General features: G+C 38.5%; 4 protein-coding genes and 1 long non-coding RNA gene across 23 annotated transcripts; 3 read left to right on the top strand and 2 right to left on the bottom strand.

Annotated features, from left to right (window-relative positions):
* The first annotated feature begins 29,139 nt into the window (after positions 1 to 29,139).
* On the top strand, positions 29,140 to 37,056 carry HRH1 (histamine receptor H1). Of its 3 annotated transcripts, XM_048957865.1 has the most exons (3): positions 29,140 to 29,394; positions 31,653 to 31,703; positions 33,022 to 37,056. In XM_048957865.1, the coding sequence occupies exon 3, from the start codon at positions 33,144 to 33,146 to the stop codon at positions 34,566 to 34,568; it is 1,425 nt and encodes a 474-aa protein (XP_048813822.1). In that variant the 5' UTR covers positions 29,140 to 29,394; positions 31,653 to 31,703; positions 33,022 to 33,143; the 3' UTR covers positions 34,569 to 37,056. The 3 variants fall into 3 exon arrangements, with proteins under 3 accessions (XP_048813822.1, XP_048813823.1, XP_048813824.1); XM_048957866.1 differs by lacking the exon at positions 31,653 to 31,703; XM_048957867.1 differs by lacking the exon at positions 29,140 to 29,394 and having other exon boundaries at positions 29,968 to 31,703.
* Positions 37,057 to 39,451: 2,395 nt separating this feature from the next.
* ATG7 (autophagy related 7) lies at positions 39,452 to 135,896 on the top strand. Of its 9 annotated transcripts, none has more exons than XM_048957857.1 (19): positions 39,452 to 39,563; positions 42,245 to 42,461; positions 42,698 to 42,752; positions 44,203 to 44,320; positions 45,441 to 45,518; positions 46,038 to 46,154; positions 47,703 to 47,852; positions 48,587 to 48,675; positions 49,746 to 49,867; positions 50,804 to 50,894; positions 53,297 to 53,441; positions 54,017 to 54,175; positions 55,369 to 55,563; positions 57,817 to 58,020; positions 58,260 to 58,375; positions 59,107 to 59,182; positions 60,650 to 60,730; positions 76,564 to 76,686; positions 125,719 to 135,896. In XM_048957857.1, exons 2-19 carry the CDS (start codon positions 42,284 to 42,286, stop codon positions 125,749 to 125,751), a joined length of 2,130 nt encoding a protein of 709 aa, XP_048813814.1. In that variant the 5' UTR covers positions 39,452 to 39,563; positions 42,245 to 42,283; the 3' UTR covers positions 125,752 to 135,896. The 9 variants fall into 9 exon arrangements, with proteins under 9 accessions (XP_048813814.1, XP_048813809.1, XP_048813811.1 ...); XM_048957852.1 differs by lacking the exon at positions 125,719 to 135,896 and adding an exon at positions 79,836 to 79,959; XM_048957854.1 differs by lacking the exon at positions 125,719 to 135,896 and adding an exon at positions 76,914 to 78,777.
* A 10,307-nt stretch (positions 135,897 to 146,203) lies between these two features.
* Positions 146,204 to 227,864, bottom strand: VGLL4 (vestigial like family member 4). Of its 8 annotated transcripts, none has more exons than XM_048957872.1 (6): positions 227,746 to 227,864; positions 218,811 to 218,887; positions 169,306 to 169,495; positions 153,016 to 153,238; positions 149,989 to 150,109; positions 146,204 to 148,208 (listed from the first exon to the last, which is right to left on the bottom strand). In XM_048957872.1, exons 2-6 carry the CDS (start codon positions 218,872 to 218,874, stop codon positions 147,940 to 147,942), a joined length of 867 nt encoding a protein of 288 aa, XP_048813829.1. In that variant the 5' UTR covers positions 218,875 to 218,887; positions 227,746 to 227,864; the 3' UTR covers positions 146,204 to 147,939. The 8 variants fall into 8 exon arrangements, with proteins under 8 accessions (XP_048813829.1, XP_048813828.1, XP_048813832.1 ...); XM_048957871.1 differs by lacking the exon at positions 227,746 to 227,864 and adding an exon at positions 226,737 to 226,821; XM_048957875.1 differs by lacking the exon at positions 227,746 to 227,864 and adding an exon at positions 226,135 to 226,664.
* Positions 227,865 to 228,650: 786 nt separating this feature from the next.
* On the bottom strand, positions 228,651 to 259,122 carry TAMM41 (TAM41 mitochondrial translocator assembly and maintenance homolog). 2 transcript variants are annotated; one of them, XM_048957868.1, is made up of 9 exons: positions 258,951 to 259,122; positions 258,309 to 258,488; positions 257,393 to 257,485; positions 253,166 to 253,316; positions 250,890 to 251,035; positions 248,560 to 248,725; positions 244,860 to 244,922; positions 229,794 to 238,065; positions 228,651 to 228,715 (listed from the first exon to the last, which is right to left on the bottom strand). In XM_048957868.1, exons 1-8 carry the CDS (start codon positions 259,086 to 259,088, stop codon positions 237,989 to 237,991), a joined length of 1,014 nt encoding a protein of 337 aa, XP_048813825.1. In that variant the 5' UTR covers positions 259,089 to 259,122; the 3' UTR covers positions 228,651 to 228,715; positions 229,794 to 237,988. The 2 variants fall into 2 exon arrangements, with proteins under 2 accessions (XP_048813825.1, XP_048813826.1); XM_048957869.1 differs by lacking the exon at positions 228,651 to 228,715 and having other exon boundaries at positions 229,808 to 230,415; positions 232,062 to 238,065.
* A 4,135-nt stretch (positions 259,123 to 263,257) lies between these two features.
* LOC125698878 (uncharacterized) lies at positions 263,258 to 275,831 on the top strand. Its single transcript, XR_007379357.1, has 4 exons — positions 263,258 to 263,288; positions 270,059 to 270,194; positions 270,831 to 270,922; positions 273,440 to 275,831. It is a non-coding gene; the product is annotated as an uncharacterized LOC125698878 (long non-coding RNA).
* Positions 275,832 to 288,358: the final 12,527 nt, after the last annotated feature.

The raw sequence follows: 288,358 nt of genomic DNA on the forward strand, positions 1-288,358 counted from the left end.
TCAAAAATACATGGGATGGTCGCAAGGACAATAGACCTGGGTTACAGCTGTTCTTGCAGCTGCAAGAAGCTTCACATGCTCCGTGCTCCAGATGACAGTAACTGATAGTCAATTTACACTGCCAGTACTTGCCTGTGTTAGGCTCATTATTAGGCACAAAATGACTCAGTTGCTCTTGGGAATTTGCTTCATATAGCTGTTCATGAGTCAAATGCTCCCATCACAATAAAATAACATAGCTTAACTTTTAATGTGTTATATTAAATTAAGTTCAAGTATATTTATAACTTAATATAATAATATGTAAGTTCTTTTTCCCTAATTACCAACTCCCCAGAAATATTTGGAGTTAGGAAGTAGAGGTTTAACATCCCACGGCACACAACAAAGTTTTGAAAACAACTGGCCTTGTGAAAGTACAGCAAACAGCAGGAAGATCCAAGTGAGCTTCAAATGATTATGTCAGAAGATATCACTGTGAAACATGTATAATACAGTAGAGCATTCTTGGAATACCATCTCAGAAGTCAGTCTGTAAGCTGTTACAAATGACTTGCAGATCTGGCCCCTCTCAAAAGCATCAGCCACGAGGCTCTACCCCTTCACCTATGTTGCTTCATTATGGGTGACAGGTCTCCTCTTGTGAAAGGGTGCAGATAGGAACCTGAACTGCCACTGGAAGGCAGCGCTGAATCAGGAAGAAAGGATGTGGAATAGTAAGGTTTACTGCCTTTGGAGCTCATTCCAGTATACAAAATGACAAATCTGGTTCTTGCTACTATGAAGCTTGAGTGGATTGTTCAGCAGGGAGTGTATTCAGTTTAAAAACAACAGTTTTGTGATGTTGGATGATGTACAGCATGAATAAAAAAAAAAAAAAAAAAAAAAAAAAAAAAAAAAAAAAAAGGAAGAACCTGGCTCACAATGTGAAGAAACCGTGAAGAAAAGCTACTGTTAATTGCTAGTATCTGCTTTTAAAAATGAAGGGTTTTATTACTTTTCTGGTTTCTCCAAGGAAATATTTTGGGAGAAAACATAATGAAAGCCTTGACCTTTGTTTCATTGCTCTACTTTATTATACAAGTTTAACAATCTTGGAATAGCGCCTCAAATATCAGTTGGTAAACTGTTGCAAATGCCTTATGGATCTGGCCCTTCTCAAAAGTGTGAGCCAAGTCGGAGTGCTTTTCAACAAAACAGTTTTACAGCACAAACATTAGGCAGAAGAATTTGGAAGTTGGCCAATTCAAGTAGAGTGAGTGTGGTTTCTTAGGAACAGGATAGGAAACAGCGTTAACAAATGCCAAATGCACTGCAGAGTCAAGCACTATGTGGAGGATGAGTACTGTGCCAACACTCAAGACTTGAATGATTTCAATAAGAAATATATCTGAGAACTAACATTAAGTTTGCAAATAAAATGCCATAGATTCAAAGCATCAGCAAAAGATGTGTGTTTGTTTATTTATTGGGTTTTTTGGTGTCTTTTTTAATGTCTGTGACTGGTAATTTTGTGCATTCAAGGGCTTACATGGCCATTTCCAGGATATCCATATCCTGGAAAATCTGGCAAGTTTTACACTTACTAGAAATGACTTTTCTCAAGGAAGAAATATTAAAGGTGTATGGAGCCTTTAATGCCTGCTCCAACCTAAGCCATTCTATAATTCATGATCCTGTATGATGAGTGTTGAACACATGCAGGTACAGTAGGCACTTCTTCACAAAACAGATTTTGCTCTGGATATAAAAATTCTATTGGGGCTGTATATTATTTCCACACACAGAAAGCATGGCGTGTAAGTGCATTCAAGAAGATGGTACTACTTCTCCTGATCTTCATAGTAGGACAAAAAAAAAACCTGTGAAATATGCTCAGGTTGAGTTATGATAGTATCTATTTCCAATCCCCACAGTCTGCTGAATCAATACCTAGATTTAAAAGCACAGTGTACAAAGGTTCTTGGATAGAATAGGACAAGAGGTTTCAAGCATCTCATCTCGATTCTCACTCGAAAACTGCACCAACTTCTCACCAACATCATCTTCACAAGTAGAGTCAGTGTGCTGGTATACTGTCATAGCATAGTCAACATCATTTACAGATTTTTGCTGCAGGTTTACAGCATTGCTCAGCAGTGGAGACTAAAATCCATAACCTCAAAACAAAATACTTCCTAATTGAGCTTGTATTCATAGAAAGTTATCAAATTCTCATAGGCATGAAATGATCAACATACATTTTCTAAAGCATCTAATTTTGAAGCTCAGGGCCCAGGAGTTTTCCAAGCACTTCTGGAAGACTTATAAATAGAGAAAAGACACTTAGTTCAGTTCAATAACAATATCTTCTTTTCCTTCAGATTTAGGAAAGCCGTAGAACCTAAAGAGAATGTGTACGTCGTCTACCACCAAAAGAGTAACAGATTTCTATTTTATTGTTTCCTCATATTTAGTCAGGTATCTGGTCAAACATTGCCATCCAGTGGAAGGAATGGTGGTGGAAGTAACAGCTAAAATCCCATCCATTCTCCCAGTACAGTCCGGCCCTAGAACGACACCAGCAAATCAACAACTTGGGCTTGTTTCCTGCTGCAACAAGCATTTCTAATCTTAGATGTGGCATGATTTCAGAGTTCCTATTCTCAGCAGAAAGATCACATAGGTATAAGAGCTCCTAGCTAGAACCATGCCATCAGGGCAGATGTTGAGTTAAAAGAATGTGAGGTTTTTTTATTGCTTTTAGTTGTTTCTTCTGTTATTTTCTTTTTTTTTTTTTTTCTTCTTAATATTTCTCTTTTAAGTACAGCTGTATTTTTTCCTGCTGCTAGTCAGTCACTTGTAGACACTTGAGTTATCTTAGAGTCTGTCTTAATTTTTGTTCAGAGCTGGAAGTAGGAAATGAAATTTATCTGCTAGAAGCAGACAGAATTTCTCCTCAAATATTCATAAGTCATCCTAGAAAAGATCAGGCCCAACCTGATGGCTTGGAAAGCGGAACCTCTGAAACTTCAGCTGCTTTGAAGCAGTTATAATTCTATTTGAGTCCAAACCTTCTGCCAGCAACAACACTAGCCCTTTTCTTCCCCTAGGACTCTTTTTTTTTTCCTACTGTTCACACTACTAATGTAGGAAGCATTTTGTTCTGTTCTTGCTAACGACTCAAGGGTGCACTATGGTTTTCAGTCACAGAATCCTTAGAGATGAAGAATCCTTAGAGATGAAAGATGGCATCTGAAGACCATCTAGTTCAACTCCCCTGCAATGAATGGGGACACCACAGCTACATAGGTTGCTCGAGGCCTGATCCAACCTTGCCTTGAAAGTCTCCAGGGATGGGGCATTCGCCACATCCACATCTCTAGGTAACCTATTCCAGTGCCTCACCACCCTCACTGTGAAATAATTCTTCTTTATACTTGGTCTAAATCTATCTGCTTTAAGTTTGCAATTTAATAGAATTATAGAATCATTAAATGGCCTGGGTTGAAAAGGGCCACAATGATCATCCAGTTTCAACCCCCTGCTACGTGCAGGGTAGCCAACCACTAGATCAGGCTGCCCAGAGCCACCCCCAGCCTGGCTTTGAATGCTTCCAGGGATGGGGGATCCAAGATCCAGTGCGTCACCAACCTCTATGTGTAAAAGCTTCTCCTGATATCTAACCTAATCCTCCCTTGTCTCAACTGAAGACCATTCCCCCCCTTGTCCTGTTGCTATCCACCCTCATAAACAGCCATTCCCCTTTCTGTTTATATGCTCCCTTCAAGTACTGGAAGGCCCTAACCACAGACCCTGCTAAAGAGTCTGTCCCCTTCTTTCCTGTAGCTCCCCTTTCGATACTGAAAGGCCCCTGTCAGGTCATCTCGCAGCCTTCCTCTTCCCCAGGCTGAAGAGCCCCAGCTCTATCAGCCTGTCCTCATAAGAGACACCTTGCACTTAGATTTGCTGAACCTCCTGAAGTTCACATGGGCCTGTCAAGGTCCCTCTGAATGGCATCCTGTTGCTCTGATGTGTTGACCACAACCTGCTGCTCATTGTCAGCAAACTCACTGAAGATGCACTTGACCCTACTGTTGATGTCACTCATGTAGATATTAAAGTGTACTGGCCCCGGCATCAAGCCCTGGGGGACACTACTTGTCACTGATCTCCAACCCAGACATTGGGCCATTGACCACCACTCTCTGAACTCGATCCTGCAGCCAGTTCTTTGTCCATTGACCAGTCCACCTATCAAATCTGTATCTTTCCAATTTGGAGAGAAGGATGTTGCGGGGCACCGTGTCAAAGGCCTTACTGGAGTTGAGATAGGGGTCGTCAAGGGCTCTTCCCTTGTCCTTTGTTGCAGTGGCACCATTGTAGCAGGCCACTGGGTTGGTTAAGCAGGATTTGCCCTTGGTGAAACCATGTTGGTTCTCTTGTATCACCTTCTTGACTTCTACGTGCCTTAGTATAGCTTCCCAGCAGGACTGTTCCACGATCTCCCTAGGCACAGAGGTGGGGCTGATAGGTTGGTAGTTCCTAGGGTTGTTCTTTTTTTTTTTTTTTTTTTTTTTTACCCTTTTTAAGAATGGGTAATCAACTCTGGGCACAGGCTACTGTGAATGGAATTATACACGGCATTAATAAGAAAGTAGGAGCAATATATTTATTGATATAAAATAGTGAGTTAACAACACAACATAATTGTAAATAAAAATGGAGTTGGCAAAGTACGCATGATTATTTACTGCATAGAGGACAGGGTTGAACACACCTGTCCAGAAGACCATCTGGCTAGTCACAAAATTCAGAGTGGATCCCCTTGGTTTCAAAATTCCTTGAACTAAAGAGCTAAGAAGCCGAAGTGCAGCTGAATCCATTGCAGGTACCAGACTTGGACAAGTTTATGTCCATAGGTTACATCTGTGATATAATTTTAGCGAAGCTTAACAAGATGCGACTCGATTAATAGGGATCCATACTAGCGAAGAATCTCTTAACATCAAGGTGTAAGAATCTTTGCAAAGGTGTAACCTCAAGAGGCAACCCTCACACAGGAGAGATCTTGTCATGCAGCCAGCTGTCATGTAGGATGGCTCAATGGGCTCTTGGACTGCTTGCTCATTAATTATGGGGTGAAATGATTGATTCATAGTCATTCTTGCGTTCTCACTGAACATATGATTTTCTTCCATATTTGGCTTGTGTTGTACACTGATCAGCACGGTGGTTAAGTGAGCGCATTGCTCAAATTAGCTCTTGGGTATTGTTTTGTTGTATTTCCCATGAATCCACTATGAGCTCTGCAGGTACAGCCATCACATCCAGTCACAGCCATCACAACTACAACCAACAGTTATCTGCTTAAGACAGAGGCAGCCACTGCAACCACCACTGGTGGGTTTTTTGCTGGAGTGAGGATATGGGAAATAAAGGTCATGTTGCAGGATGGGGAGCACACATCATGTAGACCTTTGCTATGGGTGCTTTTAGCACCATCACAGCTACAGTGCATATTGAGCTTCACACACCTTCCCTGCCCTCTAATAATACATAGAACTAGATTTATGTCTTTTCCTGGATTATGCTGTACAGCTCAGCTATACAGTCCATATTGCAGTTTACCCACTGTCCAGCTGTGGATCTAGCAACAAGCTTAGGTTAGCTTTATCCGTACATGAAACTTTCCCATGGTAGATGTAACCAGAGACAAGAGGAATTCAGAACATCTTAAAATAAAAAAAAACTACCATGCAAGAGTAAACATTCTCCTTTACATACACAATTGACTCAAAAATAAGTTCTTTTAGTTCATTCCCAGGAAGAAGATTCAAGAAACGAGTGCTGACTAGACAATGTGGGAACAAATGAGATGGATCTCTACTCAAAGTAATCTCATTTTTGTAATTAGGTGAAAGATCACAGGGACACAACAATTTGCATCCAATCTCTCACAAGAGGGCTCCCCACTATGGTACCAAACATACAGACATTCTCAGAAATAGCCGAGCTGTAAACTATTACCAATATCAAATCTCTTGCTCTGGTTTGGCTTTTTACAGATTAACTTTTGGAGTCACAAAATGCATTGTTTCAGTCTAATAACTGAAGCTCCATGACAACCTGATCTTTCCTAGCATGCATCTCATTTTAACAACCTGAATGCATTTTAGATTTGCATTGCATACTGACGAAAGTTATTTGCTTTTTCATTATGCAAAAAAATATTCTCATCTGCTGCAGGGCTTATTTCCTTATTAGGATAAGACTAAGTTCACAATAAATTTACTACAGAACTGTCCTTCTAAAACAAACACTGGGATGATGTTTATTTGCCTCAGAAAGAAGCTGTTTTAGAACTTTGAAATCACTATCTCAGCATCCTGCATATAAGTAATGCACAATATGTAAGCCATTTAAATGGCTGTGAAAAAAGAAAGAAAAAAAAATAAAAGACAGTATGTCCTGGTCCTTAGTGGGCCAAGGCCACAGGACATACTGCCACATGTATAAGACAGCTATGAGAATGGAAGCTCATGGATGGACTCTCAGATGAGCAGCAAGCGTGGCAATACCTGAAACATTACTTCAGCTCCCACAGACTTTCAGAGGGATATCAGAGCTCAGTTTATCAACAAGTTCCAACCCCACCAATTTAAGTGGCTATTCATGTAACATACTCATGTATCATATGCGTATGTACCAATTAGCCACTAAGGAGTAGCAGGTGCCTGAAGATCAAGTAGCCTGTGTGTTCATAATGACTGCTGCAGAACCTCAAACCAGTAGCAATATCAGTTTATTGTTCTTATGATGACAAATTTTGTCATCTCAAGTTCATGGTCTATTAGTTACGTAATGGAGATGAAGACTGTAATTCATTAAGCACAAAACTTGCATGCAAAGCAACATGGAGTTAAGGTTTATTATCAACAGGTATTTGTACACAATCTCTGCAAGAGGCCGCATAAGCATTTACTATGTAATGCAGCAAAATCAGCCTCCTCCTCAAATCACTCCATGGACAAGAGAGTTCTCGAGTTGTCAACTAGTTTTCAATACAAGACCATATCAAAGATGGATATGTTTACAAATAAACTGTGCACCACTTACTGAACTTGAAAGAAGTACAAAGTCATCAAGAGGAATAATATGCCATTGCCAGCAAGTACCAGATGGTGGAATGATCCTTGAATGTCTCATATAATTAGGAGTAACCATGACCACAGACAAACATAATCAAACAAAACAATGACAAGTATTGGCATGAAATAATAGTCAAGGTTTTAATTATATTTTTTCCCAAAATATTTCCTTGGAGAAACCAGAAAAGTAATAAAACCCTTCATTTTTAAAAGCAGATACTAGCAATTAACAGTAGCTTTTCTTCACGGTTTCTTCACATTGTGAGCCAGGTTCTTCCTTTTTTTTTTTTTTTTAATTTTTTTTATTCATGCTGTACATCATCCAACATCACAAAACTGCTGTTTTTAAACTGAATACACTCCCTACTGAACAATCCACTCAAGCTTCATAGTAGCAAGAACCAGATTTGTCATTTTGTGTACTGGAATGAGCTCCAGAGGCAATAAACTTTACTATTCCACATCCTTTCTTCCTGATTCAGTGCTGCCTTCCAGTGGCAGTTCAGGTTCCTATCTGCACCCTTTCACAAGAGGAGACCTGTCATCCGTTATGAAGCAACATAGGTGAAGGGGTAGAGCCTCTTGGCTGATGCTTTTGAAAGGGGCCAGATCTGCAAGTCATTTGTAACAGCTTACAGACTGCCTTCTGAGATGGTATTCCAAGACTGTTAAACATGTGTAATAAAGTAGAGTGATGATATCTTCTGACATAATTATTTGAAGCTTGCTTGGATATTTCTGCCATTTGCTGTACAGTAGAACCCAGAGCCACTATCAGTCAACAACAAGTCAGCTATTATAGTTAACAGCAGTAGTCAACAGAGCTGACTACAGTAGGATACTAGAGACATCCACTGCAATCAACTCATTCCCAAGCATGCTCTCAGCTCAGCTCTGCATTTCTGTGTTGTATTTTGCTTCAATGGAGGTATCTAGAGGTAACCACCAAACACATAAAAGCAAAAACCAAACAAGCAAAGCACCACAAATTGCTTCATATAAAGATGGTTTAAGTTCCTGGTGGAAAAATGGAACTGAATTAAGTACTAAGTAAAACAGAACAACGTGTTACCTGGCTTCTTCCCATCTGCAGGGAATTTAGGTGTCTTTATATTTCCATTTAAAGTCTTCTTGCATTAACATTGCAAAGAGGAACCTCTGAAGTTTTTTCAGTAGTACTTTCAATGATCTCTGTAGTTATAAAGGAGAGAAGTGAAGACAACTTCTACAGTTCTAATCATTGTTTCACTAACGTAGATCAGATGACTGTTACTTTGTATTTATTTTAAGCTGTTTCATTCTGTGCCTGTCCAGATCGAAGAGCTACAGTATTTACAGAATTCTGCTTTCTGCAGGTGCTGTTGGAGTGCTATTAAGTACCTTTTTTAAGGTTCCATGCAGCCTGTACGTACATGGCTGCCCCTTAATATCAAAGTATCGTGGAAAATGCTCTATTTTTCTCTTGACGCTCTATCTACCTAACCCAACTGCTTTTGGGCCATTTCCTGTGAGAAGAGGCAGCCTCTACTCTCTTTTCACAGAGGACACTCCTGCAGAAAATCTTGCCACGCGTGACAGAAAATGAAGCAGAAAAAATGACAACCTCGTTCTGCAGCCTCCCAAAAAAACAACTAAGGACTGTATGAGATTGTCATGCTGGCAGGGAAGGGAAAACTGAACACAGAAAGGGAAGACCACCACTAATTACCACCTGCTCATCTCCCAAAAACTGATACCAAAGCGATGCGGGTGAAGAAGAGGAAATTAAACCCAGCAAGGAAGTTATAGTGGTTTCAGTGAATATATTTTGCTCAGCATCTGTAGGAAAGTTGAGTTATTTGGAGCTCTGTTGAAAGCTGAGACAAGTTCAAGACTTACAGTGGTTTGAAACAAAAAAATTCTAACGCAGTTTCTATTCCTAAAATTCACTAATAGACCAATCGTATTCAGGTCAGGTTGTTCATTTGACAAAGTTTCTTATATGATCTCATACCTCCTACTGACAAGATAAATTTTGTTGCATAATATTTTATTTCATTTGGGCGTGCATATCAAAACAACATTTGTCACACGTCCCCTTATGTTACTGGTGTTAAAACGCAGCATAATGTGGTTTTGGTCTTCTGCAGTACTTCAGCCTATGAAATCATTACAAAAAGGATTAAAACTTACTAATTAGTGTACTTAGTTATCTGGATTTTATTTTGAGTAGACAAATTTTTAAGCAGGCTACCTTTCAAAACTGAATTATTTAACTTCACATGACAGTAATTCTTGGGAAGTTCTAAGCCACCTGGAAATAAATATATTTGTTTTATATTGTTTGTCTCTGCTGTTGTTCTTTGACAGATAGAATATGTCCTATCTTGCCAGTGAGTTTAGACAATGATAATCATAAATGTGACTTTTGTGCAAAGAGCATAAAGCCAGCTTTTGGCTGACAGTCAGGCATGTTAGTGCACAGAAAGGCACAACCAGCTATGTGCATCACAAGCAGCTATATGCATCTGCTACAGACGGCTGCATGAGTGCTATTTTGTACATTCCTCACTTGCAGATATATTTCCCGAAGCTGCTTTTGTAAAGTTAGTCCTGTCATGTTGCTGTGAAAATGGTTGTCCACACTGTCAATGGTCTGAGTTTTACTCATAATAATGAATATTTTTATAAGAATAATGGCAGCGAAAAAAAAAGCACAGATCTAATTTTTGTCAGGCCATGGAAACTGCACACGAAGATATTCAGATGCCTGATTATAGACAGGTGTGTAGACTTTTTAAGCTGTTAAGGTAAATGAAGAACTTCACTGCTGGAATGTAACTCACTGGATTTTAAGTACAGAAAAAATGACTCTGAAAATGTAGCCTAGCACCTTTTAATACTCACACAGGGCAAAAAAGTTTCTGATGCTGTAAACTAGGCATGTCACTGAATGCCCTCAGCTGTGAAACTAAATGCAAAGTTAGCTTACTGCATTTTAAGTAATGCCTGGGTCCATATTGCATCTTTGCATAAAGCAAAATAATTTTTTATATACTTCAGAAGTTTAAAAACATGATGTATTACTTCCTAGTTACAACGACAGCCTCTCTGCCTCAGGTTCTGCAGCATAATTCCTGTTCATTGCATTTCTGGAGACCTAGTTCCCTTTCAAGATATTTACTTATTGTTTCTTTGCCTTAACGATGAACTGTCTGCTTGATTTGTTCACACACTTTCCATGGAATCCATATCTATTCATTGAAACAAAATGTAACTTGGGAAAAGATAAAAGGCTTAAATTTATGTCCTGTCCAGGACCTTGGCTGAAGTTTTCAGAGAGGAGCTCTTGCTCTGTGCTATCCCACACTGCTACCACACTCGAAGGTTGAAGTTTAAACAAGATTAATATGCAGCAATGCTTTGTAATCCACAGTGCTGGCATTTTTTCCCCACATACCTCCAACTTGCTTATATTCTATTTCCTTGAGGCTGAACCATTCTTCCCCTTCATTATCTTCATAATCCAAAGTCAAGAACAGATGCTCAGTGGATTAAGCTCAACTACTGGCTTCTCTCATAATGTTAAATCAGATTTCAGCTCCCTTCAGACTGTTCATTTATAATGTCCTGTGTCCTTATAGTAACAGCCACGAACTTGTATTTATTATTTTTGTAAAACTATTTTACAAGGAAACAATTTTGCTCCTGCCTATTCTTCTAAAGCTATTTGCCAGACAATGACTGCGTATTTCCCTTCTCCATACATAAAGGCCGACACATCATTTTCATTCAGTATATGACTTTAGTTCCATTTCTCAACCTGCAGAATTCATCCTGAAAATAAGACAACTTGGAACAAAGCCAAATGCACTGAAATTATGTCAAAATATTTCCTGACCAAAATCAACAGTGTTGCACAGATTAGAAGCACTTCCTGTTAATGCCATCAGTAAGGATATCAATACCTATGAGGACAAGGAAAGGATTCCTTGCTTTCACAGATTCAGAAACAGGGATTTTTCCAACTTCATTGCTTTAGCAATTCTTGAACATTCCATTTAAATTCACCAAAAATATTTGTTAATCCATTCAAACCAATCAAATAGATTATCTCCTGTAGATTATGTTGCAATGTATAATAAAGGCTAACTTTTGTTAAAATTTGTTAGAATACTTTTAGTGTTACAGTGTCTCAGTGTTACAGGGCAACTGAGACAATTATACTACTAGAGTCAGTCACTCTGTGACCAGAAAAATGAAAAGATCTGATTTTACACTAAATCAACACACATGTGATAGCAATTTCCATTTCAACTGCATAGATTTCTACTTCATTAAAGCACAACCAAATCAGCACCAACTGAAGAGCAGCAGTGACGAATGTGATCCTATAGCATCTGCTGAATACTTGTTTGGTAGCCTTAAGATTTAATAGAAACAAACTAATTAATATTTTAACACTATTACCTTTGTTAAAGGACCTTTCAAAACTCCTTGTCTGCCAAATTCCAATGAAATAATCACTGCTAAATAATAATTGCTAACTTATGCTGTACTTAAACAGATCCCCAGGGATTCTCTAGATTTATCCTATGGTTGCTTAGTATTTCAGTTCAGTTACCAGCAGAGATTCAACTGTGCTTTCTAAACCCAAATTAATTCAAAATCCAATTTTTTCAAACATAAAAGCAAGAAAAGTACGGAGTACCAAGGTTCACACAACTGCAGAATGGTTAAGGGTGGAAGGAGGTCATTTTGCCCAGTATGTCTGGCTTGAGCTTGGTCACCTAAAAAAGGCTGTCCAGGACCGTGTCCAAATGGAAATTACACAGCCTCTTTGGGAAACCTGTTCTAGTGCTTCTGGACCTTGCAGCCTGCATTTAGATATTTATGTAAACCTCCCACCCCCTGCCCCCTGAGCCTTCTCTTTAGGCCAAACAGTCTCAACTCTTTCAGCTTTTTTTCATTGGAGAGGTGCTCCAGTCCCTTAGTCATCTTAAGGGACCTTTGTTTGACATATTTTAATTGTTACACGTCTCCCTTGTACTGGGGAGCCCAGAAATGGACACAGTACTCTAAAATGTGGTCTTACTAATGCTGAGTGGAAGGGAGGGCTCACCTCCCCCACCTTGCTATTCACACTGCTAATACAGCAGAGGACACTGTCAGTTTTCTTTGTCACAAGGCCATACAGCTGGCTCATGGTCAACTTGCTGCCCTCCAGGACCTTCAGGTCCCTTTCTACAAAGCTACTTTTTAGCTAGTTAGACTTCAGCATACATTGGTGCATGGAATAATGTCTTCTCAGGTGCAGGATTTGGCACTTCCCCTTGTTGAACTGCATAAGGCTCCTTGCCAGTCCTCTTCTTCAGCTTGCTAAGGTCTTTCTGACATATCAGTTGCTCTTCCCAATTGTATATTATCAGCCATTCTCTGCTTCATCATCCAGATAATTAACAAAGATGATGAACCAGACTGAACCAAGAGTGCTCTGCTAGATACTGGCCTCCCACTATACTTTGTTCTACCAATGCCTCTGGCCCAGCCATTAGGTTTCAGTTCACTTCACTGACTGCTCACTTAGCCCATGTTTTGTCAGCTTATGAGAATCTTAGGGCAGATAGCATAAAAAGCTTATCTGAATGTAGACAATATCTAGTGCTCTCCTTTTATCTATCAGGTCATTTCATTATAGAAGTTTATCAGATTGGTCAAACGTTTTTTCCTATGTGAATCCATGCTGATTATTTCCAGTGACCTTCTTGTCCTTCGTACATCTGCAAACTGTTTCCAAGATCAGTTGCTTCATTATTTTGCTAGGGACTGAAGTGAGGCTTATCTGCCTGTAGTTTCACGGGTCATCCTGCACTTTTTGAAGACAGGAATGATATTTGTTTTCCACTGTCCTCAGGAACCTCTCTCAATTGCTACAATCATTCAAAGATTATTGAGAGCAGATTCAATTTTATCAGGCGTTTCTCTCAGCATTCACAGGTGCACCCTCTGAGGATCCATGGATTTTTGTATGCTCAATTTCCTTAAGTATTCTATAGCCAGATCCTCCTCCAGCAGCCAATCTTGCTCCAGGCTTCCTCCCATTCTCCCGTGCCTGTGATTTCTGAAGGCTAATCTTGTTAATAAAGACTGGGGCAAAAAAGGCATTCAGTACCTCAGCATCTTCCATGTCTCACATCACCAGGGTCTCAGCCCCATCCAATAGCAAGTCTGCATTTACCCTAAACATTGTTTTGCTATTTATGTACTTGTGGAAATCCTTTTGTTGCCATTGACATATCTTATCATGCTCAATTTCAGGTAGGCTTTCCTAATTGCATCTCTGCATGCTTTGACAATGTCTCTATAACATTCTCAGCTTATCTGTACTTGCTTCTATCTCTTGTGTATTTCCTTTTTATGTTTGAGGTTTGCCAGGAAAAAATGTCCATCCATGCATGACTCCTGGCATGTCTGTGGGTTGTTTTTTGTTTTTGTTTTGTTTTGTTTTGGTTTTGCCCATTTTCCTGCTTATTTGAATCACTTTCAAGCATGGAGGAACTGATTCTCAAATACTAACCAGCTTCCTTGGGACCATCTTCTTTCCAAGTCCTTATCCCATGGGACATCACCTGCCTATTGAGTTCAGTGAGGATATGATTAAGTGAGCGATCCTCCTGGCTCATCCAGTGTAGTGGAAATAATACATTCTAAATGGTTAGCACTCTTCCTCAACACAGTGTCAGTAAGTTCCAATTAAGTCCATGCATGAGCCTTCCCTAACATTTATCCAAAAGACAGAGGCTTTGGTTCAATTTCCTCCTTACATTGAATGAGGGTTTTTATACTCCTATCTTTAATAAATTGTCACACTGTCAGCGTGCCAGCAGACAGTTCTCTCCATAGGATTAGCAGCTCTTTAAAGAGGTAGCAAAAGAAGCCCTCACTTAAACTGTACTGAGTGACTGATGAACTGGAATAGAAAGGAAAAACAGAAAGGAAAAGTGAATACAGAGAAGGAGCTTATATACTTCAGCCTGATATTCCTTCAGGAATTTTCTCCAATTGAAGGAAGCCTCAGTTCCAATCCTTACTCAACAAACTGTTTCCAGATGTTATTTTTCTGAAGATCCTTTCTAGTGAATATGTGGAAGTCAAGTTCCTGTTTCTCCTGTGTGGGCCATTTAAACAATACTTGACCCATTAGAGCTCAAGTGTCCTTCTAAAAGAAGGATGATGAATCATTAGACAAGGCTAAGGATTTCTTTTTTTTTTTTTTTTACTTTGAAACATGAGTAAGAATATACACCCTATATTTTACAAATTCAGAACAGCAATTGAAAAGTACCTGCACATTTTGTCTTTTTTTTTTTTTTTTTTTTTTTTTTTTTTTTTTTTTTGTGAATATGCTTTCCTGTGGAAAAATTGCAAAGAAAAAGAACTAGAAGATGCAAATCGTTTCTGCAATGAAATAGCTTGCTGTCTCTGCATAGCATGCCAACCTCTTCCTTTATTATCACAGTTACTTACTGCTTTAGCCTATGATACTTCATATGCTCAGCTTTTAATTATCAACTCTTCATATCTTCCTATAGGAACAAAGTTCAGTGCAGTTACCTCTCCACACTCTTGGGCTGGCCTTTGATATACCATCAACGTGCATATAATAATCTTGCAACAAAAGAAATACAGACACATTCAACCATCAGCCCCTCAGCAGGATAAAGTGCTTGCAGAGATTACAGTACAGGACCTGTAACAATTCTGCACATTTCCTTCATTTGATTCAAATGAAAGCTTGTAACATTTCTGTGGAATACAGTATGGTTTTGTTTCTATTGATGATAGTCTATTATTTCATTTCACTACTGACATCAACAAACAGCTCTGGGAGTGGAACAATTTCTTAACTTAAATGATGTCTTCAGCTGTTCTTCCTTATGTGTTTCCTTATGGAGGCTATTAGTTAGAAAGACTAAAATGATCAAACCAATTTTTTAAAAATACATATTTAGCTGTATAAACTCTACTAATTAAAGCAGTGTAAACCAGTCTTCTCTTCTAAATTTAGACAATACTGCAGTTTATTGATGTAAGAAGAGGCACAAAAGGTGATCAACAAGGAGTCAAAAAGATTCCTCATCTCATTTGTCTGTATTCAGTTTTTGAATGGAGGAGACAGTGCTTGCAACATCAAAGCCATTATGCTTGTTAACACTTGTTAAAGCACTTCTATCAGAACTCAGTGCTTGCCAAATGAAGTTACAGGCAAAGCACACAGGACTAATCATGGAATTGTGCTACATTAAAATGCAACACCTAGTCCATATTATTTTTCCAAGCATAAAGATGTAATTCAGGCAAGTCTGTGCCTGCAGAACAGTGCCACATAAAGACATCTTTCCCACAGACCACTCAGCTAGGAGATCAATATATTTCTACAGTGATACAAAATATTTGTTTTGACATGTATAAGACATACTTCACATGCCACTCAAACGAAGGTGCTTTTTTCATCCCCTGAAGACCCAAATTCAAGAGCAAGCCAACATCTTTAGAATCTGTCTCTGCTTGGAGAGCCTGTCTTACAACACAGTCAGTCCCAAAGGCAGCCAGATATTAAATTACTACCTGTATCTGCACTGGCCAGAATCAAATATTTTCATCATATCAGAATGATAAATAAAAAGAGGCATGTAGTCACTGGAAGATTATGAACATTCTGATTTAATACTAATCTTCTGAATGACATGAGAACTGAGTTTGTATCTGTTGCCTCAGATTATCAAAAGTTATCATTTTTCTTTGGTCATTCATCTTTATTTATTTCTTTGTTTACTCTTTAAAAAGGGCATATGGGTGACTTTCCAGACAACTAGAGATGCAATTTGTAAGCTAGCTCTGAAATTCCATGAACCATCAAGCATTAGTCAACACAAACACATTATATTTCTATTCCTCAGTGCTTCTTAAGAAACATATTTTCTGTCTTTTACTTCCCTTATGTTCCTGTCATTCTTACTAAGTCCAGTTTCTGCATAATCATTATGGCAAGGCAAATGGACTTAATTTCTTTCTTTCTCCATTAAGACAAAAAGCAGAAAGCTTCTTTTTGCTGTAACTCAAAAACATTCACTTTTTTTCCCCTCTCTCTCATTACTCAAAGCAACAAACAAATCCCAGCATCACTGGAAGATTTGGTCAGTTCCCTTCTTTCAAAGATTTTTTTATTGAGGACATACTTTGTTCTGAGAGAGCAGACAGAAAGGAAAAAAAAAATCACTTCCCTTTAGAAAGAGGAGGGAATGCTGTGAGTTATATCTGTGCATTTCTTATGCATTGAACACAATAAAATACAGAGGAAAAAGGCCTGGATGCTTTCCTGGCTGTGAACTACAACTGAGGAATAAAGCATTCTGAAGTAACTCATCATTATCATCCAAAGTGCAGGTCATTGTTATAAAGAAAAAAAAAAAAAATCACCAGAAGTTCTTATGGAAAGGAATCAAGAACACAAATCATCTAGCAAAATCCTGGAGCTCGCTTTTCGGAAAAGAAGAAATACAACTCACTTGGCTTCACACATACAAGGCCTTTGTGTTGTCTTACTATTCTCCCATATAAGATAGGCAGTGATGCAAATAGAGTTGACCTTGTCTTTGTACAGGAGCATGCACATATATATATCCGATATGATAAATATATCTAATTTGATTATACTGTAAAGGATTCACTTGTGATATTTCTTGTGTTTAATTTAGAATTCTTAGTATTTTCTGGTGATGAGCACAGTGGCCATATTGACCAAGCAAAACAAAACACTAAGCCTCTCAGCTGTGAAGCAGAAGAATAAACAACACATGCAGTGGAAGATAAATACAAACAGATGAAGCTTCTCAAGGGTCTCCTGTAGTTCCATTTGCAGGCCTACTTTCTATTTGAATCCCTCTTATATTTACTGAAGATCCCTTTTACCACTAAAAACATAGTTTTTATACTCATGCCAACATCTTTTTTATGTAAACTGGTAAAAAAAATGCAATATGATGAATTGTACACACACTATTGCCTTGTATAAAGCACTACAGAAACATTTCAATAGCTTTTAGAGTATAATGCATTTGTCTGTGTACTACTTTTTTTTCATCGTGAGTACGATCCAAGCTGTTACTCCATTCTCCTGGAGGTCTAATTGCTCTTCTTCATAAAGCAGAAAAACAAAGCCAGACTGATCAACAGACCTGATTAACAATGAAAATTTTCGGATACAGGCAAGATATATTGATGCTGCATATTCCTTCTCATATTATCCTTAAGTTAACTTCTTTATTTTACTGGAAAGTGTTCAAAATCACCTTGGGAAGCAGATTGGTGTGTCTGTAGCAAAAGTACCTGTCAGAAATTTTCTACTCAGCAGCTGCATCATACATTTCAAGAATTCACCATTAAGGATGCTAAATGAAAGCTGTGGAACAGATTTCAATAGCATGCATAGTCACACTGAACAGAACTGAGCTCAGATAGCTCAGATGGTGAACCATGTGTGGTTTCTTAGCGTTCATCAACATTCAACCCTGAAAAACTTGTAAGGAGCAACTAAAAGGAGCTTGCTTATTGACATTAAGAGAACATTACCAAAGAAAATACTTCTAAAAGAGAGAAAGTTCTGTGCCAAGTCTTTGAGCAATTCACATTCCCTCTAAGATAAGGCTGTTTCCCTCAGTGAATCTGAAATGACCTTCATTAAATTATATGATAATAGCTGAAATTCAAGATTTTATTTGAAGCTACTTAATTCTAATAAAGAGGGATTCTAAAAATTATCAAGTTTTGTTTCAGAACTTTTTTACACATTAAGTTCATACAAACTGCAAGCTTTTGCCACATGCAGTTTATACCAGCCTACCACTGAGGTCCCTCGAAATATTTTTTGCACAGTCACCATAGTCACCATCCTTAGGAAGTATTAAGGGTAAAATTTTTCAAAAACCACATCTGTGAGAGCTCCAGAGTGCTTGGTTCTTTCCTCTAACTTCTGAGTATCTCCAAGACATAAGAGTGGGAGGTCACAAATTCATTTATTCTTCTGGCACAAATAGCATAATGGAAAATTAACAGAGAGATACTTTGTTCTGATAGCTAGACTTCCTCATGCTGCTTCTTCAAAGCCAAAACAATAATTAGAAGGAAAAAAAAGAAATTTGAAGTGAAAGCATGCAGGATCCCCCTCAAAGAATCGCTGCTGAAGAAATGTAGTCTTCATTTGATTTTCAAACAATTTCTTTGTATTTTGAGGTGGGTTGCTACTGTAAAATTCCAGTCAGAAAATCAGTACTGGTCTAAAGACCAAGCACCACATAGCCCACAGGACGGCTAAATGTACAGGCTGTTTTTTCTGAAAGTGAGTCTACCTCCATTCTGTAACTCAGTTGTCTAGAAGAGGATGTCACAAAGTGTTCAGAAAGTAAAAAATGACAATGTTGTATTTACAGAGCATTGCAAAAGACAAGCTTTAACAAATAGCTGCTAGATGATAATGAAGGTTACTCAAACTGCCAAAAGTTCTCACATGTGTATTTCCTCACAGAAATTTTTGGCTTTGTTAAGAACGCATTGATGAGAACAGCCAGAAAGGTGACCTGGTTGTAGTGGGAAAAATACTATCAGAAAATGTCTTCTAAATGTTTTCTATCACAAAATTTCTTCTAAAATAAAACGCCTGCCAGCCTAGGAACTGCTAGCCTGGGGATGGGAACCCAGAGTATCCATGAGCAGCAAAGTTGGCCTCTTTAAAGGGAAGCTGGACATCTGAGAATACTGAAACATCTTGAAGGTGCCATCGATTAAAAAAAATATTTAAAAAAAAAAGGAAAACAAAAGCACCACCAACCAAAAAACAAGGAACTGTAACAGCAGCTTATTATCTGAAAGGGTGAAAACAGTCTGTGAGAAGTAAAATTTTACCTGAGAGAGTGGGAAACATCGTTGTCTTCTAGTTGTCTAAGGTGAAACAGAAATCAGCACCTACTGGCTGCTCTAAGAGGTGGTGTCCCAAACCCTCTTTAGTCTCGGTGATGGAAGAATAACTCCCTTTCTATTCAAAAAAACCCAGAACCAAACTCTCTGTGAACTTCCTGTGCCACACACTCTTTCCTACAGGATTTCCTATGCAAATTAAACCACCACTGAGGACACCTGACTCACTCCAAACTCCATTACACGGACCATCCTCAAAGTGAATAACTTTGTTCATTGTTTGGTCCCTATCCTAGACCCGGTTCTGAGGGTTGCTCTCTTCTCAGATCAGTTTTCTTAGTCAGACCTTTGTGAAGCCAGTTTGGCATCCACTGCTGGGATCAATTTGATACTCTTGGTATGGGAAATCTTACGAAACATATACATACATGTACACATGCACACACACATACATACATATAAAACTTGTCATAAATACAGTCTTGGTAAGTATAAACTATCAATAACTATATTTATTGTTATATGTTTGCAATCCATAATAATTATATTCACTACAGTAGTGAGTCTCTTAACCCTGTAATACCAATCTATATTTCTTGCTATATAGAGATTTTGCTAACTCTAATTGCATCCCTACTACCTCTAATTGTTGCTATTATTAATTAGTGCTATTCCCTGTATACGTATATGAAAAGGGATATACACTCTTAAGCACAAACTGTACAGAAAGTTATTGAGCAAAGTGTATCTGACTTACTGTTGAGTGCAATTTCTACATGACATATACCACTACCATGTCATAGGGCTCAGCCTCATGGCATCCCTTCACTATCTCTTTAATTCTTCTTCACTTAGACACCAAGACGTGGTGCTATACATCTCCCTCCATTATTTTTGATAGCAGAACCAGAACTTCACCACACCAGCTATACTAAATTGGGAAAGCATATTAAAGTGGGCATTACATCAGCAGCCTCTCAATGCATACAAATAACGAGGTGTCAGAAGTTTATTTTAGGCTCAAGCATCACATGAAACAAGTCTCTGAGGCTTTGTGATTTGGAAATATTACACAGCAAATACCATCAGCCAGTGTTCCTACCTACTGAATGCAACTTTTACCAGTATGTTGCACATTCTTAAGTAAGTTCTCCTATTAGGTTCATATAATGAACTATATGTTTATTTCTGAATATATAGGAGATACAACAGTCTAAGCTGAATTTCCTGTGGCAAAGTCTATCTTGAAATATGCAAGATGCTTCTTCCTGAAGAAAAGTAGGGGTGGAGAGGAAGCAATTGCATGGTGGCTTTCTTCCTAAAACTCAATCATGTATGTGAAAACAATTCAGGTCTTCTTACCAAGGCAACTTGTCAACAAAACTAAATTCAAGTTTCACTTCCTCCAAGTTCTTGCAGGAACTAAAATAATTTCCTTTTACTATTGGGACTCTACCAATGAAAACCAACCGGATCTTTCCCTCTGCCTGTACCGAAGAAAGGTAGGAGAGGAAAACAGTGATTCATTTTCCCCTAGCATGAAAATAAGATTCTTCTTTTTCCGTAGTACAGCTGTTACCAAATCTCAGTAACTTTATTAAACATCCAAAACCCTCTTAATTTTTCATTTTCAAGAGTTATTTCTCAAGATTAAACATTCTCCTGGATTGCTTTTACAGTGCACAAAGTATTTTCTAGCATCATTAAGAAACAGATCTATATGAATTAAACCAAAAAGTCTCTGTGAGCGCTTTTCTATGGTCTCATTGGTGGTTTAATGGCTAGAAGTTCTGCTTCACAAACTGGAAAACACTTTGGTATCTTCAGTTGTTGTGGAATAATTCTCACCTTCCAGCACAAAAAAAAAAAAAAAAAAAGCCTCAGATGGGCTGTTGGGCTACCGATAGCTTCCAAAAATATTCCTGCAAACAGCTCCACTTAAAATATCATGGAGTCTTTTCACTGGCTGGGTTGTATTGATTCACAGAGACAAGTAAGGGGCCCAGCAACTGGCAAATATTCTTAAAACTTATAGAGAATTACCTGCTTTTTAATAAAAGCTACAGTACAGAAACAAGAATATAAATAAAATGTGGCCAGTTATGCTAATGTGAAAACAACATTCAGTTGATGTTCATCAGAAATAAAAAAATACAGTGGGGAACAACATTTGGAAGTGAAGCACAGCATTTCTGGCTCCTGCAGAGCCATCAGCTCAAAGCTCAAAAGCAGAGATACAAATTGCTTCCTGCCAATATGCTGAAACTGTTCTTAGAACAAGCATTTAAGACTCATCTATCCATAGGAACATCAGCAAGAACAGAAAGAATAACATTAATATTCTGTGATAAAAAAAAAGAAGATAGAAATGGAATAGTTGCAGACTTAAGCACATAAAGGAGCACTAACACAGCATCTAACTGTATTTTCTCCTCTCAGACACTTCCAGAATGCAGTCTGAAAAATAAATAATGTTTTCTCTACTGCAGAAAATTTAATACAAACATGTGTACATCTATACATAACCTTATGGAAAAACAGAAATACTTTAATTAGGAATTATCATCTGAAATTTTGTAGAAAATTGTGTTGTGACTAATTTCTTTATCATTAATTATAGATGTGATCTTTTAGTGGTGTTTCTTAACCATCCAGAAAATGGATCTGGAAGTAGGATTTTCTTCTGCACTACAGACTGACTCTACATTTTATATCCTTAAGTGTTCCTTATGGCAAAGTTAAGAATGTGGCAATGTTAAGTTGAAAGATAGTCAAAGTAATGACAATAAAAGTTTGTTCATTATTCTAAAACTGGTTTGCTCCTTGATTCAATCACATATTAACGTACCATCACGATATATAAGATAACAATGTTTCCTGGCTCACAGTTACCCATAAACTGTGCAAATGTAAAGCACTTGAAATAGTGAAGTAATGATAAAAGTATGCTTTTAAGCACCTTGTCTGAACACTTAACTTATTCTGACAATCAATTGCACAAACAAATGTCTTTCAGCTTTCTCTCAATCCACTTTAAATTAGCTAAAATTTCTTCACTTTCAAAGGTAGAAGGAACTCATTGCCCCCTCACCAAGACAAATATCTGTATTGGCAGTATTTAAGTGAAATAATAAGTTTGTGGATGGATTACTTGTGGATTACATTGTGGATTCACTTATTATCTAACAAGTTGTCACCTTTGCCAAGACCAATTCAGCATTTTACCAGAATATTATTTTGCACTAAACACTGACTGCTTCCAGATGAACGTAGTTCACTACAGCTGAAGAACACGGACTTATGCTTACTATTTTCAGATAAAATTTACTAAGTGCTCATACTACAAATTTTTGAGCTAAACGTGTCATGGAATTGGTTTCCAAATGCTATGTTATTTTTAGAATATTTGTGCTTCTACTTACAATTGAGCCCAACTCTTCTTACATGAAATTGATAAAGACACACTATAACGAAGGGCTCCAACACTGATCCTCAATCAGTCTACCATAATTTGAGTACATCTCCATTCCAACAGTAAAAACTCAGTTATTCATGTTTAAATTTAATAGCATTAGTACATTTTTAAAGCGATATGAAATGACTCTACTTAGCTGTATCCATATGGTAAAATACACGTCTTGTTAAATAAATACACCGTCACAATACATTTCTTATATGGCATTAAAAAAAATTCAAACTGAAGTATTCCCAGGCAACGTACATAATACTGTTTTTTCGCCTCCAATATACCTGCTTAAAGGGGGGCTTTCATAAAAAACATCATAGTGCTTTTTAATGCCTCACCTCTTCATTTCATTTCTTCTTCATGTCATTTCTTCTTCATTTCATTGAATTTCTTCTGCAGTTTCACACTAGTTGAGCAATACAACAGAATCCCTGTCCTCAGATGCTTTTCAGACTTGGCCAACAGAGCCATGACCCACCACACCAAGGACTGGAATTAGCCCCGTTCTGAACAGAAGGCTTGACAATGTGACCTCCACGGGTTCTTTTCACCCCATATTTCTAGGATTTCTCTTTTCCAACTGTACATAGCACAGAAAGCAAACCTGGTGCCATCAGTCTGATTCTTACTGGCAAAAGCTGCTATTGAGAGACTAGGGTGCAATATTCAGTAGTTCAGTCAACTTATACTTGAAAATGAATAAGGAGTACAGGGTACAGACTTTTCTTGCTCTAGAAAGCTTTGGATGCTTGCAAGCCTTCTTGCTGGACAATTACATGTAACCTTTGCCTTCAATAGCATCTTTTCCTATTCCGGACTTTAAGGATCATTGGAGTCCTTTTTTTCTTTTTGTCATGGTTTTATGATCTTTGGTTATCAGTATTCCATACCATAACATCATGTAATGCACTGGGGGGTTTGACTTCTGTTGCTCGAGTTCTGAATGTTTGTCCAATGGAGAAGAACTACATTTCCCCAGGAGGCTTTGCGGTCAGCGAGGAGATACAACTCAGTGCAAGGTCACCTGATTCCTCTTCTTCTTCGCCTGCTCTTCGCCGTCTGCTCTTCACCATCTGTGCTTCACCATCTGCTTTTCTTCATTCACTCAACTGGACTGCACTTCTCACCTCAGCATTGTGGTGAGGCCTATCTACCATTCAGACACACTCTCTCTCATTATACTTTGCTAATACTACATTTAGTAAATCATTTGTTCCACCTCAGATTATTGCCGTTGTTTTCAATTATTTTGGGGTCCCCTGTTTCCCTTTTCCGGAGGTGCGGATCCGCAGGTCCCTCCGCCCCGCTGGTCACAGAACCGGGCCAAACCAGCCCATAAATCGTTGACACTTTCTTTTTTTATGTCTGACATTTCAACAGTTGTGACATAATACAGCATTTTCTAGGGCTAGAAGCCTGTCTTTTATCTAGATTGTTTTATCTTTACTGCACAGTTTCTCTAACAACTTCATTTTATCCAGTTCCAGAATAAATCATCTATCATAAGCATAAAGGAAAATTGAACTTATTTATAGAACAGAACTCATTTGCCCCTATCATGGAATGTGCCTGTCAAAGATACTGAATCTACAAGAGAAAAATCAGGCATTTTCAAGGATCTGCCAAGTTCTCAAGTGTTTTACAAAGTAGACCATTTTGAGATTTCCAGGGAAATGTCTTCACTACAAAGCTTGAAGACTGTACACATCACTATTGGCATTATTTTTTAGGTACCTGAAGCTATCTTTCTGATGAAAAAGTGCTTGGCCTATAGATGAAACAAGCTGATCACCCAAATGGACAGGTAGGATTGCCATGCCTATCTCATTTTCCCTCAGCCATGAGCAAATGATGGAAAAGATATGGGTAGAAGAATTCCCAAGAATTTTCATGGAGAAGCATCTGTAGCTCCAATACAGGCCACACAGATGTTTCTGAAACTCAGATTTCTCTTGCATCAAATATGCCTAGCAAATATATGCAACTAAACTAAAACAGCCCATGCGTCTAGAATTTTTCAAGACACATTTACACCTCTGCTTTCGCTATGCAGCAGATGCTGCATTTAAGACTAGGGAATACAGGTTGAATTGTTCAGACCTAAATGGTAATTTTCATTTCACAAGCACGGCGTTTCATGTTTATTGTGCCCTGTGAGGAATGGCCAAAGTTTCAAGCACTGGATTCCTTTGAAGCCAAAATTAGGCTTCATATGTCTACACCTTAAGTACATCCACACACATACAATGAATGAGCAACGCATTTTAATTATAACTTCCAAAATTTTTGTCTCTGACTATTACTCATTATTTCAGGTTAGAATGCACGTAACTAAGTTCTGCCTTTCAAATGACAAGAGAAGCAAATTGTTGAGATAAATCAAGCAGAAATATTTTCACCTTTACAAGTTATGTTTAGGCCCTTAATCGCAGATGGGAGTACATGATGTCAGAGCCAACACAGTTCAGAAAGTAGAAACTTTGCAAACGGAGCACATCAGAGCTGACTTTGCAAATTTTGCTGATGACTAAAAAAAAAAAACCTGCTCTGAATCAAAGTCAAGGTAGAACTTCTCTGTCAAGCTCATCTACATCTTCCCAAGGCCACTACAGACAAAAAGACAAATGTTCAAAGCAATTTTTTTCACAAGCTCACAGGAAGAACATGCTGTCTGATGCCACAAACAAGATATACATACTATTACAGTTTCCCACATCCACTGAAAAACTTCTGTAATATCTGCAAACATTATCAGCTTGCACACAAATTCCCCCATCATGTTCTTTCATCTGGAAATGGCTTTGGTCTAATATCTCTAGTTTGTTGTTACCTGTGTAATTTTCACTTTCTGTCTGCTTTTGCTCATTCATTACTCATAATATTTCAAAACTGTAATTGCAGTGGTTACAAAATGAAACTTTTAGGCTGATTATAAATGCATAAGTCCTTTCCCTTGGTAAAAGCTAGCTGTTTCTAATTACTTGGCTTAATTCAATGCATCATGACAGCGTTTTCTATCTGGTCAGAGTGAAACTTCAGTGTCATCTACCTGGACTTGTGCAAGGCCTTTGTCATGGTCCTACACCATATCTTTATCTCTAAATTGGAGAAATATGGATTTGAAGGGTGGACTGCTCAGTGGGAAAAGAATTGGCTGGATGGCTGTAGCAAGAGGGTTGTTGTGAATGGCTCTATAATCAGACGAGCAGTGTCCCCCAGGGGTCCATCTTGGGATCAGTGCTGGTCAACATCTTTATCAATGACTTTGACTGCAGGATTTAGTGTACCCTCAGCAAATTTGCTGATGACACTAAGCTGAATGGTGCAGTCAGTACAACAGAAGGAAGGAATGCCATCCAGAGGGACCGGGACAGGCTTGAAAAGTGGGCCCATGAGAACCTAGTGAGGTTCAAAAGCGCCATGTCCAAGATGCTGCATTTGGATCGGGGCAATCCTAGGTATGAGTACAGACTGAGAGACAAACCTGAGAGCAGCCCTGCTGAGAAGGATTTGGGGGTCATGGTAGATGAAAAGCTGAACATGAGCCAGCAGTGTGCTCCTGCGGCCCAGTAGGTCAGTGGTATCCAGAACTGCATTAAAAGAGGGGTGGCTAGTAGGGAGAGGGAGGTGATTTTTCCCCCTCTTCTGTGCTGTTGTGAGGACCCTTCTCGAGTATGAATCCAGGCCTGGGGCCCCCAGCACAAGAATGATGCAGAGCTGTTAGAGCAAGTCCAGAAAAGGGCCACAAACATATGCAGTACTTCTCCTATGAAGAAAAGTTAAGGGAACAGGTTGCCCAAGGGGGCTGTGGATGCCCCATCCCTGGAGACATTCAAGACCAGGCTGGATGTGGCTCTGGGCAGCCTGGTCTGGTGGTTGGCGACCCTGCACACAGCAGGAAGGTTGAAACTAGATGATCACTGTGGTCTTTTTCAACCCAGGTAATTCTGTGATTCTATGTTTCTATGATTCTATGATTCTATGAATTGGGATTGCTTGCTTGGTGAAGGCTCCAGGGAGACCTCATAGCAAATCTTCCAATACAAGCAGGAGAACTGGCTCTTTACATAGGTAGACAGTGATAGGACAAGGAGGAATGGATTTCAATGGAAAGAGTGGAGGTTTAGCTTAGCTATTAGGAAGAAATTCTTCACTGAAGGTGGTGATAGACTGGATTAGTTTAGTAGTTTATTCACTGGAATTAGTTTACTTGGCCTTAGTTGTCTAAGATAAGCCTGAAAATGTTATAAGTTACATGAAATTTAATAATTTGTAGAATTAAAAAAAGAAAAGCAAAACCAGTTGTGGCTACTTAGCAGACAGCTTTAAGTTAATTAAGAACTAATATAAAGAGATGCTTGTGCAATTAGTAGCCTGTTGCTCAGTCTTCCCGACAACTTAGTCTTCAACTAATATTGTTGCAAATCACTATTGTTCCACATCACAACAAATACCCACTTGGTTTATTTGAAATTCTATCTGTTTATTTGAAAGGCTGTCTCTAACAAGTCTTTGACAAAAATACTTTGAGAAGTGTGTAATAACAGGAGGCTTGAAAAGCCTGCCAAGCTTTGGAAATTGTAGAGTCTTACGTGTATTTTATGAAATTCTTCTTTTAAATATCCTTTCACTCCTGCCAACTTACTGGTAAACATGTATTACTTATAACTTTTCCTAGCAAGAGAAGAGGTACAGTTTCAAACGAAGTACAGAGATATGCAGCATGATGCAACTGCAGCACATTCGCCAAGGTCCTTCTCTTGAAAATTCTAGTGCCCTCAATCATGGCATCTTGCTTGAGCAGCATCCTAGCCTAATTTTTCATCTGCAACACTACTTATAACAAGGGATAATTTATATTTAAATCCTTTTTTAAAAAATGACACGTTCTACCTTCAACATCAAGAAAAGCACAGAAATTCTATGAGAAGTTATTTAAGAACTGTTCAGAACAAAATATATTTATTAGCTGGGAGACAGAAACATCATACAGTAATGCTGCTGCGGTACTTTAAGGCTCCCCCAGGCTACCTATGCAGGGAAAAAAAAACGTATAGCGGTGGTCAAAAGTAGAATAATCACAGAGAAGAACTGCAACTGGGTGTTAAAAGGAATTATAAACATTTCTGACTTCTAGTGTTTTTCCAAAAGGAACAGCATCAAACCTATCTGCATATAACAAATTGGTCAAAACAACAGGGGACTGACTGTGAATTGCTGCTGACACAAAACTGTTAGTAAGTAGGTTACGAGTAGCACATAAGTTGGTAGCCAAGAAACTGCTCTTTAAGTGCACAAGTGTGAGTATGAAAGGGCCTTGGTCTCCTGCAAAACTGTTTTCCAGCGGATAACCTCTCAGCATGTTCAGGTGCTGTCTGACACTAACGAGGAGACAATTCTTGCACAGGATTGCTCTGACCACCTGAAGGACTAAAATTCTACATGAGAGGAAAAATTTTAAAAGGCACAAGCATACATTCGTTAGGAAATTGTTTTTATCATAATGGAATATTAAAAAGATTCCTTTAGTAGCATCAAGAGGTTGCTTACACTTTGTCTCTCACTGAGGTGTGCTTTTTTTGCTAGTGATATTATCCTCCAAGACTCTGTGCAGGAATGTGGGTATTTCTTGCTGTTTTACTGGTAGTTGGTGGGGACTCCAAAACTATCAGCACTCTTCACCAGTTCTACAAACAAAACAGTTACTAAGTGCCTAACAATGCTGTTTGCAAAAACATCATTGCATGAATTCTTTATGACGTACACAAGATACAATAAAATGTTCCTTTTGAATTCCTTACAGTTTTTTTGTGCAATACAATCACAAACAGGAAAATAAAAAAGTGAGGAAAAATAGCACACTTTTAAAGAAGAGTGGAAATGGATAATTTACCTTCCACAGGTTGAGAGAGAGGGAAGGAAAAAAGAAAGAAGATGTGTATTATTAATACAAAACAGATATAGTGGACACATGAAAGTCACAAAAAAAGTCAGTCCAGCTAAGATATGCAAAAATGTGTTCTAAATTTGAGATTTTTCAGGTCTTAAACTGTTCCACTCAAAGCAGACTGTCCCATAGTGAGCTACTTAACACGCACTGGTTCTCAGAAGGAGAGCAATGACTGTGGCTAAAGCAAGCACGAGGGTGATTGCAAATATGGATTTGATTTCTGTTGCTCCAGAGTGCTGGCATTACTTCAGACAAATGAATCTCTTCACGCCTAAGAGCAGCTTTCCTTCCCACTGTAGATCACCGTAGACAACACGCCTCTCAATCTCCACTTATACTTCAGGATTCACACCTACCAGCAAGGATCTTCAGTCTACGTCTGGGATGTCTTCTCGAGGGCTCAATATAAGTGGCCAGGGTTTCGTCTGCCCTTCTCGGGGTGGGGTACACCGATCGCACCGAGTTCCCGCTGCCCGCCTTGGGCAAGGCTTTCCTCGTGTTTTCATCGTCCAGAAAGACACGGCGAACTAGAATCAATTTGTTCTCGGTACGGTGCGAATTCCTGGCAACGACGCCTTACCGCCCGCTCCCGGCTGGGCGGACCCTACGCCGGGCTATTTCTCGGGGTACCAGCGCCCTCGGCCGGCACTCGGTCCGAGGACGGAAATGCCGTAGCGAACAGAGCTGCAGCGCGGAGCACGACCCTTCCGAGCGGGGGCGGCCAGAGCCCAGCTCTTTCTCGGGCTGCACCGGTCCTGAGGAAGGGCGAGCCTCGCTCAGCGGTGGGAAGGACCGCTGCCAGCTCCGCACCCCCGGGGCGGGACAGAGCATCCCACCCAAGGAGCGCGACAAGGAAAGGAGGAAAAAGGGGAGCCCCCTCCCCATCTGGCCTCGCGGTAAGTGAACCAGGGCACGGCAGCGGGCGGGGGAGAAGGGAGCGGCGGCACCCTGCGCTCGGGGCTGAATGGAAAGCCACCGAAACACGTGCCACCACTCTGGATCTTAAACTGCCCTTCTCGAGGCACTTCGCTGAAGTGGATACTTCTTATCCGATCTTCCAGCCGGCAGCTGGTGGCGTTCCTCCCTCAGCACTGCAGCCTGGGCAGCCCGGAGTCCCCGGGCAGCGGAGCGCTTCCCGTACGAGTGGTATTCAGGCTGTACGCCGCTATCGCGCACTCAAACTGATTGTTATCTCTTCGAGCAGAAGAGCGGGCAGCAATACCGGCAGCTCAGCCGGCCCTTCGTCTGCCGTCAGCTGCCAGCCAGATGAAGAGCAATTTGTTCCTCAGTGTTACACCCCACAACTTTCTGACAGCAATCAAACTTTTTCAGGGAAAAATTCTAGATACGTTATTTTGTATCCAGAGCGTCCGGGTGGGGGGGGGAGGGGGAGGATAGTGGAAATGGGGATGTACTGGGGCCATAACTCACTGCAAACCTGTACTGTAAGCAGCTGTTCGTTTTGTCTCCCCAGCCCTTCCTGTGCAGACACTGAGTGGGAATGATGGAGAGGAATTGGGCTTCTTAGATGAGCTGCTCCTCATTTATTACCTTTATCTGCAAGACACCAGGCTCCCTAGCATTAAGAGGCCTTGAGCTCCACCAGTTCATTTTAACTCTCTGTATAAGATTTAACAAGCAAATTATGACTGGAGAAGAGCGGGAGGTAGCTAAACTCAGTGCACCAGCTATGCATCACTGCCCCCCATCCCCCAAACAAGGAAAAGGAGTGACTTTGAATGTTAAATGGCTTATTGCTAAACAATGAATTCCTTCATATATTACTACAGTAAGGTTACAAGATGTTTAAAAAGATTAATAGCTCAATATCTATTCTGAATCGGAGGCTTCACTACCCTCTCACCCTCTCCCACTCTCACCTTTCCCTTCCCCCCTGAAGGTACCCAAGTGAACTGAAATTTCACCTTTCAGTAATAGGTTTTAGCTTAAAAGCACTAAAAGTTCACTTGAGTTGCAATTTAAGATCATTTTGGTGAATCACTAAATACTGGGGGAGTGGGGAGGGGCAGGTGGTGCAGAGGAAGCGGTAGGAGGAAAATTCACATTTTTCATCTGATGCCCTAAGGGATTCAGTCTCTTTTATAAAAAGTGTTAAGATTGCTACTCTGAGACCTTCTTTAAATAAAATAAAATGAATTTTATGTACTATAAAGAAATTTCCTATTATGAATTGCAATATTGGCATGATCACAAACTTGACTCTTGTCTTCACTTATCCTGACTAGAACCTAGCTCTGATAAGAGAGGAATTCTAAGACTTTTCTTGAAAAGGAGCAACATTAAATTCTTTGCTATGTATAGCAAGAACTAGAGAAAGAAGAGAATGCCTCGAAGGATCTGGTTCAAGTAAATATTTCTTGGAATTCAGTGACTTCCCTGTAAATCAGTTCTCTCCTCATTTCCAGTATTTCCTCAGAACTCAGAGAAGTTATTCATAGATGTCTATTCGTAGAGTCTTCGCAAGCAGCTAACACTGTGTATCAGACAGTAGAGCTTCCTTTATCCAAACCCAATTCAGTTAACTTAATCCAGTTAGCTCTTCTGGTTTCAATGTTTGCAATGAAATATAAGCCCACTGCTAAAGAAGATTGATCAAGAATGCCAGCCAAAACTGGAAAAAATCTATCATCTCCTGATAATTTCAACCTAAGACACATAGACTTCAAAAATAATACATTCTTCTTCTTTTTTTCCCCAAAGAAATATGTTTTATAGTATAATAGTATCTAGAAAATAAGTAGTTGATTAGACTACTGAATGCATGTGTACAATGGCTACTCATATTTGGGAAAGTTCAGTTTTACAATATAAAACTGAATGGTCAGTCATCAGAAGGCAGCAGCACTATGGAGCTGGGGGTGGTATAAAATAAAAACGTTCAGACTTCCAATGGGTTTCCAGGTATTACTTCATGGACATGAATCATTTTAGATGTTTGATTATAATATTAAAAGTAACTTGATCACTTTCAATTTTATATGCTATACACAAATTCACCATTTCATTTGTCAACTCAAGAACCATTCTCTGAAAAACAATACTGGTGTGCTTGAGTTTCCCCACCTTCTTTTGTTCAGTTAAGCATCTCCAGGGATAATTTCTTTGTTTTTTTCTTTTTCTAAATTGTTTTCAGAATGTTCCTATGTCAACAGCACGGAAGCCACTGTATTCATTGGTTCTGCTGGTAAGTAAGGAGCCTGCAACTGTGTTCCTGCAAATTAAGGGTCTCCAGACTATGAACCACATCCAGGCATTTTTTCTTTTTGAATAAGTAATGTTTCCCTAGCCAAGTTTCTGTCAGTAGTTGAATGCCAGGAGATGTTTAGTAATTAGTTCCTGATACTATTCCTGTAGCTCCCATTAACTGTACAGGCCAGTATTACTTATTATTTTCCCCTCTCCTAAAAAAGCAGGTAAGGAGCAGGTAAGCAGCAATCAGAAAAGACTGCTGAACCTCAGGGAAGCTGGGGTGAAAAAGGAGAATATAGTGGCTGTGGCACTAAGATGTATAGAAATGCACAGGAAAATACAATCCTGTACTCTTCCCCCGTTTTCAACCAACCATTAAAATATATCTCTAAGCATTACAATATATGGTTTTATTTGCCTCAGTACTGAACAAAATGAGAATTCAGATAAGCAGAATGTGTTCTGAAATATACCAACTCCAGAGATAGCAAAGACATATCTGCTCTGTCCTTAATTATGCATGGAGAAATAATGCTTTCAAAAAGTCAATCCTAAGTTAAATCAAAAATCCAAAATGCAGTTAAGAGCCCAGAAGAAGGTAATGAATTAACAGATACTGGGTAAGCCTCAGTAAAAACTCTAATTCTTGTAGGCTTTCAACACTGGATTTTAAGAGAAAGAAAAGATATGACTTTCAGTTAAGGAGTGTACCATAGTGTACCATAAGTACACTAGGGAAAAAATTTAAGGGACTTACACATGAACACTGTGTGAAAGCACTGATAAAGTGTTTATAGGCACGAGCATTTACAGAATAAGGCTTGCATGCCAGAAATTGTAACCATTCTTTACAGAACGAAATACTTTTCTCCTTCACTATTACTCATTAACTTTTGAGCAGTCATAGAATTTTAGAAGAGCATTTCAACCCATTCTATATAAGCCAAACCAAACTTCACAGGTCTGAATTTGGTTTTGTTTTCTAGCTTCTATTCTGGTATGGTCTCTTCATATTAGAAGTATTGATTAGTAGAAAATTACATGCTCATCTATGGAAATTAGTTAGGAAATACATTGGTTTTATGTTTGTACAATTGAATCCAACTACTGCCAGTATTTTCTGTTCACATAAGGATTTCTCCACTCAAGAAAGCATTTTAGATGTGCATTAAACTTCAGTAATTTTCATAGGACATTTTACATTTTAAATTACTCATTATATAAAATATTGTAGAAATATGTTGTGTAGGGAAGACCTAAAAGGGAAAATGATAAGGACTGCAGAGATTGAGCGTATTTCTTTTCTTTTCCAGAGTTCCAGCATTAAAAATTACAAAGCAACCCAACACATTGTCACCCAGGAGTGTAAACCAAGATTGAGTTTCCAAGTCTGGGGCATCTTCTCTGATTTTCATTCTCTGCTGTTGTACAAAAGATGTCAAAAAACACAACAGAGAACTCAAATTACACTCACATAGTTCTTCTAGGTTTTTTCCTGGCTAGCATTTCACTGGTCACTGTTGTCATGAATGTATTAGTATTATGTGCTGTGAAAACTGAGAAGAAGCTGCAAACAGTTGGCAACTTATACATTGTTAGCCTCTCTATTGCAGATCTTATCGTTGGTGCAGCTGTTATGCCCCTTAATATTGTTTATCTCCTAAACCATGTGTGGACTCTGGGCTTAACAGCATGTTTGTTCTGGCTGTCAATGGATTATGTGGCCAGTACTGCATCTATTTTCAGTCTCTTCATACTATGCTTAGACCGTTACCATTCCATTCAACACCCCCTGAAATATCTCCAGTATAGAACAAAAATGAGAGCATCACTGGTGATTTTGGGAGCTTGGTTGCTCTCTTCCTTATGGATCATCCCAATCCTATGGTGGCGTGATCCTGCCAATGATGAGAAAAGGAAAGGAAAAACAAACTGCGAAACTGAGTTCTCTCATGTCACTTGGTTCAAAGTGTTGACAGCCATTGTCAATTTCTATCTGCCCTCTATCATAATGTTGTGGCTCTACTGTAAAATATTCAGAGCTGTTCGAAAACACTGCCAACAGAGAGAAGTCGTCAATGGATCATACTGCTCTTTCTCTGAAAACAAAAATGTAATTCATAATAAGGCAAAGGCCAAGCAAAGTATTTGCCTCCAAAAGCAAAGCTTACATGAAAACACAACTCATAAAGACAAACAGATGTCGTCTGAGTGCAGAACTATGGCAGCAAAACCGCTTTTCAGTAAGGCTGACAAGTCTTCAAAGGCTTTTGTTAGCAGCAGTAACAGCAAAGCCTTTAAATCCAGTTGTTTGCCTCTCACCACTGCCCAGTCTGAGCCAGATCTGGATAAAGCAGGAAAGAAGAGTATGTGTGTAGAAAAGGACAATAAAAATGAAGAGGACCCTCACTCACAGGACAGCGACGTAAGTGCTGCATCAGACAGCGATACTTTCACAGACAACGTGCCTTCTGGAGAGCAGCCCAATCCTAATCCTGATAGAGCCTGCATTCCTCAGGAAAATACAGAGAACAGGGATTTCAGAGGACTGACTTACCTGAGGAAAACCTGGCAAACCCTACATACTCATTCCAGAATACATCTTCAAAGACAGCACGTGAACAGGGAGTGGAAAGCAGCTAAGCAGTTAGGGGTCATAATGGCAGCCTTTATGCTGTGCTGGATTCCCTATTTTGTGTTATACATGGTAACTGTTTTCCAACACCGTGAACAGTTTTACAAATTACATATGTTCACTATATGGCTCGGCTATGTGAATTCCACCTTAAATCCATTCCTGTATCCTCTTTGTAATGAGAATTTCAAGAAGACATTCAAAAAGATCCTTCACATTCAGTAATATCACACTGGCTTTTTTTCTGAGCTAAAAAGCATCCCATAAAATCAATCAAATGAAATGTTCCAGTTTCAAAGGCAAATACTGTGATAAATTAGAAGGCTTTGGAAAACTAATTTATAAACAAGTGTTGGTAAAAGTGGGATATGTTCATATAACAGCTTCAGCACGTTTGAAGAATGAATTCTTATCAGGAATCCGAAAAGCTCATTAGCCAGTCTCAGATCTGTTACACTATTGTAAATATTTTATGATTTGAGATTCTCTCTTTCGTCATATAGAACTAACCTGAGTGTACAAAAAGAGATCATCAGGGATTATAAGTTATTCAGCTATGGAAAAGGCAGAAAGAGAATACTGTTTCTGTGACCGGTCAAAGGTTTTTTTTCTTTTTTAACTTACTGCTTTGAACAGGGAACACACTGCTTGTGAAGAGAGGTCTTCTGCAGAAAGAGGTACTTTGCACAGTTAAAAAAGAAGCTTCTACTGTTTGAAGAAATCTACACTGTTTATTTATAGCTTTCTCCAAGTCATACACTTGTTTGGAAGTCATAGTTTAACCTACAGTATCTACTTAATATCATGCTTGCTTCATTTATACCAGTACACTTCAACTTCACTGAAAAAAGAAGTATTGTTTGTCCTACACATTTTGCTAAGACGTTCCAAACTCAAGATAATATCAAGAAGGGTAGGCTGTTGTCTCTGACAACATATTTTCTTTGAGAATATACCTGATTGTGGCCTATATGTATTTTATTCCTCCTATGACTTGGCAAATAGCCTAAGCATGCAGCAGCAATGCTAATGCATGTCTTTAGGACAGGCAAACTCTTCTCGCTACAGTGAGACAAGGTCCTAAGCAGCAACTCAAGCTTGCAAAACAGGAAATAAAATACATGAAGTATTTTTACCTTTCCTGTCCTTTACTTACATAAGTTGTGCTGTAAACACTGTTAAATATTTTAGAAGAAGCAGAATGATAGAATACTTATGGTTGCAAAGGGTCTCAAGAAGCCACTTAAATACAGCCTACAACTCAAAGCTGTGCTTTTGCAGTATCCTCAGGGCCTCATCCATTCAACAAGACATGAAAAGGGCTTCCTTTGAAAAAGCTGGAAGGCAGCTTTGACACAGAGGTTTGCAGGTTTCACCCTAGCAGCTCAAGTCATTCCCTCGTTAAGCCATCCATTTCACTGTTTCTAAGTATGAACAGCGCAGTGAGGTAAACCCTACTTTCCAGTCAAAGGAAGAAAACACAGTTCCTTAGCAAAAGAATGCAGTCACCTACATTACATGAGCTGATGATTTAACAGAACAGTTACATCAACATAAACCAAAGTCTGCAGATTGGGAAGAAAGATGCAGAATTGAGGCCAAGGAGATCTCTGGTCCTGTATGATCCAAACATGTCAAGACTGTACATTTGTGGTACACAAGTGAAGCATTCATTTCTGTACTGTAATGGAACTAAGCGAAAGAAACATTTTGAGCAAACACTAAATCTGACCTCTGGGGCAGAATTGCTATGGGACTCCAGTCAGTTTTTAAGAAGACCAGAATCATGGGGGCTGGACTCGATGATCTCTAAAAGTCCCTTCCAGCCCCTACAATTCTGTGATTCTGAGATTCTGTGATATCTTCAGCAGCAGATGTCATATTCGTATATAGTAATGAATTGCATTTAATGGTGAATGTTCCATACATGTTAGGAAAGGTGACTGGTGAGGCATCCTGAAAGTTCAGTGTAAAAAGAATATATTCTCGTTTGTGGGGGAAGATGTAACTGTGAGCGAATCACCAAAGAACTTATCAGACTCTTTGATAGACCTTATCACTGTGAAACCTCGGGAGACCGGAGTGTGACAGAGAGCAAACAGCGTCTTTTTGCCTATAAGGGTGAACAGGAGGTTCTTTTCTATGCCTTGTTAATCTTGTCACACTTAAGAAACCTTTCATCCTTTATCACTGTTGTTTGGGAGAAGTTAGGGTCAATTAACTGATTAGAGGAACTGTTGGAGGAACAGGAATTTCTTGTTTGTAAATGAGTGGTATATAAGATGTATGTTGAACACAATAAAGTACAACTATTCTGATGCTAAAAGAAACTGTGAGAACTCTCTAACTTGACTGAGCACCGACACTCATTGTCGTTTTGATGTGTTGATGTATTTACCACTCTTAGAATGTTTACTTGCTTCTGAGAACAGCAAAGGTCTGACAGAACTGGAGCTGTTTTAGCAGAGTGCTGTCACGTGTTTGGTGGGAAAAGTGAAATGGATGTGCTGTGTAATATCTTTTTACATCAGAAGAGAAAAATGGTAACAGTTGCAGGAGCAATTCTCAATTCTATGTTCTTACTGATCTTGAGCTACTTAGAGTCTTTCTGTGCCACACATGCCTATTTTGTAAGTGAACGTGACAAAACTTAGAAGAACAATTAAACACTTAAGACATTTACATCATGCTTATAATTTTTGGATGCAGTACTCTAAATAAATGCAAAGTATTATTATCCTTTCCATTTTATATCTGTTAATTAAATACCTGAGCGTCAATAGATTTTTTTAATAGTACTTAACATTAAATGAAGGCCTAGTATCCACAGTTTTCTAAGTGGTTAGCTCGATTTTGGAAAAATGCACTAAATTAATTAACGTAGTCAGTGTATCAGACAGGGTTCAGAGATTGATTAAATTCGGTCTTAAGTAGTATTCAGGAACGACTGCAATCAGAAAACTCTCATGTAGAAAAAAATATGCCAAAATATACAGATAGTGTGTGTGTATATATATATATATATAAAAAAATTAGTAACATTCATTCAGTAATTCTAGCAACTTTTGCACTGCAGGAGCAGTGTCTGCGCAAGTAATAAAACAAACCTTTTAGACCACAGAGCAGCCAATTTTGGAACATACGCTCTTATTCAAAGCCGTTCACAAACTATTCTTAAGATCAATAGCCATTCTGCTCTTTTTTTTTTTTTTTTCTATTATAATGTGCAACAGCAATTCTATATGAAATAGATGGTAATTCAGGTGTGCACTAGGGAAATAAAACAGGATAATGATTCAGCTGCAGTTACTAATGCATAGCAGTAGAACATGATAACCCAGGGGCTACCTAGATTATCAAAAAGCATTGATTGTGACAATTGCCTTTTCTGACTTTACAGCATGTTAATAAATGAAACAGCAACTATAACAAAACCAGCGAAATAAGATCACCATTAAAAATCAAAGCGTATTTCTGGTATGATTAAAAACTATTCAAGTACAAAAGAAAAAAAATTAAACAAATAAGCTGTCTGGATGATGATGATGATGATGATTATTATTATTATTATTTAATGTCCTTTCAGTTTTATCCATAATCTAAATGTGCCAATTACAAATATGGGGAAAGTTGCCATAGTAGACTTCTCTGATGTGATAAATAACAAAATAACAAAGCAGGAAAATTGGAGACTTCCTGTCTTAAGCTTCCAATTAGCAAAGTATGTAACAGGATTTATCAGTTTCTTCTACTGAGAAGCAGAGAAAAGCAAATCAGGGTAAGGAATGAAGAAACCTACTGCCACGTGGGGCCAAGCCTCCAGGCGTGGTTTCCTGCAAATATTTTCAACATTTTCCAGTTAATAATCAAGGTCAGAGGACTCACAGTTTTAAGTGGACATAATGAATTTGTTGGACTGAAGTTCTACTTTGTTGAGGGTGTGGTTAGAGCAACCAATTTTAAGAAGCAGAAAAATACACTCACCCTTCCACGTTTCTTTGTGTCAGTGAGGACATCTAGAGGGAAATGAGAAGAACTGTGGGATTCTGTGTCAAGTACGAAGTGGCATGCCAGTTTATTAAAGGAGGGGTGCAATTTGTAAGTGGATCCTGCCATCTAGTATATGTTTCATTCTCTGTATTATTTAACTCCTGCAAAGCTGCCATCCAGGGAGTCCCCAGCTCACAGTGATGTAGCTGGTGGCATGCACAGTTAGTCTCTTCCAGGTGCAGATTTCCCATTTGACGTGTCCTTGCTGGCCTTGGTGAGCTCCTCTCAGCCACAGCAGGGTGTTGAGGCTCCTCGCAGAGCCCAGTCCTGCAGCACTTCAGCTGCTGCCCTCACTGTGGTGTCATCCAGCCTGGTAATAGGGGTGTTAAACATTACCAGCACAGGTCTCAACCTGCCTGAAAAACCAATAACCTGCTGGTGGCTGTTTTTTCTACCTGTTGAGCATGGCTTTCCGTGCCCAAAATCTGGGTTTTAAGAAGCTTATTGACCACCCATTGAATCCATTCCTTGCTTAGATTACTTCTCTTGCCAGTCTCATTGAAGGTAAAGGCTTCAGAAACAATGCCTATATCATGTTAGGGACTACATATAATGGCAACAGCTGCAGCACCAAGTGTCACAGATGGCATACCTGGGCTGAGGACATTTGCTGACATAAAACTGGGAACGTCTCCAGTATTCAGCCAGCATGCTTTTATATCATTTATCATTCGTATGATTTAGCTGACTAAATATGCTTGATAAATCTGGAATCCTTCAACGCTTCACCAGCACATCAGCACCTACTCAAAGCATAGCTTCCTTGTGCAGGATGGTCTAACAGTCATAACCGCAGAGGAGGAGAAGGTGGGTTGTAAGTCCGTATTACTTCACGAGCCGTAAAGCGAGCACACTTTGTATCTTCTCGCCTATTCATGCAGTTGTTACAGCGAGTGCACTCTGGACAGCACAGAAAAGAACCTTCAGAATGGGTTTGGGCTGGGCTGCCGCGGGCACTACCCCGCACCACGCCGCGCCGCCACAAGGGAGCAGCGCTGCGCTGACTGACATTCCCGCCTCAGGCGGAGCCAACGGTCGGGCGCGTGCGCAATGGACGCTGCTCCGCCGCACGCCCGCTCCCTTCCCGCCCTCCTCGTCACGTGATAGAGGTACGGCACCGTCACGCTTCGCGTCAGCTGGTAATGCCGGAAGTACTGCGCGCTGGAGCCGGTGAGCGGCCGTGCGCGGTTGGGGACCGTCTGGTGTGAGGAGGCGGCGGTGGCTGAGGGGCACTGAGGGCGTCTGCTGCCTTCAGGCTCCCGGCTGCGTACCCCGAGCTCGCCGTGCTCCGGGCTGGTCTCGCTTCCAGAGCCGGGAGTTAGGGTTCTGTCACGGAGGGCGGGAGGGAGTTCGTCCCTTGCGGTGCCGCAGTGAGGAGGCGGCGTTCCTTTGCGGGGCTGTGCGGGCGGCGCCTGCCGCGCTTAAGGCTGGCAGCTGGCGGGGCAGCTCGTCTCCAAGACGAGACGGTAGTAATATTTCCTGGAGGTGCCCCAGGCCGTGGAGGAGCCCTGGGCAGCCGAGCTGGGGGGCAGCCAGCCCACAGCAGGGCTGAGGACTGCGAGGTGCCTTCCAACCCAACCCTGCTGTGATCCTAGAAATAGGGAAAGCTTTCCGTGCTCCAAAAATAGGCTTGATAACAAGCATCAGATAAGTTCAATGTCTGGCTCAGCTATTCTGAAAAAGCACCTTAGGTAGTGCTTTGCCTTTGCTCATAGAAAGGAGGTCTTCAGAATATTCTCTATTCTGTAACACAGAGTGGGGTTTTATAGAAAATGTGGGTTTTAAGGAGTTTTTGTGAATCTGGTTTAAAACCTGTAACATCATGATGGTTCCAGAGGATATGTAACTGCTAATCGTGTTCTTATGGCAGATTACGTCCTCCCTCAAGGACAGGACAGGTGTTACTGAAACAGCTGCTCTGTGGTTTTCTGGACATATTTTGCAATTAGACTCATCTGAATACCTGTATGTTTAACAGCAGATGCAAGAACTTGTACTTTTTTTCTGGCTGTTGTTGCTCATTGCACTTGGTAGATTTCCTGTCAGTTACAGAACTCAGGAGTTATCTCTAAAGGGTATTGGTAAACTTTCTTGCTTCAAGCTCACTTTGCAGCTGAACTCTTGTGAAATTCCATATTTCTGATGTCTCTTTATTCCTTACATTCTCCTTGTGACTGTTAGAAGCCATGGGTTTCTATCTGCAAGTTCTACAAAATGTACCTACAACACATTTAAATGTAACTTGTTGCACAAAATTTAACGTACTGATCTTGTATAAGAAAGCACTTGAGTATTTGCATGCAAATGCATAAAATTATATTTTCAAAAGTGTCAGTAGATCAGAAATGATTGTCTATTCTGTTTACACATATATAGCATAGTGTTTCTTAACAACAGCTCTTTAGGTACAGGAATAGTGGAATTAAGTAGGGTCTTGAAGTTCATTTGCACTGGATGCTTTTAGGCTAGTATTTTCAGCTCATGGTACGTGGCTGCTTGGCGTTGGCGTCTGGGTTCTCGGTCATTTAAAATATTTGCCAGTACAGTTTCTTGGGTGTGTCACGTACCTGTAGTTAAATAAAATGGAGAAGGAGGATAAAATGAAAGCTTATTCCAAAGGCTGAAAAAGAACAAATAATTAAAAATGAGTAGATCTCTTGTTATAATAAAGCTTATCTGGTGGAGTAGGCATTGACTTCATGTTGCTTTTTGTTATAAATTGGAAAAAGTGCTAATTAATACTTTCTTGAACTTGCTTCTGACAACAAACCAGTAGGAGGAGAAGAGAGTGTTTATGGATTGGTTTCACTAGCTGCCTAATCAAAACTCTCATTAAAAGTTTTATTATAGGCATTTTGGCATGACATGCATTGCAACCTGACTCAGTTGTTGCTAGTGCCTTTGTGACGCATGACTGTTTGCTTGTCTTATGATGAGCAATCTGTATTTTTTTTCTAGTATTTTTTCTTGAAAAATAAATGCTGTAGGGTTTAATATTTATTTATTTAGTAGTGAAATTTAAACTAGCTGGTTATTAATACGTAAGTATATGTGACTTCTACATCTTAAGTGCAAGAAAAGCAAGTCTTATTAAAATGATCAGGAAATGCCATGCTGCTAGCTCTACTCTGTACAGCCACTGTATAGTCAAGTTTTCAAGAAAACTTTCCTTATGCTAATAGAAGTGATATGAGAAGGTATTTTTAAACAAGCTGTGAAAAATTTATGATATCACAAATTCTAGTTATTAAAAATAAAAACTGGGGAAAAAAAAAAAAGGAAAATAAAGTGAAATTAAGCAAGAAGAAATGTCGCCTACTCTGTTTAAAAGAAGACGTTGTGACAGAACCATGTATCTACCATGATGGAACACATCAAATGTGTAACAGAAAAATACATTTCACAATTTACCCAGAAATAAGGAAAGTCTTTAAGGTAGGAAAAGGAGATCTTGTCTGTACTCTTAGAAACAGTAACATGGATTACGTCCAAATAATTTGCTTGAGGAAATATTGTGAAAGGAAAAATGTTACTGTGTCTTTCTGATTAATTTGAGAAATTCTTTCAAAGAAGAAGCTGGTCATTTGGTTTGGCAGTCATTAAGAAATTAAAAACATCGTTTTCTTTTCCCCTGTTCCAAAAAGCATGAAGAAAATCTGTGAAAGCTGTTTTCATTGCACCAAGCTTCTTAAATTTTTCAAGGAGTAACAGTTTTTTATACTTCACATCAAGTGTGTGTAGTACATACTTTATATACATACTACATGAAGTGTATTTAAAAGAAACTTGAAGTAGTTAAGTGTGACATGGTCATTGCAGAATATACTCATATAGCTTATCTGCTTTTACAGAATTCTCTTTGCCTGTATGTTTAATAGTGAACTACAATCATGGCAGCAGTCAGCAATGAGTCCCACCATCCTGTGGATCCTGGAAGTTCGAAGCTGCAGTTTGCCCCCTTCAGTAGTGCCTTGAACGTAGGATTCTGGCATGAACTAACCCAGAAGAAGCTCAACGAGTACCGATTAGATGAGACTCCAAAGGTTATCAAAGGGTACTACTACAATGGTAGGTAGAAACTGAATGTCTCTCTTAGTAGTTTGGGTTTCTCCTGTTGTTCCTCTAAATATTCATTTAACGTGTATAAGGTATTTTGCTGAGACATTGCTAGGATTAGGAGCACTGCTGAATGAGGTGGGAATTCTGGTGTGTCCATGGGTGTCTTATAACCCTAGATTAGTTTCTCTAACTTTAAAACATATGTATTGTAGTTTAAAAGATGCATGTTGCTTCTTTTTGGCCAGGCGATCCATCAGGTTTCCCAGCTCGTTTGACGTTGGAATTTAGTGCCTTTGACATGTAAGTATGTATTATGCTTTACCCTAATTCATATGTGGAGAAGCTTTCCTTGCATAACAGTAATGCTTTCCCAAGTATGACTTGGAAAAGTTCTATAAGAGATCAATTCACTTTCTCATGAACTTTATAACTGCAGAAAGAGTATTTGTGCCTTGGAGTACTACTCCCTGTTTTTGAAGCAGTGTATTCATCTGAAGGGTCAAGCTTAAAATACACTGACAAGTCTCAGTTTCACTTAGTGTTTATATGTGTTTATATAATACCCTTTTTTCCCACATTTCATAGACACTTTTGTCTAAATAATGATTTTAGTCATCTGATTTCTGGTTAAAGCTTTCTTAATATCTTTATAAACTAAATATTCTTCCTTAGAATTAAAATCTCAAAATAGCTTTTACAATCCTGGTTGTTACATTGTAATATCTTTGAAAGCAATATTTAACCTTTGACTGAAATTTCCTAATTTTGCTTTTACTCCCAAGGTGAAGCTAGAACAAAGTTGTTCTGTGTACACAACAAAAGTGAGATGAGAGGAAATCTTTTATTTTCCATCCAGTTTTCACTTTGAGTTAATTGCCTAAATTAGTATAACTAACATAGGATCTGGATAAATGCCTTCATAGTCAGTGCTTTTTTTTTTTTTTTTAGTTGATGGATCACAAAGTTAGGATCTCAGAAGCGAATTCCTCTACCTTCTCAGGATATTAGGAGTTCTAGCAAGGCATAGTGTTTTTTGAGATAATTTCACAGGACACATTTTTATCTAAGAACTTCTTGATGTTATACTGAAAGTGTTTTCAGCAAAGTGCATTTGGAAGAAGGCTGTGATATGGAAACATCAAAATGATCAGTTTGGAAGAATGATGTTAAAGGAGTTAAATTAATCAGGTCTATAAAATTAGCTACAAAAAATTTTCCATTATAAAATAATGGAAAATAATCCAGCTACAAATCCAGCTGATGTTACAAACTAGGAAAGACACTCAGGCATCTGTCCAGATTAGACTTCCTTTATGGTGTCCTTTTCAACTTAGTTTTTTTAACTGAGTATTTCTTTATGTGTATGAAGTATTGACGTGTAAAGTTCAGTCTTAATTCTTTCTTAGTGTAAATCACATTTATCATTAATTGTTTGTTTGAATTCATTTTTTTAAAAGTTTTCCTTCAACCTAATTCAGTACTGCCTTGCTAGAAAAACCCAGATTCCTCATGCATTTTGAAAGCATAATGTGGATGCTCTCTTCCACAGGTTCTTATAACAATCCATATTTAACAAAGCATTATGATCAGAAAAATGTTTTCAGTGTTGCTTTCATTAGCTTTTGTTACTATGCCTCATTGTTTTCCAGTTTCTGGACAATTTTTCCCCATAGGAGAGCAATTGTTACTACTATTGATCATGCTGAAGATGTTAATACACAATTCCCAGTGTTCTTTTTTTTTAATTCAGGAATGCTGCAATACCAGCACGTTGCTGTCCTGCTTTTGGAACATTGTATAATACCAACACTTTTGAGGCTTTCAAGTCCTGTGATAAAAAATCACTTTTGGAAAAAGAAGCAAATGAGGTAATGTTAAAATCAAATCAGCTGGTTGAATGGTAATTGTTGAGTCAAAGCCTGAGCCACTGATTGAGCACCTGGGGAAGGGGTCTGATGAGCCCTGGGAGCACAGGTGAAGGCAATTCAGCTGTGAGACAGAAAGGGGTGGAGCCTGGCTGCACCTCTCTTAGACCTCATTGAAGGGCTGACTGCCACTGGGGAAGGACCTCTGGTAGGAGACCTCTTCCTTGTGGGGTTTTCGCTGTGAGCCCAGATCTTCAGACATGGGCGAGCACTTTTCCTTTCCTTTTGTAACGCATTTTCATTCACACTAGTCCCTTTGTCATTACACCTTCTGTATCACCATTCCATTGGGTTGATCTTTCTGATTGTTACATTGGTAAAGAGATGGTTTGGAAATAGCCAGTGAATTGCTTTACAGTCTCTGACCCAAATATTAGAGAGTCTGTCCAAATTCACCCATGTGGTTTGGATTTAACTTATTATGGTGGGAGTTTGATACTTGCTTTTTTACTGTTCTTCGCAAGAGAATAGCAAGTTGATAATTATGCTTGGAGATCTTTTTTTTCAGGCTTCTACAAAGCTGTGTTTTAAATGCAGTGTGTACTAGAGCTGCTAGTGACTTGCATTCTATAGATCCAGTTTTTGATTTGTTACAGCATCCAGAAATCAGGAAGTGTCTAGTTTAAACTGAATTACTGCAGTCCATCTATCAATATGACAAAGTGATGGGAAACAGCCAGAAGTTTGAGATAAGGCAAGAGAAAGGTGACTGCCAAAGGAAGGAGCTTATCTGCTTGTTCTGTAACCAACTAATTTAAATGTCATGGCTTAGGGAGAAGAGGAAGTCTAACAAAGGCAACCTTTTTATTTTTGAGGTGCTATACTTTGACTGGTCTTTGATTCCTTGGATTAGATTTATTGGCTGCCTGCTGTCTGTGGGTAACAAAGCTTTCATGTATATCTTCACTCAAGGCCTGGTGTGGTGTAGTACTTCCAATTAATGACAGGCACAATGCAGTTACTTTAACTGTGTTCAGAGAGTTGAGGAACTCTTAGAGGTCTTATACTCTTTTTCTGTTTCTCAGTCCTTTCCCTCCTTTTTTGTCTCAACTATCAATTACAGATATGGGAATCAATAAAATCTGGAGCTGCACTTGAAAACCCTCTGCTCTTGAACAGGTTCCTGCTGTTGACATTCGCAGTGAGTAATGATAACGTGTCTCAGAGCATTGAAATGGAAATGTAGTAATTTCTTCTTAGGAGAACTTGTGTATTTGTAATACCATATTCACGTTATCAGGGTCATTCTCAGACATTTTAAAATATCTCAGAACATTTAAAAAAATTCTGAGGCCATTCTCATGTACACATGTAAAAGATTTTGTAGTATATTCTTTAAAAAATGCAGGTACCTTCTCAGATTGCAAAATGTATCTGAATATGACTGCCTTACAAGTATTAGTAAAAGCAGAGCAGCTCTCACATTTAACATATTTGCAATTTTAGTGCACAAAGCTCTAATGCTGAAGTATTGTATACAAATTGTCTGCTGAAGTCCTGATTAGAAGGGTATGTAGAGGAAAGAAGTCTAGTATGCGCGGTTTTCTTTCAGTTCATGACAGTGACTTATCAAATAAGAACTATGGTTAGTACAAATAGAAATTTCCCTTAATTTGTTTGTTATCTAATCTTGGTTTTTTGTTTTTGTTTTTTTTCCAAGGATCTGAAAAAATATCATTTCTATTACTGGTTTTGCTACCCTGCTCTCTGCTTCCCTGATGGAATACATATAGTTCAGAAACCAGTGTGTCTTGGTGACCGGTTCTCTTTAAATCAGGTATTCTAAATACCAAGTGTTATGAACTCTGTAGCACTGAGTAGATTTCTTGCCATAAAGCTTAGTGTTTTTATTAGCATGTACTGGATTTTCAAATCTAATTCCTTTTTAAAATCTTCTCTTTTCTTATTCTCACTTGTAGTTTACCCCTTTTTTTTTTTTCCTGTACAAAATCTTTCACCTTAACATTGCCTCAGCCTTAAGTTAGATGCAGGCATGGCAGACAGCTCTTGAGGGGAGGTAGTTACATGGCTGTGTGTATGGGAACTTCTGAATCATGGCCTGAACCACTGATTGAGCACCTGGGCAAAAGACCCTGGGAGCACAGGTGAAGGCAATTCAGCTGTGTGACTGGAAGGGCTGGAGCCTGGCTGCACCTCTCTTAGACTGAGACCTTATTGAGGGGCTGACTGCCACTGGGGATGGATCTCTTTCTGGAGATCCCTCCTTGGTGAAGCTTTCCCCTGTGAACCTGGAATCTTCTGATCCAGGTGAGCAATCTTCTTCCTTTCTTTTATAGCACCTTTCTATTGTGCTGGTCCTTCTGTCATTGCACCTTTGTTGTAATGCCTTTTCCATCGTATTTATCTGTCCATTTGCTACACAGTATTTTTGAAACTGACCATTGTTTAATGAAAGGTTTTAAAAGGAACGTTCTATGAGTGATCAGGAGAAATGACAAAATTCTTAATAAAATGTATGATTTGACAAGAAAAATGTTGATAGGGAATAGTTTTTTAGAGCATCTGACAATGTTTTGCAGTTTGTTTCTTATTTCATTGTGAGAGGACAAAAGTCAAATTTTCCAAATACCTTTTTTGACTGTGACAGAAGTTGATGTGAAACATGGAGTGTTTTTTTGATGTTGTAGTAGTCCATGAGAAACAGTTTTCAGTTCTTTTTTTCTCCAGTGGAAAATACTTGCCTCATTCCCAGAATGCCCTTATGTTACTTCCGTAGTCATAAACACTGTAACAGTGTTGTCATTTTCCAGAAAATTTGGCTGAATATTGGAAATGGATGCCAAAATAAACAGAGTGGTGAAGTCTCTATGGTGTTACAGTGTAATTAATGTTTGCCAGCACACAAGACTGCAAGAGTACAGGTCTTCTACTTTGGAAACAAATCAGAGAACTTTTGCTAATAATAGAGGGGGTAGACTTACTTGCTCATCAAGCTGTTGTGACTATTAGAATGAGCTTTCATTTTATTGTTCTGTTTTTTTTTTTTTCTGTTGGTAGATCAGTTTGCTGCAATGGTTACAGTGTACCTGCTTCAAATTTGTGTTGACAATTGCAGCTTTAGCAACTCACTTTTTAATCTATTATTGTGGTAATAATAGACTTTAAAATTTCTGAATATGCTGTATTCTGTAATAACTTAGGTGAGATAGCATTCCTGAATTCTGTAGCAATTGCACCGAATCATAGAATGAATCACAGAATGCTCTGGCCTGGCTTTGAACGCTTCCAGAGACGGAGCGTAAGGATACATGTCAGTGTTTCCTTATAGGAGCATTACAACTCTTTCAATTCTTTTTGCTTTTAGATTCAAGCACTTCAGAAAGCGTATGATGAACTTTGCCAGTCAGAAGGGGTTACAGCCTTTCCTTATTTTTTAATCAAGTATCATGACAATTCAGTGGTTGTATCTCCGCTCAAAAAATGGGATGGTTTCTTTCAAGACCAAGAGGGAAAGGTAATGAGTATTTTGCATCTGTTTATAGCCTGCACGTACTTAATTTACAAGTGATTTGAAACATACATGTAATACTGAATTGGGCACACTTGTTGGCCAATAAATGCACTGGGTAAACAGCTGATGACTGACAGCTTGGCTTGACTTCTGTGTCAAGAGTTAGGCGTCTACATCCTTATCCAGAAGCCAAGTTGTATCAAATTAGTGGGCTGTTGTAATGGGCCAAGTTGTAATCAAATTAATGTATCTGAATGTAAAGTAGTCAAGTTTAAGTGCTTGGTATTACACCGGTTGAAGATGAGACAGAACATCCAGTTCCTTATATATTATATCTCATCTTGAAGGGTTGGCTTCATGCGTTATTTTTATATTGTTTTTTTTCTCCTGTTATTTCATGCTGGATTGACCCCTTTCAGTTTGGGGTCATCCCAAAATCGATGCAGAATTTTGTTTAAGGAATAAGGCTTCTGTTATTGGGCTTTCCTCACAATGCCTTATTTAAAGCAAGCTAATATACTGTAGTGAAATGTGTGAATGCTCATGAAGAAGCTGAAGTGAAAAAGCTCTAGCAAATGTTTTACTGAAATCTAGTGGGACCATGCAGAAAACGTATGTAAAATATGTATGTAGTCATTCTGTGTACAAATGTTCTGCATTAAAAATGCCAGGTAAGCTTTAGTGTGAACTGAGTATCAGTATTGATAGATGACTTCTCAGAGCACTTTCATTTGCAGGTGACAGTTGGAGTTTATGATCCGTGTAATTTATCTCACTATCCAGGATGGCCACTGCGAAATTTCCTGATCTTGGCATCACATAAATGGTATCTCTTTTATTATTTTCCACAGAGACATATGCTATTGATTTGTATCAAATGAAGCATTTTTTCATCCATGGCAATTTATTTGCATCATACACCTGAAGCTTAACTTTAGTCTCAAAAGTATGCAAAAAAAATATATGAAGGAAAATAAATAAAAACCCACAAAAAAGGCAAAAACCAGCTAGTTTTAACTTCAACATTCCTTGTGTTCAGTGATTCTGGATTTGCATGTTACTGTTGTAGTGGAACTGTTATGGCATGGCACCTGGTGAAGGGGGTGGCTGGCCCAGGAAGCACAGGTGCAGGTGGTTCACTTGTGCTTCCTGTGTGACCAGGAGCGGACCCTGGGTCCACCCATCCCTGGGTTCATCTAAGGGCCAGCCTCCAAAGTGAGGACATCATCTGGATAAAGGCCACTTCCTGAGAAGGAGTGTTCTTTAGCCAGAGACTCTGGTCATCGATTGGGCAAGTCATTATTTTCCTGTCCATGATTACTGGTATTCCTAACGATACTTTGCCTGCTATTGCAAGCAGCTTCAGTAACACAAATGCTAGAAGCAGTTTCAGGGAAGCAAATCAGGAAGGAGAAAAGCTCAGGTACAGAATTTTCTGGACTGAAGGATGTATAAGTACCCAGAGTGCTTTATACATTCTAAGGTTCGTTGGTTTTTAGGCACTGAAGCTCTAATTCTTTGACTTTTGGACTTGAATTGTGAGGGGGAACAAGGTTATTACATCAAGAACTAAAAATAATTCTTACTTTTGCCTTGGGGAGAAGTGCAGGTATATGTCATGTTGCTTGATATGTTTTCTGATATGGTTTGTCCAGCAGCACTGAATAAGTGACAGAGGAAATACTGTTTAGTGTCAGTTCATTGGAGTTGTCTCAGCAGAGTGTGATCGTTTACATGTGCTAAACAACTGTGTTTATAGCCAGTGAGAGCAGTAGTGTTCCACTTAGTCAGAATCTACAAAAGACTGAAACTTTGTGTAGGAGAGTTAAAATAAGTTCCTTTTTTATGGGGGAAAAAAAAATTCATGTCTCTGTGTATGTTTTTTTTAATTGCCAGGGGCAATATTCTCCAATCAATTGAAGTGCTCTGCTTCAGAGACAGGACCATACAAGGGGTGAGAGACATAACACACAGCATTATCTTTGAAATAAAACTTCCACAAGGAGCATTTGGCCCAGGTAACCCATTTAAAAGAGGAAAATAAATCCCTTTTCTGTTTCTTTCTCCCCAGTCACCATGAAGATAGGAAAAGCAACACGGTGAAATCACTGCTTACACTAAGTTATTTCAAATAAATTGAAAATTATTTGAATGTTCTTTAAAAAACAAGGCTGAATAGGCTTCCTTATTGAATTAGTAACAGGATTTGCAGAATTTAAGGAGAACATCTGAGGAAAAAGTTATTGTGGAGATATGGAAGTCAGGTAGCAATTTATAGTATCTTATATAAAGTGGTTTTAAAAAGTCTTAAATTTCTACATGGTCCCTCTGCAAATGCTTATGATAGTGAATCTGTGCGTATTTTTCTGTTTACTTATAAAACAGTGGAATTCAGTCCCATTATGAGGTAGACAGATGTATTTTAAAGCAATCAGTTTGTCACATTAGAACAAAGACAGACTAAATTTCTGTCTGCTGAACAATCTGAACTCTTTTTCTACCTTGCCTAAGAAGTTCTGGGTGCTTTACGTGCAATAGCTGTGAAGTGTTTAATTATTGTAGAAATAGCATGTGTAATTCTCTACTGAATTTACAGATAGAGCCTAGGGATCATGATGAGGTGATTGAACTACATGAAACTTAGTAGCGAATTCTGAATTTACTGAGAGCTAAACATGCTGATCTGTTTGACATTCAGGATCACTAGGCTTGGTAAGGAATGATGATATTTCCACCTTAGGTATAAAGCAAGCTAAGCAGGCAAAAGCAGCACATTAGGCATCTGGTATTAAATCCAGCAACACTTGCGTAGCTGCATAAACTAGATTAAGATGCAGCTTGTTTCCCTAAAGGCTTTATTTTTTTCCACTAAGTTTAAATCAAACAGAATTTTCTTTTCCTATCCTGTGGTATTAAGGGTTTGATTTCTTTTTCCTTCTTTCTTCATGAAACAGATTGTCCAAAAGCTGTTGGATGGGAGAAAAACCAGAAGGGAGGCATGGGTCCAAGGGTGGTCAATCTCAGTGAGTGTATGGATCCAAAAAGGTTTGGTTTTCATTTTCTGAATTTCTGTAGTTTCTTTTCTTGGGTTTTAGTGATAACAAGTTGAAATGTGGAATGCAAGAATTCTCTCAATCAAGGCAGTGACGCATACACTAAATGTTTTGAAGATTATGCAGTAATATACATATTGTGTGATCTTTGGTTCTAGTGCGGATTTGCATCTTGTTAGAGCAGAGTGCACTGTAAACAACGGACATTTCTGCAGTTTGTGACTCTAGCTTATGTGGAAGCATATATGGAGCAGGGGGGTATAGCTGAATTCTTCCATGTAGAAAAATGGCATCCACTAACATTTATTGATGCTTGCTGAACATTTATGGAGACCAAAGGTGGTGGTTATTGCAGTCAAGCTGTGTGTGGTATGTTTCTGCAGTTTTGACAGCAGTGTGAAAGGGAAATAGGGTAGAGAGATGGGCCTAAAAGAACAGCAGCAACAATCTGAAGAAAAACAAACTAATTTACTAAATTAGAAATCGGAATGCAAGGAATGCAACGTACAATAGTATAATATAAATAGAATTGGAGCTAATAAATCAAATGAGTGTCTGAAAGCTGAAGGCCTTACTCTGATGGTGAGGTGAGATGATCTAGGGAGCTCACGTGTTGCTGAGATCAAAAGGGAAGGTCAGGTGACTTGTGAATGTCTTTTATATTTTGCTCTGACTAGAAATGGTAACAGAACAGCAAACAGTCCTGTGGGGGATGTGTTACTTCTCGAGCAGGTACTCAGAACTGGAGCATTAGGTCTTTAACTCCCCATGTACTACATGATGTTATGATGTGGAACACCGATAACCAAGAATCATAAAACCACAGCTGTGTCTTAATCAACTCATCCATGTGAATTGGCAGATTATGACCAGGGAACTGCTTACAGAACTGAATAACATCTTCAGTGTGTTGGAAGCAGTGGTGGTAATGTTAAAATATCATAAAGTTTGTGCCAGGTGGATCCCATAAGTACTTGCTCAGGAACAGGAAGAACACCATATACATGTTTCTCAGGACTTATGAGGCTGGATTGCATTCTTACTGGTGAGATTTGGTGTCACCATTTTGAACCAAAGTCAAAACATCAGTCCCTGGAGTGGCAGATAAAGTAAAGTGGTGATCCTTCCAGATTTTCTGGAACCCTGGTAAAGCATCATCTCTGATGGCTGCATCACCATGCTGACTAAGCTGAAGGCTTGAACTTACGGAATCGGGCCAGAGAAGACAACCTGAACAGATAATAGATATATTCAGGCTGATGAAATATGGTCAATGTGGCCAATGTTCTCCTAGCAATAATGCCATCACAGCAGCTATGAAACAGTGGATCATCTCTGCTGGTGCAGATCTTGATGAGCACAGCATGCAGGCTCTTGTTCATTGCTTGCAGACTTCTCCTATGGTTGTTATGGTAGTGATTTGCTGTTCTTTTTTAAGCAGTGCAGAGTTTTTACAAGAACGTTGTTAAGAGATGTTTAGCCAACACATTCCTTACAAGAGAAAGTTTCAAAGAATATATCTGGTATATTTAATAGCTAGTAAGCAATCTGGCAAAAGAGTAATTGTGTTATGTATGCACCCAAATATCTCAATGGCAGAACGGTTAGAAGAATTTATAGCTAGTTCTCTTCGGAACATAGCATTGTGTTGTCTCACAAGTGGATGAACAACAGAGAAAGTTGTTTCAAATGTCTTTTGATCTCCACCTTAAGTGGAGATGAGCATTTCAAACTAATTCTTTCACATTATTTAACATGTTGAATTGTTTAGGCAGTGTATTGATGCTCTTGCTGGCATGATATATTCTGTTCTAAGCTGAGATATGCTTCACTCTTCACAGGAAAGTACAAGTATTCCTTTATTCCCTCTATATATGTAACAATGTTTTATGTACATTCTTTTGCTGAAGGAAAAGCTGAAATTAGATATGTCAGCCTAATAATTTCCATTTCTTATTAGGAAAATAAAGCAGTCCCTTCTCTTGGCCCATTCTTCTCCACAAGTTGTATATTCTTGTTGCACCCAAATGCCTTCATATAATGGAATGGTAGAACAGTAGATCTCAGAGTTAGTGAGTTTGACCTGAATAGGAAAAATAGAGATCCAGAATAATAACTTAGGAGACCAAATAAAAACACAGCTCTGTTGTCACGAACAGCAAAATTGAGAGAAAGGCAAAAGGCAGCTGAAATCAAGGTGAGAAGGAGAAGGTGTTATGAGAACTACTGGCATGTGCCTTGAGGGAATGGTCTATTCCACTTCTTTCTTTCCTTTTGGGGAAAAAAAAAACCCAAACAGTTGAAATAGGCCTTTGCTTTGTTTGGGGAAAAAAAAATAAAGAAAAACAAAACCCCATAATATTCATCAGTGTTACTATTTATTTTGTGGTATAGGTTAGCAGAATCATCGGTGGATCTTAATTTGAAATTGATGTGCTGGCGGTTGGTCCCTACTCTTGATTTGGAAAAAATTGTGTCTGCCAAGTGTCTGCTGCTAGGAGCTGGTACGCTGGGTTGTAGTGTGGCAAGGACTTTGATGGTAAGTCTTGAGTTAATCATAAAAATCTGCTGTTTATCAATAGTTCTACCACTTTTTGAGCAGCTGCCATGGCACATAAGGAAAAAGTTGTAGTCCTGTCTATTAATGTATGCATTATAATTTACATTATAAATTGCAGGGAACATCTGTAGGGAATGGAAATGGCTTGGAGTTCTGCTTATAGTAGAACAGTAAGAGAAACTTAGCATGATAAGAATAGATACTGAATTTACATTTAAAGCATTGAAAAATTCTGGAACAAATAGACAAGCTTATAAAATCAAATTCACAATGAAGCATGGGAAGTAGCTGTGTTGATCCTTACTTCCAAGAATCCTTACCACATCTCACTTAATGAAGTTTTGAGGGGTTACTGCAGAGTAATAAATTTAGACAGATGAAGTTACCTGTTCTCTTAATTAAGTGCAAGTACAGAGCCATTGCTGTGAATAGCTTCAAAAGCTGATCTTTGTAGAAAAATTGAGCAAAGTGCCTTTTAAGTTTCTGTCATTGGAGACTCGAAATTGTTTGACTAAACCTATTGTATTTAATATATTAATTAGTTTCTTGCTTAGGGTTGGGGAGTCAGGAAGATTACATTTGTTGACAACGCAAGGATTTCATACTCCAACCCAGTGCGACAGCCGCTGTATGAATTTGAAGACTGTCTCAGTGGTGGGAAGCCTAAGGCACTTGCAGCTGCAGAAAGACTTCAGAAAATCTTCCCAGGAGTGGTAAGATCAATATTTAAAATCTCCTAATAAGAGAGCAGTAGTGACTTTAACTGTGCAGAGTTTATTTTATCATTATTAAGACCTTCGTGTTGATGTGGTAGCAGACCCATCAACTGTATTTTTTTTGCTTTGGAATTGAGATTGCCTTTGATAGAGTGGTTATGCTTGGCAGAGCTTAACTAACAAGCAGTATCTTGACCACTGACATGAACAAGTAAATGGGTAGTGCATATTTACTCTGCAATTCTGTATTTAAAATACCCCTGACTATGTTACTAATCAGAGTGCTGTTGATCTCTAGATAGTGAAACACAGACTGGTTATGCTCCTGGTGGTTAGTGTTATGAACAAGCTTTACAGAAGATCCATTCCAGAGATTTGAGGTTCATTTAGTTTGACCCGAGGATTGCTCTGTTTTTGTGTTGCTTTTATCTGTGATGATCCTATTGTTACCATTACTTTGAATGTCAGTACTAGTACTAAGCAATTGTTCAATGAATGTTGGATTATCAAACAATGATCTTTAATATGAAAATATGCTAGGCATTTCACTTCCAGAACTTCTGATAAGTCATGAAAGAGTATGTAACACCTCACAGATTTTAACCTTGTTGTGCTACAGTACCACTGTTTCTTGGTGATACTCAGTTACAGAAATATTTGATTCTGCAACAGGAACAAGCTTTTTGAGTGGCTGTGTAGTGGAAGCCTGCAGTTATCCAAAGCCTGGAGTCACAAGCCTCAGAAGTTACTTCCTTATATATAAAGGTCGCATATGGATTTAATTACATGAATTACATGAAAATCACTCAAGACTATTGTTTAGAGAGAAGAATGTTACAATATGATAAATAAGAGTTATTGCTCAGAGTTGGTAGTTGGTATCAGAGAAATCTAGTAGTTGTGTGTCAAGTAGCTGCAAAGATAATCCAGGATAATGATTTTGTATAACTTAACAACACAATCTTAATTGTGAGCAAGACCTGTCTGCTTGCTTCATCATTGTTTGTTCCCTTTGGGACTAGAAGCAGTTCAGCTGTCTTCTGGAGCTGATTTGCTAGACCTAACAAGCCTCCTGATGAGAGATGCAAAGAGTGAAGTTGCCTTTCTGCCAAACCGTAGCACTTTAGAATAATTCTGTTAAGCCAAAAGTTTGTTTTAACATGCTGCTGTTTTTCTCTGCCTCCATCCAGAATTCAGAAGGCTATAACATGAGCATCCCTATGCCAGGCCATCCAGTGAATTTTTCAGAAGTAACAATGGCACAGGCTCGGAAGGATGTGGCTACACTTGAAGAGCTTATTGATGCTCATGATGTTGTTTTCCTACTAATGGACACTAGAGAGAGTCGATGGCTTCCTGCTGTTATTGCAGCCAGCAAGAGGAAGGTATTGTAGCAAATATTGCTAATAATCTTATCACTGCATTTCAGCTGTTGCATATAAATCAGCTGTGTATACCTAAAGAACTGTATGGGAAAGCAAAATGAATGACCAGCTTGTTACGACTATACAGAAATTTCTCTTGTTTTCTGTAACCTCAAAGATTCTGTATATGACAAAAAGAGAATGTTGAAGGGAAAAAGTAGAAACCTGAAACGTGGGATGATACACATCAGAAGGTACCTCTGAAAGCTATCTGATCCAAATGATTGTTTGGTCTGGGACCAAATTACAGCATGTTGCTTAGGGTCTTCTCTCCTCAGTGTCCTTTAAGAATCTCCAAATGTAATTTCATGTAAGAGAAGCAGAGTAGTGTGGTTTAACCCAGCAGGTGGTCCAGCACCACACAGTCATTTGCATACTTACTCCCTTTCCCAATGGGATGGAGAAGAGTGTGTATAAAAAACAATTAGAACTCATGGATTGAGTTAAAACTATTTACTAAGATAGAGAAAAGAGAGGATATTTTATGTGTAAATATTATAAATTAAAAAGTAAAAACTATTTATTTGTATAAATATATTCCTATGTAACAAGTGATGCACAAGCAATAGCTCAGCACCCCCAGCCAATGCCCAGCTAGCACCCTGAGCAGTGGAAGAGGAAGACACCAACTCCCACCCCCTTCAAAACTCCTTTCATTTGATATAATAAGGTATGGAGTATTCCTTTGGCCAGTTTAAGTCAGCTGTCCTCATCCTGAGAACAGCCTTGACTCTGTGCAGCACTGCTTAGCAAGCAACTGTATAAATGTTGGTGAAACTAAGACAAGTAAGGAGGACTGAAAACATTCAAATGTCACTCTTTCAAAATCCCGAAAATGAAAAATGGGAATGTGCTTTCTGAATTTAAAAAGCATGTCAGTGGGGTTTTTTCTGGCCAAAAGTTAACTTTGTTTTTTTTTTGTCATTACTTTTTTGGAAAATAAACTGTTGTGCTGAGCCAATGCTTCCAGTATTGCAGTGAGAAGATTCGGTTGAGAAAAGAATAAACTACAATCAGAATGAAAATGGATATTCAGAAATTATTTGGAATGCCAAGGAAGATCTTAAAAAATTATTAAGTTAACGTGGCTAATTCTTGAGAGCTTCCTCAAAGTCTTGTCTTTATAAATTCCTGTTTGTAAGAGAGAGGAATGATGAAGTGTTGTACTCAAATTTTCTATCTGAAAATATCTGCACGTTAAGCAATGTATTATCTTTTATATTTTACTTGCTAGAGTCATTATTTCTGTTATTTTCCTTTGTATCTTGGTAAAATCTACTACTTTAAGGATGACTTTATGATATTCTGGTCACAACAGAACTTTCTCAGTATCTGCTTATTTTTCATATAGAACTTCAGATTACTCCCAACACTTCTCATACTGAAGAAAAATGGGAAAATGATGACAAAGTAATTTTATATCATGGCTGCTTTTACTCCCCATGTGACTAAACAGATACATATGAAGACCATAAGTAATAATTACATGCTTTCCTCACTGAGCAAAGAGTTTTTTGAATAACAGATGTGTTGCTTTGTCACATAGGAGTTATTTCAGACCACAGTGAAGTGAACAGATTGCTTATGGTATCTCAAAGGACAAGAAAAGTTATTCTTGATCATCACTGTTGTATTTAAGTGGCATTTGGAATATTTCAACACTGAGAGCTTCAATGTTTGGTACAGATTATGCAGCAAACTTAGGAATAAACTGAGCTGGAAATAACAAGTTATTCCAACAGCAGTACTAATTAATGTATGAATATTAGGCCAAATATAAATACGGGGATGTTGATTCAAATCAGTGCTTAGCAATTTCAGTCGCTTAAGTGAGAAGCTGTGTGTTGGCTTGAAGTTGGCTTCAAATGCAAACTAGAACCTGCTTTTGGAGTTTGTGTTCTGGTGTTGTCTACAGCCATGCCTAAATTTGTGCAAAAAAAAGAAGTCATTTTTATCAGTTCCCAGAAAGAAAGGAAAAAAATGTTCTGAAACACTTTATGTTCTTTTAATGCTTGACCACTGGGATTTGCCACATATCAGAAAATCTGGGTTTTGTTACGGCTAGGATGATAAATAGGTAGTTATTAGGTTATTCATCTGACTAAAGATTGTGTGGGCTTTTCTGTATAATATTTACAGTGAAGAAAACCATGTGGTCTTTTTTCCCCCTCTCCTTTTGGCTCACTTCAGGTTTGTTCTCTATATTGTCCATAGCTGGTCATCAATGCTGCCCTGGGGTTTGACACATTTGTCGTTATGAGACATGGACTGAAGAAACCCAAACAGCAAGAAACTGGCAATGCATGTTTCAGCACTGCCCCTGGTCCTTCTGACCTTTTGGGCTCGTCGCTCTTTTCAAATATCCCTGGCTACAAGCTGGGCTGCTATTTCTGCAATGATGTCGTGGCACCAGGGGATGTGAGTACAGTGTTATGCAAATGGTGACCATTGTGTATCTCTTGTTGAATTGAATTTTTATTTCCTTTAAATAGCATTTCATCAAGGATTCCTCTTACATTGATTTGCACAGGATTAAGAAATAGTTTATCTTTTATTTGGAAGTTAAAAAACAAAAATGAAATGAATTGCAAGTCACTAAAGATATATTGTTTAGAAGAACAGCAAAATCACTTATTTAAAATTATATCTCTTTCTAGTCCACCAGGGATCGAACACTGGATCAGCAGTGTACAGTCAGTCGACCTGGATTAGCCATGATAGCCGGAGCTCTTGCAGTGGAATTAATGGTTTCTGTTTTACAGCATCCAGAAGGGTGAGTCATTTCAGAGAGGAGTGGTGTTTAAGAGATGTTCCTTGAGAAATGAGTTACTTTATATAATCTTTTGGGAGAAGAAGGAGGGGCTATGCATTAAGTAGGGGAGTTCTGTAATGCATTATGTTGCCTATAAATTAATGTGATGTATGGATCATGTATTATGTTTTACTGTAGTGTAATGGTATTTAAGAGAGAACTAAATGATCAAATCGAAGTTTTGTCTTGGAGATTGGCAAGTTTTTTTTTGTCTGACTTTAAAGGTATGAAAGTATTGAGAATATTTCAAAAGAAAGTGTTTTCTGTGAATAGATCCCTTACTCAAGAGAGCATTTGAGTGTAATGATGAGCTGTCATAACTACTTTTGTCACAAGAAAGGCGTTAAGATAAGCTAAATACTTCAAAATCATAATTAAAACTAAGTGCATGTGATGCACAAATGTCTATGGAGTTTTCTAATCTGAAATTTAGGTTTATTTTCTGTCTTTGAAAGCAGTGAAAGAGGAAGTGAATTAAAATTTGAATGCAAGTGACTTACAAGTGTCTGACTGGTTCTGAAGATTTTTGTATTCCCGTGCTGGAGCTTAGTTACTGTGAAGCAAACTTTCCAGATAGCTTACTTTCCAGATTCTAAATTGCAAGCTGAAATGAAATGCCTTGTAGCTTACTGGAAACTTTGACTGTTCAGTATGTTGTCTTGTTCTAATTTTCCTTCTTGAATTTTTGTCAGTGGTTATGCTGTGGCCAGCAGTAGTGATGATAGAATGAATGAGCCACCTACTTCTCTTGGGCTTGTTCCTCATCAGGTAAGAAATCTGTGAGAAAATGATTTCATCTAAAATCTTGGTACTGATATAAGACACACATCACAGCTTGCCTCCTTAAAAATGTACTGTATGCTGACCTGATTCCATTCCCAGAAGGGACTGAGTCTACATATTTGCATTAAGAATAATTAAGAGTAATGCAAGCCAAGGTTATAGTGTTGCTGGCAGTGCTTCTATCCCAACACTGCCTACTTACCAGGAATTTATTTGGAGACAGAGCCACTAGCAGGCAGCATGAATATTACAACCTCTGCTTTTTACTCATCAGAGCTAAGAATGAGCATCTCAAAGTTGCTCATATTCTTCTTTTCAACCCTAGTACAGATTAAAGAAAAAAAATCAGACCCAACCAACTCAAACTGTTACAGTTCTCTAAAATACCCATGATTTTCTGATGCAGCACAGAAGTATTTATGATGTACTGATCCCAAGCTGCAGCTATAAATTTGTGTTTAGGATACCATTTTTCACAGTGATGGATAGACTGACTTCATTAGTTATATTGACAGGGTCTTTAAAAAAGCTATCTACTGAACTTAATGTAATCATATACCCTGGAATGTATCACTGGGTATTTGAAGTTCTATGCTCCTCTTGCTTTGTATTGCTTATTCATGTTTTACTCTGAGTTTAAAAAAAAAAAAAAAAAAAACAAAAAAAAAAACACCAACAAAAACCATTTTTATTCTCAAGTAAGTGGAATTTTGGAGTTCTGTTAGCTTTTTGTGTGTTCAAGATGAATTTTGATTCAGGAAAAACCTAAAAGTGCTGCTGTGTTTTTTTTTTTTTGTGATCTCCAAGTAATCACAGCAATAAGTAAAACTGGTCTGTTTTTGTTATAATGTTGTGTAGTAAGCAGTAACATGGGGATCATCACATGAAGTGGGGTCCTTGAGGTTCGCTTGTGGTCCTTTCTGTTAATTGGAGCCTCTCCAGGTCACTTTCAGGAGTTTGTCTCCTCACACACATGGAGTTTTTTGGTTTTGCTTGTTACAGTGGACGTAGGGGGTGGTTCTGCAAATACTGTTACAAGAAATGGTCTAGAATTTTAAAATCGCATGTTAGCGTGTTGTATCAATAGCAAAATCTAGGAATGAGCAGCAGTTAACTTTATCCACCTCTAACGTATAATCTGAAATGATTTAACTTCTTACACCACGACTTGTCACTTAGTTTTGCAGTCTGATAGCTCAAACGCCAGGTGGTGCTGTGCCTCTATCTTTAAATAATCTGGTGCTCAGATAGTTGTATCATTATTTCTATATAGAAGTGCATATATTTATATGCAGTTATAAATTTAATACAGCTCTTAGTGGTGATCTTCGCTGTATTCAACTGTATTACCCTAAATATTCAGTAAAAATATAAAGAATAGCTATAATTATGTCCAACTCATAACATTCTGGAAACCTGTTTTTTATAGTTGTAATTTTTTTCACCTTCCAGATCCGTGGTTTTTTATCAAGATTTGATAATGTTCTTCCAGTCAGTTTGGCATTTGATAAGTGCACAGCCTGTTCCCCCAAAGTAAGTCTGAGTTTTTGTTGTACTTGGTCTGTGTACAGAATGGCTTTGCTCTTGGTCACTTATAAGATGTTATAATCTGCTTTATGTTTGACATTTTCTTAAGGCTTGGAATCTGTGTTCTCACTTTAGCTAAAGATCTGTTGCCCTTGTATTCTTTTTTTAGCTGCTTTCTGGTTTTGTTTTGTTTTTTTGACACAACCTATTAGCATCTCAACAAAGATTTTGCTCACAACTGGAAAAAAAACCTCCCAGCAGATTAGGGACAGTGCATTTCTGCAATGTTTTGTCGTGTAAATACTGGTAAATGTTTGTAGCTTTATAGCAGGGAATAAAATTGGTTCTGTTTTTTTAAGAAACTATTTTTGGTGCCCAGTGAATAAACTTAAATTTACCTGCCTTGAATTTAGTATCATTACAAATGTATTGTCTAAATTTGTATTTTATGGTATGAAACAACATACAAAGAACATGTCAAAAAAAAAAAACTAAACAACTTCAGTAACATTTCTTTATTAAGAAAACTGTTTCATTTTGATGCTAGCGTTGACAGTCCTGAGTCACCTAATGGATTTACAGCTGTTGCTAGAATCTGACCTATGTCCTGCCAGAACACTGGGGCAGCTCACTAAATGTGTCTGTGTGAGGCCTCCTTTTTAGTCTTGGATTGTTTTCCTGTATTGTGGCCTTGAAAAGTCCTTCTGGCAGGTTTTCTATGGCTATGTAGTGGAAGGCTCAAAAGCTTTGGGATAACTCGATATGAAGATTCAGAAGTTTTGACTCATTATTTGGCCTGCTTGCAAGTGCCATTAATTTAGTTAGCTTTTATGCACCTAGAGACTGACTGCAATAATTTCTTTTCATTGTTTCCACTGTGCTTATCCTTCCTGTTTCAAATAGCTATCAAAAACTCTTGAGGGACTATCTTTTCTTTTTTTTTTTTTTTGAGATCTTAAGATGTTTTGCAGAAACTATTTTTGTACAGTATTCCTGTTATTTTTTCAGGCTGTCTTGGTGTGTTTGACAAGTTTTGATGGAATTTTTGTGTCCATTTTCTCCTCAAAAGTTCAAGCACAGAACTTAAATCTGCTGTTATTTTTAGGAACGTGTTTACTGTCTTAAGTAGTTGAAAGCATAGCAGTAGTTAAAAAAGAGTATTTTCTCTCTGTTCCAGAAGTATGATTGGCAATTTCTGTTGCTTTCATAAAAAAATATTTATATGCAGAAATGGGAAAAACTGTATGATGTTGGAGTCTTTGAAGTTGAAGTTTTAGAACAAGCTTTTCCCTTTTTGTCTTTATCTCTGACCCAGGACATTGATTTATCATAACATACATTGATGTAGATAAATTAAATGCAGGTATCAATTTTTTGTTAGCAAATCATTTCCTCTTGGAGGTCATTTTAAGAGAGCTCTGTTTTACATAAACAGACTTGATGATTTAATAAAAACTGACTTGGATTTTAGCAGCTGTGCTATTCCCAGAGAGATCACTTTTCATGTGGTTTGAGGATTAAATTACTTTTGTGCTGAAAAAGTTGCTTCATTGGCGCACGTATTTCCTTACAGTAGAAACACAGCATTTGTTTACTTTGCTAACTTTGTTTATTAGTGTAAGAGTATGTCACCCTGTATTATCTGGACATCTAATGCTAATACCTTGAAATGACAAATCCAGTTTAATTATAGCCTGTATGATGATTTTTGTTTGTTTAAATGCATTTATGCCAGCTTTGCTATAAATTCAAATGTATGGAACTAGGTTCTTTCTGATACGATTGGATTTGCTGCTAACTCATTCTGTTTGTTCTTATGTCAGCATTCTTGTTCTTAAGCACTTGTCACTCTTCAAACACAAAGCTAATGACTGGGGAGCTCTTTAAAAAATGTAGTAGTACAGCTGGATGACTTGGGAGAAGCTGCTAATGGTCTGTGTGTTTAGAGATTACGTTCCACTTCGTTTTGACTCACAGTTTTTTCTGTTTCTGAAACTGAAGAACTCAGACACCCTAGCAGCCAGTGGTTCCTTACCCAGTATTGTCCTAACCAGGCTGCATGCCAGAGGAGTTTACCACAGGCAATTGTTGAGGAATTTTGGGATGATCACAGCATCTGGGCCAAATTTTCTGTGTATGATTTTCCCCCTCTCTCTTGTGTTGAACTAGAAAAATTGTGTTCTTGAAAGCATCTTCTTTCAAACTAACAGCACTGCACTTAGCCTGCTTCATAGTAGGTCTGAGGAGCACTGAAAGCTTCCCTTTTGCACTTCTCTATCCATAGTGAAATTATTTCTCTGAGGGGAGAGAGTCCAAAGTTCTTTGGTTATGGATACTTGATTTTACTAACTGCTCTCTTAAACAACAGACATCTTTGACTTATTACTTAGTGTGCTAATTAAGCTGCCCCTTTACCCGTTGGGAGTGAAATAAAGTTACTTTCTCATAATATTATGGTGAAAAGCATATTCCATGTGAAAATAGAGTGGTCTTGATCCTTGCAGGCATCTGGCTAATGCCTTGAAACATGGATGTTAAAATATTTATCTTACCGTATTAACATTAGCAGTTTATTATTTTTTACTTAGGATAATGAAAATTTGCCTGTTCTTGCTCCTCCTGGTGCATCCTGAAATGAACCGTAGATTCATGAGTTTTCCTCGTGAATTCTCAGAGTTGAATGTCAGAAGAGTGCTGATTCCGCCCAATTTGGATTTGCTTATCCTCTGTTCTCTTGTATAGCGTACAGATATTTTCTCTCACGTTCAGATTTATAGTCAGTGTTTTGGTAAGCGTTGTAATTTTCCTGTAAGATATTTTTCTACTTCCCTTACTGATTTTTAGCACTCAGTAATGTTACTGACTCTACCTTTAAAGGCTTCCCCGGTTTTGCTGCATTTCATGAAGGGACGCCAGGATCAGGGATGGCATACCAGGCACTGTTTGTTTTCAGTCAAGATGTTTCCCTGCCCTTGTAGATGTTTTCCCTTTTTAACATCCTCACAATAGATTAAATGCTATTGCTGTGACATTTGCTAAGTGCTTGCATTGCATAAGTTATTTATGAGTGTCTCAATTTTGAAATCTACCATCATGCAGACATAATAATGTGCTTGTTTTCATCTGCTAACTGCTTTGCCTGCATTTTTACTTTACAAAGTTCAGATCAGCAATGGCAGTAACCTGCATTTTTCAGAGACTTTGAGTTGATATAATTTTAATTTCAGCAGTGCCAATGGTACTTGCTTTAGCTGCATTGAGGAAAGGTTTTTTCTTTCTCCCAGTAATAACCTGCATATTTCTCAATTAAAATATTGCTTTGATGTGTAAGTCCTGGGGGAGAAAAGGTTTTCTTTATTCTTAACAAAAGAAGCTAACTCTTGCATGGCTTACAGGGAGAAATGTTTGTCATTCGAGAATGAACACTGCAAAAACTTACAAGAATGTAAAGAATTATTTCTGTCACTGTCCTGTGACATTGAGATTGAATCTATTTATATTTAAGTTCAGGAAATAAGTTATATTAACATTTGACACTTCTATGCACAGTGCAGCCTGAGTATGAATACTGGATAGATTACATTCAGGCTTAAAGAATCCATCACTAATACATCTGAGCGTGTTTTGAGTATACTGAGTTAAATGTAATACTATTTTGCTCTTAAGATAACATAGGAAATTACTATTTGATAAGTGATATACAGAAGTGTATCAAGTCCTTTTATCCTGCTCCTCAACAATGGACAGGAGGAGGAATCAGGATTGTTTTGCCCAAAATTTGTGAAACTTCAGGCTGCCCTTTAGCTGTTTGGATGTTGATTTTAAGAGAATTGAAATAATGTATTTTAAAACTAGTTGCCATGAGGATGTTTTTTTTCCTCCCAATTGCATGGAAGGTGCACGTTCTTGAAAATATTGCTTGGTCTTATTATTTCAAAACTAACAGACTTCAATTATAAAGTCAACTTATGCTACATTTTGTTATCTCAAGCAAAAGGATGCTAACAGAAGTAAGCTATGGTGCTTGCAAGGAGTGCTGCATCGCACACTAAAATGATCCATGGGTGCGTCCATTGTAATCAAACTTTGTTCCCTTAGAGGAGAGCAATATGATCAGACACAAATCTAAGAGGTATTAACTTTCATCCTTATTTTGCGAACAAAGAAGGGTGAGGAATCAGAGATGTGATCTTTTGTACTTGGGGTGGGTGGAGGAGGTGTCTCTACAGACAGCATGGATGAGAATTAGAAAATGGATCTTAGGAAAGCACTGGAGACCTAATGAGTTTGGAGATTGAGCTCCTTATCTGTCATATGCCTGAAACTATACATGACATTATGAAATACATGTAAGTAGAACTGCATATGACAACAGTGTCTGACAAACCTTCTTGGGCGTAATGGTGCCACGTTGGGAAAGGTAGAAAATATTTCTGCTCAATCTTAAATCATACCATTTACAAAAACTCAAAAAGCAGACAGATTCTGATGTGTTATTGCTAGAATGTAAGAGTTAAAAATGATTTGTACTGTTTTTCATAGTTTTGAGGTGCAGGCTGATTGACATTTAGGGATAAGACAGCTCCAAACAGATTCCCAGAGAGTCTGCAGAGAGAGGATTGAAACCAAAATCTTGCTGATGTGTCATATGGTACTAAATAGAAAAGAGGCTGTTTGAAAAACTCCGGTCGTGAGAAGGATGGTTCAAACTTCAATGAATACTGCTGCTGGCAGGCTCACTTGTTGTCTTCTCCCTACCCCCGGGCACCACGATGCTAACAATCTGTAATGAGCCATTGCTCTTAGCCCTTCTGTTATGTCTTCCTTGTAACTTTCAGCATGTCTGCTAAAGAAAAAAGCTTCTTTAATCAATTTGTTTGTTTTCTTCAACTAAGACAAATGTAGCAAGCATATAATAATTGAGGAGATGTTTCACATTAAAAGCTCCAGTTGGAGAGTTGTTTTCTGAAAACTAATGATGTTTAAAAAGAAAAAATTTGCTCACTTTTTTTCTTTTTGATCATCCTCTCATGGTCTATTGTAACTAATTCAGAGTTACAGCAGAGACTGGTTTGTTTCTATTATTACTTATATTTGGAGGGGGAAACCTGTGTCCCTTTTTACGTACCAGTAAGACACTATCTTAGCTTATGTTGTTAGCATATTAAGAACTGTATTAAGAGCTGACATGGCTTACAGCAAGTTAAAATCGGTGTTTTGAGACTAAACCACTCATCCAAATATTTTCCTGTGGGTGAGGACTTGTTTTGGGCTCAGGCCTCTCAGCACTGAGAGGAGGATGCATTTTCAAAACTTCTGACTTCAGGACAAGTAAATCTTAGCATCTCAGAGGCTAGCAGCTGTGTGTGCAGTGCCAAAATGTTTGTCTTGTGTGTGGGTGTTTGCAACTGTGTTTAAATGTTGAGAACTGGAGATTTGCAACTTTTATGTTTTGCTGAGTAGAAGCAGCTTTTATTGCCCAGACCTCTGTCCTAAGTTGTCTTTTTTCTTTCCTAGCCAGTCCATTTGTCTTCATCATGCGGAAGCTTTGCTCCCTGGGTGGCAGATGCAACCATTAGATAACTTGGGGAGTTTAAATGCTACATGGCATAAAATAAATGTTTAAACAATGTAAAACAACATTCCTTCTCTCGCTATTATGGTTTGGGATCTTGTCTTTGAGGCACAAGGGAGAAAAGAGCAAGGCCTATTGCAGAGCGTGTTTAGAAGCTGCTCTCTAGTATTGTGTTCTTTGCAATGGAAGTTTTGTTTGAATGATTATAATGGTTTCTCCAGGAGAAGGGAGAAAAAGGAACAAGAGGAGAACATAACACTCAAACTTGTCTTATTCCTTCTTTCTTCTGCTCTAGAAAATCAGCAATTATACTGTTAGTACTATTGGTTTAGGAGCAGTAGAGCTGCTGGATTAAGAATCCCTTTCTAGCAGTAACATGCTTTCTCTCTTCAGAGAAGAAAACAATTTTATTATCCTCCTTCTTTTATTTGTTGAATTTAAGTGGTTCCTGATGTTTAAGTGAAATAACATGTTGATTTTATGTGGGCCTAGCAAAGTAATACATTGGATAGAAGAAACAAAGTGGTGTTGCAAAGAATCATAAAATTTGGCCTAAGCAGCAGCTTGTGTGGCTGTCTATATCATGGAGTTAACTAGTTTCCTTGTTCTTGTGTTAAACAGCATGAAAATGTTTTTTGAAAAAACATTTTTCAGTGATCCAAAATGAATGCAGAACATCATTCTAAGCAGTTGTAACGTGGTTAAGGATTTCATTAACCATTTTCTCTCCTGTCAAAACAGAAATCTTTGTCATCTGAACAAAAGATGAAGCTTCCTTTTTAAATATTAACTCACATTAAAATGGTGTTTTGAAGAGGAGGAAGAAACCTGGCAGTGTTAAAAATAATTGATTTCTGCTTCTGGCTGGTTGTGTTTCTGCTGCGTTCCAAATACATTCTTGGAGGTTTTTTCTTCCTCCAACTTGATTCAATTTTGATTATAATCAGTAAAATGTAACAAGATTGTCAGTAAGTAGGAAAGAAATGGTGTCACCATAATTTTCTGGTATTGATGTGTTGTTCAGTATTTGTGTCCAGAATACAGTTTGAAATTATTCTAACGGCAACTTAATGGTTTTGTCATCTTTCTGTAGAGTTCTTACAGTGCGTCACTAAAACCAAAACTGAACTAAACTAAAACTGAACTAAAATAATTTTGAATTAAAAGTAATGATCCTGACAGGCTTTGTGTAAGACTTGCAGAAACAAAGTTGGGTGATATTGAACCAGGTAAAACTGGGTGCACTGAGAGTGCTGGTATGGTGGTGATGTCAGGCCTCCTACCATTGTTAAATGTAGATGTAGTTCAAATAATTCTGTGGGTTTCTTTCTGGTACTGAAAAGGGCAGTTGTACATTTTGCTGGATATGAATATTTGTAGTTTTTACTTTTTACTTCCATACATTTTTGCATACTCATAGCCAGATGTATTTTATTCATTATTGTTCAGTTATACCAAGGATTCAGTGTGTATTCACCAAAGAAAATCTGGACACAGTAAGATGAGGGATGCCTTAAAACAAACAAGAAAACCAAAACCAAAAAACAAAGAAGGATTGGGGGAGGGCAGGATCTCAAATGCTGCTGTCTGGAACATATCTACCTCAATATTAGTGACTATTTTACAAAGTCTTTTACTGTGTTGGCATATTTAGTGTAATGAGACAAAATACATTCATATCAGTTATGTACTGAGTGTTAATTTTCAGCAGATCAGTTTTTCTTATATGCATCCTAACCTTAAAAATTGGCAGGGTTGAATGGGAATTTGATTCTAAATGTATGAAAATATTAAGGAATGCAGGTGGTTGTCCAAAGCATCCTTTTGCACTGATAATTCTGATAGACATGCACTTCACTTTTATCTGGTACAGCACATTGGGCATTTGCAATTTGGGCTACAGTTCTTCTTTTGCATGCCAAAAAGTAACAGCAACATGCTTTGAAAGAACAAAAATATACCTGTTTTCCTCTATTCCATGGTCAACTCTTGCAACACTTGTCTCATGGAAGTGGGTGATCATGTGAGAGTCTGTTTGCATTTTTCTACTATCCTTTATGTCATATTACAACTTGCTTTGTTACTCTATCATATTCAAATAGTATTTAAATTTGTAGATTTTAATATTGGAATGATGTACAATGAAAATAAAAGTAAATTATATATTGCAATTTCATGAGATTAAAGAGGTAGGGACTATATCTTTTCCTAGATAATTTTATTTTTTAGTGTCTTCATTTTGTTATCTGTTGCAACTTCTTTTCTTGCATGCTTCTCCAGCATTCTTCTCACTACACTCTGACAGGAGGCTGTCTTCATCACTACCTATTTTCTGTTTTTAAACTTAAGTTATGAGCCTCATTTTGTTGGGCAACTGTTGCTTCGCTTGCAAATGCTCATTTAGGCATGTTTCAACAGTTAAAACTTAATAAAGGTTTAATTTTAATACATTTTTAATCTTTCCATCTATCTCTGACTTTGCCAAAATTCTTCCAAGATGCATTTTTGTATTTTCTTTGGAATTGGAAAAGAGTGAAGAAAATTGAATTTTGGATGATATTAAAATGACTGAAACTGATGAAATCCAGTGAGTTTGGTCTAAATGCTATCCTCCTTCTGATTGCTGTATTGTATAGGTAGTGTAGTGCATCCAGATGAAAAAACAAATCTGCTCTTCAATAATCTGTAAGATTCTGATTTTTAAGTTAGAGATCTGGTTTTAGGAGCTACTGGGCAAGAGCAAGTTTTAATTAAGCAGTAGTTTTGAATCCTTGGTGTCTGACAGGTCAGGCCTTACTCCTGGATTGCTGATGGCAGGGAAGGGCTGGATGAAATAAGTAACTTCATTTGTAGGACTCAGTCTGCACTGACTTCTTGCTTTTGTAAGCACGTCAGAGATGAACCATCTCATCTTTATAAAATGTTATTGTATGGAGAACCAAAACAGTATTCAGTGCAAGTGAATTTGCTTTTCTGTCAGAAGAACATTTAGTTCATCTGGGGGTGTGCCCTTATTTCACTTCTAGCTTTTAGGTCTTGTGTGAGGAAAACAAATACAGTTTCAGAACTGTTTCTTCAAGTCAGCAATTAGAACTGTGGTACTGATGTCTCTCCTTACATATAGATAACAAGAATACATTATCCTGCCACAGTTCACCAGTAACCTCAGGCATTATGGGGCAAAAATGAGGACCTCGTGCAGTTTCTATGCACAAGATAGTGACTAATGCTAGCATGGACTGGAACCAAATATGTTGTTAAGTGCTGATGGGCTGATCAGCGTAAATTTTGAACAGAGGGCAGAATGGGTATAAAAGTGAAACTGTAAGTATGCATCAAGTGCAAAATGTGGAGCAAGCAGGAGGTGCCTCTTAGGTGACTGAATAATATGCATCCTAATTTAAATAGATCAAGATCTAATAATATTGTCTACTTGAAAAATTCTTCTATTTCTGTTTTCCGTATCTAAGTTGATGGTGTTCTCTTCTACTTTTCACCCTCACTACTCTCTCTTCACTTGTGTTTGCTAATGCTTCCAGACAGGGGATGTCTTAAGTGTTTGTACATTATTCAGTAGAAAGGGTTTAGAAGGTGTCATTGTTTCAAACAGTTTGCAAGAAATCGTTTAGAAAATAAAATAGCTAAAATAAAAATCTAAGTGCTTTACGTATTTATATTGGTATTTCAGTTTGTGTCAGGAAAATGGTATATGTACGTTGCTCTGAAAGTAATTCCTCCCATTTACATCTGTGGAAACTAAGAGCACAATGGCACTATTTGATAGAGCTAATTCTCAGCTTAAAAACAGTTTTTTCAGCATAGACACCACCACTAGCTGTGCATTTTCATCAGCAATGACCAAGAGCCTGCATGCTGTGCTTGTACAAATCTGTACTAGTGGAGGTGACCACTGTTGGTGTCACCACTGCTGAAATGCACTATACTCCCTGTGCTCACATCCTTGATTTGGTTGCTGTGAACATTCAGCAAGTGTGAGTTAATGTCAGTGAGAGCCTTTTTTTTCCCCACATGGAGAAATTCAAGGGCACCACTTTGCTCTGTACTCACTTCTGTGTCAGATACCATTCTGTCTGACTGCCCCTCTGCTGCAATCTGTCATACAGCAACAAAATGTGACAATATCGATGGGATGGTTCAATCTCTACTGCTATTCCATGAACATCTGCTGCTGTCATCATGGGCTAACGTAATAAAATACAAAGCATTACTTTCAGAGCAGCCCTTGAATAAAACATGTCAAGGTTATTGCAGAAAATCTCAGAACACATGTAATTTTGGGAATTCAGTTTGGACAAAATTGAGTTTAAACTGAGATCTCTTACATTTTAAAGAATGCTCCTTTCCACTTCATTATTTAAAAGAATAAAGTGAAAATCCAAGGTTAAAAAAATCCTGTTGAGGCCTTTTGGGCCTGGCTGTTCTTCAATAAGCTAATGCTCCCATCTTCCATCAGTTGTAATTCAAATCAGCGCAGGTAACAGCAACAGACAAAACACGTTTGTGTCACCATGTTTCTACTCTAATTTAAATCAGCAATTTCTGAAGTTTTCAACATAAAATTGCACTTTAATTACCGTTAGGGTTTTCTACTGATATGCTTTCATTTTCAGTAATGATTATGAGAAGGTAAGAGGAAAGCTGTGCGTGCAGAAAGAGTTTTAATAATTTGAACATCAGCCAAAAATGATGTCAACCTTGCCTTGTGGTTTATAACCTTCCACTGTTTTCAGAATACCCTTCTTCAGCTTGCACCTGGAATAAAGCTTTTCGCAGAACTTTGTTTTATGATCTGGATTTTAAAAGTACATTGTGTGTGGATGTCCAAGTATGGATGGCTATTAATATGCACATTAAGGTAATACTCAACGCAGTATTACCAGAAGATCCATCTTTAGTCATCTTTGTGTTCATAATAACTCTGTAGACTTTCCTCTTCCAAATCATGAACGAGTCTCTTAAAAATCAGATGGTCCTCAGAAAAACTCAGTTTTCTTGTGGTGTTTGTCATGGATGGCTGACCTTATTAGGCTGTACATGTTTAGAATGGATCACAGGATTGCTTTATTGGGCTTTTTTTTCTTTTTTACAACTTCTAAGGACTAAGTGGCAGGAAAAATTGAGACCCTCATGAAACAGCAGGACTCTAGGAGCCAAGGATATATACATATATATTTTTAGGAAACCAAATTATGGCTCTCCTGGTAAAAATACTGAGATTTTAGCACTGTCGCCTTTGCAACTGCCTGCACCCATTGTGATGGCTCTTGTACTTCATCGTACTGCCTTCTCACTTAAGAGAATTCTCCACAGCTTTATAGTCTTCTGCTAAATTTTCTGTTTTAACTGCAGTTATATCCAGCTTTGAAAAGTTTGAAATCCAGCAACTTGTTTTTATCTAATTTTCCAGGCAGATGTTGAAACCAAAATTTCTGTTTTCAGCATGCTGAGATTCACTCTAATGTTCTACTCGTTCTCCACCGTCTCTGATAGATAGATAACAGTCTGCAGAAATACATGTACATGTTTGTTACCTTTGAGAGGGAGGCTTTGAAAGCTGAGTTAAACACAGCAGCCTTGTTTTTGAGATATGTTATCCATGGTTTTTTGTTCTTTTTCTTTTCTTTTCTTTTTTTTTTTTTTTTTTTTTTACAATAATTATACTAATATTAACCTGTGACTTTTTTTGTGGAAGCAAAGCAATACCCAGGCTCTAAATATGCTTGATACTTACATACTGGTTTAAAAAAACAAAAAAAAACCACTAAAAATTTGTGACAGAAGTGAGCCAGTATTACATGAGTCGTCAGCCTGTTGTGATTAAGGGTTTTCGTATGCTTCTGTAGCTATATAGTAATGTTCATCCTACAAAGCATTCCTGGAGCCAGATTCTCTTTTTTGAATGCCGTTTTACTGAGCAATTCTTTGTAAAGAATGCTATTAAAAAGAATATAACACCAAAGCTGTACATCTGTTTCTCATTTTGGAATAAGTTTTTACTCTCAGGCCTTCCGTTTCTTTCTCCTACTATGAGATTCTCTTTTTTTTTCTTCCCCATTGGTAAACAGACAAGAGTAAAATGACAGCTAAGAAAATGTAACTGATACATATCGACTCAGAAAAGTCTTTAGGAATGCATTAATTTGTGAAGAAGTGTGTCCACACCTATTACAGTGCCATTGTGTATGGAATAATAATAATTGTAGCCCTGATTCTGTGAAATGGAGACTGAAATCAAGGCTTTGGTGTCAACAGGGGAGGGGACTTAAATGTGGTAGAGAAGGTGATGTTAAAATTTGTTGGGTCCTCCTGAGAGTAGTTTTCACAGACATAATGCATGTAAGGTTTGCTACTGTCTAATTGTCCTCTTGATCTTTGAAAAGTGGCTTGCGAGTGAGAAAAAGATGAGGGTTCTGTAATAAATCTATTGTTCCAGCTGGCCTTGCTCAGCAGAAGAATTATTACTTCTAGTTCTTTTTGTTGCTGCTTTGCAGTTTTTTCTGCTTGAGAAAATTTATCGTTACATGGTGACACATCAGTGTTATGACTGGACAGTGATACATTTATTCCCAGAAAAAAATCCTAAGGGTTTTTATTTCATTTTTGCTGTCAAAGAGTCACTACTTTGAGATCAATAATAATAAAAATAACATCTCTCAAGTGCCTGTCCTTCTGGAAAGCAGTTATTCACGTGGTAACTGGTACCAAGTGTGCTGTTAGCAGTGAAGAGAAGAATTAAAAAGCAAACTCATGCTAATCAGGAGTTTGGGCCTTTGGACTCTGCTGGGCATGATTAAGGAGGAGAAATTTTCCTTTCCACACAGCTCCAAATAGGGCGTCGATTAAGTCTGGAAATGTTTTTTTTTTTTGTTTTCTGGGGGGTTTTTTGGGTTTTTTTTTTGCTACCTGATGTCTAGACTGGCTTTATTCCTGACAACCTGCAGAGTGTGCCTGTGTGGTCTTCTGGCACATGAATTTGAGATGAGTTGTATTTTACTCTGTTCTTTTCTCCTTTTGAGGTATGTTCAGTGACGACTGGACAAACCAATGCCGTGTTACGTTCATCAGATGACAGGTGTCACTAAACTTGCGTACTAAAGGCTAGACATGGGCAGGTTAATGTTTATTCCTTCTGTGGTATTTATTGTAAAGTTTTAATCATCTGAATTCGGAAATAAAGTCCCTGAAGATGGCAGAAATGTTGTTTCAATTGCTGCCTACATTAAGACTATTTCATTACAGTGTATGCTACTTTTAATGGTGCAGCTCCTGTTCAGGTGGCACACTGAATGATGCTGCCTGGTTGTTCTTTGGCTCCCCGATAGCTTTTTCTCTGAGTCACATGGCTGGAATTTCCATTTTAAAGCTAATTAGCAGTTATTCTATTCAGCAGACCATTCCCACTGTAAAAATGTTTAACAGTAAGTACATTTTTTTAGTAAAGTTTTTCAGGCTTCTTCAGGTTCTTGCTAATACAAGAAAAATACTCTTTGTTGTCATAGGCTTAGATTTTTGAGATAGCATCTTTCCTCAACCAGACTTGTTACCTTAACCCAAGTTTGCCGTCATAATGCTATAGGAAGTCTAGAACGTGATTTAATGAAGTTTCTTTTTTGTGGGGAGGTAAAGTAAATTTTCAGATCTTTCCATAATGCAAAACTTCGGGCACGTAAAATATTCCTATATAACTTCTTAAAAACAAAACCCAAAAACCCAAAGATTGAATTCACTGGGTACAAAAATTATGCCCCTTTGACTCATAGTTTTGTGATCTTATTGATGTTTTCCTAATATGCATTTTGAAAGACACTTCATGAGAGACTTTCTAGCATCTTCTGCAGTAATTACAATACTAGGATTGAAGAAAAAAATACCAGTTGATTCATCCAAAACTCACCTTAAACATTTTAAATGTCGGTGCAGTCATGCAGCCTGCTTTATTTGAGTATGTGAGAATTCATTTACAGCTGTGGCAAGGAATGCAGAAAGGTTATGCATATTTATGTCATAAACCAGAGCAGTTTATACGGAGGACCCTGGCAGACTGAAGCAATGTACTCACTGAGGAAGCAATACCTGGAAATTTGTGCTTCAGGCTTGAGTCACGGCTCTTTGGAAATGAGGATCAAGGCATGTTTACCTGAGTAACAATAAACAAGATTGGAGGGCTATTCAATAGACATTTTTAATAGTACATAGTATGGTTGCACTCCATTTCCTGTTCCATTCTGTTTGTTTGCATATCCCAACAGTGTATGCCTTTTCTAGGTTTTACCTTTGGGGAGAGACTATTACATGCTATAATGTTTTAGAATGTGACTATGGTTTCATTTCTGTATATTGTTTTAATATGCCATTAAACCTGGCATAAAACCTTTAATATGCCTGTAACCTGGCCAACATCACTAAAAAGATGCCTCCTGAGTTCTGTATTGTGGTTCCAACAAATATCAGTAATAGCAACACGTTTGATAATGCTGCTAGCTTCACAGATTTCAGACAGGTAAGACTGTGAATGTAACCAAAGTTTTATAAGCTGTGGTGTGTATGCAGCGTTTCACAAAGAGCCAAATGCAAGAGACCTCAGCACATCTGGTATTATAGAGTTTTGGAACATGAAATAGTCATCAAAATATATATACTTACCTATACTGTAATTTCACAGTGTGTATAGTGGATAATATTAGGAGGATGCTTATCAAGTGGATACTGCAGTTTTTGAAATCTCTGCATTGCATCATGTACAGTTTGTCTTAGCGTGTTTGTCTCAGGAATATGCAAACAAAAAAATGCAGTCCCATGAAATACAGCTAAGCAATTTTTTCTGTTTATTGTTTTTTCACTTCTGGTCACATGTATTGGTCATTGCACAAATGCACAAAAAGCTATTCGAATAGAGTAAAAAGAATCTTTATAAGGAGCAGTTTCTCTAGATGTAGTACAAGAACTCAAAGTGCAGTTTTATTGTAATTTTTTTTCAGATGCGTATATCATGTTTAAGAACATGCCCAACATTTGTCACAGTTGCTTACATCTGAATTCTTACTCTTTATGGTTATTTCTATTGATTCTGTTAGTACGTTTTAGAACCTAAGTATGGAATAGGTGCTTTTGCTCTTAAGTGGACATTTTGTTTGATTGACTGAATGAGGAGCCCACTCTTTTTCACCTATATATATTGTTTATATTATATAGACATTTTTTCATATAAATATATATATATTTATATATATACTCTAATAATTCTATCAGCAAAATGTAAGTGGTTTTTTGAGACAAGCCTGAATTCCTGTAGGACTTGGGGAAGAGCTCACTGGACCTGTTTTTCTGAAGAATGCTGTTGACTGTGCAAGTTCCCACAGTTTTAAGATTATCTGAGGCCTTTAGGAGTTGTTAAATTACAAAAGAGTGAGATTGTTGAGTGTAAGTTGTAATTCTGGTTGAGATAAATGAATACATACCGAAACCATTTTCTTGTCCATCACCATTCCCTTCAATTTCTTTTCTTATTGGCTGAAGAATAAATGATTTGGGGGCCAGGAGGACAGGGATTGCCTGTTTGTTTCAAACCTTGGAATAAAGCCTACTTGGTTAGGTTGTGTATTAGAAGTGCAGTGCTTCCCGTTGTTCTTTTTCTTTCTTTTCTGGAGGAAGTGAGTTCCACCAGTTGCAGGGAACTTGTCCATCCAGCGAGAGTGGATATCTTTAAGGAATACGTTAGCTGTGCAACTTTCTGCTTCTCTCACTCTGCTTCTCTCACAAGATAATGGAGATAGAATATATATACTGTGAAAGAATGGTCATCTGCATTCTCTGCAGCAGTGTTCTGTATAAATGCGTATTTGGTGTTTTACACAGAATTGTTTTGCTAGAGCCTTACCTTTTAGTTAAGTGATACGTTGGAACAATCTTTTGCTGTGTTTTATGTAACTCAAATCCTTTCATGACGTTGGAACACAATTTTGTATTTTCTGTGTCATCTGTTTTGTTATACACTTAAAAACACCTTTAAAGCAGGAAACGTTAAACATCACGTTTCTTCCTTCTTACCTCCACTTTTCCCACACTTAGAAACTGAAGTGAAAGAAATGATCATTCTTTCTTCAGTAATTTTTACCTGTGTGCAGTGTGTATTAATCTTCCAAATGCTCAGAAAACATCTACTTTTATTCTGTGATGAAAACAAGATGATGAATCATTTATTTTAAATCCTCTTCTATTTGTCTATTCATTTGTTTTTTGACAGGTCCTCGACCAATATGAACGTGAAGGATTTAATTTCCTAGCTAAAGTTTTTAATTCCTCACATTCCTTCTTAGAAGACTTGACAGGCCTAACTTTATTACATCAAGAGACGCAGGCTGCTGAGGTAAGAAAACATGCTTTGGATATTAAAGGAAAACCAGGTGGTTATTTTCAGCTGTGCAACCATGAGTAAATGAATCATTGGTAGAATCAAGCATTAATGTTTGATTTACAGGATGATTTACATGAGCCATGTGTGTATTCCATACAGTGAGTTAGGAGGTGTCCTTTAACTGTTGTAGAACAAGAAATGCTGATGTGAGAATCTTTTCTTTTTTCCTTTAAGGGCAGATGAAGGAAGAAGAAGAAGGGCAGTATGGGATGCATTTTAACAGCCAGTTAGAAATGTGTAGCACTGTTGATAAAGTATACCAACAGTAGGTAGTCATGATAGCACAGAGCCCACTTTGAACTTATAGCCACAGCATTTATGCAAGTTGCCAGGTGGTTTTTGCTACTGGTTGTGACTGAAGATTAGACATTTTTGAAAATTAATCAGAACTTTTTAATATCAGAATTTGTGTTTATTTTGAAGAAAAGAGTTGACTTGTAGTATGTGGTGTAAGAAGATCAGTTATCATTTTAACTCGGTCTAAATTACAGTAGCTATGCTCCTTCATGGATTGCAGTGTGAGGAATACAGTGCTGTTCATTTATTCATTTAGTGACAGAAGTTGTAATGTGGAGTTAAATGCATGTTCTGCTTTTATGAGAGATATACCCTGTCTTAAAAGTTGTGATATTGAGTCTCTTCAATGAAAAAGGGTATCTGTCTTAAAGTTGCATTTAATAATATTTATAATCCTTCCTCCATCTGTGAAAGTCTATACTCCTCAACATAATTTAATTGTGGTGCAACAGTATCACATGGATGTTTCCAGAGTTGCCTTTAAAAAGTGATTATTTAGTTACTGTAGCCTGTGCAAATGCTATAACTGTTTTTTCAGCTGCAATTGGCTCAACGCTTTTACTTAATAAGGTTTGCAGGAATAATAGTGACTTGACTCCCTGTTTCATGTTTTAACCTTTTAAAATAATTGGAGCAGATGCTGGAGACATTAAACCATAAAATACTTGATGCACTCTAAAATCAGACTAGTGATGCCTACAGAAACTTAGCATATATGAGGGAGATTCAGCAAAGCAAAACAAATACTCTTTACCAGGTGCTATCCATTAGCATTAAGAGTGATTGTAGTCTGCCATACATGACTTGTAGGATGCTTAGAAGTCAGCTAATGACAGTATTAAACAGAATTATTTCTGCCCTAGTTAGTAATAAATTGTTTTGCAGGTATTAATTTTTTAATTCTGCTGCTTCATACTGCGTGCATGTGTATGTGTTTTTTTATAAAGTTTTAGCCACTCTTTACAGAATGTAGAATCTGCTGGAAGTTTATTTTGTAAAGTAACTTTGTAAAGTTCAAAGTTTATCACAAATAGATGGAATTAGAGTACTTCCAAAAATCTTTGAGTTCAGTATTGAGGTTATGTAGCGATGTCATTGCTCATAGATGGAAAGACAGAGTAGTTCTGTATAATAAAACATACTATAATTTTGTTTTCAGATAAAGTAAAAATAAAATCCTGCTAAATAGAATGATGATTCCTCAAAATCTATGAACAGTTTATACAGCTGAGTTGGAAGATTGCTAGATGACTTCTCTGGCTACTTTTGGGCTGCTCACAGCAGAAAGAATACTCTAAAATTTAGATGTTATTGATTTAAGATCAGTACTCTCTAGAACAATTTAAGATGTTCTTGATACCTGGCATTCTAATGAGTGCAACAAAAGTAATAAGCCATACTACTTAGTAGTAATCCCATAAAATGTCTTTCATGGGATACCAAGTATACTGAGAGTTTGATTAGGTGCTCTTTAACGCCAAGGTGAGGCAGGTTTCAAGAGACACGTATGGCCAACTTTGATGATTAGAGTATTGAGTGTTTGGCTGTTCTACTGTTCTGGTGAGAAATTACTTGCCTTTCTGCACTTTCATTCTTCAAAGAGATTTTGAATTGTAGTTTGGTTTCTAATAATTGAAGATTTCCTTTCTTTCTATTGAATAGAATTTCACCCAACAATAAGTTTATTCCTGTGATGCAAGAGTTCTTCTTGCAATTCGTTGTATAGAGTCACTGATTTGGATGAAATGATTTGTCGATTACATTTGGCTAATAAATTTGCATCAAACATGGAAACATACATCTCTTTATTTTTTTTTTTAAAAGGAACTCTTAAAATCTTGATTCATTAAGAGCATTTGAAGAGGTGTTTTACTCAGGCAGTTGTCAGAAGGGTTGGAACTTTTGTTACTCTTGTCCTGCGCTTCAGCAAATTGCACCTGAAGTTATATCACTGGCATTTTATTTACCTAAGCAAAGCTGCTTTCATGAAGTATGTTTATATAAATACTTTAATGTGATAATTTTTAAACTGGTCTTGAGGTGCTCAATAGAGGCCCTGGATGTGCCATGCATGTTCTGTAAGAGAGGCTGACCACATTAAGGAAAGCATTTTTGGATGATCTTAAGTTTCTATGAAAACATTACCTTCCCTACATGCTTGGTACAGACTGTGTTTGCCCAGACTGAAGCAATACAATTTGCAGTAAGATATGCAGGACTTTTCACATACTAAGTGCCTTTATAACTTGCAGTGTTCAGTTTCCTCTTCCAGTGCTGTGCTGTTGACCCAAGTATTAACAGCATATTAAAATTACTGTATACATTTTAAATGATAGGTATCTGTATAGCCATAATTCAGTGTTCAACAGGAGAAGAATCATAACGCAAATGAAGTTTTGGTTCTAATTTGGTACTAATCTCAAAATAATGGAGCACCTGTTTCTTTAACGTAAGCTGCATCAGGAAATTATAAATGTTCTGCATGGTTTCCTTAGTATTACAGTTTACTGAGTAAATATTATTAGCAAATGCTTTTATTCTGTCTTAAAATGACAGTAAATTTCAGGCTTCTGCTTTCTCCACATCTGACTTCAATTGAGGTTCCGTGGAACATTTTTTATCTTTTTATACCAGTTAGATATTTATGTATGGCTTCATTAAGAGACACTGATGACACATGTGGCTTTGAAAGCCAGAAGAAGCTGTGGGAAACTCACATCAGCACTTAGGCCTTGTTTCCACAGCATACAGTTCTTGTTGGGATCTACCTGAGCTCACTTAAGAATTGTACTCCTGTTTTCCAGGTCACTTTGTTTCCTTGCTGCAAACCTGAACTTGCAAATGTAAGAATTAATACTTTGAGGGGGAAAAAAAAACTGACAAAAACCACGAAAAGGAATGGAATAGTTGATGATTGACTCATACTGATATGTGGGTTAGCAACAGCTACATGGATTTTATTTAAACTGTGAATTACTGCCATAGTGCCAAAACATTGATAGAGTTTAAATCTCTCTCTATATAAATTTTCACCATGAGCCTTGATTAGCTGTAAAATGGGAAGTACTGCTCTGGGTGAACTCAGTCTCGTCGGTTTTCATGTAAGGGGGAGAAGGCTATGCAACAAATAGCAGTCAGTGCCTCATTTTATGAGTTGTAATAAAAATTAGCTGTAGTAATGTAGCACTGTTCAACGTGCTATGAAACTGCTGTATTATTGGTATATATAGTCTGTGTTCCTCATAATACGTGCATAGCATTTGAGCACAAATGAGCATAAACAGCATTGATCAGTGGACATTAATACTGTTGTATGTCAAGCATTTTCTATGAAGAGAGATCAAGGTTGTTTGTCTTGCTCATGTTTCCTATTTTAACATGGGAGATGGGAAATTCGAGCATGGGAAATACAGTTGCAAACATACTCTAATTTTCTTTTTTATGAATTAATTTAATTGCTCTCACCAGATCTGAACTTACAATGAGTACTCGAATTGACAAAGTAACGCTATAAGATACTAGAATATTCTTAGTTAGTAATTAATTGTAATTGAAAATGCACAAGAAATTTTTTCTGAACTGCTGTAACTAAGCTGTAAAATCTGAAGAAGTGATGGATTTGATGTCTATAGAAACTAGTAGTGCCTCTAGAAAACTCTTTATGCTTAATCACATTCTTTCCTACTGTGTTTCATAAGATAGAAGGAGATGTACCTCAGTTTTCGCCTGTAATGGTCCATCACAGTGGATTAGTGTGATTTCATTAAATTTTTCATAATTTCAACATTCTGATATCATTTCTGTGCTAGCTCCTGACGTTGCTGAGCTAGTTAGCACCAACTGTCACATGTGACAGAAGAAAACTGAAAGAGCAGTTCTTGGAGTTAACCAGTGATAGGGTATGAAGTTTGTGCAAGTACAGCGGAAGACCTGCACCATCCCAAATACTCTTTGGCTTTGGCCTAGAGGTGAAAAGTAGGTGTTACATAGGGAAAACTTTTTTCTTTGGGAACTTCTGATGCTTGACTGAGGCAGAAATGTTGTACGTCTCTGTTGCACGCTGTCTTGTTTCCATTCTCTGTTTCCATTTCACCTACCTGGTATTTTGGTGAGGAATTTTTGATGAGTGGTGACTTGCTTGCTTTGACTGCTTTGTTAGCAGCTGTAGCCAAAAAAAAAAAAAAAAAAAGAAAGGAAATCTACAAATTCAGAGATAAAATTCAACTAGATTTCTAGATTTCCTGTGGAGGTAGACTTTGGAAAGTGCTTTTGCTCCGTATTCCTAGAGATTACTTAGAGTGTTAGCATAAAGCAGTTCTGAACACCATGCCTAAAAACTGGTATGGAGTCATACCAGTGATGTGTCACTTCGAAACATCGAAGCTATGTACATGAATTTCCTTTAAATTCTCATTTGCTACATCTGGCAACTTGCAATTTGTGGGAAGTTGCACACTGAGATTGTAAAATCTTTCTTCATAATTGAATCCAGATGTTTTTGGCTTATTTGTTCTCTCCTTGTACTCTGTTTCCACTTCTCCCTGTTGAGAGGGCACTGTTACCTCACAACAGTAACCGTGTGTTTGTGAGAGATACTTAAATGACTAGGAAGAGACACTAATAACTTTAAACCTGTGATAGATCTTACACTCTATCTTCTTATTCTGCTTAAAATGGTAAAATTCTGCGTGTTGTCAGATAACAAGTATGCAAATCTCCATTTTTCTACTCATTCATTACTCTATATTTACAGCAGAGAGGCTTTAGCCAATGGCAAGCTGATGGACATGTATGTAATGTACTGTACCTAGAGCTTTCATGTTCTAGTTGCAACGATTCAGGTAGCCTTTGATTCCTGTCAGTACTTGCTATGCTAGATTTATAATGAAGACAGCAGTCCTGATGAGATTTAATGAAATTAAATGCCACTGAGGTCACACTGTTTAGTGAAGGCAGTAACGACAACATAGAAATGAAAAATGAAAACCCAGAAAGTGTCAGAGTGCTCTTTGTCTCATGATAATTGGGTTCAGAAATCCCTGGCTTTTAGTGAATAACCTTTTAAAATCTTGATAATCTGCACTAAATAGATGTTATTTTGTGCTTTTATTTAAAAAAATCACGTAACTGTGATTGGAATCTGTTTTTCTCTGTAACTGCAACACTATCTATAAACGTATGATAAAGTTCCCAGATCTCCTTCATGTGAGATCCAGCCAAATGATCTTGCATACATACAGATATGTCATGTCTTAATATGATAGTGTCTAAAAATTACTATTTATTTTTTTTCTGCTGCCATAACTCTTACTTCCTACTGTCTTGCTATAAGGAAGCCCAGAAGCCCCTCTTGAGATACAAGAGATTAAGAAATGTTCATAATTCTTGAAGTAACCTCAGAAAATTGTATCTGTTTTAAGAACACAGTTCCTCTGCTGGAATTCTAGTGAATGCAGGATAGTTACAGTGAGCAAGAAACTGAAGTACTGAGCCAGAAGCGAGTGTGTAACAGGAGAAGTAGCCACGGTCCTGTAGGTGCGGTGCTTTCAGCCTGCTTCCTTTCCCTTCTCAGGATGCTGATTTTTCTTGGCTCATGCTGTAATCAGCTTTCCTTCCTTGTGAGTATGGGAATTAGATGTTGGCAATGAAAGGAAGAGTTGCGTTTTCCAAAATATCCAGCCAGTTTTTTGCAGAGGTGGCTTTATAAAAACAACGCTTTCTTTTGGGCTAGACCTCAATTTTGAACTAGGCAATATCATTGCTAAAATAATAGTTGGCAAATTAGGATTATAATCTGTTTGGTTCCTTTTAGGGGAGTGGTGATAATTATTCCAGAAAGGTTTTTGAATTCTGTTGATTCCTTTTTCTCTACAAGAAAAATCTCCAGTAAAGAAGGGAGAAGTGGTATAATTTAGGAATTAAATATCTTCCATTCCAATATGTTTTGCTACAATGAGGGATGAATAGACTGTTGAAGATGCATTCTATTATTCTCATGCGAAGAATAAGAAATTACACAACACAGACAAACATGCTGATAAACTTTGTTTTATAATTAAGAACATAAATTATACAATGTGCATCTTAGTGCAAATGAACAGTTGCTGAGTATATGGGCCCCTCTAGGTTACTTGAGTGAAAAAAAAGAGAAAAGTTTGCTGCTAGACAAATTACTACCAGATGCAGATTTCAATAAACACAGGCTATTGTAGCCTTACCCAAAGGTGCTATGAATTTCTTGAGGCGAGTCTGCCTCTGCACTCACTAAACTGTTGAATGTTTGAATGGTAATGGAGTTACTGTATTATGTGTGAATTCACCCATCCCCCATTCTTTAATGTACTTTGTCTTGTAGGCCTTTAAATGTTGTCCTTAAGAGTATATAATCATTAACTATGTTTGCATTCTTTTGACAACCTATATATTCTCCGTGTCTCTAAGCCTTCTCTTATGACATTTGTTTTAGAGAGTTGTACAAGAGAACTTGTGCACTTCCATATATAAAAATTAATTCTACAAAATACAACTTAACATATCACATACACAAAATGCAATGCTATTCTATTATTGTCATCATCTGGTTTGACTGCAGGACCTTTCTGTATGAACAGCAGTAGCTTTTTCAGCTTTATAAGCTACTTTAAATACATCTGGAACTATTAATTCATAATAAATGAAGTTGATGATGATAATGTTAGGAGTTGTTGAAAAATGGTGCAGATTTACCACAATTTCTCTTCAATGCTAGTGATTGTTGATTCATATGACAATCAGACACAAAGTTAAGGAAGTTAAGTATCATGCATTTTAATAAGAAGCCATCAACATAAGACTTAGTCTTTTGTGGTAATCTTCTATGGAAAAATCCTTGTATACTACTTCTCAACTTAAATTTTCAGAAGTTATTAGTGTTTTCTTTTTATGAAATATGGAATAATTATATCAATGTGCTTATTTGAAGTTTTGCATCTTTACTGCTACTGTAATGCAAATATTGTTGGCTAAAGTTGACACTAATTTTGCTGAGATTTATCAAACAGACATGGATCAGTAACAGTGAATTTTAATAGCCCTTAAAATGAACATTGACCATAGCTCTTACAGTTCTGAGTTATCTTCCTATTTGGTTCTGAATACTTTCCAGATATTCACCCTTTAATGAGTGTCTCTGTGAATGCTGTTATTTCCTTTGCTTTATTCTAATTCAGGTTCTAGTAAAGTTTCTTTTTTAAAGTCTCTTTTCTTGAACACATTATAACTTGGCTTCTAGCTGATACTCACTTTCTAGCAAACTTATTTTGTATTTGTGGAGTTGGCTGGAGTCCTGGAGAGGCCACCTGATAGCTTAGTAGCGATAGCAAACAACCAATTTCATAGTTAAAACCCGGATTTGATTCCAAGGTTAGTCAGTTTGTGCCTGTGAAGATATGGATCACTTAACTGATGGTGTTTTTCCTAGCAGTGACTTCTGTTGATTGATTTAGGGGCAAATTGATGGAAGGTTCTCTCCTTGAAACTGAAAGTTATACCTGACCTGAAGAGGCACTAAAAGTATTCACAAAATATGCATTTGGATAGCATAAAGTTAAAAAGAAAAAAAAAGATATAGGATGAGTTTATTGTCCCTGTCTTTTAAACTTTGCCAGAAAAACCCATCCTAAAAATTAATGTTAATTACTGTGCTTCAATTAGCAATGAGTTGTGGCACTTCCTAGATTCTGAGTGAGCATTGGGCACTGAAGTTTTTAAATCAGGTAGACATACACGTCAGTCATTCTGTAAGCTCAGGGGACTATAAGGCTGTGCTTAACTGATATCCTGAAGCCTTTGTTTTTGAAGGTATATGTGCAGCTCTTGTCGTAGGGTATAGAATGTTGCAAAAGGATTGTTGAAAGACTCATGATTCTTTCATAGCAAATTAGGATGAGAAGTGAATCGTTCCAGTTAATGCAAAGGCAAGTATAATAAAAGTAGTCTGTTTGGAATTTAATGAATGCAGTATTATTATGGAAATAATTCTAGAGAAATATTCAGTTGCAAACGTATTAGCACTTTGTCATCTTACTGTAATGATTCTGTTTAGATACTTCTACTGTATGTGAAATGAGCGCACTGATTTTTTAAGCGCTGTCTCAAGCTTGTCTGACAATGAGTTTGATCCTCTGCTAGCTGTGAAATCATGTAGATTAATAGGAAACACAAAAAATACATAGTTAAGGAAATGATACAACCTATTACTTAAAGATGACATCTAAGATACTTATTTTGATATAACTATTGCAACAAGAAAAGTCAAAGAAATAGAGAAGGGATGCACAAATAAACTTGTAAAGGATTTAATCATTGTTTTTCAGCATCTCAAGGGATGAGGGTTAAGAGATTCAGTTTTAAAAGGCTCTGTGTTGTTGAAAAATTTATTTATCTAGTGTCTACTGAAATAGAGTGCCAACAATAGCAAATCCAAAATGAAAGTTAAAAAGAGAGAAAACCACTACTCCAAGAGAATATGAAGGCATAACAGAGCTATTTAAAATTATTATAGTGCAACAGCTGTTTTTGCTAATGTTTCTTGGTTATTAAAAAAAAAATCTTGTAAGTTCTAATTCTCTTTGTCTTTTCACTTTGAGTAACTATAGCGTATGAAGTTTGCTGTGACTCATTCTTCCCACAAATACTGTTTCTTTAAATAGCCCTTGTAAAAACATGCATTTCACATTAATTATCTTAGTTGGCAAACGTGTAGCCTTTTTTTTCTTCCTGGGTGAGTGATTTATATGTCCTAATCTGTGCATCTGCCTCTGCTACACATGGCACATACCAAACTAGTGGTAATGCGATGCTGTATGCTACCTATGATAACTGTACGTGTGTCTTGGAAGGATGGAGTTGGCTGGTAGAATATATCAATCATTAATTTCATCTCTTTCATGACAGGCAAATAACCTTATATGTAATAAATTTATATTATTGTTGATGTTGTATTTATTTTGGGGGGATGACACTCATGACATTTAGGCTTCATTTTATATTCTCAGTAACATTTATGAGTTAATGGACAAAGATGGGGCAAGTGGAAAATAAGATGTTATTTCCAGTCTCCAAAAGAAATCCTCGTTGTATGAGTTTTGCTCACTGTAAGAAATACTGTAAAGAACTGTAAAGGGAGTTAAATGATGGAAGTTCATTCATATAAAGAATTATTGTGAATCTGTTGTAGCTGTCATATGTGAGTGACTGCTGAGTACTGTATTTCAACTTTGTAGACAGTCATGGCATTATTTTAAAGAGCAGTTATGGTTGTAGGCTTTCTCACTGCTTTCATAATATTTTACATTTTCTCTGATGGCACAGTGTATATTTCATGTTCCTACAGCAGAGTTCTATACTGAATCACATATACTCATTAAGTTTGTCCAGTTGTGCTAGCATACGTTCACGGCAGCAGCACATACGGATACTGCTGTGGTCATCACCTACTCCAGCTGTCTTGCACTGCCCAAAGTGAGGAATGGAACAACTGAGAACAACCTTTGGAATGAGTCCAAACTGTGAAACTCAAGTTCACTCTTTTTAGATATGTAATGAAATGCTTAGAACATTGATTTTCCTGGACTTTCAGGTTTTGTGTGAGTTGGAGCTGGTGATTTATAAGCAATAATTGGAGGATGATGTGAGAGCTCTCAGGACAGTATTAGATATAGGTTATTGTGTTTGGAGAATTGCTAGGGATTGTTAGAGTTAGCTAGCTTACTCGTGAAAGAGAATTATTGTTTTCATGAAGACATTTATAAACTGAGTGAATATTATGACTGTTGTAAGTTTTGCTTTCAAATAAGTGTGATTTTTACCAGCTTTAGCAAAAAGTCTACTATTCTTCATTCTGATTATAAAGTGAGATTTTGATTCTCTCCTATTTGAGAGGAAAACAAAGAACTTACATGGTGGAGAAAATTGCTCAGAGTAGACTGCCTATTTAAAAGGATAATTTTAATGTGAAGGGATAAGGTAAGTTAGCAAAACAGTACCCAGAAAGTTACAATCTGATTCCAGTATCAAAAACACTTTCACTGTCTAGATCTTCATTGTATTTTCTTTTTTTTCTTAATTTTGGGTGGGGCTCTGTTTAGCTAATCTGTTTCAGAAAGAGTATCAAGAGTACTCTGATTTCATATTTAATATGAGATCTGATTAATACTTCAGGCATGCAAGAGAGCTATAACATTAATACCGTTGCTACTATAGTGAGATGCTATTACAGACATCACAGGACTTGTTATACTAGGAAACATGATTACTTTGGATTAAAGAAGTTGGCAAAGTCTGGAAGGATTTTATAGATGTTGATGGTTTTAGTTGTACGTAGTTTTACTATTTTGTTCAAAACATTTAGATCTAGAATTAGGGAAGCATAATAAATGAATGAAATATGAAATGAATCAGTGGATTTGACAGTCTTTAGCTGATGTTGAGCCGGTGATGAATTTTACTGTGGTATTCCTTAAGCCTTCAAATTACTAGGTACTTAAGGAAAGTAATAAATTAAGCACTTACATGGAGAAACCAGCATTCTTTATAACTGGAATGATTTGTCTGATAAGACACAAAGAAATGCTAGGGGGCATTTAGACTGAATATCAGTAGGAATTTCTTCATGGAGAGAATGGTCAAGCATTCGAACGGGCTGTGAAGGAAGGAGATGGAGTCCCCATTGCTGGAGGTGTTCAAGGGACATGTGGACGTGGCACTAAGGGACGTGGCTGCGTGGTGGACTTGGCAGTGCTTGGTTGATGGTTGGACATGGTAATCTTAGAGGTCTTTTCTAACCTAGATGATTCTACGATTCTGTGACACGCATGAGAATTTAAACATATATCTTAAAGGATTTGTTGTTCCAATGCGTGTGAGTGAGAAGCTCTCCTTCCTGGACAAGGTGTCTGTGGTCTGATTCTTGAAGGGAGAAGATGGAGAGAGCAGTCAGGAAGCACAGTTATGAGAGACAGTGTCAGTGCTACGTGTGTCTAAGCAAGGCAAGCATTGAGTGCCCTTGAAAACCCTGTCCTGGGGACAGAGAAAGGAATTGGCAGCTGTTGCAGTTTGGAGGGAGTCTGGAGCTTGTTGAAATGCTAGGTAAGCCAATTGAGTTAGCTATAAATGTTCTGCAATTAAGAGGGTACAAAGAGTATTGAACGTAGTTTTCAAACACAAGGCAAAAAGAAAGTGGGAAAATATGAGTTTAGAAACAAAAGGACTGAATGTTGGCATTTTTCTGCAGCATCTCCAAAATTTAGTCAGTGTTAGTGTAACTGGAAGGGACAATAAGCAGAAATTCCAAACAGCACTGTGGTGTGTTGAATTGCTTCAAGGTCCCTTTTTTATGTGAATTAAGCATTCCATGTATGCATATCCTGTCAATTTGATCACTCCATTAATCTCAGCTGTATAAAATTGGCTGTATTTTAAAACTGCTTTATTACCAGAGCTTAGAAACTGGTGTGACATACAGTAACTTGCTGCAGAAAGTGGCATCCCATTCCATTATATGAAGTCTGTAATACTGTGGAGATGTTACAAAACAATTTTTAACATCTGGTTAATTTCAGAATATTCATTGGGATCTTGGATTTAGTCAAGCAGTCATCATTTGCTTGTTACCATGATGCAGAATTAGTGTTTCATGTCTTAATGTCAGTGTTAAGTAAGTTTAAATGAGAAACAAGCAGTAACCAATGATGAAAGGGTTTTCAATTTTGAAATAGTCTTGCTCCTTTTGTCACAGGCTGGACTAGAAAAGCAAAATATTTAATGACTGAAATTGTTCTTCAGTTTCAGTTGATATTTGCTCTGTAATGTGAATCAGGAATTTACTTCTGTAAAAATATTACTAAATCCCTTTTCCTTTGAGCTATAGACCTGGATTAAATCCTGTATGTGATTGGATTTCAGCAAATTGTAAAAGTCCTTTCTCAGTCCTTTCTAATTTTGCACTTAGGATAAAACTACATCAAAAGCCAGAGTAGATTTCTCATATAACTATTACATCATCAGGTTGGGTTTTTTTTCCCCTTTACATAGGGTCTCATTACTAAATTAAGCTTTCAGCATTAATAAAATGTTGCCCTGCAGAATAAAGCCTATAATTTTTCTTATATGTTATCTTCTGTTCCTTTTGAAGTATTCAGTTTTATGGCATTGAAGTGCTTTGCGGGATAGAAGAGAGAATTAAAAAAAAGGAATCTGGGTGCATGTTGTAGAATTTCTTAGGGTGACATGCTTAACGTATTCTGGAGTGTTTGATAGTGATGTATCAACTCCTGTTTACAGTAGCCTATATGTGGGTGGTTTTTTTAATGTTATGAACAGATAGTGTACTCCCTGTCATCGTCTGCCCAAGTGACTGTTTTCAGAAGTCTACTACAGTCTGTGGTGTAATACATTTGGGACACACCAGTGCATTGTGGTTTTTTTGTACTGACAGTAAGTAGGAAGAGGAGCATGGAGAGGATCATTCTGAACTACATGAGCACTGTTCAAAGTGAACCAACCAACCCAGCTGACTGGCCCGGTCCACTTTGGCATTGTAACTTTGAGAGTAAAGAAGCATATGCAGAGCCAGCCATGTGGAGAACGTTTTCTGGAATGAAATTTTGTATACTCACCAGCAGAACCTACATTCCATATTGCATTGGAATACATTAACTTTTCATTTTTTGCTTCATTCAATATGGGATATTGTGCACTGAAAATGTTAAAGACAGTCTGTTTTGTTTATATTTATCCAGAGATGGAGGCGTAGAAATTGTCTCTTGCCAATGTTATGTACTAGTGGCAAGTAGGAAAAGTTCTGTTAGCCCACAAGGAACAACAGCTGGAATTTATCTTGTCTTGCAAGCTTTCAGCTAATTTTTCTTAGAGTGTCCCACCCAAAGGTATTTTTTGAACTGTTTGGGCTGAACTCTTTTTCTCTTTCTTGTGCCTATATTGACAGTCACAGATGTTGTTACTATGCAAGCCACTGTTATTATTATTTTCCGTAAATACTTTCTGAGTTCCCTTTAACTGTGACAGTTTTGTTGCTGTTGGGTGGTGGAGCTATTTCATTCAGGGCAACAAGTGTTTTCTTTTAAGTATGCAGAGCGTCTCATCCTTGTGTTGTGTTTTTCCAGTGCACTTTAAAATGCCAAAGTCCTATTCCAATACAGTTTTGTAGAAGCCTTCCATTTCAGTTATTATGTTTTAAATTTGCTCAGTATTGCTTTTAGTTTTTCAAGATGTGTCATCGCTGTCATTTTAGTGGTGAAATTCTACTTTCTCATTCATTTACTTTAATCCCATGTGTTGCTAACTGACTGGCTCATAACACTTTTTCTCGTGTCCTGTCATACATAATTTCTCTATTTGGTTTACACTTCCCAGCATTGTCTTCACATTTCTGCTTTATATCATCTGTATGTTTTATTTTAAGTTAAGTTTTAAGTGTTTTATTTTAAGTTTTATTTTAAGCATGATTTGAAAATAAAAGTTAACCTTTTCAGCTTCCAGATTTACAAAACTGCTTGATGTACTTTATGGTAAACTCTGAAAAAAACAGTTGTAGACTTGTGTTGTTTGCTATTGTAATGTAGTGTGTTGACACAGGAATACTTCTCAATGGCAGATTTGATTCTCTGTCAGAATCACATACAGAAAACTTGTTCCAATTCTGTTTATGTCCACAAAAGTTTTGCGTTTCAACATCTGCTTTATTAATTACATGAATTGCATTAGTAGTTACTGTGAAGCTGTTGACTGGTTTATCTTTATGTTTATTTCTATTTTAAATTTTGCTTTCTGAAGACCAATACTTAAGGTTAGGATCGATTACTACGTTTGGTATTTCATGTATTTTCTTGATCTGCTGTGTTTGGGTTGCCAGGTATGCTATTTTCTGGATTCACAGCAAACTTACCTTGCCTCATCTTTTTTGCAAACTTACCTTGCCTCATCTTTTTTTTTTTTTTCTTTAGCCTATAAAGCCAATTTAGAGGTCTGTAACACAGATTGATTTCCCTTTCTTCCTGTACAAACATGTATCTTCCAATAATTATATTCCCATTGAGCAATCAGAAATTGCAGGTACCTGTTTTTCATGTTTGTTAAGTGTCAGGTTTAACTTAACCAGTCATTTTGGAGAAGTGTTTGTCAAGCCCCTTGCCCCATGTCAGCAACCTTCCTCACCTGTGCAACAGCTTGTGCCTAGAGTATTATTCTAATACCTGTTGCTAAGACATGTTACTTCATAGGTTCAAACTTCAAATTTACATTTTAAAGACTAATGTTCATAGAGAAAAAGCTTGAAGAAGCTTTCTTCTTTTTGCTTGTTTGTTTAATTAGCCTTCTCTTGGTTCTCCCTGCCAGAGACTAGTTTTTGATGTAGTGTAATTTCATGGGTTTCTAGAGGAAAAGGAGTGCTATATGTGTAAAGATGTGCTGCCCCAGATGCAGAGCAACCTCTGTCTTTTCCTTTAGATATTATGTATGCATGGTCAAAAATACTCTGCCCTCAAATTTGGGCTAGTATTTGGCTCCAACATGGGGCAGTCCTTCCATTTTGGCTCATACATTTTCTTTTAGGCTTTTCTAGTAGAGTTCTCAATACTTTTTATTAGATTTTTTAAAATTGTGTTATTTTTTATGTCTCTTATAAATAATGATATAATTTCTCCAGAATCCTGGAAAAAGAGAGCACTTGAAAAAGCAGGATTCAATCTGTTGTGTTGTTCTTACATGTCCTTTTGTATTGAAGCTGTTGTTGGCCTGGTGGGTCACATTTAGTTCATTTAAGAGCCTGAGTACTCTGAATCTCCTAAGTAGAATTCTCACGTATAAGCATACGTGCAGCATACTTCCATACGTACAAGAAGGAAAGAGGAGCCCCTTCTGTTACTGAATGTTCACGTGTTCAGCTGAGATCTCCGTGCATCTTTGTTTACCGAACAGAATAGCCAAGTAAGTGGAGTACCAGAGAGAAGTTTGTCAGTGTTGTTCTCACCATTCATTTAAGCACATTTTAAGACTAGCTTTTATCTCTGGCAAGTGAGGGTCTATTCACAGAAGAATACTGGAAGTTCTTGGAATTACAAAGATGCCGAGTTGCTAGCCAAATTTTCCCTGGCTGAGCAGTGACAAAAGCTGCCAGATGACCTGAGTTTTATGTGCTGATTTTTTTTCTGTTGAGAACTACTGTTCTCTCTGAGATCATCAATACCGGCATTCAACATTGGGATAGAATTGCTGTTTCCAGAGTTAGAATGTGAATTTACAGTTACAGAACAGCAATCAGATCATAGCTGAAGTCGTTCTCCATGAAATTTTGTAATTAAATAAAATCCCAGTATATTAGTAATTTTAGCAGAATGTTCTAATCCAAAATGAAAATCAGATGTTCTTCATGGAAATAAGGAAGTCCAGACAATGGGCATTGTATTTAGGTTAGAAGACTTGTGGTCTGTATTTTTTTTAATTTTCATTGTTTATGTTTGAGGCAAGTTTTTGCTCAGTTTAAGGAAAAAAAGCATTAATTTAAAATCTTTTTTTTTTAATTGTATCTGAAAATATTTCTCTTGAGTTGTATAAAAAATCAGATCCTCTGGAAGTTCATTGCCCTTATGAATGGAGGCCTGGTGAGTGTGGAATTTTTATGACTCCCTTAAAAAACAATTGCGAGCATTCCACAAATAAACAATACAGTGATTTGAGACAACATTTCAATGTTTATTTTACAATAATTTGTTCTCCAGTGTTTATTTCAGTATGGTATTTCGTAACTTCTAATTATACTAAGATTTCTTTTGTAGCAGTAGAGAGAGAGTAGGACTTTGGACCACGAGTAAATGCAGTTCCAACAACAACTGCAGATGTGGGACCGAGTGTGCTATTGGTTCAGAAGGTTCTGGAAGGAGAGCCAAAATAGTCGTGTTGCACAGGCCAGCTGCTTTCTACTACTCTGTGCATTTTGCAGTTATTTTAGCTAGTTTAATTCTTTGTTTCTCTCAATTAGTGTTTTTGGTTTTTTTTTCTGTATTTTTCGTTAATAATTTTTTTTCCTCTCTTCTTTCTGGGTTGTTTTTGATAAATAGTTAACTGTAGTAGAAGTTATGTCAGTATTGGCTTTTCCAGCTCCTGCAAGTTATAGTTAATATTTTACTGGCAAAATTAACCAGTGCTGTTAGTGTGACAGAAGCAGTTCTCGGAGCAGTAGAAATCATAACATTGTTGATACTGCAGAAGAGTTTTATTTGAAAAGCTTGGAGAGGCAGGGAAGTCAACATCATTGGGTTGTTCATTGCCCAAGAGATAGCAGTCATGTGCCTATGAAAGCTCTCCTTGTTGCTTTTGGACAGGATTTACCTTCTACTGCACAATCTGCAAACAATCCAAGAGATTCCATTATCACCAGAAGTTCCGTTTGAATCCAGAACGTGTTCAGCTGCTGCAATATTTTTTCTGATTCATATCAATAACATTAAACTAACCCTGATTGAGCTCCCAGGGAAAATTACAGCATTTAGAAATGAGAAGATGTTATGCAGCCAGTATGAACCTGTTGCCTTGGGTTTTAGACAGACACCTCAGCCTTAGTTTCCTCTCTTTTGTCAAACTTATGTATCACTTATGTTCACAGCTCCTTTAAACTGTCAGGGGGGAGAACTACAGAAAAGTTGCTGCTCTGTGTGTGCAAGTGGACGTTGTTCAGTAGCTGGGAGCAGGAGATGGGTTAACAAAGATAACCAAAGCCTTCTGTATTGCCATATGAACAACAGAACTGGAAGGCGTAACTGTGGGGATCAACACAGCAGAGACTTATATTGATCTGATTTGCAGGATCTTTTTCATTTAAGAGAGGCTGGCAGACTTTCAGAGGTTACTCCTGTCAGAAAATCATAAAGTGGGAGAATACAAATCAAAGATACAGTGATCTACTTCCAACTAAAACTGTCTTAATTAAGAAAGTGCAAGAAGTCAGTCTGTTGAAAACCAGATCACCTTGTGGTTTTGCAGAACAGCACAGGCATAGCATCAGAACACAGCAGTGACAGCTTATGGTCTGCTGGTTGATGCTCACGGACTAAGGAAGGGAACAGGATGCTCTGAAGCAGTTTTACACTGCAGACTCTGGGATTTCCACAGTGCCTTATTTTCTTGTCTGAATCAGTATTCTTGACTCATAACTATGGTAGAGTAATTTACATCCCCACCCCTGGAGACTTTCAGTGCAAGGCTGGATAAGGCCCCAGGCAACCTGATCTAGCTGTGCTGCCCTTGTTCTTTGCAGGGGAGTTGGGCTAGGTGGCCTTCAGAGATTCCTTCCATCTGTAAGGATTCTATGATTCTATGATATCATGGTTCAGCACTGGCTTGGCCTCAGCATCAACATGAAAGAAGCATGTGTAAGCTTCAAATATATGAACAGGGTTCTCAGCTGAATGTTGTTAGGTAGTAAAAATGTTGCTGGTTTTGTGTGACTTCAGGCTTGATTGGATTGTGTGATTTCTAGTTAATTAACAAATATGACAAATTTTCTTTCAACAGCATAAAAAGTCTTTGTGGAAGGTATGAATTTTTATTAAAGAGGATCTGTCAAATCATCTTCTGTGTTTAATTCTGCACTCTGGTGTTGGTATGAAACTCATAGAAGCAGAAAAAATGCCATTTAAAAAATCTCTTCCTGCTATGTTGCTGTGTAAGAAAGTGATATTTCTTAGTTACTGAAGGATAGTTTTAGTTGTAGGGATTTAGAAATACTCAGCAACTCGCTGGCTCTGAATGCACTCAATCTTGGGTGATACCGGCCTACTCACAGAATCATAGAATCACAAGGTTGGAAACGACCTATAAGATCATCTAGATGAAATGAAAGGCCCTCAGCAGCCGTGTGGAAAGTGGCCTGTTCAGACAGCCAGTGACAAGTCTGTGATGATGAACATCCCTTTAGAGCGGGGCTTATGCAAAGTAGGAAATCTCACATCCTCTCTGCTGACTGGAAGATGAGTCTGGGAAAGCTGATGTTACTAGTGTGTCAGCAGTTCCAGTGAATTAAAGAAGATCAAATTGAAACATGAATGTCATCTATAGTACTAGTGCAATAATGAAACTGTGTTTAAGCCAGAAACTTTTCAGGTTGCTTTTACAGCAGCTCTAGCTTGCTCAGCAGTGTCTATACATCTGAAATAATTTGTAATTCATTTTGCAAACTCCTTTAAAATTTCATTATGAGACTGCCCAATTAATTCCCCAAATCGTAGATTCATAAAATCACGGTTGGAAAAGACCTCCAAGGTCATCTAGTTCAACTGTCCACCTACTACCAATATTTCCACACTAAGCCATGTCCCTCAGTGCAACATCTGAGTGTTTCTTAAACACCCCCAGTGTCAGTGTCTCAACCAGCTTCCTGGGCAGCCCGTTCCAGCACCCAGGGAGTGCAGGATAATGAATTATGATAGAAATAAATAGTGACAAATAGATTTCATGCCAGTAAACAGATTAGTTGATATGTGAATTATCACAGAGGAAGCAACACATTTGTATTGTATTTTCCTCAAAATTCTTTGCAATATGAAATGAACATGCAACCTCTTACATAATTAGCAGTTGTTTACTAAGGGGAATTTTGATACTTTCATGTTGTTCTAGCTTTTGATCAAAATTTGCCTGCTCTGCCTTGTTCATTTCTGGCCATGTGGATTAAAAGGTTCTCTTAATCTTAAATACAGATTATAACTCATTCTTTTTGAGTGCGCTGCCATAAAATTGTGGCATCTTTCCAGATTTCTTTTATTAAAGCTTTCTTTATTATGGCTTTTTTGGCCATTAGATGGTTGTTATGTGCAATGGGTACTTGATTATAATTTGCTGAAACTGGGAATCAGTTACAACCGTAATCCAGTTCTGTAATTAAAAGAGAACATGTTTATACCTGCTAGGATCTTCTGGGAGCTACTTTGGGAGAGGAAAAACCAAATAGTTGAAAGACAACAACTTATGCTAATGAAACATTTAGGCTTTTTCATCTGTCTGTATTTTGTGCAGTGTTGTGGAAGTGTGACTGTTGGCATCATAATTAATTTGGAACCAAAATCTGTGTTTGTGACAGAGATAAGGTGACAGTTGCATTTGTCATAAGCCTCACATAGTTTGTTTTTCTTTTGGATTTGGTCTGGAATTGGCATTTCTAGCACTAAAGGAGTGATTGGGGCAGTCCTTGAATTTAATCCAGGTTTTGTTTCTGCTCTTTTCTGCTTTTGTCAAGTAGTTCAACGTAGCTTTCTGTATTTCCCCACCTATTAAGTTGTGAAAAATCATGAGAAAATGACTAGTATTAAAGTGATTTTAAAATAGAATATTTCATAGATGTATGCCTCATTAGCTCAGTCTTTTGACTGTTGTGGAGCCAAAAGAAAGGTTAACTTGTCTAAGCTGCATAGCTGAACTTTTGGACAAGGAATAGCATAAAATAGCTGGTGGTAGAGTTAAATCTGATTCTTAGTGCATTGCAGATGAAGTACATACATGACAAACATAATAAATTTTAGACAATATTTTTAGAACACTGTAATTATGTAGCAGGTTTACATTACTTCTTCTCTTTAAATTGTGTCTCCTTGCACACTCTATTGCTGATATTCCCTTGGAAAATCTGCGCCCAGGATCAGTATCAGTGGAAGATTTTTGTGGTGAAGCTACTTAATTCAATCATAGAATTACAGAAATTCTAAAAACCCAATAGTTTGGGTTGGATGGATCTTCATCTAGTTCCAACCCTCTGCTATAGGCAGGGGCGCCTCCCTCTAGCCCAGGTTGCTCACAGCCCTATCCAGCCTGGCATTCAGTGCTTCCAGAGAGGGGCAATCCACAGCCTCACTGGGCAACTTACAAGCATGAGTTTGGTTGAAAGCCGTTTCATATCACAACTGGCCAGTAAAGAGATGCAAGCATTGTATATGCAACAAATTTTCTCTTGAAGCTATGTGTCAGTCTGCAGTGATCTCTCAAATTAAGGAAATACAATGTTCTTTATTGACTGAAATGGATTCTATTCTATTTTAGACACAGATAAAGCAAAATCTAACAAAAAATTAATGAAAGATGCAGACTTTAAGAGCTCATTCAACAAAATCTACTCAGAAATGTTGATGGGATTGGGGGTTTAGAGACTTCACAAACAAGTGGAGAAATACCATGTTGAGTTTATCAAAGGAGACTTGAATAAAAACCATAATTGATAATTTTAAGTCTTTGTTCACTGTAGTCAACCGTAGTGTTCTGGTGAATGTACAGTTTAAACGTGCAGGTTTTTTGAGGATAATTTAAATAACTTGAAAGCTTAGAGTTACCTGAGAAATCCTTCCTCTCTCAAACAAATCTTTTTATTCTCTTTTTGACTTTTTTTTTTTTTTATAATTTTGTTGATTTTGGAAAAAGGAAAAGGTGTTTCTTGTGAATCTGATCTTCTAGATGGCAAGTACTCACACTTCCTTTGCCAATAATTTATTTCATATGTGTTCAGTCCAGTTTTCTTTTCACGTATGTGAAATAACAGTTTGGCAGATGGTAAACAAAATATATACAGTGAAGAAGAAATAATTGTTCAGGTTTCTTAATAAAAGTATTTATTTCATGAAATAATCCTTTCATTGAAGTAAATAATTAAAGTTAAAATAAATAAGATCTTATAAGAGATTGCACAGTAATTATGTAACTTTTAAGAAACAAGAGTTCATGGTAATGAAATACTTTCATTTTACTAGGTTTTTCTTGGAAAAGTACATTATCATGTGATGATATATCACAGTGTGTGAGAGTAGTTTGCTGGTACAAAATCCAAACATCACAAAGCAATTTCCAAAGACCAGATGTTTATCAGTTCCCTTTTATGGAAGAGAACAGCAAGGTTCTTATTTAAAGTTTGTCTACTGGAACTCACAGTCAGCTTTCATGCAGTGTGACTGAGCTCTCGTGTATGGTCCATAAACGATGTACTTTTGAAGAAAGAAAATAACTTACGTGGCTGCATCATCAATAACTGGAACATTAACTTTTATATATGTGAGAAAAACTAGTTAGAGATATTTCTATGTTGAGTAAATATTTGGCATGGCTTTGGTTCAGTGTGACCCATGCAAGGCTTTTTTAGCTCTTAGAAGATGAGGATGAATACACCGTTGGTTTTTAGAAAAATGCTGATGATTCTCTCTTGACTTTGTGCACTTAGAAGAATTTTTAGGAGTGATGGGATAGAGGACAGAGTGAGACCTTTAGTTGTAGGCAATAGCTAAAATACAATAAAGATATGTGAATTGTATCTTTCCAGGAAGAAAAGCATGTAGACAGTGTGGTCACAGTTCTGCCTGTGCTATGACACTGGGCAAATTAACCTCTGTCTCTCATGCCTTCCTGCTTTGTGTCTGCATGTCTGTTATGTAAGTTATCTAAGTTCTTGGGCACAGCTGTTGTATTTCAGTTCATTTTTATTCTGTGCGAGGAGGAGTGAGATTGTAGTCTTTCTAGCACAAGAGTTAGGATGCAACCAAGCTGACTAAAAATACCACAGCTTCTTCTTAGTACATATTCCCGAGTAAAACTCTGTAAGAAGCAAAAAGTCTCAGAGAATAACAAGGAAGCTATTTGCTAGAAGTATGTAAAAAAGGCTGTTGTTGAGGAAAGAAAGCAGTTTCTGTGAGGAACCTCAGCTAGCACAACCCTGAAAAACACAGCAATGTGAGACAAGAATTGCTCTGAATTCAGGTTATGAGTACCTTTAATGAGAGTGCTTTGCTTCAAGCATACACCATTTATAACAGGTAGGTATTGATTAAATGGCTTTGGCATATAAACAGGCTGTTTTAGCATAAGTGATGAGCATCCATTTCATAATGCTTCCTTTTTGCTTTTTTTTTTTCCAATTCTAATTGATGCATGCACAGTCAGGAGTAAAATGAAAAACAGCAATTCTCAATGTGAGATGAAGACATGAGAGACAAGTGAGCCAAATTGTTGTGTTACAACAGGTTTTTCAAATACTCATTGTACATAATCACTTCCACTTCATAGAGAGGTCACAAAGCTATTTGTCCTGAAAGCTACACGTAAAAAGCCTGAAAATTACCACTGAGAGCCAACCCTAAAGAATTGAGGAAAAAAAAATAATTCTTGGCTGCCAAATAACCAAGATCATGCAAGAGCAATTGTAGTTAGCCTGCAAAACTATAATAATGTTTCCCCAAGCAACCCAGCCATTAATCTTACCCAAAATAAGGTTTGTTGATTCAAGTTCTTTTTCCCAATTGAGCAGCATTGCATTAATTGACTCTGGTTTATCTCTAAGTATCTGTTTTCATTTTTCAATTACTGGCATTTATTGTTCATATGAGATGTAATTGAATGCTATAAATACAAAGAAACAAAATTGACTCATATCCTAATATTCACTTGTTTAACCAGTTATTTAATAATTTTTAATGCTTAATCATACAAAAATTAAATTTAATTCACTTTTCTCATTTCTTCTTCTTTTTCGTGTATAGATCCTTACATACTAACTACTTACAGACAGCAAAGCAAGCATAAAGGAAGCAGCTTAAATCAGTGCCTTTCCTTTTTTAAAAAATTATTTCATCATTTACATTTGCCTTTCTGGTTGGTTGTCTAGAACTTAGAATGTGCATGTATTCTTTTATGTATTATTCTCCATTGTTCACTGTATATTATTCAAACTTTTCTACCTTTATGCTTTTCAGCTTTTCTTCAGTAGATTAGGGTTTGAAAAATAAAATGTTTGCTTGTCTTACCTAGTTAACTAGCATGATTGACAGGAATAAATGTAAAGTTCACTGCAGCATTGATTTTTTTTATCATTTTGAATCTCATTAGAATTTGACCCCACACTCTGAAAACTCATTATTTTTTTTTCCTATTATATTGAATATAAACTGAATTAAATCATAAGAAATGTATCCAGAGTAACTGTTTGACACCCACACACGTTGCAGTAGGTATGGCTGTTATGCACTACTGAGCAGTGACAACATGACACTTGCCAACGTTTCTGATGCAATGGCATTGCTCTTGTGCTTATTTTCATTAAGATTGCATTAGGACTCACAGAACTATGTCTGCCTGGAGTTCTGTATTAAAAATGATTTTAATCCAGCGCACACCAAAACTGTGTTCTTACTAATTAGGAAGTGGATTATGGCATAATTGAAGGGCAATTTAAAATGAAAAAATAGACTGAAGCTTGTATCTCCTCATCCTGTTTTCATGCTGATGTCTGATTCTTTGCTGTCACACAGAGTGTTCTCTGATTCTCTGTTATGGTTTCCTAGGATACCACTATACTTCTGCAAAGATTGAATCACTTAGTCCTTCCTTTTAAACTATTCCAACTAGAGGATATAGTTAAGGTTACTTTAATCATGTATTTGCCTGACCACTGTCACAGAATAGCTGATAGACTCGTGTTTAGATAGCTAATGTTACCAGGTTATGTGGTAGCTGGAGGCATAGAGGAAGAAGCTAGACAGAAACCAGAACTGTCCTTTGTGATTGTTGTAGTTAGAAAACAGAAAGCTTCTGACATTAAAAGTGCATATTCTTAGATAGGCATGCATTCTTCTTTGATTTATTTGTGTAGTCCAAAGAAAGAGATGCTTTTTTCCAGTGAGTTTATTTGCTGTCTATTTCATCATTGCGCTGTTCTCTGTGTGATTATAAATGCGTGTGTACTTGATTTAATACGGGTAGTTGCAGTCTGGCAAGTCTGACAATGCAGCAAAAAATATATAGTAAGTTAAATGATAATTTGGCTTATTTTGGTTCTGTAACGGACATGTCAATGCATAATTTTAGCAGAGAGCTGTCTTGCTGCTAATTAAATTATCTTAAGATCCTTGTTACACAGATACCGTGTGTTTTTATGAATGTCTTAAATAAACCTTTACTCACAAGCCCTTTGCTCTTATAAAGAATTACTGAGGGTCTGTGGCTATTAAGAGAATGCTTGTTCAAGCTTTTCTAGAAAGCAAATGATAAGCCAGGTTTCCAAGCACAGTCTTTTCATGATTTTAATTTGTAATATTAGTTTATTCCAGTACTTCTTTCCATAGTTACAGATAGTCTCTCTCCATTCCTCCAATGTGTACTTAATTTAGGTATTTGTAGTAAAATTCAAATGTTTAAATTAGAATTTAATGGCATTTCATGGTATTCTTTTGTGCCATAAGTTACAGTTAGCGTAGTTACCTCACAGTTACTATCCCATTTCAGGAGATAGCAATAGTGAATAATTTTCTAAAAATACAAATTTTCTTGAAGATATCTTTGCAAAATAGCACTCTGGATGCTTCGCTCTGCTGAAGAGGGAAGAAAGCTAGAGTAGATTACATCTGTAGTATTTCTATGATTCCTACAGTGCTACTGTGCAAAGCCCATGGGGAATTTCACAGACACTATCAGAATTTGCACTTGCAGTGATCTACTCTTGAGATCTTAAGCTCGTACAAGTTACTCAATTCCAGTCAACGTCTTCAGGTTAGAAATTACTTTGTAATTAACATAATTGAATTTGAAAGAAGTTCACATATTCCCTTCTTCAAAGCTGTTGCCTATGTAGCAGATTTTTCTCAGGAATCCTGAGTAACTTTTTCTTGGGAAAACAAGAGGAAATATAATAAAAAGGAATGTGGGTTTTACAAAATTGAATTCCTAATTACACTGTTTTACGCTTGGCACTTCATCAGTTAGCATGTCTCAAAGATTTCACAGTTTTCCTATGTTCCCCCCTTCACAGGTCTAATAAATAATTAATTCAATTGTACCTTCAGCAAATGCGATCCCTGTGTTGCCACTTCACCTTTAGGCCACTGACTAATGCAGTTTCTTATGGAACGCTGACACATTGAGATGACTAGCAGAGAAAAAGTAGAAGCTTAAGCAATGAAGATGTAGGTAATAAATTAGGTTTGTATTTATGCTTTGTTGTTTTATGTTGCTAAGGAAGGGATTTAAAAGATCAGAATATGAAAGTTGCATTGGAAATAGCGTCAATTTATTTTTTTCCACAGTTCCCCAGTCAAATTTCATTCCAGTGTATTATAGTGCTCATCTGCAGATATTTGAACTGTGGGATAAAAATAACACTAAGTGCAAATTTGGACAGTGGCTTTTGTATGCACTTAGCCCCTGAACTATGCTAATATGTAGGGCTGCATCTGACAGTTTTTGCTGGCAATTGCTTGAAAGGAGTTTCCATTGTTAATACTTCAGCCAAACTGGTATGGCTTCATGTTTGTAGAGTGTTGCCTCATGATTTAAAGAATGTATTGTGATTCTTTGAAAATGTTAGGCAGAAAAACAAAACCTGAAAGAGGCAGGTTGTCTTGCCCTTTGAGTCACTAGTTGATACAGGAGACTTAGCATTTTCTGAGTACTGATAGTATTATTCACCAAATATTTGAATAAGAGAAAAAAGAGGTCTTTGGCTTGAATTTCAGATGTTTGTGCCTTCACAAAAGTCTTCCGGCTCTTCAAGAGAACAGAAGCCCTAGCTTGTCTTTGTTTCCTGGCTGTGTCATAAGAAAGCAATTTTAAAAAATCAACCAAGTTAGGACATACAAATGGAAAGTAAACTTTCTTGCAAGACCTTTCATTGAGCTATGAAAATTTTTTATGGATGTATCTGGCTTGTGTTCCCAGAGAAGCAGTGCTGTTGAATAGACACTCAAGCCAATGCCTCCCTCCTTCTTCCACTTTCTTTTCCACAGTGTGTTTCTAGGTGTGCAATTCTACAGCGCCAGGGTGTGACCAAGGCCTGCTCTGTTTTGGTTTTTAGTTAAAGGAGTCAAAGTCTAAGCTGTGGCACTATGGTTCTTCTGAAATTGGTATAAAGATGGAATTCTTTTTTGGGCAGTTTGGCTTTACTTTGCATCCAGACAGCTGTAGAGGTACTTGCAATCCCTTCAGTTATGTAAGATGCTGACTGAAATCCAGTATAATAGAATATATTTGCATGTGCAGTCTCACAACTCAATATTATACGTGGTGTTTTGAAAACTAAGAAAGAGGTAAAACCTTCTTTAAAAAGGCTCAGTAAGTGCTGTTTTTGGTTTATTTGTCTTAGATATAAAAATATTTAGCAGACAGGATAGTTGTTGACTTTTTTCAGAGGGAAGGGTCTTTGGGGGGATTTTTCTAATTAAATGTGCAAAAAAATTAAGTGTTGTTTGGCTTTAAGTGCACTTTCTCCTACTTAACGGAAAATAACCTTAAATTAAACGTGTCTTTTCTTGTTCAGACTTGGTTTTAACTAAATAAAACAAGTTCTTGAGTGCTTTTTTTGACTGATTTTTCCCAGTAGTCAAAAAAGTAATATTATGCTTGTCCATTGTTCCATTCACTATCTGTGAATAGATATTGAAATCTGGTTTCTAACTGAGATGGAGGTTTACTTACAGAAAAGGGGGACGTTGTATAATAACTCTCATTATATAAGTGACACAGGATTAATTTGTATGAAGGGGAACAAAAATTCTGCTATTGAATGCCTTTGGCTACAAACATTTGTAATTTTACAGAAAAATAGTTGTAAATGTAGCCAGCTAAACAAAAACATGGTGAAGCATCAAGAGTTTTATATTAAAATAACAATGCAAGCAGGAGAGGTCTTCATTCTAGAAAAGGTTTTCATTGTATTTGGAGAGGTAGGTTTTATTTTACAAGTAGTTACTTCACACATTTGTATCTAATCCAAAAGCTTGTTGATTCGCCTTTTTTTTTCTCCCCAGAAATAATCCCTCAAACCAAATAAGGGCACTGCCCTTGGAAAAAAACGTTCTGTCTTCCTGAGCTGTGATGCTAACAAATGTGGGAAGAAAAAGGGTGAATTTAAGCAGTGGAACAAATCATTAATTTCTTACTTACAGTTTATGCATAAAATATTGAATTCCACGTTAGTAAAGTGGTCAGTCAGACTGCCAGGGGTGTGAAATGTTACAGATAGCATCTGATTATTATTATTTTTTTTAATTCTTGAGATGCCAGAAAGAGTCACGCAGCTTGCAACTGTTTCCTTACAAGTGGGAGCAATTCTTTGTGTTCTGGGGACACACTGCAGCCTGAGGAGGGTATAAAATGACTTTCCTTTACAGTTGCTTGCAAACTATCTTTGCAGCACTGAAGTGAGAGCCCAAGAGCAAATCTTATATTTCAGTAGATACCAATCAGTTACTCAGGATACTTGGTGCTCTTTGAGCCTGATAGGGGAGAGTCAGGTCTGTTTGGTACATTGGCAGACCTGCATATTGTAAACATCTGACGTTGCAGTGCATCAGTTGCCATTTTCCTCTATCTCTGCATGTTGAGGAGTGTACAGAGAAACTCCTGGAAGCACACAGTGGCAGAACAGTTGCAAGATAGGGAATTCTGGCTTCATGTAAAGAACAATGTGGTTGATTTTGTTTGTTTGATTGATTTTTATCATGAGAGTGTTCAAATACTGGACCAAGGATGGAGAGACGTTGAGCGTCTTAGAGATTATAAGAATCCTGTGTTTAACCATGTTCTTTCGTTAGCATTGATAGGAGCTCTCCTTAATTGTATCACCTAATTAATTTTTTTTAATCCAATTTTCATAGAAATCATTTGGATGTAGGTTTTAATTCATGAATTATTCACAGTTGATAGCATGGAAATGTAAACAGTTTTGTAGCAGTAGAGATGAGAGCTAATTTTACAGATAGCTGAACATACTCAAAAACTTTTCAACTTGGTTGTTATTAAATATAGGACTTGCTATTAGAGTCTAAGAATTATCACCCGAGGTAATTATTCATGAATACTGCTTCTGAAATTGGGAAGTATGTTGACATACATGCAACAAGAACAACAACAACAAAAAACCCTCCTTTTTGATAGACTTCAGTTTGATACTAATTAAAGCTTTCTCTGGTGTGAAAGAATACTATTTTCCCCTGTAGCAAAGCTTCTGTTTCTGTTTTGTCGAAACAAACAGTTTTGAGGAAGAATTGCTGTTCCAAATTAAAAAGAAGTATCCTACTAGACAATGTTGTTTCCATCTCTGTCTTGCTTTCTGAAGAAGTAATTTATGCTCACAATTCTAGTGGTTTCTTCTGCTAGGAAGTGACCAAGATCTTTTATAACTTTTGCATTTACTCACTGATATAGAATGTTACGTATCACACTGAGGCCTAAGCTGGGGCATGGCAGCACTACCCAGTACATAAATCTCTGGAAGCAGAGTTGACTGTAACCCTTCTGTTTGTACTTGCCATCAATTTTTATGTTAGTTAATAACTATCTAGTATAAATCTTTTTCCTTTAAAAGTAATTCTGATAGACCATATTTGGATTTAGACAGTGTCTTCACTTGTCTTCTTTCTGTAGTTGACACAATACATCTTTTAACTGTCAACATGTCTAAACTATGTTGAAACTATGGCTAGTAATAAACATACAAAACCAGTTTTGAAAAGGTGGAAATCTTTTAGTGGAGCCAAAAGAAGTTTTGCTTTTGACTTATGTAAAAAGAAATAAGTTTCATGCCTTCTGTAATTTCTGTGATTCATGAGTGATTCATAGTGCAATGTTTTTTTAGAGTAGATTTGAAAGGGTGCACTTTTACATTAACTGTGATAGTTGGTGCACTGATTAAAAACATGGCAATTCACATTTATTGTCTAAGCTGTTAATGTACAACATCATTTGTTCAGTAAGAAGCTATGTGGTATGAACAATCAATTTAGTTTATGAATGCTTTGGGAACATTTTTGAGTTTCTGTTTGTTGGCCTTACAACATGAGTAAATGAAAATTGATTCTAGCAAAGGCTGCTGAAAATAGAATATAAATTGGATTATTTTTTCTAGATAAACTGTGAGTAAGGCTTTAAAATTATAATTGGGAATAAATATGGGAATAAAGTATACGAAGTTTGTTTAAGTTGTAGTTCTTTTAACTGTATAAAAAAGCAGTAACAAAAAGCATGGGTAATGTATGTGTCTTACTACGTTGGTTTTTTGTGTGTAAGTATGAAACGACCTTCAGGTTACTTGTAGAACTTACATTTGATAGTCAGTCTGTGTATCCAGATGTAATATGTATACATATGCTAATTTAAGTCCTGTAGCTTTAATCGCATAAAATGGAGGAAGAGTTTTAATTTCTGAAGTAATCTTCAGAATGTTTGTGCAGTAGTGCACTGTGTACTCTTGCAGTATCTAAATCTTAAAACTCAGCTACGTTTTCTGTGCTCTTGCTTAGGTTAAGCAATGGATGCACTATTTTGTAGAAACAATTATAATTGACTTCAGCTACTTTTAACTATTTGCCTCAGGCTACAAACTTAACTTTTCCATTCTCTGAATAGTAACCCTGACAAGAAGTCTCTCTGTTTCCTGTTCTTAATTTTTGCCTGACTCTGTGGACTGCACTGTGTGACTTAACTTTAAAATGAGGTGGTGTGTGTTCCTTCCCAGTCATAAGACATATCGCTCTATTCCAGGAAACACCACCCACTATTGTTTCCAAGCCTTTGCAGATCTTATGTACATTAGGTAATTTAATTGTGATACAGTAATTAAAACCAGAAGTTCTTTTGCTCCCCGCAAAAATTGTATTATGTTTTTTTTTTTCCTAACGTATTTTTTTTAAAGATTAAAGCACTCATATTTTAGCATAGTTGGAAGTAGACACAAATATATTTAAAAGCAATATAGAAATTCTAATGCAACTATATTGTTGATACCTCAACTTGGTTCTTCTAGCTGTGTGACTGGCTGTTAGTATGTATTCTTAGAATTAGCACACAGTTGTTATTTTCGGTTAGCAGCTTCTATCCCTTTTGCAAGACAGCCATCCCTGCCATTTTTCACAATGTTCTGTTACTCACTGATTTCTTACTAACCATCGACTTACAGATGGGAAGACAACATTTTTTTCAGACTAGTTCATATCTCAGATAACTTTTTTAAAATTTCTCTTTTAAAGCAAATTCAGAAAGCCCTGCCATAATAGTAAGACAATTTTAAAATTACTGTAATATTAAGAATGGAAAATATGTGCTCATCTTTGTTGTTGCAGAGACAGCAAGACATGGAAAAGTACATTTTTAGAGCACCTTCAGCATTCAAAAGGCTGTTGAATGTTTAGAGAATCCATGCATGTTAATAATTCAGCAAGACATGAACAAGATTACTTCTATTTTTAAAACATGTTCAGAATAGACTGAAACAGGAACTGTGAAGTGTTAGCACTAAGAATCTGCTTTCAGTTGACCTGTGAGCTCTGGAAATGCATCCAAATTGTTATATATGAGAAATGTTTCATGTCTTTTCTCTTCTTCCTGTAATCCTGATGTCATTACACCTCAGCTTCTCGTTCTGTCATTCTAAAAGATCTTTGAAAATAGCCAATTATAATAATGTGTTATGTACTGCAAATATAAGAGCATGATGATAACAAGCCACAGTGGGAAAAAAAAAGTCTTATTTCCAGCTTTAATTTTTACTTAGTACTTTTAGATAGTAGTAATAGTAATGCCAACAACTTTTTTTTTTTTTTTTAATTCAACTCTCATTGAAGCAATATAATTAATTTCTGTAAAAGAAATATTACAACTTATCTTAAAGTAGAAAAGGATTCTTTACTTAAGGGGAAAACCTTGGTGAGTTCATGAACTTTTTCCAACAGTAGGATGAAGGCCTTGATGTGCCAAACTTATCAAAGACATTATTCTGTTATTGAAGATGAGAAAGAATAATGTGAGCGGTGTTTTAGTACTAAGTCCTTACAAGCTTTTCATTCAGATGTTTGCATTAACAAGAGTATTGTATAATGAAATCTGTAGAACATGTTGCAGCATTGTATTACCTCTGCCAAGGAACATCAGTGTGCGTTTCAGCTGAAGAGACGTGCTGAATACTGAAACGAGTCTGAAAATAAATATTTTGATTGGCCACATCTTTAAAATGTTTTAATTGATTTTATTAAGACTGGCATTCTTCCAAAGCTGCTGCACAAATACATTTGGATCTGATCCTTCGTCGTTTAAATAAATGCCAAAATTCCCACTGACTTCAAAGAGAGCAAAATTAAGATCTTAGTCACTGGAAGACACGTTCTGATTTTATCTGTTGAACAGAAGAGTCATACATCATAGTTTTTTTTTGAAAGATGGAAAGAAGTATCTGAGAGGCAGTGGCGACTGAGTGAGTTGTCTTCATTTGAATTAACACTTTCAGTGTTTATTTGTTTACTCTGTGAAGACAGCCTAATGTTAAAGATGTTGACTCTTATTAGACATAATGTTAAGCCATCAGATACCAGAAGTTTACTCATAACAAGCCAAGTTCCGTAGGTGTTTCAACTGTCCAAATTATCTATTGACCAAGCTTTAAAAGTTGTCGCAGTGATGCTCTCTTAGGTTTGTTACCTGGATCCATCCGTTAGCTGTGGCTGCTAAGGAATAAGCTCAGAAATGTTGGTTGAGAATTTTATGAGACTTACTAACATAGCTAGAAAAGCAAGTTTCTCCTTTGTTTCACTGTCATCATTTTCCCACTTCTTAAAAAATCTCTTTTCCTTCAAAGGTAGGTCAGTTTCCTAAGTCATTTCATAGTGCAGATTCATAAAAGATTGTATGAGCCATACCTGAAAGTGTGATAATCTGCAGCAGTAGGCAAGAGTGAGCAAGCAGAAAGCTTGTTAGGCTGATTTCTCTGCCAGAGCTTACTGCTGGAGTCTTAATTGGTTGAATTTATCAGATGATTGGAGAGAATTAAAGTGTTCAGGACTAAGTGTGGAATGTGAGCTCAGAGATGGTTTGACTTTTATGGAACAAGATGTGTGATTTTATGAAAGCTGTTTTGTTGTTGGGAGCTGGATATCAACAAAAATAATTTTGTTGTGCTTTTCACTGGAATATTGGCTCCAGAAAATTGTTTTCTGGAACTTTCTAATAGAAAAAAAAACTACCTGGTCAAGTATAGCTCTTTGTTATCTTCCTCCTTCTGAATTCTGTGTCTATCCCTTGCCATGTCTCACTTTCTCTGTATCCATGATGGCAGCTATATCCTCTCAGAATTTTTAGTTTAAACACAGTTCTCCTGCTCTATCCCAAGCCTTGCATCAGTTGGGTTTTTAGTTTATTTGCTTTCAGTTCCACTGGTTTATAATATAATTATTTTTCTCCCTTTGTATCAATTATTCACAAGTCAGCTAATATACGGTAAGAAATAGTTAAGAATTTTGGTTTGAAAAGGAAATTGCAGGTAGTTGTCACTTTATTGCTTGATACTTGCCTCAAAATATTTTGAATGTGGAGATGCATTTATAAATAAGCCAGAATATCCTGCTTGCAGGAAGACAGTAACTGATAGGAGCACTGATGAGAGTGAAGATGAGAGTAAGGCGCGCTGATTCCTTCCATAGGCGATACAGAGGCCTTCACTTCAAGTAGCAATGTTGTGGTTGGTTTGAACTTCTGGTATGGAGTCATGGCCTGGTTAACAGGAGTCCTGGAGTGCTACTGTAACACAGTTACTTAATGGCAACGTGTTCTGAAGAAAAACAGTTACAAGCAAAGCCAGTTTTGATTATTTGACTCTCTGCTGACAGTTCGTGTGTAGTTATTTAATGGCTAGATACAGTGCAGAAGAGGGGAGCGGGAGCAGTGTGTTTTTGAAGACAGTCCAATATTTGCAGTAACGTGTAACTCGAAACAGTCTGAAGTTTAAGGTTATGAGGTACTAATGAATGCTGCGCTGGAAGTTGGCTACTGTGTTTCAGCTAACAGATGGTAACCTCGCACTGTGACAAGCAATAGTCAGGGTGTAAGAACGTTTCTGCGTTTTTTTCATCATTAATTTTTACAGAAACCTTGGCACAGTTACTATTGCATAAGGGAAGATAGCTCCAGGTAACTTGTTCTTGTTACAAGATGCTTAGGAAAAGGCCCTCATGCTAGATAGCACAGGTAAGGCATATGAAAAACTCCATAGTAGACATTTTTGTTTCCAAGTCGGGGTATACAGATGTGTACGGGTAGAAGAATGTTCTTAGTTCAAAACCAGACTGCAGGTAAGAATTTCTGTTGATGACAGGCTTCTTGCTAGTTAAACAGAAAAAGTTTTTCTCTTTGAGCCAGAGTAGGGAATTTCATTCAGCTGTGAAGACAGCTGATTTGCCTTGGGGAAAAATGTGTGAAGCAACAGATGTCCAAAAAAGGAGAAGCACTAGGGAATAGACTGATAGAAACGACCAAATAGGAGTTTATAAATGAAGCATGTGAAAGCTTACTGTACATAAAGTTAAATCAAATTTAAGATTACTACATGCCACGCAGTACCTTAAAGGACTCATCAAACTAACACTGTTTTGAATTCACAGTATTGATTCAAGCTTTATACAACTGCAGAAAGTCTTTGTCGTTTTCAGTAAGAGTATGTACATCATGTACATGTAAAGTTTAAATTCTTGTATTGAATGTTGCCTGGATACTTCTTTAGGATATTTTCACTGTGATCCTTAGAACATGCTGAGTTCATTAAAAAAATTAACAGCAGGAGTTCAAACGTGAAAATTCAGACTGCAGTGTTAACTCACTTTGTGCTTTGCAAATTCCTGAAACGTGCTCTCTATAGATCTAATAATGTTTCCAATTATAAATATTTCTTTAAAGCTAATGAGAATAGTTCTGCAAGGTTTTCAGTAAATTACTGTTTGGGCTTTCTGCTCTAGCTTTTTGTGAATATTTACATGTGCATCTTGGCAATTGTTTAAAACATTATGTTTGAGAAAACTTATTTGTGTGTAGTAAAGGTATGAGACGTGCTCTGATAAGCACTACAGCCTATTGGAATTAAATACAGTAATCTGTTCCAATTTCAGATTTGCATTATTTATATTGTGCTGCTGAAGCTGAGCATTTGCTTGCTATAACTTTGCAGGAGAAAAAAAATCTCATTACCATATATATGTAGGTCAGCATAAAACATAGGATTTGGATTTTGTCTCAAGAAATTCTCTTCGTTTCTTTGTGGTGTGTTTGTTTTGACTGTTTCTGAAGAAAGGAAATGCTGTGATTCAGTAAGCATGATTGTATATCAAAGACATAGAATTGTTTCCAGTGATGTTTCTTCATCTTTACGTTGCAAGAACAATTTTAGTGAATTTGATTTGTAATTACTGCCAGAGCAACCATTCTGAGTCTAATCACCATACAGAAAGTAAAAATATAGTAGGATAAGTACAAGCTTCCACAGGAGAGAAAAATTATGTTCCTGCTTGCCTAGTGTTCAGTCCAGAACCTTTCCCCTTGCCCCTCCATTTCTGATTCCTCCCCCCACTCCTATAGCCATAAGCACTTCATAGTGTTGACACTGGCAATCGAACTGTCTTATTTTGAGTATGAAAGAACTACTTTTATCATTTCTAATATGCAGCCTAGGGCCAAAACAGACAAAGCAATTTAAAAGGACTGGGTTCAGAAAGAGGGTGGAATTCCCATTTTACAGCCCTTGGGAATATGAGTTCAGTAACCAATTCTAAAGCAGTTATTTATCGTAATGACAACCGCTGATGTGTCCGTACTTGGTCAGCTGAGTTGCACACTGTTTGATGGCACCTCACTCTTTGCCATCCTTTTGTTAAAAAAAAATAAAACTGGTTGAACAATACAGGAGCTACCTGTGCTGTGTGATCAATTTTTTTAAACTTCTAAAATCATTTTATTGTGAATTTGAAATTGAAGAACTTAGACTAAAAGACACTTCCAAAGAATAACCTAATTCTTGAGGCAAATGTAATGTCAATACTGAGGCCTGCTTGTTATCAGGGAGCATCCCTGTGTGGCACTTTTTCTGTCCAGGATGATGTATTTTATCAAGTTCCTTGTGGTGCTCTCCCTTCAGACTGTGTCCTTTTTCTCCAGTCTTCTACCTGTGTCTTATATTGAGGAGTTTTATATTCTAATGCCTCTTTGTTCTTTATTATTGTCAGTCCCTGTGTGCTTTTTGATGTGCACCCAGCCGTGCATCTTGTGACCTAATTTTCTGTTTGTTTTAAAAAACATTTCACTTTCTATCATTCCCCCTTTTGATCTGTCATCACCACTGCTGTCAGCTGACACTTGTCTTTTACTGCAAAAGGCTCCCTGTCTGTAGTGGTATTAAAGCCCTAGATAATACCTTTTTAATCTCTGTTTCTATGAAGCACTTCTGATAATCTCCTAAAGCCAAGGAATGTAACTATATCACTGCTGCTACTTTGTCCTGCTCGTCTGATATTCTCTGAGTCTTAGTTCATGAGCATGAAGAAATGCAGTAGTTATCTAATTCCCCACTGACTCACCATGTAATTTTCCAGAAGTTTTTATTGTTCTTCTAAACTCTGTGCATGAACTTTAATAGCTGGAATAACTAGGAACTTGTTTTGGTGTATGGATGATTTGTTGTTTCTCTTGTTAACAGCACTGCCATCAATATTCTTTTTTTTTAAAGTTTCCTCTAAGACAAGTAATGTGATGTGTCTACCCAGCTTTGTACTGTCATTCATAGATTTTTCAGGCTGGACCAGGCTCTGAGGAACCTGGTGGAGCTGTAAGTGTCCCTTTTCATTGCAGGGGAGTTGAACTAGATGGCCTTTAAGGGTCTCTTCCAGCTCCAATGATTCTATGATTCTGTACAAAAAAACATTTCCTTACAATGTTTCCTTATGGTTCCAAACTGGCCCTTTTCAGTTCACCAGGGGATCAATATGCCACTTAGCTCTGTGAGATGGAGAGATCTGAGTGCAGTGAGATTTGTGTAGTAACTTTTGTAGAGATTGACCATGTTGCATACATCATTGTGAAACTGCTCTCTGCAGAGCTGGCACTTCACATATCATTTCGTGATCAGTTGCTCAGTTCCATCTTAAGACTCCTTTCCTTCCACTATTGAAACAGAGGTAGAAGAGGAAAGTTAAAAATTGAGGTAGCACTACCAGAGCAGAGGAACATTTGTTTGTTTGCAAAGCACAGAGCTACACTTGTTCCTTACACAGCTTATTTATGTAAGATTCACCTCAATGTTGTTTTCAGAATATCGATTTGTGTCTTGCACCTCACTGTTTAGGTGAACAGCTTTCAGCTGTTTTGGGACATGGATAAAAAACTTGATAGAATATCTCAGAATTAATCCTGTGCTACTTTCCCCCACCCTTCTTTAAGCAGAGAAACCAATTTGAATTCATCTACCAGTTTGTCACTGCTGTTTGTCATGCTGTGGTTCACTGTGTATTTTAAATATATTATTGCTGTTCTCAGTGGGCACCAAACTTTGTCTTCGTTTTGAAACTTCACCAAGGCGTACTTAGATTCTTACAAAATCCCTCACAGACATCAGTGTGTGTTGGCACTGCATGTCTATTAGGACTCGGAGATTCTTTGATTGCTGATTCATGAGCTTCTATTAAAAGATCACTTGTCGTTTAGCCAGGTGTATGGCCAACATGTGGAATGGCGTCCGTATGTGTGGTGTTCTTGCTGGCTTAAAAACAAGCTGCAAGAACTGATTGACCTATGTGGAAACAGACTGCACAGATGTGTTGTAATATCCTTCCCACTTCAGCAGACATGACTAAACAGACTTTGTCTGCCCTGAACAATTAAGATGTTTGCCAGTGTGAGCAGGGCCCCATGCAAGTTCCAGCTTGTTTCTGACTGGTAGAGGAGTTTTTCAATTTGTGCAGAAATATTTCAGCTCTTTGTGCTCTCTCCATTTTACGGTTTACTCAGTAACTTTTAACTTTGCAAGAACCACCTTAGGCTTTGCATAAATAAAAATACTTCCTCTCTTCTGACTTTTCTAGTTTTCCTCATTCCCTAGAAGCAGTTTACATGGCCATAAAAGCAAACCTTGCTTTATATGAAAACCAAGTAAGAAAAGCCAGTGATGTTTATTCATGACAACAGTTTTCCTGTCACTGTGTCTCAGGATGAATTTGAGAACCTCTGCTCAGAATTTTGCCTTATTATAGAGGCTCTTGAGTGTAAGATAGAGCTGTTGAGTGATATCCACAGGATGCAAATGAAACAGCTGATGCTGTGTAACTGATTCCAGTAGGAACTCTTTGCTGTCAAATAAGGCAAGGAGCAGAAAAGTCACTTCTGTCAGGAGGGTACTAATGAAAGCTCTGAGGAGAATACATTAGGTTTATCACACTGAATAGTGTAGTCACTGTGGGTGTTGGTCCTGCAGTAAGTTATTACAGATGCATGGCTGGACCATCTGCCTCCTCTGAAGGTGTGGCTTCCAGTGTGAGAAAATTGGGCTGTCCTCAGGGGGTTTGAAGATCAATTTATCTGCTGAGGTTGGCTGGAAAACCAGTACAAAGCCTGTTCTCCAAGGCTGACCTGTTGCCTTTAGGATAACTACTTCTGCATGTTCTCGTATCCGTCTGGTGCACTGAAAAATTTTAGGACAAATTTGAAATGCTGAACACCTTTTGAAGAAACAGCCTTAGATTATGAAACATACTTATCCAAACCTGGGATTTGATTGTGGATGTTTTTTTTTTAATCCATTGGTATTATCAGTTAATACTAGAGAGGCATTTTTTGTTCTTGAGATTTGATTTAGCTGTATTACTGCATAGATAAATACAAAAGTTTCTATGAGCAGCTATTTCCCTTACATCACCAAAATCACCCAGAGCAACAATACTTGAATATCAGACTGCCAAGAAATGACTACATCAGACTACAGGAGTTAATCATTTTGCCTTTGGAAAGCCTTTGAACTAGAAAAAAAAGTTGTATGACTTTCAAAAGAATAATTGCAAAGCATGTATTTGTTAATAAGTATAGGTCATTTGTTCTATATTAAAAAGATTAGACTGTATTTGGCTAAAATTTTGCTACCTAGAGTTTTCAGCTGAGAATAACTCCAGCATGGTACATACTGAACAGCAAATGGAAGAGAAATACAATCCCTTCCCCTCACCAGCACATAGGCCTTTGAAGTAAATAAGATGTAGTTAAGATGCTAAATGCACTAGAGGATTTAATTAATCGTGATGGATGTAACTTAGTCATCTGAGTAACATCATAATTGATACAACTTGAATTGTAACACCTGACTACCAGTTACTCAGTATTCCTGAATGTGTTGAATTGGATTTTGAAGATTATAAATGAACAAGTTATAAATGTGTTATCGTACAATCCTGGTGGAGGATGTATTGCTTGTGGATAGATCAGTGTGGGAGAAAGTCCCACGATAAAAAAGATGAGTGGACAACTGATGCACTCCTTAATGGCAGAATGATATGTAGTCTGTAATTTAAAATAGGAGGTGGCAGAAATAACATACAGTCAACATACATACAGTCAAAGACAAGGCATTTGTGATGGGAGAATATAGTGCAAGCATAGAGCTAGAGAAGTTAAAAATATATGTATTTGTAGTTGGAATAAGTGATCTAAATGAAAATCTGTGCTTTGAATTGGATTGAAGCAATCAGCATAGAGCTACAGAACAGTGAGATTTAAAGCATAAGATGTTGTGGACTTTGCCAAGGACCTCTGGACAGGAAGGACAATGTTGAAAATGTTTTAAAGTCATCAGGATGTATATCTCAAAGAAAGACAGAATTTTATTTAATGCCCAGGATGGCTAAAATTACCGAGAGGAAAGGAGAGGATTTCAAAGCAGGATTGGCTTGTGCTTAATTAATACTTTCTCACTTATAGTTAGGAAAAAAAATGTTATTTCTTTTGAAACTCCTTCGCTCCAGTGTTGTTACTTTTGTAGCATCTTAGATCCACAATCTGTATACAATATGATTCAGATTCTGACTCAGCTCTTTAGAAAATATCTCTTAATACTAATAGTAAAAAAAATAAAATAATGGGGGAAAACATCTATCTGTGCCATGAAATATATATATATTTTTAAAAAAGCAGGAAATCAAAACCTCAGTTCTGAGTTGCAACAGATGTTTTTCAGTATGAGGAGAAAGAACTTTCAATAGAATTTTCATTTATTCATTTATCATACTGGAAAAGAAATGGTAGAATTACATTACAACTTTTAAGTAAAAAAATGATAGAGTAGCAAGCATTTGAAAGTTATGTCCAAGGGATGTGGTCAGCTTTGTAGAAAACACAGAATTGTATCACTTTTCTGAGCTTCTAGTCAGGATGTGTTGGAAGAACACCACTCCTGGAAAACCCATGCCTTCTCTTGGATGTTTTTAGTGTTGTGATTTTTTTGTTTCTGATTTTTAGATGTCTTTGCTTTAAACAACAGATGAATACAGCGCTGATTTTTTTTTTTAGCATACTCTGAAAATATTATTAAATGTTTTGTGTGCATCAGAATGCTTAAGAATGGAGCTGAAGGCCAGGAAGACCTTTTTAGTGAGCACAGCATTAATTACACCAATTTACACAAAACAAAATCCATATCTTGGAACCGAGGTAATATATTGCCAAAATAAAAACATTATGAAAATATTTCTTGTAAGGTGTTTATTTTGGATAAAGTCATTTGCTGAGAACCACAATGTAGTTAGTTAAGACAACCTTAGGTTTCTCAAATTTGGATCTAAACATTTGAATTAACATTCTGAGTGTGTTCCTCAGAATTTTTTTCAATTTTGAAAGAGGGAGATACAGCTCAATGTTCTTCTAATTCGTAGCTTTTGTCTTTTGGTGTGTGTCATCTTTGGAGCATGAGGAGCAGCTGAGGGAACTGGGATTGTTTAGTCTGGAAAAGAGGAGACTCAGGGGAGTCATTATTGCAACTCTGCAACTCCCTGAAAGGAGGTTGTGGTGAGGTGGGGGTTGGTCTCCTCTTCCAGGTAACTCATGATAGGATGAGAAGTACTGATCATAAGCTGAGCCAGGGGAGGTTCTGAGTGGATTTTAGGAAGTATTTCTTCTCCAAAAGAGAGGACAGGCATCAAAATTGGCTGCCCTGAGAAGTGGTGGAGTCACCATCCCTGGCGTTCAAGAAACACGATCATATGGCATTTAGGGACATGGTTTGTGGGCATGGTAGTGATGGTTGGACTAGATGATCTTAGAGATCTTTTCCAGCCTTAATGATTCTGTGATTCTGTTTTACACCTGTGCAATAGCTGTAATCATCTATTCCTTTTAGTTTCTGCTTATTACATTCTGTAAGAAATTAAAGAGCTTTATAAACTGAGTACAATATAAGGAACATTCACTATTGGAAGATCTTTTTCCTTTGAACATAACATGATCTTCACAGAATGACATCTTAAATGTTTATAAATGAGCATGACCTTGGTTTTGAGTATATCTGAAAAGAAAGCACATCATCAAACTGCTGCTTGAGCCTGGTCTCTTTGACACAAAAGGAAAAGCATGATCTGCTTTCAGCTGCAATTTGCTGTTCTGGGGATGTCTCAGCTGAATTCTCTTGTAGCCAAACATCATCCCTGGCAGCTAGCTGGAAATCACAGCATAAAAGTATCTTCCCTGCCATATTTAAAATGCTTTGTGTTCAAATTTAAAAGGCTTAATTACTCAAAGTTATGCAGACCAACATCTTAAGTATATTCCAGTTTTTCCTTCAGAGTAGGTAGTGTTGAAATGAAAAAAAAAAAAAAATTAAGAAAATATTAATTTAGTGCCATGGAGAAGTAAAGTACACTTCTGTAGGGCAGGTGACCTGTTGTGTGCTTTAAGATGAATATAGTAGAAAAATACATTATAGTATATACATATAGTAGATATGTATATTATGTATGATATGTAGTAGATATGTATATTATGTATATATATGTATGTATGTAATAGTCTGTTTGCTATATGCTGATACATATATACATATAGTAGAAAAATACACAGTCTTGGTTTATATTCCTGTTTTGAAAATGTGCTAAATGTATTTTCTGCCCTGAAATCAAACTTTTTAAAGCAGCTTCTTTCTCTTATCACTCACAGTTGGATTAACATGTTCTTTCTGTGGTCCCTGTTGATCCAATAAACTCAGTGTAATTGCATTTATATAGTAGGCAAAAAGATCAAAGTAGTCCCATATGGGGAAAAACGACCATTCTAAGCCAAAACAAGCTCTTTGGCTTGTAAGCAATTGGAAGCCTTTGCTATAGCACATCTGCAATGTACTCTGCATTGCAGAGTTCCATAACATGGTGTGCTGGATCATTTGAGTTACTGTGGTAATATGGAAATCTTACAAGTAATAATGCTTTGCTAAGCTTGATTAGACTAAGAGAACTTAAATAAAAAGAAAGAGCTTAAATAAAAGAAAATAAATAAAAAGATTGTTTTGTACCGTATCGATTATATTGCAGGAGTTGAGTTTATTGCTCTTCTTTCTTGGAGCATTAGGTTCAAAATAGTGAATTCAATGGAATGAATTTGATTCTTTAATGGTGAAGAGTTTGCAGTACTTAGAGAAGCAAATTGCTTGGCACGATCATGCCATCTTTAAACAGCCCTGTGTCATCGTGTTGAAATCAGATTCACCTCCAGTTGGGAGCAGTTTCAAGCATTGCTTTCTCACTGCATTGTGGAAATGAAAAAAAGCCAACAGGAGAGCAGGAGAGCAGGTGGGTTCCACTTTGTTATAGAAGATGTAGCAGGACATCCACAGAAAAGGAAAATGAGGGAAGTAGGTAAGGAGATTTGATAGCCTGGAAAAATACGAGTGTTCCTAGATTTATTAGCCCAAACAGGTGTTGGAATGGTATGGTCTGAAAATTGAAAACATTTTGAAAAGATTTATAGAGTCCCAAGTCATGCAAAACTCTTGTTGATTCCATTCCATATTAATGGTAGTGATTATCATAAAATAATTCGGATGCTTGTACCCATTTTCGTCTGAGTCTAGGTTGGATTTGTGATTTCAGAACTGTTTCTTGTGCCTCTAACTAGGTTTTTAAGTGAACTTCAGACTACTTACATTATATAGAAAACTATGTAATGCATAGACATTGCAAATACTGTAAGAGTGAGTCAGCGTGCATGCAGTACTCTGTTTTTGCTGATGCACCTTGCGTTTCCTCGTGTTAATTTCCTGTCCACATGGAACAATAGAATTCTAGTAGAATTAAACCGTAAACCTTTTTTGCCTGTTGTATCTCTGGAACATTTCACATTCACTATGTGAATATCTTAATGGTTGTGCTTTTTTATCGATGTTTGCTATTTCCTATTTAATATTTATTTCATGTTATTTGATAAACATAACAGGAAAAGTGATGGGTAAGATTGTAATAATTGTAGAGGAAAACTGGCATGTGAGATTCTGATACTTCAGTAAATTTAAAAATTGCATTGCAAGAAATAAAAGTCTGATTGTTTCTGTAGAACACTGCATTGTAGAACCACAAACCATCTTCTCCCATTCACTTAGTTTCAGACATTGTTTTGGTTACTGAGTATTGAAAACCATTCCTTCTGCATAAGAGGAGCCACAACAGAGAGAAATGGATTTATTCAGGTCTGAGAATGCTAAGGGGAGAATATTTAGGGTTTTTTGTGGTTTTTTTTCTCAACTACCTTGTGGGAATGTACCGAGAAGACAGAGGTGCAGAATGAAAGTATGAGAGGCAGCAGGCACAGACTGCAACATCACATATCACAGTTAGATAGAAAGAGGAAAAAAAATCAGCATGTTAATCTTAGCTGGCCCAGGTCCTGAGCCCCATCTAGTTGGTCATGCTCTGAGGGGAGGATCAGAAAAAATGATCTCCACAAGTATCCTCCAGTCTGTATTTCTGTGACCCTGTATTGCAAGGCTGAGTGTACTTTAAGATTCATGTTTTATGATCTCTTTGTTGTGGTCTGAATTGTTTACCTCTGAGGGTCACTTGAATAGTATCATAAAACTGCTGCTCTTTTTTTAATCAGTAACTGTGAAATGTTTGATTTTGTGTGACCTGCAAGCTCATTTACACATCTTAGATATCAGTTACACACTGCTTGTGAATTTGAAAGATTGAGTGGAACATGACAAGCTATTGATTTACAGCAAAACAAAGTCTGTGTAGTTGGAATAGAATACAGTCAGATGTAGATGGTAGTAATTATTCTGACATCCATTTATGCATATGATCAAGCTACAAGTTCATGAAAGTTTAAAGTGAATTTGCTTTTGCCCATTGTGAATTTTTGGCAGGATTTAGAAATTAAACGAGTATAAACTTACACATCTTTTTACACTTAAAAATAGAACATTTAGGCTCATCAAAAGAGCCAAGAAGATGATAAAAGAATTTGAATGCATACTTTTATGTACACTAGTGTTTTTAACTTCAGTTCTGTCTAAGGATTTATATCAGAGCTAATAACTGCTGTGAAAATATTTAAATTAACTGTGGCTTCATTGAAACTCTTGTTGTGTTTGGATAATTGTTTTTTGGTGGTAGTAAAATGAAGTTTCAAATTCCACACCAAAATACGCTGATGGAAATCATCACATCTTCTTTAAGGGGGGTCGTTTGCTTTTGCACTGCTTTGTTCTCGGACTTCAAGAGCCTGAGGAAAAGAGTTCATTGTAGAAAATATCCTCAGAGGTAGACATCATTCCAACAGCTCAGGTGCTGCGCCCTGAAAAATGGCCTTTGCAACTCCAAAGCACTTGAAGAGGTTACCCTACTTTGGAGGAGGAAAGAAATTGGCTTTGTATTTGCTTGCTTTCTGCTTTGTTTCTTCCTGGAACAAAGAGAAACAATGGAAGGAAATGTGTCAAAGGCATTTTAACAGCAAAAAAACCTACGTATACTTTTTTTTTTTTTTTTAAATTGGATGGTTATAGAATCTTCTAGTCATGTGGAAAGCAAATGAGCAGCTTTCATGAATGTTTTCATTAAAGAATCTGATAACATACCTAAGAAAACTGTAAAAATAAAAAAATACTAATTACTGTTGAATGCTGTGTTCTGTACCTGTTTGAAGCATAGTTAGAAAACCCGAAGACATTTTTCAACTCAGTAGTTTACACTGTAAACAAATTTTCTGTAGTTGTTTTCTTGCCTTTTTTTTTTTCTACTTAAGTATTTCTGAAAGTATTTAAAATCTTCAGATGCCAGTTCTGCAGGAAATAATCTAGTATCAAGTGTGTAAGCTGACTAAGATCACATGCTAAGGAGCTTGCTGACATTGCCTTTTAACAAACTGTTGCAGTAAGTGTAAGTAGTTTGGTCGATGCGTAAAGCCTGCCATAGGAGAGGATGTTTTGAGAAAAAGTGTGATCCCTCTGTCCCTAGGTCTTAGGTCACTTAGTGCTCACTCTAAATGATACAAAAATGGAATAAACAATAAAAGGATAAAAAATCAAATGCTAGATACTTGTATCTTGATAGAATAGAGGGCATGAGAGAAAATCAGTCCTGAAAGGTGATCACAGGGCTCGTTAACATACCACAGCTGCCAGGATGAAACTCAATGGGCTAACGTTTGCAGTTCATATGAAAAGTGAGGCCACACATGCAAAAGAAACACAGAGAATAATTACTGGTGCTGGTTTTCATCAAAATGAGGATGCCTTGTGACCTTGACCTAGATTTTAAGCTGTGGCTATTGGCTGGAAATGCAGAATTTTGCAATGTCTACAAAGGGAAAACACGTGTCAGACACCACCAAGGACAAAAGCATGAAGTTGGTGTAGTTGAATATTATTGCAAGGTATGAAACCATTTGAACAGGAAAGACTGTGAAGTTTCTGGCCAAGACAGAATAAAAGAAAACTTGTATTGATAGCATGAGTGCCAGAAATTAGTTGTCAGTGTGGACTAAGCAGGGTATGTGCATTGTGTACAGGAATCTAGAATAATTATCTTCTGTATTTGGGATATCTCACCTTGTTGAATGGAGTGTAATGAATGTCTATGGCCTAAACTGTAAGGTAAAACTGGTTTTGGCTGGTTTTGTTATAGCAAGTAAGCAACCACTTCTGAAAAAAAAAAAGCAAAAACTAGCTGTATCCTGCAGAAATAGGAAACTGTTGAAGCACAACATTTAAGTGTGGATTGGATGAACTGTTCTTGTGGGGGAACCACTGCCAGTACTGCGAAGCAAGCTGTTTCTAGTGGGAGCAGCAGGGAATGCTTACTGAGGTGCATTACCTTCATTTCTTAGATAGCACACTCTACATAATTTTCTTTGCTATGCAAGCTCTGTCATGCAGCTGGATATGAGTTCTGAGCAAAGCTAAACACTGTCACTGCTGTAGAATGCTGTCTCTGTGTTGATTGTGCATTTATGTTTTTTTCCCCCTGTGCAGAGGGGGGTGGTTGAAGAATTGTTTAATATGCAGAACGCTTGAAGTTTGTTTTCAGTTTCAGTAAGATGAAGGGTAGTGCTTACTGTGCATCAGGTATCTGAGATGAAAGGAGGGTGCTGAACTTTGTAATTAGCATCCCTCAGTCCATACTGAAAAGCTTGAAAAAGCTGCATGTTGGAACTGGAACATATAATGAATTTCAAGTTGCAGTTTTGTTTCTGTTGCACTCCTGAAAGATGCAACAGAAAGGATTCAGTATTCTTCCTGACCCAGGAAAAATATTCAAGGAGCCACACGAGGACTGTTGATGCAGCCTGCTGTGCTTAGATCCTAGAATTATACTGTAAAGGGTCACAAATACTTTGTAGAATTAGATTGTCAGAAGCTCGGATGTATAAAAGCATCTTTAACGTTGTGCCTATGAAAAAGCTCATGTTGTATAGACATAAAATAATTTGCTTTAAATTTAAACGTGTCTGAATATATTCTTTTATCATTTGTTTCACTTCCCTGAGTGAGGGTACATTTCTAAATCAAGATGCAAGATATGATAAGATGTAATTGATGTGGGAAGCTGCATGTTCTCATGTGATACCCAAGGGTGCTGTTTGTTACATGTCACATCTAATTTTCAGCCTCACCTCTGCTAGTAGAATTTTCCTTACTCTAAACCGTATTTGGAGCATTTATGAAACAGTAAATACTGAGGTTTGCATAAAGGTATTCCAAGGTTTTCTAAGCAGTGTGTATTTGATGCACATGTGTGTAAATTCATCTTAGTTTGGTGTGGAAAGCAGTGTGTGGGGTGGTGTGTTTGTTTGCTTTGTCTCTCTTAATGAGGTGGCCGTTTCTGTGCAATTGCTGCTGGATCATTGCTGGCAAGAAACTTAGAAATCCTCTTAGGATGCACTGGTATTCTTGCAGGTTTGTTTATAAGATAAACAGAAGTTACCTATTTGAGTTACTTATGTTAATTCTAGGATGCCAAGTCTTGTTTCCATATGTGAATGCTAAGTTTGGAACCATGGCCATGGAGGTTAAATTTCAGGTACCAGCTGTTAGTGCTGCAGGAAGGAAATGCAAAACTCTTTCTCTGTTCCTAAGGATTACTGAAAATGCCATCTGGAACTGTGTAAAACCATTGGGAACTTGTGAACAGTTGAATTAACACACAGGGTTTTTTCCCCATTCTTCCTATGATATAAGACAGTTATACTTGTCATTTTAAGAAAAGAGCTTCAGGAATTATTTTATCCTGAATAGGCATAGTTTGCATCTGACATTTAAGAACCTCTGCAAAGAAGTTCAGATATGAAAGCATGTGCTTGAAAAAAAACAGGTGCTTTGAGGTAGTCTGTCCAGGCTTTTTATTTATTTATTTAAGGGGTTGGAGGGAGGTTGACACTGACAGCTGGTTTATTATCTTCCTATTTTATGACTAATCCTGTCATCGCGTGTAGCTGCATTGAGATTGACTAACCCAGGTGTGCTGCAGGATAGAAGAGAAGTGAAAGCAAAATCCAAATTCATGGCTTGAATTGGGGACCAGATTCTTGGCTCTACATTCATTTTAGACTTTATCTTCCATGGCTTTCTGTATTTCATGATTTCTGTTGTGCAGAAATTTCACTGCTTTGAAGTAATAGCCAAAATTTGCATAGCCATGAAGCATGTACTCTAAACATCTTATGCAGAGGTGCATAAGAAGTAAATGTTTTTGTGTTGAAGGACTCTTAGGAGATATATGTATTTTAGATAGAAAATTATTTAATTGTTATTCTTTTCTTCTTACTTTCCTGCTATTATTACTAATGCTGTATTTCAAGGGTCTTAGTTTTTCAATGTCCATGACTAGCTTATTTTACTCAGATAGCAGAATACATTTCACAAGTAAGGCTGCTTCCACAGCCAGCAGCCTGGGTTACCTAGGAGGCAGTGTTGGCTGTGTGCTGGAGCTGAGGAGCTGTGCTTGAACTGTACATCTTCAAGTTGCTTGAGGCCCTCACAAGGGCCCTTAATATTAAGGACAAACAACAACAACAAACCTGCACTTCTTCCCCTTGGTTTCGACAAAGAGAGATGACTGTGTAGTTTGAGCTGCTCTTTGTGCCAGATGGATTGTTACAGTAATGCAAGCATTGCACATGACGTGTGTAGAGCCAAAAGGCTTTCTGAGCTTTACAGAAACTCTGGAACAGCAAGACAGTTTCTGGATGGAGGTATTTTCATATCACAGAATTACTCATGTCACTGGCACCCTTACCAGCCTTTCTTCGTGAAAAACAAACAAACCAGCAAGTACTTGCCTTCTCACCCACACTGCTCAGATCAGAACTGATGATGGGAAAGCACAGAGCAGAGAAGCTGGCACTGCTCCCAGTGCATCTGCTTAGTAGATAAAGAAGACTTTTAGGGATCTCGGTCCGCTTTTTTTCCCTTTTGCCTTTGATTCACCTCATGGCATTTATCGAAGTATTTATTGCCTTTCTTTGGGAGTGATTTTGGGGGTTAAAATCTATGGGATTTGTTTTCAAAAATTAGGCTCAACAAAGATGGACTATCAGTCTGAACTTTGAATTTCTTACTTATTGCCAGTTTGAATCATACCATAAACACTATTTAAAGATTTTGTTTTTCATATTTCTTTTCCACATCCTTGACCCTGACTGGTAAGCTGGACATTTATGTTTGCCTTGGCAAGCTCCAAGCTGCTCATCTAGGGCAGGATGAAAACTCTATTTTCCTTTCGTAAACAAACTGTTCCTTCAGTATTTTCCATAAGGATTTACACCACCATTTTGCAACGCTTCTAGGAATTGAAAAAATCCTGCCATTCAGAGTTTTCATTTTATGGTTTGTAACACTGCAGAAAAATATTTGAGCAATTGCTTTCTGGGGTTGGATTTTAAGAGCTTTTTTCAGAACAATTTCAAATTCCAGAATCATTACGTTTTGTCATAAGGACTTTTATTAAAATTATAGCCATTTTTCTATTAACTATTCAATATTGCTGTGTTGAACTCTGAATTTTTTTAGAAGGATTTGAAAGATATTGAAGGAATATCTTCCTATTGGTGGCAGATTTTGCTGGCAAAGGAGAACTTTTCTGTTCAAGTGATTAGAACCAAGTAGTTCAGAGCCAGATCTAGCGCAAAGCTTTGTATGCATGTTCTTCCTGGCTACTACAAGCCTTTACTGAGTGGAAGGAGAGTATTTGCCATGAAGTAAACCTCCAAAAAATCATAAAAAGCCATTGGTTCTAGTCACTCTCTTATTTACTCTCTCTTTTAAATAATAATACTAATTTTATAAAGGCATATTAAAAGTGTATTTGAACTCCACAAACTAAAATTACACTTCCTTTTTTGTTGCAGATCTGGGACATGAGTGATGATGAAACAGTCTGAAAATCAGCTGAATAAGGTGGAAGATGACCTACTTTGAACTGCATTGCTGCCTTTTATCTGTTATTCGACAAGTTAATGATTGCTTACCCATGACTACAATGAATATGAACAATTGTAAACCACATACTGACATGAATATCTTCACTGTGAAAGCAGTCTTTTCTGGATATAACTCTCCATATTTTCATTTTTATTATGTAAATAACCAAAATAACGTGGTTATGTTGAAATCTTATTTCTTTTTTTTTTTTTTCCCCATTTTCTAAATAAGACATATATAAAATTTGCTGCTTAAGTAAACTTTGGTATCTCATTTGTTCCATTTTTTTATTTTGCTTCTCAGCAGACATGTCTAAGTAGCTTGTCTAAATGGTTTTTTCTTCATCTTTCCAACACTTGTTCACCTTTAATTAGAGTTCATTATTAAGATTGAGAATATTCTCCTGTTGAGAAATAAACTTCATCTTTATGGGAGAGCAGGAGTAGGTTAAAAACCTACACTTGCAGTGTATATCACATTGCTTTCTATTTCAAAGTAAATATTTGTAGTACAGTTGATTCCCTTTATTGTAGTATGATTGTTCTTACCTGTGCCAAAAGAGAAATTATTCTCTCTTATAATTTCATTCTGTGGAAGAAATGTGGTTTGACTTATATTTACACAGGAAAGACCAAAATGGATCTGTATCATACTTAATGCTCTGCTGAAGTTCAGTGTTCTGCTATATAGTAAAAATTGCTTAGAGGATGAATCATTGATTCATTAAAAACTTGTAGTTAAATGTATTACTAAAATAAGAAGTTGATTTTCTAACTCTGCCATTCCTGGTTGCTGTTGTATACTACTTTACAGGTGTTAAACACTGATTCTGATTTTTATTTTGACTGGAGTTTAAGTATTTCAATTTCTGCAGCATCAGGAATGGCTTCAGATGTTATGGCTGAGACTGTGAGAATCTTTGATGGGTTCTCAAGGATTTGTAAAAATGGATTTGTAAAATATCAAAGTTACCTTATTACAGAACTGAAAGCAAATCTATTGTTTTTTATCTTGCAATAGGATTTGGAAGTGTAATTGAAATTCATTTTAAGGCTTTATATTGTGGAGACTATGGACTAACTTGCTCAGAAAAGAAGGCAGAATCGCTTTTTGTGGCAGTCTTTATTTCTGTTATACATTATGAAAATGAGTTGACCAACTGGTCAATCCAATTAATTTAGCTTGGTTTACTTCCTTTAACATAAGCTCTGAATATCCGGTGCAGATAATTTCACAGTTTCTCTCTTAGGCCACATCAGAGTATGTTCTGTCAGATCAAATTCACCTTAAAAGAAAGGATATCTGCAGGTCCTATACTCCCATCATAAAATAAGACTCACTGAAACATGTTGAGGTTAGCATTAGTTGTTAAGCTTTAATGGCCTGTTTCGCTAACTTCATTGTAGTATATATATCTGAATTAAATATATTTTTTTATAGGAAACTGATCTTTTGGTGGTCAGGTAATGATCAATAACATCAATAACACGCGATAAACATTTTTAAGTAGTTTATTAACATACAGAATTACCTATGAGCTGTATGATTTGCATTCTGTAGTTCTTTTGGCATTGTGTATTGGTACTGGGTAGTTTAAAGGGAAAGACCTGCATTTTTGTCTTTTGGAACTGCTGAGTGTAAAACTCTTCTGCAGTCTTTGATTATCTGAAAATGTAAAACTGGACATCTTTCTAAAAATCTGATGAACAGTAATAGTTACTTTAAATATCTTAATTTTAATTACCTGTTAAAGTAACTTTCAGTTTAAAGATGCAGTGTATCTATTTAATTGCAGCTGTATGCAAGATCTAAAGGTTGGAATTCAGGGTTAATATGGTGTTTCCTTACCTCTCTACTTTCAGTAGCATACAGTTCTGAGGCTGAGCTGCTTGCTGTACATATGCTTCCCAGATGTCCCTGATGTTCTGAAGCTCTTCAGTATGTCAGAATAACTTCCGTTGTCTAACTTTAATGTTGTTTTCTTCCTCCTTGTGGAACAAAATGGTCCTTATTCTGCAATTTCTGGGCATTAATTGAGTAAGAAATCAGAAGAATACATAGAAATGAAGTGCTCTTAACATTTCCATTACTGTTCAAATTCAAATACCATTATGAGATAAGCACATTTATTTACTGGCCTGTAGGTACTTAATGGAAGGCTTTTGGCACTACCCTTTCAACTGCAGATATTGGTGTTTAATGGAAGTTAAACTTCGACCTTTCTTCACTTGCTTTCAGTCTGGTGTTAAATCCTCTTTATCAATGTTATAGCCTATCAATCTGGAATAAATTTCACTTAAGGCATGCCCTTTGTATTAGATGTAAATTGATAGTAAGATTTTACCCAGTATGTGGTTTGGCCAATGTGAGAATCTGCTCCATGGAACATGGGATAGGTTTGATTCTGAAGCCTTCAGCATTGGGTTCTAAAAGGGAGAAAGAGCACAAGTGTGTAAATGACACTTAGACCCATGCAGAAAGATTCATGATGACCTAGATCATTTGGTATAGAAATTCACCAAGGAATGGAACCATAGGATTTTTATTACTCAAGAGCTGATTACTCCCAAGAAATAAAGGAGGATTCTGCTTCAGTAGAGATCAACAGCATGAAGTGTAGTCTTGTACATCAAATGGAATTCTAGTAATTGCTGCAGCCCTTATAGCCATTGAGCTTCAGTCTGGAAAAAATGTTCCTTCCTTGTGCTCTGTATGGGTTTGGTATTGCGTCCTCAGGGAACTCCAGTGAGATGGACGGAAATTTTTTTACCAGCAGTACTATTGTTCTACTGCCTGTATAATGTTCTCTTGTTTGGCTACTTACCTTAAATACATACAGTAAAAGTCATAGCAAAGTTGAATTTTTTTCAATGTATGAGTGATTTCTTTCAGTTTCTCACCTGTCATTTGTGATTTTTCTCCTTTTAATTTCTCATAGTCAAAGAAAACTCTTACTGGTGGAGTTTTTGTTTTTGAACTTTTTATTATGCTATTGTTTAGCATTCTGTGATTTAGTGTCACATGATAGCACTTCTGTTTCTTCCTCTTATTGAGTGTATGCTAACTATTCTGATTGGAACAGCTAATACCTAGTTCATCGTTGCATTGCTCTGGGTCGTTTGACTGAAGTGTTCACCCAGTTCCCAACTTTTCTTTAAGTTTTCTTCCTCTTTTTCAAGACAGATTTAAAAAAAAAAAAAATCAGATAGCTGAGAAGTGACTGAAGGTAGACTTTGGTTTTCAGGATTCCCATTAATGTCAATTATATGTGAAAAGATCACTAAGCTTCTGATGCCAGTCAAGTTTGCCTGTTTCTTACAGTACCAGTTCAGAGCCATTACTGAATCCAAAGGATTTTCATATATGGTTTCTTTTCAGAGCATAACCACATCTTAAAAGTTCAAGGAGAGTCCTGGTTCTCTTTCTATGGGAAGAGGAAGGACAGCTTACATTCTTTCAATACTACTTATGTTGCAAGCTAGCACATAATCAAACTTTTTTTGTTGTTCTTCCAGTTGAAGGTATCTCTATTCTGCACTGCAAGTCCAGCCAGTTCTCTAACACACAGTTAATAGCCATTCTCTTCTCCGTTGGTTCAACGTTGGCATTAAAAGTACACAAAAGCTGACAAGAACATGCAGCTGGATGGTAGGATTTTTTCTTATTACTTTTCCAAATTTTTACACCTAATCTTTTAGGTTGTTTTTTTGTTTGTTTGTTTGTTTGGGGTTTTTGTTGTTGTTGTTTTGCTAGTTTACTTCCTTGCTTGTTTGTTTTTAAATAATAACACAATATTTGCAATTCTTCGCTTAGAAACAAATAAGCATTTATACTCCAAAGAGAAGCCATTAAAGAAAAATTTGCAACATGGCAAACTTAACAGACTTCCTAAGAAACATCATCTGGAAGATGTCCTGAGCCTGTTACCATTTTTTTTCCAAATCCATTGACCTGGCTTCTTTAATTGTTTTACGTTTTGTTCCTTGTTTTAAATTGCTTTCAGTGCAAATATTGTGCTCATCATGCATAGCCTACCAAAACAAAACTTCTTGTTGGAGGGTTTTGTGCACCTTTTCTCTTTTAGAGGGCCTGGATTAACAGCTGTATAAGGCAGAAATACCACCTAGAAAAACTTCATGCTGTTACAGTCTGACAGTGTATAAATTCATAACCTATGAAAAACCTGCCTACCATTTAAATTCCAAATCTCTTTCCCTTAAAGTTCCCTGGATTTTCTCCAGAGCTCTAATAGTGTTTAAAAATAGTGTGGCACCACATAGGTAATGCTATGGGTTTGAAACTAGCGTAGATATTAGCTCTCTGTTATCACTTCAGCTACCAAAATTTAAAGTTTGTTTACTTATTTGTGCAGCACTTAGCAGGATTTGAAATTAAACAAACAAACAAAACAGCAATCTAGTGACAAAGAATGTTTTCAGTCTCATTTTACTGTTATTGATACCCTTTGGTCCTGTACTACTGATAGCAGTGACTTTTCATGGTGAGTAGTTATTGAGGAATGGAGGGACAGCAGGACCTTTCCTTTGGAATAGCATCAATACTAGGTTGACTCAGAGAGTTTAACAGTTCCTGGTTTTTCTCTGATTTTTTTTTTAGTAAGTTCTCATCTGTAAAATGTAGAAAAATAGAGAATATATGCTTAGCAAAGAATAGCCATGTTTTTTTTCTCTCAGTTATCCCAGACCAAAAGAAAGAATCTGTTGCTATGACCCATTGTTTCATCAAAATGTTGCTGAGAGTTGTTTGAAGTCGGGCAGTGTTAACCAAAATGGGCTGTGGCTTGGGCTAATTTGTAGGCACTTTACTCTTAAGCGCAGTAGCTGAAATACGGCAGTCTGTATTCCACCAGCCGGTGACTGTTATTTTGTCCAGGTTGTAGTGAATTCTTCTGAATGAGTCACTTGAGAACTATATTAACCTAGCCAAGGAAATTGGCTCAGCAGAAGGGAAATTTAAGCTACTCCCAGAAGAATTAATAGTAATACATTGAAGTAGCAGTGTTGCTGAGTAGCGTAAGGTATTCTCTAACCTATTTGTTGCTAAATTCTCTAGCAACAAATTTTTCATCTCGTTTCCCAATTCAGGTAAACCTCATTCCCGGATAAGCGTAAAGATGAGCACTCCAACCATCTATAATTTCAAGTACTGATGGTTGCCCCCTGGTAATCGGCAACACAGTCTGCCAATTGCAGCTTCACTGTAGCATTTTTTCACATCTCATGGAATTATTTTGGACGTTCTTTGACAAGATTGTCAGAGCTCTCGACAGCTGTTTGTCTGAACTTCAAGTACTAAGTGTGTTTTAGTCAGTTTAGTCAGGCCAGGCCTCACCTGCAGTTGTACCTTCTTGTAGGCACTTCCTTCAACTTGGCAATAAAAAGGGGCTGTCAGGAGTTCCAGAAGAGATGTGTTGTTTCCTAGCTGGCAGGGAGTATTCACTGTGTTACCGTTTGCTGTTGAAGTCTAAATGCCTGTTCCAACTTGCTTTTTGAATAGATATTTATATAGGATGTTGATATGAAGGAGAAAGGACTTTGCCTCTCTAACTGAAGGTCACATGCATATAATGTTTTACTGCTGCAAATAAAAAGTATGATTTTTTTTCAGTCATTCTTTTTAACTTCCCTCCTTTCCCATACAGTTACTTTCTGCTATTGTTTGGCAGTGGATTGCTGCTTCAGCAGCCTTCAGGAGCATTCAGTAATTCAGGTTTATTTGCTTTTGAGCACCAGACGCTTGATTTTTGTTTGATCTCACCAGAATAATTCATTTTTTTTTATTTATCAGTGAAATGATCTTATCCACTACATAAAAAACAAACAGGAGGCGTTATTCTTTCTCACTGAGGAAACCACTAATGTTTTCCTCACTTTTGGTGCAATGTTTGTACTCTCTTAAAAAGCTTCAGTTTGGCATCTCTGGCAAGATGAGACAGTGCTGAAGGAGCTTGGTGCATTTGAAATGAAAGCTGGCTCCTCATTTCTGAAATAATTTTACTTTCTAAATCAAACCAGTGTGGGCTAAAACTGTGTACAGAAATGCTGCTAAAATTGTTTCCACGTCATGTCAGCATGGACCTGGAAGAGCTGCTGGGCAGTGAAGGTTCCAAGTCTTGCCTGCCTTCTCTGAGTTTTCTGGTTGACAGCCAGGAAATCACTGTCTTCTTCCCCCATCTTCCCAACCCCTGTGAATATCTCCTCCTCAGCCCAGTCTTCCCCTCACAGGTAGCAGAAGGGTGTCAATGGATAAGCAAATTAATTTCCAGTGACAAATTTCTTTCAAATTTGTGCAAGAGTGAATGGAAATCTGCAAGGCAGTTGTGATTTTGCTTGAGGGTTTTGCTTTGTCTATTAATGTCTCTGTTTTCATTTCACGTTTGGAAGCCTGACTTTCATACAGTATTTCTGTAGGTGTTACCACTTCCTCAGGAACCTGTGACTCAGGCAGTATATAAATGAAATGACATCACTGGCAACTTTTGTTTGAATTGCCTATTTCCTAAATAGGGACTGTCGTTTTTTTTCTTTTAATACTTGCATCATTGTTTTCTGTTTTGTTTTGTTTTTTGAGAGAGGAAGGGGAAATGAGGGCTTTTGATTATCTAGGACTATTACAAGTAACCAACTGAATGTGTTTTATCCTTTTGAATCATTGAAATCAACAGTGCTGAAGTTTACTTAAAACAGGAGATTAGCATTTCTACACAAAGTATTTTATGAATGAAATCATTGCCAGTATGTGTTAGCAGAGATTCTTTTGGTACAAAGCATTCTTAATTTACTGCTGATGTGTTGAGAGAGGGACAGCGGGCAAACAAGAAGAGCCTGAGCATAATTTTCCATATTATTTTGGAAGTAAAGCAAACAAAAAACTGTGTTTTCATACTACTGGTTGAGCTTCAGTTTTAAGTGGATCTCCCTTGCTGCTCCCTCACTAGTGTGTACACTACAGGAGATTCTTGGTATGTTTCAGTGTTTCCTTCTCTGTAACTGATATTTTTCAGTGATATCACTCCATGCATCCATAAATAAATGTGAAGACCCGGAGTAAATTTTACTTGTTAGCCGAGTGACTCCAAAGCAGGCAGGAGCACTGGTTATAGCAGACATGGTGCAGGGAAACCTTCAGCAGCTGTGTTTCTTCTTTGGACAAAATTCCCCATGACGTCACTTGAGGAGTTGGCTGTTAAACCGTGAAGAGTAATGTCAGGAATCATTGTCATCAGAGGAACGCGAGAAGTTGGATGTCTGTCTAGATCGTTTATTCATAGTGCTGCGGGTCAGGCTATAAAAGCGTTGCATTTATTTATTATTGTCATGCGCAAAGGATCACTGTTCTTTTGTTTAAATAGCAACAGCTTTGGGACTTTGTAAGACATGGATACAACAGAACGTTGTCTGAGTATGGCAGAGTCCCTTTGGCTATGCTTTGATTTTATCAGTTCTTACCAAGTGGACAGTCACTTTGTGGTTGCACCTGAAGGGAAAACTGAAATTAGGTCTGTGTATTCAGGGAGGTGGAGTTGGTGACTACTACCACAGGTTGTGGTTTTTCTTCTGACTGTGTGATTTCACGTCAAACTTTGGCACAATTAAGAACTGTATAATTAAAGTCATTGCACTAAAGGAAAGCACTAAACCAAAGTCTTGGGGAAAAAAAAAAATGCTATGTTTCGTAGGGTTTTGTTTTGTTTCTAATAATATAGAGGGCCTGGTAATTTCTTGGGGTTTTTTTGTTTTTGTTTTTTGTTTTGTGTGTGTGTCTGTGTGTACGTGTGTACATGAGCTTTTTTTTTTTCCTTTATTTAATATTTCAGTCATCCTTCCCAAACTTTCTGTTCAGTCTCCTTTGCATCCTTTATTTTCTAAATGACCTTTATGCAGGCATCCTGTATGCTGTTAATGAAAAACTCTTCCTGGAGTTCCACCCAGTAGCTATTGGAGCAGTGGTTACACGTTATTATTGGTACTAAGTCAGAAATGCTTTGAGATGATAGATGGTATAAATGTAACAGCATTCCAATTATTTGGTCACTCAAACAAAAAAATTTTTTTTTTCCCCACTTTAATTAAAATATTTACTGTTGAATGTCTCTTGTGTGCCAAATTACGTAGTAGTTGTGGTTTTCTCTGCTGTAATAGTTAAGAATGAGTGAGCTATGCATACCCTGCCTCATGAACCATGCAGAGCAGCAGCTGATGTATGGAACATAGTTGGACCATCCTCACCAACTGCCTGATGCTTTTGATAGACTAGCGCTCTCAGAAGTCCCAGGAGAAAGACATTTAATTTCTTGCTAACTTTCTTGCTAACAGTTCAGCACTGTTTAGCAAACACTGCAAGCCTAAAACAGACTTCTTTGTAACTCTTTGCTCAGATTTGAAGAGGAGGAAGAGCAAGCAAGTCAACTGGTGTGTGCACAGCATTTCTCTGTTGCTGGAGATATTCGAGTTCAATTTCCAACAATGGCAGATATGACATAATCTAGTTTCCTGCTGCTAATATTTGGAAATGTCATTAAGAGATTCTGATAGATAATGTCAAGATGAACAGTGCTTAAAAATCAACAAGGAATAGTGAATAATAGCATACCCATTGATCTGAGATACTGGAAAAGAATGTGATTTAAAGGTCTGTGACACTGATTATATAGATGAGTATTAGCAGTAGGCTGTGTTTTTGGTTTTTGTGGGGTTTTTTTTTGCCATAAGGACATGCAATGGCATGTTGTTTCAGAATATGACCAAATTATTGATTTTAAATTATTTTGTTGCTATAGTTTTAAATGATTGTGGCTTCATACATTTTTGAAGCCAAAATGTTCTGTTCCAGCTTACGTAGTATGCAGTGAGCTTTAAAAGCACTTATGTTTTAAAGAAAGTTTGTCCTCTTCATAACTGCCAGAAATGTGGGAAGAAGGATTAAGACAGGACACATACACAGTGGCCACCATTTAGTTTTGGCTTCCATTTGAAGGGGGTTTCACATAGTGACAGGGCACCGCCAGTATTTGGCAGGGATCTACGAGCTTGCCAAATATCAAATGGCTCTGTGATTCTCTGTCAGGCATTTCTTTGCACTGTTGCACCTTTGGATATAACAGTCCCCTTTGTAGGGCACTTTTAGGACCACAAAGATGGTGAAGGACCTACAGTAAGATGTATGAGGAGAGCCTAAAGTCTTCTTGTTTGTTGAGCCTCAGGAGACTGAGGGGAGAGCTTGTGATGGCCTACAGCTTCCTCACGAGGGGAGTGAAGTGGCAGGTGTTGATCTCTCTAGAGACAGTGGCAGGACCTGAGAGAATGGCATGGAACTGTGAGAAGGAAGTGTCAGGCTGGGTGGTATGGACAATTTCTTCACTAGAGGGTTATTGGGTGTGGAATAGGCTCTCCAGGTCATAGCCCCAAGCTGCCAGCATTCAAATAGTGTTTGGACAGCACTGGACATAGGATTTGAATTTTGAGTGTCCCTGTTTGGAGTTAGACTTAACAATCCTTGTAAATCCCTTCCAACTCTACAATCTTTCCCTCCCATCCATTGCCTGAGCTTGTTTTGGTAGAGTGTCTTCTGTTGGTTAAGTACCTAATACAGCAAGACCAACATTTGAGTCAACTAGTCAATAGAACAGCAGGTGAATAACAGATCATACAGGTAGATCTCTTCTCTAACTTTGCCTACTATAGCCTTTTAATTTAATCAGTTTGGTCATGGAGTTAGTGAAGTTCATTTGTCTCCTTTTTTGGATGCTCAAAGCCAGACATCAGTGTTGTCTTAAACCGGGTTGCAGAATTCTGAAGGGACTCTGATTTCACATGTAAAGATAATCTTACGCTATTAAGCATGTATTTTAAAATTTTTATGTGTGTAAAGGAGAAATAAATAAATCTGTTGTTAACTTTCAAATGGCTGCTCTGTCAGTTTTATTCTTTCCTGTGTAGATGTGCTAAAAATATATATCTACTAGAGCACACGTACTGTTTTGTGTAGCAATTCAGCTCCTCCTATTGAGAAGCCACAGTAGAACATTTTTTATTTTTGTGTAAAAGGAAAAAGGAGAAGGAAGAAGTTAACTGGGTGCACTGTTTAAAAATGACTTTCTGGTTTTGAGGCTTGTGTTTTCTGTTACCAATCTGACTGCTAGAAGCTTTAACTGGTTGTTTTGCATCAAGTGCATTCTGTTCCCAAGTGGAATCAAATCCACGTTGTGCCTGGGTTGTTAGCATAGTTGGAAAGCAGAGTAATATAAATTAGCAATCTAAGACTAAGAATGGTTAGAAATAACATCTGTTCTGTTTTCCAAGGTCTGCACTCCCATTTTAAGTTTCTGTGCCCTAGAATTAGAGGTTTGGGTTCTTTTGCAAAAGGAAGGTGCAGATTGACTTTGGTAATGGAACAGAAGAATTGAGGAGCAAGAATAGATCATAAAATGGAAGACTGGGGTAAGAATTAAACCTGTTCTTTTTTATTATTATTTTATTTTTTAACAAACATTTCTTGTTGAGTTTTGATAATTTGTTGTAAAGGTACTTCATAGGAGATAAAATCATTTTCATGCATTTCCTGGGTGAAACACAAAGAACTGTTCATGAACCAAGTACAAGGTGTAAGTAAGTAACCATCAACTGTAGACTGTTGGACTATCTCATAGTGTTAATGACATGTTGGCATTTTGCTAAATTTTCACAGTGTGGACATTGACTCCTTTCCCCATTTAAACTTTTCACAAATGAAGTTCAAAATATATCTATCATTATATATACAATCACTTACTTCACAGAAGAGTAAAGAAACTTCAGTTGTTAAAGAAGAGCAAATAAACTGAAATCCTTTGAAATGGTTCCCCACTGCCCCACATCTCTGTTGTAGTGAAGCTCCAGGCATTCTTTTTGTCCTACTGTGTTAATATTTCCTTTTCCTTCCCTGTTTCCATTGTAGCTGGGAGATAGGAAGGGCAGAAGAAAAGCACAAGCGCCAGAAGAGGAACCTGGAGGAGAGCCAGGAAACACAGCTATAAAGAGATTTGCTCTCTGTTTGAGGCTTTAGGAGCAATGGATCAAGGATGACCCAGTTTAAGAGCTTTCTCATCAGAGGTATTGTCATTGGCTTTGAGTAATTTACATTCCTCCCAAGAGTTTTGGTTCATTTTCTGGTCAGGGTCTGTCTATCAGAAATTCTCTAGAGACTTAGCATCAATTTTCTTCTATTTTGGGGCTTCCTCTTGGGTTGCACTAACTATAAGGTTTCAAAGATTTACAAGGAGTACAGGTTGGGCAGTCTTTTCTCTTTACTTCAGTTCCAAAAATAAGTGCTACTTAAAAGTCTCCCAATTTTTCTAAAACTCTCAGGGAAGAGAACATTCTTAATCTGTGCCTTAACATGTGCTCTAGAAGTCCACTTCCTAAAGTAGGCTTTTAGACCCACAAACAAAGGTTCTTTATGTCTAAAAGCTTCATTATATGATCCCACACCTTAATAAATGTTCCATGTGCTCTCTAAACACCATACTGTGTGGAAATTTTTGGAGTGTTTTGGTTTGAGGTTGTAGTGTGGCTCATTCACACATCAGGCTTGCAAAGCTAAGCAGTGGAATTTTCCCAAGGAGAGAATCTCTACTTTTCATCAGTCTGACTAGTTGGGTTGATCAGAGTTTTCTCAGCTCTCAAAACATTGTTGCTGGTCTCCCAGCACTGTTTTTGTTTCTGTTTTGTTTTTCCTGGGTGCAGGGTGGGGAAATTGCAGAAGGGTGTTTTTTATATGCCTTCAAGTTCCGGGAATCTCTTTAATTTAAAAATGAACACATCTGTTTTGTGAGTGTGCAGAAATGCTTTAAAAGGTGAAACTGAATGGCTCAAGAGCAGAGTTAATTCCAAATGCAGTTACTTATAATTTATAACCTGACTTTTACTTTAATTTTGCTTTTGAAAAAGTTCAAGTGAAATGTCTTCTCATGCAGTGTGATTTCAATAAGTTCTATGAATAAATAACACAGTTGTGGTGAGATATCAGTGTTACTACCTTACAGTGGTTCAGGAAAGTCACAACCAAAGTAACTGTATGGCAAGAATGCTTTGTAGTCACTGAAACACATGGATATTGCTCTGTTTGTTATGCCTTAGTATCTGTGCAGACAAGCACCTCACGAAACAACTGAGATTTGTACAAGTAATACAAAAGCAACTATCTGTATCTTTTCCTTAATGTGTTAAAAGAGAAAGCCAATTTTTTACCTGCTGTGGAATAGTGTAAAGAAGTCCTGAAGTCCAAATCCTGATGATTCTCTATAGGCAAGATCATATATTTGGCTGCTGTGATGTTTTATACTCTGTATACGTGCAGTAAATGTTAAATTCTGCCAGCTAATCAAATTGGATGCATTCATTTTCTTTCTGGAGCTCTGGAGATCAGCATTCTGAGTATAGATTGCTGTGCTATTAGTAGCTCACAGGAAGAAATTCATCAGTTCAAAGAAATGTCTGCAATGGCTGACTTTGAAGCCTTGGGCAGATTTTATGTTCATGGACACTGGCAAGTTAATTTGACTATTGTTGTAGATACCTATCTATGCCAGCCAGAACAGTAGTATGAAGAAAGGAGTCTAGGCCCCCACCTGGGAGCTTTGCTTTCACTGTTAATGGAATCAAGGGAAGGATCTAGTAGAATATACGAAGAGGGGAAAGCAGCGGATTGAAATGTGAGCTACAATTACCTGTGCTAGTAGAATTATCTCCTTTCTTAGGGGAAAATTGCATGAACTGTGGTCATCTTCACCACAGAAAGACACAACGTTGAGAAGATGGGATCTGTCATGAAATGACCATTCAAAGGAACAAACTCTTATAGAAAAAAGAGTATGTTTTCTTCCCTTCATTAGCTTCTCTTTCTCTAGTGATGTATGATATGTGGATCTGCTATTGACTTTAATCTTTGGCCTTTGCCTAGGCATTTCCTGTGAGAATTGGTAGGACCAAATCTGCCTCCAGAGTTCAGCTACAACAGGGCAGAGCAGGGAGAGAATCCCACTCCTCTTTCCTGTACTTCCAGGCATAAATTGTTTATTTGTTGGATTAATCACTGAAGTTACTGACATATCAGCAAAGTCACCGCTTGATTTATTACTGCTGATTTTGCATCATCCTGAAAGGTCACAGCCTGACTCACAGAGTGTGTTTGTGAGGCTGGAAACAACAAAAGCAGTACTTCTTGTTGTGAGAAGAACTGATGGAAATTTTCAAAATGAGAAGTCTCGCCATGTTCCATGTGGTGATGGCTTTGCGTGGCTGGTTTTGTTGTATTACTTTCTTTTTTCCAAAAACACAAAGTCTGCCTAACTACACCACGCTGCATCGTGTAGGGCAGTGCTGAATGGAAGCTGAAGGGTAAATTAGCAAATTTCTGAAATGACAAAGGAGTGGTTCAGAATGAAGACATCTGAAATAGCATGTTTTAGATGTCTACAGCACAGTCTTTAAGAGTGGAAGTTCCTTTTACATGTATGTGGTTGATTATTCTGAACCCTGTTCATAGCCTCTATTCAGACAGCCACATCTGTATTACAATAAAGGAAACTGTATACTCTCCTGTGTTATTTTCCCCTGGACTATTCTGCTTTCTTGGTTTATGAGGAAGGTTTTCTCAAAGCAAAAGGGAGCAAATTATGTACGTGAGTGTGCTGAAGGGCTCTGCTAGAGACTCACCTGCCAGCAGTGGGAGTCCAGAGGCTGCTGCATGTGTTGGCTTCAATGGAGGAAGCCAGCTGATGCTGATCAGAGATGCTGATGGCTGCTCCTGTGTCAGGAGATAAGTCCTAGTTTACGTCTTCTTAACTCTGCAGTTCTATTACTTTGGTTTTCAAATTTGATGTTTTAATGTCAGTATATAAACAGAATAACAAACCCCAGCAACGAGAACAATGTCAGGAGCCATTAATGACCTGAGAAAATGTTTGATAAATGAAAGTAGTGTAAATGAAGGTGTAACAATGAGAGCAAGAGGAAAGGACTTTGCTGCTGTAAACTCTGTAACAATGCCCGTGGTGCATTTTGAATACATACGTTTTCTTCTGAAGAAGCTAATAGTGTGAGGTTTTCTGTACCCTTAGCAGGAGCCCTTTTGAAAGGAAAAGGAAAAGGAAAGGCCCTTGCTTTAATCTCCAAGTATTGTTAATTCTTTCCATTATTTCCATCCTCACTCCTTGCTGTGTGCTCTGCCCACCACCTCCACCCCACCCCCACAGGAAAGAACCAAAAGTTGAGGATACTACAGTGGACCAGTGGAGAACAAAGGTTCGACTTTAGGCTGAGAACTTTTTAACTATTCAAAGCTTTTTTTTTTTTCCTGAAAGCAAAAAACCCAGTTTTTTATACTTTCTTTTAACTAACGAGAAGGAATATAATTGAAATAGTTTCTCATCAGTATGTTTTAAATGTAACACACAAACCATATGTTGTTAACCCCTTATCTTAATGTTTCAGGAAGCAAGAGATTTGAGCTTTGTGTTTTCCTGATTTAGAAAAAGTATCACTGATTCCACCTTGAATAGCAGGACACTATCAGAAGGACTCTGCTTGCACAATATTTGCTCAAACTGAGTAAACAGTTTAAAGATAAGCAGCTTTTGGCTATTAAATGTAGCAGGCGTGTGGCTGACACAGCTTCACGCTGACAGATGCCTTTGTGTCTGTCTTTGTGATGGAGAGCACACAGATGTTCTCTATGACATTTAAAAAAAAACCTGCTGCTTAGCAAAATAAAATGTAAAATTAGAATGAACAGTGCAGCAGTGAATAGTATAACTGGTCAGCCTACCCAGCAAAAGACTGTCTCATGTTAGTGTAGTGAAGCGTGTTCTTACTGGTACTCAGTAACTGCTTCATCATTACTTAAAAATAGCCTACGGAAAAAGAAATTCTCTTTTTCTGCCTCTATTAAGATACAAAATGGATGCTAATCTGAATACCCATGTATGACTAGTTCCGTGCCAACCATTTTTAGCAGGGAGGCATGTCAGTCAGATATAAATGCTGAAGTGATACCCCAGTTTGCAGCCGTAAAAACTCCTAAGTTAGTGTACTGCCATCTTATGAACTGGTCTCCTTTGTGATTTCCTTTGTGACAAAGGAAAATATGAGAAATCCATATTTAATGTTTCTTAGAGATGCTGCTGGCACAGGGATGGAGGCTGCCTGCACTGCAGTGTTGTCCACTTCTGGCAGCGGAGCACACAGCACATGGGAGGAGCTTGAGCTGCAAATAGTTGGGCACCCAGGCATGGTGCCCTGGGCATCTGGTCAGGGTGTGTGTCCTGGTCTCAGTCAGAAGCAGCGTATCTGGAAAGCTGCTGCTCTTCTTTCATCTGGAATGGGTGTTGTCCACGTTAAGCACAAAGCATGTAAAGAGACTTCAGCAGTAATTGTGGTGAAACATCTGGTTCCCTTCATGAATTCTACCACGCTGGTCCGGGGAGAGCTGTCTCTTTTCAGTCAGTTTAGTGGTGTGGAAACTCCTGAGGAGAAGGAAAATCCTGCTAAGTGATATTCGGGAACATGGAGTGTGTCAGCAAAGAGACCAAGAGCATTGCTCCAGATGATGGTGCTTCCCTGTCACAGCCCAGGGGAGCATGCAGAAGCAGCCTGCAGGGGTCCCAGCCTGGCACCAGCAGAAGAGTTATTGTGCTGCTCTGCTCACGAGAGTGTGCCTACGTATATTGGTGGTTTTTGAAAACGTGGTGACCACATTTGCCAAGTATTAAACATTTCTGTAAGTAAAAATGAAACCTGATATCAAGCTAATCCATGGACAAACACTAAGTGCCTTTCCTCATTGGAGTTGTTGTGTGGAAGCCCACAGACTAAGGAATTCAAGCCTACTTCTGAACTAAAAGTTTGAAGGCTCTGCAGAAGATTTCCAGCTGGCACAAGGTGCTCGTCCTACCATTTGAAGGTCAGATAAAATGTAAAGGACCAGATTTCTCCTCAGACTTTTTTTAATTAAAAGAAAAAGAAAAAGAAGTTTAGTTTATTGCATTTTAGCCTCTGTTTTTGCAATGGCTGTTCTGTACTGGGCTTAGTCTTCTGCAGCTTGCTTTCAGCCTGTGCTGAGGGTGTTATGAGACCTGAGTTTGCTGTAAACTATTAAATGTTTTGGAGGAAACCTCAAATTAGAGAAGTGGAGAAAGGAGTGATGTGTGTGGCTTTAGATCCAGGATGACAAGATCTGCTATTCTTTGTTTCTTTCTACAGAAATGACGGTGTTTCCCTGGGACAATTGTTGGGCAAGATTAAGCTTGAATACACTCGGGAAATTTGCTGCAACCAAGAGGTTGAAGGATGAGCACCAGTGGGAACGCCATGTACTGAGGTGAATCTAGAACTGGACTGGTGCTCAGAAGACTATGGTTATAATCCTGGTAGCCACACAGGGAGAGGTAAGTTGTGCATACCCAGTTTTGCTGGCTCTCTGAAACTTACTCCTCCACCATCATTAAAGTTGAGATAATTGAGTCTCTTTCAAGGCTTGTGCCCTGCAGAAAAATATGTGTATTAAATATCACTATTGGTGTGCAGCACTACCCCTATGTGCCTCCCAGCACCTCTCCCACAGGAGCAGAGCTTACTCCATTGAGCATTTGTTTGCAGCAGCACTCCCCTGTGCACCTGTGCAGATGGTGTTGTTGCCTTGTGTGGTGTCAGGAGAGCACCAAGTGAAACTGGGACAGCTTTGCGTGAAGAACAAGGCAGCTGCTGTGGAGCTACATGTAACTGTAGTTTAAAAATAAGCAATAAAGTACCTACCTTGAATGTCTTATCTCCAAGAAGAAGCACTTGAGCTAGTTGTGCATCAGAGAGGGGCAGAATGTTCCCATTACTGGAGAGGTTAAAAAGTACTGTTATTAAATTGGTCTGTTTTCTGATGTGGGCCTTTAAGGGATAAAGTCTGCTTCATCACATTGCATAGTCCAGCTTTGCAGTAACTTTGTCTGCTATGGAAAGAGATGGGGACATCCTTAAGATGCTATGTGTAATGCATACTTGGATCTGTATCCATGCCAGATGAAATGGAAGCTTCCACGTACCAGGAAGATGCAGACAAGTTTCCTTTTTCACTGTTCCTCAAGAAAGGTCTAAAGATAGCGGTGAATGTTCTCAGCCAAGCAACAGTGTGCCAGCTCTGGTGATCAGAGCTCTTACACAGCATTTAAAATAAGCCTCATCCTTTTTGCCAGGATCACATTAAGCAACACTGCATATTGGTATGGTGTTTGGATACTGGAGACATCTTCATTCACGTGGCCATTGTAGGTCATCTGTTTTACAATGTAAGCAGTTGTTACAATGTGTGCAGTGGGTTTGAACCTGGATGTTGCCAAAAGGCTTCTGAGCAAGCCTGAAAAACAATTTTGCATCTTTTCTCTTTTGACTGATTTGGCTTCCTAGGAACAATTGGATTTGTTCCCACTCTTAGCAGTCCCCCCACACCCTTCTGTGAGCATTCAGCCCAGCTGCAATGGCAGTCCAGCTGCTGCTTGTGAAGCAGCTTCTGAACTGGTGATTACAGCTCCAAGTACAGTGATGAACTGGTTACAATTTTGTGTTTTGTGCATCTGCCAGTTTTAAAGTCTAGCAGTTCAGTTACACTGTGTAGTAGCATAGCTGCTTTATGAGCAGCTGAGCAGTTGCAGCAGATCCCTGCTGAGCTCTCTGCAGCAGTGGCAGGAGTCTCTTCAGCCATCTGACTCCAATATGCCTGCATTCAGCACAGACCATGGAGGTATCAACACTTGAGCTTGGTACTGTTTTTAAGCTGCATTTGCTGCTTCACTTGTTCCTAGTTTTAAAAGAAATAATACATGTTTTGGTAGGTCCTTTCTGCCCTACTGGGTAAGCACAATCTGCTGGATAGGCTCAGCAGTCATTTTCCAGTGACTCTGTTAGTACAGGTTTGGCAAGTAAGTTATACACGCCTCTTTTACCATTGTTGTGTCAAGCTATCATTATCAATTTACCCTCTATATTTTATTTGTATATAAAGTTCATTTTCACAGCTAAAGCAGCTTGAGATGCATAGAAATTGTATTCCAGAAAGGTCACTGACCGAACTGTATGGAAAGATCTGAACTCAGTCCCTCATGTATCTGTTTTGTGAAATGAAAATTCTGGTTTCAATTCAGGGCAAGGCAGCAGCACAGCTGGCTACTGCTTTTCATTTTGCTCACAGAGAAAGATAACCCATTACAAATCATATAGGACTTGCTTCATACAAAACATTTATGTAAACCAGTTTTCTGGGCCGTGGAGCTTTGCTTTTGTGTCAAATTACAACATGCTGCTAATTAGAAAAATAACTGATAAGAAAACAAATTAGTCTGTTCTTCCTTTTGCTGTGTAGAAAATAGAACACAAGCTACTGACCTGAAAGATAGCAATGCTGCTTGTCCTGTTTCATGTAGTCCCCAAATTGTTGATGTAGGGATAACTTTTTTTCCTAAAAGGAAACCAGCTCCCTTCAGAAAGCAGACTGAGAGGCGTATGAGGCTTGTTGTGGTTGGCCTCTCTCCCAAAAACTCTTAAAGCGTGTACTTAGGCTTCTTTCCATGGATATTTAGAGGGATGGTTTTTCAGATGTGTTAAACGAAACTTCATGTGTTCCTAAGCAATCATCTCCCACTCCCCAAAATAGTCATTTACTTTAACACAAGTCTTTGTCTTTCAAGCCACTCAGACATTTCAAATAGAACAGTAACTTTTTTATCTTGTTATTTTTAAGGGATCCTTTCGGAAATTTGGTGATACCTTTGCTACATTCAGAGCTGAGAGACCCTTGCCTGATTCAGATGAACTTTCCCAAAATCAGGTACTTACAACTTTTGCTTTTAAAGTTTAATAATCTGTGGTCAAATGGCTGATTGAAATGTTGCTTATCCACATCAAGATCATAGCTGTTATCTGCATTTACAATACAGCTGTTGGCTTTAGGAATTAATTTCCACTCTCTAGATAACACCTACATTTGAGACAAAACAAAATGAAGGGAAATGAAGACGTTGGTCTTTTCACAAACAGTACAGAAATGTTTGACTAGCTGCTGTTCCCTAAACTCTTCAGGATCTGCTGCTGGTGAGCAACACGAGGAGCACAAGCAGCTGCCTCAGCCCTGTAGGGAAAGCAATACTGGGCAAACAGTCAAGGACCTGATCAGAGGGAATTCTGCCAGCAGTGCATTCAGTGCCCAAGATGTGCTCCCAAAGCTGCTGGTATTTGTGCCCATCACTGCAGAGGCAGCACCAGGTTCTCTTTGTAATTGCAAAGAGTATTTCTTGACAAACTCCGTAACTGGGGAGGGATAAAGAAATAGCCCTCTGTCCATTCAACAACAGGGTAAAAGAATCCCAAATGAGACAAGTTTCCTCAGAAGGAAAAAAAACAGGACAGGAACAGCAGTTTGTTTCTGGTTCCAGCTCATGAAGTATAGAAATCAGTTTCCTTTCTTACCAAACAATACACAAGAGTTTGTACACACCTGTGATTTAAGAGCACTTTATTGTTCTTTAAGGCTACTTTTAAGTACAAAAAAAAAAAAAAAAAAAGATGGCCTGCCAACCCTTTTTTTTCTCCAGGTGAAACAAGGCCACAAAAGAATGGTATATTACAGATTTACAAACACAGAGAGAATCTTTCAAACTGAACTGTAGTTAACCTGGCTCTGTGAAGAAACTTCACCACGTCACGATGGTGAGTTCAGTTTAGTTTCCTTCCACCTCCCCCCAACCCTTTGGCTTTCATGGCATTATTGTCTTTAATATATGTTTTACTGGACATATCACATTAAATCTTTATTGCCCTCAAATCCATTTACCTATCTCAGATAAGTAAATGTAACCTTGTAAAACAGTTATTATTGAAAATATTAGCTTTAAAAACATTATTTGTGTTTACAAAGAAATATAGGAGTCACATTTTCCACAGAGTCCATCTACAGTATTAGTACTTTACTGTTATAATGCTCAGTAGCCTGTAGCAGTAACAAACTAGTGGCTATTAATGCTAATGCAGTGTTCTCATAGAATAACTGTGTTCCTGCACTTTTATTGTATTACAGACAAATCTACAACAAAAAAAAAGATCAACTTTTTTCTCCAAACAAAAAAAAAAATGAATGATTACAATAAAGGAAAGGGAAAAATTAAATAGCTACATATCATTAACAAATTAATTGTTCCTCAAAAAATACCTACAAATTTCTCTGTACATTCTTTACGCACAGCGTAACGATGGTCTTAAAGTTACCTATATAAAAAAGTGTTTTTTAACAATCTTCCTACAGAGAGTAGGGTACTGAATGCCAAAGCAAGGAAGCGTTGACTACCCAGTAAGATGGAAGTGAAATGTGTAAAACTGGGGGCTTAGGGGTTTTCTTGTTTTTTTTTTGTTGGTTTTTTTTTTCCTTTTTTAAAAAAATTTTTCAAAGAAAATTGAGCAGCCACCTCTCAACAAGTCAGAGCCAATCTCCTGATCTTTCTACCCTGCACCTCTTCCAAATTAAATAGCTTAACTTTAAAAAAAAAACAAAAAAAAAACCAAAAAACCAAACAACACCAAACATAAAAGCCACAATGGACCCAATACTGTAACACAGTCCATAATACATCACGTGTAGTTCATCTTCCAACTAGTTCTAACTTTTTACACTGAACCAATCCTTTCAGGTAACCCAGTATAAAAACGAAGGCCTAGTTGCAACTGTACTGGGAAGATGGAATGTATGGGGAGAGAAGTTATACATAACAAGGAGAAGCGCTTCGTACTAGCACAGCGGTGGGATTTATGCCTGCCTCTATTGCCTAATTTCTAGTTAGTAGCTATTAATACAATAAATGCGGTAATACCTGTATAAAGTTCTCTAATGGAGGAATGTATGCTGCAACTTGGCATAGGTTTATGAATAAGCTTACAAAAATCAAAGATCGCATTTCACAAACTGTAACAATCTGTTGTCCAGCCAAGATACGCAACGGTAGCAGTTTCTGCAGCTACTTAAAGGTGGATTACACAGACTTAGTTGTAGGAAGCAAGTTCTGCTAAGCAGACAGGGCTGCAGACAGAAACGACGACTCAGCCGTGCGCAAAGCTATAGCATCCTGTACCACGCATCATCTACTTCTAACCTGCTTCGTTTGAGGCCTGTCCTGAGGCTGTCCTCTTTTGCTGGCTGCTACTAAAGTGAATATCAAATACAAATATCATAGAGTACAACTGTACCAGCAGTAAGTATATCTAGGATTGTTACTGACAAAAATAAACTAATTCTGAAGAAAAGCTAATAAGTATTATGATTCTTACTGTCTATACATTAATAGATACCAGCTATTTTTCATAAAACATGCATCGTTAAGCACTATTGAACCCTCCAACCTCAGCTCTATTCTAACAAACTGCAGTGTTTAGGAAAAAATGCCCGTGTTCTGTAAATTATGCAGTCCAGTTGCAAGCACTAAGCACCTGAAATCTAAAGAGAGAAAGACCTATAACCTGTATGAGACTTCCCCTTCCAAAGCTGTTTTGCTTTAAGAAAAATCAAACTGATAGAAATGTCATCCTTAAACCTTTTTTTTTTTTTCAGCAGTTTGCCCTCAAAATATTAGCATCTTTCCAGAAAGTTGCTATGCAACTTCAGTCCTCCTCCAATAGTGCAAATCATACATGACAGTTCTTTTCAAGTATATACATACAAAATTACTTCACAGAGGGAGAAAAGAAAAAAAAAAAAAAAGGTAATGTAAGCAAACCAGACAAATTCTAGTCTCAAGAAGCTAGTAAAAGCAAAAAGCATTTGGGTCAACCAACTACGTGTAATGGCTTTTGTGGATTAGCGTGCATTTTTTTTTTTTTAAGGGGCAGCAGATTTGCATCAGAGGTTTCTTTGGTAACTGAGGCAGGAAAAAGGATGCTACATCATATGAATCTTTATGAAATAGTTCCTGCTATCATCTTTAAGGGCACCCTTTTACAAATAAAAAGTGAGTACGCAAAACACGTGTGTTGAAAACTAATCTCCCCTCCCCCAACACTATTTTAAGCACTGTTCAAAGCTCAGTCAAACCATGCAAATTCACAAACATAACGGTCCTCTCTTCATGAGACAACAGAGGGCGAGTGATTATGATTGACCATGTGGGAGGATGGGGAAGACTGGCCCCGCCGTGAAGCAGACTCAGGACTGCTCGACACTCCGTCCTTCGCGGCTTTAATCTGAAGCCATGTATCCCCAAGTGCTTTGGCAAAGTGGTCATCGACTGATCCTGTGATGGACACAGAGTTTGCCACTGGCTCAGGCTCCTTGTAATTCTTGCCAAGGCTTCGGCGGAAGTGCTCTTCCACCACTGGGTCACAGGCAGTGGTAGCTAGACGGGGAAAGAAGGCAGAAAATGCATTGTGTCAGTGCAGAATGCTGGCACCAGTTACTGGATGCAGGATCCTTGTTTTCTTCCCATTTTCCCATCATCTCAGCATAAAGCGAGCCCGCTTCACATCGTTACGGAACTGGTAATGAATGGAGCGGGGAAGATGATGAAAGGATTTAAAATAGAAAAGAAGTGGAACTATTTTGCCTGTGACCTGCACTCGTATTTTCTATATAATTACAGTTCCCCTTCAGTTCGAATTTTTACATAGCTACAGTTCTGATTCTGCTCTGGGAGAGAGCTTCCACAATGCCACATGGGCTTAAATGCAATTAAAGATGAAAACAGTTCATTACAATCAGCTCCCAAGCCCTCTGATATCAGCCAGTTGTGCAGGGGACCCTGTTCTAAATTACCATGCCAAGAACTGGTGTCAGGGCTTCGTCTTGCTTGACATGTTTGTTACAAAAGCTAGTCCAAAAAGAGCACAAATCATTATGTGTGAATTAGGTACTCCTGGTATTAAAGTAGCATAAAGCTATCACAAAAGGAATAAAGGACCTTAAAAATCTGATAATAATTTCTTAAAGAATTGCAATTTTACAATTTAGAAAGAAAAACTGTATCAGTATTTATCTTTCCAAAGAATTTATTTTTTAAGTGTGGTATCTGTGCCATATTTCTTCACGCGGCAGAACAGGTTTTACTGGTCCTATAGTAAAGGTGAGGGCTGTGCACAAAATGCTCTTCAGTGACAATTGAGAGAAACTGTTTGAAAACAATGTAATTATTCCCAAACTATTCCAAATCTGATATGAATACAGCTGGGTTCTCAATGAAGCAGCTTTTCTAGAAAACCTCTAACATCTGAGATCTCGTAATTACTGATTTCTTCAGGAACATCACAGTTTATCCTCCAGGGTTCCACTTCAGCTTCTAATTCCAGTTTTCAACAATACAGTTAAAAAAATAAATCCTTCTGGGGCCTTTTGGGTCCCTTTGTATATCAGCGTGGCATTGTTACACGGACTGACGCTGTTTGGCTGATGAAACCGCCATGGACTTGAACCAAAACTCACTTTTTGAAATGCTGTGCGCTCAATCAAGGCATCAGCAGGTAAATGACTAGATAGGAAAAAAAGCTGTGCTCTCCCCTGGCTACACAGTAAGAGAAAGCAAAGAGAAATAGCCCAAGGTTTCTTAGTAATTACTGTATGAAAAGATTTCATGAAAAGTACTAATTGCACAGAGGGTAGAAAGCGCCTTCCCTGGGTTGCTATAGCAACTGCCCTCCAAAGCTTTTTTGTGCTATCCCTGCAGAGAAAGGTGGAGGGTTTGTCTTTGGAAGAGGATTTGTATCTACAGGAAAAGATTTTGTTGCTGTGGCTGAATCATAAACAGCTACCGCTGAAAGGCTGGGAAGTATGGCACATACAGTAAGAGCATGCTTGGATTTGCTGGTCACGTCTGCTTGCTGTTTGTTAGACTAAAATAAATATAATGACTTGCTTGTCGATACTTCTCAAAATAAGAGAAAAGAACACCTCTCCCTAGTTTTGAAGTGGTATCTTTTATTCTGGCACAGCACTCACAGTGAGAAGACGTGCTGCTGTGCGAGTGCTCTGGGTTGAAAGGATACAGAACGAGGTGGCTGTTGCTTCTCCTCCTTTTATTCTGAGTAATACACAAAAAAAAAGGCCAACACAGCTAAAGTTAGCGAGGAATCGTCGTTCCCCAGTTCTTATCAGACAGTTAGTTAGAGTGCTGAGATGTAACTTACTGCTAGAGGGTCTTCTGTAGGCAGGCACTGCTGAACCGCAGCCACTGTGAGCAATGGGGCAGTGAGAGAGGTTGCAGTTCCGGTTGTTGGCAGAAGCACACGTGATGACGGACGGACGGTTCTAACGGGGGAGAGAAAAGGAAACCTCCACTCAGTTCTGGACATCATCTAACAGCAGTTCTTTGCGTCATCGCTGGATGACAAACATCACCTTTTTTCATTCTCAACCCATGCAAATGCCTCAAAATGTATATTCATAAAATTTGAATTCCGCAATGTATACACAGTGTAAATATAAAATGCTCTTATTATAGTTGTTTACCATATCGGTGTTACACTGAAACAAGGCCTTAGGAAAAGGAATGGCTTCTTCCCTGAGGTACCTAAAGGTTTGGAACTACACGTGCTTTGGATCATAGGTATGCTTTACCGTGTAAGAAGTGCATTCTGCTGTACTCAGTGCAAGTTAATCAAGTGTCCAAAAGATTAAGAGAATTAGTGTAATTAACACAGTGTTAATTTTTCGTCCGCTTTATAAATCCCTGCAGCAAAATCCACAAAAATCACTATTTTACCTACCATGTACAAAGCAGTGTAGCACTACATAATGAAAAAACTTTTCTGTTCTTCAAGAGCAAAAAAGAAAGGAGAAGAGATGAGCTTTCAAGGGCAGGTTTAGTGCTATTTGTATAGGCACAACCAGAACAAATGCCATTCACACCTTACTGCATGGACAGCAAAGTCAAAAAGCAAATAAAGAAAAAAGGTTATTTATTGGCATTTCTCTGTAAGCAGTTCACACATGGCACTTTTTGTTTTAACTTACTTAAGAGCAAACATTATGTGCATCTGTGGAGCAGTTTAAGAAATGTATACATGCTTCTTCAGACATGCAAGATATGAGCAGCAGAGAGAAGCGGTGGAATAAGGCGCTGCACAGATCCCCCAGCATGATTCTGCATGTGCAGGTGCACCGAGCAGACTGTGCCCATGTACATAAAAAACACTGGGATGAGAAGCTGAGAATGTAAAAGCTGCTGCAACTGAATACCTGTACACCACCTAAAATAACAGGTATGTTATCCTCCTCTCTGTCAGAGACATGCAGTAAGATAAAATCCCATTCAACATGCAACAAGAAAAATAAATTGTATTTTCAACGCACTTTCTTTCCTTTGTACCATCACCTCTGTGATCTTAGCCATTTCTTACCTCAACATCCTATTTCCTCAAGAAAGAAGATTGCAATCTAGCTCAAGATATCAAAAATAACAAAAAGAAGTGAATCTGCTGTTGGGTAATAGGAATCAGCCCAAGTCAAACACTAAAATAGAAGAGTGTCAGTGGTGTTAGCTGCCAAGCTGAGAAACAGCAGTCATGCTATCAAAGGGCAGCAGTGGCGTCACTGGCAGCCTGTCCCTTCCTCCTCTGTCATCACTGAACGCTGAGAGCAAAGAAGAGCTGTTCTGCACAGAGCAATAACTGTGTGAGCTGTGTGCCGAATGATGCAAGATGCCAGTGACACTGGTGTAAAACTAGGCATTCTGGCGTGGCAAAATGTGGACCAGTGTATGCAGCCAACCGTGGTAGAAATGCACACAGTAGATATCAAGTACACGCTCCAGTGGGAAAAGGCTTTGAACAAACTGCATATAAAAAAATCCCAGCCTTGAAAAGATCATTTACTTAAAGTGTTTACCCTTTACAGTGCATCACTGGGGGGGAAGGGAAGGGAAGGGAAGGGAAGGGAAGGGAAGGGAAGGGAAGGGAAGGGAAGGGAAGGGAAGGGAAGGGAAGGGAAGGGAAGGGAAGGGAAGGGAAGGGAAGGGAAGGGAAGGGAAGGGAAGGGAAGGGAAGGGAAGGGAAGGGAAGGGAAGGGAAGGGAAGGGAAGGGAAGGGAAGGGAAGGGAAGGGAAGGGAAGGGAAGGGAAGGGAAGGGAAGGGAAGGGAAGGGAAGGGAAGGGAAGGGAAGGGAAGGGAAGGGAAGGGAAGGGAAGGGAAGGGAAGGGAAGGGAAGGGAAGGGAAGGGAAGGGAAGGGAAGGGAAGGGAAGGGAAGGGAAGGGAAGGGAAGGGAAGGGAAGGGAAGGGAAGGGAAGGGAAGGGAAGGGAAGGGAAGGGAAGGGAAGGGAGCACAGGTACGCAGTGGGTACGCAGGCCAGTCTAAGTTCTCAACACTACAGTTCATCATAACTCAACTATTGTGCTTCACCACTACACCAAAGCGAGCGAGGAGAAAAGAAAGTCTGGCACATATGGAAACTGGTTTTGTGTAACTTGCATCAAGATGCTCACCTCCAGCAGTTCTCAAGGAAAACAAATAAGTACAATGCAGAAAAAATAGCCAACGGCCAAAACTAAGAGAACAAATTAAAAAAACCCCAAACAATCCAGCGTATGGAACAATGGTATAGCATTACCAGAAATCATTATTTTGCTTTAGGAAAAACTGTTGCAAATAGGGATACAACTCTGATCTGGAGAACACGGTGATGCTTCTGACTAGCTAGGACAACTAAAATCACTGGAGTTTCTTTCACTTGGAAAATTCAGTGCATAAATTGATTAAAAACCTTTTCTATCCTACATCTAGCTGTTCATCAGTCCTAGCAGCATGAAGCTGGCACAGGGCAGGGAAGCACTCACCGATTGCCAGTGGGAGCACATATAAATACCCTCTATACATGCATTGCATCAGTTATTGCCTGACAGGTACCAGAGCCTCACTTAGCCACAGCAACACTGACTTAGCATTCCCAATTCAACACGTGTTCACAAGCTGAGCAAAGCAACAGAAGAAGTAGGATGGCTAAGAAATCTCTGACAGATGCACTTGAACACTAGGAATTTAATTATGCACACTGAGCTGACACTGATTGTGTTTTTTAAAATACAGTTTGCCTGAAGAATGGTATCACCTACCTACTGTAACTCACAATATGTTCTGCTTACGTCTGGGAAGTCCTCATTGTGTCTACAGCAAGGATTTCTACAGCAACCCACTTCCTTCTCAACCCAGAAGCCAATACCTGCTGCCGTTCCACAGAAGTCAGTGTAGGTGTGATGCCAACTGTTCGGGTTGCATCCATGCTGTTTTTGGTCAGTGCGAGAGGTTGATCCATCGTCAGACTTGGGATTGAGGCATACATGTGATTGGCATGAAGGCTCATGGTTGGGGCAGCAGCCCTCTCTATCGGGCTGCGACTTCTCTCTCTGTGCTCCTTCCGATAATCTCCATTGGCAGTCTTGTTTCTATTAAATGAACAAGAAAAAAAGTCAAAGAACTTAGTGGCTTTTAGGAGCTACAGCGACATATGCTACATTTAATCCCTTTAAGAAGTGTGAGGCAGTGCATTTTGCTTGGTTTTTGAGGAGGGGTACAGCGTCTCTCATGAGGTACCCTGGTCTATCGTACCACCTCCCAACTAAGGCAAGAAAATGATTCACACTTGCAAACTCTGGCAACCAACGTTCATTTTCAGAACTCTTAAGAATTCTTGGAATTTCTTAAGAAACTTTTCTAAATGCACTGCACTAAAGTAACAACTGGTAATAACTGGTCTTTGTTACAATCACCTCCTCATTTGGAATACTATTAATGGAACTCTGCCACCTAACACTGCAATATTCTCCAAGCACTGCTGAAGCCCAAAAACTTGTTTAGCCAAAGGACAGAGGATGGTAACAGCAAAATTCAGTGATTTAAAGCAGGAAGTACAATTTTCAGAGCAGAAAATGAAAGAGAAGCAAACTACGCATCTCAGAACCATTTAATTACCATTAATCTTCAAAAGAATAATTTCAAATTACTGCTGAACAGTAGATCTCAGTGGACACACTCACATATAATCCAGCTTTCATTCAGTGTAACCAAAACAACACTGATTTTGTACTCACGTATGAGATATTTCACTTTACACCATACTTCTTGGTGTCTAGGCACACATCTTCATTACTTCCTTGGCTCACTTCAAAGGCAGTGAGCCAAGGAAAGAAGCTGCACCCACACATCACTCACAGCCACCTGCCAAGCACTGGCTCAGCGTGGGTCTGCCCAGCAGGTGGGAACACACAGCTACTACCAGTGAGCACACTGCACCACCTCATGCATGGTGAACTGACACCTAGGAGCTCTGATGGACGTTAGGCAGAGAGAAAAGAAATAGATAAATGTTTTTCTAACAGTGGAAATTAAGGTGTATGAATACCATTCAATAGTGAAACAAGTTACGGCTCTAAGTACTGCCTATTTCAGTGCTTGAGAGTCTCCCAAAATATGATTGCTAACAGCTGAAAGGGAAAAAAAAAAAAAAAAAAAGCCTGGCTGAGAGAGGGAAATAAAGAACCATAAAGCTTACTAACAAAAATGCTACAGAAAAATCTTGCAGGACTGTACAAGTGGGATAATTACATAGATTGATGTACCGGTTGCTTGCTGTATGCTAGTTACAAGCAGACAACAGCATTGCTGTGCCCACGCACCGATGGGGCAGCTCTGCCCAGGCTGCTGCTGCCCACACTTCTTTAATGCCTGATGAGATCATGTCAACTTTTAGCCTCAACAGCAGCCTACCCTGATGGATCCCACACGTTAAACTACATGCTCTATTCAATATCCTTTCCTCACAGCAATTTTTGTTTATTTCCATTTAACTTAAAATCTAATAGCTTGGTCTGCTATTGCTTTAGTTCTTGCACTAGGTGAGAGAAAGCATCCCTTCCTGGCTCACCATCTTCATGCCATTCTTGATTATTCTTGCTTCTCTCAACTTTTTTTCCTCTTTTTTTCCCCCAGAACTGTCCCCATACCTGTGGCCCCTCTATACAAGAAATAGGAAAGCTCAGAATGAGGGTTTAGATCCCTCCTGTATTCAGGAACAGAACCTTTGCCGAATAATTCCATCTTCAGCCCAGAAGGGAACAGTCAAGGGACAAATCGTACCATTTATTAACTGTTCACAGAATCACAGAATCACAGAATTGTAGGGGTTGGAAGGGACCTCCAGAGATCATCGAGTCCACAGATCCCTGCCCTGCTGGCTAGCACGTATCCCTTTTAATTAATTACAAAACAGTAGTTGTAGATGACTGGAATCAACCATAAAACCTAGCCTGTATGGTTCCACAGCCAGTGCTCGAGATGTCCTCTGAAAACCAAGTGCTTCTTGAATCCTCCTTTGGAGGCCAGATTTAGATCCAACAAAGCAGCACACACACCACCAGGAAACACATTCTCCCAGTGTTACACCTCGGTCCCCTGCCAGCTCTGGTACCATTTCAGCTCACAAGCCTACTTCACAGATCGGCATGCAGAAGAAAGCAAGTTTAGGATTGCACTGCTCTGAGCCAATGACATGCAAATGTGTGATTTAATGGCAGTACAACAGATTCTATATTTGAAGCACTGTATCCTCATCTTAAATTACAGTACAGAAAACATTAACTGAGCACAGCAAACTCAAAGCAAGTATGGAACTTCATGAATAGCACACCTTTACAGGTTGCTTCTGTACCTGGACAGCAGCCCCTACATGGCTGCTAAGTAACAGATGAAAAGCCAGCACTGCAGGCAGGGTTCAGGTGCTGCTAACGGCTCATTCTTTTCTGCAGTGCAATATCTTTGGTGTTCACAAGCCAAAATATCACTGTTCAACTAAGTATCTCTTAGCTATTGTGATTTAAACAACAATTTGGAGATTAAAAAAACGAATACAGCTGGAGTAGATTCCTACTTTTCACTACTGCTTCAAATTAAAACAAAATAAATAAATCCCTGTTCAGAAAAAAATGTTGCTACACCAGGTTTTGGGGGTTGGCTTTTTGTTTTGGTTTGTTGGTGTTTTTTTCTCTCTCTTAGAACTGGGATTTCAACTTCTTCATGCTGCATTTATAGCCGGGGGGAGGGGAAGGCTGTCAAGAACTGCTGATGAACAAACCTACTGGAACTTCCAAGCCTAAAACATTTATCATTTTGCACAATATTTCACTCCCCACATTAAACAAGGAGTCCCAGCCCTAAATGTTGGTGAACGGGGAGTTTTGCCAAAACAAATGAACTTTTCTGCAAAGATTTTTGAAGAGGAAGGGATGAAGAAACTGGGGAAGAGGAGTCTGAAGGCAGGAAGTAGAGCACAGCTTCCCAAAGATACCTAAAAATGACCGAGTTATCTCAGTAACCTCTGCAGATCACACCCAGCCCTTTCTGTAGGCAAATAACTCCCTTCTCCTAAATTAGAACAACAGCTCTTCCGGACAGGGAACAATTTATACCCTGCTCTTCAAAAATCCTCTCAATTCATCCACCTTCAAACAAACTGTCCTGGCAAAAAAAATGGCAAATAACTGCAGCATCGACTTTCACATCAGGTATTAATTTTTGTGAGCCTAGCTCATGATTTTGCAGCACTGTGTAGTAACATGAGAGCTCTGCCCTTGTGAAAATAGCCCAGCGCTTCTGAGTCCCTCCTGTTTAAATATAAATAGCAAATCCTGCAGACATCTGACTCCACTTGTAAAACAATTGTACATAAAAATACGCATGCACAGAGTATTCATTAATTCAACAGTTAAGCAATGTAATTTCAAAAGTAATTTTGTGTTAAAATGCCTTTATGCAACTGATAGTTTTCCCTTTTTTATTATTATTATTGAAGGAATTAATCTGAAAAATGTACTTAAATTTGCACTTCCTATCTATACAAGATGCAGGCAATTTGTAAATTAGAAATAGTTCTGTTCTTGTTAAAAATCCAGACCACAGGAACAGTATGAAAACTATTATTTTATTAACTTCTGTGAAAACAGAATGCAATGTAAATATTTCATTAAGATATTTTGTCTATTTTCCTTCCAAGTACAGCTATGACAATTCTGTTTTGGAAAACTGTTCTGTTCTTGTTCTGCTATTAGATGCTTTGTTTGCAGGGGCAATCAAAACACTGCATGTGCCTCAAGACAGTTATAAAAATGAATCAGTTTCAAAATGCCACATGTGCTGAGCAAGTGGCATCTCCTATTTAAAGGTAAGGATGTTAAATTCCACAGGTGGATCCACATCTGACAAATAATTATGAAGTATGCTCTACAAGTTAATCCAGCTGTCCAAACTGCTGTATCATCCCTCAACTCCATTTTGTCTTAAACATCTCCACAGGTAAAACCCTGGAGTCCATCTTCAGAGGTGAATACACCAGTGCATCTCCAGTGGCTTGAAGAACAGCCATTGGCATCGGTGAGAACCTGAGCACCCCCAGGCAGTGAGGAGCTGTTGGCTCAGCATACACAGCACCCTCACAGTCCCCTTTGAACAGAGTTCTTCAAGCTACTTGCAGGTTTATTTGAGCAAAATTATACGTGACTCCAATCTTAAATTCATTTCTCCAGCACTTAAAAAACAGACATTGTTTTCCATGTTTCTCCCCAATGAATCATAACCGAGGCTCCGGCACTTACCAAGCATCATGTGCTCAGATGGATGTCATACCAAAACCACACACATCCTGACTGTTAGCTGGAAGTCTGCTGCAGTTTGGTTCTCAGTGTTTGTTAATTGAAAGCAACGTTTCAGCCTTCAGCAGGAAGTCGTTCAAAGGTAGCTAAAATGCACTGTTCTTACAGTCTTTTGTACAACCTTTAAACGCAGCTGCTCTGTTCACTGGCACAAAGTGGTGGTAATTCACACTCATCCTACAGGAACTGCCTAACGCTGCCAATTGCTTCAGGAAAAGGAAAAAAAGAGGCCCACCGAAAGGGGACAGTTTTGCTTACACTCACTTCCAGCCCTTAGATTCTAAAGGAACAGATGCCAAAAGTATTACTGTACCTCCAAGTGAAGAAATCACAGACGTTTCACACTCCCTTTGGCAGCAGCAGAGCTCTAACTTGAAATGGTTGTACTGTAGGAGCATGTTTTACTTGTAGAAAGAACAAGTATCCACGTGAGATGGTTTTCCTTATACTAACACAATATATAATATTGCCAACTGTAAGTTATTTCATTTGTGTAACTTAGTTCAAACTAATATTTTCTGCATCCTTTATAACACTCCTTTTTTGACATCTCCTACTGTACTTATTCACAAATACTTCAGCTTGAAAGATGACAGCTGCTTTTGTTCAAGACTACTTCAGGACTTGTAACCCACTGATAGCAAGTATCCTCTTCACACGGTGGGGAGCACTTCCCACCAAAGCTCTGTTTACATGTATTAACTCTGTTACTGTGAGGTAGCAACGCAAGAACATATAAGACTTTCAAAACCTAATGAATGACCCAGAAGGGACAAATCCTAAGCGGTCCTTAATCAGGATTTTTAAGCAATCTGAATTCCCTAAAAACAAACAAAACCTGAAGATACTAACTAGCAGTTTGCTCACTGAGCGTCAGCCAATGATCTGAAGCATTCATAACACGAACAAATAGACCACAGAACCCAAAACGCTCTTCAGGTCTACTGTGAAAGGCTGCCATCTAACCACGTAGCCTGTTTCCATCCCATTCTCTTAGTAGCCCTTTCCTTTTATGGCATCCCCAAAGGCTTCCAAGTAGGCATTTTGCAAGAGATGATTGTTTTGCAAGAACCATTTCCTCCCCAGAATCTGGAGGGCTGATGGTTTCCTGACAAAGATGGAGAATGCTTCCCTTTTTTGCCACTGCTGTTATTTAAATGTTGTCTGTACAGCGTAACCCCAACTCCAGGAAACCTTCTGGGCTCCCTGAAAATCGTGCTCTGCCCAATGATAACGCAGACAGGCTTAGGGTGTCCTATCGTTGCCCTTCAAGCACTTGCAGCAGCTGCCCTACCTGCTGCTGTGGCTGCAGAGAACAGCTGGGGCTGACAGACTCCTTCAGAGCAGCAGCTCTCCATGGAGCTGGCAGCAGCAGACCTGTAACCAAGGCCTGCAGCTGGCAAATCCTCATCTCTTTCACCATCCAGGTGTGTATAACCAAGGGAAGAAGCAGGTCAATACGTTTTCACCTTCCACCCCAGGCTACAAACAACTCAGCAAAGGCATCCAGGATTTCAAGCCCTGCCTCCAGGCTTCTCCAGCCACCTATAATTAAACATCACTCTTCCCAGACACGAGCTTTTGTTGTGCTGAATTTTTCAACTTGAGCATCATGCTCAGTTTGGAGAGTTAAGCATCGTATTTACACAAGTTCTGTAGGAGTCAGAAGTATGCATGCACCAAGCCGAGCTGTCTTTCCTCTGCTCTCTCCACCCCCTGTAGTCAGCATTCTGCAATTCTTTGCCATTAAAAAAAAATAATAATAGTAATAAAACAATTCACTATTTTTTTTTTTCCAGCTCAGTGCTACAACCAGTGGAAAAGAATTTACAATGAAACCACAGAAATAATATTAACAAGAAATAGGATAACCTTACATAGGTAAAACAAGACTTTAAGAGTTAAAACTCTGGACTGAATAGTTACTGCCAAGTGTAATCAACCAGGAGAAGAAATTTCAGAGAAAGAAAGAAAAGAAATTATTAATAAGCTGTCCCATTACTGCCTGCCTGCAGCATGCAAAGCATTCAGATACAGAAGAGCTTCCCTTCTTGAAGGCTTATGTTCACAAGGATGAAAGAATGCAGAACCGCATGATGTAAGACCTTACTCAAAAGCCAAACCCACAAAACTGAAACCTAGATCTAATGTACAGTAAAATCAATTAAACACGATTTCAGATCCTACTTTTCTCACAGGATTATTTATTTACTAGTCGGTGTTTGTCAGCTTTGCCCCCCACACACACAGTCACTGTGAAAGGTGCCACTGCTTCATACTGCAAACCATTCCTTACATACAGAAGTCAAACTCTGGGATTTATTAAATGAAAAATGATACTGGAGTGCATGCATGCACATCCAAGCAAGAAATGATAACCACTTTACCTTACTAACACAGGTACACTGCGCAGTTATCTGTTTCCTTAGTTCAATATTTACAAAAAAGCGTCTCCTCACCTGCAAATCCTCTGCTGTCTGTGCTTCCCACCTCCCAAACTCCTAAGGTAAGCTTCTGCTGCACACCCAGTTGCTTATTTTGAAGAACTGGAATTTGTGAAGAGGTTTTATGTGAGGTTACACCCGAGATGAAATTGGCAAATTTTCGTATACAATATAGATCTGCAAAAGGTCCAAACTAGTAAGTGATCTCATTCATTCTCTGAAGTAACAATAAATATGGACTGTTCAAAAACCAAACCAAACTGCCTGATAAAGTGGAACAATAGAAGAAACTTCCAGCATTTCATTATTACCACAATAACAAGTGCTCGAGTATAACAGAACATTGCAGGAATTGTAAAAGTTTCCTAAAATGCACCATTGTGGCTGTGAGTCCAGGAGCGTAAACATCAGCTCATTTCATCTCCTCAGTGTTCTGTTAAACTCTGGCTTTTAGGTGGGACACAACCGCTGACAAAAGCTCTCATCAGCTCTGAGTTTTCAGGGATTGGAGACAAGAACATCCAGCCAACTCAACAGCCAGAAGAGAAAAAGCATGCTGGTCCCTTAACCTGAACGGCACGTCCCAGGGCTCCTGCTCTCCTTACTGTGTGACAGCATGACAGGAACTGCACAGTTCTTGGGAGGGAGAAACAAGTAACCCAACCTTCAGGATTTACCTGATATCTCCACATTCCCAAAACTCACAGAACGACAGAGCAGCTCCACTGTCCTCCAACAAGCTGCACAACGCTACCAGAAAAACATGATGGGGAGAACTATTTCTGCCAACTGTGAAAGCCAAAAGGCAGAAGATGTGAATGCTGCAGAAGCTGAAAAAGGTCCCACTGAGGATCAGTCTGTCTTTAGAAGACACAGCTACTACAGAGTACTTTTTTTTTTTTTTAAGATACTTGCAGCAGAACTGCAAAACTCATACACATCAATGCTGAAACTTAATGCTAGGGTTGCCAGTCAGAGCCTAGAAATAAGGTTTCATTTCCAGCTGAAAAGCAAACGATGCAGAGGTACCATAGCACAGGGGTGCCTGAAGGCACAGTAATCACATCCAGAGAGCCAAATGAAGCTGGGGATAGAGAGGGGAGCCAGCCACTGTTCACATCTGGAGTGCAAGCCAGGCTACTGCATGTATGGAGATGAACACATCGTGAGCAAGAAAAGGAAGTCACTGCTGGAACAGAAAGTAGAAGGATCGATCTGCGTAGAAGCCTGAACTGTTCCATGTTCATAAGGAACTCCAAATTGCTTGGAAAGGAAAAGCATCCAGAAAAAAAAAAAAAACAAAGAAAGATAAAACACGAGGTTACAGAGACACTCCAAATTTTCCTGAAGTTTCTAACAAGCAGGAAGGAATAACTGATAGGAAAAGGAAGAGTGAAGAGGCTTCCAGGAAAACAGAGGGCTTACTGCAAAAATTCAGAGCTATAAAACGATTAATTGGTACCCAACTGCAATGCCCACCACCCAAGAACTTCTGGCAGGCAATTCCTCTTACATTCTACCCATTCATGTGCTGGGTCACGTGCAGCTTTTACAATTCAGCCATGTTAACATCCCTTTGAAGTCAAACTTGGCACATGCAACAAACCTTTTGTACTGAGTCACTGGAAAATACTGTAAAAACTATTTATGATCACATAGAGAAAACTGTGGGCCAACGTCAGGAGAAAGCTTGCATATCAAATACACACAGCAGTGGGTCATGCCCTAGTGCAACAAGATTAGCCACATACATGTGTGCTCAATGTTGCCAGGGTACATCAGTCTGTTCTGCAGGCTCTGGAAAAACTTGGTGGTGTTGAAACTCAATGGTGAAACTGCAGAACTGTTAGAGGAAATAAAAAAGGGCAGTTACATTTTCTTACGGTATTTTCTGGCAGTTCCTTACAATACTTTCTGCTTTTTGATTTCAAAAAATTACTTTCATTCATCACTTACCACGTGTCATGCAACTATTCTTGCAAAAGTTAAGAACCACAAGCTTAGATCAATCTAAGAACCCCCAATTTGCAAAAGTTGATGGGATATTATTCAGTTCAATCACGAAAGACTGCAACAGGTATGCTCAGCATAGAGGAACGGAGTAATCATTTCCTCCACATAGATTCTGTGCATTGTCAAAGACGTCAGCAACATGAGAATGGAAAATTTATTTAGGAAAAGCTTGAACAACACAAGCCACTCTGGAAATAAAGTCACGCTGCTGGAATTAACCGTGTCAGATCAGCAGGAGGTGGAATGACAGAGACTTGTTTTTCAGCTTTAAAAAGGAGGGGGGGTGAAAGCCTCAGCCCCGGGGGGGTCCAAGGAGCCCGGAGACGCCATACGGCGTCTCCGGGCTCCTTGGACCCCCCCGGGGTTGACAGTATGGTTGCAAATAATGTGCTTGGGATAGAGGAGCACCTCCCCTATGAAGACAGACCGGTGCTCTGTATTGGAGTTAAAGGTGTCAGATCCCACAACCAACAGCAACGTCTCACTTCCGCTTAAGGAAAGCTTTAGTTACAACACAAAGGACAAGGAAAAGCATTCAGGTTTTGTGTTTCCACGCCGCTTACAAGACTGACTGACGGTCAGCAAACGTTACTGATGTGAAGGCTGTGGCAGCAGGGCTCGAGGCTCCCACCAGCCCTGTCCCACGCAGCACTGGGGCACACGGCTGCACAGCTTCTGACGGCCTGGCCATGGGAGCACGGGCACAAACCTGCACTGCCCGATGCGACTACTCCATGGTGTGCAGTGCCGGTACGTCTGTGCCACATTACAGACTTCACGAAGGGCTTTGCGGCTTCGCCCAGATGTTTTGGAAAGGTTTTCTCATGGCTGCGAAGATGCTTCCATCCCAGCCGGGCCGGGAAGCACAGCACAGCACAGCACAGCACAGCTCCAGCGCCCGGCTGGCAGCACGGCACGCTCCGCCGCAGTGGACAAGCACTATTTACATCGTGAATGAGAAATCCTGGAGAGCCGAGAGCGGCACCGCTTGTTTACAGCGCGGGAGGAGTTATGTAAGAAACGCAAAGCACCGCTCCATTCCCACCGAGCAGAGCGGCAGCATTTTCCAACGAGAGATGCGCCCGCACGGCCGAGTCGAGTCCTCTCCTCTCCTCTCCTGCCGGCTCCCCCTGACCGACGGGGGCCGCCACGGGGGCGGGAGGCGGCGGCGCGGGGCCGCCGTGCGAGGCCCGCTACGAACCTCAGGGTAATCATTGCCAGGGCGCGCGAAGGCGGCCGCGTCCTCCCGCAGCCCGCCCGGGGCCTCACGGACTTGGCGAGCGGCTGCGGCGCGGAGCGCGGCGCCCCGTCACGATAAGAGTCCCCGGCGGGCAGCGAGCGGCTCCGCTCGGGGCGCTGCCGGAGCCCGGGAGGCAGCGCCGAGAGAACGGGTTAAAGCCGGAGCGCCTTTTTGTGGCGCGGTACAGTGGGGGGAGAAAATGAAAGGAGACCGTCCGGCCCGGCGCTTTCAGTCCCGGGGAAAAAAAAAAAACCAAAAAACAACACGCACTTATTCAACTAGAAATTAATGTAATATTTTAGTCCAAGTCTTACCCTTACAGAGTCATTGTCTATAGCAACCGTGTCCATAACACTCTAATTCTCAGGAGCACAACTTTCTAGTAAATGGCACATCTGTCAAACTGCAGGAAACATCTGGGAAAATGGTTAAATAAAAGAGGTGAGATTAAGCCCTTGTTTCCATATGGCTGGGATGCACAGCTAGGGTATGTCTGTCAGCAGTACCGGCTCTTTCTACCTCTTGTGGTATCGGGCTTTTGGACCAGCGCTGAATTTCAGCCCGGTGTAGTTATGTAACTTCTGCAATGCAGAACTTCCCATTAGTGAGAATGAAGAAAGGCTCCCTGGGATGACAGGGCAGCAGCAGGCTCGGTGCTGTGCATGCTGCCAAGTGTTGGCACAGCACCGCACACCCATCGCAGCCAGGAGGCTTCATGGGCACGGCCATGTCCATGGAGGCTTTATGCCACTTTACCACAAGAAGGGAAGTCAGGAACGAGTCTGGACCTAGCTAACAAAACCTTCCTCTTCGCATGTGGACAGCCCTAACACTGCCTGGTTTTTCCAAGTACTTACACACGCAACCAAATTTTGGCAGATCTGATCTTTCTGTGCATTACCAAAATGCTCTTAATCCAATTCCAACCCCAAAGCTGCCCATAACAAGCACTGCAGTGTGCTTGGCTACCGCCTCCTGAGCCGAACGGGATTTGACTCTTCTCTGAAATTCCCCCTTCAGAACATTTGCAAACCTCGGTGTTAAATATTAACTCAGACACGTTGAGACTCACTAAAGGTTCCATTTAATGTACATTTGTTGGAAACAATTTAAGAAGAATGAATGATCTCCATTAATAGTTAAGAAAATATATCTGACTAATTTTGGTTTATCATTCAAGGAGAGAGAAAAAAAAAAAAAAAAAAGAAGACAGGAGTAAACCTGTGGAAAAGCAATTTGAAAGCTGCTATGTAATCCTTTGCCTGCTGTGACCAACCAGAGCCACAATGTGCCAAAGCCACTAGGAGTGCAGAGACCTTCAGCTTCAGCAGAATCTCTTGGCAAACACCAGGTTAATTGCAAATACTTCAAAGGCACATTCTTGTTAGGAGAACTCCTGCAAGCAAATGTAAGGCACTGGGTGTTCAGAGATGTGTGTGGGTTGTTTTTTTCTATTCTCATTTGTCACAATACAATGACAGCGTAAGCACATGTCTTAATATCCCATAAAGCCTGGAACAAAAAAAGGCAGTTAAGAGCAGAAAAAAACTTTTCTGAAAACTCCCACACTACCTCTACAGCCCAGTTCTAAATCTTCAAGCCTTGCTTGGATCCACAGCCAGCCCCTGCCACAACAGGGATCTGATTCTCCACAGACCATTTCAACCTTGTATCCTCTGCCTGAGAATGCCAGAGAATAGCAGGGAAGGAGGTGATGGGGTCTATTCCTATAATTAGGAACTCGGTTTATTGATTACTTCAGACCTCATTCAACTCTTTGTCGAGAGCGACTGCAGGCTTGAGGAGGACACAGCTGACCCATCTTGTATCAGGGATTGAATGAAATCATTTCCCAGGGCCAAACCTAAATTGTTCTATGACTTTCAAATGCAGATAACCTTCAGGACAGCTTAAAAGGGATTTTTAAAAAGTAGTGCCAATGTAACTTCCATCGCAGCGTTAATTAAAGAGAGCAAACTCCACTGAATAGCTCTGTTAGATGGGACCTTCAAAGATCATCAGGAGCAGTTGCCTGACTGCTGCACAGCTAACCAACTGCTTTAGTATGTTATTGAGAGCATGATCCCAATGCCTTTTCAGTGCTGACAGGCATGGAACACCAGGCACCCTCTGAACCTGTTCCCCTGTGCCTGAACACCTTTCCACAGTAAATACATTCTCCTGAATGCCCACTGTTCTATCACTTCTTTTCTATCATTTTTTTTTACTACAAGAAAAATCTGAACCACATATCATGCAAATCAAGAGATCATAATTCATCTACATATACCCAACGTGTGCTAATCGCTGTAGTGTAATAGTTTTCATATAGAAATTAACATTCATTGCAATCCTAATGCCACCAAGCCATACAGGAATTGGTGACAAGAGATGAAGAGGAAAGTGCTCCGTTCACAGTACTGTATCTCCGTACAGCCCCAAACCACAACACTGTCTTTCCGCCTGATACACACTACAAGCAAAGAAAAAATACTAGCTTCCTTCCACTGGAAATCCAAACAGTTTCATGTACAATTTTAGCACTAACACAAAATCTGAATGCTTTTGAAGATGTCTGTGTCATAAATTCTCTCTAACTGTAAGCACAGTGACGACACCACAATTTGCCAGCATGCAAACTATTTCTAAAATCGCCACACCACAGCTATAAACTGTTACCCATAACTGCCCCTGTTCCAAATACTGTTATGCTCCTTCTAGTTCCTAGTAAAATCAGAGCAGCAGTAACAGCCCAGCATCATGTCTTAAAAAAAAAAAGTTAAAAAAAGGAGTATTTCTATGCTCTTGGCATTTACCGATTTGATTTGCTCTTTGGCAAACAAAATGCCATGAGAAGAAACTGTTATCGGACTTCTCAGTTCCCTGCAAGGACTCTTAAGGCAGAAATGATGCCTGCTGGGAAAAGGCTGATGTCAGCTCTTAAGAGCTCCCTGCAAGGATAAGGAGGCCTTTGTTTTCAGCTGAACTGTGAAAATGAGAAAATGCCTCCAGCCTGACAAACAAGAAACCCACATAACATAGGTCAGGCCTGAGACCTTTACTTAAAGGTACAACACACTTCATTCGCGCTCCACCTACATCACAATGCCCAGATACAGATCATTTTATACAGGGCTAAATACATCTTGGAAATGCAATAAAGAGACCTCGTTTGTTAAGAAAGACTGGTAGAGCTCCAGCCCCTTACCAGTCAAGTTCCTAATTACTCTCCTCTAAATCACAGGAGAACAAAGGCATGTTCTAACGTGAGGCTTCAAATAAACTCTCTGCTGTTTTACAGAGCATCAGAAAATTCAGTACAGTACACAAAGCACATTTTACTTAAGTAAGATTGTGCTTCAGTGAATGCATTTTAAGTAAAGCATTTGAGAGATCACAAGAAAGCGTGAAATGCACACAAAAGGATTTCGTACTACAGTGCCTGGGTTTGAATGTGTGGTGGAAGTGTGGTTTTATCAAGTGACAAGTTTGTGGGTGTCATTTCTACAGCAACAGAAATACAGAAGCTGTACACATACAGTCCAGTGCACTGCCGTAAAGCAAAGATCTTACAAATGTTTCTGCAAGGTCTCAGGTATGTATTTTTTTTTATCCCAAGGCTGAGAATTATCTCCCCTGAAAACAGAGCCTTTCATAAATTTGTTCTTTGCACAGGAATTTTAAAAGCATAAAAGAATTGCCAGGGCATACGATTCACTGTACTTCACAGCCCTGTCTGCTCCACTAGCTGTATTTTTTTCACAATAAAAGTAAACATTCCCGGGTACAGCTCCCAATGAGCTTCATTTGAAAGATACATCTGGGAATTACACGTGAGCAAGGATTATCTCAAAGCATTCAATTTCAGAACAGAAGGCTAGAATTGCTTGATGTCTAATAGAACATCCAAAGCAGGTACATGGATTCATTCCCATTGATGCACAGTGCTGCTAAGAGTTAACATCAAATTGCTAACAAAAGTTCTATCATTTGTAATGAACCACAGTGCCCGATTCTGGTCCTGTTGAATTACATTTCCACTCACAATATGCTGCTGGTAAGAGGATGAATATTCAATTGCTTCACAGTTCTACCAAGATGATCACAAAGATCCAGATGTCTGAACAAGAGATGCTTGTGGTTGTAAAGACTACTGCCTTCCAAGCACTGACTTCCAGATGAACAAGATCTGTCCATTCCGGTCAGTTAGAATAACTAAAGACACTCAGCTAAAGGAGCAGAGATTTAAACAGTGCTATGAGGCAAAGATGCGTGTGATACCAACTGAACAATTTTTGTATCACCAACAACCTCCTCCTGTCTGTTCAGGACACTAAAACCTGAAAAGCTCAAAATACAAGCCCTCACCTCTGTAGTCCAAGTCACAAAAATATATTTGCTGTCACGCTGTATCAGTAGCAAGGGCATCTCTCATGGATTTGCCTTTCCAAATTGAATATTATCAAACCAGAACTTTTAGAAGCTCCAAGTCACTACAGTGGGAGCAGCATTACCGTGTTCCATAAAATACTTCTCTCTCAAAATTTACTGCCTTTTTGTCACTGCAAAAAAAATCAAGTTTCTACAGTACATTTCTCATCCCCAAAATATTTTAGGACAGTCCTGCAAAGTTTGAATAATCCACTTCAACTGTTAAATTACAATGAAAAAGCATTACGTTAGATCATGATTCATATGCAGTAGAAGCATTAATTGAAATAGATTAAGTCCCATCACATGAACACTAGGCAGACAACCAGCGCTTTTTACTAGCAGAAGATGTGCCTTTCACATACAAAAAGAATGCAGTGAGTAAAAACCATACTAGAAAAGACTATGCCTAAGGGATCACATGGAGTAACTGCCTGCATCTTTCAGTTTTGAACGCTGGTTGCACATGAGTCTGTTGGTTCAGACTTCATTATTTTTATAGTCTCCACTGTATAAAGTGCTGTAATGTACGTAACTGCCAGCTGTGTTTTATTTCATCATTGGCATATGAATTTTTACAAATCACACCTTTTCCCACAAAGTTACACAATAATTCAAAAATGCCATAAAATTCTTCAGATGTGTCATGTATGTATGGCACAGAAACAGAGCATGTGGTTCTTTCCAGTATCACCATTTTCAGTGCCAGGGAAAGGCTATAAATAGTTAAGTTTTTAGGAGAGAGAAGGTATGTTGTAAATGAGAAGTCTCCCTCTGCTTGTGAGCTTTTATTGTTTTGCATTACTTCAGTGCTGGATTCCTGATTCGTAACAAATTCCAAGACTGCAGACTACAGGCCCAGCCTCTGACTAACACTATGGTGATTTATTTGAGGATAAATACCTCAGTCCGCATCTTATGACTGAACACAACAGTCCACAGCAGAGCGGAATGCAAGGAATGCAGAGGCTGTAAGAGCTGAGGCAGCAGGGAACTGCGCTCAGCTATCAGACTGCCCTGGACTGCTGAACTGCTCCAAACACTTCCTCCAGTCAAGAATGAAAGGAATTCTCTAAGCCTGTACTTCATGCCAACCAGACCTGCATTCCTAGGAATGCACACAGCAAGAATGGCATTTGATGATTACCCAACATGTGCACCTAGCTCATCAACACCTTACCTGTGTGAAAAATTCCACATCTGACTGTCAGAGCTGGAGTGCAATCGCCCAAGTAATGTTTAGCAACAACTGCAGCTTGCCCAGTTGTCAAGGCAGACTACAGAGCAGCTGGCTCACAATCTCCTGGCCTCTGAAAAATGCAAACCACTTCTGTTTCTCCTCCTCCTGCTTCCCCACCCCCAGAGTACAGACTGCTCAGAATCCGGAGAAGTGAAACGAGCAAATTACAAAGAACACATGAACAATGCTTTAGAAACTGCAAGGTTAGTGTATGTGTTTTGTTAGAAGTTAAGCTATAATTCCTGTTGCTTTGTTGCATGCAAACCAAACAAGTCATCACTCATCTAATCTCATCAGCTTTTGCGCAGAATTTTCATGCAATCTGGAACAAAGGAAAGATCCACCGGGAAGATTTAGACACAGGATGATTTTAGCACGTACAGAGATGAAGAGGACAGCACTGCGTTCTGTGAAACAGAAGTAATAAAAGCGAGACACTTACAGATGTGGATTGAACATTCGACTCATTTTAGAAACATGTTCATTTTCACAGTCTATCTCATCATCCCCTTGGTCCATGCTGAGCTTTCTCTTATTGGGGCTGATCGGAGGAGGGCCTGTCCGATGGTTGGTTAGAGCAGAGGATACTGGGAGAGACTGCATTCTGGGCTCACCTCTTAAAGCTGCTTCACCTACAGGAGAAAGACAAGTGAAGATGAACACAACAGGGAAAATGAGGCAGAACATGGTGTTTTTAAAAAAATTCTCTCAGACAAAATTCCCAAACAGATGTCAGGTGTGCAAAGGCACATTTAAACATGGCTATAAGATCATTATAAGCCATACCTTAGAGCTTCATGCATGAATAAAGCAACAGTTGAGAAAAGGTAATACAGGAAGGGTCAACTCACCCCAGATAATCTGAAAGGTTGAACTAACACATCTTGCTAACAGTATTTTTATTCAGAAGCATTCTTTCTTACAAGCTGTCATTCCAGCACTGAACTTTCATTACCTCATCCTGCAAAGCATGACTATTTGCAATGAAATATGCTTTGTTCCTTTCCTTATGCTTGTGGTATAAATTCCAGGTTCACATCTATGCCAAATATTCAAGATCTAAAGCTGAATAAACATTGAAATTCTCAAGTTATTCTTTTCATAAAAAGCTGTCCAAAACAAGCTTGTCTGGTATATAACTATGTGAGGTAAAAATTAGGGAAAAAACTGGAACTTGCTTTTGCAAGTGTAAGTTTGTCTGCAAACGTCCTTCTCTATACTTTTAAACCACGTTTGTTGCAATACACAACAGTACATGTGTTTTCAACAGAAGAATCATACAACTTCAATTCTAAGAAAGGCATTTTTCCACGAGGCAGACTGCTGGTACTCAGTAGTTTATAAATTCTGTGTATTTTCTGATAACACAGAAAATGCCAGTCACAGCATGTGGGAGTTACGTATAAACAATTCCAGAAATGATACAATTAGCTTGCATAGAAACACATTCACACAACATTACTATACATACACTAAAATATGACCACAGTTTTTTTCCCCTTTCAAGTAACTGTCTCACTGAACACAGGGCCTGAAGTGCAGCACTGCATTTTGCCCACAGCTATGGAACTCACCATCCTTACAGCCAGGGGTCATAGGGATTTGAAGACATTACAAAATGCTTTTCAGGCTTTGAAAGGGACTTAAGGATGAGCTAAATTAATCAGGGTCACCTATTCTGGCAATATCCCTGAAACAGCTACTCTTGCTAGAGTTTAGAAGTTGTATTTTTCCTATGCTGCCAGAAGCATTTTGTTTTCTACACGGCCGTAACTTCCAAAACTAAAATTAGGATAAAGTTAACTTCATCTGCAGTCCTGAAGTAGCTGAGAATAGAAATCTTTGTGTGTCACCACACATTTTCACATCATCGCTGAGGCAGACGATTTATAAAACGCTGACCTAATTCCACACAAAACAAATACTATTTTGTTGGAAAAAGAAGGAGTGAGGAGAAAACCTCCTGAATGTTTACCAGTAAAAATAAGCATTTTGCCAATTTCGTCAGCATAATATAAACTAGCAAATATACACTGACCTATAATACACCACAAGTCATGATTTCTATAAAAGACTCTGGCACCAGATTTAAATTGGAACTTTCCATCTCAGCTCTAAATAGTAAAAACTGTGCCCTACTGCAGATGCTCTGAGACAGACATCCAAACCCCTCCTGTATGAAAGGACCAAAATCCCCAGCCACTGTGCTCACACAGAGCTCTTATCAAAAAGGCCTCTCATCTGAAATAGCCTTGCCCTGAGTACAGTTCCTGTATTTTTAGATCAGCCTGTATGTTTTGAGCAGATATCGATCATTTCTGACACAAACTTTAGAAATGAGCCACATCACACCAGACTCTCGGAGAAGAATCTCTCTCACTTCTCTCTTCGACAAAAAGTTTTATAGCAATGTCAAAAGATAAAGCTTTCATCCATTCAGGCTGATTATACTTTCATCCCATCCATATGCAATCATTCTTCTCTCTGTAGGATCTCAGATGACTTCTGAAGACTCAAAATTCCATTAAAGAAGTTCCAGATCTGCACCTAAGTCCTTCTGAGTTCTCCTGAGCAACTCCTGACAAGAACGTAGCCCCTCTAACTCCCAGAATCATAGAAAGCTCATGTGAAGCCCACTGCTGTTTACAAAAGATAATTTCTAGACATTGTTCCATCTTTCCCTTTTCTCAATCAACAGTTAGGTGCCCAACACTACACAATTATCTCTATTTTTACTTTAATAAAAAAAAAATTTGAGATTCTGTTATATCATAACAACTGTGTCTATATACCAACATTCATTTAAGTGCAAAAACATGATAAAAAGTGTTAGTGCTGCCTCATGTTGGAAGTAGAGACTTATTTTAAAGAAAGGTAGCAAAGCAAGGGTTGGCTTCTAATAAAAGCCTGTTGAATTTGATAGTGCGTTTTCCTACTGTGAACTAACACAGTCTTCAGCACATATCTGACAGTTCCGTCTTGTACCATAGGGCCATTCAGCCAAAGCTTCAGCTTCATGAGGACAGGGGGCAGAGGCGAGCACTGGGGTAGGAGGAGCTCCTCGCTCTCAGTCTGCAGGACAGGCAGGAAGACACCAAGCATCTCGTCCAGGCAGAGCCACGTGGCCACTGCCCAGCAGGCACCAGGCAGGCAGGGAACAATGCCAGACAGAGATCCAGATAGCAGGGTAAGATTCAGAGGGAAAATATCCCTCCATTGTATATAGGGATAAATTGCACGCTCACGACTTATAATTTTGATTAGGGTTAAAACTGTTTTATATTTAAATAAAAGGTGTCTTCTTTACCCACCACTTTACTCCTTCCCAAATGTGAATTTAAACCAGAGAGGGAGAAACCACAGCAGAGCCTATGATACAAGGCACTGGTTTGCTGACTGCATTTGTCTCCCCCAGCTGACCGCACTCCATGGTAACCAGACTCACACTACACAACTGGCAAGACAATACTCTGATAAAACAACTCTGTTTTATAAAATTCCACAAGACTAAGCTCCAGTCTTCAAAATCCATTACTGTGAAGGCTTGTGTCTGCCCTATGACTGAAAGCATGGATAGCAAACACTTTTATTGTGCCTCTCATAATACTTCCCTTTGTTTCAGTAAGCAGCTGGTGTGAGACGCTCTTGATCTGCTGCTTTCAGATAGTTCTATGTACAACTGTTCATACCAGTCTTTTTTTTTTTTTTTTTTTAATTAAAACTGTTAGGCAACACGATAAAACACAGACAAGCAAAACCCAGATAACAATGTGACGTAGTGTCTGCCTATATGCCAGCACTGCAGCAGCACACTCACTCAACAGAAGTTAATGCAGTCAGCAAGAACGTTCTTTATTTTAACCACTTAACAGCCTAAACTGCAAGTGATTCAAACTAACACAAGCAAATGAAACATTTGTAAAAACAGCATGTCTCTTTTTGAACATAAGCACCACCAAGATCGTTGGACCTTTAACATTATTTTTGTTTCTCTTGCAGTTCAGTCAGCAGTATCTGAGTCCCTACTGAAACATCCATGCAATGCAAACATCACAACAGCAAAAGTCATGTTTTCACAAGTGTGGATCTGACAGCAAGACACCAGAGAAGTCTTAAAATACGCCTGAGAACTCCAGAGTTACCAAAGATCAGGAGGGAAAAAAAAAGAAGATATACGCTATCTTGGCAGCTAACTTCCTTCCTCTCTGACCTAGCAGCTCTGCACTAAGACATGGCTATCACATCCTATCCCCCCTCCCAGTTTCCTCTTCCCGCTGGCTACTGTTAATCCATAAAATCTGTGCATTAATTACGAACCAGAAATGAAAGGCTTCATCTTTCCAGCTGAAGACTGACACGATACAGACCTCAGAGCATGCTGAAGTAAGACGCCTCTAAGCGCTGTCCTTGCCCGCTTTACTTTTCTGTTCTGCATCTGACAAACAGATTTGTCCACAAGAGAACATTCCTGACACACTTATTAACTTCACAAAAAAGCCTTCCGTTCTGGATCAAAAGGGTCTTTACCTTTAAGAGCTTGAACTGAATTACCATGACCTCAGGCCACTCTAGTAATTAATAAAATCATGGGCATGAGTGTTTAACAGACTTTAATTAACATGCATTACACCTTTAATTACTTTTTCCAATATCTTCATGCAGACAAACTCATTAGCAAAAAGGGTTGGTTCATGTTCCCAGGGTCAGACGTTCCCAGGAATCAATAGTACATGAAGGTCTTCAGGGCCAGTTTTACCTACTGATCCAAAATTTAGCCCTCGTTGCATATGGAATATTTCTGCTGAAACGACAGGACATTCACAAAAGCTATGTGTATGTGAAGATGAAACTACAGAAGATCAAACAAGTTTAAATTGAAAATCAACAGGAATGAATTTATAAACTGTTCCATGTTTCCTTCTGCAACACAAAAGTCTGTGTCAACATGAATTGAGATAGATGACATTATAATTCCAAATCATGGTCAAAAACCACTGATTTGAGATACAAGATGTCAAGTGGTGAAGTCACTTCAATATTGCTTAATCAGTTATCAAAACAAGTTATCAAAACCACTAAGAATCAACACCTTGTACCAGCAAATTAGCATGCTGATGTTGTCAAGTGTCTACATTCGGTACTACTTATACACTGTATACATTGTGGTATCTTTGAAATGATGGAATTCCCCAAAAATTTAATCTGTGCAAAATATTCAGACTAAACTCTTGTAAGATCATAACTTAACGCAAATTTTCTTTGCTTCTGTGGCCGCAGAAAATGAATTAATCCATTCAAACATCTCAGTATAGGTCTTTGTTTTATGATAAAAGATAATATCATTTGTGACTGCTTAGGTTATTTATCTAACCACTGGACATTTCTACAACCTGATGCAAACAAGAAAGTCTTTGTATCACTACATTATTTCTGGATGACAGTTTTGACACAAGATATTACTTAGCTTAAATAAGAATTAATTAGTAGCATTACACTGTCAAATGCTGCAAACAAGTTACAGTAGTACCCATTTGCTTTGCAGTATATAAAACCAGGCCCGCCTGGAAAGCATAATGAAATAGCAAACTCAAGAACACTAAGAAAACTAAATATTAATGAGAACAGCCTTCCTCATAAAACACTTATGAAACCATATCTTGGAAATATTTCTTATTACAGCTGACAGATTTCTTTCAGCAGCAAACTTACTAATTCACGTATCTGACACACATTTTACTGACTTTCTTGCAGGATGACAAAAAGCTAATTTAGGAAACAAAAGAATCACATACACATTTACAGAAAAATTGGCAAAAGCCTGCTCTCATCAGCTTACAAAACATATGAAAAGCACTTACTCCTGGAACCACGCTCTGGCTACCACTGTGCAGAGATACGTATGCCAGAAAACCCATGGCCAAAAGCAGAATACAGTGATTAAACTGACTGTTCTGTTCTGGCTCCTCTATCTGACCATGCCTGCCAATGAGGGACACATTACATTTGACGTTGCTAGCAAGAACATAAAACAGTGACCTCTGCATTCAATCACCTCCACCCACTTTTTCCTCCTCTCTCATCCAAAAGACTGCACCGGGAAAGGAGCCAGAGTTCAGGTACAGCAAGACCACTCGTGGAGCACAGGAATGATTGCTTGAGGATCCTTTAATAAAAACACATCTTTGTTCATCAGAGCTGAGCAGCACAGGCCAAAGCAATTTCAACAGACTTTCCAAATGCTGCACTACATAAAACAACAAATACAAAACTGCCAATTGTGCCAGAATGGCAGAACAGACCTCCCAAACCTGTCACTGCCCCATCAAATGTACTGTGAAAAACTGATTACGTCAACTTCCATTCTTGTGGTACTGTAACAGCACAGCTATATGAAATAGCAAATAGCACAGACATACACTCTGCACATAAATACTTACATGGACAGTTGACTCAATTCTACAGACTAATTCATAAATACAAGTAAAGAAAAAGCTCTTTGCTGACCACACAAACTAAGGTTGTAACATTCTCTTGGCTCTGCTAACCAGGTACCGACTGTGAGCATCTCCTTCTAATACACTTCTAGCTGTAAGTAAAAACAAAAATGAACTGCAAAAATGTGTCTCTGTAAGTAGGCAGTAATGATGGTATGAAAAAGGGAAGGAGAGCAGTCCAAGGAACACTTGGATTTTGTGCTGAGGGACATGGTTTAGTGAGAACTATTGGTGATAGGTGGATGGTTGGACTGGATGATCTTGTATATCTTTTCCAACATTGGTGTTTCTGTGATTCTGTGATAAGCCAGAAAAAAGGCAGGCTGGAGCAGATTTCAATGCTTCAGTCTGGCAGAGCTTCCTAGTGTCGTAACAAGAAACCTCAAGCATGCTATTTCCTCTGTCAAATTTCAATTTTCACACCTCAGCAACTGAGAGACTGTGGGACTATGTTGAGTTCCAACCCAACAATGAACTCAGGCTTACATCTAATTGTAGAGACTATTTGAGAAGACTGAAGATCTGCCTTTAGGATAATGGCTCAACCAGTAAACTCCTGCAGCACATCTCTCAGCTGGCTGTTTGTAAGATCTTCCTTTCTTCTGCTTAGAGTGCCTGAATTCATGTTAACTATGGCTAAAGAAAAGATTTCAATGATTTGGTAGACAAGATTTAAATGAAATCAATGCATTACTCTAATCTCCAAATAAATAATTCCAATGAGGTCTTGCTTCCAATGTCAAAATAAGATTTCCCTTGGTTTGACTCTTTTTTTGTTTTTATTTTTTAACTTAGAAAGCAAGGCTGTTCCCAAAGAAAAGTCCTTTCTTGGCTTTTCTGCCAGCTCTCCTGGGAAAAACCTATATCAAACATTTAAAGTCAGTTAAGAGGCACTAAAAGTTAACACAAGTTATCATTTTATGTTTGCTCAATGTGTTACAGGGGCTCTTATATAAAAGAACCATAAGCTGCCTTGCTAAGAAGAACCACCAAGTAAAACCAAGCACTTGCCTTTGTATAGCACTGTACTTGAGCCACCTGGCCCTGCTGAACAGCACTGGCCTCGGTATGAAAGCAAGAACAAACAAGGGAGAGAATAAAAGAGAAAAGAAGACAAAAGGGAGATGTATCATTTACATTTTCATCTCCCGTATTTGTACAGAAAACATTAGTTTAATGTTTACCAGTCAGCAGAAAGATGCACGATCCATTTAACTCCCTGCAAAACCATACTGCATCTTAAGCGCTGTAAGAGGTTTTGGTGCATCCCTACGACATACTCATGTACAATAATACTGAAATTCAGTCATTCGAGTTACTTCCCAAGCTTAATGTTTTCTCTTTCCAGAGTTTATATCTCTAATGATTCCAGGTCAGCCCTGCTGGGCTAGGTCCAGACCCACCAGCCTTGGTGGCTCAAGGTAGGACACAGCTATTTTCACTGCGTGCCCTCACTGCAGCACTTACTGAGGCATGTACACTTAAGAACATGAGAAACACAGCCCATTCTGACAGACACAATTCCTAACAGAGAAAACAAGTCAAGATGACGTAATTAAAACTACTGCCATCCAAAGCTTAAATAGTAAACCGATCAGCAGAATTCAGTTTCATTTAATTTGTTTGAAAAACTGTTACAGGGCATCTCTCACGTTTTTGATATGCAGATTTTAAAAGCTGCCTGATAGAAACACTTTAGTCAGTGTTCAAGTATGATTTTAATAAAAGAGAAATGTAAAACACTGTCAGTAAAAAATTGTGAATGAAATAGAACTGTACATCAGCACGTTGGAGATGCTGCTTGCCAATATAATGGTTAACTTCCAGATCGAGGTGTTCTTTCTTTCGTCACTCAGCTCAATGACTTATTGTATAATATAAAAGACAGGAATGCTAAACAGATCAAAGACTAGCCTGTCTTTCAGCAGAAACAATCACAGCTAAAAGATCTGCCATCTATTTCAAATGCAAATTGAAGTCACAGCAAGATCACAACAGAAAAAAAAAAAGTTAGATCAGATACTTAAGCAGTATTTCAACATGCTAAATTATACCTCGTAGCAATGCATTTGCACACACTGGCAAAGAAAGATTTAAATAACTCCTCTTAAGAAGACAGAAAACATTTGTTAACCTCCCACCCCAGTGCACATCTTTTATTTTCTTAGATACTGCCTCTGCTAACAGACAGCTATTACATACTCAGGTCTGAAGCAAAACAGTTTGCTCAGCATTTTTCAGACTCGGCATAGCGAGGAGGGCTGCTCCAAAAGCGATGCCTCCTATTTTATGATGTTGGCCCACAACATCAGAGGCAGATGATGGTGGGATGGTAGTAGAGGTGGAAACTTCCCTCCAGTATTCCATGACATTTTGTAACCATGAGACAGATGCAGCCTCTTCTTTATTGCTGGTAAAAACGTAGAGCTAATGGTGATGACTATGTTGACAATTGTGTTTTGAAGCTGAGAATTTACTTTGTCTGATAGCGTTACTGTGCTCGTTGTATCTGTTGTAATCTCCATGGAAATAAATAGGAGGCACTACTTTCAGGTAGACCTACACATATAGATTCTGCTTAACAGTTCTTTTTTCTTGGGCATTGTGCATAGAAGCTTTCCAACCATTCTGCCCTTCTTAAAATATATTGATTGATTGAATATATTTCAGAACAGAATACAAGAATTTGATATGGTTTCTCAACAGATAGAGCACTGTGGTAATCACAAAACTCCTTAGCAATGCTAAGATGGACACGATCTTGTAACAAAAACTGAACTCCAGACTACTGAGTATCTCTTATGGATATAAACACAGTCATCTGACTGACACACATCTTGTACAGAAAACATTTTTCAGGCATAAATTTAGGGATATTTACTTGTAACATGGGCATATTAAATCCAGTAAATCATACACTGTTTCTCTCATGAATATTTGAGACAAAAGCTGTTAAGCAGAAGTAAAAAATATAAACATACATCCCATTTATTACAATTGAAGAGTAGATATACTCTCTAGGTACACTGTGAGACTTTAAGCATACTCCAAACACATTTTCTCATGTTCTCTTTTGCTAACTGGAAGGTAGTAGCGTGAGAAAGAACATAAATGTTGTATCTATACAATAAAAACATAAGAGCAAATACATTCAAGATATGTTAATAAAAGGTATGCATCATGCATGGGTGGCTCTCTCCAGAAAAGATTTGGAGAAAAGCAAGGTCACTGCTTGTGTGCAACTCCCTCAAAGTGATAAGTTCCCAGACTGGATTCCCATTTGTAGCATACAAGTGACCTTGGAATGGAAACAAAACAAAACAAAACAAGACCATAAAAATCAAAGAAGTCTTGGCAACTGCATTTTTCTCATATGGCACGTGGCCAAACAACCAAATGCCAGAAGCTGCTCCTGCCACAGGACAGGAGATGGGTCTGGAGGGGATGCCTTATTCACATATGCATGGACAGACGCATGACTAAGGGTGCTTCTGCCCTCATGGTCACCAACATGATGATCTCTTCCTAACTAATGTGACATCGTTAGTGCAAGAAACTAAGATTTCAGTTTTGGTTTTCTGCTACGTTATTGCAGTCTGTCTGAAACGGGCTCGCACATTCAGGGAACACAGAGCCCCTTCAAACAAGCTGGATGGAATACTGCACGCTGTAATCTACAGTTTCAGAACAATTCCAACCCATCTCCACAAAGAACCCACTGTGTGGAACAAAATCCCTTTGTCTTTCAAAATGGACTCCAAAATCCCTTCTACAAAGGGAAAGAGAGGAATGACAACTGGACAGGGCAGTTAAGCACTCTGAATCCAACTGCAAACTACATGAGCCATTGGGATAAAAAAAAAAATAAAGAAGACACAGCTTTCTGACATGCTAAGAAAAAAAAAAAAAAAGAGGAAGATATCAGTTTGCCAATTGCCTGTGCTCAAAGTTGTACTGTAAGTCGTGGGAGTTGCTCAGTAGGCTGAGCTGTGCCATAGCCAGTGTCTACCTGTAGAAGACAAGGGATTTAAATTCATCATAATGCTGAATAATATAGATCTTCAACTCACTGGCTTTGTGTTATTCAGAGACATAATGCAATAGTTTTACTCAAATGGGGCTCACATGCAGTGCTTTACTGACTGAAAGCTTGCAAACGCTTCATCTTCTAGAGGAGCCTGGAGAGCAGAGTGACTCATACGATGGAGAAGAAAGGATGCCATATAATTTCTCTGAAGGTAGTAAAGCTGGTATAAAGAAACATTCATACAAAATCCCACCCATTACTATTCTTTCTTAAAGGGTAGCCCTCCAAATCAAACAAATCCACACGGTTCACAATTAGGGAGAAAGATTAATTTTAAAAATTGCTTTTAATCTTCTGACATTGCTTGTAAGCATGTGTCCAGGACATGTAACTAAGGTAAGTAATTCATTGTGGAAACAAACAAACAAACAAACAAACAAAAAAACACCAAAGAAACAAAACTGCACCTCAAAATGAATTGCTCCACAAAAACATTTTAGGTAACATTAGTACCACAGCTTGAAAACGGTTCTTCCCCTAGAAGACTCAGTTGTTCAGGTATTCCAGGATGCTTGGAGCAGTGGGACACAAGCACAAATTCATGTTTTTTAAGTTATCTTTATAATCATGAGACTGGAATGGATGGCAAGTACTGAAGTTACACTCTACTTCTCAAATACCTATAATTAGGGCTTCATCTTCCTCTCCCTAAGTGTACACAGGTCACTCTGAAAGTAATGCCTTCCATTCAATTCCATACAAATTACAACATATACAAAGAGCACAGTAATGCTATCTGACAAAGCGTATTCTCAGCTACAGAACATTATTTTTCAACACAGTCACCTTCCACGTCAGATGCCAGTTTGTCAGACTGCCCCTCTGCTGCATCTGTCTCACAGTAAGAAGATGTCATGGAACAGGGGCAGGAAGGTTCCACCTCTACTGCCATCACGCCAACATTCGCCTCTGATGTTGTGGGCCAGCATCATAAAATCAGAGGCCTTGCTTTTGGAGCAGCCCTTGTCTTTAGCTGAGTCTCTCTTTTGATTAACATCACTCCAAGCTCCTTGTTTGTTTATTTCAAGCTGCAGAAGACAATTAATTCCTGACAAAACATCAGAAAAAAACCACGCAGAGGGGCTGATAAACTGAAGGTAACAAGACTGTCAGCTGTTAGGCCTGCACCCCATCATACATATGATGCTAGCTCCACCAGATCCAGAATTTAAATTTCTCAGTATATTAGTATGAGTATCCCTCATTAAGTTTCTTACCCTAGCTCACCTTGTGAAGAGAATATGAAACTGCCAGGATCAGTGGACACATTCCTTTTATGCACCTCAACAGGGCTCAAAGTAAAGAACAGGTCCTGTGGCTCACAGAGAGGAACTTAAAAATTCTCTATCCGCACACCATGGTCTGTGTGAGCTCACTATTGTAACAGGTAAGAAGACCCAATTCCTTTCCTGAAACAGCTTCCATCACCTCACTTTAGATGGGGTCCATCCCAATAGACAGACCACAGTCACAGCAGATCTTAGCATCAAATCTCCAGTTCTCTCCATGCCTGCTGATCAGAAAACAAACATCTCGTCTACAGATGAACACTCCAAGATCTGAAATTTTCTGTTTGGCTGACAAACTAAATACATCTTTTTTTCTGCACATCAAAAGAAAGCTACTAAAAGCACCGTAAGATTACTAACAAACTAACACAAGGTTTAGCAGTTATGGCAAAGTATGACGGTCAAGGCACTGTGAATGTTGCTGTCAGCTTTATCCTTCACTTATGTGAATTAAACCAATCACAACTCTTACCCTTCACCCTGTAAATAAGGACAACACTCGCTGTTTCATGGGCTAGCTGAAGGTTGAACTTGGCTCCTTAGGAGGATTAAAAGAAAAAAAGGACAATACATTACAGTGAGTATTATAATGTTTGTTATGCTGCTTCTACAAGGATTCATTGAGAAAAACTTGAAACCAAATAGTGTACTGCTGAATTTACTGTACTATTAAAAAACAACCCTCAGTATAACTACAGATTAGCTTTTAAAGCAAGTATACTGTACATCTAAGCAGCTACAGTCTTAGAAATTAGTTTTCAGTATTAAATCAAGTACTTTTGAAAGGAAGAGAACTTTATTTTTAACTGATAAGCCAAATTTGTTACAAAAAACACTGATAATAGAACCTTTTTCTTAAAGACAGAAACGAGTCAAGAATCAGTAAGCATCACTGCTAATGCTGGAATTCCTATTTTTGACACCTTTGGTAAATAGCTCAGTATGATGCCTACAGCAAGACAAGAGCCAAGTGTTCACCTCTTTAACTGCAGCCACCAGTTTTAGAGCATTCAGCAGGAAAAGTCTGCACGTCAGCATTCTCCCAGCTGGCTCTATGAGATTTAATTTATGCCGACCACAGAGTGACTGCGATAGCTCTCTGAGATGCCACAGCATGAAAACTGAAGGGTGGGGGTTAAACAAGCAGCAATGCACACCAGATGTCTGAGGAGGACATCTAAAAGATCTAGAGCACAAGGAAGCATATTTTTTAAAAAAATCCCCTTCAATGCCATAAATATTTATACTAAATCCAAGAAACTGGCTGAGTTTGAACTTGTCCTATATGAGTCACACTGCACTTCCCTTACCCCATCTCCATTTAATGCTTTCTGTATAAAACCACAACAAAGGAGGTGTCATAGTTATGTCAACTCTTTTTAGATATATATATACATACACTAAGAGTAGTTTTTGCAAGGCTTCTGCTTTTGAACAGATTGCTTTCCAAAGAATATAAAGAGAACAACTAAATAGCCTTATTTTACTTGGCCAGCTCTTGTGTGGTATTTACTGGTCCTCCTAGCTAATTTAGATTCATAGAAATAGTTTCCTTTTGACTAGACAACTCTAATTTTCTCCGTATGGGCACATAATTGCAATTAGGAATATGGCACACAGAAGGCAATTCCAACCGAGTAATCTGGAACCAAGAAACAATCCTTTTCTGAAAGGATGTGCCTTAAAAGTGTCATAATCTGCTTATTTTAAAAAATGTCTACATCTACTTTCAGAAGTGAGATATCCTAAACATTAAGAATTAGATAACAAAATGAGAAGTCACAGTATCATCTCTAAAACCAACCAGAGTGCACTAGTGACATTTTAATATGAATAGACACTCATTCCCAAAAACACATCAGCCATTTAAAAAGCTCCAACAACTTAGCAGCTCCTACTCTCACTGTTATCACGCAAAGGATTGCTGGGCTGGGCACTTAGCAGATGGTAACTACGAAGCCCAACACCAATCTGTGGTTCTGTGATTTCTAGTTAAATGAAACAAAATTTCAATATGGCCTCGTATTCCACTACTGCGATGCCATTTCTGTGCTGGTGGGCAAAAACACTGATCCACTCAGCTTCGCTTATTTCTAAGAACAGTTCACGTTTAAAGACCAAAAAGTCTATTTTTGCATGCTGAAGAATAAATGTTAAGCCTCATAAACCTGGGAAGTACAATGGTCAGTGGTTTCCATGCCTGCCTTGTCAAATGGGTTTCCAGGAAGAACTACTGTTTTTCAAACACAACTAGTTCCAAACTTTTCCTGGGAGAGCAGCAATATTTCCTGGAACACGCTAGCAATGTTTGGAAGAATAGGAGGAAAGTTACACACTACAGTGCTCGATTCTCACAGTTGACAAGGAATATTCCATAGTGATGAGGAGTGAAAAAGAACGTTTTAAAATAATCAAAGATAGGCTCTTGTAACAATAAGCATCTTGAAAAAGCATCACCTTTTCTACGAAGGAACTAAGCCATTACTTGTTTATTGCGAAAGAGTAACTTTTCGCCTTCTCTACCACAAGAGCTGTATCAACTTTATCCTGAATATTATCTACCACAATCACTGCCTACTACACTGTGGATGTTCTTGTTCTTCAGATACAAATTAGGCAGTGTCACATAAAATTTCTGGAGGGAACAGCTGCACTTCATCATGAAATATGTTTAACAGGTTCTTTTTTAATACTAGCAATGACAAAGTTAAAAGCCAGATAAAAATAAACTGGAATTAATTTAAAAAATCCAATGCCAAATAGTGCCATAAAATTGAGGTAGAGCAAATATTCTAAAATTTATTTCCCACTTTTCCCCCTTGCCTGCTCATATTACTCTTTACCACAAGATTTTCAGGAGCTAAACTCCTATTAAAATGAGACATCTCAATATCTCCAATGAAGACTCATCAACTCATTAAAGTTTCTGGACAACTTTTCTTTATCTAGAATCTGTACTGTTGTGGCCTCAGGAACATAATTGCTTTGACTTCACCCAGGCTGCAACAGAAAATTCTGTAGGGGGGTCTTTTCTAACAAACAGAATGCTTCAAGCTTGTCTCATCTTAGAATCAGTGACAAACTATTGCCAATGTTAAAAATAAAATTTATCTAATCCCATCCATCTGTAACATGAACTTGACAAGTTGACAGAGATAACCCTAATTAAGACCTTAATTGCCTGTTCAAGATTGCACTTAATGCTAGTTGATCTATGGCCTCTTTCCTTCACACCAAGGCCAGGGGGGTTCAGGTTGAGTATTAGGAAAAATTTCTTCTCCGAAAGAGTTGAAAGGCATTGGAACAGGCTGCCCAGGGAAGTGGTGGAGTCACTGTTCCTGGAAGGAAAAGGGTAGATGGATGTGGTTTGGTGGCCATAGTGGTGATAGGTTGCTGGTTGAGCTAGGTGATCTTACTGGTCTTTTCCAACTTTAATGATTCTATGACAAAATACATGCCACCACACCAAGCTACACACACCATTACACCAATTTGCAGCAACAGGCATGAGAACATTGGCTCTTTCTTTAAAAAATTGTTAGATGGAGCACCAAGCGAAAACTGCCTGCAGGAAATAAAAACCACATCATGGCACTTGTGGTGTGTATGTGTGACTGCACGCACCATCTTGGCGTAGTGCTTATACAACATCTAGCAGCACTTTATCACACAGTCAATTATCTTTCAAAGTGCATGGCTTTTACTGAAAGGGAAAGGAAACAATGACTCTTTGTGTGTCCAGCAATCATCCCATGCAGAACTGCAAAGTAATTTTGAGGCAGATGATACAGACTGCATGACGATGAAAAAATAGGCTGGCTTTCAACAAATACTAAAAACAACTGCACTCATGATTCTTTAACACTAGAAAAGTATAATACAATTTTTGTAAACACTCCTCCATAAACTTGTATTCATCATTACCTTGTGCTATTATCAGTGAAGAATTACAGGCTCTGTCCTGCTGGATTACTGTTAGTGTAAACAACTTGGCTAAATAGCTTGGCACCCTGTCTGCATGCAGCATGCTAAAACTCTGTAGTCTATTCAGCCAAAATCAAATATAAAAGCCCATCTGTATTAATTCTAAGAAGAAATTAATAGACAACTATTTTCATGCAAATCAGAGATTTAAAAAAAGGCAAAACCAATACATATGGATGAACTTTTTTCATTCATAATTTTAGATGCCACACAATGAAGACTGTTGTTTAAGCTTTTAGTTTTTCTCTAACAGTTCTCCATACAATACAGTGCGTTGTTCAAACTCTGGAGCAATTTAAGCTTTTTCAGTGTCTCCTGAAATGCCTGGATTTATATCCAAAGAGACCTGGCACTGTAACAAATTTGACTTGTGAATAACAAGTTACAGCCTTTAAGCAAATTGCTCATTAACAGAGAATTCAACTTACAGCTACAAATTTCACTACCTTTTATCTCAGAAAGAAAAAAAAAAAAGGTATGAGCTGCCTATCCTAGCTGCTTGAAAGTTGTGGGATAAGGGGATAAGGCTATTATCTGGTTTCCTGATTTCCTTGTTTGGATTATCAGTATACACGCTGAACTAGCATCAAGGATGAGGAAAACAATAGAATCCCAGGGAAAAAAAAAGGCTTAAATACAACCTACATCTATCTTGCCTTTGCTGAACGAGGAAAATAAACTGAATTTATATGTCAGTACTGAATAGGATATTACCAGCTTCATGTTAGGAGGAAATGAGTAAGAAAAGCCCAACTGTTAAGTCAGAGCTTTTTGGTTTTTCCTAAAGATAAAAGACACTGAAAAAACAAAAACAACAACAACAAAAACCAACCAAAACCACCAACCTCACAGGATGTTCCCTAAACCAGGGACAGTTGGTAGGTGCATCTTAATTTACATGACTTTGAACAGAAATTTAACACTTGATTACCAAAACAAAACAAAAAAAAACATAAAACAAAACCAAACCATTATGAGAGAGATTTCTAGTCCATTTATTGTTTCACTAATTCTTAACAGAAGGATAGTGTTAAAGTAATTTTATATATTTAGAAACTAAACCAAACTTTGGAGTTAATAGCAGAAACTGATGTTACAATACCAGGGTAAAATGCAAGGTCAGCAAAGAAAACTGATGGAAACTATTCTTTAGAACTTAAGAAAGCAGGTTATATTTCATTAAGAAGCAAATTAAGCTAGCAGAAACCATTTCAGGCTCCACTCTAGGCATCAAACATCTACACTGGCCCTTCTGGGAAGATGTACATATATCCAAAATGGCTTGCAGTGCCCTAAGACAATACATAGCTGTGCAAATTCAATATTGTAGCCAACGAATGCTTCACTGTTACAGGAAGTCAGAGAAATAATTATGTAATATGCCACTAACTAATGTAAGCTGTCCTGAAACCAGAAAGGGGTGGGTTTGGGGTTTTTTTTGTTTTGTTTTGTTTTTTTTCTTTTAATAAATCTGGATCCAATTTTCTTCATTAAAAAACTCCAGTCTTCTGGACTGTCCAGAGAACCCTGTATAACTATTTCAAGTGCTCCAAGTCTCATAACATGCCTGGGGGATTTCTTAGCATCTTATTGCATTTCTTTATACCTTTCCCAGCACAGCCGTTCAAGCCTTGAGAATGCAGTAATAACACAAAGCATTTGAAAATGCGAGAGAGGAAGGAAGACAGAAATCTGCCTTCCAACATACAACCATCTGTACAGTCCCTTAGATAAACAAAACGAAACAAATCTTTTACTTGGAGACTGCACCTTCTCATACATAGTCTATTTGAAACAGGGAGCCAGAACTGGCTGCAGTGCCCCTGGATTAGTCAAAGAGCACAATCACCTGTGATTTGTTTTTGTTTAACCCAAAGCCCTCTTGCCATTACCTCACACACAAGGCTTTCAGAGAAAGAATATTAAGCTAAAGTTAAGTGAGTTTCCATTGCAAAACAAGATACAGATGTTCTACCTCTGAATACATGCCCAGATCAAGTGCTTGTTATTCGATATGAAGCACTGGGAATGCCAGAGTGGTACAGAATGGCTCTGTTTCATGGCCTCTTCACCTCAGCGAGGACAACAGTCTCCCAAGAGTTTTCTGATGTCTCTAAGCTCATTAGGAGGAAAACAGTGATCTGAAAGCACTACTCATTAAGCTGGCCATTGCTGGCAACTGGCAGCAAATGTTTTGGAGGATGGCAGATGTATTCCCACTAAAAATCAGTATTGAGATGCTGAGTCAACAAGCCTCTATAATTATTTCTTCCTTTCTACTGCACAATTACAGTAAGTTGTTTGAAATGCTAATAGTATTATCACTTTTCAATCACTGAAAACTAAACAGTCTCATTTGGAATTTTAGCTTTCACTGGTAAAAACTCAAAAGTTCACTTTTTTTTTTTTTTTAATGCAACTTGTTAAAAAGGTCATGTCATTAAAATTGAGGTTTTCCTCCAAAAGCATCACTTAGAAATAAGATTTTATCACAAAGCATCATGAGAAGCTTAAAATTCATAATAATATTGAGAGAATGCTCAAAAGGACACAAGTTAGCAGCATGGAACTAACCACCCGGAGGAAAGGAAATGACATACTCTGTGGTTCTAAGTTATGACCTCCTATTCAAAAACTCTCACCTCATCCTTGGTTATAATTTTTATGCTGGCTGGAATTGTCTTAATTACACACATGTGCAAAGTCTTCCATCATATTACAGAATCAAAGAAAGCTCAGGCTGGAAGTCATGTCTGGAGATCATCAAGTCCAAACCTCCTGCACAAAACCAGGGTCAACTAGGACGGGTTGCTGAGGGCCGCGAATTATCTTCACAGAAAGACTGCACAAACTCTCTGGACAACATGTGCCAGTGTTTGACCATACATTAAAAATAAACTTAAAAATATATCTTGTGTTTCAAAAAACTGTCAACTCCAGCTAGGAGTACAAAGTGCTCCTAGAGAAACGGCAACCCCTTCTAGAATTTCTAGATCTGCCATTTTCCCCCCAGCTCACAAAAAGCCAATGTTCTGTCCATAAAGAAGATCCCATCTGTATTAGTCATCATTATGCCTTCTTCCTGTAAACCTCCACTGAGTAAGGCACAATGAGAAATACGTTTTACGAAATGAATGGTACTCTGTGAATAAATGGTTTCATACTCATTGCAGTGTGATTGTGACACTGTTTCTTACGAATGGAATGAAATTAAGACAAATCTGAGGTTGCTTGAACCTACCAGTCAAAGACGACTAACCAAATGCTGACATTAACTCAGTAGCCTAAAACTTGCAGACTACATATTGCTATCTATAATTCTTGCTGGGCAAAACCAAGGACGACTCCCCATGCTATGCAAACTATGCACTTCTATTCCATGTTGAACTAAAGAACTGTCAAGGGCACAGAATGGAAGAACTTTTCCCATTTCTTAAACATCAGAGCATCTCTTACATATGAGCTACAGCTACAAATCAATGGCACATAGTTCCAGTGGCTTGTGATTGGAGGTGGAAGTTTAAAATAGACTAAACATTATAAAACAACAATGGTACATTTCACCAGCAAAGAAATTCTCCCAATAAAGAACAGCAAGAACTTCAGGAGAGAATCTACAGGAATAAGGAAGTCATCTCACTTCTTTCCTGTAGGATATAGGTTTATATATATGTAATATGAACCCAGATAAGACATATAATTCTTTCTACTGAAATTTCAAACCTATTTTCACAAAAATATGTGTCTACATCAGCAAAAGTACTTTTTAGGAAGACATCTACTAATAAGTAGTTCAGGTACGACCTTCAGTAAATCCTAATTGAGTCTGAAAGGGCATTTTACTCTCAATATATTTACTACTACAGCAGTGTCCTTCAAAAGACATGATCCATCACAGCTGATACAACTCTTACAAAATAAATACTATGGCAGAAGAAGATCTGTAGGCATCTCTAAAACACCCTTACAGTTCAGTGCAGATGTTGTCAATGACTGTTTATACTTTTTAAACCACTGGGATATAAACACCTCACTATAAACACCACTGAATTTTTGCTTTTTTTTTTTCTTCTCATTTTTTGTGTGTTTACTTTAGTGTTAAAAATGTTAACTTCCATAATAAGGAAAATAGCAACAGATGTTTAAGCTAAACAAAGACTGTTACAGTAGAGTACTCTGAGAAGCTTTTAACTTCTAAACCTAAGATCTATTCAAATAACAATTAATGGAGAAAAGGGTGGAAAAAGGGATCTGGAAAGAATCACCCATTAAAATTAGGCATAATTCTAATGAATTGAACTAGTGAGCCAGAACTACAGTTTTTCTGCTTTAGACAGCAAAACATTCAGGAACGTGTAGTAAGTACTTAAGTAGAATTTTAAGCAAACTTCATGGTCTTCATCAGAAGTGTCAGTGGCCTCCAAAGAAAGCACTGCTGACTACAGAGAACAGTGAAAAGTCAAAGGAGCTTTCAAGTTGTCTTCTCTTAATTAGTCCTCTATAATGAAGAAAACACAGGTAGGAAAGAACTTGAAAGTTCAACTATTCTTGCACTATCTCAGTTCTGGATTACTCAGTACTGATATGAATGCTTAATCTTCTTTAAAACAGCTTTATTCAAGTATTTCCATATTTGAGCAGGAAAGAAAATGAAAGAACAACAACAACAAAAGAATCAAATATTAACAGTTCTATAGGGAACTCCTCCATTTCCCAAAGGAAAGAAATGTGTCCATTCTGATTTAATGGTAGAAAAGATGTTATTTTCCAAAGAGAAGCTCAGCCCTCTGACTTCTGGCCTAGTCCTTTTTTTGAACATATGAATAGGTCTATTCCTATTTTCTATTCCTACGTGTATTCCTTATTGTTTCTTCCCTAACAACTACAGCAAGTTTATTTTCCAAATGAACATGGAAAATGTTCCTGCTGAATCAGAAGAAAGATTTCTGCAAGGCTTGTGTGTGGCTACAGCAAAAACAGTTCTATTGCCAAGCCGAATTAGCTCTGTGGTGCCTTTCTTTCCAGTCAAAGCCAAGCCATAACCACTTCTTCAAACTGCACGTAGATAAAACTCCACTAAGATTAAGAAACTTATTTTACTCTATTACCTCAGGCAACTTCAAAACAGAACTATTAATGCTTACAAAATGAAGAGCAAATGCCAACCTACATTAGCTGGAAACAGCATAGGTAAAATTCAGAGTCCAGCAGAGAGAAAAAATTACATTTTCCAACTAGTTGTGTAATTCTTTCCACAGGGGACGGGAGCGTGGGGTGGTTCTTGAGAAAGGAGGGGTGTGCGCCATGGAGGAGGGGGAGGCATCTCGCAGCCAGGGCTTTCTCTGAGCTGTGCAGGAAATGAGAAGTCAAACAATGGGCTACTCTGTGCTCTGCAGCACGGCGCCTCTGTGAGCCCCATGGCTGTGCGCTCAAACTCTTCATTGTTCGCGACCCAACTGCCGAGTCGATGTAAAAATTATTTTGAGCTACACTGTATAAAAGCATCTCCCCCTAAAAGTGGCAGTGCCTAACTGCTAGGTAGGATTGCAAGCAGAAATGTAAATTAATACCTACACCCTTTTTACAAACAATTTCCTTTACCAACATTACCAACAAACACACTGCACAGCAGTCACAGAAGCAACACAGTCCTTTAAACAAATCCAATTAATGTTATCTTCAAGAAAAAAAAATACAGGAAAAAGAAAATTATGTGAAAAGAAAAAAAAATAAAAATGTCCTTCCCTTAAACAAAGCCGTACTGCGAGGTATCTTAAAGCCAGCTGTAGAAATCTCCTTTCAGGAGGAAAATCCATGCTTACAAACAACATAAAACACACCCGACAAAAGAGCTTTGTGAAATGAAAGCATTACCTTCGTAGCACAGAATGCCAATATTGTTGTTCATCTTGTCCAAGTATTGGTAGTTCAACAGGTCCATCTTCATAAATAGCATTTATCGGGCTAGCAAAAAAGACCAGCTTGTTTGCTTTCACCCAGATTCAGGGGGAAGGAAGCCAGGCAAATGGTGTTGAGGACGCTCCCGGCCCCCGAAACTTCACTAGCACAAGGCCCAGCCTTCGCTAATCAAAACAAAGTATATTAAAGGAAAGTTGGAGGGATTAAAACACACAGACTCCCTTCCAAACTTTGCAAACTAAAAGTATATTGCGTCCTTCGGTACAAAGAAAACTGTCTGAAAACTTTTCAAGTCTTTTTTCAAATTAAAAAAAAAAAAAAAAAAAAAAAAAGCAAACAGAAACAAGGGAAATTTCCTAGGACAAAGACACACTAGTTCTCCTCACAGCCCGCTGCAAGTTAACTGCACTGACATGCAGGCTATGCTTGGTATGACTCGTATGTAAACCAGCTTCCTCTCTCTATCAGGCGGGGAGGACTGAGCATGCTCAGTGAATCCCTGGAGCTCTTCAAATGTCAGGGATATTTTCTGTACAAGATCAGGCTCTAAATGCACTGAGTGTTTGAAAGAAAGAGAAGGAGGAGGTGGAGAGCATGCACAGAAGGGGCCTGTGCAGCAGGGGCCATGTCAGAGCCGCCCTGACAGGAAGCAGCGCTGCCACCGCGAGCGAGAAGCCAGGGCGGCACGCCTGCCGGGAGGCCTCCATGTGGGCAGCAGCCTGACTGCTGCACCACCACTGCACGGCACGGCCATCTCCTCACATTCGTTAGCTCTCTTATTTCCCAGTGTGGCCTCAGACATTGCCCTGTACCGTTGCAGTGAAAAAGAATGCTATGTAAGAGTGGCGGAGCAGAACGGCAGCTGTGGTCTGACACAGGCAGCTGGTTAGGGAAACGTGACATACCTGTGTGCACGGGTACTGTGTGCTTACAGACTGCTGCCATTCAATCAGGACGTCACTGCGTTTGATTCGGTCCCATCCCAGGATGCGGTCAGCCCTTCTGCAGTTCTAACCTTGACCACAAAGGCTGGCGCTGCTTGCACAAATGTGCGTGACTCATTCAGGGAGGGCAGAACATCTGCATGGAGGCAAGCATGTGCTAACCTAGCAGGCATCAGCTTGCACTTCCTGTGGCTAATCAACACCTGAAGGCTGATTTGACAGAAATAAAGAAATAAATTCCAATCTAAGACAAACAAAAAGGCTAATGGAGCCCTAATCTTGCTTCTGTCTCTCTCTCCTCTTTGAATTGGACGGTAATTCTTCCCTGTCTTCCTGGGAAGGAGAATTTTAATGGTATACAAGAGAGCACACAGTCAGTGAGAATCAATAACAAACTTTAGGAATTCCTCTGCTTCGTTAGTGCTTTACAGAAGCACTTTAGCACAGCATTTTGAAACGTACTACTTGAACACTATGGCTATTTCAGGGAGACTTGGCAATTCAAGTGAAGTTACTACTAATAGGAGTAAGAAATGTATCTCCAAGGAAGATTCTCCAGAACTCAAATGAGGTTTCTCGTTCCTTCAAACATGAGAAACAGTCCTGGGAGCTATCTACCTACATTCTTCATTTGAAGGAGGATGTCCTTCAAAAAGAAAATCTGCATTACTGAGAAGATGAAGGTCTGGAAGTTTTTACTAATTATTTATATGCAAAAAAAAGGCACTCTCCTTACTAGAAGCATTGTTAATCTTTAAGACTAATACAGTGGAAAAGCTCAATGCTGAAGTAACAATACATTTCTCAGATAGCATTTAATAGAAGGGTTGCTGTTGGGTTTTTTTTTTGCCTCACAGGACTTGATACTGTTTAAGTTGCCATCACGCATGTGCAGACCAAAGTAATACACAGTGCTTTCTAGTAAGAGAAATGATTTTAATGAAGAACATTATCATTTTCAAGTATGGGGTCAGAAGTTTTAAGTAGCAGATCATGTTGTACACGTACAAAATTCCAAGCTGTTGCACATCAGTGGTACAGACTGTCAATTAATAAGGGCATGGAGAGAAGTGTTAGTGTTTGAAATTACACACTGAGACAAAAATCTATACCTACAATGTTAGCAAAAAGAAACAAGTTTCTTCAGCATGAAATGCAAGTTCCTTATCTAAGCATTCCAAAACTTTTGTGGAAAATATTAGTGCTATGTACAGTTTTTAATATTGACCTCATCGCTGAATTTGCATCATTAGCAACATTTTATGGATCCTTAGAAAAGATAAGAAGATTGATTTTTCCAGTTTAAAATACTTAAAAGTTTTACAGGAACTGGAGATGATGAAGAAGGAAAGTAATATTCCAAACTTTAGGGCAGTGGTCTGCACATATTGTTTTAGCTATACAAGGACAACGTAGTTCAAAGTCCAGTGTAAATTCCCCTCTATATTCAGATGTAACTTTTTCTTCAAATCGTTTGGAAAAGTAGTATTGTATATTGCCTATAAATCACTAACTGCTCTGTATCATTATCCATAAACTAATAAGGAATTCTTACTGATTATGTCAGTACCACCGGTCTGCAAGTTTTTAGACAATAATGATCATTCTGTATAAACTGCTTCAGTAAATGCTACGATTAACACTTGTCAATTTTCATAGAAAGAACTTAAGACGCTTCATGTTAACTAACAGTGAACTGGTACCAAACACTGGAAGTTTTATGAATTTCTCAAACAAAATATTGAAAATAAAAGAATACCTGGTGAAAGAATAGGGAAGAAAAAAATATAAACATAAACGTATCTCAAGCATTGCAAAACCAAAAGTTCAGCAGGCGTTAGCCTTCACTACCAACAGGTTTCCTGTAAAGCACTGAGTCCATTCTCAAGAGCACAGAATTGTCAGCTACTCTATTCAAACTGCCATTCATCACACACTTCACCAGTTGGAGATACCTTTCACTGAGCTGAAATCAATCAATGCTTCAGCAGGTTAGATGTGACATACATAGTTATTAACACCACCCCAGGATAGTTCTTACTTCTTTTTCTGTACATTGATACTTGCTACCACAGTTACATGTCATACTATCTCTATCTGACATTATCTAAAGCACTTCTCTTATTAATCTATATTAATCTTCATTAATATAGAGTATTGCATGCTCTTTTATTCCATAATGCAGATAAATACCCAAAGCTATGTTTAGTACAAGGGAACTTTTAACACAACAGCATCCCCTAGAGGTAACTGAAAATCCACATAACATCTTTCTGAATCACTCCAGACTTCTCGTCTAAGTACATCAAATTAGCCCACATAAACAGATGAGATAGTTCAACCTCTTTGTGATCTTCAAATTCACTTTCAATAGAGAAAGCAAAGACAGTTTTCATGTAGGAATGCCTTTCCACGGAAGAATTCTGAGGCAAGGAAAGCAAACCAAAGTGGTTCTATTAAGTAGGTAAATCACAGTTAGCAAAACCAGGGGACCAAATGCATACTTTAACAGCTAGTGTCTGCATTAAGGTGGATTTAGACAAGATTGCCTTTTCTACAATAAAACAAAGCTTTCCCTCTTGCAGAATACAGTGGTACATCTACAGAAGCAGCTGGCACAGCGGACTTGGCATCTAAACTCCATATACCTTCTCTGGACTAGCTTATGTTTGGTTAAATGGACCAATACCCCTTAGCAGCTGCAGCACATAAGGAGCACTCTTGGTGATGAGCCTCCCTCAGCTTCTCATCTGAACAGAATCTAGCTTATGACCAAGACAGCTCCAACGCAGACGAGAGAAGGACAATCAGGAGATACACTGTGAAAGCAAATGCTTGAGCCAACAAGAACACCAGTACTGACATAACCAGGGTGACTGACATAACCAGGGTGACTGACATAACCTTGGCTGACGAACAGAAGAGAGCATTTTTCAGATTTAAAAAAATTTTGTCAAACATGTCCTTTCAACAACATACAGTGCACATACTTTACTGAGTCACTTACTGGAATTCTTCTACTATAAAAATACATAAATTTCATTTATTTAAGCAATAACAGGAATCTTCTTAAAAAGTTAATCTGTACTTGTGTATTGATTACCTGAATGTAGGAAAAAATGGCAATTCCTGCATATATCACATCCATAATATTAGATTTGACAGTAAGAGTTTACATGATTTTTACAGCATTTAAAAATATAGAGCTGCTTCAGAACGAACGGTTTCAAGAAGAGCATGGAGCATTCTCATCTGCCTTCTCTCTCAGGTCCTCAAGCCTGACCAGTCCTCTACCTCTCTTCCATGGTATTCCCCTCCTTCCTGCCTCCTCACTCCCTTCTCTCATTCTTGCTACTGTCTTAGGCAGTAGCACTGAAGAGCCCACACAATCAGCTTTGGTTCACACTCCATGCCACACACCATCTTTCAATGGAAAAACGTACAGCACTTGCTGAGAATCAACACTGTAGAGGAAAGATCTGCAATCTGCTCACTTGGGCACATGACTCAGATTTCATTCTCGATGATCATCAGCACAGAACACCATTCTGACAGTGACCAATTTTGCGACTAAGAGAAAAAAATATAGTTTTAATAGAAGAGTAACTAACTGATGAGGAAGACCACGCAGTATTACCCCCATTTGACTCCCATTTCTGCATGGACAGCAATAGATATTACAGCTCCTGAGGTCGGGAAGGCTTTTATGATCTATCACCTAGTTGATATGTCAACTTATGAAATGAAAGAGGTTGGAGGAGTAAAGTGAGAGTACTTCAGATACAGGTTCTACCTTTTCCTTTCAACTGAAAGAGATTTTAGTTAGCAGCTGCTAGGTGGCGATGTGCCTGAAGGAAAAAAATAACACTATTCCTTTTCCTGATACTCAGTTGCAGACTTGCTCCACTTATCACCAACATTTTTAAATGTAGTTACAATATATTTTACACAATAACAACAACAACAAAAATTCTCATCTAAGCAAGATGAAGTGTGTGCTTTTGAATACTCTCAGATACAATAAAAAGATAGAGCTAACACATATGAAACACGCAGGAAATTCAGAGCTAGATGACAAGGAAGTTGCTTGCAGAAAGCATTATTTTTCTCCTACCCCAGGATAAACTCACCTTACTGTTGTACCATACAGTGAAGAAAAGCAAAGGTTTGAGGATGAAAGAAGCGGGGTAAATTCAGGCAATTCACAGCAAGTCTCACTTTATTTCCTAGCAGCACCTAGCTCTCAGGATCAAAATAGAAAATGGCAGTACATGATGCCACTGGCAGCAGTTGCTGCTTCAGGAAGTACCTCTCACGTCCAGAAAAAAGCAGCTGGCAATTCAGGTAGCAACCCACTTTGCTTCCATCAATTGGATCACACTGACCCAGGACTTCAGCCAGCTACACCTTTGTGATCTCATCTCTTACTGTGGCACAAAATCTATAATGTCTGCTTGTTCCAAAGCTTGTAGTTTTTTTTACAAGTGTTGTAGTGAATGGTAAGTAGCAGTATGCAAAGCACACATTCTGCTGATTGTTCTAATACTAATTATCTATTTTACAGCTGTAGAGAACTGCAGGACAGCGGAGGTGATGAATTAGGTGATTGGCTCTGTAGTCTACAAGCATTCACTAGCACCTGATTTATCTTGACTTCATTCTTTGACTACTTGTTCAAACAGAACAGCAGAGATCAGATTTACCAAAAAATATTCTTCATTTCCACATGCTACCTTGCCACTCACAACTTACTGGTGTGTTTTTTATTCTCCTAAGCTGGGTTAAAAACACTTTAAAATGCAGATAGAATACGTAACAGATAAATCTTGTTTATCTAGGTTGGAAAATTGTTAGTTGCTAATTAAAATCTTGATAATCTTTCTTGTTATTTGCATACTAATTTGAATTTCTGAAGGGTTAATGATAATCAGAAACATAATTTATCTTGAGCTACAAAGAATCTCATATGCCATCAGAGTCTCCAGATGCACATGAGTGTTAAAATTGCCATGCCCTAGAAGTTAAAATACAAAGTGATGGAGAGGGGAGGGAGAAAATTGGAAAGAGTGCATTAAAAAAACATGCCAGTCCTAAGTCAGCTTGATGTGAAATGCTCAGGCATCTAAAACACTTCTTACTCAGGAAAGTTAGGAGCCAGACCATGTTTAAAGGCTAGATTTCAAAATTACTGTGCATATCCCTCATCTTTGGGAAGAAGCAAATCCAGTTCCCAGAAACCACTAATTATAGGGTTTGAAATAAAGCAAAGGGCTGTAAGATTGCTACAGTCTTTGAAAAGATTTCCCCTTTATTGCTAGCTTGGCGAGAGATCAGATATACTCAGTGCCTAACTCAACTTACACGTCAATGTATGTAAATCTCCTTAAGTGTATGCAGTTGACCTTGTTTGCACAAAGACTGAATGTAGCATAAGCAACACAGGTAATAAACTTATAAGTCAGATTTTAAAAAACGAATTCCAATGCTATCGTGCTAAGAACCATGCAGTACAATCAATTACAACTCTTGTCACAAAACAAATTAATTTTGGCTTTTAAACATTACAGTAATTACTTATCCTAGACATTAGAATGAGAACGTTAATAAGCATTTATTACAGGATCCAATTATATAAGTCTCAAGCTATTGCTTCATTAAGTTAAAAAGAAATTTCATTCAACTTTTAAGACTGTATTTTTCCATTAAAGGGTCTTGTTCTCTACTATTAGAAAAAGCATTTTATATTAGATTATTTTACCGGAATAAAATAAAATTTAAAGAAGAAACAGCCAAAAAACACAACAAAGAAAACATACACTTATCCTAAACAAAAGCAAATCAGCTAGCCAGGGAACTTTACTCGTGATGCTGATGGATCTAATGTCCTCTGGATCAAGCAGAAGAAAATAGTAAAAAAAAACAAACTACTGCATACAGGTATCCATGTCACACTTGCATTATTCAAACTAATAATGCAAGACAGAAAAAAATTAGTATGTTTATGTATATATATGTACACACACATGCATGTAGTATTATGTATCATAATGGACAGCGTTAAAAAAAAATGTATTCACTCCTCTAGTTCTAGTTGTCCATAAGTACAACTTCACAGGGCTCTGAAGTACAGAAAAAAAAACCTCAGTAACTCTTTATAAGGGAAAACTTTTTAATAGTCAAGACATCCCTCTTCTAAAACATTTCCTCAGTTTCAGAAGTTCATAGTCTCAAGCCTTTTCATGCACTTGCATTGCTAGGAAGCTGAGACCCTCCTTTTCAAATGGATCAGAATTACCACTTCCAGTCTGACAGGTACACAAGGTAAGACATTTTCCTTTCCAGAAAGGCCATTTTCAATCTCAAAAATAAACACAGAAATTGTTGTTGAAAACTCTGTCTCCATTTTTTATATGGAAAAAGATATTTTTTTCTTGCTTTGTGCCCCCACCCCACCTGTTAGAAACAAGAGATTTGAAATAAAAGTTTTTACATTTTAAAAAAAAGGAGGCTTGCTTTAATTACTTCCAGCTCTCTGACAAAACATCTCCTATCATTTCTCTGCACAGCTGGCACAAGCCTTTCTTACAGCACGCAGTGCTCACAACTGTTACTCACCATTTTTAATAGAAGAGGCAACTGTAGAACAGGGAAAGTACAAAAGGAAAGTGGGCCTGCAGTGCTAAAAATCACATTTTAAAACCAAACGTTAGCATTTGATTTACCACAAAGAAGTCACCCTGTGCATGACTGAAGGTCCTGGTCAGTGTCTGCCTGTCACCACACCAAGGTGTCCTTGGCAGATGCAAAGCTGAAACTAATAGTCTGTGTTAACTCCAATTCCCTTTCAAAAAGTGCTTTAAAACTGCAAATACCCTCTTTCCCTTTTCCCAAACAAAGGCTTTTGTTTCAGTGATTCTAATTCACACAGTTTCCCCAAAACTCATATCCACCACTCTTTCAATTCCTGAAATTCAGTGCTTTCCAAACAATACAAATATTCCCACATGTCCCCAAAATCTCCTCAGCTTTTGAAGCGTTTCCCTTCTTAACATCCCCTCTCACTTAACTCTCCTCCCTTCCAACTCTTCCAAACACTCTCTCAGGCCATGCTCTCCAACTGCTCTGAGTTTCATCCCTTTCTTCCTGCATTAAGCACCTCCTTGTCTCATCAGCCTCAACTCTGCAGTCATCTCGGTCTCCTATCCTCTCTCACATCTCAACACTCCAGATCATCTTAATCCAAGTGTCATATTCCATATTAGGCATTAAAATTCACTCTGACTTTTCACCTCTATAGCAGCTACAGCTGCAAAGCTTCACTAGTTTTGGGTGCTAACAAACATGTATGTAGTGACAAGTCAGAGCATACACAGCACCAAAGGATACATGAGGCACTGATATCCCAAAAATGAAATAGCAGATCCTGCTTTTCGTTTTGTACTGCCTTATCTTTGTTTCAGTCAACTGCCTCCTGACCTTCTATTGCCTTTCTCTGAGCCACACGTCCTCTCAGCAATAGAGACTTAAGATGCATAAAACTTGCTTCTGTTAGCCTGGTAAAACATCACCTTCTTCCCAGAGTGCTAAAGACAGGCAAAGTCATCCTGAGCCTAACATAATCTACATACTCCTCCTTCAAGAGAACAGGGTAATAGAGACATTATTTAGCACAGGACTGATGGCTAAGGGGGAAGGAGCCCTAGCAGTCTCAATATCTTCTCCTGATAGATTCCAGTTCTCAATCAAGAAAAAAAACAGCTGTAGAAGGTGAGCCGAGTGTAGCAGAGAAAAACTGTCAACTAAGCCCATCAGCTCTTGCACACTTCTTGCCCGATAGTCTGAATATCACAACGTACAGTTTTGTTTGGTTATCATGAATCCAAACTGTTATGTCCCATTATTGCTGCTGCTATTCAATTCACTCTCCTCACCTCTCATCCGTTAGGCTGCTGGTCACTCTTGTAATGTGCTGTGGTCAATCAAACCTTTTCTTTTTATTCAGCTTATCTTACATATGTAAGGCCAGTACACCATCTTAGGATTTAAAAACTACAAGCATGAACCACGTTTATCAAACATCTGCAATACGCTGAACCTTGAGTGACAAAGGGAAAAAGAAAAGGCAGCAACAGCTCTAGGTCAGCAGCATTCAATAAAAATAAAAACCACACCAGCATGTACTGTGTTATTCGCAGAGAACAAACTTTCTTCATTTATATCTTTTCTTCTAATTGTATCACACCAATCCTAAATGAGGATCCTAATACCGCTGATGCTGCTACATTGTATATTAGAAAAATTTAAATAAGAATATGAATGAATTAATTAAAAGGTAGGTAATCACCATATGATAGTACAGAACTATAATTAAATTGTCCAGATATCCACTGCACAGAATTTTACTTCACTCTGTCCTTTCACCAACCTAGACTTTGGCAGGACAGAAAGAACACTGTACTTAACTCTTGAGTTTAGCCTTCCACCCACAGCATAAAATTATGGCTCACACTTACTATATCAAGTTCCATTTGGGAACATGGTTAGAAACAAAAACAATCCAATCTCATTGTGAAATAAGGCAGTAGAGAATTACTAATCTTTAAAATAAGGCTAAGCAATTGCAAGACCAAATTTCAGAAGACTCATCCTGCTAGTACAATACCATTAAATACAGCAAGCATACGTAAGAATATGCAAACTAATTTGCTACACAAAGTATAACCTCCTACAGTTATTTGAAAAAGAAAGCATAATAGCATCATAGAATATCTCAAGTTGGAAGGGATCCGCAAGGACTGTCAAGTGCTGGCTCCACACAGGACCACCCCAAATTAAACTGTATTTCTGAGAGCAGTGTTCAAATAAACTCCAGCAGCTTGGGGCCATGACCACTGCCCTGGAGAGCCTCTGTCAGTGCCCAGCCACCCTCCTCAGTAAAGAAGCTTTTACTCATGTTCAATTTCAAACTAAGCTTTTTATCAACTCATCTTAAGATTTCCAATATTATAATTCCCAACTTAGGAAAGCCATTTACTTACCCTTAAATAAGGTAAAGAAAACCATCAGAAGGGCTTTGTACATCTAGAAGAACACGAGTCTTTTCCTGAACTGATTCTTATCAGGCAGGATACAAAATCCCACTTAAGCGAGGTTCGTGCAGTCTCAAGACAGACTACATTCTTAATTACAAACAAGCAGATTTTTTCAGAGAGAAATGGCAGGCAAAAGCTTAATTACATAAGCCATATTATTGCCAAAAGTCCAGGCTTGCTGCTAACAGAAATTAGAGAAATTGAACAGTCACATGGAAATGATTGCTCAGGCTGGGTAAGAACAATTAAATAAGGAATCATTTCATTGGTCTGAATTACTGATTTGTTGAAACGATGACAAATCAAGAGATGAACAGACCGCGCATGAAAGTATGCTTTATATCCTCAAAATCAAAGGCCCTCAGTTTAGAACTTTAATATTCAGCATAACTGAGTTTATGTCAGCCTTGGTAACTGGTTTGGAAGCAGGAGTCCAGGAAGTGCGATCAGCCCTGACTATAAGCTGCACTATGAGCTACATGGAACTGAAATGCATACATGCTTACCAGAGCCAAGTCTGGTTTTGCCAGTATTGTTAGCTGCGCAGGTTTTCTTTGCTTTTGTTTTTAGAGACAGAAGTAGTATAAAGGTTATTAAACATAACGAATAAAAAAGGCTAAAAATACTGAGCTGGAGGTGTTCTTTCCATTACACATCTTAGAAAGTGGTTTTCAAGATAAATATTGTCATATATTTTTTAACACAGGGAACTGTTTGCAAAGTCTTACAATGACTGAAAATCAAACACCTGCAAATTTTAAAAATGCCAAGAAGAGGGTTTTTGGAGGTAACCCCTATTTGCCAACCTCCCACAGTTTTACTGTATAATCATATTTGATGATCTCACAGGCTACTTATTTCCACAGGACCTCACTTCACTTTGTGTAAAGAAAGATTTGCTGGCTCTGGTCCTGAATAATGATTGAATTGAATCATATCAAAGGGGTGTTGTAAAGGTTAATTAAAGGTTTATGAAGCTTTGTGACTGTGTAGTGGTAAGTGTCATAGGAAAACCTACAAGGAATTGAATAGTCCTGCCTGTTGAGCCTTGTTTGATTAGTGGGTAGAAAATAAAGTTTTGGCTCCACACCAAGCAATTCAGGAAAAAATACCAAATAGTTTGTGCAGTGGCATTGTTCCTCTCACTGAATGAGACTATGCTCTTACATAAAAAGTAGCTTATGATACAGAGCGACATGTAACATACATTCTGAAAATGGGTGCAGAATTTAATTGCCATCTTCCAAAGGTCTTTCCAACACCGTATTTGTTTATGTATGTTTTCCCTCACAGGGCAAGTGAAAAACAGAACGACCCCCCAAGTGCTATCCTCTCTGTTCCACAACGCCAGTCCCAACAAGAATTGACGCTGAGGCTAAAATACTTAAATCTGCCATACAGGCAAAACGCTTTTGTCTTATACCCTTTCCAGCTGCTCATATGGCCCAGTACCTGACCTATGCCAGCCTCACTTTCCTTCTGTAACTAGTGCTATTATCTGAGTCTCAGACTCCCATGTTCATTCCCAACAATCCTTTACTACCAGTACCTACTTGTCCCAAACTGTTGCCCAACCAGTCTCAATTCCCATATTCTCCTGCCAAAATCCATTCCTGTTTTCCAAACCACGCCTTCCTTCTCAGACACCTCACCTCAGTCTGCTTTCCCCACTCTCTGCCTCAGATCTCACACTTGAAGACTTTAGAGCTGGAGACATCCAAGCCCGGCAGCTCCTTCCTGAGAGAATCCCATCCCAGGCTGTTAAAATACAATTTAATATATAATTAGATAAGGATTTTAAGAAGCATCTTGTCACTAAAAAATATATATATATATATAAAAAAATAAAAATCAATGCTACCTATGTAGTCTTATGTGTATCAACAATGATTCATAATGATTTCTTAAAAGAAAAAAAAAGATCATTCTTTATAACGTTATTTTCACAGATCATTAAAACAGAACTGATGCTCTGTTTTTCAAGGATACTATTAATTTAACTACAAAATGAAAATAAAACTTTAAAAATAGCAACATGCAGCTTAGCTATAGATAATAGATGACCTCTATTTTCTTTTAAATAGTTGTTTTATTTTTCACAGATTTTATTGAAGTTGATATTCTACTAATTTCAAAAATAATTAAAGTTATGCTTGAGACAACGCCACACAATGGTATAAAAACAGGATGCTATGTAAAAACTGCTTACATCAAGAAAGAAAAAAGTCAAATTATTCTCTTCTATTCTTCTTTTCCATTTCTGATCTAGATATCCATTAATCAGGTCCTCCATTAAACAATGCTATGATCCTTTATCAAAGAAAGCAAAAGCAAACATTGCCACCAAAATTAATCCTACAGGCTATAGTGGAAAAGGATTAGGGAAGCAATTCACTGCATCCCTCGTAAGTCAAATTGTATTTGTCATGGCAGGTAATAAAACACTGATGTCTGTGCCTACAAAGTACAATGACAGCTATGCAGAAGAGAGAAATGCAACAAAACCAGTAAACGCAGTTGTCACTTCCCAGTATTCTGAGTCCTTCCTGTCATTTTGGTTGTGCATTTGTACATCTAAAGGATGAAATCGTTTCTAGAAAGAAAAAAAGCAAAATAAAAATCTCTGTACGAACTGTGGTTCAGCTTCCCTCTGCTCAAATGCAAAACCAGCCCAAACTTCAACTCCCAACACGTTTTCATCGGCTTGTATGTTGCTCTGCCAAGGCTAATTGACAGCATGCACTTACCAAACAACCTTTAGGGCAGGGCGAGAGAGCTTCTCTACAGCTGGAGAAAGCAGTTAAACCGTTCTCCTCTAAGGTGATATCACACACTCTTGTTCACACTTGCAGTCACATGAAATGCAAATCACAAGATATGTGGATGCATAACTAACTATTTAAACCCCCGGCACTGAAACTGAAGGATAGAGCCCAGAACAGAAAACATTTCCAAATATTTAATATATGTCTCAAGAAAAATTAAATATGGCAGAGATACAACAGTGCTGGAGTCAACACAACAAAATCCCGATGTGCAACAGTATTTATGTTCTATATTTCCCATAACGATCACAGGCTGCTTAAAGTAAATGAAATAGGGAGAGACTGGTCCTGGAAGATTAGAACTTAGCAGTGACCTTGCCCCTTCTTCCCCCATGTTCTTTATGTTGCAACTCCATAATGTTGCAAAGTTTTGCAATACTTCTGTTTTTCCTAAAGCTCCATTTCTCCCAAGCGTAGCTGGAGAAGTTACACACAATTTATTTATTTATTTTTACTTTTTAAGCTTTTAATGCTGAAGAATAAACAAATAATCTTGGAAATTGTACCTCAGAGTCCAAAAGCTCAAAACTAGGAAGTAGTGAAAACTTTTCAACTGAAAATCTTTGAAGGTCAATCCTAAAGTGCTAAAATGTTTGGTACTGAACATTTTTAAGAGTTTTTTGTTTTGTTTTTTGTTTTTTTTTTTAAGATTTATTCATCTGCATTGTTTTTAAACTTTTTTCTTATGTGTCTTATTCATCAATTGCCTCCATCTTTTAGATATCTTCTGTCACAGAACAAGATCACTACCTTGAGCTTTCTTTGAAGTTAGATATTTAAGAACCTCATAACACAAAACTGAAGAAATTATCATATGGAAATACTTGCAACAAACATCGTAAGAGGAAGTTTTCCAGTTATTTTTCACAAAGAGAAGAACTAAAGTCAGCCAAACTGAAGCCACGTGATCCGTGTTCTTATTAAAATGTTTATTAAAAAAGCTTAATTTTCTAAAATAGAAATATTATGTGCGTAGCAATTTCTGTCTCAGGAACCTAGGAAATAGGAATATATTCAGTTTCCTCCTCAGGCAAGTATCACACCTATATCACAGCTGGAGAAATCAAGGCAGGAAGATGAGATTTACCTGGAGGCACAGAAGCTAGTCAATTCCTGACTCTCTACGCTGGGCCAAAGACCACACCTTGCTTTCATCCACTCCAGTAATTAAAAATAAAAGAATTCTTGGTCTGTGTATTCTTTTCAGGCAGAACCTGTCTGACCTGCTAATTTACTGACAATGTATACGAAAAGTCACAGGACAGACAGCCAGTAGAGAATCTTGATTAAAAGAATCCTGGCCCTATACATTTCTTGTAGAATACCTACCTCCTTTTCCTTCCTCTGAACTGTGTTCATTCTGTAACCACCTTCTACAAAAACTTTCATTGTGGTTGATGCAGGATATAAATTCTATCAAGATTCCTACTCTCAGGAGGGAATGCCTTCTCATTAGTTAATTCAGTCATTAAGAAAAAGACAAATAAATATGGTTCTGTCTTCCTATTTTTTCAGAACAAGGCAGAACAAAACTTCCAAAAAGAAACTGCAAGGTGGTAGACATTCACAGAAAGAATGCTGATGGAGCTCAGATTCTTCCAGGGACCACGAGAGAGAAGACCTGATATTCTCACAAGCACGTGCAGCATGCATTTGCCCTCTGCAGTCAGCTGCTTTCATAAAAGGGAGTGAAGGCAGCTAACTCTTGCCTGCAAGTCCTAATTTGCAAGCCTAGCATTGCAGTAACTATAACGTTGCTGTGGACAGCCCTTGGGTAACTGGTTGAATTGCACATCATCTGACACATTTAGATTCTTCTTGCAAACTTTTACTGCATCCATGTGAGCACAATCTAATTCTTAACTTTAACTAAGAAAACAGTTTAGCTTTCGTCTGAGAAAGACTTCCTCTCAGAGCTTCTCTGCATTTAAATTAGAGAATGACTGACTCCTCCAAATACACAAAAGCTACTCAAAATAAGGACTTCATACCCACATAAATTACATTGAATAGAATTGCACAATACTGTTCATGGAAACAAGTACTGCAAATATCACAGTCTTGGTAAGGAAAAAAAATCTGCAGTACAGATGATCAAAATACACTTCAGTAACTTATCAGCAGAGTTCAGCTACAAAGGAAAACATACCACCAGAATTATATCACATATCCGTACCGACACAGCTCCCCATGTGTACCCATCATTTCCTCAGGGAAAAGTACCTTGCTGGGGTGGCCTGAAGAATGAAAACAGGTGCTGAAGCTGTGCCTGTGAATTTCCTTAAATGAACAACCCTTCCCAACTCCAAAGCAAATAGGTCCTAATATTCTGTTAGATTGGAACAGATATACAACAATTAAATGAGCATCATAAATACCACAGCAGAGCAACTGAGCTGCCTGCATAAAACAACACATATATTATTCCCTGTCAAAAAAGGCTGTGTGACTTTTATTTCTATTACATCGTATGCTACTAAGAAAATTGATCTCAGAAGAGCCATCTACCTTTTTCACACTCGCCTGTTTTTCTCTGAACACAAAGCGTACACATGGAACATGAATTTCCTAAGTTCAGCACAATTTTTACAGACTAGTAACTACACTCTACTTGCACTGCAGTCACTAATCTCATTATTTACTAATAGGTAGTGACAGTTTCCTTTTACACAGTACTTTCTCTTACTGTTTTCTACACACTTACTGAAAACTGAAAGCTTCAATGACTTCAGAAGCTACTGAACTACTTATGCTGACTGAAATTTCTCTCCATTTGGAGTAACACCAAAGAAAGCCATCACATTACATTTGAGTGTCAGTATTACACAAGTTGCAATAATACTTGACAGGATAACCATCTTGGATTTAAAGCCTACTCAACTGAAGTTTTATTTGCCTGATAGAAGATAGAATTTTTATCAGGAATGAGTGCAGAGGAAACAATCCTAAGGAAATCAATCAGCCACACCAGCCAGCACAGCAGTTGGCTTGGGATTAAATATAAAGAGTGGTATTTGGGGACTATTAGAGATTATTACATATTAGATAATTTGTTGCATTTAGAATAAAAAATGACTATCAAAAAAGAATGACACAGTTCAGTGAATTGTACTGCATTACAATCAAAATAAATTCTGCACCTTTGGATGTCATGGCAAAAACTTGGGTAATATCACTTACCAGAAACTCAGCAAGACAGTGATTCCAGATAAACAGCTGGAATTGCAGAATGTCAGTAGATGACAGTGGGACCTCCCAAGTGAAACAACCACATGCAAAATTAATAGAAACATCAAGTTCTTGCCTTCACACACTGACATGCTCCCACCAATACACACATTCCTTTTTAAAAGCCTGTTCTTTAACTTATTTGGTTGAGCTGCAGTAAACTCTACAAAGACTTGAATCAATTTGAATGGTTGTATGTTGATGCAGTGTGTGTTAATTATAAGAATAAAATCTGAACTGATTCTATTTGGTTATCATAAAGGTTTGTAACAGTTCCACTAAGGTCAGCCTTTGTGTTAGTTTCCAAGCTGATACCACACAGGACAAACAAAACGTAAAGGGCTATGAAATCAGTACCTGACTGTTTAAATAAATTCTGATTCCTTTGCAGTCGTGGAGAATTCTGCTTTACCATACCCAGTGTGCTTAGTGGAAAGGAGTCAAAAGAAAATGACATGATGCACAGAAACAGTGATTTGACTTCATAGAATGGTTTGAGTCGGAAGGCATCTTTAAGATCATCATCTAGTTCCAACCCCCTGCTACAGGCAAAGACACCTCCCACTTCAGAGACTGAATTACAGAAGGCTGCTCAGCAGTGTGTCCACCAGTCAGTGACAGGCAAACATCTCTGACCCACATGGGGAAAAGAGCCTAACTGGCCCAGGTGCAAGGCAGTGCATCCGAAAACTGGGGAAGTAGGGAGGCACAACCCGCTCACCTCCTTCCAAAGGTAAGGCTCAGCTCATCTACTGAGCCTCACCTTAGGCACTCAGCTCCTGCAGATTTCTGGGCTCAGCAGGAACTGGACCTCAGAGTGAGAAAGAAGCACTCTACTGAGAAGTAGGAGGGCAAAGGCTAAAACAGCCCCTTGGAAATTCACACCACTGCAAAGAAATTGAGCTAAACATGTACTAATGCAGGGCAACCTATCTCCTAATTTCTCCACCCCTGTTTTACTACAGTTCTCACCACATCTCTCACTGTTAGCAATACACCTTCAAAAGAGCAAAGCTCATATTGCAGCGAGGTGCCTTTCAATTACAGCTGATGGCCCAAACCTCTTTGTTCCACTTTTCTGGGCATATCCTGAAACCAAATATCTTCAAATTATTTCTTGCTATTTCAGCAAAAGGCTGAAAAAACTCACACTTAAACAAAATAAACAAACAAATAAATACAAAAATAAAGCCAGAAGACTGGCATATTACTTAATTACTGACTAAAAGTATCTAATATTTAAAATATTTCACTGCATTAGTACAAGTAATTTCAATGCAATTTCTCAGAATTAAAATAATCTGTTGTTTTACAAACGATATTAAGTGCATTTCCTCACATTAACACCAAAAGCATGAGGACACCAGTTCATAATGAGCATTTAATTAAATAGTCAGACCATGAACTTAATTCCAACAACGAGTTGTATGTTCATTTTCAGCCTGCAATCTATTGCCCGTGTGCACAAACCAAAGGACTACTGAACAATTCTGTCTCTGCAACGGCAGGTAAAAAGCAAATCCAAAGAAAGACTTCAGAGAGTCACAGGGAGACACACTTATCACAAACACCAGAACTCATTTGCATGTTCTGGAGGGCATAAAACAATTGTATGGATCAGGAATGAACGCAGCTCTCACATGTGCAAACCTCATGTGGAGAATTATGCAAAAATTGCCCAAATGCGTGCAACCTTTAACACGTGGCTGCCTTCTGCAGCTGCCAGGACACAGGGTTATCAGCAGCTTGTGATCCTGAGGTATCTTTAGGTGATATGTATATGTGTGTGTGTGTATATCCATCCATCCTTTCAGAACTAAAGCTGTTATAAGCCGTTCATCAATATTTGATTCATTCTTCTGCATTTGCAACAATTCTAATTTTAAAACAGCTGCCAGTTGGTCCTAAATACAAGGTTTCAACTATTAATTTTTCACAGTCTCAGTCTGAATGCACAGCTGACTGTCTCATTTGTACACAGACAAGTACTCTCTAAAAGCTGCTTGTGGGTCAAAAACAAGAAGCCTTTTTTGCTGTTTTATCTTTTGTTTTAAATGAATGCATGTGTGCAACTATTTTCTTTCATATGTTTGCTTTTAAGCACCGGCTTAAAAAAAAAAAAAAAGCAAGAAATAAAACAGCTCAAAGCAAAATTCTTCCCCCAGAAATGTAAGTACAGAGTATGTAGAGAAAACCAATTAAATTTTGAAAGGTCAAGATCACAATATAACAAATTTAAGGAAGAAGAAAAATAAGAAAAAGATTAACATACAGCCTTTCTAAAGCTCCTGTATCTGCCACTTCTTTTCATAAAATAATGGTTAGAAAAATTAGGTTAGAAAAATAAGGAAAGGTCTGAAGAAGAAAATTGGAAATCTTTGAAATCTTACCAGCACCGCTGGAAAATATGATCTCACATGAGTGCATATGATTCTACCTCTACAGTTACAGTTATTACAGAGAGGTTCATCACTGCAGCCCAATGTCTACCATCTCATACCGTGCTGGCACATCACTTTCTGGCTTCTCATAACCACCAAAAACCAGCACAGGAAGGTCCTGCAAGTGTTACATCCTGCTAGAGATCACCTGGGTGATCATTACTGTGCTCTACCAGGAAGTTCACCTCTGGCAGTCCTTAAAAGTTTATTCTGGCTTGCAACATTCACTCCATTCTGGACCCATGCTCTCAGAATTTCCTTAAAGACACAGCACTGCAGGGCAGCAAGCATACACCGATCCTGTTTGGAAAGTTACTTAGAAAGGCTCGAGCGCTATCAGAAACAAAAGTACACTGCTGTTGTTAACAGCTGAAAGAAATAGTTAAGGAGAGCAGAAGTGCTCTCATTTGAACACCATCACATCGCTAGGAATGAACAGCCAAAAGCAGCAGTGAAAACCTACATTTTTCTACTGTCATAATCTCTCACTACCGTTAACATCATGGTACGACTAAAAACAGACAGCAGCATTAATGTTTCTGCATTAAGGTCAGTGGAACAGCACATACTACCACTAACACTGTATTTTGAGAAGGAAAAATAACTTTAAAACAAATTATCAAAAGATCCTACAGAAATATGCATGTAAAAATAAACAGATTACCAGTAAAAAAATAAGGTTAGATAAGAAGATTTACACAGAAGGCATGTAAGAGTAAAGACAACTAAATAAGATCCAAGTTATTACTTCAATGTGGCACTGTGGTTATCAAGTGGATGCAGCAATTTGTTTGGTGCTCCTCTACCTATAGAAATTGAGATGTTAAGTATTTTAAGGGAGAATTAAGTGCAAGAAACATAAGTTTTACCTCTCCTGAATGCAGGAAAATTCTTGGAACCTTCCAGCAAAGCTTCTGGCTGAGAACCCAATATTGTGCATGATTATTAATAAGAATTATTTTATTAGTAGCGGTAAAATAATGGAATTTTCATACAGCAGATTGACAAAATATGTGCATGTATGCCAAATGATGGTGTGAGTTACATCACAGATTAAAAAGCTATGTTAGTGAGCACCATAGTAAGCACAGTAATAATTCACATATGTAAATCTGCTGCATATTCTTTCCCACAATCCACAGCCAATCTATGAAATAAAGTCACAAAATACTTTTAGGAATCCCAACACAGATTCAACACCCGTATTACATTCCATCACAGTTACGTGAGGCAGGCTGAACTGATGAGCTTCGGGTGCGAGCCAACAAGTAACTGTCCATGGCTGAGAAACAACTTCCTTTCCATACCTGCTGCAGACTTCTGCTGGTCACAGGATGCACAGCTCTCATATAGTAAAACATCTCTTATTCCAACAGGGAAGCAAATTATGACTCTCTCTAAAAACACATTAGGATACAATTGTTTCTGATTTTAAAAGCTAACAGTTCATTTTAAGCTCTCCCTGAGAGAGCTTATAGCTTACTTTAACTTCATTCCTTTCTCTGATCTTCTGTGGACAACTTCTTGCCACTTCCACTTTCAACAAGATACCATTAATTATCTGGGTTTCCATGTGTGTTTTTTGCCGTTGTTGCTTTGGGGTTTCATTTTTGGGTTGTTTTTTTTTTTTTTACTATCATACATGAAGAAGCACAGCAAATGTTTTAGATGGAAATTTAATTATAAATACTTCTCAATACCCAGTACGTGCTTTGATATACTGTTGTAATACAAGGAAACATCATGAAAATACACTACTTTCAACCTGAAAGATTCTGCCTTACAACTATGTAACAACTTGTTCTAATCATTCATAAGACTCTTCTTCTTCTGACACTATTTTCCTTTTGAAATATACTTGGTAGTTATTATAAAAGGGGTTATCACGTCACATTTGGGTGAGTAACTAAAGAAGTTGAAAAGAAATTCATGAAATTTCATTCCTGATGTCAAACTACATTCCAATTCTTAACTACGCTGGCATGCTCTGGGAAGCAAGGAGCTGGTCTGTTCAGAAAGTTAAACTGACCTTTAAAGGCAAAACATCTGTTGAGAGTCATGAGAAGCTCAGTCCAACGGATTAAGGCAGCTGAGGAGACGTTAATGTAAGCAGTTATTGCTGTTATGTTGGATGAAGTCTACCAAGTACCATAGCCAGGAAGAAGCAGATAGCTCAGAGGTTTCAATCAAGATTAGATAACTGCCTACTTTAAAAAGAAAAAAACAGATTTTTATTAAAAGGAGAGATTAAAAATTTGTAAATTTTCTTTACACTCAAAAAGCAAAATATCCACTACTTTCTTTCATATTCAAACCATGAAATAATTGATGCTCTTACGTTTTTTTTCTTATTTCATCAATTCAAAACAACTTTCTTAAGGACTACTATAGACGTTAATACAACAATTTTAAAGCTAATTAACTATTCAACTATACTTCTAATAACAGAGCTCACAATTTTGGTATATAAGAACAGTTGTTAGGCAAATATGGCATAACGAAACAATCTGTGTTGTGCCAGCATTATACAAAACATGCTCTGAAATTGACTCAGACTGAGGCCCTTGCACAGTAAACCCACAGATTTCAATCAGAGGCCAACACTGCTGAATTTTAACGTATTTGAAATACTGACCACTGTTGGAATGACGTTGTCTACTGACAAGATAATTCCAAAGGCAACAACTACTGAAAGAGGTTCTCCATTTATATCATAATTAGGAGGTAAATTCACCATGAGGGACATCAGGGTTTAAAAATATATATATATATAGGAGAGGTTACAGATGGAGCCATAGATGAACTGTGCTCTTTTGCTATTATGAGCCAGATAAATCCTGGTTCTAAGGAATGCCAATAACGGCCAGAGATTTATCATAGTAAAGCTATAGCTTAATACACGGATGTTCCCACATGGACCAAACAGACAAAAGAGGCATAACCCAGAAAATAAAAGCTGTCACTACTGCCACACTTACAGGAAAATTAAGCCTGCTGCATGGGATAAAATGAATCAATTTTAAAATGAGAACACAAGAACGCACAAAAGCCTTTCTGTCCAGCTACCCTTTAGAATTTCTCTTACAGAACAATGAATATATGCAAAGCGAATTTAATTCCTGCATTATCAAGGTATTATCATCAGATACAATATTGTTGTAGCAGATAGATAAGAATGCCTTATAATACAGTTAAGGATTTTTTTTGAGACAGATTTTAATTAATGAGTCCTTAAGTTTAAAATCGGAGCAGAAGTAAAAACAAAAAACAACAACAAAGGGTAATAAATCACAACTTGCTAAGTAACAATCATTTCTCCTTTCAGGCTTATGGATGACAGACATTTCTGTAGTGGCATTGTTTGTAACTACATTAAAGATTTCTCATAAGAATGATCCAAGTAAGTTCTTTTTTGGTTCGACAGCAAAAGAGGGCCATTTACAAGTAAATCATTTGGGGGTTTGCTTCTTGGGGAGAAATACATTCTCTGCAGCCTGAAGCAAAATATCAGTTTTTGTTTTCTAATCACAACAGAAGAAGTGAATTAGTATAATATCCCACTAGATAACCGGCTCTATTCTTTCATTTCATTAGCCATTAACTAGGACGCTCATATGGCACTGGGAAAACCCATGTTCAGATCCCTCATCTTTCAAGTCAGAATCTCAATGGCAAACCATAAATAAAGTCCAGGTTATCAGCGAGGGAAGAGAAAATACCAAACATATGCTCATTAAGAACCTAGATCTATATCTGTTTACAACAGGACTCCTAACACATTACAAACATTTCACTGAAGAGTGCAGAACAGAAAGAGGAGTCAGCGACCTCAATTTTAACACCACAGTCCTTGTAAAGAAATTAACTTCACCACAGTAAGACTGCTTTAACATATTGTATAATACCAATGTACTTAAATAAAGTCATCCTTTGATCCAGCATAAGGTCGTTAAATCAAAAATGAACATAGTGCTTTCTGAATCCTCCTTTCCTAAACACAGGCTTTTAATTTCCTTCCAGCAAAATGTACTTCCTTATTTGCCTACTTGCGTAAACAAAATGAAGAACTGTTACACTGCACCAAAGACATTCTCTTTCCCAAAAAGTCCTGCTTTGCCATCTGGAAAATGAGTAACAGTCACTGCAGAATGTATGGCATCTGGTGGATAGAACCTGAGCAACGGAGGGACAGCATGCCTATTGACAAGAGCCAGCCAGGAAGTTGTAAAGTGTTCCTACTTCTTACCTTTTCAGACTCGAGGATAAGAGCTTGCAATAACTGCAACACGATCAAGTAAGAGAAAGGACAGATAACAGAAAATAGCCCAAATCCAAACTATTTTCTCTCTAATTCTGCCCTAACTGAGAGTGCACCAGCTTTTCATGTGTGACACAGCATGTGTCCAAGCATGCCCTGATTCTCTGCGTTCTTACAGATGTGGAAAGAAGATCCTGGGAAAGCATCCTGCATTTCACGAGTCAGCCTGCAGCACTCCTAGCTGAGGAGCAACTTGGTTAGTTTTTTAATGAAATAAAATAATCCACTACATAAAAATGGCCAGGTTTTCACAAGCTAGTATCTTCTGCCTAGCTGTAAAAAATCCCCCATTTGCGTCGCAATCACCCACCATAAAAAAACAGAACAAACCCACAATGACTGAGTAATTTTCCCCATATTTTTCCCCAGGCTCAGACAATAACAAATATTTAGTTCTGTAGAACAGACCAAACCAAGCACAAAGTCCCAGATATCCTGTTTCAGAGACTACAATCATTTAGAAGCATGTGCATTGACAAGTTCCACATGCTTGTGTATGTGCTATCATGCTTAACAATATGGTATTCACTCAGCTGCAGTTTTCAGAGCAGCGGTTGGTATCTGATGACAAATTCCATTCTAGCAAGAAGATTCTTTTCCCTCTCTGTGCCAAACAACATTTAAAGAGATAGTGTTTCAGCAAACAAAATTTCCTCGGAGGTAATGCCACCAATCACTGCAAACATTGTATCACCAATTAGGTAGACGGGATTCGGAAAGAAAAGACTTATTGTCTGGATGACGAGGGTCGGAACTCGGAGCAGCTGGTTTGTGCCCAAGCCACACCGGCTCAAAAGCATCTGCTATGCTGAAGGATGCTACAGCATGTTTATCAACTGTACCCGGATAACATCTACAAAATGTTTTAGAATTAATTTTAAAAATACATATTTAGACACTTTGTTCCTGAAGGCATTACCATCACTCCACTGAGTATGCTAATGGTGTTCTAGTGCTATTAAAATACATCTAGGCGCCAGGCAGACAACAGCCCCATTTTCCAGCCTATTTAACAAGTTGAAAACATAGTGCTACTCATTCTTTATTTCCTTGCTACAATAAACTTTGAGGGAGAATAAAGGGTGAAGTTTTGTGGAGATAAGAGTATGGGGGTGGGAGGGAAGCACTTCAAGGAATAACTTTTCCCTTTTAACACTCCTAATTTCAAGAAAATCCTAAGAATGATGAGATAGCCCTGATATCACTTCACAGAAAGCTCCTCTCTGAACATACTAAGGTCAGCTATAAAGTGTTTTTGGAAAACAAAGAGCAGAAGGTCAGGAATTCAGCCATTTGAGTGCTTTATGGGGAAAAAAAAAAAGGAAAAAAGTGAACTGATACTTAAAAACACAGAAATATTAATATTTTCCTAGTCTATATGGTTCATAAATCTAAAAGCATAATACTACACATGTCATTACTCACAGTACTTTATTATTTAAGGCTTTTGGTATTCATGCAGCACCAACAGATGACTCAGGCTGCCTTTCAGTGATTGAACCACATATGTTTTTCCATCACACTGCTACCAAGCAGAAACATCACACTTCCATACTTCTCTTCTTTTCAGTACTAACAGATGAGTTATGCCACAAATTCTGCTCCAAAACTAACAGGACTCCGTCTTTCCCCATCATTGATTAAATAAATGACTAACTGACAAATCCAGTTTTAACACCTTCAATAGCTGCTGAGGGATTACAAACATAAATATTACTGCTTAGGAATCAGATTTTCCTCCACAAAGCTTAAGTTTCTGTTTTGCTAAACACAGCAGATAAGCTCTGACCATAAGAACAGGTTTTAATTCATAATAATTATCCATCTCTTCGTTGCAAAATAGATTAGGGCTGGGATTTTAAAGCACAACAGTTTTTCTGTATTAGACATACCAACTCTGCAGTCTAGCTTAATTATTTGAAATTGATTAAACTAAGCCACATAAAAGGAACCACTGCTGAAGAATAAAAGTCACCACAGGCAAGGAGTGCAGAATAGCAATTCCAGGCTTACATGTAGAAAAAGAACATCGCATGCAACTCCTCCACATGTTCAAGAAGAACAGCTTAATCAAAGATCATCTTTCTTTTAAATGTAGTCCTCTATTGCAGGGTTTCAAAATGTAAACGAAGACTCAGTTGTTATGGAAGCAGCACAATGCACCAGAATGCAAAGCTATTACCCTCAACATTCCCGTGCCATTTATGAGCTGTTTCCAAATCTTTCATTTCCTTGTGGAAGTATATTGTCTTCTGTTTCCAAAAACAGACTTTTCATTCTGTTATCCTGAGAGGGTAAGAAACAGCGCGTTTTTTCTCTCCTCCATTCCCATATTCATGAACTGGAATTGCTCATTGGAAGGAAGTATGAACAACACGTTACAGGACAAATACTCAGTGTTTGCAATGCATTCTGTGCGTCCAAGCTCTCATCAGCTTCTTCCCTCAATATTTTTTCTCAATAACAACATTATGCTTTTATATCACTTCTTATAATTGAAAGACCAATTCTCAAAATCCTTATTTTTACATAAGATAAATACAAAATAACACTTCACAGTGTTTGAACTCTGCACAGTTATGGGAGTTATGGAAAACTGCACTTCCAGTAATGAGTTACTAAAATATTACCATCTGAAACTGTAGTCTTCTCAAATTAGCCACTGTAAGTACTGAAGATATGAAAGATCATTGCAATTCCAGTAAGTATGGTTTAGGGAAAGAACAGAAGAGCAGCATCAAAAATCTCATAGTAAACTTGACTTTTGCATCTCTACAGGAATCAACATTTGGTGAGGTTTCTAGCTCTGATAACATTAAAAAGACATCATGCATACACAGGCCTTACAGACATCCACTTCATATAAAGCCCACTGAACAATTTGGGGGGGGAAAAAAAAGCACCAAGCAGCAACACCTTACAAATGCCACCTACAGATGAAGAGTTGCACATTACCTACCCTGGAACAGCTGCTCATAAACAGCACTGACTTCCTACATCCTTTCCCTTCTCCTCTGCCAGTTCAGTGATTAGTGACAAGTCTTCAATTGACAAATTAGCTCTTGCAAATCTTATTATTTACCTTAGATAACCACAAGCACATTTATGAGAAGATTTACTGATCCATTGGAACCTAACTACTCATCTCTTCAGAGCATCCTCATGTCAGGAAAGCACATGGCTTCCGTTGTTGTGTCTCCATTCAAAAAACAAAAATATTTCAAACACAAAATGTATGAAGGACACCAGGAATTGTCCCTTAGACAAACTTCTATTCCAGCACAAAAGTAAAAGGCTCTGGATAAGACACTAATGTTTTTATTACTCTGCACTGTGACTGGGATATTAACAACTACGTAGAATTCAATATGGGGTATACAGATATGGAGAAGAACCAGTGCTAAAACTGCAGGGGGGAACGCCAGGCACTTCACTGGAAAGCTCAAGGATGTCTGCCCTATTTAGGCCTAAGGCTAACTCTTAGTATCCGTTCTGCAACACAATGTGAGCAACACTTGCTGGTACAATTTCCACAGGTCAACAAACAAAAAAAAGTTCAGCCCATTCTGGCCTGGGCTACCATTTCTTCCTTTGAGCAGCTTTTCATACAACAGCATGATTGGTGCACAGTGCAGTGTGCACAGCAACAGGACAAACTCAGAGACGATCTAAGTCAGAAGTTGCAGAGTGGTATAAATCTAATTAAGTCGAAGTAGTAAAACTAAAGGAATGTAAATTAGAACCAGACACACACCAGCTTCCTCACATTCAAGTTGCACTGAATCAGACTTCCTCTGGATTCTCTAAATCCAGCCCAACATTCCTACCCCGTGGAACTCAAAATCGAATTCAAACGAGAGAACTTAGGCAGTAGGCAACAACAACAACAAAAAGCATCTCAAACTTAAGAAAATTGATAATGCAAACTAAAAATATGCAAGGACTACTCCAAAAGTAGTGCCTCCAATTTTATGTAGTAAAAATAAGTAGTCAAAGGAAAACAGGCCAAGCTTTTGTCCTCCCTGCAAATTTGCAAGTTAGCTTACAAGAGAAATTTCCTAAGCCAAAATCAGAGAAATCTCCTTGAGACTTTCACTGCTGTTCATTGTACTCATAACAGTCAACAACTGTAGCATTAAACTAAATCATTCCACTGTAGTGGCATCAGTACAAATCCAGTCCATATCTAGCAGAGAAGAGAACGTGAAAGAACAACAACAGCAATACTCATCATAAAACATAGAGACAATAATAGAAAAGAGCTCATGAGAGTATAAAACTACCACTGCTCAAATTTCTTCAATAGTGAGCTACTGTTATCTTGAATATTGAATGGACAAACATGATGGAACTTCATCTTCAAACACACAGTGTTTGTTTACTACTGCAAGTACTTCAGTGAGGTGATCAGCAACAGCAGTAATGAATTCTTTTATAAAACATTCAAAGCTTCCACTTTTCAAAAAAAAGTGCACAGAATAAAAGAGCAAAGATTGAAAAGTGGAATTCATCTTAAGAGGTGACAATGCACAGAAGCTGCACACAAAAGCAGTTTAAAAGCCAGAAGAGCATTTTTCTAGTTAGCATCTATTCAGGTTGATAGCCAAGAAACATACACTACTCAGAAAAAAACCTGAAAAACAGAGTTAATACTCAGGCTCCATTCTAAAAAGTACAACTGCAGTTTGCCATAAATGAAAACATTCTGCTGACATTGGCTAACACACCTTGGACACTTAATGTGAATGCTAAGAGAAGTGAAAATGCTACCCATACGATTGCCAACATGTTACTCCACTGCTACAACTGACGTTTACCAAGCCGACATCCTGTGCTCACCATTTATTAGCACTGAAAGGAAAGTGAAATGCTCATTACTAATTCTAACAGTTCATCTCCTAGTTTTTATGAGCTGGAATCTTTGCTCATCCATCCATGCACACCCAGTTATGTGTTCTTACAAGAGAATAGGCCTAACTTAAAACACTGAGGAGTGTGAGCTCTCAAATCCTCCCTAGCTGGCCAGCAGCTCCACTACAATTTCTTTGTCTACTAACAATGCAAAAGTAATCAGGAAAAGTTGGGCACCTTTCTATAGATGGGAAAGCACATTTTGAAAGTGATAGTTTTGCACACTAAGCAATTTACATGCATTATATTGCTTTTGCATTTGAGGAAGACCATGTTTTAAGGGCTTCTAGAGACATCTTCCTACATATCAGATTCAAAAAGCTACAAAAATGAGCAAAGCCAACTCCTAGGCTAATACACAGTGCAAACATAAACATCTGGATCCAGGAAATAGAGAACAAAGTTTCAGACTTACGCTTCTCATCATCAGCATGTACCAGAGAGGCTGCTCTTGATAAAACATCCAATGGAGTCTCCATTCCTCTCTGGATCCTGGAAAATTCAGAGAAAAGGTCTTAAATTTTACAATGCTTTAACAGTACACAGTTATTCACTCACTAAACTACAAATACTAGAAATCCTATCATCTTGCCTGCTGCATTTTTGAAGGTTTTCTTCCTTTCCACATGCCTTCCTTCCATCCAGACAGTCACACGAGACAATATCCAAAGATGCAACTCGCCTGGACAGGTGGCCCAATGATCCTTATCAGCTTAAGATTGTTTCAGACTCAGAATCTTCAATAAATTTGGAGCCCATATTCTCCTACGCCCAATGTGAAATTATCTAAAGCTTGTAAGCTATTAAGATGCTTTCTTACTTACGAATGTATGGTCAAGCCTTCAGTGTGCATCTGTATGCCACAGACAGAAAACTGTGACTTACATAATCACCATCACACCTCAGTAACTTCTTGCACCTGTTCTTTCCCCACACAACTCATATTATTCCCATACTGAACAAATTAACGCCATCCCACAACAATGTACATTTTAGGAGCTTACTAAGCAACGGCCTCTCCCACAAAAAAAAAAAAAGTTAATAAAGTTTATATAAGTGTTACATAAATGGCTTCAAAACCGAAATGTTTCCTGTGTAAAAAGATGTGAAAGTGAAAGTAAAGAGGAGAGCAGCACATTGTCAAGATGCTTTCATGGAAAGGCCAGCAACTTGTATCTGTTTTACAATAAGACAACTGCAGAGAGAGAGCTGTTAGGAAAACAAATAGAGGAACAGAGACAACCCTAAGACTGCTCACAATGTCCTTGTTGTTTTGTTTTGTTTTCTTTTTTCCTTCCCAAAGCCTGTATGATAGACTGCCATAAAAACTGCTCACTGTAATTTTCTCTTCTATTTCCAAATCACGCTGAAAAGTAAGAAGAGAAAAAGGAGAAAAAAGGGAAATCTCAAACAGAGAAATCTCAAACACGTGTCTATGGGCTTAACAACAAGCACATGTTTGGGAAGCCATTTCTTTGACTTTGCACTACGAATGATAAACCTCACGATCCTCCCTCCCTCTTCCTAAATGAAGTCAAAGACTCTAAAATCAATCAAAGATTTTAAAGCATAAGATGAAGGATTCTTAAGTACGCTTAAGTTTCCATGATTTTTTCAAAAAAGAATTAAATCCAGTCTTGTTTGGCATCAGAACTGCCAACAAGACTGGAGAAACTTGCAATAACCAAGTATCACGCTCAAGGATAATTCTTCCTTGCTGTCAGAATCAGCTTCTGCTCAAGAATGGTACTTTAACTCAGAGCAGTCAGCTCTTCTCTTTTAAGGCAGTATAGGCAGGCAACACATTTTAGAAAATAAGATCTTAGACTCTGATTTTACAAAGTCTGTCTCAACTAAATTTTTCTTTATATCATTTTCAACTTCTCCCTCTTCCAAATCAAAGCAAGCAGCATTCAGTAAGGAGAGCTCCATCACTGCACTCTGATCTCTTAGCCGGGGATGGTTGGTTCTTTTCTCCCTTTTGTTTTCCGAGGACTTTAAAATAGCACCACTTTCTTTCCCTCTGGCTGTTGATTACTGAGCCTCTCACACAGACTCTTCTAACAAAGCCAAAGTCTGCTGGAAACAAAGATGACAAGGCTTCTGATCAGATGAGGCAGCTACACCAAACTGACGGCTATCTCGTGGTTTAGCACTAACCAGCTTTGTCCTACATTTCAAAAGAATGCTGAGTTTTTTGGTCAATTCTTCAGAAAAACTCAGGGTAAAGAATAAGGCAAAGGGTACTATAACGTCTCTTATTGAAAACAAGTTTTCTATTTGCTGCTTTCCTCGAGTGTTCCAGTAATTTTGGAATAATGAGAGCTTTCCAGAACATGCTCATAGTGAGAGAGTTAGCTGGTGACAGAAGTTTGCCTTGAGAGAAGGAAATGGGAACCGAGTCTGAATTCTCTGCAGGAAATTAGACACTTTAAGAACAACTTTAGCACAACTATCCTCAATATAGTTTTGTAGCTTTGCACACTCCTGAAAGTTCACATCATGGAGAGTTGCAGAAGTGTTTTGCTAATGCTTAATGCCCTGTGAAGAACGTTGTGCCTGTTCAAGAGCTTCCTTGAAGGGATGCTGCTTCTACAGCCATCTGCCAGTGCCAGCGTGTGATTCCACATATGCTGTGACTTTTCAAGGCCGCTGAGCACACTGACAGTTTTAGAAAGTACCTTCAAGAAGCTACAAGCTCCCAGGCTGTATTCAAACAGTATGAAATATCCCCCCGTCCCTCAGTTAAGCTAACATCTCAGGGACAGCAGTTCAGAAAAGAAACAAAGGTTGCCTACGAGAATGAGAGGAGAATCTTCCCTTGGTGGTTTAAAGCTCGAAATCCTCATTTATCAGAAAGAACAGCAACTGCTCCGTGTACTCAGCCAGCCTTCAGAGGACAGCCCCAGCGCTCCCCTCAGCAGCCGCAGAACTGAAAGTTCAATTCCCAGGTTTTGATAAAAGCATCAACTCTCTGTTGCACCAAAATTTCTTTAAGCATTAGAGACAAAACTAAACCCCAGTATTTTAGCCTATGTGCTAATTGGTCTACATCCAGGTCTCAAAAGGGAAAACAAGTGCCTAGCAAGATGAAGTACACAAACTTAACTTCCTCTGGCTAGACTTGATTTACACACTATGAAAACAGTTCAACTCTCAGTTTAAGTCTCTTACTTGTAATAAACTGTTCAAGCAGTGTGAGCTGAAAGTACTTTTACAAGAGCTTAAGATATTTTTATCTGCAGTAATTTCAATTATTAGTTATTGGTTACTGCTTCTACTCAGTATTTCCCTAGCCTGACATCTCACCTGCAGAGCAGCACTGAAACATTCTGAAAAAACAGCACAGATATAGAATGTAAAATTCTATTTAAGAGACGTTTAGTAACTTGCTGTTCAGACACCATCTGAATGATTGTCACTGACTCATCAGAACAAAACACCTGTCAGTATAATGAAACAACACATTATTTTGTCCCTTCTTTTCAAGCTTCTGCAAATGCTCAGCTTATCAAATGCCTGTTAACATACACAGAGTGTAGCATTAGAGAAATCAAATCTTTTAAAAATGAACCATTAAATGTTTTCATGGATTTATATGGTACCCTCTGAGCATCAGGGAAAGAACACGGGGCAAAATCCTAAACCTGCCTGTTTAAAAGTCAAACAAACAAGCAGTAGGGAAACCAAAGACAAACTGCAGACTGGGCAACAGGACGTTCATGCAATCCCACAGTTATTATTCACAGCAGGGTATGTCAGGAAAGATTTCCAAAAAGAGACAAACTTCATATCTGATTAAACAAAAAGGGAATAGTGAAGGAACAGAAAGGAAGGAGAAATAAAAAGATAATGCTTGCAGCAATAATCAGCACAGAGCTATTAGCTTTTGGCTTGAAGGGATCTTAACTGGGAACCAAAGTAACAAGGTAGAAACAGGGAAAGGGATGCATACACTTGAGGATGAGAACAAAAGGTCTGCACAGAGAAGGCTGGGCAGATAAAAAAATTGAGTAGGGTGTAGGCACAGTTTGGACAAGAAGATTTAAAGAGAGGTCATCCTCATAAGAATAGTTGGATCACAGGTCTGACTGACATACAGAATAGCAGAGCAGTCAACAGCTCTTGCAAACAAGTTAATAAAAAACTTCTGAAAGCAGACAATACTATGAGGTCTCTTTCAAACTTGCTGAGTGGGAACTAGAGAGAGACATCTGAATGGTGCCAAGGAGAGTGAAAGGCTGAACTTTTCAATGATGGAGAGAAAAATCTGGTACTTGGATTCGTGTGTCTGGGGAAATCACAGATGAAGTTGGAGGGAGAGAAGTGGATTAAGAAATAAAGTCCTTTATAGCAATGAAAAAGTGAGACAAAAACAAGACACTCCAGAAACAACAAGGGAGCAAGGATGAAAGTGAAGGAAGTGTAAATAATCAGAGATATAAAGAAAACATGATTAATCGAAGAGCATGGGCAAACAGGACAAAAGCACCTGACGCCTAGAAAGATGCAGGCAAAGTGCTTGTTAGACAAGTGCAGTAATCCCAAGTCAGCAGAGAAAGAGGGGTATTTCAGTTGATTTCAGTGAAAGAAAGTGCAGTGGAAAAGAAAATCCAGAAACAACTTATCAGCACAATGGAAAAGGCTGCAGAGGAAAGGAGGATGATGCGATAATTTGATGAAAACCAAGTCAAGAGCTTTTATTTTTTCAGATAGGAGAGAGTAAAGCATATGTGCACTGTGAATAAGGCTAACAACAAGCATGTTATATTCAATATACGTCCTCAAAAGCCACAACATGTTTAAATTCCTTCAACTGCACCTATACTGCAGCTTCTATTGGGGGATGCCTAAATCCTTTGTTGAGACAGCCATACAAAATGCTAACTGTTAAGTGTTCAGTTTAGATAGAGTTCTGTTCTCATTTCTCATTTACAACCGTAAAATCTTCCCAGTGAATTTCAGCTATTTGATCAGAGGAATCATCAAAGTACCATTTAGTTTCAATGTGTCTGTTTAGCACCTTGGGTTCTTACTGTGCTTGTTTTGTGTGTGGAAAGCATGAAGAGCTAAATCTCCACAAAGAAACTTGCCACATATAAAACAATAAGCTTAAAGCAAAACCTTGGCATTTAGTGTTACGTTTTTTGTCTTCTTGATACGTAAATCCTCTCTAACATGGAAACATTCTAAAAAGAAATCTGTTAATAACAGTATTTGAATTAAAAGCTAGCAAACACAAGAACTTAAACAGGAAAAGTCTAACTTGACTGTATCTTGAACCTAAAAAGTCCATCATGTTACAAATTCTGATATAAAAAGAGTATGCAACATCAAAACATAGTAAAAGGAACCAATCAGAATCTGTTATAATGGAAAACTTTCAAACACTGAAAACAGATCAACCTTCTGAGTGTCTCCAAATCATGTTAGTTATCAAAGCTACATATTTATACGTACACACATATGTATCTCCTGTCGCTCTGTAATGCTTCTTCAGTTCACAAGCCCAAGAGGTCTCTACCAACCATCTTCTACCAAGATTAACTACCAGCCCTATTTCATCCCATCAGGCTTTCAGCTTCCAGCAGCACCACTGGGTGCTCAGCACTTACAGAACTAGCCTAATTGCTACTCCAAGCTACTGGTGGCAGTCACAGCACTGAGTCATAACTGAGCAGGGATGAGGAAGGCCAGCATCCTGCACCAAAATGCCCCATCCCCATTCTCAACGCTTGCGCCATTTTGCAGCAACTGTTCAGCCCAGTGGCTTGCTAAAAAACCCCAACACAATGCACGTGTAGATGCTACCAAATTCTACCAAGACGGGCCAGATCTGTTGGCCATTTGTGACTTGCAGTGGCCTTTTGTAAATACAGCCTGACATCAAATATCATGATGGTAACTGTGATATTGACCAGAAGAAAGAGAAACATAAGGGATGTAAACAAAGCAAAATCAGAAATACCCTTAAGAGTAGGCATACGGGAAAACAGAAATAAAGAACAAGTATTAGAAAAGCCTTATAAATGCTCACGGATTACTGCAGCAATAGGGACAGATTACTGCCAGACCTCACACAGTTCTACATAATAATCCGTAATGTCACTGCACAGAGAACATTACAGGGATCTCAACTCTCCAAAAAAGTTATGCCACAAGAAGAACGTGGAGCACTTGACAGGTTGCTGTGCTTTGGTTTAACTACGAGATTCCCGTTGTTTCGTATTGCTGATAACCCTGCAGCAGCAGTGAAAAGGAACGTGAGCTGCCCTCACAGCTTCTCTCGTCAGCAAAACTGCTGTTAAATTCCCACTTTCAGAAAAGAGGTGCACAGGTGTCACCTGCTGTCAGCCTGGCCTGAAACTTAATTACTTCTAATGATACCTGGGAAACAAACTCAGCCTCACCAGGGAAACTGAATCTGCTCTGCTACAGACTAAAAAACGCTCTACAAACAGAATATACTAGATGCAGAGTGAAAAGGCTTTAGCAGTGCCCTTAGGACTCGTTCAACAAGATTTGCACCACAGAACCGTCTGCTGCTGGTGGAATTCCGTAAGAAAAATACACTCTATCGAAGCCAAGGTGTGAATTTAAGATGGCAGTCGAAACGCTGCTTTGCTGGTCCCAGAGCTGTGCTACAGGCTTCCAGACAAAAACTTAGGGCGGCTTGTTTCCCAGCAGCCGGCTTCAGCACCTTCTGCTGTGACGGTGCGGCGTGGCGGGCCGTGAGGGCGCTCCGCAGCCAGGAGGAGCCTGAGGGCACGGCACGGCACGGCGCGGCACAGCAGCCGCCGCTCGCCCGAGGCAGGACCCAACCCCGCGGAGAAAGCCGCCCCTTCGCCGCGGCTCCAGGCCCCGCGGGCAGGCACGGGGCAGCCCGTTACCCGGGGCGGCGCCGCGCCCGCTCCTCCCAGCCCGCACCGACGCACGCCGGGGCGCCCGGCGCGGCTCGGCAGAAGTCCCGCGGCGCCGGGAGTTTCCCGGCTCCGGCAGGACGGCGGCGCTCCGCCTGTCAGCGCCCGCCGGCACTCCTCTCGGCGCCCCGGGGCCCACCGCCGCCGAGGGCCACCTGTCCCCTTCCTCCCACCTCCCCGCTTCCGCCCCGCCGCGGCCGGACTCACTCACCAGCGTGCTCTCGGGCGGGCGGGAGGCGGCGCGGCCGCGGGGCCGGGCGGGCGGCGGCAGCGGCGGAGCGGGGCGGCGGCGGGCGGGGGCGGAGGGCCGCTTGTTTACTCCCGGGCCGGGGCGGCGAGCCCGGGAGCGGAGCGGAGCAGGCGCCGCTGGCCCCGGCGCCGCTCGCTGCACGGGCCCGGGGAGGAATCCCAGGAATGATGGAATTCTGCTGCTAGCAGGTGGGGAGAGCGGGGCGGCCCCATTGGCCGGGCCGGGCTATGAGGTCAGCATAATTAGGGTAATGAGGCGCTGACATCATATCCTCGCAGGTAGCAGAGCGCGGCGCGGGCGGCGACGAGGAAGCGGAGCCGCGGCCAGGCCCCGCCCGCACGGAGCGCCCCCACGGCGGTTGCGGGAGGCGGGGCGGGGCGGCGCCCGCGGGGCTCGCGCGGTGGGGAAGGGCGGAGAGCAGGTAGGGACGGACGGCGCCCAGCGCTTCGGGAACTGTGGGAAACCGGCGCTTCTCTGGAGAACAAAGCCAAGCAAGCTTAAAAGCAAACGCAGCGCACGCCTTTAGAATTAAAGCGTTCTATCAGGCGGCAGCTGAGAAAGTCGCTCACCGGCCCCCGTCGGCTCAGTGCGAGCAGAAGAAAGCAGCATTTCCAGCCCTGCAGCCCCCGGCCGTAAATCCCATTTGCCGATACTGCAGCTCCGCATTGATTTCCTGTTTACGACTCATTACTCCCGAAGCGCGGTAGGTTTGTTGGTGGGAGCAGTTGTTTTTTGTTTTTTTTCCAAGTCCCTCCTTGCAGTTGCTGTGACTCATTCAGCCCTCTGAGAAAGTAGCCAAAAATCAACGTGTGAAATGAAAGCTGAGTGACTGCTTCGGTCGACAAGGAGCTCTCCGACACATCCAGACCCCCAGAGCCGGGGCTCCTCTTTAGTTCCAAGCAGCCCACGTTAGTCATGGCCACCACACACCCCTGCGCACCATCCACTCCTGCACCATCCCCCATGACATGCAGGAACGCTCATTCCAAACCCCAAATTTTCAAGACTTGAGCGCTTCAGGAGCGTATCAACACAGCGAGCCTGCCCTCAGTCATGTCACGAAATGAAGCTGTCAGACTCGTGCATATGAAAGAACCATTTATCAGAAGCTGAGATCATATGACTTACCAAGGATCAAACAGAGCATAAGCGCACTAATTAAAGACCTTACCTGATAAAACAACTAAGAGATAAGAAAACCCATCAACTCCAGATGCACCACGGGAGTCAGCGCTGTGGTGATGTGGTGGGACCTGGAAAGGACACCAGGCAGCAGCAAAACATCTCAGTACAGTTATGCGCATGATATTTCTTAGTCAGCTCATGCTTCCTTCTCTCCATGTGACAAACATATATTCTAACACATGCATAAAGAGATAAAAAGCAGCACAGCTGTCTTTCTTTACTGAAGGGGAAAAAAAAAAAGCACCAAGATAGATAAAGATTTATTTTAGCTTCTGAAAACGGTTCTTAAGCACAAAGGAGGGGAGGAAGCACAACTCCTACACTTACACAGCACGGCCACCAATGCAGAAGCCCCACCAAGTGGTGTGGGGAGGATGCATGGAAACAAACGGCCAGAGGCAAACCCTGCATCCTGATCCTGCGTAAGTCAGAGCCTGTGATGGGGCTGTGCTCACCAACTCCAATTTTAAAATCTGTCAAAATCATGCAACTGATATTGAAGCCTTTTCATATCCTTGCAAGGACAGGTCATGAGATCTCAGGGCCACCAAAAGCTAGCCAGAAATGCATTCCAAACACTAAATGAACTCCAGATTCAGACTAAGCACTTAGTATACCAATGGACTGATTTCAGTGGCTAAAAAAGTGAAAGGCAAGAAGTATGACAAACACTATTTTATATGTCTTTAACTGTCAACCTATGATATTTACAACAATATAGGATAGTTACAGGTTGGTTTTTGTTGTTTTATTATTTTGATATTTCAATACTGAACTGGAAAGTATTTTCACTACCAGGAAGAACAGGAATTTTATTTTTTAATTTTTGGAAAAATGGTAGTCAAAATAGTGATGTAGAAAAAAAAATACTTAAAGCACCAAACAAGAAAAAAGACTTTGAACTAGGGAAAACAAAACCGCAGGCACTGAGAAAAGATCTCAAATAGACACTGGTAAGTATCATGAGGATGAATTGCTGTAGACTAATTACAAACCTTTTCAATATGTATCTTCAAGGAAAAAGTACACCACTCCTGTTTACAACTGCTGGAGGGGAAGAAGGAGGAAAAGCTTCTTTGTTAAGGAGAGCTCCTGGGATGAGGAGGAGCCTGAAAAACAGAGGTCAGAACAGCTTTTGATCCTTGCATATGCTATTACAGCCCCCAGCAGAAGTTTTAGAAGAGTATTTATTAAACCATCTAAGGAGTCTGAGGAAACATCAGCCTCTGGGGAAGATGACCCTATGCATTCCTGCACAAACACTGCTAGTACAGACAGACTTCACCACTGAAGTTAGGCATCAGCAGTTGTTGAAACAACAATTATAAAAAAGAACAACTGTTAATTGTCAAAGCTGGAAATCACCAAAAACAAATCGTAACAGCTATCAAACCATAAGAGAAACTTGTTTAAGGCACTGAACTCAACACATGCTAATATTTAGCGAAGCTGTTTAAAGGCAAATTCACAGATTAGTAAATCAAAAACAATCTTGTTTGATGAACAATATTTTGGCTTGCTTGGGTGTTACAATTTGTTTCTCATTTTGCACATACTTTGCAAGTAAATGGTATCAAAGGCTCTTTGCTGACTAAATGCCAGCAGAAACCAAACTTTGCTGAAACACGAAAACTGACCGGGACAGCTGACAGTTTATACCTGAACTCAAACGAAAAATTTCAACTGGAATTCGGGCACCCAATAGAGAGCTTAAGGTGTGACTCAAATCCCACAACAGACCACAGTTGAATGGACACCTGTTCTTCCATGTGTATTAATGACTGAAAAGTGATAAGTGGGAAGGGGGTGGGGAGAGGAGGTAGCGAAATTCCAGTGGAATGACACACAGCATTACTTCTACACTCCATATGCCAGTGCAACAGAAGACTTACCTGAGGGATCCAGAGCAGTGAATGAGGACTGGAAGCAGGCAGCTGAGGCACAACACTATGGCACACCTGTGGACTGGGAGGAACCAGTAGACAAGAAAAGTGATTTCAAGTCAAGAGCTATGAGTGCATTCCAGTTACAGCAGTATTACCTAGATTTGCTGCCCTGAATTTGTGTCAGCCCACGGTCCCTGAGCCCTCTGAACAGGTAGAATCAGCTCAATTTGACAAGACGCTACTACTTCATAAGCAGCACAACCTGCTTTCTATGTACACTAAGAAATTTCCTGGAACATTTACCATTGCTTCATAGCTTGTTTTAAGGCGTTTAGGAAAAAGAAAAAAGAAAAAAGAAAAAAGCTTCCTCCCTCCCCCAAAAAAGCAGAACAGAAAAAGGGAAATATATCAAACAGCTGTAGTCATACACAAGGAGATCTGATGTCCTAGCTCTGCAGACTCTCATTAATCCTGTAATTATTATTGAAATTAAGCTTAACATCTGTTCCACAACCAATTGAGAAAATAAAACGTTTCCACAGTAATAACAGTTGGTTAAAAATGCCTTGGGCAAGTACTTCCTTACATGTGGATCACAGCAGTGATATGTCTTACTACTGTCAGTGACATTAATGTTAACTAGACAGGGATACTCAGTGTGGAATGAGGCTCAAACCTGCTTTTGTTAAACCATTTTCAAGTGATTCCAGCTTATAAAAGTTACTAGTAGCAGGGGGTACACGTTGTGCTGTGTATTGAAGAAACACCCAACTCTGAAGAGATGGAGCTTTTTTCTTTAGGTGCCCATAGCATGCAGTAATTTGCCAGCAGGCATTCACTGCATGTTAAAGAGGAATTATCTGACTTCTTCCAGCTCCTTGCTCCAATTTCACTTTTGCTTTTTTGAGCAGCAGCAGTAAGAATACTTTCCAACACCACAGAAATACATGAAGCTACCTCAGGTCTAAACAGAAGGGTAAGATGTACTAGTAGAAACACAGCACAGAGATAATTAAGTCTGTGCCACAAAGCAAACACTTTTTCCAAAGCTATCACAGGACAACACTATACATACATCTCTCTGAAAGTAATACCTGCTATTTATTTCCATGGAAACTACAATAAATACAAAGAGCATGTGTTATATGGTAACAAACCGTAATTTAATATTGATGGGAAGGTTCAACCTCTACAGCCATATCACCAACATCCACCTCTGAAGTGGGGGGGTCAACATAAAACGGGAGGCATTACTTTCAGAGCAGCCTGTACCTATCACAGATTACATAAGGTGTGTTATTCATTCACAGTGTCTGTCAGTACAGTTATAATGCATACATCTATTTATATCTTCTTTAAATAAAATATTTTTTATCAATGACAGCATCTTTTAAAACCATGTCAGAATACATTTTTATCTACAACAAATTACACAGCCTCACAAGCAAACAGACTTTCTTCAATGCCAAGACTGCTATACTTTGAATCTCAAGCTCTTCTCAGTAAAAGTTTGTTTGCACTGCATCTCAAAGCTATCATGTAAGAACACATCCAAATTGAAAACAACATGCCACATAAGATTTTAAAAGACGCTAATTTTTTCAAAGATAGTTTATTATTTCATTAGAACATAATGTGTTAAATAGCAGTAATTCCAGACAGACTAGTCGATCCAAACTGTGAGTTGATGGAGTTGGTTATTTATTACCTGCTTCAAGACAAAGCTTGCCCTCTTCATTATTGTCTGCCCCATCATCCAAAGGAAGATTAAAAGAGACTCTGTAATTTCAGTTGGAGCAGGGTCAGAACAGAAGCATAATCTTAAAGCAAACAGTAAAATACTTCCCGAGCTGAACAGAAACATGAGCACCACTAACTGTTGTTTCAGAACATTTAACCACAGGTACTTTTGCTTGCTTTGTTCCAGGAAAGAAGATTGTACCCTATGGTGATTCCCATAAGATGAAAAAAGATGAGATACCTAAGCAGAAAAAGGAGTGTCAGATTGACAGATTAAAAGCGCTCTTCAGCATTAACCCACTGGTTTTAATTTGTAGAAGTTTTGTCCAAGTTCATTAATAATGATAAAATGGACACAAATGGTTCACTGCAAAACCCTGAGTGATAAACTCAGTACAATCAGTGATACACAGATGTAGTTACATATTCAGAATAAGTTATACATTTTTCCCTGATTTTTCTCCCCTTCTTGTGCAGTTATCACATCCATCTAATAGATTTCACTTCCTGTTAGGTTCTTCTTTTAATTTTCTCAGATAAAAAAAAACAAATTTTAGCAAATTTTATTTTTAACTGGGATCACTAAAATAATGAACAGGTTGCATTTCATGATCAGATGCAAAATTGCTTTGAGCTTATGTACTAAATCGGTGTAAACTACATAATTTACATATATTTCAAAGCTGCAAGAAAAAGTTTTTAGTCAACAGAACTGTTTCTAAACCAAAGACACTACCAGCAAATTACTAGATAAAAGTAACCTGCTATTGGAAAGATTCCTACCGAAATTACTAGAAAGCTAGAAAGGAAACAGAGATGCATCTTTAAATGATTTAACTAAGGATGAGGGTAAGAGTTTGCCATAAGCATGCAGAACCTCCTCATCCAGGATGTGTATGTCTCAACGCCAGACTTGTAAGGCAATTAAAGAAACGAGATCAACAAGACTTCAGTATGAAAACAGCTCAATTTTAAAAAGCTCCCCTCAGAACGCAGTGCACTCCAACAGGGTCATGAGATGAGACACTGGGAGAGATGAGACATTGAGAGGATTCTGTAATCGGCTCCTCCCCCTCTCCTGCACCCCTCTCAAGGCATTCAAAGCTACTGACTTCTTGGCTCTCAGTCTTGTCTTCTACAGGGACCGAGCCAGACGTTTCATCACTGCTAAGAGCAAGATAATTTGAGGATGGCAACACGAAGGAAAAAAAAAACACCACCACATACTGAATGTCTCCTTCTCATGTTTCACTACTGATTTTAAAATAGGAGGTTTGGAGAAACTTTGGCAGGAGACAGAGATTAAAAAAAAATCCACTCTGTGGGAACACAGCCTTCCACATTCACCGAGTAAACCAATAGAGCTAAATAGGCTCAGTGTAAGAGAAGTAATACAAATTAATTCAATAAAGCTAAAATGACACATTTAACTTAATGGTTTACTTAGTTCAGGGGAATAGAGGAGGTGTTTTAAACATGAGGCTCAAGACTTTCAAAGAGGGCCTGATGGTACCAAAAAAAAAGACAGGTGAAGGAAGCAGGAGCCAGAACGTTATGTACAATTTATTGACTTCTAACAACAACCCCTTATGGTTGCAGCAGCTAAGAACCAAATTCTATTCAAATTTAAAATCAGGAAGAACCCTCATGATAGCCATTCCATTTGCATGAAGTTTCAGACATACCAGAATATTCGTCGTTGCAGCTGCATGACTTTCATTTTCTCAGAAAAATATGAACAACTGTCAAAACAGCTATCCAACACTGATGGGAAGGTTGTGGCAGAGCAAGGGACTGTGAAGGTAAAAGTGACACCAAGTTCTTAGGCTAGACTTAAAAGATGTAACTGAGATATTTGTTTATACATGAATAATGTAACTGCACAGTCTGAAGCTTCACCTTCATGTACTAAAACTGAACTCATTTCTTCTCTGATTTAAGAAGCCTGAATAAACTGTTAAAACATGCAGGAATAAAACACAGCCTCTTCTCTAAAGCAGGCAGGATCAGTTAACAGCCATGTTGTAGATTTTTATCTAGAAAACAAAAGGTAAACGAGGTCACTTGATACTTTGGTTTCATAACAGAGAGAAGGATCAGCTGTTTACCCAGACTAAAAAGATACCAGAAAATAGCTATACAAAGGTAATGTCTCTTCTTCCTGCAGTAGATAATACAAAGACAGTTAACTGTCCACACACTCGCAATATATGGCCAACAGAAGTGACCTCAAAAATAAAGAATGCTTTGTCCCCTGTAAACACCTTACCATTAAAAACTATCAGACACACACTGACCTGACATTCTGACCTTTAAAGCATATTTCAATTTCAATTCTATTTTTAAATTAATTGCTGGGAAAAGGCATGAGTCATAACCCTGGTTGGATCCCCCCCTACTGGATACTCACCAAGTGCTATGTTTGTTCTAAAGTTCCCTGAGGCAGAACAGGCTCCAGTATTATCTCTTCAATCAATTTAAAAAAAAAAAAAGGACCTTAGGGTTCAGCTCCCTAAACTGTCTGGGAATACTGGCCTCCATATCCACCTGTATCTCACCAGTTGGGCAAAGATGTTTGTTGCAAACATCAGAAAGCTATGGGATACTACAGAGGTTAGGCCTATAAAAGAAAGAAACCACACTTGTTCAGCCGTGTGCTACCTAGAGGCACCTTGTTAATGATAAGGCTGTTGAACTCCATCTGTCAGTCAAGTTAGCCAACAAGCAAGCTGAACCAAATGTAAAGAGAAATCACCCTGAAGTGCAGATGAGAAATACAGTGTCTACAATTGAAACAAAGTTAAATACATTAAAGACAGCCAATATTTGAAGGGTCATACAGCCAGCCACCTGGAGAAACTTACTATTCAAATACTTGCGAAAAGGGGAAATAAAGTGATTAAGAACACAACTTATGCACACTTATGGATGAAGTCAGCACCTTGTGTGGCACAATTTTATGCACTCATCAGCTAAGAACAGCCAAACATCATAATGCTAGTCAAATGGGTTGCTCAGAACTAAAGGCAAGTTAATAAAAAGACTCAACATCAAGAAGAAAGACTGTAAAAAGTAGAAACAAATCTATGGGTTATGCACCCGGTCATATTTTTATTCCCCATTCATCCGGTGTCGTGCAGTTTATTTCCTCTGAAGCATGAGATGAAGTTACACTCCACTGGCACTGTCCATCTCAGAGTCAGCCAGGCCCACAGTGCTGACTCACCTACGGAAATCCTTGGTACTTTGATTGGGCCCAGGCTCTTCAGCACAAAGAAGCCTTTTAAACATCAAGAAATAAATCACGTCCAGAAAAAGAGAGGATGAAGCATGAAACAATATCCACAGCAGAATGGCCAAGCCAGAAATGAGGGGTGTCTGAAGAACAGAACAAAAGGCTTGTGAATTAATTCAAGAACAATTAAAAAAATAAAGCAATATGGAAACAGAGCAGGGAGGTACAAACAGGAAAGTTACAAATGGAATGAAAAGCTGGTGTGACTATTTTCACAAAAGAACAAACACACTGCACTGTGACAGAGTAACATTCTCATGTACCAACTTCCCATGCAACTAGTGATCTTAGTGAATTACAGCTGCACGACCATAAGAAATCACTTCCACATACTGTTGGGAAACTTCAAAAGCAACTAGCATGTCTGAAATCAATCTCTCTTCTCTTAAAAGTTTTACATAGCATAACGCTGTAACAACCGCATGAAGTATTTTATATTAACAATAGAGAGGAGTTCAGACTGTAAGCTGCTCTGGGCTATGATTCATTCATGGCTCTCTGCCAGAAAAATAAATACATTCAAGACCAATGGCCTCAAGGGGAAAGGTAGGCCACTTTTTAAAAAGCACAGAGATAAATGATTTACAGAGCAGAATACAGTTTAAGATTTCAGCCTATATGGATTATGAGGAAGAACTTCACAAAGATTTACTACACAGAGTTGAATACTGGCAGTGTATCAACAGATGGAGTAAACTAGGAACTACTAAACTGGGATTTGCAAAACTCTCCCTAAAGAGCATGAAATGACCGGTTATATTGCTGTACACAAAGAAAGTTCACAAAGCCAAATCAAGATAGGCAATGGGTATTTTGTCCATGCAAGACAAACACAGCCAGTTCACATTACAGGCAAACTGCAGTAAAGAAACACCTGCACAGTGAAAGACCAATCCACCAGCCACACAACAAACAGTTTAAAGGCTGGAAGGGTTTGATGCTGTACAACATCTGCTGCAATATAAAGTTTAATTAGCTACTAACAGCAAGCAGTACATCCTTATTTTTCTCAAAAAAAAAAAAATATATATTTCTTGATTAAATGCCCTTGTTAGCTAGCAATGTTCAGAATTAAGATACCTCTGCTGTACAACAGGAGCTAAGGTCAATTCATTCTTACACATCACATTGACTTATAATTGTAATTTTTTGAACCACTACTTCACATTAGCAAGCACCTTCTAAGACACCAAAACCATTTCTAGATTTCTTACTTTAATATTCAGAACTTCATATTTTATTGGTTAATTTTAATTATTATATGTATTTATACAATAATCATATTTAATTGGCCAATGGTTTTACAAGAAAACTGTTGTTCTCTTCAATGCTTCAGTAGAGTTACAACTGCATTTCATCATTTAGAAGTTTCTAGATTAACTGCTGCTCATTCCCAAACGTAGCAGTAATTAGAAATTTAAGCCTTTAAGAAACACGGAGCATCTTATAATCCATGATGCACTGAAAAGATGTTCCATTTAAAGCTCAGAAGGTGCACTTCTCAACTTAAAGAAGAGCCACAAACTCAAGGTAACAAAAAAAAAAAAGAGCATTGAAGAGAACAATCTATTACTGCCTTCATAGTGCAGCCATTTCCCAACGGATCATGAATGTCCAACAATATTCATACAGCACACCATTTATTTTACATTTTTAAACTTCTGTAAATTCAAGCCCAGTCCCTACATTTGTTAGATCCAGAAGGGAATTAAATACTTATTTAAGCAATGGTAAGTATGCATGCACTTTAAGTCAAGCATGTGACTAAATGCTCTGCTTGTAGGAATTCTCAACCAGATGTTAAGCAATCTCATGACACATGATCTCTTTCAACCAGAGTTTGCAGCAACAGTAATTTATGAGCTAGTGGTTTTGCATCCCGTGGTACTGTTATTTAACCAAGCTTTAAAAGCCCCATCTTCACCTTTACACAGGAAGAAAGTATAAAAATAAAGACGCAGGTTGTCAGGAAGGTTTTGCCCCATGGTGTTACTTCCCAGTATGGCTCAAGATCTAAACCTGCACATAACTGCAGTACTACAGGGGAAGGGAGCTCCTTAAAATGGAAGGGCATCTCGTTTTGCCGCTGATCACTTTTTAATCGGGCCATATTGCTTATTCATTCTGTGGGTCAGTTACTGCTTCACCTGTGGACTACAGATGATTTTCTTTCCCTTCAGTTTGTACATTTTTGTCTTGCACTAAGAAAATTTGGGATTCTAGCTGGAGTGATAATTATAGAAATGTAACAGTTACATTTTCAGTTACAAAGAGGAGATAAATGACACAGAACTTTAGCTCCTAGCCTTAATTATCTAATCACACATTCAGTGGTATACACTGAATAATTTCCTAACAATTTCACGTGCAGTCACTGGAATTTCTAGAAGCAAAGTTAATTCTGCTTTTCTACTTTCAGGAATTTTTTCAAAAGCTGACTACAAGAACAGAACTTATGCACAAGAACATAATTTCACTGAAATTCATCAAATCTGACAAGGACAATGGTGAGAAAATGATATATTAAACCATTATTCATTGTAGGCTTTAATTTAGTGGGTTATTTGCATACTAAGCCCTCCAGTAGATGGTGGCTCTCTTCCCCCCAATAATACAGAGGACCATATTAAAAATTTACAAACTGCTGGTGTAAAAACGGGTCTTGGCTCACAGACCTTCCCATATGCAATTTTCCCTATTGCATACTTCCCTTGGAACAAAAAATAAAAGCTGTTGCCTCATTAGATGAATGTATCAGGCCGTTTTGACAACGCTGCACTTCTCACTTGGCAGCTAGCTCATTCAAAAAGCCATGGCTCCCTTCCGAATGCTTTCTCGTGCTGTTCCTGTGTCCAAAAGCCTTCTATCCGTCAGGGTGCATTTCTACCACCAGCATCCATATTCTTTGTTCTCAAGAATTTTCCAAACATACAACTAAGTCAGTCATTATCTGACTTTGCTTTAACTATGGCGTATGTAAGAAATACAAGAAATAAGAAACTGTATGACAAGTTCAAATTCTCATTGCACACAAATTCCACTTTGAAGTGGATACGCTCTACTTTGTATAAAGCACTTCTAGATTATCCACAAAGGATCTCTTCATGCAAGAAAAAAAAAAAAAAAAAAAAAAAAAATCCAACCAAAAACCAGGGTTAATTTCAGCAGTGGTTAAAATGCCCTAATCTTTTTTTTTTTTCCTTCTCCAAATCAGGGACTTTGGCCTCTTAATAGAGATGCAGAATACCATCTACACCAACATTGGTTTGCATTTCTGTAACTTCTGCAGAACAGAGCAGCACCAGGACAGCCAGCCTCCTAAGATCACGAAATGGACATAAAGGGTTTTGTCTTACAAACTCTACATCTTACAACAGATGCTTCAAATTTATTGTGTCACATATCAGCACTGCCATAAATTTCCATTCCTTAATGGTATCACAGATGTGATGTAAGAATTCATGTGATGGTCCAACTTCTTCATCACAGCTCATTTAATTGAGCAAGTGTGAACAGGTTTTATACTTGTGGACATGATTTTCACAAACCAAAAAAAGCCAATGAATTATAGAATAGGTATTTTTTCCATAAAATTCCTGATTTTAGAGCATTTTGATAAAATCCTTTGCCAAAAACATTTCATAAGTGTACAAGTACATGCTGAATGTGAACAAAAGTATGACTTCCCTTACAACCATGACACCTCTAACAATGCTTAGCTATGAGTTAGGCAGTTGTCACCTGAACCTCATTTAAAAGAAGATACAAATTTTACCAAATGAACTTGACAAGCTTCCCGGGCTTTTCCTGAGGTCCAACCTGCAGACAGACCCATTTAGTATCTTCAAAAAAAAAAAAATTAAGAATGAAATTGCAAGCATGGAAATAAATACATTTAAAGCTCTATGGACTCTCCAGTTCTGTGTCTGAGAGAACGACACCTTAAGAACACTTCAAAAGACCCCTGGTGACATTTTCAAAAAATAGAGCTATCGATACATACAAAATAAATGGCTTTGGTTTTTATTGTATGTACAATTCATCACCTTCACTCAAGGTTTCTAAAAATTCCTTGAAAACGTAATTCATATACACTGTAAAAAGTTATTTTAGTATTTACACAGTAATTCCTTTGCCCTACTGCCATCAAATCTCCCCTCTAATAAAAAAATTCTACTGCAGTAGTAAAAGTGGACAGGGAAGGTATTTGAACTGGCTTCTTCAGTAGACTTTCATCTTTGCAAGTGGGCTCAGCAACACCTGCAAAACATTTGGAGAAAAGGAACCCTTGTTTACCCATACGCAGCGTGCCAAGAGTCAAGATGTCTTCTTTAACCATCCTTTTGTCATTTTATACAATTTCTTCATACTGTAAGTTACAGATTTCTTTGCTCCTTAAAACAAAGGAAAAAAGACAAACATCAGAAAATATCAAAATTCTGGAAAGTTAACCCACATAATAGATTTTCAGTAAATTAACTAAAATATAAAGAATGACAATATCCTAAAACATCACGCAGACATGCAATAATCCTGCAACAACCCTGTCAGTCTTAACATGGTAAATAATGGCAGAAAAACAGTTCTAATACCATCAAAGCACACAAAAAATAGGATCATTCTGAAGGCCTGACAATGTTACTCAAAAGCACGTACACAGAACAGGTGTAATATCTGTATAGATACATTTCAGAACTCCCAACCCAGTCTGTACCGATGGAAACATCTAAAACACAGCACTACCAAAATGTTCAGCACCTAAAGGCTTTTAAACCACCTTTGTCTGCTGCACACCCTCACCAAACCAGTATGCCATACTTTTCAACCCCTCCCTAACCTATTACTAGATAGCACACCCAGCTGACTGGGATCATATTCCAGACTAGTAATGGACACCAGCAATTCCGTAACCTTCTATTATGCAGCTGGACACAGAACTATTTTAGAAGGATTCAGACCATTAGGCACACATGCTAATTAACAGAACACATCTGTGATTGGAATTTATTCACTGAAACACATCACTGGAGACCATCACCACATTGTGCAGATCAGATTAGGGCTAATCCTCAAGAACCAGAGCTACACCCAAAGCTGGGCAGCCAAAGCTGTGCTGAATAGATAACGAGGAAGAAGAGAATGAGAGGTGAACCAGAAGATAGACAGGACAAAGGAACAGTCTGCTCAAGCAAGACAAGAGTACATGACTGGTTGGCAAGTTCCATGCATCTAAATGCTACTTCACCAATTTTTCTAACAAGATTTTAGTTAGCCTTGCCTGATGCTGCGCTGAGTCTGAGAGGCACTCAGTTGCTGTGCTGTAAAGTTTCTAAGTGCAACTTCACAATCCTGCAGCTAGAATTTAGAAGCATCACACTGATGCCCATCTTGATTAGACAGTCAAACACTGCACATCACAGAAAGTTTCCCAAATGTCAGTTCAGCCCCTAAGGAGAAAGAGCCCCAGAGCACTGCTACTGAAAAGCTTGCAAATAAGTGGAAAGGAGTATTGTTTCTTCATAGGAAATGTGCTCCCAGCTTCTGGGGTGGAAATCTGTTCTGGTTTCAACAAGTTGTAAAGTACACGATAACTTTCTTGACTATTTTGTTATTGCTTCATCCTAAGTAATGGCAGCTACCATTGCATAACTGAGGGAATAATGCATCTGCAAGAAATCAAATCTACTCAGCTTGCACAATGAAACAACATCTGTGTCCTTAGGTAAAAGCATCAACACTGAAATGATGATGGCTCTGGAAAACCATAAGGCACGTACCCAGATGAACTGAAGCATCATAAAATGAAAAGCAAAAATAACCGTAAGATGACAACAAGAAGGCTACAATTTGGCAGCACTGCACAGACCTTAAGTATGCTATGGACTCCAGTATGAATAGTCTGGCACAAGGATCTTATCTGGAACAATTCTGCTTCAGAGAACTTGCCTAACTCTTATTTATAATATACCTCATATTAAGCCAGTGTATCTGTAATATTCTAATACCAGCCTGCAGATCCCCGCAAAGCTTTGGTAAACAACATGCCCTTACTCCTGGCCTACAAAGGCAGGCTTTTCTCAATTTCCATGAAGATACACTGCATTTTGCATTTTAGCTGGAAGATGCTCTCATTATCAGTAGTCTAGAGTCACAAAAATCAAATGAGCACGCAGTAATACAGAAAAGCACTAGCTGTATTCCAGAACAACTACTTTAAAAGCCTATCATAAATCATTCTGTATATTCTGTGTATAAAGAATTGTACTTTTGGTTTACCTAGGTGCAATTTAAAGAAACTCAAGGTGAGCTTTTGCAGAACAAAAAAAAAACCAAAAAAAACACCAACATCCATCCATATACTTCAACTTACATATGGGATGCATGTGATTCTGTAAGCTCACATTTTTCTACTTTTAATAGGCTGTCATTAAAAGCAAATGCACTAATGAGGTCAATGTTATTCTTCTGCAGCATCTCAAATAGCAAGTAAATAATCCTGTAAATTCCAGAACACCTCACACATCTGCATTAAAATTGCATGCAATATAAGAATTCCAGTTGCAGAACAAGGCCAGACTTGAGCTCAGGCATAGCACATAAATGAAGTAAGTGGCTCCCATCTCAAAAGTTTAAACTACGTAACTGCATAGCTTTGACAGTTACTGTCCAATCTCTTAGGTACTTCCAGGACACAACCCCTCCAAAGCTGAAATGGCTTTGCCAGGATCAATGTTCTGCTATTCCAACAAAGTCAGTGTAGTTCTGGAAGCACAGTACAGCATGTGGCAAACCAACAGTAACACAGCTGCTCCAGCCTTGCAGGACTGTAATTAACTGAGTTGGCACAGCAGCCTGCAAGTCAGCTTGCTCTATCAGCTTGCCAACCTATTCTGCCTCTTGCAGCAGCTCAGCATTAAGAGCTTTTTCTTCATATTCTGCCCCTGCAGGGAGAACTCTGCTGAACTCCACCCACTCCAGCCATGAACCCAGCATCTTATGGAGTAAGAGGCTTACATTTCTGCCCTAGCACATCATGCTACAAAGCGAAATACAGGTTTATACATACAGCTGGTTTCTTAAAGCAGCCCTCAGGGTGATGAGTCACATCTATAGTAAAAGTTAATGGTTGTAATTATGGCTCAGTCTCCAAATCCAAAGCAGTTGGACCACATGAAGATGTCTTTCTACTTTAGCTATGAACCTACAACTTGGTGGTTCCACACCCCCTTTAGATTTTTCCACTACAGGATAGAGAACAAAGACCTTACGCACATGGAATCAAGACCACAAAACTTCAGTGTAAACATAAGCTGTATCTGGTTTTGCTTAACAGTCCCATGGAAGTGTTACTGTTACGTTACAGCCAAATTACTATCTTACAGGTCCCCCAAAGTTTCCCCATACATATAACTGTATGCTGCATTCTTCATTTCCTTTTGAAATAAAGGATTAATGAATATACTGCTGAAGAGCTGTCATGCTATACAGGGAATGCAAATATTTACATATTGCTAGTGCACAGACATACAACTTTTTACACATTGAGAGTGAATTGCAGTGTAACGCAGTATTTGTTCAGGCACTGATGAAGCTGGCAGTTACTATGAAACTACAGAATATTTATATAGGTTGTTCCCTAGAATTAAAAGAAAATATTTCTATGCAGGCATAGTTTACTAACAGCCCAATTCTAAGAATAAGAATGTTATTCGCAGCAGCTAACAAGCATTTGTGTTAACTTAAAAGAATCTTGAACAATTGATTCTTGAACAATTCACCCATTATGTATTTCCAGCTTTTATAAGACATTTTCAAGGCTTGCAGCATTCCTCTATTAAGATATAAAGAAGAAATTTGAACTGAGTATCGGTGTCTTTTTCAGAGCAGCAAAATAGAAAAACTTCAGAGTTATTTCCCAAAGACCATGCAGACTCTGACTATGTGGGAAAATAAATCAAATGATGGTGCCATCTCTAATGGGAAACAGAGAGGCAATCTCACCACAGACTCAAAAAAAAATATACAGGCACATTTTCAGAAACTAAATAGGGCACTTAAAAACAAACAAAACCAGAGCTTGAGCTCAACTTTAAAACCACACTGGCAGAGAAAGATGAAGAAAAGTTCTCTTAAATGGGCTGAAATTCTTTATTTTGCCTATGCTATTTGCCAGTACTGTTAATACACAGCATGCCAGCCCAGCAACAACTATTCCCAATTTAACACTGAATTCAGAAGCATGCCCTACACTGGACTGCCCTGTCACAGATCAGCACATAGACATTTCACATTTTTCTATTGTTATTAAGATAAAAGAATCAGCTACAGAAATCATTTTGTGTCCCTCATTACAAAGTGATGGTCACACCATGAAAATTAATTCTTTCACAAGCAGACGTGGGACAGAAGTACTTACATAGTTACCAGGAACAGGAAGGAAGAAGCCAGAGCTTATTTAATGGGGCTACTGACTTCATGATCCTTTCATAATTTTGTTATACTTTAGTTAGCATTCTTAACATAAGCACTACAGAAGAAGAGAGCAGATGAAAAAGAACTGGAGAACCATAATACTTTTCTTAAAGTCTCTACTAGGATGTACAAAACTAGTTCTCAGGGAAACAGAACACTACACGAAGTTTGGTTAAAGAAGGAAGAAAGAAATGCAGCATCCCTAAAGATGAAATCTAACAGCTGAAGACTTTCCTGTAATACGTATTTATTCCATGAGACAAACAGATACTTTCTATGTAGAAGCAACGATGTTTTGTCTGTGTATTGTATGTGCCTGCAGAAGTCCTGGCTGATAAAGCCCTGCTAAGCAGCAAAGCAATGTGAACAGCATTAACGCCTGCCCCCTAGTGACAAGTGTTTTAATTTAAGAAACCACCTTTGGGAGAAGATCTTCCTTAGAAGACAGTGAAAGCCTTCAGACAAACTGAACTATGAAAGTTTGGAAATAAATACTTTTAAAAAATGAAAAAACAACAAACAAAAAAGCACTTAAAGGCAAAAGGCTTCCATCTAACCCAAACCACCTCCTGAGCTGATGGGAGGATCACCAAAGATCATAAAGACCTTACATCAGAAAATGTGGGCTCACATCCCTACTCAAATTTAATTTCTTCATTAACATCCACTGCAATTTTAGCGTTTATTGGCACGATTACTGGTTCTGTCCACCTTCAGTGGGTGAAACTGCTGAGGTCCTGGTAAGTCAGCAGGCAGGAGCTGAGGAAGTAGTGCCAGGCAGTGGGCAAGGAAAGCCCACTTTTCAACGTTAAAAATAGTGGAAGGAATTATATTTTAAAACATTTAAGCATTAATTCTATATAACTAGATGGTCAGAAGACAACTGAAGTCTATTTTAAAGAAAAAAAAAACTAACCACCATATAAATCAAGAAGTTGCTAAGACAAAGGGAAAACAGAAAACAATGAAAATTAAAAGTCCTACTAAAACTTACATTGGGACCTCCCAGAAGTCTCAGTAACAATACAGGCTGAGAGTGATTTGCTGAATGCCACAAGAGTAGCTAACAAATCCCAGAGGTGATTTTGTCTATCAGGATTTCAGCAGACAGAGAGTATAAACAATCTGACAAAGCTTAACTGCTTTTATTCCTATTCTTGCAGCTACACACAACAACTTTGCTCCACAGCTCAGGCAGGCTGCTAAGTTTCCCAAGTGCTGCATTCATACACAATAACTCTGCCTTTTGCACCCCTTCCCTCTGATTATTTTGTTCTACAAAATCTCTGTGGATTTAGAACCAGATAGGTTACAAGCTAATATTTCTAAAAAGGACGTGTTGTGATACAAGGCTTGACCAGCAGCAAGTCATTTTAACAACAAACCCTAAAAGGAATGCTTGACTTCTTCAGTTGGAAACCTTCCATTAGAAACTATTGAGCATGTCTAGCTTATAAAATATAAGTGCAGTTTCTCAGATGGAGTTAAGGTTCTTACCCTCCTTGAACTACTAAACAAAGCTCGGCAAAAATTTGGAAGTATAACAAAGCCACTAACAAAAGTATATAAAAAGATGTAAAACAAGCACAACTATTCTTGTTTACTTTCCTCAGCAAACCACATGGTTTGGTTTGAGCACTGCAACCTGCATTTTCTCACAAGGAGGCATGAAGTGCAACATGGGGTCACAACTTTAACAGCAAATGGGAAGCGAACAGCAGCTGTAGAAATCTGGATAAGGATAAGCTGCTTTTGAGACCAGTAAGGGTGTTGTTTGTATGTAATTGCTTTTGAGGAAAACACAGGAATAGGTGTGAATGAGTTCAGACAATGATAGGAGCAATTTCAAGCAAGCAGCAAGGATTTCTCACTTTGCAGGAATTAAGACAATCTCCTGATCTCTGGTTTGTTTATGTGAATGCAGACTCAGATCTTAAGCTTTTCTTTTAAACTGAGCTGCAGTCCACTCAGCTTTTAAGATGCCCTGATTTTTACATTTAAAAAGTACACATTCTAGAACTCACAATGACAGGACCATGCTTCAGCTACACAACTGGCAGTAACTTCTGAGAGTTTGGAAGACTTCAGAGGCTTACAAATATCCATTTTCCTATGTTTCTACTCTGGAAGTTCTCATTTGCCTCCCACACTTCTCTCATTGACTTTGTAACATATTCAATTCTTCTTCTAAAGTACTTCATTGTGAAGTATTAAGAATTATGGTAATAGCTAATGCTTATCAACTATATGGGCTTAGTAAGGAATACAGTTACCTGAACACACACCTGTCTTCTGAACTTGGACAGAAACTTCAGACTTTAAGTTCTCTCCTTCTAAACTTATCCTCTCCTTTATTTTATCATAGACCAACCTGACAGTCTACACAACATCAACACAACACATGGATCACTGTCACTTAGAGACATGTAGAAAATCAAAAGGAATTATCACATAATTTTTCCTCTTTGTCATAATTCAATAAGAGCAAAATCAGTGCACAACAGTCAAATCTGGCCCACATCAAAAAGAAAACAAGTTGGATTTTTTGTTCCATCATTAGGTCACGTAGACTCTGTTCTCGTATTCCACAGGCTTTCAATATTTTCATTAAGCACTTAAAATTGTTCTTCTCTAAAGTCTCTTGCAAGACAGTTGTGGAGCCCTATAATTTTTATGCCGTAAAACCGGAAAGCTCACAAATCACACACGTTCTTACCAGCTGTTAGTATGGTTTTAGCACTCTGCACTATACTGGAAGATCTCACAATGCCTGAGATTCCTGCAGACAGAAAAGCACACAGATGTTACCCATCTCAGAAGCAGTTTTGTGTGTGTTCTTTTTTTTTTTTTTTTGCTCAATCCTCTAACAAAAAAAAAGCTAAATATTCTACAGTTATATAATTAACCAGCTTGAAAGTAAAAATTGTACTTAAGCTGAGAAAGTACATTTTACCTTCCACTATGTCATACCAATTGAAAATATAAACTCTTAAGTATTTTTGCTTATTCTACAGATAAAAAAAAAGTCAATCTTAAAACATGTAACAAGTATGAATTGATGACATTCATTCACCTAGTGATCAGACTGAGATCTCCAAGACAAGCAATCAAAAATGATTCACTTAAATCCCTCCTACACATGGTTTACATCAGAATTGCACTCAATGTTCATTTCAACCCAACATGGGCATTTAGTGCTTCTCTTGCCAAGCAGGGTTGTTTATATTGTGCAGTTTTTTATATTGTAGTCTGTCTTGGCTAAAAGATCAACTTCTGGAAACACTGCTTGTTTGCCACTTCACAGCACAGCAAGTTCAGTTCCTATCATCTGTTCTTAGGTGTAAATGGAATAGTACAGAAAAGGATACTTTCCAAAACAAACTTTAAGAACTTAAATTTGTATGTGTATTTTATATATATAAATACAAAAGTACTGTTTATTACTAAATACCTGAAAATGTACAAAGGCAGCAGTCCCAGCATTGAGTCTTTCAAACTGAATGTTATTTTCCTGCATTAACCATATTATAGAAAACAATTTCAAATATTATTTCTAAAACCTTATTTCAAAGCCACCTGCATAACGACTAAACCTTGAACAATTAAGAGAAATACAATATTCCACCTGAACAAGTTTCTTTATTTTTGAGAGTGGATAACAGGTCATGGTGAGCTAGTAAAATACCTAAGGACAACACAATTCAGTTTGAGTAACCAGCTTAGTTTTAGCAATCGTTTTAGCAAAATGGTTTGCTCTGAGCTGGAGCTGCACCGTGCTGCCAGCAGCATGCTGGGCTTGCACTGCCAGATCCTGTGCCCCTTCACTGGGGAACTGCACCACCAAGGGCTCTGCTTCACCACAGGAGAGCAAACAACTGAACTGCAGGTGCCGGATGGCAGCTGATGGAAAGGGCAGAAGGCACACAGGTTGCGTGGGTTGTTCCTGGCCAGCTATGTGCAGCTCCTGGTGTTAGAGGACAGAAGCAGCTCAAAGGAGACGTATCCTGAAGAACCTATTTCTGTCCATGGATTGCAATGGGAGTCTAAACCCCATTTCACTGGAGGAGCTGCCTGCCCAAAGAGGGGCATGGACTTGTCCACGTTTCCAGGAACTCCAACTTCTTTAGCACAAGGTAGTCTTTAATCTCATGGAAGAAAATCTCCATGGGGTAGATGTGGTCATCCAGGAATGAAATGCTGGCCAAGTCCAGGCCATTTGTCAGTTTGTTAATGTCTGCTTGCAGCTCAGCAAAGGCCTCTTTGTGCTCCAAGGCCACCCAGGACTCCAGGTTGTCCAATCTGCAGCTGAAGACACCACAGGACTTGCACCTGTAGGTGATGAGGGCAATGATGATGAGCAGTAGCAAACTGCCACACCACCAATCCTGGTGGGCGGGCTGAGCAAGCTGACCAAGTAGATCTGCAGTGTGCCTGGGGAGAATTCAAACTCTCCAGCCTTTAACCCTGACTCTGTGCTGGTCTGTAATGTTAGGCAATTTGCAGAACAGCTGGGTCTTGGCACAGTCAAGGTGCAGAGTGTGTCCCTGATCAGCACTGTGTAGTTCAGCTGGGAGTTCCCAGCAGCTGGGGGTAGCAGGTTCCTGCCCTTGAGGATGAGGGCAGAGATGGGCTTCAGCAACCCCGTGGGACTGAGCAGCTAGAAGATAGAGTCCAGGTAGTAGAAGTTGATGGTGATGATGATCAGCAGGGCTTGGACATTATCTACAATGAACCCCATTTTGCCTGGCCAGTAGCCAACCTCAGGAAGGGCTCTGCTCAGGGCTGTTGATGGAGGGCAAGCAGCACATCATGCTGGTGTCACTGTACACAGTGCAGTCGTTCTCCTTCAGAGCTGTGTAGTACATGGCTCTGATCTTGGGCTTCTTGATGTTGGCCAGATTGATGCCACGTCCCATCACTGTTGATGCTCTACTCTGGATCAACCTTTTGAATGATGGAGTCCTCCATGTAGTTGTACTTCACCTCCAGGTTGCTCAACTCTGCCTAACTTGTTGAGGATGGCGGACCTATTGGGGGTGTGCCCAAGTCCTGCATCAGATCTTGCGATCATTTCTCTCTGAAAAGGCACAGGGTCACTCTCCCATGGTGACAGCCTGTTCAAAGGGCTGAAGCACCTCATTTATGAAGAAAGGATGATGGAGTTGGGCTTGTTCAGCTTGGATAAGGCTCTGGGGAGATCTCTGCAGTATTCCAGTACCTCAAGGAAGCTTACGAGCAGGAGATAGACCAATCTCTTACATGGTCTAATAGTGATAGGATAAGGGAGAATGGCTTTAAACAAAAAGACTGGCAATCTGGCTAGAAGTGGGGTGAGGAGGGTGGTGAAGAGATGGAACAGGTTGCCCAGAGAGGTTGTGGATGCCCCATCTCTGGAGACATTCAAGGCCAGGTTGGATGGGATACTGGGAGCCCGGTCTAGTGGCAGGCAACCCTGCCTGTGGCAGGGAGGTCGGAACTAGATGATCTTTGAAGTCCCCTTCATCCTAGGCCATTCTGTGATTATCCAGAGTCTAGACTTTGAAAATTCCTTTGGTAACAAAAGTGAAAAAGGGTTTCTGATTTTTTCTGAGAGTATGAATGGCTTAGCTTCAGAAAACTAGATCTAATGTTTTGATTCTGTGGTGCTGCATTACTGTTTACAATAGTCTCAGCTTGCAATAACCTACTAAAATACAACTACCAGAATAGGTAGCTCGGGGTGGACAACCAAGAGTACTAAAACTACACACAACAAACAACTATTGTACTGAAATCAGTGTAAGAGCTCCCTCTGCAGCTTGCTCATGTTTGAGGCTCACAGGCATCTTCTTATGGAGCTTGCAAAACTGGCCACCTGGAACTAAGATGCATCAAGTTCCTCAAAGGACTGTTCAAGTACTACATGTATCTATTTACTAGCAGCATAATGAAATATTGATGTCTTCGGAATAAGCTTTAACTTGCTTGTACTTAATCTTGCCTCAGAGAAGCTATCTGTGATGATAAGAAGCACCTCAATCCTCTTCTTCAAAGGTTCAATTCTCTGTCAGAGCACCACGTATCTGTATATCTGGTAGGATATACAGCTTAATATTCCAATGAAGTTATGATAGCCAATAAAATCCTGAAGATGGAAGCAACCCAAACAGAGTTATATGGTCTAATTAGATCATAAAAGCTGCTGTCAAGATTCAAAACCAAATATCTTGTTTTTCTGTATCAGCAGAAATGGTGGTTGCCAGTATTTCATGGAGCTTGTTTGCAAACAAACAGAAGAATATGATTTTGGAAATGCATCTCAAGATTAATCTAGTTTTCTTCCTTTAATTCAGCCTTCTGAACTAGATAGCCATATACCATACATCTTTATTTTTATGATGTCTTAAAGGTGATTAAAGACATTGGTCTAGGCTCACCTTGATGCACCACAAATCCACAATCAGGGTCATGGGCAACTTGCAGTAAAATTTCTTCCACATCCCTGTTTTTTCCAGGAGGGTCGACCAGAGAAGTTATCTTCTGCTGCAGACTCTTTGGCAAAGCCATCAGTTGTGCAAATTGACCTTCTGGACTTTTATCGATCTGAACATTACAAAAAATAAAACGGGGAAAAAAATTGTGTTAATGAAGTAAACTCTATTTTCAAAGAAGTCACAAAAGTCTTCCAGCTATCTTTGGCCTGTGACAAATATCTCAAAATACTGTTTCCATTTCACATTTAAAAGCCATTGACAACACTAATGAGATCTCCCCATGGAGCATCTCAGTTCTGAACCTGAAGAATAACAGTGGAAAGATGTTCATTTTTATCCAAGGCTAAACTAAAGCATACACATGATCTTGTTGCTCCTACAAGTAACTTCTCATTAAAACTGAACCATCCCTGCATTACCCGATTTCCTCTGCAAACATACATATACTAGAATGAAAGAAACTGTTCCCAAAAAACCATTCAGCTCTGTTTCTTCTGCTGAATATAATCAAACTACACACACACAAAGTTTACTTTGAAAACTATTTTCTCTGCTTTAAACTCAAGCCACATTTGGTCTGAATAATTGAAAGGAAGCATTCATTTCATGTTTTTCAATCTACTTAAGAAACACAACGACCTTTTTTTATTACAATGATATCAACACACAGGGCTGCACACGTTTACATAAAATGTAAGAGCAAATACTGAAAAGTGCCCAACAGAGCAGGTCTCTCCAAAACTAAAGGAAAAGATTAAGAGCCTGAGTACTCCCACACATTTTCTTTCACATTTTTTGGAGACATCAGACAGGAGTCTAGTTGTCCTATACTCCCTCTAGTCAATGGGAAGGAAACGATATCCAGATGAATCACCCACTGACTACAGATGGAGTCAATAATAAGCAGGCTTTCAACATTATGTGGGAAGAACTCATGCCTGAACCAGAACTATAAGAACTATTGTCTGCTTTCAATTGTTTTTGAGGAATCTTTTATGGAAGATTTTTCTTTGTAATTTTGAATATGTGTCCTTGGAGAGAGGGTTTCTATTTTCTGTTAAGCAGTACTCCAGATAGCAATTACCTTCTTCAGTCTTGGGAATAGTGGCAAATATCCAACACAAGGTGTGGGCAATGAAGTATTAATCTCAAAATCAACAGGAAAATGATGACAATTATTCACTGCCACAGGACTATTAAGAAATACCAAACAGACTTACTATCTAACATATTTGTTAGATAAAACCACAAGGTTTTGATCAAAAGTAATGTAAAAATAGATGTTGTTCTAACTAGATACCTTCTTGGAGAATGGAGCATTGGTTCTATTCAAAATTTGCCTAAATACTTCCTCCATTAAGGTGTTCAAAATCACATTGGTAAGAAAACACAGAATGTTGCCATATAACACAGATTCACCTACGTGGTACTCAAAAACACTGCAGCAAAAGCTTTTACTGTACTCAAGGTTGCTTGTGTGTGCAACAACTTGCTTCAGTTTCTAACAGACATCCTAAAAGGAAGCATGAGTTACTTACCTCAGTGACTTGAGGATGCAGCAGTAACTCATGTCCATGAGACTACTGGTGCTATTGGTATCATAACACAGAAATGTAGCACGCACACCCTTGTGCTAATCTTCAAGTGCAATATGCACGAGAAAATAATGCTACCAGCCCCCTGAACGTGGCATCCCACCTCTAACTGCAGAGTTTCACTTGCACCTGAAGCCAAACATGGAGTTCAATACACTGGCCATTTTGCACCAGTTTTCTGACTAAAACTTGGATTTGCTCAACTAATCTTCATAATTAGCACACAAGCACTGGTGGGTTTTTCTGTGTTTTTTGTTTTTGTTTTTGTTTTTTTTTTGTTTTTTTTTGAGATGAACATTTTGATTGCAGAAAGTTGCATCTCTAAGTTATTTTTTTGTTTAAACATAAGCCATATTTTTATTAATCACTTCCTAGACTGCTGTCTCTATATAGTGTTCATTAGATCACACATTTTAGAATTATCTTCTCATTCCCTTGCTAGAATTCAAGTCTTGTGGCCATACTCAAAGAAAATAGACAACAGTTAGTTTTCTTCTATATATATATATGGATAGGCCAATATTTAAGGCAAATTTTCCAACTGTGGAATTAATTAAACAACTGAAACATAATAGCAGATATATGGACCAAAGATGCTTGCTACAGCATGCTTTCTGCCAGCGTGATAAAGCACTCCCACTTGTTTGTTTTAAAAACATTTTGAAGAAAAACACTTGCCTCTAGCCTTCCCAGATGGTGCTTATATACCACTTGAGGGCAGTCCTGTAATATGTTACTGTACAACTTCTGAAAGTAGGGAACATTGGGTTTCACTATGTTCTGCACCTTCGATCTGTCTTCTCCTATTATCATTCTGAAATCACCTAGTCAAGGAAAAAAAAGTTAGTTCTCTAGGATGAAACTGAAGTCTAAAAAGGAAAATATAACAAAAACCAACAGAATACAAAGCTGGTACTTAAAAATATTTATTCTTCAATTCTACCTATGTCTACACAATCCATAATTAGATTCTCTCTTCTAACAGTCAAAAAACACCATCCAAATAACTTCAGCCACAGAAAAGAAGATTCAAAACCGTGATGCAGCCTCTGCTATGCAACATCATCAACTCTTGCATCCACATTTGCACCTGGACAACAAAAAATTCCAGTTGTCAAGTCCAGGCTCTAAGTCAGCAGAAATCAGCTTCAATGGCTCACTAAACAATACTAGTGAGCTGCCCCAGCACTTCGTATTCAAAATCAAAATAATCTTCATTTTCCCATTACTAAAGGAAAATAACTTGCACTGTCTCCACACTTCAAGGGCAATATGTGAAACACAGCTATTAACACATGCTGAGACCACAATGCTCCTTTTTCTTTCAGCCAAGTACTATGTCAGTAGAGTGTAAAAAAGCAACTCTTTTCAACACCACTGCTACTTTTCTGACCTTACTTTGAGACACTGCCCAGTGACTGTAATGAGAGGACTGTATTAGAGTGTTCACGTACCTCTGGTATGTACCACCCTGCTAGCTTTTGACGTTACCAACCAGGAGTTCAAAATCAACAAACAAAATCCTAAATCGATTCATTTTCTCTCCTTCCTACAGTTAGGATATAGATGCTGTTGCAGGGTAGCAACTTGCTGGCATTACTTAGTTTATTTCAATTTACGCTAATCAGCAAAACACACTTTCCCTCGCTGATTTCAAAATGCACCAAAACCAACAAATAAAAAGAATAAACATCTTCCAACTGAAAGTACGAACAGCTCTTCTCAGCACTTATCGCAAGAGCTGTTAGAGTAACGCAACAATCAGTGTTGTTTACCAGTACTCCCCCTGAACAGTTTTAAGACTTCAAAAACAGGCAGCAAAATGAAGTCTCTAAACGTGTCACTGACAGCTCTTCACCCAGCATTCCCAGCTGGGACTCTTTGCTTTGACTGTATTCACACAGCAGAGGCAACTCCAACATCTCACAGTACGGTAACTCATCTCCCAGCTTTTGTTAATATCATTGTTTCAAAGGATCCGTACAAAGTACCTCGATCACCAGCACCCACCAAGAACCTAATGACATGGAGGGGTACCAGGTGGGAAGTGCACAGCCCTGTAGCAGACACTCCTGGTGAACAATCCTTAACCACCCTCTGTCAGCATCCTCTTTATTGTCACTCTAAAACAGGTAATGATTCAGAAAAAAAAACCTGCTATGAGAACAGTAACACTCTTCATAAGAATTCAGTAAAGCCAAGCTGCAGCTATCTATGCTGCGGGGTTTGTTTTACTTTTTTAAGTAAAGAAAGTGCTGTGTAAAATTCATCCACAAGAAAACTTTTTCATAATCATTAAAAATGTCAAATCTAAAGACCAGTATTTGATTTCATTAGTTAAATTTTAATATTTTTTGTACAATTAGTTCTGGTATTGAAGATCCATTTGGAGTAGGTTCTCTATTTTTGGTTTTGTGGTGTTTTGGGGTTTTTTGTTTTTGTTTTTTTTAAATACCACATCAGTTTCACATGATTTCATAACTTGAGAAAGCAGAAAATCCTCTAGCAAAACAATAACTCAATAAATACCAACTAGGAAGTAAGTCTTAAACACAAAAAGAACTTTAAGCATAGCACACTCAATCAGGGTCTGTGATGAATAAACATGCACTGAGTGAAGAGAACTTTTTTCCAAGATGTTGAACCATTACAACCAAGATACAATCCATACAAACAGAGTAAAAAACCACTTCACCACAATCATCCACATCTACATCTGACAAGTTTTGCTTATGTACTTGTACCTATTCCTCAATGAATAAGCACAGTTTTCCAATTGCTATGTACACAGCTATAAAATACAGTTATCGGAGCATGCAGAAGCGTAGGCCCAAAGCAAAAGAAGAGATGACTTAGAACATAGGAGACTCACTACTGCTCACACAGCATACATGTAGCACAACAGCTCCAATTACAGCTTTTCTCCTCAGAGACTTCAGAGCCCATATACTAACCAGAATAGGAGAGTCCTGCAATCTGCATATAGAGGTCTTCTTCAGAGAAACTTTCTGGTAACATGAGAAAGGCTGCTGTGACTGCACTCTTCAGATTGCTAACAAGGGCAGCTTGCAGCTTGCCATTCTCATTCTGTGTCAGGATTTTCACCTGAAAAAATCAGAGTCATTGGGAGCAAGACTTCAGGAAAGTGCTATTGAAGATGGAACTAAAAAATGTTACTCAATCCAACACTGAAAATAATACATTTGAGATTAGATCCTACTACTGTTATACAAGAAATACTTCAGTATCACCTTTTGCTTACGTTGTGGGTGAGGGGAACATCTTTTTATGTATTAAGAGCCTGCTATAAAAGGCTGTTTTTACAAACACTTGGAACTGATATAAGCAACAGCCATCAGCTAATCTCTGAAGAGCTATTCACCTTGTCATAGTCACAAATTTAAGATTCATAAAACAGTAAGTGTGAAAATATCAGAGATATCTCACATGGTATTAATGATATAGTAAGAAAAAAAAGATCACTGTCACCACACTGAGAGAGCATGGAACAACAGAAAAGAGAAGTTTCCTATTCCCCTTCACTCTACCTTTTCCCAAGAGAGGACTCAGGACTCCTTGCTGCTGCTCTATCGCACGACTAAAACAGTGTCTTAAATATCAGTTCTCCTCCTAGAAGTAGCAGGTATTATTTTCCACTTTGTAGGAGTGTCAAACATCAGATAAAATCAGCCTGGCTTACCAGGTGGCTGACAATGCCCTGTCAAAAATGATTCTTCCAAGAATATATTCTGTTGTGAGTCTGTCATTCTTACAAAGGGCAAATTCTTAATATCTGTTTACTCTGGAGTATCTACAAATCCACTGGCAGTGAACAAACTCATCCAACTTGCTGTTTCTCCCCAGAAGTGAACACACAGGCAAATGAGTTGCAATATTCCTTGAAATTCTGCTCACAAAATGTAACAAAGTATAACCTGAAAGAGGTAAGGTATCATTTCAAGTCAATATTTTCCTTTAGACTCAGTAAGGGAAAAGGAGAATACAATATAGCTGCTACAAAAAATTCTCCTTACAGAAAGGACATCTAGGGCTGGATCATCAGCCAACCCTGCCCACAGCATGGGGCTGGAACTAGGTGATCTTCGAAGCCTCTTCCAACCCAAGCCATTCTATTGTTCTACGTTATCAACAAGGCAATGCCAGGGCTGGCTGATGCTATGCCCAGAGCTTCATTCTTACCCACTGCAAAGTCTCTAAGAGTGTAAAACTAAAACAATCTCACTTCGATACAGCAGTGAACGCAACAGCATACAGGCTGCTCACGTCAATCCTTCTGCACTAAGATGTAAGTTTATATACACCTGTATCAGGTACATACAGCAGCGTCGAATGGGTCCAGGGTGATTATTGAAATAGAAGTGTTTTCTGTCCTCCAGTTTTTATTTTAAAAATAAGAGTTTATCGTACAAGCAAACACTTAAGAATTCCTCCCAGCTTCTCCTGCAAATTACTTTTGTATTTCCTAGCAATAAAATGAAGGATGATGACAAAACAAACAAATCCAACTACTAGGGAATCCACAATAAATTTGATTTCCTTGAAAACTATGGAGTCTATTGAATGCATACGGATTTATAACTTTATAACTCTATAACTTCCTGAAGGGAGGTTGTAGTGAGCTGGGGGTCGGCCTCTTCTCTCGTGTCATCAGTGATAGGACCAGGGGGAATGGCTTCAAGCTACGGCAGGGGAGATTCAGGCTGGACATGAGGAAGTATTACTTTTCAGAAAGGGTGGTCAGGCACTGGAATGGATGCCCAGGGAGGTGGTGGAATCACCGACCCTGGGGGTGTTCAAGGAAAGGCTGGATGTTGTGTTGAGGGACATGGTTTAGTGGGAGCTATTGGGAATAGGTGAACGGTTGGACTGGATGAGCTTTTAGGTCTTTTCCAACCTTGGTGATTCTATGATTTTTTATTTATTTATTTTTTTTTAATATATCCAATGTATAATACAGGCCAGTCAGAAGATTAACTAATATTCAAAATCCCATCAACTAATTTGGTTACATGCCCTTTCATAGCTCACTGCTACAATGACACAATGAAGAAAGAACAAAGCAGCCTGTGGTGCTGCTATTCCCCAGGGATGACCACGGGCTCACTTCAGTGAAAAGAAAAACCTCCTTAGCTAAAAACACTCCTTAACATGTATCAGATTTTTCCTCCTAAGGGAAACAACATGCTGGCCTTCAAAATTTAGATGACTTGAACACTGCAATAGTTTTGGCATTTATGAAAGAATTCTTCTCTCAATAATTTCAGCGACAACAACAAATACAACTGCTTATTCAATCACTCTCACTCTATATTTAAAAAGAATCATTAACATTCCAGATGCTCTAAAAAAACCTCAGAAAGTAAAGTTAGGTGTCACTTGTGCTCGCTTATTTTACTTTTTGGTTACAGAAATATTTTTTTTCAGGAAACTTGCCAGTTATTAAGAAATCAAAACCAAGCTTAAACAAGTTTTCAATACGCTTAAATGGAAATTCAGTGAATCAATATTATAGTTTTATTTTAAGATGAAAAGCAAATTAACTCTTAATACAAAGAAGCCTATGAAGAAAAGTCAGCATTTCTAAACTGCAATTCCAAACTCCATCTATTCAGCAAACGTTGTAGAAAGATCACTTGATCAAGGCAACCAATTCATAACAGAAACAAAACTTCCAGTGAAAATTACACCAGGATTTCTAAGCTGGAGCAAATGTTTCAGCTCATGTGCTGGAATAGCTTGGATAGCTTTCACTCAGAGTGACAGCTTTGTAATGGAGCACCAGAACGGCCCTGAGCAATTTCACATCTACACAAGTGAGAAGAAAGTCCCCCAACTTCAACAATATTCATCTGCCTGCCCAGAACTAGCACAAATGGCAAGCGCTATGCAAGAGATGACAGAGCACAAGAAAACAAACCCAACCCTGTCTGCTATCCAAAAGAAGCTTGTTGTACATTTTAAGGAGAAAGAAAACCTTCCTACCACTATCACTTAAAATATATACAGCAAAACATCAATCAGAGGTGAAACCAGAATCAGTAGACATTTGTGATCTGTACAACAGATCTAAGAAACAGAATTGAGGCCTGTCTGCAAGCATTTTAAAATCCAACTTAGGGATTTGATGGATTCTACAAGAAGAGACAATCTAAACATCCATTAATTTTTCAGTTAAATTCTACTTTAAATTCTTCAGACTTTATTCAATGCAAATTCCTCTAAGTTTTATGTAATTAATTTGGACCTGTGCATGCGGATCACTCTTGCTGACTCACCAGAGCCCAACAAAATACCAAATTCTGCCTCACTGTGCAAGTAAGCAATCAGAAGACACAAAGCATAGCTTACATATACCAAGAAGAAACTCTAAAATAAAGCAAAGCAGCAGCAATTGTAGTTGCACTCAAAATAAACAGTTTTCAGTTAATGAATACGAAAAAAAAATAAAAGATGATGGTATTTTCCATTTTTGCATTTAGATTTATTCTTTGCAAAGACAACAGCTGTTCTAACCTGACATAAGTTCTATGGAAATCAGATCGTTTCAGCGCTACTATCTGAAGTCACACCCCAAGATTTTCTTTAGGAGCATAATTAATTTCTGTTCTACGACTTCATCAGAGCTCTCCTCACCCCCAGTCCAAGAAAACAAAACTTAGCACTGCCTCCATCTGCTGACGGCACACTGAATCAGGCACTCATGGGAATGACAACCAGCATTCTTCACACTTTACAGTTAATTACTGATATTTAAACAAGAGAATGAACTAGACAGTGGCCACTCAGCAGTGCAGCTTTCATCTTTACAGACTCCCATTATTCGACTGCACAAAGTGCTGGTGACTCCTGTAATTTGTCAGTGATGGCAGACAGACTATTTACCTTGTGTTAATACAGTAAATCTTGAATAACTGGTCTAAAAGCAGAAAACTATTGTTAATGTATCTTTTCTCACAGAACACAGAATATTAAGGACGTTACATTTCACTTCTTCTCTGACAGATTACCCCGCCAGCAATACTAGATCCCTAAATCAGGGTTGATTTCTTCAGTGCTGACTCACAGATCACTAAAGTTAAAGCTAAAGCTACAACTAATAGTTTTCCATCCCTGTAATTTACTACATTTCAAGACAGATAACTGAAGAGACAAATGGTTACCGGTTTTTGTAGGCGTCCAGCAACATAGAGGGTTTTCCAGTGAAGTAAATCATCAATCAGGGTATCAGTGCTAATTACACCATATTTTATCATCTGAAAAAACAAGCATAGTAAAGGTGTCTGAATAACAATATAGTTGCACTGTTTTTATTCCATGAAACGTAATGCTACAACTGTCATTAATTCTAAGAAACGCACACCGCCAATAAAGAGCCGTATGCATAAAATTAAAACATTTTAATGTCTTTTTTTTTTAGCAATTTTTGCTCCTAAGTATCTGCAGATTTTCTTCCAATACACCTTGACCATAAAAGCTTCTCTTTGATAACACTTAGAGAACTGCTCCGCAAGAAGAGGATCATACAAACAAGAGTCACATAAACGGCACAGCTCTGTAATAGGTTTGGGGTTTTTCTTTAATTTACTAGAAAAACAATATGAATAGCAATATATGCTAGCAGCATTGCCTAAAAAAAAATGAACTCCTCCATCCCCTATCTACACTCTTACTTACCAGATACATTCTACACATAGAATTCTACACACAAAAACCAGGATGTTAGCCATTAGACAACAAGTATTAGACAACTTCCTATGTTAAATATATCTTTTTATGTCAAACAGTAAAAATTCAGTTCACTATTACTGTGCAGTCAGCTGCTAAATTAAAGTCTGTACTTCCCCATACGTACAACAGGGATACACTTCACAGTCACTGGCAAACTGCAAGTGATTCAGAATGTAAACTCAGATTCACAAATCTGGTGTTTGTCAAATAGTTTGAGATCTTAATATTGAAAATATCACCAGTTAAGCTGCAATCCCTCAGATGTGCTTCCTGCATGAAAACGTGCTTTAAGCTAATCACCTCAACACTTCACACACTAATATTTAGCCTTCCTAAAGTCATACTCACCCTGCCATTGCACGGCACTAAAGTATTGTAGTAAATCCCTGCTCCATAGCTCTGTATGTTACTTATCTGCTTTGGCCCAAAGACTTTTAAGAAAGAATAATGACTCTTGTTCTTTAACAGGTTCATCATGTGCCAGGTCACAGAATCATCAACCGCAAACACGAAGTCCAGCATATTGTTCTGTGGATACAGAGAAAAGGACCAGTTTGCCAATATCAGTAAGCAATTCATGTTGATCACATTAATCTAACACATGCATAATATATAGATATCAGCTAATTATTGTACACGTGAATAAAAAATAGAACACACACACGCCTTGAGTGGGGCACAGTTTAAAGGCTGTGTGCTTACACTCTGGGCTGCACCTTAGCTAAGCAGTCACTACTAAGTAGTGAACTGCCTTACTTCCACTTGTTTTTTGTGAGAGCATGAAATGCTCAGAGCTCTTCAATTCCTCGGATCGCTACCAGTAAGGGCTCGTTTTCGCTGCTTCCATGCTTCAGCCGCACACACGGCGCTCCGGGCAGGCTCAGCACCGCGCTCCGGGCAGGCTCAGCACGGCCGGCCGCCTCCACTCCCGCAGTAACACGGCCCGCGCCCACAGCGGCCTGCGCCCGCCCAGCCGCCCGCCGCTCTCACCTCGCTGTGCCCGGCCGAGGCCCCCTCCTGCCGGAAGACGCCGGAGCCGTAGGCGAACGCCAGGCTGAGCTCCTGAGGGAAATGCGCCAGGACCCGCCTGAACCTCACCCCGGAGCTCGACAGCACCGGCAGCGCCATGCCGCCGCGGCCCGTCTCCCCGCCCCCGGCTGAAACGATGGCCTCCGCCTCCTCTCCGCACAGCGCCCCCTGCCGTCCGCCGCCTTCCCGCCCGGATCAGCGCCTCCGTGCCGGAGCGCCCCGTAGCGGCCGCGCTGACGGAGCCGCGGCCGCCGCCTGCCGGCACCTCGGCGCTCTGCTCAGGGCGGGCGGCGGTGACCTGAGCTCAGGGACGAGCGCAGTGCCGCAGAGCGGCGGGATGGCGTCTTCCCGCCTGTTAGGCGCCCTGAGATGCCCTCCCGAGGTTTGTCCCTGTCCCCTCATCTCTTCCACACTCTGTGTTCCTCCCAGGAGCTGGTGTCGGTTCTGTGATTCTCCACGCTTCTCCCGTGCTATGAAAACAGCCCACAATGTTTAATCACCACATTTTGCTCTCCAGCTCACACTCTCTTGTGTATGAAACACTCTGCTGAGTCTGTCTTGGTTTTAATTTCCAAGTTCTGTATAATTAATTCAATGAGAGTATTCAATTCATTAAAAAAAAAAAAAAAAAAACTGCTTAAGGTGGACTCACGTCTTGTTTATGCTTTCCCCACACCTGCCTTCCTTAGCATTGCATTACCCTTGTTTTTATGGCTTTCAGTTCATCCTACTGGGACACCGGGCTGAGGTAACAAAGGCATCACACACCCAAGGCAAGGCATGGGCCAGCCTGATGTCAGACATGTGCTAAAGCTGGAGTTATGCATTTGCTCAAAACAAACTTGACATGCGAGAGGATCTGTAGTTATTACAGAAAATGGAGAACATGCACGTGAGGAACAGTGGAAGGAGCGCCTGAGGTGAAAGGAACCCTCATGATTGCTGGCAAATGAAGAGTTTTCATACACAAGGCTGCTGCCATCAGAAAACTGCAGGGGAGCTCCTCCGCTCTCTGGAAGCTTTATACATCATGTGGCTTGGTCAAAGCCTTCCTTCTGAGGTCTCCATTCTAAACACTTGATTTCAGATGCAAAACAGTTTACTAAAGGAACGTGTATTTAGACTGGAAATGATTAGGTTTCTACTGACTGAATTTTCACTACTCTGATTTTTAAGGTCACAAAGGAGCATATCAACAAGGTCCCACTGTGGGTGGGGTTTGGAAGCATTTCAACTCAGACTCTGATTCAGAACCTACAGGTGTCTTTCCATCTAAATTCTTGTAAGGCAGATCACAGACCTTGTTCTTTCCTTGGTAAGAAATTCAAGGCTATCAGTTACTGTTTATGACTAAATTACTTCAAGGCAAACAATAAAGAGCAGTCATTTTTCCTGAGTTTGCATCTGGGAGTCTTTCCTACTACTTCAGTTAGTAGAAATTGTGTTATTTTGGGAAGAGGACCTGGCCTTATAGAACATCACTTATGGGGCATACAAAGAAATACTGTAGGCAGGCTATTTGATACGTGTCATCCTGTCTAAAACATTGGGGTGAAAATTATATTAAGTGATAATTCATCCAATTAAGTACAGGCTTTACACAGATTTTTAACTAGCTGTAGTAATTTGGCAAATTGTTAGGCATCACTGGGAATAAAGGCATTAAATGCTCCATTTTCCTGTATATTTTCTGAATCTAAGAAGAGTCATTCTTAAACCACGGGACTGTGTCTGTTGCATGCTGTTATAAGTGGTACCTCCTGGCTGGTTAGTAAACAGTTTAATTAAGAATTTAAATAAGCTAACAGAGAAAAGTGGTATTAGTTATTGACATTGCTCAAATAGTTCTTCCTAAAGCTCTCAGAATACTTATAGAAAAAGCATTCAAATATTGACATTCATTTATTGGCCAGTCTTATTTTCTAATCTCTGCTCACATTCTTTACAGCTACCTGTAAACTCTGAAAAAGGTCCATAATTCTCCATCAGTGATTTTGTTTAAAAAAGGATCAGAAGTGAGCAGAACACAACAGCTCTCCATTAGCAGTACATTTAGTTTTAAGACTAATAGCTTGTGACTTGGAACAGATTTTTGACAGTCTATGATGAATTTCTCTAAAATTTGCGAAGTTGTTTTGTGTCTCATACCAACTTTGAACTTGGCCTCTAATCTGTTTTCAATTTAACTTTTACTTTGGTAAGAAAATCTGCAAACACCAGAAGGTCTTAAGTTTCATTTACACTTTCAGCCAGCCCTGCTGTCAGAGGGAGCAGTTTTCTTCTACCCACTTTTACCAGTGTAGGTGTTTGCGTGGCTGCATATCAGAACAGACTGGAAAATTGATGTGGGTTAAAACCAACTTTTTTAAAAAATGAGTTTTAACCAGGTCACCAATGTTATGCTTTACCACATGTTTGTGCTGGTGGAAATGAGAGACAGTTTCTTCTCTTGCTGACAGTGCTAGTTTGAAAGATACACGTACTGGTTTTTTTTCTAATGTTTTCTCACTTAAAATCTTGTCTGTGATTGATTCCATGCATTGAAGCTGGGTAAGGAAGGATACAACATATCATATCACAGTTGTCTTTTGCTTTTATTCCTTTTTTTTTCAGTCAAGCAAGTTCTGATACTGCAGTTCATTTCTCATGAGAAGGTACAACAACATCTGAGCTTTTTTTCAGCTTTTGCCACTGGCAATAAAATGCATATAGCCCCCACATGACTAGAGATCTTATTTCTAAGTGTAGGCTTTCATTTCTATTGTACCATTGTGTTCCCCAGTTCCTTAGAGTAAAGGAGTCTCACAGATGTTGGCTCTGTTCAGTGTGTGAATTCCAAGTGGTATACGCTGTTCAACACATATGCTAAGCCCAACACTGTAGAATGTTTCAGTGTTAGTTCTTCACAGTCTTATCTTAATGCCAGAATCCTCATTGCTGATTTAAAATTAACTGTTCTCATGAACTTCGTTCTGAATATGTCCTATCAATTCACGAGTTGATCTGATAGCTTGGAACTGGATTCATCAAATCATCTTCTCTACAGTGTCAGAAATGCTGCTTTGAAATTAATGTAGCTCACCTGCGATGGTCCTGCTTACTAAGAAAAGACTTTCTGTTCATTTTCTGATCTCATCTCCATGGACCTTATGAAAGCTGTTAAATATCTATAGGATGGGTGTCAATAGGGTAGGACCAGGCTCTCTGCATGGTGCCCAGCAGCAGGCACAAACTGGAACATACAGAAGTTCCATACCAACAGAAGGAAAAAATTCTTTACTTTGAGGGTTACAGAGCAGTAGAACAAGCTGCCCAGATGTTGTGGAGTTACCTTCTCTGCAGATATTAAAAACCTGTCTGGATGCTTCCCTGTGCAACCAACTGCACACAATCTGCTTTGACAGGATGTTTGGACTGGATGATCTCCAGAAGTTCTTTCAAACCCCACAACATGGTGATTCTGTGATACTCCTCAAGCAAACAATGTTGTGTATCTTATAATAGAGGGGGTGGGACCTGTCCTACTTTTCCATAGTATGTACCTCTTGGAGATGGCAACTTCCTGTGAGCACTTGTACCACTTGTATCTTTAACCACTATAACAGTATTAACAGCAATTTTCATAGTGTCAGCATCTGGCAATAGAAAGTTGTACCGTCTTATTTCTTCTAGAACTATTTGTGCTTCTGTGCTTACATTATTTTAATTTCTCTGTTTGTTACATTTTTGTTTGTTTGTTGAGAAGAATGGAATATATTAATTCTTGCTGGTGAAGCTGCATGTAGGTCTGAATTGCCTTGCTGTTGGTATACATTAACAACAACAAACACCACCAGATGCCCTCTACTCCTCTCTCAAGTTAGAGCTGCCTCCTCGTAATTACCTCCTGTAATTTTAACTGAAAATACTGTTTTTTTGTGTTTGTTTTTTTTTTTTTTTTTTTTACCAGCAAAAGAGTGGGAGAGGACCACAAATCTTTTTTCCTTAGATTTGAAGAGGTTAGGATGTAATGCCACCTGGAAGCATTTAGGGAACCTGTGCCATTTGTTGATATACATTGAGTAAAGCTTTCCCTTTACAGTGGAAATGCAAGTCACAGCTAGAACCAGTGATTGAGCATCTGGTGGGAAGATGGGGCCAACCCAGGGAGCTCAGGTGTATGCAATGTACCTGAGAGATCAGAAGGGGTGTAGCCAGGATCCACCCCCTCCCAGACCTCATTTAAGAGTTGGCAGTGGAAGCAAGAGCATCTTGTTTAGAGATCTATGCCTGGCTAAGGTCCTTACAGGCCTTTCAGAGGTAAGTAGGTTGTTAATTTTATTTCTGAGCTGTGACATGTGAGTGGATCCTCGCTTATTGTGGCCTGGGACCTTGCTGCTCTGTTGTGTTTTGCATCATGTTACAGCATTCCTCCCTACAGGCTTATTTGTGACCCTCTGACTCACCACTATCCAAGGGGCTTTTCTTCAAACAGTGACAGAGATGTAGCTCAGAATTTCTTGGTGTCTCTTTCAGACCTGTTACTAAAACCAGCTTAGTCATTAGCATCACCTAAATGGGAGAGTATTATGAAGAATACTTAAAATAAATAAGTTGATTACTTCCATGCAATGATAACAGTGAGGATAATGAAAACCAAAAATTATTTCAGAAACTAGTTAAGAATTGAGATGTTGGCACTTCTTCTAACTCCAGTTCTGTTGTCTTGCCTATTCTAGTCAGGAAGTTCAGTACCAGACTGGCAATGTAAGGAGAACTTTATTTTACACATCAGCACTGACTCTTACGGAACACAGTGAAACATCATGAGACAAAAACTCTGTTCTTTTCCTGCAGGTGTATTGCAGGTAGTTTCACTCCAAGCCATGTAATTACTTTAAGCACAGCAATATTTAATCTTGGAGGAACTGACTTCCATATAAGACCAAATACTGCTTATTACTAGCTAATATCCTGTGGTAGCTGGGAGCCACTGTTTTGCACAAAAAAACCCAATAGCACTCACTTTTTCACTGAATGCTTTAAGTCACCATCCTACCTGATAAATTTAAGGGATGTTTCTTTATTTTCTGTAGTTGGAGAAGAGCAATAGGGAAAGTCAACAGACATTTCATTTTTTTATATCTTTTTCTCTTCTGTGGAGTCAGTAGGCAGTAACACGCCAAGGTGTTCCCTTGTGCCATTATTACATGGAACAACGAGGAGCCATAGGTTATCACAAGTTCATTGTTTCCTATCTAAGCACTCTTTAATTATTAACCACCCTGGCTCTGGAAAGGTAACAGAGCTCTAGCTGTATTATCAGTGATGCAAAGCTAGAGTAATACCAGCTGGTGACTTGTTGGCAGTAGTAAGGTAAATAACGAAGCACCGCCTGGGAAGTGACATCAGTACCAATTACAGTGGTAACAGTGCTTCCAGGGACATTAACAATAATAGGATGCTTCCCAGTCATCTTTATTTCTAATCTGTTTTGTCAGTAATTCTAATTGAAAGAATATATTTCATAATAAACCATGATGTTTATTAAGGACTTGGTTTTCGTGGTATATGCATAATGGCCACATATATTGGTCTGAGGGTGTAATGAGGTGAGGTTCTGAATGTCCGCTGTGTGTTCTGCAGTATTTCCTTAGCGTCTGTGAATCTGAGTTGATAAAGGTTGGACTAATTCAGCCACTTTTCTTTACATAACAGTTTTTGAGTGTGAGAATTTGTAATTTGTAGATACAGTGTGTGATGGAGAAACTTCATTTTACATCAACTTCAAGTGTTTTTTAACTACATAAATATCAGCAGCATGCTAGTGTTTTGAATCTGTTGAAGGCACTTCTACCTTCAATGCAGTAGGTTATTTATTAGCCTAATAATTGTAGCTGCTCTAAGTCATCTATTTTCATAATCTCTATTTCTTAAGCAGCATTGAAATTCTGTGCAAAAGGAAGAAAAAAAAAAAGGAAAGGATCATTAAGCTGAATAAACAACTAACGATGCTGAAAAATACACTGCAGTGATATTTTAAGGTAATGCTTGTGTGGGCTGTGTAAAATCACGACGAGCTTATCTCCCACAATCCTTTTTGCAGCTTTATTACTAAACAAGTAGTTTACTGCTGCTTTGCTTTACCTGGCCAGCCAGTTAAAACCCTTCAGGTCCCAAAGTAAAGATGGTGGAGAACAAGGTGACAGGAGTGCATAATGGGATGAGTGAAGGTGTGGTGTAGAAAGTGATTGACACACAATCAGTGACCTTCAAGGACCCTTTAGGGCAACTTATTTAATTTTTTCACGAAAAGTTCAGCCTTAATCAGGAGTACGCTTTTGTTCGTCATAGTTTGAAGTGTTTTATCCTTTTTGAATTCTAGTCCAGGGTTGTCACACACTAGATTAGGTTGCCAAAGGCCCCATCCAACCTGGCCCTGAGCATCCCCAGGAATGGGGCACTTACAGCTTTTCTAGGCATACTGCGCCAGTGCCTCATCACCCTCTGAGTAAGGAGTTTCTTATATGTAATCTAAATCTGTATTCTAAGTTTAAACTCCTGCCTTATCACTACTCCCCTTGAAAGTGTCCCTCTCCATTTTCTCGTAGCCCATCCAGGTGATGAAATGCCACAGTCAGGTGTCCCAGAGCTGCCTTTTCTCCAGGATGAGCAGTGCCACCTCTACTCAGTCTTTCTTCCCAGGAGGCATCCTTTTCTGATTGTCCCTGTGGTCTCCTCTGGACCTATTACAACAGGTCCATGTCCTTGCTGTGCTGGGGGACCCAAAGCTGAGTGTAGGTGGGATCTGAACAGAGAGGGAGAGTCACTTCCCTCACCTTCCTGGCCATGCTAATTTTGATGCAGCCCAGGATGTGTCTTGCTTTCCATGCTGCAAGCACACACTGCAGACTGAAGTTGAGCTTTTCACCCACTAATACCCACGAGTCCTTCTCCACAGGGCCCTCTATATCCACTTTTTGCTGAGTCTGTGTTCATATTTGAGATTGCCTTAACTCATGTTCAAGAGCTTGCACTTAGCCCATCTGAACTTGATGAGGTTCACATGGGGCCACCTCTCATGCTGTTTTCCATGGGAAGACCTTGTGAATCTTGTGATTGTATCTCAGTTTAATGTGATGTAATGATTTGAACTGTTGTATGATGCACAGAACAAAAATTTCTATTCCTCTTGACCTCGTGGTGTTCTCGAAATTTTTCTGTACTTTTTAAATTTACTTCTTGGACTTGTTTGTCAAACCCAAAAGACACATCCTTCCATGAAAGCAGGAATGCTTTTTATTTAAATAAATAAAAAATCATTTGCAATGAAGAAACTTGAATATAGATGAGAAATTGTTGCTTTTTAGATATTTTAAGTTTTGGATAAACTGCTCTATTTGCTGAACTCCTTAATGACTGAAGCAATTATTTGTTTTCAGGAGAGGAGAAAAATGTTACTCATCCTAATTATCCATCTCTTTCTGGAACAAAAGTAGTTCTTGTACATGACTGTTCGTGGAAAAGCAGACATTAAAAGCGGTTCTGTTAGTCACTGCTTCTAAGTTGGCACAGAAGGTTCTCAAATTGAATCGAGAAGGTGTCAGCTGCATGTCTGGGTATTTTTAGTGCCTTTCTTAGGCTCTAATTAGCAATGTCTTAAAGCACAGTCAAAATTCAGATGATTCCTGGACTGTTTATTTTATGTCTTCATAGTAGATGAGAATAACAAACTGTTGTAAGCAGGAAAAAATCATGCGTTTGTCCTTCATACTAGAATCTGTAAGTTCTCCTAAGGATATGGGTTGACTTTTTTAAAGCTTAAAAGACATGTGGCAGCAACTCTTGAAAGGATCACTCTGTGCTGTCAGGAATTAGATGTGTGCTGATCTTTGAGGAAACTGAGGCTGCTTCTGTAGGCTTGGGCAGAGTTGTACAGCTCTGACAAGTCTTTACAAAGGAAATCAAATGTATGGCACTTCATTAACACTGCGTGAATCCTATGCACATATGAGCCTGAGATCTTTGATATGTAGCTTTGAGTCCTTCCTATAGCAAGCTGCTGTTAACCCTTGTTTTCCAGATGATGGTAATACCAGCAAAAGCGCAGAAGGTAGTATAGCTACTGTGCCTCCTGTTGCTGGTCTCTGGCTGTGTAGGAGGCTTAGTGCTCAGGTCTGTCTTGCTGCTGTCTTCCAAGAGAACAGAAATGCCATCACTTAAAACAAGTTTTCAGAATAAAATGCAGTTTCCCAAAATACTGCATTGACTGAGGAGTTCACCCACTTTAAGCCAAATTTGTGAAGAATTCAAGCCAATTTAGCTGGCTCAGATCTTGCTTCCTTAAGACTGCTCCACTCCAGAGCTAGAATCAATGTCAAGTGTTTCTATTGACATTTTGGGAACTATATATATACATTTATAAATATATATATTCCTTCATTAAAGGCAAAAGCATTGATGTTTATGAATATCTTTTAGAGTTAGGTTTTAAAGACCTTTGTGCCCTGCAGAGATTTAGTTTTCAAAGAAATAGAATGTACTTTAAATAATCAAATAACAAAAGTTAATTGTCAATGAAGGATGCATCTCAGCTTGGCACTGAGTGATTTTTTTTCTTTTAACATGATGATGTGCATAGTTCTCAGACAAAAATGGATCATGAAGCAAATGATTTTTCATTTACAAAGAGCACTGGGGAAAAACGGAGCTGCAGAATACCAAAATATGACAGAACAAATGGAGGGAAGTATATTAGAGTGGTCTCCAGCAGAAGGCTCCTTACTGTGCTGTGAAATCTTGTGCTGAGGTCTCCTCTGAGCAGATGTGAGCCGTCAATTCCATGAGTTTGTTATGCCTGTAATAACAAGCTGTGGAGTGGAGAGTAAGAGCTGATGTTTACATGGCTTCTGGTTATGCAAAACAAACTCTTGCCTGTGATATACCCCATGAACATACAGTAAAAAACCTAAGCTGCTAGAAAATTACCATAATCAGCTTATTTTGGTAATACTGAGAGCAATAGCTCCTTCTCAAGTCAGTCCTATCCTCAGTGCAGCTCTAGAATGAAGTATATTAAAGCAATGCATTGAACAGAATACTGTTTTTGCTGAAATAAAAGAGAATTAGTCAAATGCCACAGAGCATCTTGAGTATCTGTGGCATAGCTATAATTTAAAATACAGTCACAGATTCGATTTGTATTTAAGCATTGAAAATTCAGGTATTGTGTATTCTGCAGGTAGCAAAGATTAATTTTGGATTCAGACAAACACTATTCCTGTCTGAAACTTATTCAGAGGAATGTCCATCTCTAACTTAATCAAGCATACAGAATTTTTCATGCATGTATCTTTCTTGGGGTACTTTTCATTTCATGAGGTTGCTGGTGTTTTATTTCAATGCTGTCTTTTTCATTTCCTCATTCTCTCTTATTCTCTTCTTTCAGTGCACCCTGACCCGCCCCTTCATCTTTCTGCTTCATTGCAAACTTCTCTTTTCCTCCTCAGAATTTAACAGCCAATAGCAAACTGACATTCCCCTGCAAGCAGCATCACTTCTCTGTCTGTCAGGCACTTTCTTGGCCCCATCCTCACTGACCAGTGTGCTAATGCAGGAGGGAAAGCAGAAGAAACACTGAGTTGCAGCTGTAGACAGCAAAGCAATACTTGGCTCTTCTCCACATTCTCATTTTGAACACAGTTTTACACTCTTGTTTCTAGCAGCCATGGAAACCTTTCAGAAAGGTGAGACATGAAGTCCAGGTGGAATATTCCTGAGATTTCTCATGTCTTCCTTAAGGATGGTTGTCAAGAATTGAGCTCGTGAATGACAATACAGAACCATTTCATATAAGCTTCGTAGTGAGCTGCTCCTGCATGTATGAATGCACTACACAAATACTTGGAGATCTGAAAATATAACAAAAATATACCACAGTATAATCTAAATACACTGCTGAGAACATAGATTCTTTCAGAACTGTGAGGGCAGCCTAGTAGTTATGGTCACAGTGTGTTATGCCATGGAAACACAGCTTTACTTGTGAGTTGGGCTTTTTCAGTCACAGGTTTTAGTCTCAACTTCACAGGTTTTGTTCATGAAAATAAAAATCTATGTCTCTCGCATAAAAAAAATAACTCCAGAGGCTGAGTTACTCAGCTATTGTGAAATTTTCCATAGAATTCCAAATCACTCTGTGGCCAGAAAAGTACAGCAATGAGGGCAGTTCTCTCCCCTGCCCCATGGTATCTATTGTATTTGAACAATACCAGATACAGTGGCTTCCTGAAGCTGCTTTTTGCTGTTGTTAGCTACAACAGAATTATGATTTTTAGCCATTTTCCTTGTGGTCAATCCATGTAAGCCTTGTTACAGCACATGATTTAATAATTAAAATGGCTCTCCTTCTAAAGTTTCCTTTCCTCATTTAATTTTAAAAGAAAATTGGTGGTGATCAGATATATAGAACGTTAAGAAATTGTGAGAAATGCATTTTCTCTTGGTCTACCCTGCATACAGACAGTCTTATACCTTTTCAAACAAAAACCTTCAGATTCATAATCTGATGTTTTCCTGAATCGAATTTGTTTTTGATTTATCCAGAAGCAGATTGTATAACTTCATTAAAAATAACTTCATTACAACTTTCTTTTTACTAAGATTGTTTTTCATGGTAACACATATGGAAGTGACTTTATGGCTGTGGGTTTGGTATGGGTTGTTGGGTTTTGTTGTTTTTTGGTTTTTTTTCCTGCTATGCCTGTCTTGCAAGACATCCTCATGATTTAAATGTATGCTTTCATTTCACACTGCTTTAAGTGACAAAAAAAAAAAAGCCAGAATTTCTTCTCATGCTTATCAGGCTTCGTTACTAAAATCCCGTGGTTTTCAAATGCAAAATAAAATCTTGTCCTGTAAAATTCTTTTCCAGTGAGAAATCACTTCAGAAATGTTAGTATACTGGGTAGCAAGGAGATTTCAATATCCAGTGAGTGTTATGTAACTTATTTAAAGATATTATTTGAGATGCCCGGCGAAGGTGTATTCAGACAGTAAAGATTGATTTCAGATTTTATTTTTACCTTCAGGTTCCAAGTGTCTTGCTGATTCACTTCTGCTAAAACTTGGTCTGCTCAACATGAACTTGAAAAGAGTAATCAGTTTTGCAGTTGTTGATTGTGCATCTACTCAATTCCTCTATTTTAAGAGTGCTGTGAAAGCTGTGTAAGTGAAACAAACTCTGTTCCCATAGCAACACGTACCGACCAGAAGAACTTCCAGGTTATGTAGCATCCTTAAATGCAACATATTAAAAACAAGAAGTAAGATTGCTTTTCAGTAGTGAATGTGGAGACTCAGACAGTCCATCTATAAATGCTGCTGCTTCCATTTGATCTTTGCCCTTGTGTGATTTTCTTGGCAAAAGTGTGGAATCACGAAATTTGTCTGACCTCACTGCTGAGTTTGCCAAGCAGCTGAGGTTATGGCAGTGGCAGTGCATGTGACTCAGTGAAGCCACTGTATGCACCATATATTTTAATATTAACATCCTGACAAGAGCATTTCTATGGAGAATTAGAACAAGTCTGTTTTCTTTCCCAGTAAGTTGCACTTAGCCTTTCAATTTATCTGTCAAGAGGCCATGCCTTGAAATTCAAGGGAGGAGTAAAGTGGTCACTTCTAGCTTTTATATTCACGCTCTTTGAATGACTGAGTAAACAAGTCCTTGTTGAAAGGTGATCTCAAAGTGCTTATGAGTAGTAGACCTTGCTGGTAAATGGAAGAGTTGCACATCTGCCAGTCTTGTGCAGCAAACCAAGAAAGGTGGACCTTTATCCTTGCTTATGTGCAACTTGACAGAACGCGTCAGCTGTGAATGAACCTGGATGGAGCCAGAAGGCAAAGGACTGAAAGGGCTCTTATTTGAAAGTAACATGAAGCCAGGTCTTCAGGTAAGAGAAGTAGAAAAGCAGGCATCTCAAATGAATGAAAAATGATATTATTTAGTTTTATGCTGCATCTAAATTGTAATATAAATGCTATAGTACAGTTCACAGTTACTGGAATCAACTTACGTTGAAAGTCTGTATTAAGAATTATAGAAGTACAGTATATTTAAGATGAGAAACAATGTATGACCAATTCTTCAGGGAGCAGACAAGGCTTTTAGTTTTTTTTTTTTTTTCAATTTCCAGTTTGGGACATAAAATTTGTATCCTTTTATATTCCATCATTTTATAAGTGGAAAAAGTAGAACTTCAATAATAACCAAAGCTGAAAAGCTGTGCAATCTATAACACGTGTACAACTTCCTACAGTAGTGGATTAACACATTAATGCTAAAATTGATTTATTTTGATTCTCTAGACCATTTATGAGTGTTGAGGGCAAAGTACTTTGGATAATAGGAATGCAAAATCCTATTTGTTAGAGGACCACTTCTTTTTCTACCTCTGTTTTTCTTTCATTGCTCTTTATGTCTTGTTTTTCCCCAACTGGACAACCATCCATTGGCTCTCTTACTTCATGCTACTTAGAATAAAATTTTGCTCTCTATTTTAAACTTCATTTAAAAATACAATTTAGAAAATCACTTTCGCTAGGAAACTTAGAACTTACTTAGAATTTTAATTATTTTGCTGAATAATTCATGAAAAATATTAATGTAAGTTATTAGCATTTAACTTACTCCTAATAGGACAAATGTCACTATATCTGGAAAAAAAAATTTGCTTTATCCTTGACTTCACATATAAGGTTCAAACAGTAATAAATACTGTACCAACACACAGATTCTTGGCCTAATAAGTTCATCCAAGTAGCAAAGAAGCATGAAAACCCACAAACACATCCTTGCAACTCCTATCCTTTTTTTCTGCCTCCTTGTTTATTTGTCAGTTGTGCCTCTTTGCTGTTGTTGCATGCAATGCATTTATTTCATTTGATGATAAACAGTAAAAATATCTTGCATGCTAGAGTTAATGCATTTTCCATCATGCACTGCATTCATTATTTTTCCAGGTATGCTGTGAACAGATGAGTACTATAAGGCAAAACAGAAAAAAGTGATTTTGAAATGTTTCAAGTAATTTGCACTCCTATGATCTGCAGGAGTTTTGTTTTGTGTGTTCTCATACAGGTCTGCAAACCTGTATCCCAGTCTGCACAAATCAATAAGAAATAATAAATCTTTTGGTATCCAGGGGATATTCAACTGCTTGTAACTTGTTTGGAGTGAATGTCTACAGCAGAACTCTGCTTGCTTTGTAGAACCCAAGGAAAAGTCCATGAAGACACTGCGCAGTGAATTTCAATTATAAGGTGTTTAAACAAAGTCTAGGGATGTTTATATTACAATGAAAGAGATACAAATGTAAAAATGTTTGAAGAAGCACATTAAGTTCCCTTTTTCTTTAAGCAGAAAAATTAACAAAAAAATGATTTATTTTGCACAGGTGGTACAAATTCTAGATAAATACTACAGCTTCTTTCCAGAAGAGTAGAATGTATTAAAGAAAATGAAGGTCCATTTGCTGAGTGAAATATGAAATTGGTATCTGTCAAATCAGACCAGCAAACATGGTTATAATTCCTGCGTGGAAAGAAACTTGAATTAGATCCAAAGATTCTCAGGCATTATGATTTAAGATAATTTGTTAGTACAATATGACTAGTTGTGTTCTGGTGTGTTCAAGAATATCTTTAATTCTTATTTAACATTGTCTATTGCCTTCTGGGTTCTGACTTTCTCATTACCCTGTATGGATATGAGCTCACAAAACCCTTGTATTTATGTAATCACAAAGATGACATATCAAAAGTGGGTTGCACTCTTATTCTACAAAATTTCAGGGGAAAAAAATCAGTTCATCTGGGTGATAGTAAGGTTTTAAAACACAAGAAGAGCAAGAAAATATCAGTCCAGTAAATAATCTACAATATCGAGACCTACGTTCTCTCCAGAATGTGCTCCGCCACTGTCCTCAATGGCTGCCTGTAGGAACTTCTCTGGTTTTGAGATTAGATTACCATAAAGCTTTCCCTTTTAGAAACTGCATAGTTACATATAAATATTTATATTGCCAAAATTCCAAGTACTTGAACCCCATGCTGAGGAAGTTTTGCTCTGAATCATGGATATGATGTGATGCAGAAGCTGTGTTTTGTGGAGGAGCCGGCCATGGAGCAGGCTCAGACCATAGGCTAGTTCTCTAACCTGGGTTATGGGATAGTGACAGAAAAAAACTGAAACTAGACTTCTTCACATTCTAATCAATTGTCGTGGTCAGCTGATTGAGTTCATTTTGGTAAATTCCTGAACGTATCTAATGAAAACTTTCCCTAAACAATCCTCAAGTCCTCTTCTACGGCTTTTCTTTGAGTGTCACTGTCAAGGCAAACCAGGTAGCTTAGGATGCTTTACTCGTATCTGTTTCCAGGTGACTGCTCTCTTCTTGTTTTGTCTGCAGGGCCACTGACAGGCAAAGCACCGCATTTGGTGAAGGCACCAAATTCTCTTCTCTTCTGAGTTCTTGCATGTTCTTGAGCAAGCTGTCTGCCTGCTGCTATGTTACTGACCTGCAGTGTAGGTCTCGTGTGTACTTTTTACATGTAGTTTCCAGTAATAGTAAACAGAGATATGCGAAGACATTGAATATTTTTCTCTATGCAAAATAGCTGGAACTTCTTAATTTGCAAAGTATTTTGTTCTTTACTGCTTGTACGTGCATTTTGGTGTTGAAGAATTAAGATGTACTGTAGAGTTCCTGAGGAATGCTTGTAATTAACAGTTTGACTTTAAATCACAGCGTGCTGGGCATAATTAGCATTCAATATTTCCGTATGATTAAAAATAGAAGACAAAACTAAAGATTTTGAATGTTTTTAGCATTGAATCCCCTGGTTTAGAGAACTGAAATATTGTCTTTTGGCTGGATAACTGATCTGTGCAAGCAGTGTGGTTGTAAGCATCTGCAGTTCTGTAGCAATGTGTAGCATGCTGCAGAACAGTCAAGATAGTGCTTTCTTGATAGCTTTTCAATAAAGGAGAGTCTAAAGAAATCAGTATATTTTCCTGCTCAAGTGGTGGATATAATCAGGTCAAAATGTAGAGCAAAAGGAAATCATCTTGATTGTGAATAGTAAATCTCTTTTACCACGTTTTCTCAAAGAAAATGAGTTCAGCGTAATTATATTAAGTGTTATTTCTTTGAGGCATAAGAAATAGTACTATACAGCAAAAAGAAATCTTGGTCTGGATATTTAAGATCAATTTATCAGAAAAAAACTGGTGGAGGGCTGGTTGGGCTGCCTATCCTTGCTTGACCTGCATGTGCTGTAGATTAGTACCCCAAATTCAGCACTTCTATTAACATGTTCCTTTTTCATTTAAAAAACAATAGACAGGAGCTTGGTTTGCTCTTACTGAATCTCTTCTTGTTCAGCTCTTTTTTGCTGTTTACTGGGCTGTTCAGAGGCACTGCGAAAATGAAGCCAGTGAGATACATTTGAGTCAGTAGATATGACTCAAATATTCCAGTATTTTCAGAGATATTCTTAAATACCTGGCTGTGCGCTACTGCTTTTTGCTTTGAGGCATAAATCGATTACTGCAGAAATCAGAAGAGTGTTCTCTTTAGAATCTCTGCCCACTGCTGTAGGGAAATGAACTGGACAGACATAATATGGCAGATAATTTTTTTTTACTCTAATTTTTCTGTTAATGTAAAGTTTATTCCGAATGCAATTACAAATTAGCAAGTACATATTCATTCTAATTGCATTTATGGGACTACTTAATCTTCATAAAGACATCAAGTCTGCACAATGTCTGTGTCGTAAGCAGTGACTCATCAAGAGGAGGAAAAGACAGATCTTTCTGGTGCTCTGTAAGGGAGTAAATGGGTCTAACGAGGTAGTGGATCTTTAATTTTAAAATTAGTCTCCTTTGCAGAGTATCTTAAAAACCACTGCTTCATTCTGACATTAGATTGGAAATAATATCTAATAATTTATTATCAAAATACTTGGAAAAGTTTTGTTTGTCATATAGCTGAACTTCAGGGCTTTTTCAAGCAGTCTTACAGTATGTACTTATTTTTCCTGTAACTAAATATATTTTGAGAGAAGAGGATGTGCATAAAGGAGAAGAATAAACACCTTGCTGCAGCTAATATAGCATGATGTATAACAAATTGTTTTTACAATTTCATGTTAGTATTTATAAAGACGTCTCTTACCACTAAGATGTACCAAAAAAAACCTCATACTGATCATGAATCTTCCTTGATTCATGATGAGAAAACTGCAAGATGCTTCCAAACAAGCTTGAAGCTAGTTCTGTTGGGTCTTCATTATTGCTTGTGTCAACTGATGGCTAGCCTTTTTGTTCTTCTGGATCTAATATTTAAAGATGTGCTTGTACACTGCTAGCACCTTGAGCAGGAACCATGCGGGTGATGCTAAGATACTGTATCAAGAGGCAATCCACTTCTTAGCAAGAGTAAAAAAGTAGTATGGCCATCAGATGAAGAAGTAGATCTGCTCTGTGATTAACTAACGCAGTGCTTTTCTCTATATCTGAGCACGCAAACTGAAATCCTCCTGCTGTGAATGAGGAAAACATGCATGCTTTACAAGAGGGACACTTTTACAAAGGCTATTCCTGGAGGGCTCATCCCTGCTCAGGGATGTAACTTAGACTGTCCAGGTAGCAGTATACTTCAGTCAAAGCGTTAAATAGAGGGTTTAAATACTTTTTTTCATTGAGCCAAATCACACTGGCACATTTTACCACAAAGCTTAAGAGATACTGTCTCAGTAGCTGTGGTATTGCCTCTGGATTGGTAGAAGACAAGACAGTTATTCACCTCCCTTTGGAGAAGCTTGTTATCTTAGGCTTAGTGTGGTGCACTCTGCCCCTTCACAGCTCCTGCCAACTTGAGGCCAGCACTCAGTCACAGTGCTAAGGTACCCAGGCAAAAGGTTAAACCAGAGTCAGAAATACTCCACAGTTCCCACGAGTAGCACAGAAATAACAAAGAGGTGTGTTAACTTTGAGCATGTCTTCAAATCTGTAAGAGTGAAGAAATCTGAAGTGTACCCACAGTGTTTTTGAAAATGCTGGAGAAATACAGCGAATCATAGGGCTGCATGACCTCTTCCAGAAATTCACATCACAGTAGTTAAAATATTCATCTTCTCTGGTTATATGCTTATCTGCTCATGGGCAATATTGGTGGTAGGTGGACAGCGGGGCTGGATGGTCTTAGAGGTCTTTTCCAACCTTAATGATTCTATGATTTTAAAATTACTTTTTAACATCAAAATTCTATAATTGAGTATTGCTGGGATTTTTTTTGTTTGTTTCTGTTTGGTTGTTTTTTTGGTGGCTCAGAGCTTTGCAAACTCCAGTAAAACAAAATAAGCTGAGCTTTGTAAACTGCAGCCCTGCTTAATGACTTTTGTTCTGAAATTAGGAAAATTGTTACTTGGAGCCTGGATCACAAACCTGACTTTGCCACAGTAATGATTTGTCTGAAATATCTTTTCCGTAGTATATATGCAGTACTCATCAGTCCTGTGATCTGAATAATCTTCTATCCACAACTCATCTGCAGTCGCTTAGCTCCCATTTACAGGCACAAGAAGTAAATCTAGAATCTTTTTTTTTTTTCCCCAAACTGCTCTATTGGGGTAATGGAAATGTAATGGAAAGCTTAATGGCAGCCTTTTGCCTGGATGAAATAGGATAGAAACAATGTTCTTAGTTTTATCTGATAAGTTGTGTGATTGGCAGTTGAAAAATTTGATTCTGAAGACTGAGTCAGTACTACACGTAAGACTGATGTTTGTACAAGCTTTGCAGAATTTTTCACAACTGTTATCTTAAGACAAATCCCTTTTTTAATTTGAGGGAACCACGTGCAGCTCTGAAAGAAAGCATTACAAACTGACTTTTGTGAAGGTTTTAGGTGTACAAGGAAAAAGCATGTATTTGGATTTAGGGATATTTAGAATGCTAGAATACATAATACAATTAAATCTCAATTAAAATTACAATTTAAATTACATAGGTACAAAATTAAGTTATGTCAAAAATTAAAGTAAAACAAACTACTGTGGTGTAAATAGCAACAATTTTGTATGCCAAAGTCTTGCAACCCTGAAACCCCTGCTATCAGTACAAGCTGGAGGACAAAAGAGTTGAAAACAGCCCTGCCAAAAAGACTTGAGGGTGGTGGTGAGCTGGATGTGAGCCAGCAGTGTGCTCTCACAGCCCAGAAAGCCAACCGTACCCTGGCTGCATCAAAAGCAGCGTGGTCAGCAGGTCAAGGAGGTGATCCTGCCCCTCTTCTCTGCACTGTCAGACCTCACCTGGAGCACTGCATCCAGATGTGGAGTCCTCAGCATGGGAGAGACATGGAGCTGTTGGAGTGCATCCAGAGGAGGACCATAAAAATGATCCAAGTGATGGAACAGCTCTCCTATGAGGATAGGCTGAGAGAGCTGGGGCTGTTCAGCCTGGAGAAGTGAAGGCTCTGGTTAGACCTGAGAGTGGTCTTTCAGTATCTAGATGGAGGCTGTAAGGAAGAAAGGGACAGATTTTTTAGCAGAGTCTGCTGTGATAGGATAAGGGGAAATGGTCTCCAACTAAGTGAGGGAAGATTTAGACTAGATATAAAGAAAAAGTTTTTTGGTGGATGCCCCATCCTCAGAGATTGTCCCTGTTCATTGCAGAGCAGAGGAGTTGGACCAGTTGACCTTTAAATGTCCCTTTCCATTCAAGTGATTCTATGATTTTGATTCTATGTTTCTATATTCTGAAGCATGCTTGGAGACAGGCCTATGTGAAGATGCAGAATGAGTATTTTGCTTCCTAAGTGCTGCTACTCTTTCTTTTGTGTATGTCCTTTATGCAGAACCAATGAGGATGTCAGCATCTAGTTCTGCCCTTTGAAAACAGAAAACATAGCACTTAACACAGGGGATTTAAGGTCTCAATTGAGCTCCCTGTTGTGTATACTTAGGAATGCCATCTGTAGTGACAGGATCATATTTGCTTTCTTCTACACTCACTCTCTTCTCCTTTCCACTACCTTCCTGCTTTCTCCAGAATGCCTCCACCCTGTTGATAGCATAGATAGTGGACAGAATGAGTCAGAGCTCTTCAATAAAAAACAGACTATTAAATTTCCTCTTCCTATGCTTAAAAAAAATAAAATAAAAAAAAATGACAGCTGTGTCTAAACAGATATCTTGTATTTGTAGAAATGGCTTTTGAAAGGATCTTAAGCCAGACGAGTTACTGGAAAACATTGAAAGTTTAAAAAATGACTGTCCAGAGTGACTGATTACAATCATTAGGCCATTAATTTAAAAACTTACATATTTCTGAGACACAGTTGCCTCTGGATAGAGGAGAAAGCTCAAATTATCTTTTAAATGTTGAAGTAAATATTGGTGAAAAATGACAGGAGAAAAACACTTTCTGTGATTATAGGTGTTGTGATGTAAAACAGGATGAAAATATTTATTTAATCTAAACACATATATGACATGTTATCTTTAAAAATGCTTGAGTCTTTTTGGCATGCTTTTACAACAGCATATGGAGTGATAAATGTGCCACAATTTCTCAATTCTGCCCTTTACATTCTAATTAAAGGAGAAACAACCCACTTATCTGACTATTTTCCAGAAGGAGAGATGGTGAAATTTATGGTAGTTTGTGAGTTGGAGCCTTCTCTCACTTCCCCAGCACAAGACCTTAGAGAATGGAATCTATTTCATAACTACCTGGTATGGGTAGGAGTTTTTTAATGAGAAAAATCTTGACAGAAAAACATCACAGTTTTCTTATCCTGAGACAGGGCAAACAATGAAAGATTTCTTATGTTCTCCAGTAAGGGTGGTGTTTTGGATAAGCAAAAATCTGAATTTTTCTCTCAAGGGGCTAATTTGGATAGTAATTCTAATTGAAAAGAAATTAACTTTTCAGTTTTGTTCAAGATTTCTGCATGTAAATAAAGTACTTTAGAAAGAAAATATTCTCAAAAGTAATTCTATACATATGATTGGAGTTTATTATTCAGTCTCAAAAACGGTGGAAGGGAGCTCTCAGGGTTCCCATTACTAGGCTTTTGCTGCCTGGTAACTGTAATTGATGAAACTAGATGTCTCAATCCAGGAGCTGGATTTCTGTAGGGACTTCAGGAACATACAGAAAAAGAAAAAAAAAGGTATGGCAGAGCATATGTATCACTAAACTAGTGATAAATAAAACATTGCTAGAACTAAAAGCAGTGTTGCAGTTCTCAGCCTTCTTCCCAGAGAAAGGGAATTGTAGAAGAAACGGATCTGGGGGTATTGGTTGACACTTGGCTGAACACAAACCAGCAGTGTGCCCAAGAAGGCCAGTGGCATCCTGGCTTCTGTCAGAAATAGTGCTGCCATCACGAGCAGGGAGGTGATCATCCCCCTGTACTCCGCTCTGAGGCTGCAGCTCCAGTACTGTGTTCAGTTTTGGGCCCCTCACTACAAGAAAGACATTGAGGCAATGGAGCATCTTCAGATGAAGGGCAGCGAAGCTGGCCAGGAGCGTAAGTATTGTGAGGAGTGGTTGAGGGAGCTCGGGTTATTTAATCTGAATTAGGGGAGAATTGATTACTCTCTACAACTGGTAGAAAGTTGTAAAGGAGTCTGTGGCAAGGTGGGGGTCAGCCTCTTCTCCCATGTAACCAGCAGTAGGATTAGAGGGATTGGCTTCAAGGTTCAGGTTTCAGGAAAGGAAAAACTCTGAGGGAATGGACAGGTGCTGGAACAGGCTGCCCAGGGACATGGTGCAGTTGCCATCACTGGAGGTGTTCAAGGAGCATTTCCATGCTGTACTGAGGGACATGGTTTACTGGGAAATATTGGTGGAAGGCCAACAGCTGGGCTGGATGATCTTGGAGGTCTTTCCCAACCTTGGTAGTTCTATGAATGTCCCAAATTTGAAGCTGTCACTGCTCCCCTTTCTTTAATTGCCTTTCAGATTTTGGCCAGCAGTGTTTTACAGTTGCTCAACCATAAGCTTTTATCAGATGTAACCTCAGACTCCCATTTGCCAGAGAGATCACTGTGTTCCAAAAACAACTGGATTAACTTCTATTAAGTCATCTAATTGTAAAAGAAAAATTACTTATGCTTTGTGTTCCACGAAAGTACTTTATTTAGTCACTGCTTCTTTCTTACTTTATAGAACTTTCTCAAGCTTCCTACCTCTCAGAATTGGCATTCCTGATTGAAGAATTCCCATTTATCGGTCTGCTTTTTCCATATTCTTTACTGTTGTCTTTTTCCCTTCTATTTATCATTTCCAGTTTACCTAACAGTCTGGGGTGGGGCAGTGGGAAGCTGCAGTTCCTCAAAGTATTCTTGGTAAGTGCTAAGTACTAAGACATCTAGATTCTTCTCCATTCTTTCTGTAATACTTCCTTATGTTTTGATTGCTTTCTCATGTTGATTTTGTTTTTCAAGATCTATCAGAATATTTTTCATGTGTTGCTCAAGGGACAGCTAATTTTAAACATGTAACTGGATAAGCTAAGCCTTTTTTTTTGAGCATGAGTTGCTTTGCACTTGCTGACACTGCATTCCATTTTGTCCACCAGTCACCCACAGAGATCCATGAACTGTGCTTTAGATATTAGTACACTGAAAAACTTGTGGATTTTATTGTATTACTGAATATTTCTGCAAGCACTGAACATTGCCAGTTCCACAAAGCTTGCTTGGTGACCCCATTATTAATATTTCTTCTTTGTGAAAACTGCCCACTTACTGCTAATGTTGTATTTTTAATTTGCAAGAAGGCTTCTTTTGTTCTAGATTTTTTTTCTTGAAGAGCCTTCAGTGAGGTATGAGAGATTTGAAAACTCCCACTGATATATTTAAGTAACTTCAGCAAAAACAGTGGTTGAATTCTTTAAAGAGCTCTGAAAAACTGTACTTAGCTTTTGTCTGTTGGCTCTATTTTTCATGATACAGGGAACGTGAGCATGTTTAAAATTGCTAATTGCAGTAATACTTGTGTAAGTATCCATTGATTTCTTTTATTTTTTTTTGCATCCTGAACAAAGGGATTATTCAGGAGTTTTCTGTTTAACTTAGTGTGTTCCAGAGGAACTTTTTGCTCTCCTTAAGTATGTGTTCTCATCTGGTTTTTTTTGTCTGCTTTGGGTCTTGCATGCCTTGTGATGTGGCTTGGATTATTTTAAGAAAATAAATGCAAAGGATGAGCTAAATAGTCGAAATAAAAGGTCTGTAATTGTGGTATTGAGGAGAAGTCAATTAAAAAATACAGCTCCTGAAACCAAACCATAACGCAGGTTTTGATCTGACATTGAATAGAAGAAGTAAGTTCTCTTAAAGTGTATATACACCTAAATATATAATCTTATAGGTGAGGTGGTGATTTTTCATAGTTACATCTACTCTTTTGTAGCTGGTTGCTAATATTTAGATTGAGCTTTTACTAATGAAAACATGTATTGTTCCATAATCCATTTTTGTCATGGTAAGGATGGGATCCTTGAGCAAGAGCAATGACAAGGCCAGTCACTGTGCAGCCTTTTCTCATCTTCCTTTGAGTTAAGAGAGCAGGAGCTACAAAATGGGGGATGTTATTTCTAATTTTAGCCTTTTATTTTTCTTCAGCAATGTGAGAGGTGAGGACCAGGCTTCTTATGGTAAACACAGCATTTGCTCAATCACTTCAAATCACTGCAGACCTGCAGGTAGGGCTTTTTCTGCAAAGCATTTACCTCTATTTATGATCAATTACAATTGTCAAATTGAATGCTTCACAGGGGAAGTATGTGTTACAAGGGGAATGTGGGAAAGCCTAATAGATGGGAGGCATGAAGAGCAAGAAAGATCACACGCACTGGTAACTTATGCTTGGAGAGAGGCAAGCTGTACTGTGCAGCAGATGTTTACCTTGGCAGCTCTAAAGTAGATCTACAGTCAGTTTAGTTGTCACTTGTTTGTTCTGACAAAAAAACCCTATTACTCTGAGCATAGTTATGTCCAATCAGAAATACAGGATGTAACTAATTTTAATTTCAAGTGCATATTTTAAAATAAATGACAGAGTTGGACAAATAGCCTCTTAGCAATCTCTGATCAATTCATCATCTGGAGACAGCAATAATTTGACTCGTAGGTATTGCTTTAATGCAATAATAATCTCGCTAACTAGAAGGTTCCTGTTTTTTTTTAACTAGGCTTTGTTCTTACAGAACGCTCTCCAAGTGGCATTCAGTGGGAGGGAAACTAGCAAAGTAGCAAAGGATCAGAATATGACTGATGGCAAATTATTCCAGAAAAACACTGTATGTCAGTGGAGTTCTATAGATTTAGTTTAGTACTCATATTTATCAAGGACAGCTTACAGATGAATATACTGTTAACTAAGTCTGTCTTCATGGCAACAGCCTACTTTTGAAAAACAGGCTGGAGGTATAAAGTAATGAGTTATATTGGGACATACATGAGCTTTCAATCTTAAAATGTATCAGCACCTTTAGCTAACCTGCTTTTTCCACAAGTTCAAGCAAACATCCCTTTTATCCTACGTGCCAATCCTCTCTCTCCAGATATTTCTCCTTTAGTAGAATCCTACTTCATTGCTAGGACAAGAGGCAGTGGGCACAAACTGGAAATCCAGTATAGAGGAGACACAAGCAGACAATAATTGTCAGCACAGCTAGCTTTAGTTTGTGCAGTGCCTCTTGTCACAAAATGAGCTGCAGTTTCATTTTTTGTGACATGTCAGGTTTATTGTTGGTGTAATGTATTGGGTCTGCATATACCTGTATGTTTCCAGTCAGCAAGTCACAGAAAGCGATGTCAGCCCTTGTCAGGTGAATTAGCCTGTGTTGTGGATTCTTAATATTATAAATACTGTATTTCAGAACTTGTTGTGAAGGTTTTTTTCCTGAGGAATTGAACACTGAGAGCTTAACAAAAGCACAGTCTGCTGCTTTCTGCTATTTAACCATCTACTCAAGAGGCCAGTGATTAGAAGGCAGATAAAAACAATTTTTTTTCTAGTTAAAGATTCAGACCAAATTCCAAAACAGCTCAGATGTTTTTGTTGCTGTACTTTGTGTGTATTGTAGAGGAAAGCAGGACTTGAAGGACAACAGATCTCAGCAGTCTAAAATTACCAGCACAGGCTGCTTGTGTAATCTGGCTTCTGTGTATCAGGATGCAGACAAAACTCAGGGCAACTGAAACACCTGCTGGTGTCTTCTGTGTTTACATCTCTGAAATAAGTCTGATTGCAGAATAAGTATTTCCATATAACTTAGCTGAATACTGGGTTTCTCTTGCCTAGCATTTGTGTGTGTGTGATACTAAAATAGCTCTAATTTTGTAAAATTAGTGGTGGTTCCATGATGCTTTAATAAGAACTGAGTCTGTCTCCAAGCTTTGCTGCATCTTACTGTGGGGAACAAAGAATATATTTATTCTTGAGGATTAAAAAAAAAAAAAAAAAAAAAAAAAAAAAAAATTTCATTTTTAGTATGATCCATCTCCTTTTGCTTGGTAAGTCAAGTAGTGTTCAAAATTGTTGTTTGAAAAGGCATTAGCTACTAAGATCTTTTTCTGTATGTTCTTGCCTTATGGGATTGTCTAACAAGCTATGTGTTATGTCTTTTAGCTAAGAAAATGTATAGTGTGATAGCTTGTCTTACAGGATGACTCATGTATAACTTATGATTTTTTTTTTTTTTGAAAACCAGTGATTTCCCTCTCTAACAGGAAAATTGGGTAGGGAGAAAGAAGTTGGAAACGATACTGATTTCATTAGTATGAACGGAGAGAAACTGAAGAAATACTGTCCAACACAGGCAATTGAGTGCATTTAAATATATTTTACTGCTACCCTCACTGAACTCTTGAAAACAGAGCAAAACAATGAGAAATATATTTGTTCTGAGGACAGAGATCTTTGGCTGAGCAAATCTTATTGGTAATACTTAAACTGCATCTATCTTTTTAGTTCTGTAGCACTGACAGCAGCTATTCTGTTTCTTGCTCAAAAGTGCCTATTCTTATTGTTTAGAGTTTATGTTGATAAAGTGCTTTTGCTCACCCAGCATTAATATACCAGGATAACCTTAATCTTCTTAAAGACTTATGTTGCAATATAATGTGACTCAAGTAAGAACCCAGGGATGATGGAGTAATAAGTATGGAGGGGAAATGAAGGTGATAGCTCTCAGCAGAAGTAGTTTCATGACTATTGTAATATATGAATAGCTTTTGAACATGTCTTATTTTATTATTCCACTTTACAAAGTGCTGGCTACCAAGGTACAAGCTCTGTTAATATTTTGATTTGTAATTTCACTGGCTGAGCACCAGACATTCTGGAGCTTTTCACTGCTGTGAGTAAAGGAACGTACCTGCACAGCATGCTCTGTGCTACTGTCTAATAACTGTTATAGCCACCAGAGCTGCCTCTTCTCTGTGAAGCCTGCCATCACTTGGTCCAATACAAAACAATATTCTGCTAGATCGTCTTTTACTGAAGGGTGTGAGAGAGATTATATATGTATATATATTTTTATAAATAATAAATGAAATCTGTGATAGTTAAAGTGAAAATTTAGTTTAGAAATACTAAACTGGATGAATCATAGAATCACCAAGGTTGGAAAAGACCTAAAAGCTCATCCAGTCCAACCGTTCACCTATTCCCAATAGCTCCTACTAAACCATGTCCCTCAACACAACATCCAGTCTTTCCTTGAACACCCCCAGGCTCGGTGATTCCACCACCTCCCTGGGCATCCATTGCAGTGCCTGACCACCCTTTCTGAAAGTAATACTTCCTCATGTCCAGCCTGAATCTCCCCTGCCGTAGCTTGAAGCCATTCCCTCTGGTCCTATCACTGATGACACGAGAGAAGAGGCCGACCCCAGCTCACTACAACCTCCCTTCAGGAAGTTATAGAGAGCAATAAGGTCTCCCCTGAGCCTCCTCTTCTCCAGGCTGAACATTCCCAGCTCCTTCAGCCTCTCCTCATATGGCCTGTGTTCCAGACCCCTCACCAGCTTTGTTGCCCTCCTTGAAACAGTGAATGGTAATGAGTGGTGGGAACCAATCATGCCTACAAAGAGAAAATGGCAGTAGTGAGCTTTTTGCTTAGTGCAGTATGTGCTCAGGTCAAATCACCTTTCATTTAGAGAAAATGAAAGTACAGCTATTAGCCTTCCATAGAACACTTCCAAAGACACTGCACTGCTCCTTTTGAAAATGTCTGCCTCCTTTCTGACATTCATATTAAGAACTGAGAGTAAATATCCAGATAATCATCTTGCCATTTTGGATTAGGCTTCTCAACTACACTGCGCTTGTTTTTTATCCTGGGAACCAGATGTGAAAGGCTCACAAGAGTCATCAGTCAGACAGAACATCTTTTTTTCTTCCTAGAAACTAAATAGCATTCATTTCTGAGAATGCAGAATGGCCAGAAGTGTGATTCTTGTGTGGTTAGCTTTTGGTAATATTGGTACTGTGCAGTATAAATGTGTAGTACTTGAGGCATTCATTTATAGCTAGGTAAACATGCACCTCTTTAAGAGGTTCATCTAAGCTTTAAAAATAGGTTAAATTTAGTCACATGTAGAGAGCTCATCTATTAAAAACAAAATAAATCTGCTTTCCCATTTCTATCCCTTCAGCACTAAGATTCCAGTTTAACACTTTGAATGTGTCATTATTCATACAAAAGGAATTGCTGCTGGTAGGAAAAAGTTGTAAAGTTTAAATGAAACTAAAGCTCCTTCAATAAGCATAAAGCAGATGATGAAAAAATTAAAAAGGAAACCTGGAAAATAAGGTGCACAGGTTAGCAAACAGAATGCACTGTTAAAGAATTTCATTTCTGATAATTTGACATATTTTGAGTGAGATGCTGTGCAAAATAGTAGGCACGTATATGACACATCTTTTTTTAGACGTCCTATGTAAGTAAGACAAAACAGAGCATTTTGTAATAAAGATATACTATTTTTCTGTAGTGATTCTGTTATGATTTCTCTCACTCTGAGCCTTCCTTATCCCACTATATCTGAACTTTTATTTTATCTGCTGTCCTTATGGCTGTTTACAAGGGTGGACAGTGATAGGAAATGGGGGGAATGGTCTTAAACTGAGACGGGGGAGGTTTAGGGTGGATATTAGGAGGAAGTTTTTCATACAGAAGGTGGTGAGGCACTGGAACAGGTTGCCCAAGGAGGCTGTGGATGCCCCATCCCTGAAGGCATTCAAGGCCAGGCTGGATGTGGCTCTGGGCAGCCTGGTCTGCTGGCTGGTGACCTGCACACAGCAGGGGGTTGGAATTACATGATCATTGTGGTCCTTTTCAACCCAGGCCATTCTGTGATTCTATAATTCATTTTATGTAGCCTTTAAGATAAAGCATAATCAAAATCTATAGTGAGTGAGTCTATGTTATGACTTGCTTGTGTGGTATTTCATGAAGTACTAATTTCTGAAGATTACAATAATGAAGTTAAGTCAATTTAAAATGAGAAATATAATGATATAAAAATGCGGTGGTTGTGTTTGACAGGTTTCACTTGCTACAATTCCTTAAATTACTAAGATTTTTTTTAACTTTATATTGATTTAACTTTATTTTACTAGTAGCAAAATAAAGTCAAATTTGCTTTTTGTAGGAAACAACTCCTCGGAGTTAAGAAAACCATCAATTGAAATGATACCCTCTTTAATACTGTGTCACTGTCATGCTGAATGTATACTGAACTTTGTGCGTATCTCCAAAATTTAAGATTGTAAAGCATCTTGAGAGGTCACATGGACAAGTAGAATCCACTTTATGATATTAAAAGCCAAAAATACAACATGAATGAAAAATACTTCATGTATTTCTGTTATTACATCATAATTATATCCGATGTACCAGAACAACCTTCTCTGCTACTCTCTGTCCCTTTGTTTCTTCTTTAAAGTCACGAATTTTACAGAAATGATGCTGAAGGTGAAAGAGGAGAAGTGAAATGGATGACAGAAAGATAGCATTCCAAGCAGTCTTTCTGTTGGTCTGGAATTATACTGAAATCTGGTAAGAATCTAAGTGCGTTTATTGGTCCTTGCTGTTCCCTTTCTACAAAGCTCATGTGATTCTATTTGCTCCGTGCTCTATTTGGTGATAAAAATATAAAACAGTTGTCTGTTTTGGGTACTGAACATCTAAATTTATAATTATGCAGCCATTTAGTTTTCAGTATGATAGGTTTGCTTTACCAGGAAAGACAGACTTGCTCTGTCGATGACTTATAACTTTATTTGTCATTGTAGTTTTCAACAGCAGGACAGAAAGGAGACTGCTCCTGGTTCATTTGGGATCAGACACACCTAAATCATTGCACTTTAATCCATTTTTGTTTGCAGAAGGAAGAATTTTTCTGAGCTTTTCTAGTCTTTTCTATTGCTAGCATGTTTTGCTGTAGCACTTATATCTAGAACATTTTCAGACCATCTGCAGCAAAACTGTGTGCAAAAGAAAAAAGTCATTATAAACTATATGTTCTTTATATAAATCTGTGAGCCCCTCCAATCATCAAGGCAGGTTTTTATCTTGCTTTTTTTCTTACATGATGGATGTAATACCACTGCTTATGTAACAATGCAATGAGGGTTTTTTTTTCTGTTGGAGGGAAAAACAAGGTAACCAAGCAACAAAAATCCTTTTTTGCTTTTAATGAAATTGCTTTCCCACAGTTAGGATACTAACACCAGTGCTTTTTAGGAGTTGAATAAGTGAAAGCTTCACTGAGAGCCTTCCCATTCTCCTTAAACTTTTTTGTTTAGTAATGATCAAATCTTCCATTTGTAGAGAAAAGCTATGGTGAAGCATTGTACTCAGACACACCCTCCTTCCAAAAAGATGCACTCATTTTCACAAGGATCCTGTCTTAAAATGCTTACCTACATGCAGTGTAGGTAAGTGCAGATCAGACTATGGGATCAGGGCACTTTCTTTTGTTTCAGTAACTTTTTTCCTATTAATGCAGATTTTGCTATAGGTGTTAATGTTTAAGAACTTCATGTTAGCACATGATGTCTCACCTATACTGTAAGATGCTTAAGCTAATGATTACTTTTGTCCTCTATTTCTTTGTATGCGTTGTTGTATTTAACACAATGTGACCATTGCTTTTGCTTGAGGTCACCACGTCCTCATGCAATAGAAATGATTGTGAATCATAATTTATAAGCAGACAAATATTAGAAACACAAACAGATCATAGAAATGTGGTGAAACATCTTTGCAGGCAAGAATACTCACATCTAAATTCAAAGT

This window comes from Lagopus muta, chromosome 11, assembly GCF_023343835.1.
Source record: "Lagopus muta isolate bLagMut1 chromosome 11, bLagMut1 primary, whole genome shotgun sequence".
In the NCBI taxonomy this organism is placed as follows: Eukaryota; Metazoa; Chordata; class Aves; order Galliformes; family Phasianidae; genus Lagopus; species Lagopus muta.

Excerpts from the sequence above, each read along its gene's own strand:
- ATG7 (XM_048957852.1), top strand. The coding sequence starts at position 42,284 with ATGGCAGCAGTCAGCAATGAGTCCCACCATCCTGTGGATCCTGGAAGT. Across the intron at positions 42,462-42,697 it reads CAAAGGGTACTACTACAATG|GCGATCCATCAGGTTTCCCA; the intron begins GTAGGTAGAAAC and ends CTTTTTGGCCAG. Across the intron at positions 42,753-44,202 it reads GAATTTAGTGCCTTTGACAT|GAATGCTGCAATACCAGCAC; the intron begins GTAAGTATGTAT and ends TTTTTAATTCAG.
- TAMM41 (XM_048957868.1), bottom strand. The coding sequence starts at position 259,088 with ATGGCGCTGCCGGTGCTGTCGAGCTCCGGGGTGAGGTTCAGGCGGGTC. Across the intron at positions 253,317-257,392 it reads CTGGACGCCTACAAAAACCG|GTGAAAATCCTGACACAGAA; the intron begins GTAACCATTTGT and ends TGATTTTTTCAG. Across the intron at positions 238,066-244,859 it reads TAAAACCATACTAACAGCTG|GAGCAAAGAAATCTGTAACT; the intron begins GTAAGAACGTGT and ends CTTTGTTTTAAG.
- VGLL4 (XM_048957870.1), bottom strand. The coding sequence starts at position 190,673 with ATGCTATTTATGAAGATGGACCTGTTGAACTACCAATACTTGGACAAG. Across the intron at positions 169,496-190,591 it reads TGGCATTCTGTGCTACGAAG|GTGAAGCAGCTTTAAGAGGT; the intron begins GTAATGCTTTCA and ends TTTCTCCTGTAG. Across the intron at positions 150,110-153,015 it reads CTTCTGTGGAACGGCAGCAG|AACCGTCCGTCCGTCATCAC; the intron begins GTATTGGCTTCT and ends CTCCCCCGTTAG.
- HRH1 (XM_048957865.1), top strand. The coding sequence starts at position 33,144 with ATGTCAAAAAACACAACAGAGAACTCAAATTACACTCACATAGTTCTT.